Here is a 288,358-nt window from a genome sequence, read left to right as displayed (position 1 = left end):
CTAACTTGGCAAATTATGTCTAGGGGTCCCGGTTTAATTGCATTATGGCGCGCTAAATTTTTGATTTTTAGCACAGCTTGTAATCAATTAAGTACAGAGTTTAATTAAATTGATTAAAGTTCTGGCAAAACTAAAGGAAGTCAAGCTACAGCTGAGCTCTGCAAATATAATAAGCCTTTCCATAGGACATAACTTTAGCTTTTCTCGACTTAATTGCTTTATTTATGAAATGTTAATTTAAGCACTTCTGTTAAACACGCTCTAAGCTGGATTATGTATTCTTACTACGCTAAACTGAAACATCAAAGGAAGAAAAATTAAATAACAAATGATAAAGTTAATGAAATCACTTCAATTAGGCATTATGCACCCTGTGGAACCGCCTCAAGCAAGTTCATTCAATCAAAATACTTGCCCAACTGGCCCTCTCTTGGCCTTTCTGCACTTGCTGTCTTGCATTTAAAATTCGCACAACATGCCAGGCCATTAATCATTTTCGCAAGCAGCCAGCGAGTAGACTTGATTCCATTTTTTTCGGAGGGGATAGATGTGGGGGTTGGGGACTCCTCAGCTGAAAACAAAATGAATATTTTCTTTACTTCTTACGCAACGCTGGACACAAGATTGATGTGACATTTGTGCCGGGCTCTCGAGAAATATGGCAGCTCTTGGCAAAAGCCCGTCTCCACCCCGGGCTACCATTGCTGGCAGCAATTGGCAATGAAAAATTCTAGCGCCAGCCAAAACGACATTTCAATTCGAAAAGTGCTCGACACTCTCCAGTCGAAAGACTCCAGAGCCCCCTCTAACTTCCATTTCCCTGGGTGACAGTGAGTGCAAGAAATATTGCGCCCGCAGCATATTTTGGGTTTTGGGTTAACTTGCCTTCGACTTTGGCTCTCAGTCTCAGCCAGTCCCAGTCTCGGTTACAAAATCACACTCCGACTCAGTTTCGGTTTCGGTTTTAGACCTCGACTCGACTCTCGCTGGATGGCAGACATCCTGGCACGCCATCTATCATTTCAGCTCTAAGGGTTGTTGATGGCCCCCATAAATTATTTTTGCACGCGCTTCGCGTTCCAAAAACTACTGCGCCAAAAATATGTATTTTTGCGCAGTGTAGCGGGAGGGGTTGGCCAACAAAAAGAAAGCAATCGCAGAGCGCATTTCATTTACATAACTTAAATATATTTATATCCGCTTTTTTCGTGGTAATCGTTGCAGCTGTCCTATCCTTGGGCACTTTATAAATAAGAAAAAAGAAAGAAAAAGTGACAGCTAAAGGGATTTGTGCAATGGAAAGTTGGCTAAAAAGGAACTTTGATGGTTGTCGAAGCAACTTCATCTTGTAGACAAAGGGTTTGTTAAGTATAGTTGTAAAAGTATGTATAAGTATTAATCAAAATACATTGATTTATTTAACGCGCCCCTTCTGTTTTAATGAAACTTAACCCATTAACCCTCGAGCTATACAGCTGTCTACAAAATTGCCCCCAGAACTTACTTTTTGGCAGTGCCTTAAGCGGTTTTGCACTCGCCTTGGGCATCAATCAAACGGGCATTAAAACATATTCCCGAGCCAAGGCCCGGGCCCAAGTCAAAACCTCATTATCGTGGCGTGGCATTAATCAGCTGGACACCGACAAGTCGCTGGCCATTGGTCAACCCCCCGGATGTCTCTATTCTCCAGCAGTCCGGCAATCCGGCGAGCATGTGTAAAGTCTCCAAAGCAGAGGACACACTAATTAGCGGCCATTGATCATTCGGACCTGGCGCCTGGGTGTGACAACCGAATTTCCTTGGGAGAAGTCTTTTTTATAGCCAGGAAATTCTGAGAAGATCATAATCGATTTTATAAATACCCTTACTAAGGCTCTATTCTATACTTCCTATACAAACTCATATACTAATACTCAAAATATACGTATATACTGATAAAGTCTAGTATCTTTATCAACATAATCCCAACACACAACCCGTTAGCTTAATCATAATATGGATCATAATATCCCAAATAATCAGTAATAGCATAACCAAGTTCATCCTTATAGCCCATATACCCGATCCGGAAAATATTCAATTAAGTCGTTCTTAGCCCTTAACCGCATTAAAGAGTTTTATACATTTTGAATAATCAGCATTCCCATAATGATAGTCATCAGAATTTTGTATTCCCATTTTCATAATCGGGGTTGATTTTCCCCTTACCCTCACTTTGGATCCGCATAATAGAGCCATTTGACCCCGGCGGGGGAGGATGGCGGTGGTGTTGATAGCTGGATAGCTGACAACTTGAAGTTTTAATTGGGTCTCTTGTCGGGCGGCTATGGTAGTGGCACCCCGCCATGAGGCGTCTCTAATTAACCGCACAAATATGTAGAACATTGCCTCAATGTCTACCAGCCCCCAGCCCAGATACGCCCATAATGCCACAAACAGAACCGAACCAGAACCAGAACAGCTCATAAACATAATTCACAAACGAAAATTCAATTGGCCAAAGCTCAAGCACTCGACTGGGCCATGGTCTTGGACTTGGACTCTTGTAAGGGCGGTCAAAGTGCCATAAATAAATTAAACCCATTTAACATGCGTCATAAATTTATAAACAATACACCCAAAGCTAATTAGCCGACTCGAAAATTGCTACGAACGTGGCCAAAGACGAGGATTTAGGGGGCGAGCTCAAAGGGGTGGCTTCATTGTCTCGCTTAGCCAGAGTGCAAGTGTTGCCGACTGTGGATGGAATTACGTTCTTTGGTGGGAGTATCCACTGTAAGTACAGTGGAATGATTTAAGATCTCAACTTTGTAAGCTAATAAAAAGTTTTCTCGTTTCTTGTCAACTTAAATCGTAAATCAGTTCTTATTGTTGGTTACTTTTAAAATATGCAAGGATGGAAATATTTTTTTAATTTAAAAAGACTTCACTTTTATCGTTAACATTATGTTATTATCATTCACATTCATAATATTTTTATGATTGAACACTAAATAATTCCGAATATTTTGATTTAAAAATAATGGTTATGGCTTGAAACCGCATAAACCACTGCCCGTGTGAGTCAAAACCAAACCGTCTCCCATCTGGTCGGAGAGAAAAAGAGGTGTTTTTTGTTTTTCAGTAGCTGAGAAAGCCACAACGACCACAGTTGTCCGTTAGCCATTCGTTTTGGCCTGTCTTTATTTTCTTTTTTGGCTGTTTGGCTGGTCGCTTGGCTGACTTGCTTCATAAATAAAATGAATTCGTACTCGACCCGACAGCCATAAATAATAAAGTGCAAAGCACCACCATCTCAGCCCACCTCGTAACACCCACTTCAAGACCAAGTCTGGTCAGATGTTGGAGTTTTTGTTGCCGCCGCTGCTGCTGCTGCTGTTGCTGCTGGCTTTGGCCAAGTCAATTTCCACAAAGGCAACACTTTCTGCTCGGCGAATTTTAAGATTTACGCTGACACTTGACAAAGGGGCAAGGGAATCGAGGGGTTGCAGCCCCCAGAGGAGGGCAGAGGGTGCCCTGATGGCTGGAGCTCAGCTGTTTGTCATTTCCTGTGAATTATGTGGTGTTAGTTGGGAATGGATGCTGCCTGTGCTTGTTGACTACCGTTTTGTCTATGTCTAAATGAGGGGAGAATGTAACTTTAGTCTCCAAAATATGGTACAGAGATTGCCAAGTAATCTTCATGTGGATGCTCTACTAATGGTTTTTAATAAACATATTTCTTAATTTTTAAATATACCATTTTTATGTCTTAAATATTGTTTGACTCACAGTGTATGAATTCGAATATATCAAATCACCCATTTGTTTTTCTAATCTTGGCCATTAAATCAGAAATATTATTCTCTCAACTCTTTTTGAAATATTTTTGGGACCCTCCTAATGTCCATAGAACATTTCTACCCCAAGACAGAAAAAACACTCTTAAATTCGACATGGACTCCTCTTTGTGGGGGCGCAGACATATTTTGTGCCTCCCATTAACATAACTCAATGCATTCGTCGACAGACAGACAGCCCTTTTCGGCTACCCCGGCCGCCGGCTCCCTTCTGCGGTCCCTCGCCCCTTGGACTGTGTCAGGTCGTAAACATTTGCTTTCTTTGGTTTTTAATTGGATTTTATTATGCCAAGCCGAAAGTTAGCTGCCTGATATATTTATGATTATTATGTTTGTGCCGTGTCTCTGGCCGTATTTCTTTATTCGGCTTTTGTTTTCGGGATCCAGGGCACCGCAACCAGCCAAGTGGAACTCTTGAAGGAGTTGAGGTGAGAGGGAATGACTATTAAAATAATGATTATTAATTTTAAGGAACTATAACAATATGAAAGTTAAGAATATTTTAAAGTAAATATAAGTAGAAATGCCTATAAAGTAATCAAGACTAGAGATAATATGCAGCTCAAGATAGATTAGAAGTTGGAGTTATTTCTTAAAATATTATATAGTTAAAAAAAGTAAAAAATGATAGCCATATTTGGAGTTTAAGAAATAATAGAAAGTTATAATTTTAAATGATCATTTATTGCAGACCTTAATATCGCTGGATATATACCCCTGATCCTTATCCATCCCTGGCTTTAGTCCATTTTGCTTAATTGCCTGGATGAGCAACTAATTTGGAGGCAGTTCAAAAGGCCAGCCGGCAAAACAGATCAAAATTTATATGCATGCGATGGCGGTGCCGATGCATGTGTAACGGCACTTAAAGAACTCCAACCGCCCCCAAAAAACCCGAAAAACGCTACTAACCCCCTACCATGGTGGATCCACAATACCCCGAAGCCCCGAGAAGGGAAAAGATAAAACGTGGCGCTCACCCAATCCCTAAGCGAGGAGAGACCGACGAGAGGGACCATGCCGGAGCATACATTTAAATTTATGCGGTTTTCGACTGTGCGGGGGTGTTCCTGATGTTGCCTTTTGTGCAGTCAACAATTTTCATGCTTGAGCGATTGCCACGAAGAGCGGAGGGTTGGCTGGAGGGACGGGGCAGGGACAGCGGACAGCGGACATAATTAGTTGAAACGGAAGCTAATTTATGTTTTGGCAGTTATGTTTAAATTAATGTTACAAAAATTAAATGCTCATAAATAAAACGAAATTTATGGCCCGACGATGGAGGAGACTTTGTGCCCGAAAAGTGCGTGGGCATTGGGGCAAGAAGCGGTGTCCAAGGACTGAGAACTGAGAGCTGAGGAGAAAGCCATTCAAAATCTCCCTAATGTGTGTGCGGCAATTTGTTTGAATGTTCTTTTCCGTCCCGAAGCAGAGGAATTCCAACAACGTGTTTAGAGTCCATTAATGGCCTCGAAACGCACTTAATGCCCAACTGACACTGAAAGTGACAAGATGATTGGGGGTGAGGCGATAAATCGGTGGCACTGGATATATGTAATCGATTGTGGGCATTAATGGGTGCGGTGAGAGATATTTTATGGGCAATAATTAAGTTTTCAAAGATGCTAAAATGAGAAAGAGAGTCTTAAGGCTAAAAGTGTGATTAATATTACTAAATAATATTACTTTAGATTGATCTAAAAGATTTACTTTATGTTCAGGATATCAAATGAAATCGATTTCTTCCCTCAAAACAATAACCAAAGTAAAAGCTTTGATTTGAAACTCTTCAACTGCACCATTTCGTTTACCAAAATACAAATATCCTGATTCTAGCCAGCCGGCAGAAAGGCAAGCCCCCAGAGTTCCAGCCACAGCTTGTGTGTGTGCACAGCTTTTCAGAGAAAAACCTTTCAAATTTTGCAACGCAATATGTCAATTACTTTCAACAAGGCTGCCAACTGTGTCCAGTGCCACAAACAACCAAGCACACACACGCACAGATGAATGAAAAATGAATTTAATTGCCCTATGTTGGGTGTCAACATTTTTGAAATGGGTTCGCATTTGTATCGGACCGCCGCCGACCGAAAAGCACATTCAGCTGGGATAACTTTTTTGGGTTCTTGGCAGGCAGGCAAGCGAGAGAGTTGGCAACGTTTTTATGACAGTAACAGCAGTAAAAACGTTGACCTCTGACCGCCCCACAAGTTGACCCACATCAGCTTCAATTCGTTAAGTATTTTCGTATGAATGGCCAGTCATTCTTTGTGCGAATCAGTCAATTTTAAAAGGGTCTTTTGTATCGGCGTTTGATTCAAACTGGGATTCCAGTCCAGTTGCTGGGCCAAAGTCAAAGTCGGTTTTCCTGTCTGTTGCAGGCGTAACCGCAAAGAGCAACATAATGAAAAGTGTTTGGTCATTTATTGTTTAAATGTCTGACAGCATGTTGACAGCCAAATGCCAAAGTAAGTTGTCACTGGCACCGCCAGTTGGATGTGGAATTCTGCCTGTTGGCTGCTGGATGTCGGATTTTGGATGCAGAATGCTGAATGCTGAAGTGGTGCACAGTGGATGGACATGGGCAAATGTCTGGGCATGTCAGTTGGACTGAACGAGGGCGAGAACTTTGAGTGAAGTCCTCCGGAATCCAGAGTCAGGAATCTGGAGCCTGGAATCCGGGTTGCACAAAACTTTCGCAGCGGTTCGCCTTCATCTTCTCGAGGCTGTGCAAAGTGCAGGCGACATTTGCTTTGATGTTCTCACTTGATTGACTTGCGGCCTGCCTCTGCTTCTCAACTGGAAATGGCTTTGGAGCTGTTCGCTGGGTTAATTAAGCTGGCAAATCAAACGCACATTACAAATGCCAGGGGAAAGGCAAATGACTCGTTCGCCATACGGTAGCCAAACAATTTTCCACAGCCATTGAGGTGAAGTTAACCAACTGAACAAGTTGCCATTGGGTTAACCCAACTGTCAGTCTAGGACATTTCAGAGGCTGCATTCAAGTTTGGTTTAAGCACTAGAATATGAAGTATAATTAATTATTAATCATTAAGTAATATAATACCATTTAAAACCAGCTGAGACCTCATGTTTTACGGTTAATTTACTCATTCCAAAACCTTATCCCATTACTCCCCTTAACTATCCAATCAACGAAATCGACTGAGCCCAACCTTCATTTACAATCGTAATACCATTATTTTTTCAGTCACTTCAGACTTGCATATCATTGGATTTTTGTTTTTATAGCGCTAACGTGCTTCAATATGGCAATATAATAACCTCCAACTGACAATAAAACATAAATAATTCGCAGGCCAAAGCCGCATGAAAGCAACAACATGAACTATAGCCCAGCACCACAGTCACGGTCCAGTCGGCGACTGCAAAGGCAGCAACAACAACACAGCCACTATAACAACACACCAACAACAACAACAACAATTGCGACAAGCAATTCTCGAATGACAATTGTAAATTGTTTAAATAAAATTTATGAGTGCCCAAATGTGTCGCCATATAATTTCATGCACTTTAACATAAAATTTATCACAATTTGTGTGTCGCATATTTCTTGTTTCGCCTTCCTTTTTTTTCTCAGCTCACTTAAATAGTTTATATGGGTTTTTGGTCGAGAGCTGGGTTGGGAAAACTCTATGTGCGGGGATTCTATGGGCGCTTTGCCGGGCGAAATAACAGTAATTGAAATTTATTGCACAATTTATCGCCGGGACAGAACCAAACTGAACCGAACTGAACTGAACTGAACTGAGAGATAGATCGCTTTCGGTTCGCTTAACTCGCTTTTGTTGTTTCCCTCGCTTTTGTATGCGACATATTGAAATTTATGTCAATTTAAAAAGCAAAGTTGTCGTGTCAATCATAAAACTCAATTATCGCGCAAGCATTTGCCATATAGCAAAAAAAAAAATAGCTAAGGGGCTTGGTGGAAGGGGGAATTTGACAACCGTCATCAGACAGCTTAACAACTCAATTGAAAAGTCATTTTGGGGAGCGTTTTTACGCGTGTCTAGCTTACGGAGGTCTCCAACCATGGACCACGGACCACCCCCCACACCATTTTGGATTTGATTGCCGGCAATCCGACGTGCCCGGCTGATCATCATCAAAACATGCCACTTCTGTTTTGTTCGCTAATCGCCTCTCAATCGAGCTGACTACACTCACAAAAGCCGAAAGCCCATTTCGTTATGCGTTTTTTTCTCCTTTTCTATTTTTTATTGTTTCTTTTTTTTTAGTTTTTGGACTGGAAATTTCCCCTTCTTGGCCCCCAAGGCACTTAAGTGGTTTGGACTTTTCTGAGTGGCACCTCGTTGACGCTGGTGGGTGCTCATTCACTCATTCACTCACTGACTCTCACCGCTTGTTTCAGATATCAAGTCCATTCAAATGCCCTGCACACCCCAATTAGTGGTTCAGTATGGGGATGGGGCAGGGGCCAAGATTGAAGCACTTGAAGATCAAAGGCAGATAGCGATGGTCATTTGTCGATGTCCAACTACAAGTGGGTAAAAATGAAGATCGAGTGGGAGTGAGATCACTGGGGTGAAGATGATCAACCAGTTGGCTGCAAGGAAAATGTTTCGTGGTCTGGGATCTCTATTTGATATTCATAGATACTTTTTACACTCATATGGACAAAAACGAAAGGGGTAATGATACCTAGCACGTTTCCAGTTGCATATTAAGTGCATAGTAATGTTAAATATTCCTAACCACCCATATACCTAAAAATTATTATCAAAATGAAATAAAATTTAATAAATTGACTGTCCAAAAATTGCGTCATATGCGCGAAACGCATAAACCCCGCTGCGAGCCGTACAGGGTATTTGGAGAACAAATCTCAATTAAAACTGTCACAGTCACTCAAAACAAACTGTCAACTTTATTATTAATTAAATGTCAGATTATAGTCGGGCCTGACACACACACAAGCCCCCGCCACTCGGAATCCCGTACTGAATGACTGGGGCGGAGCCAGGAAAATCCAAATCCGATGCCGTCAAAGGCGTCGCACCTTTGAAGCCAGATCCGGAGGATAGAGACCGAATCTGTCAGTCAGTCAGTCAGTCAGCTAGTCAGTTAGTTAGTTGGTTAGTTACTGGGGACTGCTTTTCACGCACCACCCTCTTTGCCACGCCCAATGCAATCCACAGATCAGTGAGCTGGAAACTGTAGTGGATTAGTGGACGTGTGCACAACGTCTAATCGGAATGGATTTTGAAAAATGATTAGTCAGTACGGCCATGATGGTGTCCCCATGATTTCGCAATCACTAGGAATATTTCGGATTATCATAGATTCAGCGAAAAATAAATATGACAGTTAATTGAGATTTGTAGTGGGCTCAAATCACACTCAGTAATCGCTCGTTAAAGCGATTAAGCACTTGTCCAAGTCCGATCAGAACCGATTACAACCGAGTGTTATGTGTCAATCACTCATATCAAGCTGAGAAAAAATAATCATATCACAGGTCTTTGGAAAAGTATTTACCTCTTGAAATGCAATTAAAGCTGTTCCGCTGGACTTTGCTGTTCATATTCACGTTGGCCATGTTTGTCGGTAGTTCTATTTTGGGTTTCGGAACCAAGAAATCGAATAAGGCCCCACTGAAGGGAGAAATTCCAGATAAGAAGGCCCCTCTGCACAAAAATCTATCGGCTGACTATAAAAATGGCCTGCTCAGCATTCATGGTAGTATGCTTTTCAATCCCTCAAATAAGCCATCATCTCTGAAGTTATTTCTCGGCGCTCGATTTTTGAAGTTCCCTCAGGACACTTTGGAGGGCTTTGGGAAATAGTTTCACTTCGAATATATTTCTTAAAATAAATTATTTATTATTTATAATTAATTATTTTAAAAAATCACAAAACTTAATTTCTTATGTGTTGAATAACCGTATTCCTATGGAAGGCTTATGCAAAAAGAAAGAATGTTTATAAGTGTTTCTTTTATTTTGAAAGATTTTCATTAAAACTGGTAACTGGTATTACAGAGATTTTGTGACCGGAAAAGTGTTACCAAAGCAACCAATAAACCAACTGCAATTCACCAAGCAAATAGTTCACGCCAATCAGTATCGATTAAGCCATGGACACTCGTACAAAACCGCGATTAATCCGGCATCTAATAGCAGTCATAACACCCCTTGGCAAGCCGGGCACATGGTTAGCCAGATCGATTTACGATCAGCATCCAGTTGGCTGAGTTGCTGGAGCGGCTGTAACCTCATCGAAAGCAACACCTTGTGTAACATTAATTTGAGCAATTTAAAATCGACCGGCCAGTGGCTACAAATCAATTTCAGCTTGACAACTTAACAGTCTAATCGAAAACAACAAAATGGTTGCCCCGCCAACACGCCGACATTGGGACCAACTCAATTGACCAGCTGTCCATGTTAGAGTCCAAATATGACTCGTTTCCACCCGAACTGCTCCTCGAACCCATAACCCATACCCCTTATCCGTTGGATCGTGCTCCCTTCTTTGAGCTCCTTGTCGCGCAGTAAAATTGTCATATTGCAAGCGCACGCAGGCGCAGCGTAAATGTTAAAAATTATAGTTAAACTCATAAATTACAGGCGTAGTCAGCCGTTGAAACCCGTTCTCCGTACTCTGTGCTCCCCGATCTGCGATCTGAGATCGGCGATCGCCCCCCGAAACGAATGAACATGCCCTGACAGCTCTCTGGGCCTTTTAGACAATTTAAAGGCGGTTCGTACTCAATAAACCAAATTCCGCACATAATTAATCGATCCAGAGAGCCGGCTGCAAACCAGGCCCCACTCTGTTTCTTGGCTTTTTGCTTTTTATTTTTTATTTTTTACACAATATTTTGACTTTGGTCGTGGGCTTGAGTGAGAGATGAGGAGTAGCGGTGGCGGAGGTGTGCGAGAGGCGAAACTTTTTAATAGTCGCGCCATAATCGTAAATCTTTTGTGTCCGACGCAGTGAAACGAACGACAGGGCCGACAAAGCCAAGGCTCGGATCAGGATAGATGGTATGAGTATGGGTATGGCTATGGAGTCGGTGGATAGAGAGAGGGAGGCACTGCGGCAGCTATAAGGCGATGGGGAAGGCGATTGCTAAAAACGAACCCATACCAGGCCAAGCGACCAGACCTACCTACAAACAAATCGAGCCAATGTTCACAACTTTATTTATCGCTTGAAGAACACGGCCAGGTAACTGTCCCTCGCTCAGGAAGGACTTGTATCTCAGGTGAATGAGAGCGGTTTTAGCAGATTAATTTTTTTTAATTTGAATAGTTAACAAAATTTTACTGATTTAATCGATAACTAACACGATGAAGTTTTAAAGCCAAGAAATATTTTATGTTTATATCCAAAAGTTTGCAGTTTTCTAGGGAAATCCACTGTTGCATCGATGGTTCAACGGTAGAATGTCCGCTACAAGGTTATTTCACAAGTACATTTTAGTTTAAGAAATTAAAATAATTTAATTAAAATAATCCATCCTTAATATTGGGAAATTCTGTCGCCTCCTTACATGAAGCATCGGTGGTTCAGTGGTAGAATGCTCGCCTGCCACGCGGGCGGCCCGGGTTCGATTCCCGGCCGATGCAAATTAATATTTTAAAATTATTTTATTTTTTTTTAAAATATTTTCAGTGCGATTTATATTCATAAATTTAAAGGCCCCTTCAACCTATATATTGTATACTTTTTTATTCTTCCAATCTTCAATCAGAGGTTATTGGGTATAAAACCAGTTTTTGTATCGATCAATGGATTTTTTGCAAAGATGTTCGCAAATCTTGTAGCGAAAAAGAAAATTTTAGCTTGGGAAATACTTTTCCGTCAAGCAGCATCGGTGGTTCAGTGGTAGAATGCTCGCCTGCCACGCGGGCGGCCCGGGTTCGATTCCCGGCCGATGCAAACTATCTTTTTAATAATCACTTCCTTCCCAGAGTTAAATATTATGAAAATTTTGATAAGACCGAATTGTGATTCTTTACTGCCTTTTTTTGCAGTAATCAATGAATTCCAATTGGTTATGCTTATCATATCTATTTTATTAAGCGTATATTTTTAAACCCTTAACTTCCTTGAAGTATATTGACATCTAATATTGATAATATATGACTGTCATAGTTTCTGCAAATATATATCGGCTGATAACAATTGAAGGCAATGTCTAGTTATTTTAAGAAAGAACACCAGACCAAAATATAGCTGATAACTTAAAAGGGGGTCAGACCTTAGCCATTTCATTCATGAAAAGAAATAGAGAGTGTTCCTTTAATTTGACATATATTCTAAATTCTTAAAAAGTAATCTGTGCAGTAGCATCGTTTGTACAACTGAGTTGCCTAGTTTCCAGGAATTGTGGTTGTAAGACTTAATCAAGCATCAGTTGGGAAATGATCACTGGATTCCACGGATTCGTACTCGCATCCGTATCTCCATGCCCATTCACCTTGCGGACAGCAATCCGAATGGAGCCGAGTCGAGTTCAGTTGAGTTGTTCCCCCTGAAGAAGGCGCGCACCATGAATAGCGTTAGGATCATGGCCAAATGAGCAGCCTTAAGCAGTGCAGTATCCCATGGCAAGCCCCTCTTGTAAGCCAGACTTGTGTGCGCATTATTCAAATGCCCATCTAAGTATCTGTCGCTGTCGCTGGCTTTGTATCTGTATCCGAGTCCATGGAAAAGCCAAAGCCGAAGCCAGCGCATGCCAAACCACGTAACCCAGCGAAAAGAAACGAATCGTATTGCGGAGAGAGAGAGAGACAGCGACAACATGGAGAACTGTCAGTTGGAGCTGACATATAAACTGACAGTTTGAAATTGAGGTTTTCTCCATGCTGACAGCGTAACACGTCAACTTAAGGAGGCATAAGGCCGGCCGAAGTGCCTGTCCAGATACAAATAGACAACCGGGGCCCCGAGGAGTGCGCGACTAGTCCATGTAAAGCGAAAAGATAGTTAAGACTCCACCAGAGCTAGATGGAAATGGAATTGGAGATGGAAGCGGGGTTGGGGATAGAGACTGAGACTGAGATGGAGATGGAGTCGGAGCCAGCAGCTATCGCAGACAGCAGCCGTAGACAGCAGGCAATTTGACAGCTTAAACACACGAGCATGTCAAAATGATATGATCGCTAAGTGAGCGCAAACCCACAAAAGCCTAGAACGGCATACGGCGATATAGCCAAGATGAATGCGAAATGAGCGGGGTGGGGCCCGGGATACAGTAAAACCTGTGAAAATGGGAAATGTAACAATCGAAGAGTGAAATTTAGTTCTAGAATCGAAAAAACAAAAGAAAAGCATTCGGATAACTTTAAGAAATAGTACTGCAAACTTATACAAAATTGGGCAACATAGTAAGTGACACCTGTACTGTACCATATTATACCATAATCAAAGTCCTAGGAAGCCTCAAGTGTTGCATCTTCTTTGCGCCGCTGCGCATCGGTTTCTTTAATAACAAACACAGAGCTCGACGCTCGGACAAAACTTTTGCCTGTCAGCGTTGGTTTCCAAGTGGAGCTCGGTCTGGGAGCTGGGACTTTCGGTTTGGGTCTGGGTCTGGGTCTGGGACTCTGGGTATGAGGCCTGAGACGGGGTCTCAAGACCCAGTGTGTGTGTGCCTGGGTAACTTATCTCGGCTTTCAGTGTCAGCATGTTGTAGCCGTTGTGCGCTCGTTCGGAGGTTCGGCGTGCGTGTTGCTTTTCATGTTTACATTAATAAAAGTCAAAGGTTCTCGAGACTGACATATTGTAATTTATGTTTAGTGACAGCTTTATATCGGCGCAAAACGAACTTTAATCACTTGTTATTTAGCATAAATGAGTTGCCTCCTCTTGGAGTGGAATTGATTTGTTACTTTGTGATCGAGTAACCCATCTGAATATGCAATCTCCGATGACCGCATCACGCTCTTTGCATATTGAATACTGTAACTACTACAACTACTACCTAATAAATATTATTTAATTTAATTTTTATTGAATATTCTTTGTTCGCTGACGGGTTGTGCAAAATTGAATAAGCTGCCAGTTAGAATGGGGGTCTCTTGTCAGTTTTATGTCAAAATAAATGAAGTTAAATGACAGTTTAATCAAGGCGTCAGGCAATGTCAGAGCATCATCAACCCCGCGGCACCGTCATTATCATCATTACTATACGTTCAGTTAGTCAGTTAGTCAGTTTGTCAGTCGGTTAGTCATGTGTGTGCCCCTGCTCGAACACGAGGAACTATTGTACAACCCAACTGTTATGCTGACTGCCTGTGACTTGTGTAATACATATCTGGCGAACAATGCGAATCCGTCGACCAAGTATATATACTTTATATATATATATCTTCTGTTGGCTTGTCATTGTCAGGCATTTGGCGAGAGACGTTCGTAAGTGCATTTGCATTTTGCATTTGGCGCGTTGCAAGCTGCAAATGTTTTTGACACTTGACAGCCAACGCACTGACAGCTATAAAAATGTACGATAAACTTGCAGTACATGGCCAACAGAGAGGCTAAAGTTACTGCAAAAATCAAGAAAAACTAAAAATAGCAATAACTCAGTATAAATCTCATTTTCAAACTACTTCTTTTTCTACTATAAATCATTGAATGCATCAATCAAATTTAAGAATTCCTGCTACAAGCTGCAACCTCAAAACCAATTTATCCGGATAGACCAAATCATCTGGTAATTATTATCAGCGGGATGTATTTGTTGTGGTTTTAACCCGGCCCGCAGATCGACCGACTCCCGCGTAAAAATAGAAAACCAAATAAATCTTGTCCGCTCTTTGAGGACGCCGTCTTCCTCTCTGATCTGTACTCTTTATGCCGCGTCATCGTCGGCAAGAAGTTGTTTACAAATGAATTTAATTGATCAATCAAAGCGAGTGAAGATCAAAAAAAGAAAAAACTAGAAAAAAATGAGGAGAAAGAAATAAGATCAAAGCAACGCGGAGCCCAAAACAGACAAATGCCATACAAGCAGCGACAAGCCGAACATGCAGCAATCAGCCAGCAAGGGGCAACACCACATTAGACATGTTCTCCGCTCCTTCAGTCACTCACTCACTCAGTCACTCAGTCACTCAGTCATCCAGTCATTCAGCCAGCCATTCCGATCGCTCCATGTCCATTTGGCCACTCCAACCAACTCGAAGATTCATTGCATCGCAGTGCACCCAGCGTTGTTCGCTGGCGTTGTTTTGATTGGTATCACTCAATGAACTTTGATTGTTGTAAATGTAATTAATCAATAACACAAACATTTACACAACAGCCAACAAATGGTGGAGCGAGGTGGCCGGGGCGCACCATCAGCATCTTAATCAACTGCAATTGTGCTGGAAATCGATTGGAGAGATTGTTGTGACATTGGGTCTGGTCTGGTATGGTCTGGCCAAGTGTGGACTTGGTCAATGTCTGATAAGTTGCGACGGGAGATAAATGGTAATTGGAATTGTTCTAGCTAGTGGAGTTTTTGATACTGAAAAGCAATGGAAATAATTGTATTAGAAGTTAAATATTCTTTAATATACAATAAATGCCACCATTCTTTTCCAAATTAATCTTCCAAATTTCAGCCAATTGTTATTAATTATTCGGACACTGGTTTTAGGACTAATTACACATGCATATCTAACGAACTCCCTCTTTAACCGTCATTACATAAATTAAATGCCAAATCGTATGCATAATTTTAATAAATATTATAAGTTCCAACCTCCGTTGGCAAAACGGCAAAAATCAAAAACAAAAACAAAAGTACAAACTGCGGCTAAACATCCGGCGGAGGTCATAGAGAGCGGGCACCCAAATATCTCATAAATAACCCAACAACCGAACCGATCCCCACTGAATTGAGCTGAAAAATGGTTTACAAAATATTTTATTTTTGTTGTGGCACAGCGATAAGGCAAAACGAGTGGCAACAAAGAGGGGCAAGAGCGGCAGTGGGTGTTAAATCTGCGCTACAACACATATAATAGCTGAAAAATTTGTAAATATTTCATAAATGGGACATAAATTAACACAACTAATGCCATAAACTACAGCGGCGGCAGCAACAATAACCAATGTTGCCATGATTTGTTGCACGATAATTGCAGCCAGTTGCAGTAGCAGCATGGCCGTGTGGCAGTGTCAGTCCCGACAAACTTACGAACACGAAAAATAGTCGCAAAAGTTGACATTTTCGCTCGCTTTATCTAAATGCACTAAATAAACCGCACATAGACTCGTACACAGATATCGAGGCACATGTGCATAATGTCATTTGTTCACAATTTATCGGTGGCACAACAAAATGTGAAAACCAAACAGCAAAACAAAAAAAATCACAAAATTTAATGCTGCAACAAGAGGGGAAACATGGGGCGGCAGCATAAATATTTTAATATGATTTACAAGCGGATGCAGTCGGAGCTTAGACTCGAAAATCGAGTTTGGTTCTGGCTTAGCTTTATTTTTTTTTTTTTTGTTTTTCTCTCTCTGTATTTAGTCGTATCTATTAGAGACACATAGCCAGGGTACTATATATTTTATAAATGGGCTTTCCGCAAAAACAGGATGTTTTTGATAGCGCAGAGTTTGTCCACAAGCCAATGCAGTTGTCGGACATGAAATATGGATTAGCCGAAAATTATGCATAAATTATATGTACTCTGCCGGATTATGGGATAACATTAGGGCATTAGTATTTAGTTTAATATTTATGTTTCCGATATTTAAATTTATCCCATAATATAGCCCGTTTCTTTTTTTTAATTTCAAATTAAATTGGTCCAAGAAGGCGTAGTAGCAGTAGCTGGGGCAATGTTGCCATTGTGATGGGAGCTACATGAGTCAGGTTAAGTGATAAGAAAATTACTGGTTACACTTATTAGACAGCAACATGTCAGAGATAGCAGGCGGGCGCGGAGAAACCCCGGCAAACAAAGGGCGTGCCCCGAACGACTTCCTCATCAACCACAGCAACAGCAACACCAACACCCCCCAGTCAGGCATCGTTCGTTCCACGTTCGCTGGCAAATCTGAAAGTGTAATAAATTTTAAACAATGCGGAAAATTTACGGTGATTTTCGCTGACATGCCCACTTCTGAGCTTTTCGGGCAGAGGCAGCAGCAAATGAGGCGAGGGTATATCGTGTGGTAAGGGTATACTATACATATATATAGGGCTCAAGTGTTGGTAGCATGTCTCGAAAGTCGAGTCTCGTCGAGTTGCTGGCGGTATATCAAAGAGCTTTTGTTAACCGCCCCCTCGAGTGGAGTGGAGGATAAATGTGTAGACGGAGAAGGAGACGGAGAAGGAGACGACGTCACAAACTGTTGAAAGCGCAAAGTGAAAGATATATGACTTCAAGTAGGTGTAATCACACTCACACTGGCTAACTGCCACACACGCACACTCTTGGTTAGGTGGAAAATCGTAAGAGACAGGCAAACACGCTTTACCAAAATACCTCGTAAAATTTCGATAAATAGCTCAAGGTTTATAGAAACCTAAAAAATATTCTTTGAATCATTTCTGAAAAATGAAAATTGTATGAGGTACTATATACCTCATAGCTCCTAACATTTCAAGCTACTGAACATACAGAACACACCACTTGTAGGGTATGAAAATTGCACTAAGTGTTCCCTTTTTTTTGTAAAGAGGAAACTCGTTGACTGCTTCACGCTGAGAAATTACTTGGCCCATGGGTTTTCGTTGTCTCTCGGCGAGAACTCCTCCACCCAATGCATAAATTCTACAATTTTCTTCGGGCAAAAGGGTTTACCTTCGCTGCTCTTAGCCAAGTTCAGTTTGGCTTCTCTTTTCCCAGCCGTTTCTAGGTCTTGCCATTATTATTTTTGGCTCCCCTCCCACCACCACTACGGTGTCTGTGTGTTTGGGCCCGTGTTAGAGTATGCGTGAAATGCGATTTATTGTTTTCGTTAAAAAGATTTATTATGCTCTATGCATGAACCCGAAACCAGCTTAGCAGTCCCTTGCCCCAGACACCAAAGTCTATGTGTCTTTCCCTTTGGCTTTATTTGAAAAGTTTGCAAAAATTTTACCCACTCAGTGGAGTGACTTTGAGATAACAAAAGGTTTATTATTTGGTGTCCAGGAAACGTAACAATGTAACCGCTTTCAGCTTGCTTTGGGATTCCAGGATTGGCTAGTAATTGACCACAAATGGTATTTAAGAACATATCTTGCACCATCAAAACTCAATTTAGAAAAGCACTTAGACAAAAAAAACTGTAAACAAAACTTAACAACATTTGTTTATATTTAAAAGACTGATATATATATTAAAGACCTAGAAAAATATGAGTCCATGTCCAGCCATTGTAGAAAGACTGCCACCCATCGAACAATACAACTGTTCCCGGAATGCAAACCACTTCAAATCCACTAAGTGCCATCAATATCCGGGGCATCAATTACAATTTCCAAGCCTCCGCCACCCCTCCGGCAGTCACGCCCCCTCGATTGGAAACTATTGAACCCCCTGACCATCGCCAGTGACCCCCAAAGAGAGATGCCGCACTGACTCCAGAATCCCCCGGGGTCGGGGTGTCTCGTTTGGGATCAGAGTGTGTGGAGTAAAGGAGCATGGAGTCAGCGCAGTCAGCGGGTACAAATTGCAATTGCAAGACATTCGTACACTTGCCACACCGCCCGCTCCATCTGGCTGGATGTCCCTGCCTCCCAGCTGGCGCTCAGCCGCACGGACGTCAGAGCATATTATTGTAAATTGAACTCAATTACCAGTGACAGCAGACAAATTGAAGTGGAAATTGAGATCTTCTTTTGGGCGAAGAAGACGACGGTGATGGCAATGCGAATCGCTGAACGTCAAAAAGCTTATAAAAGAAAAAAAATAAGAAAAACTTCATAAAAATAAGAAATATATACATATTTGGGGGAAGGCAAACATATATACAAAGTACTTATGAACCATCATAAACATTAAGAAGAGAATGAACGAATATTTTATGCCTTATAAACTAAGGGAGGTGATAAATACCAAGCCAGCTGGGAGTACCTAGATACAGCTTACTAAAAGTTCAGATATTTCTTAAAGATTTAAGAGCAAACTTAAAGATTTATTGATTTACTTTACATTCACATAATCTTTTTACATTACAGGGCATCTTAGATTCCTTGAAAAACTTAATTATTTTAAGACCAATTCCCATCTAATCACTATACCCCAATATATAGAGTACTTAAAGGCAAAAAATCAGAAGAAACTAATTCACTTAAAAACACTTTGGTTTCGATGGGCCCTCAGAATGTGGGCCTGCGTCCCCTCGCACTGGCTTCTCTTGAATTTTCACCCCATGACTGTGTGTGCCTGGCAGTCTGTGAAATGTCATTTGTCAAATGCACTTTGTGTCACTGTCTGTCGCAGTTCCCATCATGATTTCTCAGACCCCGTGCTTGATGTCCAAGTGTCACAGACATGCGGGTGAATTTGTCAAGATTTTATAAAAGAGAAATACCCGGCGGAAGAGGGGTAGGGTGGGTCCGTCCTTTGGCTAATTTATGAGTCAATTAGTCTGACGGCCTGGCCATGCATAAATATTATTATTAAATAGAACTTCTGCGAAAGGTACTCTCACTGTACTCGGTTATCCAAGAGTTATTTTGTTAATCGCGTGTGTTGCGTTTATTGTGTCTTTGCTTTATGAGCCATTCAATTTGGCACAAGCTCTCAGCTCGCAGCCTCAAAGGCTATTGCTGAACACAATTGCGGGCAACTTTGTTGCACTTGTGCACTGAGAAATACGATTAACATAAATTAAATTCAATATCAAAAACTGTATAGAGAGGGTAATCAGTGTAGTTAATCTTTCTTACGATGGAAAGTTCAAAGTGTATTTTTAGAGGGCATTTAACAGACTTTTGACAGTTTTAGTTTCAGTGCATGAGGCTGTTGCAGAGAATGCTTCGTTGAGAATTAAGTGCCGTGTTGGCTCATATTTTATAGCCAAAACAAACGCTTGCAATGGGGTTAATGTGGTGGGCGCGTGTAGATCATTATAGAAGCCAGCTGAAATTTATAAAAATACATGTTCAAGAAAAGCCATCAAATCAAATTAACATGAAAGGAAACTGTGTAAGTGAATGTACAAAATATACACATTTAATGAGAATTTATGGCCATAATAAAAACATAAATGGGGAGGAAGTATTTGATATTAAAAGTGATGAAAAAGTCAAGGCAAATGCAGAAGGGGTTGTAGTGTTCACGGTGAGATATTTAGTTCTTTATCTAAACTCGCACATCCTTAAAGGTCCAACTGGTTTATTTTCCGCATGTACAAAAATGTGCAGCCGATAAAAAATCTATATAAATAAATATGTGCCCTGCACGTGAATGTCACATCCTTGCCATGCTCCCTCCCATGTTGCACAACCCAGTGGGGACCCATTTTGCTTTCGGTCATATAACACACCCGCGATGGCAACAAGGGCCCCCAAACAAATCGAAGCAATTTACGAAAATGTAGAAAATGTCATTGGGCTGTCAGAATGCATCGTTGTTGTTGACATGTGACCATCCTTATATGCCCCCTCTCTTGCTCCCTTGTATGGTGGAAATATATGGTAGAAATTGTTATAAAAATCCACAGCGACAACAGCAAAAACAACAACAACAGCGAGTGCAGCGTATAACAAATTGCACAGCAGCAGAAACGGCAACAAAAGCAACAACTCTGCTGTTTCTGACAGTGAAAGCATTGTTGGCTGACAGCTCGAAAAGGGCTCGAAGTGGGGGTGTTGTATGACTACGACCCAAACAGACAGTCCCAGGGATAGATAGTGGCAGGGCCGGTGGAAAAAGCAGGGGGTTTTTAACGTAACGTAACGCTGCACAACAACGTAACACAAGGGGCAGCCTGGGTGTTCCCTCTGTCACTGCTGTTGGCCGTTAAATTAATGGCCAGTGGAAGTGGCAGCTGAGCAAAGAGAAATGCAACACGAAATTTGTAATATGCACATGTTTTGGCTTACGTATAAGGAAGAAACGAGGACATTTTAGTCCAATATTTACCAGTAACTAAATTTGCGTTTTACTATTTGATATGTGTATTATATTTCATAGAGCTTGTTCTAAGATATTTTTGGAACCATTTAAAACTATTTTCCAAGTAACCAAAATCCCAACTTAAGCTTCATCTTTAGGCTCTTTACATCGAAAAAGAAAGCGAAAAAGAAATCCTACTTAACTTTCCAGAACCGCCATGGTTTCGACTGATATGGATTTTCTCAATTTTCTCCCAGAGTCCTGGCAGACGTTTGGGTTTGCAGCTGTTTCGCCGTTGTCTCATTTAAAATGTGAGTAGCTCTCAACATTTAACTGACAATGAGTTGTTGGCTGTTTCGCCGCCGACTGGTTGGACTTCGTGCTGCGTTGCACCGCTGGCAGCCAAGTGACAGATAGTGAATACCAGGCAGGCTGGCAGGAAGCGACTGAGACAGGAAGCCCGGGGACCAGGAGGACAATGGGGCTGAGTAAGGAGATCCCGGCGGCGGCTGGCAGGATAAGTAAGACGAGTAGCGCGGGGCAATCAAAGAAGAAGAAGTCCCAGGCACGGGAAAAGATAGAGGGGAAGACGTCCTAGCGTCCTTTTGTTGGCCTTTTTTCTGCGCCTTCACAGCGGCTTGATCGTAATTGTGAGTGACAACGGCTTGATGCCTGATTATGATAAATGAATTGTTAAATTGAATTAGGTGTTGCCGCGCTGCTGTCACTCAAAAACCATCCTCATATTTCCCCCAAATCCCGCACCACGTCCCTTTTTATGGTACCCTGTAATCAGGAGGTAGAATGGCATATTGTTTCGTACATATGTCAGGTAGGGTTAAATATGTTTGGTGGTAAACTGAAACATTTTTCTTATAAAACTCATATAAATATATTAATTTTCTATTAAGAAAACCACTGTACTATACAATATATAGTATTATTCCATAGTCTTCCCTCCATTTTCAGTATTTATGGATAAGGTAAGTGGTATAAATTAGTCGAAATGGGTAGGATCTTCAGAACGCGTTGGTTGGCTTTCTTTTGGTTTTGTTCTTGGCAACTCCTGCCACCACTTCAAAATGAAATTGCATGAAATTTGATATTTTTCAACGCTTGTCAACGGAGCCAGGGCCACAAAGGGTTGGACTGTGCCTGTCAGATGATGGACATCCTGCCTGGAAGGGTTGTTTGGCAGCAACGGTTGGAAATCTGGCGACAATTGTTGTCTGTCGCTGTGCGGTGTGCTAGGAAAATTAGCTCAGGTTACCTTAATTATGGGCTCTTGATGCCCGTGTATCCTGAGAGGTTTGTTTGTTTGCGTTCATGAATAGTTGAGCTCTGGTTGCTAATAGGCTCTTAGATGGATGTTTGAGTTCACAGAAGTTAATAGACGGCTGTCAGTGGTACTCGTCTTTCACGTTGAAGGAAGCGGGTCTTCTGGGAACTGAAATTGTATATCTTTGTATTCTTTATTGTCATTCAAAATTCAATAGTTTTCCGAAATGCTTAATTAACTTTTAAAAGATATTAACCACAAACTTTATAAAGTAGTATTTTCAAAATTTATTAATCTTATTACTTCATTTTATAACATAATCCATTTTAAGCAACATATCTCTTTCGTTTATTTTTAGAATTACTATCAGCCTATTTAGCTTTAAGCTTATGACTGGATATTTCGACGATCATTTTCATGAAGCATCGGTGGTTCAGTGGTAGAATGCTCGCCTGCCACGCGGGCGGCCCGGGTTCGATTCCCGGCCGATGCAAATTGCTTTTTTAAATTATTCTTATAAAATATATTTATACATAATATTACATTTTTTTGGAAATTCATGTTTCTTTTCCATACCAAGTTCCCTAAAACGAACTATTCTCAATTGTTTCTCAAAAACCAGTTTTGACATCTCTTAGGTGGTTCGTAAATTGGAAAGCCGGTTTTCTAACTACTGGTTGATCTTTTGCACAGATCTTTGCCAATTTTTCTCGCAAAGGAAGAAAATTTTTACGTGGAAAAAACGAATTTTCCCAACAGCATCGGTGGTTCAGTGGTAGAATGCTCGCCTGCCACGCGGGCGGCCCGGGTTCGATTCCCGGCCGATGCAAAATAATATTTTTGAATAAATTATATAATTTAAATAGTTTTTTTTATAATTATAGAAAATTGACATGGCTCTAAAAATACCGTATATTATAAAAAGCATGATGGCTAAAAAAAAATAAAATGAATAAAAAAATAAAATTCTAAAAAATTTAATTTGCATCGGCCGGGAATCGAACCCGGGCCGCCCGCGTGGCAGGCGAGCATTCTACCACTGAACCACCGATGCTTATTAAAAATGTTCGTCCAACGTGAGCGTGAATGTGTACTTGCACATTTAATTAATACGCCTTTACCAAGTCTATTGCTATCTAAACTTTCTTAAAGTGTATATAGTCTCTAAAGCACTGAACCACTGGCAGCACAAAGACCTAATATACAGCAAGGTTTTTCCACAAAAGAAAGCCAAAATTATATATATTCTTGTCACCAAGCAATTTCTCTAGCTAATCAAACGAACACATCGTCACACACCTACGCGAATGTCATACATTTTCATGCCAACTGACAGTTGCTGACCAGCACTCGGTTCCCTCATTAGTTCGGCCCATTCAGTCACTCATCACTCACTCGAGCGCCGTGTTTTTGGGTGGGTAATATATCACCGGGCTCACGGTCCAAGAGATGCGTAGGAAAAAGGGAAAACTGATGCCGAAAATGAACGTACTTGTTGAAAATCACACCTAGCTGAGCAGCAGAGATCCACTGGCCCCGGAAGGTCTTCTGGCGGGGAACACGGGGAGGTGTCACAGCAAAACAGCTACCAGCGACAATGACAACGGTTCCACATTGTTGTCACATGTCATCCGATGCTGAAAAAGATGAAACCAGTCGGCGGGGCCACAGGAATGAAGGGGATGAGCGTGAAATACGAGTCCTTCGGCATGTAGCACAAAAATGAAATGGGCGAAAAATGATGAATGACAAAATTATACAGCAAATGCGCGTCAGGCTGACATGTGACCACTAATGAGGATCAACTGGAGTCGGGTCTGGTGATGGGCTGGCATTTCTCGCTGTCTTTTTTGTTGTTTGGAACCACTCGAAAGTCAAAGTTTGGTATTGAATTTCGGCTTGAAGAGCAAACATCCTTTCGGTATTAAGTTTCACTGATGCATCTCTTTTAGGATGAGTACACATGCAGTTCGCATAGCACGGGGCATGGACATTATTTAAAGCCTATCATCGGGAATTATAAAAAACACTTTTGCGTAGGGGAAATTCACTTATCTAAACGATGTATGTGCCGACGAAGACGTCATAAGCCAGGAAAGTGCACGGTGCCAAAATGGTCAGGAAGTTGGGCCATAAGCAGCCAAAGTCGTTTACTAAAACGAGCGTATCATACTCTGCGAGGGCAAGGACGTGGCAGTGGTGGCAACCAGACTACCATCAAATAATAAAATGCAAAGTCAGCAGGAAATTCGCACTGGGGTAGTTTCGTCCATTTTTCAGCTGAGCACACAAGAAAAACCGGGCAAAAAATGCAATTTGGTTGGAGTTTTAAAGTCTTGATGAGGCGACTGGGGTCTAAAGGTAATTGAATTTCAAGGGTCTGAGCACACAGACTTTTGGGGTTGCTCACAAATCAGGAAATCATTAAGATTAAATTCGTGTAAGGGCTATAAAGGGGGGATTTTATTGTCTGCTTTTATTTAAACATAAAAAATAAAAGTTATTCATTACTTAACCTTCAATTGCCACAGCTATTTTCTAAAAATAAACCAAAACAAGCTCATTGAAATGTTAATTTCGACTGAGGTATCATAGTTAAAAGCGATACCAAATTTGGTGGGCTGAAACTTTCGAAAGTCATTTCCGATAAAGCACATTATTGATGGCGACACCCACGCAAGTGGATCACCGGTGGATCGGCACCACCCAAGGTAATAAAATGTGCCCCACTGTGCGACAACTTTGGACTTCCAAGTCCGGCGCCCGTCATCAAATGTCGCGATCTGCGAGCCACGATCAACACAGAAGGAGCCAGAAGATGAAGAAAAAATACAAAATAAATGCTGCTGTGCGTCCGTCCAAGGCGATGCTGAAAGTGGTGCGGTGTGTTGGCTGTGAGTGCCTAAGTAGTAGTTGTCATTTGAGTGACTTTAATGGTCTGTTGAGACATAATCGCTGCCATTTTAAATGGAATTTTATTGCCACTTCACGAAATTTTTATTGCTGAACCAGCAAGCCAAGCCCGGCCGACCGACCAACCGACCGACCGTCCACACTACCGCCAAAATAAAAACAAAATACGTATTTAAAAAAAAAGAAATAATACTGCATGCTGCGGTGACGATGACGTGGTGGTGCGGACTCTGGCGGTGGTGCCGCCGCAATGGCAACCAAATTGTTGCATTTAAAAGCAAATTGATGGCCGCAGAATTAAAGGAGGCCACACCATGGACAGTTGGCGAGTTGAGTTGCTGAATTTCAAGTTCCCCGCTCTCCGATTACGCATTAAGCAAAGGCTAACCAAGTCCAATGCACTGAAAGAAAATAAAAAAAACCACAAACTAAAAACCTTGAAAATGCTGTAAAAGATTTGTAGTTCCCACTGACTTCTGGAATTAAAAACACTGTAAAATGTGCTGTTAAGCCTTTACCTAATAGTAATATTCTTAATCAGTAAACATCCTGTTAAAAACTTTATAATACATTTTAGTAATAATTTTAAACAGGATGTCGCTGGTAATTAAGGTCCCCTCAACCACTCATCGTTCTCAGTGCATCAGAGATCGCGGCAAAGCCTAAACAACGACGTGTTGGTATAATTTTGTAGACTAGTTTATTGGACACATTAAATATGGCCCGATAATTAAGTCATAAATTAGATTGCAACCGCGACGACGACGTGAACGACATGGACGAGTGTCACCATATCAGGTTACGTGGCATCCACAGCAGGCGGCCTGCCACGACCAGGAGGCCGGGAGGGTGAATGCATCTCATTTAAAATTGATGCCTAATCGAATTTCTTTATCGCGTGTGTATGTCTTGTCTCCCGGCAACCGAGGACTGAGTCTCCGTCTCTGCCTCTCCCCAACATGCCCCATTCCCTCCACCGACTGTCTGGGGCAGAAAATTTATGGATTTGCATATTGCGACACTAAATGTTTTAAGGTCTCTGCCGTCGGAGGCTTGGCGACGATCGTGTCAGGAAGCTAATGTTTAATGAATTCAATTTCTTTATGCGCTACTTGGACGATTTGAAAATGGCCGGCGGTTTCAAGGGGAACACCGAACAGCCGAAATGAAAAATTTGTATTTGTCTTTGTATTATGTCTTTGGCTGTGGCAGTGGATAAGGACCGGCTGGTTGTGAGTAGGGTGTTCTGTTTAGGTGAGAATAATAAATGTATACAAGATGAAAACCTAATGATGGTGGGTCCTTGTCAAATGGTTATTACTTAAAAAACCTAAGGAAAAACTTGGAAATAAGGAGGCTTTTTAAACAGTCTCATGGTTTTGTAACTTTTAAACATCAGGCCTAAAACTCACTATTTAACATAAATTATATTTGACCGCGATTTAAATGCCTTGATAAATAATTGAAATTTCAGATCGTTATTGATTGGAAATAAATTGCAGCAAATTGGCATTACACACCAAAAACAATGTTTTCAATCAATTGCCGACATAAACATTTTTTTGATTAAAACAAATTGAACTACAATTGCAATCGAGACAGTTTTGAAATTCAATTTGGACTAAAAAATTTGTGTTTGAAAGCGTGAGTATTTGTCGAGGATAGATTGCTTTGCTGGTGTTCAATTATCCCTTTCACTTGGCCAAGTATCTCTCGTGTAAGTTGGATATCACATGGCAACTTAACAGCTGCTGCTTGACCACATGACTCTCGAGAAGGCCAATCGGAATTGGCAGATTTTCTGCGGTTCTGACGGCCGGCCAATACACATGCCAAAACAAACAAGATCTTTGGTAGCAAGGAGGACCATCACTTTTAGCCAGGTTAACAGGTAATGGAGACGTTGGTCAAGCATCTTGTGGACCGAGTGTGAAAGCCACAACCTTCGGATTTACTGCTCCTTGGCACATCTCCTTGGCTTGGAAAAATAAACCGCCAGACTCGTCGTAATTGAATATCAATTCAGGCCAACGCCCAAAATGTTGAGAGGCACGACATCGAAAGGAGGAGCGGTCGGTGTGGTAGGTAGTCGAGATGGGAACGAGGACGGGGCTGGCATGTAAATTCGAAATGCAAACAGCGCATCCTTGCCATTCAATCACTCACCCAGACGACAGCAGCAGCTCCCTTGATGGATGACAATCAATCTCAAGTGTCAGGCAAATATCAGTTTGTTTTCATTGAAGCGCACCACGGAATCGTGCAACGTGGTTGGCTCAGCTCTGCCAGCTCTACCCAGCTGCCCCGACTCCTTCCTTCCTTCCACACTCGAGTGTGAGTGAGTGACAACAGTCGAAATGAGTGAATGATTGAATGGCTGATGGATTGATGACTTGACTGACTGACTGACTGACGAATAAACGGAGAATTGCTTGTTTTCTTCCTGAGGCTCAGAATGGAAAAACAAAGTAATTCTGACCGCACGGTCTAAGTAAGGGATCTGGATAAGTGACATTGAAGGAAGTTCATAAGGAAAACTTAATTTTTGATACCTCCTTTTGTGTTTATTGGACAAACTGTTGCAACTCCAACATCTAGCTCTTTTAAAATATGGAACCTCGTTGAAACATCTCTTATCAAACCCCTTAAGACATCGAAACTAGTTCCAGTGAAATCGAGCCCAGCTGAGCACAAAGACATCGCATCGTTCATTGTGATGTGCTACCTCCATCACTCCATCGCAGACATCCCATCTCATTGAAATTTGATAAACAAAAGGCGGAGACCGCATCATCATCGTCATGAATGATGATCTTCGTAGCTCCACAGCATCACTGGAAGCAACCTCAACCTCAACGGCAGCCGAATGATGCCCGTTGACAAGTCACGCCAAGAGTGTCGAGTTAGCGAACAGCTGCCACCGCTGCCACCGTTGGACCCACTCAGACCCTCCCCGCTCAGAAAGAAACCCCTCTCCGACGACGCCCCACTCATTCTGCAGTGCCATCACATCCACATCCTCCTGTCATTCAGCGCCATTGTCGTTGTCACTTCCATCATTGTCATTGCCCTGCCGCTTGATTTTGTCATTGTCATGGAGCGTTTGTTTTGCTTCGAGACGGTAGCCAGCCAGCCAGCCAGCCAGCATCGCCAGATCAACATCAATTTATTAGTTTTATTTTCTTCGCGGCATCGGGCATTTATAATCAAGCATCGAGCATTTTTTGTTCCCTTTCGGTTTTGCCTGGGATTTTTGTTGTGTCACTTCCGCCGAAGACATTTGTCGTCAGCACGAGCGACAGGTTCAGGCCTCATCGCTAGTACACAGAGAGAAATGCCTATCAAGGTTATACAACAATCTGTTATTGAGCCTGGCAAAAGGCGATGCTGTTTAGTAATCAGCATTACTATTTATTTTACTATTTCTAAATCGGTCATTAATCAGTCTGCCAAGAAACTTTTCTCCTGAAAATGATTAACACTATTTAATACAAAAAATTAAAAATGGAAATGGAATTTAAGATTAAGACCACAATTTTTCCCTGTGCACTCCTCCAAATGAGTTTCCCCCCCCTGGTTAAGGAACTACCTGCTGCGCGGCGATGATGGCGACCGGAGTCTGATGGGTCTATTATCAAACTCGGCCCGGACGGTTGTGTCAGCATTTATGGTCTCCGTCTCTTGTTTGAATAATTGGACATTACGCGGCTCGAGGTTCCAAAAGGAGCCCTAAATAGCAATTAGGCCGCAGTAATTTGAGCTGAGAAACGGAAGTTGTCATGATAATTGGAATTAGTTTCTATGGGCCATGGCTGGGTAATTGAAAGAAACGGGAAGCAACTAACAAAATACATATAGATGGGAGCCCAGCGCTTCGGGGAAATGACTTGGCACTGTTTTCGGGCCACCCTAATGATCGTACATACCTACGAGACCAGCAAATTGTTGGAACTCTTCCGAAATACCAGTCAGGTGCATTTGCAGTAGATGGGTTCGAATTTGTTAATGTCTTTTTAATAACTTTCTTTTTATTACTAATTTGAGATTTGGTAGTATATGTTCAACTTTGATAGTCATCTTTAAGGTTTCACTGAAGTTAAAAGTTAAAAGTTTTAAGTTAGATAAATTCCTTTCCTAAAGATCTCATCTGTTTAACTTAATATTATATATCCTTGTGTTTTAGGGTAAGCATTATCCTACTTTTCAGTTTAATATATATCTTTAAAATAAATGCTTTCAACATTTAATTTTTCTTTTAATAGATGGTTTTCCTTTCCTCAAAGAGGCATCCCTTAATCTTACTTTGAGCAATCTGCAAAGAAAATAAGATGAATTGCGATTACTTTCCCAGTCCTCCTAACTGAGTCGAGTTGAGACAACACCCAACTGCATTGCAGACAGTCGGGCCATCAGTCAGTCAGTCAGTCTGTCAGTGAGACCCCCGGCACGTCCGCCATTCAGTCAGTCAGTTTGTCATGCCTTCAAGGCAGCAGACAGGAGGCAGGAGGCAGTTACTGTTGCTGTTGGTGTTGCTGCTGCTCCTGTCCTCTCCGTGTACACTGTCAACGGTTGAGTGTGTGCGAAAGCTTTGAATTTATATGCCAGTGTCAGTTGTCAATCACATTTGCAAACTGTCACACATGCGAGCGTTCAAACAGCGGCAAGCTGGCAAACTGGCGAAACGGAGCGAGTGAGCACAGGAAGCGGCACAGCGGCAACATATTAATCTTTGCCAACAAGAAGGATACCCACATGGTCGTGGGGCGTTGCCTCGGAAACAGGAAGAAGAAAGCGGCGAAAAGCGCCAGACGTTGACAGGCATAAGTAATGCAAAAAAATTACTTTATAATGGAGTGCGAAAATGAAAATTGCTAAAAAAAAAAAAAGGAAAGGGGGAAGGAGTGAGAACCCAAAGAGCTTGACAACCGCAACGTTGCTTTTTCCATGATTGCTACAAGCAATTTGAGGTAAGATAATCATGGGCCATGGACCCACAAAAGATTTCGCACACTCACATTTCATATGCATAGCCATGGACACGAACGATGGCAACATGTTGCTGCTGGGTAGCTGATGTTGCTGCCGTAACAGTTGGTGTTGTTGCTGCTGCTGCCGCTGGCGTTGACTGTCGGGAGCAATACTTTGTCGCTGCTCTGACTGCTGACTGTCAACTGTTTTTCAGTGTGCGAGGATTTCAAATGCGATGCGCTGACACCTCGCACACACCAGCAACATCAAGGCGCACACCAGCAACACTGGGCGATTGCAAATGCGACATGGGCCCCACCCACGTGTCGCCCCCACAGCTGACAGCCTTCTGACAGTTTTTGTTGTTCACGCGAATAATTCATTTTATGCTGCCGCTGCAAGGAACAGCAACTCCCCTTTTCCTGCTGCTGCTGCTGTTGCTGCTGCTGTCACCTCGTTGCTTCATTTCACATCACAAAAATGCCAAGCAAAGCGACGCGCGTTGACATGTGAGAGACGACAGCACTGCCAGGACATCCAGAGGGAGGCCCCTGAAACGTCCCTGTGACAAGTGACAGTTAAGTTGATGTTGCTGTTGTTGCTGTTACTGTTGCTGCTGTTGCTGTTGCTGTTACTGCTGCTGCTGTTGCTGCTCCCCAGCAACGTAATTCATTTTGCATGTGCGTGCAACGTTTTCAAGCGTATTTATTACGTAAATTAACAACAAATACAACAAGGATGTTGATGAGGACAACTACAACTACAACTACAACGACGACAGCAGGATGTTCATGACGTAGCGGAAATAAATTTTGCGTGAACAATACAAAGCGTTACACAGCAACTTGGCCAAGTTGTAAACGGCCTGAAGGAGAGTTAGTGAGGAGAGGGGACAGGGAGAGCTGTGCGAAATTAATGGCAGGCCAAAGGATCGCAGGATAGAGAAGGAGGACCAGCCACGCACACATGCTAATGAGCCGTCAGAGGCGTGGTCGAAAGGGGGGAACTAAGGAGAAGCAGCGGCTCTATGCTGGCAGGAAGTGACTGTCAGCTGAATGAAGGGAAGGCAAAGGAGCGCTCAAGTGGCCAAGAAATGGTCGACGAAAGCCGCCAAGGACTGAAAATGGAAAAGGTAAGATGAGGAAAGTTGGGCAGACATTGAAGGACAATGGTTTAGATATTAAGGTATAAGAAAGGTATTAGAAAATGCTAGAAAAACATAAAATAAGTTATTAATTTCCTCACTCACTCAATAAAAATCAATGGAGGTATTAAAACCATTAAAAAGTTATGTTCTTTTCTACACTTTAACCATTACATAATTACAACTGTAATGCCAAGCAGCTAGCACCAACTTTATCATTTTCCATTTAATCCATTTATTGCCATTAAATTTTCAGCTTTCTAGACACATCACCTCTAGAAAATATTAAGAACCATATTAATCATTGAGAAAGAGCGTTTTATGTGCCCAACCTCGTTCGCTGGAAATCTTAAAAGCCCGACAGCTAGTAGTATCAGCCAAGAGCTAGGAAAATACATTCAGTAAATGTATCAATTTACATGAAGCAACACTTAATTTGAAAATTATATGCAAAAGGAAGTGCAATAAATTTATAGCCATGTCGGCGAATCAAGAGAGAAACTGTGCAGCAAAGTTGGAGTTGGGGCTGCAGACTGGCCATAAACTTGTTTACCAATTGCTACCAAGCGAACCAGACCAAGTCTGGCGGAGACTGAGGCGGAGACCTGGCCGTGGCTAGAGTGGCTCGTAAATGTTTCTATCAACTTGAAAGGCTCCTCGTAAAATTTGTGAAATGTGACCATATCGAATGCGTCCGTTTCAAGCCGACGACGCGATCCGTTTAATGTTACGCAAATTTATGTGATTTCCCCTACACAACATTAATTGATTACCGTCCGAGTATTGGGGAAATGGAAGTTGCCAATGAGGTAAATCCCCATCAATCTGTTAACTGAATGGCTGCTCGTTTGGTAGCCTGAAGGTATGCATATCATTTTAAATAGATGATCGTAAAAATCTTGATTTTGTGTCAAAGTTTTTCAAATTATTTCTCAACACTTGAAAGATATAACAACAATGTATTTCTTATAGTAAAAATTGTTTGAGCTTTAAAGTCTATAAGAGCTACTTCCTTTTCCCCTAAGCCTCGAAGGGAAATCATTTTTGATTGATTGAACCGTCATATAGAATATAATCAGACCAATTTTCTTGTGATTTTATTCAGGGCTGAGACCCCTGACCTGGCCAGCTCGATATCTCCCCCTCGAGTAAGGGCAATTGCGACCCATTCTCCGGCTAACCACAAACAATTTTGGGGTAAAATGATTTCCCCTAGTCTGACATTTTACCTGAGGAATAAAATATGCCTTTTCATGGGACAGGATATTTTGCCGACTCTCTCTCTTCTGGTCCTGGCTTTGGCTGCTCTGCGGTTGTCCTTTTTTGCCTTTTGCCCCGTTGCGTTACGTTACCGGCCGTCCTGTCATCGTTACTGTCTGCTTTCGGCAGGGATTTGTAATATTATGCTGTCAAGTCGAACATGCCCACTGACAGTTACCAACTGTCTGCCGGTTCCAGCTCGTCGGCTCAGTTCAGTTGAGTTCAGTTCGGTTGGTCGCTTGACTTGAGTGTGTAAGCCGACAGTGGGTTACACCCCAATTCCACAATTCCACATTTCCAGGTCCGATCAGAGCCACAGGAATCGACTGTCCGCCTGTCGGGCGGGCTGCCAATTACACTTTTTGACGCCGAGCACAATGTGAGTGTATGGAGTGGTGTGTGTGTGTGAAGGCTTCTTGGGGTTAAGGTTGGCCCAAGGGGGCGTCGACATCATCCTGGCTGAGTTTTCGGTTTGATGCTAACAAATAATGACACGGCAATTTGCAGATTTCACAGCATGCCTCATAGAGTCGAGGAGGCATGCACGAGCGTAAGTATCTACGTATCTACCACTTGAGCCCACCAGTCGAGTTAACAAAGTCAATTCAAACTTTGTTTAGCTGCTGGGCGTAGCCTCTTCTCTCAGCTCTTGGATCCAGTTCTACATCCAGCTGGTATCAGTGACAAGTCCAAGGTGGTTGATGCTTTGTCTGCCTTTCGTAGGAAGAGCTGCTAACTTTGGATTACTAGCAAGTAATAATTTATTAAATATATAATAAAGCTGTGAATATATAAAATATATAATATATGTATTTAATAACATTAACTTAATAAAATAATTATGTAAAAACTTTTCTTGAAAAAGTAACTTATCATTGAAATAAACGGAGTTCTTGGATACTATTTTCAAGGAAAGACATCTAGAAAATAGCCAAATCAGCTACTTCACTTCCAATTCAGCATCACTACCATAAGGACCGCCTGCCAGTGTCAGTTGGCTCAGAGTCCTGCTGAGTGGAGTAAAATCAATTCGTCCACAACGTTTTGGGTTTAAAAAGCTTGACAGCCGCAGCTCGATCCTGGCAGCTGGTGGTCCGAAGTCCGAATCCTCAGTTCGTCAGTCCGGGGGCTGAAGTCCACATTCACTTAGTGACGAGTGGGGCGGGCAGACGACCTCCTGCCAACTTGGCTGTCAAATTTTGTCACTGGGCGGGGCAAAGTTTTCTGAGGACGCTCTTCAGTCGGCTGAATGATTGATAGCTCAAGTTCCAAGAGTGCGATTAATTTCCCATTTGGAATTTGAAATTTATTTGGTGTTTATCTATTGGTTGGTCTATCTTAGAGATTTCTATACCCTTTTTAGTGGTTTTATATATATTTTTGTTTATATTCCTTTCATAAAATAATACTTTCTTAGACTGTTATATGTATTAATGTGAAATTCTTATAACTTACTTTGACTAATGTATTAAATATAACCTATTACTAACAGACCAAGTAAACCCAACGACAGAAGTCCTTTCCGCATGAATGTAAATCAATTCCGTAGACAAAACACTGAGATGAGAGACAACAAACAAGCAGTATCTCATCATCGCCATCAAGACAATTTCATGCCACACTTCCAGTGCAAGGAGCAGCTAAAAGGGCACACAAAAGATACAGATATCCAAGTGGCTTTCAGCGTTGGCGTGCATAAATTAAATGTAATGTGACATTTTTACAAAACGCACTCATTTCTCAAACATATCCGGCTCCGTCAGACTGACAGAGGAAAAAAAGATATAAAACCCAAATGAAAGCGAAAGAACTGTGACGAAGAGCCGTGAGCAGATCTGACCGAAATGAGACGCATAAATTTTCATATATGCCAAGCGAAATATTTCGCCTTAAATTAGCCTCAATTAAATGTTAATGCATTTTGACATTTTTGCTGTCGCTGGCCGCCATCCATTCCCGTCACACAGATCACAAGTTTGCCAAAGACACGAAGACAAGAGCGACAAAAACAAAAAGGAGAAATATGAATTATGATTTCGTATATATATATCTCCACGGCTGTATCTGTATCTCCACTCTTTTCTGTTCAGCTCGTCGAGTATCTGTAAGATGCAGAGAGCAATTAGCGTTGATGTAGCCGCAGCAGCTGCGCCTTCATTTATCTTCCCGGCTTTTTGCCTTCGCCGGGGATCTCAGTTTGTGCGGGTTCTGCTCTTCACACAGTTGCTTTAGTTTATATTTTATGGCTGACATTTTGTTGGCAAATATGTAAATGACTTAATGACTGAAAGCCAACAGAAGGTGGTGCTCTTTCATTCCGTAGACATCTGCCGCATGAGCTTCTTTCTTCGCTTTCGTTTTAGGTTGATAGATGTTTTTTTCCATTTCCAGCAGTCTAAATAATGAAATATTTTAAAAGTTTATATCAAATATCTAAATGAATTCTGTGTGGTTTCTTTCCTACCAACAAGTTTTGCCTTATCTGCCTCTGACAACTGTTTGACTGTCAATCCAGCTGTCTGTCATTTCAATCACGAATACTATTCCATAAGTACACACTGGATTCAGGCATTATCAGTTCATTTATGAATATAATTAACCTTGTCACACGTGAACAAACTTTGCAGATTGCGTCAAATGTCGAGTGCTTAAGTTACCCTCTACCTCATTTTTCTAGTCGCACAATTTGAATGCGTAAATATTTTGACACAAAAATGTCAGAATGGCTAATCTCTGGACAAGACAAAAGAAACGTGTGACAGCGATATGTCCCAATTAAATGGGAACTAAATATTCTACAGAAAGAGCTAACCAAAATATAAATTGGATAGCAATACTTGGAATATTTCTACATCTCAATCAGTTGCTCAATCAATTTGAATTCGATTTTATTTTCGTCATTAATTTTTGGCGCCTTGGCAATAACTTTTGAAATGGAATAAACCGAAAACCTCGAATTTGTAAACAAAATCATTAAAAGCACACTCTCCCGCAATAAAAGTCTATAAATCTGTAAATATATACAAATGTATATATGCTAAAAGCCGGTCATAAATTACCAAGGCAATTATAAAACGCGTTCTTCATCTGGCGTTGCCTGACATTTTTGCCATTAGGTTTTTGAGATCCGCGGGATTGGAGGGATCCGAGGAGCGACGACAGCTCCTAGACGACGAATATGAATCGGAGACAGCGAATGGAGGCAGCGGGCCCGACCCAGTGAGAGGTTATCAAAACGCAATAAATCAGTTTATTTAATATATTTTATAGCGCGACAAGGCAACACCCAAACGCAGAACACACGAACGGACCCAGAGAGCTCGCCCCGGACTTATAAACAGACATTAAGTCTGTTAAACACGAGAAAAATGCGCATTATATGGTGTAAATCAACTCCCTGCCACCAGGCCGACGTGCAGATTTATTTCCATTTATTTAAACAAGCCAACAAAAAATTAAATAAAATACACAAATAAAAAGTGAAATCTGGTAACTGGAAATTACGGCAATACACTCTCCCAGAGATATGGTGGCATGGCATGGCTGTAAATCTCTTTCAGTTATTGTATGTCAAGAGTCAAGAGGAGCACGGAACTGGGATTGTTTGCCATAAAGCGGGATTTGTAATCAACTTTAGGCAGACACCGTGTGTTGGAGAACAAATAGAGACACAGCGTATTACACTTGATAAACACTAGCTCGAGGCAGAATTTCTCAAAAGCCAGCCCCAACTTACTCATATCATATAGCCATATAGCGTTGAATGTTTGGCAAATATTAGCACAGTTGTTCTGTCAGAAGATGAGAGCTAAAAAAAAGTTAAAGGGTTACGAAAGTGGTTGCCCAAGTGAGTGGTTCTGATTCGTATTTACCAAGAACCCAGTAGCATTCGAGGCAGCATAATCCCCGGTATTTACACCTCGCGAAGAGCCCAGTGTGACAGATGATGTCCGCTGTAAATCCATCTTACTTTTTATATACGACAGATACTTCAGACTTCTGAGGTGTTTCTCTCCCACATCATAAATAACAAGAGCTGATTATTATAATAGTAAATAACAGGGTGTGGTGTAACCCAAGTACATCTTGTATTAAGTTTTTATATAAGTATATCACAAAAACTTGTAAAAAGTAACTAACAAACAAGTTACATCTGAAAAGACTTTATAGGCCTGAAGTTAAGTAAGGTTAGGCTATTTGTACCTAACTATCAAAGGCCTATAACACCACTTAAGATAACGTCACTCTGCTATATCAGACAGTTTCGAAAACTTGATAGCAACTTCTTAAAGGATGTAAGAGGGATTTACTTTCAATTCATATAGGAACATTTAAACTACATATATTCCATTAAAACCATTGATCTTGTCCCTAAGCCCCCGAAAACACATTCAATTCAACAAGTTCTTTGTGGTAAGACCAGTACTTAGGCAGTGATAAGATTGCCAAAAGGTGCAGAGAGAAAATTTCCATAATGAGGCGGGGATTAGTTTAATGAATTCCGTTGTCACGAATACTAAAGCCAATGTGAAAAGCTTGATTTTTGAAGTGGTTTTTAAAGACCTAATAATTAGCATATTCTTTTTTTTTAAGATATGTCAAGAAAGTTAAACCCTCTAATTGAAAGTACACCGAAGGAAACTCGAGACCCGATCAGTTTCAGCCTTAATTTATCGCCAAGTTTTTCTTAATTTTCCTTTGGCCATTTCGTAATTTTTGATTGATGAGTGACTTGATGTCACTTTTGTTTCGCCGTTTTCCGATGATAAATTAATAAAAGAAAAAACGGCTATGTAAGGGGGGTTATTACCAACCAACCATCCCCCAAGTTCATTGCGTTTTTGGTTTTGGCCAAGTATGTCTTGGCCTTTCGGGGCTCCTTCTCACATATAATTAGCTGTCATAAATCGTTCGGCGGGGGACGTCGGCCATCTTTTATTGTTTGCTTAATAATTTTTCAATATGCCGTCGTCGTGCCCACTCTCACACTCCCTGGCTGAGACGCTTGCGTGTCTTTCTGCCAGGCCATAAATCAAATTCTGACATCGCATTGTCATTTAATCAATAATTTATAAACAATTTTTTTCTATAGGTTCGCATTTGGCAAAGAAGAGGGCGAAGGCCTGCAGTTTTGCGTGAGTTAGTGTGTGCGTGGGGAAATGACAGGCCTTAACCCGAATCCATTGCCTGGGAAACTAATTGAATTTTCTCAGCTGTGAACTTTTTGTTCCTTTGCAATTATCGATTATTTATGACTGCGAGAGGTCAATAATTTATTCCCTGCGTTTCGCTTTCAAATCGATTAAGTTTGCTATGAAAACGATAAATATTTTATTCTGGAAAATTAGGAGTCCATTTAAGCATGATTATCATTTAATTAGAAATTTTCCTAAGCTAGATTGACCAACTACTCCCAAAAGTACGTGAAAAATTAACCAAAAAAGAAACCCTATGTCCAGAAAACTACAGACCCTAAAAAATGAAATGTCAGAATCCCCAAGCGCCCAAAAAGCTCATCAGCTTGTACAAAACAGTTAACAGTGGACATTGGTCGGAAGGAGGGCTTAGGTGGTTGAAAGGGGGGAGGTGCTGACGGCGGCGGCACTTTTTGATTTCGCTTTGCGGCTGTCGCTGCTGCTGACCAAAGCGCAAAATCACTTTTGACGTTTTTATTCTTTGTGTCGGTTGGGATTTTACTTGACTTTTTTCGGTATTTTTTTTTCGTTGTTTTTTTTTTTTTGTCTGTCCGTTTTGTGGAGCGCGCGCGCCTCGTTTCGTTTTCATTATCCGAAGCGCGTCCAAATTCATTTCAAGTTTCGCCGCCGCCGCCGCCATCGAGTTTTTGAGGCGTCTTCAGCTGTCCAACTGTTGGCTTTTGGCATCGGGCAGCGCGTTAAGTCCAACATAAGACGACCTAAGCGTTTAAAAGCCTAAACGAATGTGCATGGGCGACCGAGTGTCCCAGTCCGATGAAGACTCAAAGCACTGAGAGAAATGGGATGTTTAAGAACTATTATGACCATTTTATACTTAAAAGCTTTTTTTATGATTTTAAAGTTTTAAAGTTTGTGTTAAAGTCTTTACCCTTATAGTAAAGATTCTCTACTTAAAAAGTACAACTATTTTTTTATAGCTACTAAAAAATATAAAAAACATTGTCAGTGTAACTGTCATTGGCTAGTAAAAACGAGAAACGGCAAAAATACAAAATACATAATAATCATCATCATCAACATGAGTTGGTCGACCGTTCAGCTGTCAAGTCGGCTTTTATTTTGCGTTCAAAAACTTAGACCGACTTGACAGTTGGAAGACAGTAGTGTTTATAACATCGACGTCTGTCCAGCACAACCACTACCAGTGAGCGACCAGAGGAGACATGAGTGACAGGCGGCTCAGCAAAAGAGTTAATACTGTGATTAAATGGCCAAGAGAGAAGTGCCACTGGCTGAGTGGCGGATAGATCCAGGATGGCTGGCCAAATGGTGGGCGGCCTTAACGTCCGACAGCTCTGACTTGGGTTGGAAAAAGGTTTTAAAGCTATCTCAGGTTACTCTTTTATAAGGGTTTTTACTTTTTAATGGGGTTTTATATTCAAAATTAGATTAACTTATTCAAGTGATATATAAGATCATAGAGGGCTTTGCTAAGATGTATTACTAAAGTTGTAAAAGTATAAACAATAAGGAATACTTTGTCAGCTTTTAGACGGATCTAAAATACAAACAGCTTTAGTGATAAAAATGGCTAAGATCCGTAAACAATTATGACCAAAGATATATAATACTGCAATTGTCCACCTTCTGTGTAAATCTGACAACAGCCTTAACAAATCCAACAAGACCTTTTAAAGCCACTCAGAGTGATGTGTGCTATCTAAATGACGGGCTACAAACTAAACCGAATGACTACTAAATTTAGAAAGATCCTCTCTAATTCGAGAACGAAAGACCTTGTCATGGGGCGGCACGACAATCACGAGACTTAACTGATAGTTTTATCTTGTTTTCCTGCGTCATTTTCATTTCTAAATTCCTCACAAATTTTGTTTATTATCTTCTTGCCTCGGCAGTTAAGTAGCCCAATGCCAGTTAATGTTATTAAAGAAAACACAGACGTTGCAGTCCATTGTTTGCCATGACACTGCCGAAAAAAAAGAAGTTATTTTTAAAAGCACTTCAGAAGGTGCTGTCAACAAAAAAAATAAAAACTAAACACAAAAAATCGCCCGAATTGTTAGTCAAACAAATTTTTAATTGCCCATAGAAGAAATTATCACTTGAATCCGTCGGACCTCGTAAAGTTCTATAAAATATAATAAGCTGATGACAGCCGCAGTCGGCTCTTGAACTCGCTGACTATGTGCCACATTTGGGCCATAAATTTTCATTTTAATTGCTCTCCATTCAGATTAGACCAACATAATTGTGTCGTTATGAAATCAATTTCATTTCTGGCGCCCACAAAACGAATGCCATCGGAAACTGTTCGAGTGATCTTGTCTGGTTTCGGGATCACACTTTTTGGCTTTAACGCAGTGGAAAACACTCTAAAATATAAAACTAAATTCTTTCCTTCATAAACTGGAACTCACCCTAGGGAAAGGAGCATTTAAGAGGCTCGTAAAATCGAAACCGAAAATGTCTTTAAGTGTAAAGACAACATGTCACCCGAAATGACCTCAGACACCGATCAACACAATCTAAGAACATGCAAGGCAACAAATATTAACACCCAAAAAATATAATTTTGTTTTTGAGCAATTAATCTTGTTATCAGGCGAAGTAATTGTAATCTATGAATACTTTCAAAAATATATTTAGCACATCCGAAACAAATATATTCATAATTCCGAAGATTATTTCATTAGCCAGTCGTAAATAATGTCATGAACACAGAATTGTGAGCAAATTTATGTAGCCACCGCCGGGTGAATAATTTAAGCAGAAAATAGAAAAAAATAAATAAACTCAGGGGGGAGGAAAAGAAAGCCAGAAGCAGCAGTTTTTACAGCCCGACAGGCAGTGAAACAATAGAATTTTAACAAGAAACATAATTTATTGCCACTTAAGTCATAAATATATTTTTAATTTCGACCAATTCACATTTACAGCGCAACCAACGCCGCAACAATCGGGCTAAGATCGTTTTACCCCTTTGTTGATACCCTTTAGTTGGGGTTTGCTGGGCTCTTGCTAACGTACAGAAACGCATGTGGGTAATGTCATAACAAATTACATATAAAATTATTTTATTTAATGAATTAAAAAGGTCTTTTATAGAAATTTTAAGGTAAAAGATGTTTTCCCTTTTTCTTTTGGAAAATTTATAAAAAGGGTAATAAGAGTTCGTTCCATTTGGCATTCCATTTACTTGCATACATAAATCCGTTTATTTTTTGTATAGTTTTGGCTTGTTAGTAGTCTGAAAAAGCCTGGTTAGGGGAACGCAGAAACAAAAGAAATGAAATACTGAAAGTCTTAAATTTACGTCGCGTTGACTGTTTATTTTCCTTTTGCCGCTTTCATGAATCTTCAAGTTTATTATTGTTGTCTGCTCTGCGGAGCTTCTGCCTTTGCCGCCACTAATTCTGGTAGCCAGCACAAAATTTAACACTCAAAAGGTAGTAAAAAACATAAAGAAAAGCCGGGATATAAAGGGGCAGTTAATTACAAACACTACCTAAAAACATATGCTAAAAAGATACGCCTCGAAGAATAAATATGAAAGACGTTTACATATGCCTTTTCGAAATATATATATATATATTCGAATTGTTAGTGGAACCTTCTTGGGCTATATGTTTTTGTTTTATCAACGCCTTAATGAACAAAAGCCGAAAAGGTTTCTAAACGGCATGGAGGAGACAAATGTATCTCGTTTGAGCGCAAAACACAAATGTTTAAAACAATAATAAATTATGTTTGTTGTTGCTGGTGGGTCTCTTTTGCCTTTTATCGCTTGATAATCGGTGGTCATTAGTCATTTTGGCCTCAACCTCAAGTATTGTGTGTTTTCTATATAGCGAATGTATCTGTATCTTTGTATCTGCTGCTGTCGGTTTCCCTCTGTCTGTCTGTCTGCCTGCCAGCCAGCCAGCCAACCTGGGCCACGCCAAAAAGAGTAATGTGAGCAACAACACGGTGGCAGCTGCTGCTTTTGCTTTTCTGTTGCTTTTGCTTTTCAGTTGCTTTTGCTTTTTGTTGCTTTTGCTTTTGCTGTTGCTGTTGCCGGTGTTGTGTTTTGCCTCTTCATTTGGAGCCGGACAAGCCAGCAGCAGCAGCACCAGCAGCCGCTCTGTTTAATAAATCGTGTACTGTCGCCTTTTATTGTTGCGGCAATGTTTCAAATTTTATTTATTTATCTGCTGCCGCTGAATTGGCTTAATAATGTGGCCATCGGGCAGCAGGAACAGCCACAACAAGCAACGCCGGCAGCAGGTCAAGCCCATATTTAGCAACTTCTGGCTCTGACTATATCACACTTAACAGCCGGCTTTGGCCTATCGGCTATCTTGACAGTGCCTGAAATATTTATGCCCAGTAGAGGCTTCACTGTAGAGCTTACTTTCTGAGGGGGAAAGGGCATGTGGAGAGTTTCACAGATTAAATTCTAATAAAGGGTTATGGGTCATGGTAGAGTATCTTCTAGTCGACTTTAAAGTAAAGCTATTTCGCTCCCCATAAGCTTTAATCTGACAACTTGACATTAATAATTAAGTATAAGGAAACAGAGATCTTAGAAATTCATTAACGGATTTGTCAGCGCCAATTTCCCGATATATAACTTATCTGGAAACGTCAAAAGCCGCTGACGTTTTCTGCCAGTGACCTGATTTTACAAAATCAGCCAAAACAACCCTTTCGGACGACAGCAGTCGGTATTTCTTTGGGCCCCTCGAGTAATTTACAGTCGAACGTAGGCAAAGCCCGCCACTGACCAGTGTCACATATATCACTGATATATCTATCAATAATATATTAGCGCCAAGCTCCCCCGAAAAATACATAGCTTCGGCGGCGGTTGGCCTTTGAAGTGTGGGCCACAACAAAATCGAGTTGGCTCAAGGTATTTCGGTTTTTTGTCGCTTTCCAGTTGTTTCCGCTGGCTTTTTAGCCGGGTTTTGGGTGGCTAGCTGGGTGCAATAATAATCACAGCTGAAGAATTTATGCCGCGGCTTCAGTTGGAAGGCCTTGCAGGGCCATAAATTCTCAGCGCGATTTAATAAATATATTTCTTTTTTTTTCCATTACATTTATTTGTTTGTAGATACCAATGGACGTATATTTTATTTTTCCATACTCATATCATATTTTATTCCCTGTTTCCCGGCTGTAATTTATGGTCTTGCTTTTTGTATCTCTCGAGCTTTAAATAAAAGGGTTTGTTGCGGCTTTTTTAAAAGTTAAAGTAGGAAAGCCATTGAAATATTTATTTTACTTGCTTGCTTGGAATTAAAATTCTGTTTTAAGCATTAAGCCTAAGTCTTAACCAACATTCAAAGTTCTTAGCAACATCCCTTCTGCACCCACTTGTTTTTCCCGACTAAAACAAATCCAAAATAAATGCCCACCGAGTGCCCGTTGACAGTTGTCGTCGTGTCAGCTACAAATGTCATTTTCAAAAACATTTTACACAAAATCCAAAAAGGAGAGTGAAAGAGAAGAGAGATGCAAAACGAAAAAGTTGGGCGACCCGAGAGAAACCGCCCATATAATGTAAGATAATATGGAATGTGAAGGGGATGTGTGATTTTTGTTTGTGGAGCCCAGAGGGAAAGTGTCAAACGCAACATTATGAAAATGACACAAGGAAGCCATAAATATTAAAACAAAGCAGGCTAACAGCAGCAACAATGTCACAACACAGCATGGGATATTCCGAGAGGAGGGAGGAACAAACCTATGGACCAACTCGCAGCGGGGGCGTGAATTTCACAGAAAAATAAAGAAAAGAAAAACGAAACAAGAGTACGGAAAATTATTAAGGAGTTGACAGTTGACAGTGGGCACACCGACTTCAAGATACAAATGTATCCGCTAGTCACTTACCAACAGTGGGCCCCCGCTGGATGTCACATCTGTGTCACTTTACGCATGATTGACGCCCCAAATGGGTGTGCCACCAGCAACTCGAGATGAGAACTGAGAATACGAAAAATTGTAATGACTTTCGGTGTAATTTATAACAAAACTGTTAATTAGCTGCGACGACAACATTGACATCAGTCAGCTGCTGTTGCTGCTTAATTTATGGGCGACATGCTAGCGGGTCTCGCCACCTATTAGAACAAGTCCCCGAACTCTTTGGGGATGGAATGTGGCAACAAGTTGGGTATTTTTAGAACACTGATACCGATATGACTCTGAATATGGCATCCTTGATACAAATAGATATACATATAAAGTCTTAATAAAACAGGGATTCATGTTTATACAATATCTTTATGACTTAAATAAGGTTCTGAACACCAAACTTACTATAAAAATCAAAAAAAATATATATTAAAAACATTGAATGTTTAAGAGTATAATCATCATTTTTGAATGGCAAAGTTCGCCAATGCTAAACCCACTGGCTAATCTCAAACAGCACTTAATAAATCAAGAAATAAATCATTGAAATCTTTAACGTCAAGTTGCCAGTGCAATACTATATCAATCTGCCAAGCGAAATCACAGCACAGAACAGCTGTCGACATTGTATAGGGCCACAAATAATCCAGCTGCAATCTCAGTCAGCTATTTATATATAATTTATGAACGATTGTCCGATGTAGCAGAAATGCTGGCAAATATACTGATTAAGCGACTCAAATAAAAAATAATTCGATAAATGAAACAGCAATTATTTCTTTATTTCTTAGATCTTTCATAGGCATTCCCACCGTTTTCCATTCTTGTATTTAGACCATAAATTTTTAGATTTGCCTTTCTTGTCTTTTAATCCTTAACATCTCTCCATACGTCTGGGCCAATAAAATCGCTTTTATGACTTTATGGCAATAACCATCCGGCAACTTGTCAGTTCTAAGGTGCCAATAAATAAATAGCCAAAAAAAAGGAAAAATAAAGATTTTAATCATTTTCGAATTTTTCAATAGTCGACTAGGCCAAGCTGAATTCATTAAATCACGAATATATCTTATTTTTTCTTATAGAATATGAAGAAATCTATTTAAATTGGTTTTTATATATAAATGTTGATTTTTTTAAAACCAAACCTTAATAATTTCTTTAGCAGCTAAGAAGCACAAAGTCACTTTGAAAAATCACAACCACTGATTAGACTTAATTTCCACGAGCACATAAATTTAGACAGGGGCCAGCCCCAAAGTCACAAGGTACCATAAAAGTTTTGCCACACCATAAGCATTGCCATATATATTTATATTTATGACTTTAAATAGCCCGATTATTGCACAGTATTAATAATTATGACTCAACTATGATAGCTCATATGGCTGGCCCTAAGTGCATCAATAAATCCATAGAATAACAACGTAATATTATATTTATTTATTATTTAAAAAGAAAATGGAAATTTTAAGCAGTAAAGAAGCCTATAAAAGAAGGAAAATTTTGCAATAATAATAAATGAAACATAAAAAAATAAAAACAAAAAAGGGACTTGACTTGGGCTCGTCCGGGATTTGAACCCGGGACCTCCCGCACCCTAAGCGGAAATCATACCCCTAGACCAACGAGCCAGTTGAATGGAGCCCGCCGAATTAAGCACTTGAGAGCATTGCAAGATCTCTTGGTGAGAAGACGAAAGAGAAAACGTTGGAGCCATGTGGCTCCCCTTCATCCCCTTGCTCAGTAAGCGGAGCTCTACTATTTTTAACAAAAAGTTGCCGAGTTTGTTGTTGTTTGGCTTTTTGGTTTTGGTTTTCTGCTGCTGCTGGCTGCTTTTGATGTTGATTTCGTTTTTGTTGCTGCTGCCGTTTGGCGGCGCCGACCGAGTGTTGACATCCAAAACAAATTGTTCGACATGGACAGCATGGCAAAACAAAGAAATATGATGCATGTAAATAAATTGAATTTTGCGCGACAGCGACAACCAGAGCTATTGCTTTCGACGGAATCAAAAGATTATTAATAACCATACAAAGTTGGTTTCCAAATAAGGGGAGAGCAAAAGATATAAGTTTTTCTAAAGGCGAATAAATGTTACTCTTTTTGAATAAGGCATTAAATTCAGGTATTTATTAGATGAAAGATAAAGCAGTCGAATTATAAAAGTATAATAAAAGTTATCAAGATCACTTCAATGATAATCAGTTGCAATATTTTAAAAATTGCATAGCTATTATATGGTCACGCTTCCCATACCCAAAAACGACCGACGGCCCTATTTTAAAGGCAATGTGCAACGAATATTATCATTTAGTCTTTATAGAGGTTCTGAAGCCAAGGCAATGATTTCGAAGTGGATCATTTTGGGAGCCTATCTAACTGTTGCTTTTCTAATATGCAGTGTAAGATATTCTTGTAATTATTTAAATATCCATAACTTGAAAATCAATGTGAATTAGGAGGCCCCTTTCGCGAAAATGACAAATGTAGTTTGTGAGTCTTACAACAAGTCGTGGGTCGTCTTTCATTATTGCCGATTGAAGGCGTATTCCCGAAACAAGACAAGCCTGCATATAAATATGACGGTTCTTTGGCCAACTAATAATATAACCCTCAAAATGAAGATATTGAAGAAGGCTAGTGGCTATAAGCCATTTCTGTTTGATTACACCTTCGATGCGTGTGAATTTATGAGAAGAAGAAACCAGCCAGTTGCCAAAATCATCTGGAATTTGATCAAGGATGTATCCACAGTGAATCACACCTGTCCTTATGTGGTAAGAATGTCTAATTTTTTATTTTTGGTAAATTAACTTTGTTTTGTATCTTTAAGGGCTATCAAGCTTTAAGCGATTTTCATATTATCCGAATTCCCCTTCCATGGCCAACTGGGGATTACTTACTTTTGGGCGATTGGTTATTTTATAATAAGCCCCAAATGGGTGTAAAGATTTATTTTAATTTCGTAGAGGATTGGTGAAAGTCAAAGAACATGTTAGGTTTGGCATTTTAAATAAAAATATATAAAAGTATATAAAAAAGTTCACTGAACTATAAATGTATATTCTGTATTTTTGATCATTTTAATCTTGAGGAAAACTCACCAATTTCATTGTGATTCCATTGAGTTGATCATATATAAACTATAAATAATGAAAATAAATGACAATTATACTTGATTTATATTTGGAAAGTTCAAATACCTGATTTACCTCATTCTATCAAAGCAAATCGGCGTGACGGATCGGATTGCTTTATAGGAGATTGGCTTCATTATCCAGGTTAATGAATATCGTATGTCTTTATGCAAAATGAAATAATAATTCTAACAACATACGAACGCCATTTAAATATTATAACAATTTTCACAAGCAGTACAATTCTTAACTGATTTGAATGGAATTTATATATATTTTTTTTTTGTTAATTCCTTATCTGGAATATTATTTTTTTAATTTTATTTTTTTGTTAAAAATATCCCCAAAGCTTCACAAAACATCAATCCCCTGGACAATCTGAAATCAACAACTCGCACTTCGCCACTTCATTTGCCAACACTGATTGCTGAGTATTGATAAGTCTACCCCCTTGAAGCCCCACCCCAGCGGAAAAACATATTCCCACACATTGGAATTGGGGCCAAGCGATTTCTGTGTTCGCAACGAATCAAAATCAAATCAGAAACAACATTCGAGTGGTTTGAAGGGGGAAAATGAAAACAGACATTCGAAGAATCAGCTGGAAATTGAAACAATTGAAAAAACGCTGTCGTTGAGCGTTTGACAGCTGAATGCGATAATTTCAAATCAAATCAATTGAATATTGTCACAATTAATTTATTTATGAGATACACTCGAAATATCGCCAATGATTTTGATTGTGGCTGCAGCTGATTGTTGCTTAAGTTTGGGTCTCAGATTTCTATATTTCTAAGGCATATATTGTCTGTGAATAATGCTTGTCATTTGGCTTTTTCAGACATTCCTACAGATATATATATATATATATGTTTCTATATATGTTCGAGTCGCTCATTGAATGGCAATTGATTTTGGCTATATACATTGTTGGTACAAATGTGATTTTTATTGATTTTTAATTTTCAGCTTGGGTGTTTTATGGCCGCTGCCGCCGACTGTTTTATTAAGGCTTGGCCAATCAAGCTTTGCTCTCCTCCATCCCTCCTCCACCCACAGGAATTTCAAATTTTTCGATTTGATTTTTTAGGCTGAATCTGAAACGTTGCATACAAATTGAATGCGCTTGAAATGCATCGGCAATGCAAATAAATAGTACCAACCATTTGAATTTCAAATGCATTAATTGGGATGAATAAAAAACAAGATTTGAGTGGAGATTTTCAAGAATCTGGAATACATTGCAAGAAAGTAAGAGTGCATTCAAAAAGCTGACAAAGAAATAAGTCAGAAAAATGCATATTTACTATTCTTCTTTATAAATAGAACAGTTTTCCCTAGAACTTAACAATTTTACAACCTTAGAATAAGTCGAATTAGTCCACGATAAGGTTTCCGGAATTTGCCACTCGAACTTATGTAAATATAATTGAAAACCGCGTAGAGGGCATTATCAGAAATATTTACGACCCCTAAGTGAGTATGCTAGGCCAGATAACCAAGGCAAAAATTATTGCCCAAAAAAAAGTTTTCCAGCTGTAAAAAAAGAATTCCCCTTGGAAAAGAAAAAAAGTGTTGATTTATATTTTTAAAAATTGTTTTTTCTTGTATATTTCTCAGTTTTTATACGAATGTGTTTTTGCATTTAGTTTAAGTTACTTTTGTTTGATATTCCGTGACTTCTTGTGTAGATCGTGTCGTGGCTTTTGCGTACATCAAGGAGTAAATAGCAAATCTAATTTAATATTTATAGAATTTACACACAGTACATAGTTATATGAAATATTCATTTTTATTTTCAGTATTTATTTGTTTTTTTGTTTGTCATTTTTATGTTTTTTTCTTCTTCTGATTGGTTGGTATTACAAATATTCATTATGCTTACTTTACATATAAGATGACTTAAAGAACATTATTTGAATTGTTTGTTGGTTGGTTTTTTGTTTGCAGATGCTTGTAAGTTAATCGTAATAATAGTTAATAGAACTTAGGGCGAACTTAAACTAAAACAATGTTTGAACATCTCAGCAATGGGTTCTTCGTTAACAAAATTGGAAGTTGTAGAATGTGTTCTGGCTAAGACTTAAAAAACTTTGGTTGAACTTTGAGAACAAATGAGAGTGAGTGAACTTCCGGTTTGCTGCACTTCCTTTACCCTACCATTCGATTCGATTCGATTAATGTAGACATTTAGGTTGAAAGTAGAAGAAGTGATCCTGCTATTATTTTGCGGCTGCTACTATTTTTTTGTTGTAGGTGGTTGAATATTATTTCTGTTTGCGAAACTTAAGTGTAACTAGCGCTCTTTAAACTACAGTTTAGTATCACAGAATAGCGCAAAAGCCAGAGATGTGTCAGCCTTTGCAATCGTTTTTCTTTTGTTTTCTTTTTTTTCTATGAAATTATCTCAAACAGGGCTTGGAAATGGGAAAACCCTTTCGTCTCTGCTCGTTTCTTCAGTTTAATCCACTTTTCTTTTTGGTATCTAACTTTTGTGCTGATCATTTCACTGATGAGCTGCTCCCATGCGCTGGCCGTACATGGCATATGGCGAGTAGTAGGGCCCCAGAGCAGCTGCCGCAGCCGCGGCGGCAGGATTGAAGGCTCCAGCGGCACCGAAGGGCGAGGGTCCTCCGGCCAAGGCTCCCGGTGGTGGCTTAGCATAGGGATGATACCTCGCTGCTGCCGCCGCCGCTGACATGGGGCTAAGTGGTGGTGTCGGATAGCCAGCTCGCAAAGCCGATGGCGGGAATAGTGTTCCCAGCAGCGATTGAGCCTGAGACTGTGCCAAAGCCGCAGCAGCAGCCGCCGGATCTGAAAGATTGCCCGTGTGGGTGCGCAGGTGGGAGAAGAGCTCGTCGGAGGTCTGGAATCGCTTGCCACAATAAGCGTCGCCCACCACCCAACTGCAGACGTAGGGCGCCGAGCGGGCTGCTGCCGCATTTGCCGCCGCCGCTGCAGCTGCCTGGGAGTACGGATGAGCTGGTGGCAATCCTGCGGCACTGGCCATGGCCAAGCCGTATTTCTGGTGCTCGCATTGGGTGCAGCCGGCGGGACAGGGGGCTCCCATCAGCATCTGTTGTGTGTGCGCCGAGTATGGGCACCCCTGGCAATAGGGATCCTTGCAGACCGGCACTATGGCCTCTCCGCCAGCTGGTGTCTTGATGCGCTGATAACTGATATAGGGATTTGGCTGTCCAGCTGGTCCACCGCCAGGGAGCTCCTCCAGGATAAACTCCATTGGCGGCCACCGCCAGCATGGCGGCGTGATGATGTGAGAATCCTCCGGCAAATGGTGGCCGGAAAGCAGGATTAGCATGTTGCTCCATGCCGGGCGGACAGCACAAGGCGGACAGGGGGTTCAGTCCATAGGGTCCGGCGGCCTTGTATGCCGCTGCTGCTGCCGCCGCCGCTGCTGCCATGCTGCTCATTTCCTTGGGATGCTGGGCGGTACCATTGGCATTGTTCAGCACCTCCATGCCTGATCGCACAATGGGACTGGCACCGCGTTGCGAGGATCCCGACGGGGAGACTGTCTTCCGGCTGGATGATGAATCGTGAACTGATATCTCCGTCTTCACACCATCTGTGGGCGTGGCATTGGACTTGCTGCGCGACGGTACTCGCTCCTGGGCGGATGATGAGTTCTTGGAGCTGGGACGTGTGGGCTCTGCCTCCAAGGAGGAGCTGCTCTTGAAGGAGTTCTGGTTCTGGTGGCTCAGCACATTCGTCTCGTAGGGCTTGAAGGCCAGTTTAATTTCACCGGTACTGGTATTTCCCAGACTTGTGCTGGTGGCCGTGGAGCTGATTGGTGTACTGGACTTGGGTGACTTGGCCTGGCCGGACGGTGACTTGGCGGCCGAGATCTCGGCACTGCTCGAAGAACTCGATGAGTTCGACGAGGAGGAGCAAGCTCCGGGCTTTGTCTTGTTCTTGTCCATAGCCAGCAGGGGCTTGACAGCCGATGAATCTGCTCCAATCTGGGAGCAAGTCTGTGCGAGCAGAGCCAAGGGACTCTTTTTGGCGTCCATCTGTGGTGAATAAATAAAAATAAGGCAAATTTCGATTTAGTTTTTTTATGGTTTTTTAATTTGAGTTTTTCTACTGATGAGTTTTATGATTAATTGAGGTTTTGAAATATTTTGTTTTTAGTTTTATTAAAAAGTTAACTTGTTCTTGATTTAATTTAAAGAGATTTTGAGATTCTGATTTTCTTTTTACATTATTTAAAAGTCGTATTACTTAAAGTTTGTCTAAATTTTGTTGAATATTTTCATTATTTATTTTTTCAAAATATTACTTTAGTCTCATCGTATTTTTTCAGATTATTCGATTTCTTAGTCAATACTAACCGTTGTTGGCAATGGAGCCAGATAATCCGGTTGAAGGTACTGGTTGTTACCGATGGTAACAACGCCGCCGCCACCTTCCAAGACAACCATTTTAGTTGCTTAGTATGTGTTAAGTTTTTTAAGGGTAATCCAATGGAGTGGCGAGACAAGGCTACGAATTTGTAGCTTTGCTTCGGTGGCGATGAGGTTAATCCACAGAAATGCGTCGGCAAACGTAGGTTAATCCAAAGAAATTCGACGAATTCAACACTTTTAGTTTTGGGCAGAGAATCTATCTCTGTAGCACTTTTTGTTGCTGGCCAAGCGTTTTGGGTTTTGGCTCTGATTTCACTTTTCACTCGAAACGGAAACACTCTCGATCGGTGACCACAGTTGACAGAGGTTTACAATTTTTTTTGGTTATATCTCTTGTCACTCGAATGGTTTTCAGGTTTCTCCGAACACGTCTGAACGCTGCGAAGTCAAAATTCGAATTGAATCCAACGAATGCGGCGAGGAGTGTAACTGGCTTCGAAGTGAAGCGCTCGCTCTTGCTGAGGTAGCTCTCTCTACTACTCGCTCTCTCGATGTCGCTCTCTTCCTACGCGCTCTCTCCCTCTCTGGTGAGCAGCGCTGCACACTCCCGCTTGCTGCCTGCGCAAGAGAAGCAGCGACTGCTGTGTGCGAGCGGGATACATTGTGTATAATTTTCAAATATGGCGTACTTTTTGTCCAATCACAATCGCATGCGCTTTGCAATGGAAGCCAAGACAGGTTTTCCGCTCTCACTCTGGCTCTCTCGCTCTCTGAGAAGACTACTGTATAATCATATGGTCTCTGGCTGCAACACGGCAACACTCGTTAAGAGAGCAACAGTTGAGCGGGGAGAGCGCCGCTCAGCGGCTTTGTTGTTGTTGCTACTACTTTGGGGCACATTAATTTTATCTTGGCACATATGTCACGCTCACTCTCTGCTTCTCGCTCTCTCTCCCACTCTCTGGGGGAACTTTTTCTTGATGGGGCTGTCAACAGCAGCAGCGGCGCGGCTGAGGCGCGGCAGAGGACCCATTGTCTTCGCACCGAGATTTGTTGCTCGGAAAAGCAAACCACTCAACACTTAAACACACTCTTCAACCATTTCCATCGCCTCGCTTCGCTCGTTTTAATGTCATATAAAAATTAATTTGTTTGTCGCTCTCCCGCTCTGCCTTCCCTCCTCTCACTCTCTCTTACCCACACACAGCTGTTGTTGTGGCCTTTGTTTAGCGTTTTTCGATTAACTTCTGCGGTTGGTTTTCCCTCTTTTTTTATGTGTGGCTCCTGTTTTGCTGTTTAAGTGGAAATCGTTGTTTTGTTGTCGCGTCGAAAAGTTTTTCCAAGCAATTTTTCCCTCTTTCCTCTTGGTCTTCGTGTGTGTGTGTGTATGTGTGTGTAATTAATCTGCAGATATCAAACAAGCGATGTGTGTGTTGTGGTTATGTTGCACTCCGAAAGTTGGTAATAGTTTAATGGCTTGGTTAGCTCCACTGAATTCTTAATCGCCCCTGCAATTGGATTGAATTCTCCAGTTAGCACTTATTTATTCGAATTTCACACGAAGCTTGTAAATTATTTAAGTTGTTGCTTGTTTTTACAGTAATTACTTTAAAAAAAGAGGGGTAAATGCAAAGAAGACCGACACTGTTATTACTGCTTTAAGCTTAAGAAGCATAACTTCGTTTATTTTTCTGTACTTCTGTGGGTTTTTTAAGGGAAATCTTACTTAACTAATGAGCTAGATCACCTTTACTAAACCGAAGGATCTACCCTCTGGTCTCGTGACCTAATCGATATTAAATAAACTTTACCAATCCCTAGCAAATCCCGTGATCTAACCTAAAACTCTTGTACTAAAAAGTATTCCTTGAAACCTGCATTTGGGAAATGTTACCTAATCGTCGGGCTGAGTCTTAAGAAAGCCCCTTCAAAGCCCCGGGCCAGTAAATTAAAATCTGTGTAAATATGGGCGATAAGCCGAAACCAAGAAGCGACAGTTCTAATCCTGATTTAGACTATTTAGACATATTTCGAAGGGAAATCCTAAGCCCGAAGTCCGGTCACTAAATACCTGCTAGGTGTCCGAAACAGGTAGAGGAAACGCTCTCGACCTTCGGCAAAACTGATGGATTTATTAGTTAAGAGCGTGCTGCCATACTTTACGATCCGGCTTAGACATAATTTGCGGTTTTTGCGTGCAGAGAAAAGTAAAAAAAAAAAAAAAAAAAAATAAGTATGTACATTTTTGGTACAGTGGGGTTAGAGGAAGAGCGAGAGTTTTTACGCACACGTTTCCCCAGCATTTTCCTTTATTATTTGTTATTTTTTATGGCCACTTTGTCAGCGTCATAAATTCGCTGCTCCTGTATGTGAATTATTTACTAGCAAATTGCGGGTGTGGGCCAAAGGCAAACGGTGGCTTGGGCTGGTGGCCTGGGGGGTGTCATATAAATAATACAAAAATATTATAAATTACACGTAGCCAAAGAAATTGCCAGGCGGAAGTGCGGAACACCTTGATACCGTGACTAAAGCGATTTGCTTTCAGACTAATGCTCACCCTGCAGCATTTTAGCATTTCAGCGTTGATAACTTTATTTTAGGTAGAAAGGGAAGAGTTAAGGAAAGATTACTATAACTTCTGGTAGTTTCGTTTTTAGCTTAACTAAAAACTATAAAAAAAATTAAGGTGTTTTGTATAAATAAGTTGCTTTGTATATTTTTAAAGATTTTTTTACCTTAAAGGGGTTAGAACAAAACGAAAAAATACTATAAATAAAATATATCATTTATATAACCAATTACATTTTTTTAAGATCTTTTCCATGACTTTTTAAATCTTAACATATATCATATCAATCTTATACAGTCCAAGCTTCCGCATACCCTATATATCCTCTTCGAAGTCATAAAGAACAGCGCCGAGAGATATTCAGATGTAGTGGGAGAAATTTGTAGCCGCGAAAACATTTATATGAGGAATATAAAAAGGAAGTATACTGGAAGCAGCAACAAAAACAACAACAACAACAAGAAGAAAAACAGCAACAACAACAGCATAAAATGGGAAAAATGGTGGAAACAACAACAACGGAGGCAGCACATAAAATTAACCACATATTTCTTCATTTTTATGGCATTTATTATCACAGAAATGTTTGTGTGATAAAAGCGAAGCAGCGCGAAAGGCGAACGACGATGAACGACGACGATGGCGGCGCAGTCATAAAAATGCAGCCATTTACCTTTTGATTTATGCACAACAGTGGGTGGTGGGTGGTTGGCTGGTTGGTTAGTGGGTGGGTGGTTTACTCTTGCCTTGTGGCAGTGGCAGTGGCAGTTTGGGGCACGCATGCACAACAACAACAACTACTGTTGCTGCTGCTGTCGAGCAAAAGGAGCGAAAAATAATGCAATAAATTTGACATTATCTCTGGCAATATGAAGGTATATATATCCGTGAAGTGGGTGCCATTGGTAAGGGAAAGTCGTTTAACTGTCTGCGGATTTTCACTTGACTTACGCACGGCGAAGAAGAACAAGAAGAAGAAGGAAAACCCCCATGCCGAAAAACGATAATTGCTTTATTTTGCCTTCTGCAGATCCTTTAGCCAGGTCGTAAAAAAGCTATCTTGGCAATCATATTTTAGCCTGCTTTGTTTGGGAATATTTATGAATTTTAATACCAAGAAATTAATTAGTTTAAAGTATCTTGGAGTACATACTAATGCCTTTCATATGCAAGTTCCTTTTCGGTTTTTCCCCATTTTAAATACATTTTTTCCGCCTGATTAACCAGCCAGTTTTCCCCCTTCGAATCGCATGTGCTATACCATAATTACTTCCGATTTGAATGCGTCTACGTGCCATGCAGCAAGGCAATAAATAAACTCACTTCCTAGCCAGCCAAGGGGGAGGGCGAAAATGCCATTTAAAAAATTGAAAAACAAACTGCAATAAATTCAATAGAACCATATGAAAGTGAACTAAGCAGGCGCAGGCAGGCACACAGCGACGGATCCCTTAAAAAATATATATATATATATATCCCAAACTGAATAAAAAGGGATAGAGAGGGAGGTGCCCCGCTGTGCTCCGAGTCCGAGCTCCGCCTGCTGCCTGTCGATAATTTATCGACAACGATTTATCTCGTAATAGTTGCCCAAAAAGCAGGAAGAATAATGGTGACATTGAAATTTTACGGTAATGCACCAAAAAAAGGGATCCTTTTTGCCAACTGCGGGTTGCGGGATGTGTGTATTTGCAACCCCCTGTGTGGCATCGTTTGGTGGATTAATAAACCAAATTAATCGTTTCCAATGCTGCTGTTGGAACAAAGGACATTGAAGAACGGAAAAAAGTGGAAATACCTACAAGTTGACACGTGCAGGATTCTAAAATGATAAATTGATGGCATCAATTTTTATTGCCATTTCGGGTATTAAGTATTAATTGCCTACAACATCCGATCTAACGGAGGTGGTGCCGTGGGGACGGGCTATTCCAGTGATATACGGCGGTTATTGATAAAGGTTTAATCCGGAAAATAAATCACAGAACAAAAAAGTTATGTAGTTGAGGTAAGGGAACATAAGGGTGTCAGAATATTGATTTTATGTGTACTTTATAAATTGCTAACATTATCATAAAGTCATATATATATTTTTTAAAAATAAAACTCTTTCTTTTAACAACTTTGAACTCAACTTTCCTATCTCTCCAGTCTCATCTGCTCAAAACAGAACCTTGTCCAGCAACAAAGACTAAATTCAAGTTGCAAAGAGAAACAGATACGATAGCCGACTTATCCCTATTTCCTTCAAAAAGATAACTGGCAATCAGGAGTCGAACTGTCACGGCCAAATAAATGACGCGTGACTGTCTGATCTGAGCCAGCAATGGACGGGAATTGAGGACAGGATCGACAGCCTGGCCGGAGGTGTATGCTCGTCCAACTGTCAGACGCAGCGTGGTGCAGAAAATCAGCGCGAACAAAGGACTAGCCAAATGGCAATGCCAAGGACAAGGGCGACCTCGAAGGGCACTTTGATAAATGCGTCATAAAATGAGCAATTATCACGTGCGTCCAGCGCAGCTGAGCGACAATTAAAAACCAAACACAGACGGCGAGGAACAGAGCATCAATAAAATTATTTGTCAAAATGTCAGGATGCACACGACGGGAGAGGGACGTCGAAGGACGACGGCATCGAGGGGAGTGACTGGCTGACAATGCCGGGACAGACTCCGGCATATACGCAGAAGTGTCAACTTTGGTGGCTGGCAATGAATGACGGACCATAAATCAAGGACAATGGCCTGACTGCCAGCCTGCCTGCCGGTATGGGATCGCCTCTCATCTCTTCCTTGGCCATGTCCTCGGATGTCCTTGATTGACCGCACTCCTCGCCGTCTTTGCCGGAGCTGAAAAATTAGCGAGTAAATCAATAAACATGGCCAGACCCTCTCTCTAGCCGGCTCGTTAAACTGCGCCGTTCCTTCGGAGACCATAAAAATTCAACGTTGTCGATAGATTTCCCATGATATATAGGGCCATAATTTATGTTCTCTTTATCAAGCCAAACACACACACACACACATGAGCAGGGGGAGCAGGGAGTTGGCCACGGGAAACACCTTATGGATGGCTATATCCTGTGTTCGCCAGGAAGCGCCAGTCGCTGTTGTTGCTGCCGCACTGGGACCTGGCTGGCTCAGTTGTTGTTCTCGCCCTGCTCCGGCTCTGGCTCTGGCTCTGCTCTGATTGAATCGGGAAGGTCATAAAGATTTTTATGTTTGGCCATAAATATTTTGTTTGCTGTTCTGCCGATGTTGGATGGCCGGCTTTGCCAATGTTTTCCTCTGCTCGTTCTATTTGATTATGATATATGGAATTGGCGAGCGTTGTGAATATTTTCTGAAAACCCCCTACAATATCCCAAAGAACTTGGCTTATGATCTATGGCTTGTAATAGAACCATTTTGGGCATTAGAGTGGGTAATTAGTTGTTATGGTAACTTAAAATGGGAATTTTAGGTTGCCTGCATATGTTATTTCCCTTCAGAGAGACCTTTAAACACTCTGTAAGTCCCATTCTTGGATGATTATCTAGTATTTTAAGGGTGTCGAAATAATTGCTTGGCTCAGCGTTACGCTCGATTGTGAAAGCAACTTTATTTACATAAATTTGAAAAAAGAACCTGCTAAGAAGAAGAAACACCAAAGGCGGCACTTTTTGTGCGTTCTTTTCGCTTCGTCGAGAATGACGGGCTGACAGCGAAATTCACACTTCATTTGAGGCACCTCACGCTCCGGACTGAACAGAAGTCCCAGTCCCGAAATCCCAACCTCGATAAAGAACCCAAAACCCCGAGGAGAACCCAGGCAAACCGAGACGAGTGCTAATGTAGCGCATAATAATTTTGTACTAAATTAAATAGTGCGTGGGTCGGCGACGTCTGTCAGTGAGTTGGTTCGAGTACGAGAATATATATCTCCGTTTTCCTCGGACGGATCTCTCTGTTCGGGAATTGTGACTTCACGTCTGGCCAACATGTTGCTTCTCCAGCTCCTTTGCTTTTTTTGTTCTTTTCTGTTTTCGCCGCCACTTGAACCTCAAAAGGATATAATTTAGTTTTTATTGCAGAAGGTTTTGGCCTCAGTTTTTACCCTGTATATGCGAGTATATCTGTTCACGTTCGGAGGATTCATCAGCTATGCATGGCATGTTTGTTTTTACAAGGGTCCTTTACGACTGTCGGGCATTTTGTTGGACCTGTTTGTCCCATTCAGTCAGTCGCTTCCTTTGAGTTAACTACTCATTCGCATTTAGCCCGCATCTCTCCGATTTTAGCATTACTTTATTGATGGCCCTGCTTATGGTAACGTGTCTGCGGAACGTCGAATGTGGCACCCTTTTTATCCCTTTGCACGGTCTCTTTGATGGGGCTTATATATCGGAATTATATTTATTTTACAAAAGTTAACTTTATGGTTGGATCATTAAAGTAAAAATAAAACTGGGAGGTTACTAGAAACTTCCCGTGAGAGATTCATTTACGTAAGTCCTATGAATTGGTGGAAAACATAACTTGAAGTCTTTGTTTAATCGACAACCCACACTTTAAAATTTATTCATCTTATGAAAATGATATTATCATTCCATCAGCAGATTAACTTGAATAAAACTCTAAACGTTATGTAATCGCCTTTTAAGCGGGGGCCTTTAACCCTTTTTATACTTAGAATATCTTTTCCCCCTTTTCAAAATCCAGAAACTCATGTAGGTCGCTGACATTACTTCTGCTTACTTTGGCAATCTAAGCGAAAAGCAGCAACAGCGGCATCAGGAAGGGGAAAGCAAAGCTACCCAAGTGAGACATTTGGTTGTGGGCCAAAGTGAAAGCATCTCGTTTTCATTTCATTTAAAATGCTGTCAGCACCTAACCCCCAGACCTGACTTTTCCAACTCGTTCTCTGTCTGCCTTCGCAGAAGACCCAAGACCCGGCGATGTCTTCATGTCCTTTTTTATGGCACTTTCAACGCGTCATTGAGTAAGCCGCGGCGCGCACTCATCAGCATCAGCATCAGCATCTGAGTCTGTGGCAGTGGCAAGGGTAGTGGCAGTGGAAGCGGAACGGACTTGGAGTGTGTTTGCAAGTGGGTGAGTGGAATGAAAGTGCTGCCCCAGCTGCAGAGCATTCGAGCTGAAAATGAAGATGTTTAGAATGGTTGCAAGGTAGATTCCCAAGATAGCTATATGAGAACTTGCAGATACCCATCAAATGATTATGTTTAAAATGTTATACGATGATGGAGGTTAAGATAAGGGGTATGGATAATGGATGAATTGGAAATATATCGAATAATGATATTTAATATTTTAATCCGTATTCAAAGGGTATTTGTATAAGTTTTATAAGTATAAATGTAAGTTTGTTAGTTTTTATCTAAAATAAATATATTCCGTGTTAAAATCTTTAATCTTTAAATGCACAGATCATCAACCTTCCCTCGGTAATGGGTATCAAAAGAGCTGGAGTACTCGAGTGTGAGCCCAAGAACATGTCGGACTATTTTGCTGTGCGATAGAGTGCGTTTATAATCAAATTAGAAACGAAGCGTAAGATCAAAGGCAAGACGCGGACGTCGCTCATTTAACCGAGGGCGCAAGGCGGAAAAAGTAGGCGCGACATAATGCCCGAAATGTCCAAAACACACACTCTGCGAGGAAAGGGTGAGGGGTAGAGAGAGAACGCTGCCATGGAGATAGAGTTCGCGGTACCTGGACTTGGGCTGGGCTGCCACAAAAGATGACGAGGGGCCCTGTCCATAGTCTTTGACAACCTGAAGTGGAAATGACTGTGCACCCGGACCAAAGGAACGACCGAGTCCGATCCCGATCCGGGCCAGAATCGACGCCGGGGCCTGAAGAAGACGTCTCATTAATGACAACAAGGAGCCCGCGCAGAAGGAAAGGTGTATTATGCACTCAACTTGAAACCTGCCTCTCTGTCAATTCCCACTCAAGTGGTTTTTTTTTCATTTTCTTTATCCAACTTGCCTCCTTGGTTCCTCGAAAGGATCTGTGGCGTTGTGGCATCACTTCTCTCTCTGTGGCATGCCCTCTCGAATAATTGAAAAAGTGGATAGACAGAGGAAAAGCGACTGCCCTGGCCGGGATGCGGAATGATTTTCATGTTGAATCACTGACGACGACAGGTTAAATGTTTTCATTATGAGTCGGGCCGCGAGCTGATGTCAGTTTCTACCCATAATTGGAGCTGCACTCAAGTGCCCTCCACTATGGGTTCTCCAATCCTTAGCTGCCATCCTCAGTCCTCGCCCCGCCCATCTCGCCCTAATGAAAAAGTAAATTGAGTTCTCGGTAGTCGGAGGCTGTATGGCACTGATGCCGCGACGTTTGCTCGTCACCGTTTGTTTCAAGTGCCGAGTGCCGAGACCTCATGAGACACGCTCAATTAGTTCCCCGAATTTCTAACAAAGCAGGGCCCCAAAGAAAATTGAATGGTTCTCACAACTTCCGTCAACACTTGGGCTCTGACGGGTCATAAATTACGCACTACAGCCAATTGCCAGGAAGCATCGAAAAAGTTGTGCGAAGCCATCAAGTGCCATTTATGATGTTTTAAGTGAAAATGAAATTTAAAATCCTTATGATGGTGTTTTAGACTAGCCAAAAATCATTTTGGTTTTGATATAATAACACCCTAACCTTCAGTCCTTATCCTTCTTAGTTTTATATATTTTAAAATAATTTTTTATAGGAAAAAACCAAATAATTTATTCCCAAAAACCTTTTTTATGCTGCAATTCCCACAGAACCCAAACCTGATCTCCCGTGGAGGTCATAAAACCTAATTAACATCAACAAATTCAGAGCTGTCTAGGGCTAATTAGCTGATGTCATTTGAGTGTAACAAATGTTACAAATTTTGAAATATTAGAAGCCAACTGTCAGATGCCAGCATGAAAAGGGGTAACCTAACATCCGGGAAAACTAACGCCTCAGAGCAAGCGAGAAAAGGAACTTTTATTAATGTCTCAAATTACGTACAAATAAATGTTGGTAATTTTGTGGGTAATCAGTCAATTTCAGGCAAACAAAAGTATATCCAAAACCGAATCGGGGGTTAACTTCCTCTCTTCGAAATGGGCCAGGGGGCAGGGGGTGGCGGTGGTTGACAAGATTCATGGTTTTGGGATTATGCAGGCAGGAAGTTTGTTTAACGCACGGTTGCCCTCGACCAGCTTGTCAAAGATGGCAAAAATGCTTTTCCCACTGCATAGTTTAACCCTTTTCCAACTTCCTTAGGGCTTTCACTTCTGGGGTTAGTTAAACGTTGTCAATAAATTATTTAATCCGGAATATATTCATGAAAATTTATGCCGTTTACTGCACTTGCCACATGTTGCTTGGCAACGTAACTAAAACATATTTGTTTTTATATTATAGATCTGTTTTGCTGACCCTAAAAATAGTCAAGTGCTGTACTTAAAGGAAAAACTGTCACGAAGGGAGTTCAAGTTTCTAATTGATGACCTTAGCGGGTCAAGTGGTTGGAATTTTTAGGGCAGCAACTAAAGATTTTTAATCGCCTGCTGTCAGCAAGTTTTTGATTTATGGAAAATGCATTTCCTGTTATCCAAAAAGTGCATTTGCTGATCCTAAACATGAATATCTTTACCTCCCTTACCTTTACCTCCAGTCATCAATCTTATGGGTATTATAAAGGTACTTAAGGTACTTTTTCATGATTTTAGTTAATTTTCTCTTGCTTACCAACTTTTGTGGCAACTGCTGTGTCTGCAACATCATAAAGTTCATTTGTGCATCTACCGTTTGAATGTTCCGCCCTTAGAAGAGCGCCAAAAGGACCCATAAATTTCGCTTTTAATAGCATCCGCCTGTCATTGCAATCTAAATAAATTGTTAAATTTATTTACGACGAAATGTCCGCACACAGTGGTGGCAGTGGGTGGTGATGGGTGGGTATGCGAGTATGTGCGGCTGGAAAATATGAAAATTAACTGCCGACTAAAGCCAAATCCAGCAGCCACAACAAGAGGGTGTGGGTGGCAAAACAATTGCGCTACATTTGCCATATGTGTGTGTGTAATTTTCACTTCATGTTTGGCCGCAAAAACGCAGGGACTGCCATAAAATGCACACTCACTGGCAATATCCTGGACCCTGGGCTTTCCTGGGGTGAGATCGGATGGCCATGGCCCAGGGACAATAAGGTGAAAGGGGCCACTAAATGCCACTAAATGAATTTATTTGCTGGACAGAGAGAGAAAGAGTGTGAGAGGACGACGGCTGCACAGGAAGTGGTGAGGCGGAGCAGCTCGAAACGTGAACATTCTGTGAGTAAATAAAGCCCAAAATGAGATTTATGCAACATGACCGACAACAGACAAAAGCGTACGTAGAGACCAAGTGCTGAAGTGCCGCACCCAACCCCCTGCTACGCTCATCCACTAGCCGCAATCTCCACAACGACTGCCACCCTCCATTTTTCCGCCTCATAGTGGGTTAGTTTTTAGTGGGCACCCACTTTGTGGGCATTGTGGACTGGCCATCGCCGGAGCCAACTGCTGGCCAGGACTTGCATCACTCTTCCTTCCTCTTACTGGTTTCCTCCTCGGTGAGTGTGTATGTGTGTGCGTGCCTTTTAACCCAACTAATTTCTACGAAAGATGAAAGTTAGAGAGTGGAGTTGAAAGTAGGAAGTTGGGAAGTAAAGGTACCCTGGGATATATGCTAAAGATATATTCCTCCGTGTAGAGAACTTAAAACTATAAACTAAAAATCATTTCTTTATTAATAAATCATTAAAACCTTTATAAAATTATTACTGTTTTAAAAGTTTTTAATTCATAAATTAAAAGATAAAACATTATTTTGGGGCATTAGTCTGCAATAAATCTTCCGTCCATCACTTTTAATGTAAATCCTAAAACTTCATAAATTTAACCTTTTTGTAGCTTATGATTTAAGTATGCAGCATTATTTTGAACTAATTAATATACCCCCTTGCTACCCTGCCACAAACCTGAATGCGCACATACACATATGGGGCATCCTTCTCCGGCCAGTCTGCAGTCATTTATTCTGGACAAAATTGTCACATAAATTTTACAGCGTCCGAGGCATGTCGAGCGTACTTCATTTTGTATTTTATGATATTTTTTCCCCCAACTTCTAAACTGGTTAAAAGGAAATTTATGATCGCAGCCGAAGACAACAATGCTGTGAGTTCACTTTATTCTAGGTAAGTGGGGAGACTAGAACTAGATTTACCGGCTACTCTCTAGGTGAGCCCCGGACTGATGTAGAATGTCATAACTGAAGCGGTGCCCACACGCCCATTACTAAAGTCTCCAAAAAAGTATATATATATGTATTTAGGGAAATAAGAAAAATTTCAAAAAACAGCAGAGGATGACAGCGGAGTAACGAAAAAGGCGGCAGCCAACAGCAGTTGACAACTGTCAGATTCAGGAGGGAACGTGGAGCAGAACAGAAGACACAGTGCCACTGTCACTGTTGCTTATTGTTTGGCCTTTGTTTTCCAGCCCTTTTGTTTGTTCCCCGTCCCTCCCTTTCTCTCATCCCCTTCACTGGCAATGCAATTTTATATTTCGAAATGCCCTACAGTAGCTGGATGTGGTAGAACCTGGCAGGAGTTTGTAAATTGAGAATGCCAGTAGTTGTATTTCTATTACATTTTATAGACTTCTTGGTGGGTTTTCATTTGAAAGGAAACTTTGAGTTTAGAGCCAATCTTTGCCTTACTATCAAGTCGAGGAAATGGAGTTTCAGCTATCCTATTCTATACAGATAGTATACCATTAAAGAGTCAAAGCAGTCTTATTTGATAAGTGATTAGACTAAATACTTTACCGATTTAGTTTAAGACTTACTTAACATCTTTTGTAAAATAAATGTCTTTCCTTTTCTATCCTTTTCAAAGAGTAAATTTCAGTCTCTATCCCCCTATTTTTTGCACAATTTGAACTGCTTGCTGTTGACATTAGCAGAAGCTTAGTCCTTGCTGACTCTGGGCTGTCAGAAGTGTCCTGGCAGTGTTGCCACGTCTCGGCCAGGCAACAATTCCTGACAACAACGATGACTTTTGGGACGAGAAAAGAACGCGGCTAAGAGAAAAATGGGAATGAAATCTGAAATATTATTCCGTAATTGCCAGCCGTGTGAAGATCCGAGCGAGAGACCCTTCCGTTTCGTGAATGTAAATAACGAGCTGGCCATAAATAAAATTAACCCACATTAAACACAGACAATTAATTACAGGCAAATGGCATCAGCTGGTAAACTGGTCCACCGGTCACCGGTCACTGGTCACTGGTCAGTCAACATTTCACAGCAAATTAACACCACAAATCTGTGATGTGCTGCGATGGTCATTCCCATCATCCACATCCACATCCACATCGACGTCCATTTCCACATCCACCCAAATCGTTAGAGCCGCAGAACAGAGTGAATGAGACCCAAAACTCCATGGCTGACAGCTTAACTGACCATTAATTTACATTTAAATGGAAAATGGCTGAGGTGAGGAAGCCGAGCGAGCAGCTCGCACAGATTTCTCATCTCGAAACTTTTCTCACACACACACACACATACTACACTAGCCAGCCATACACAATTTTTCAGATGAAAATTATGAGGAGGTTGAGCAGTATGAGAAAACTAAGGGAAATTTGCATATTTCCAACATATTTTTCTGCAGATTGTGGAACAAATTTTTACTTTACGACCCGGACCGTACCATTTTCACAGTTGATTTATTTTCCATGCTTCACTAAGAACATATGGGCAAGTACAAAAATATAGTTGAAGTATCAGAGAAACATTGAGGTAAAAAATAAAATTATTTCTAAAATTTGTAGCGAGCGGTTAGACTTGTTCTTCAATTTCGTTTAAGGTTACTAATACTTTGCAGGGTTTTTTAAAGGCTTTATTAATGGTAAGCTTTTCCAAATTATTTAAAGGAAAGAAAAAAAAGAAGAAAAAACTTAAATCCCGAAAAAGGTAGCTTTTTAAGTTTCTTAAACTCATGCTTCTATAATTACAATATGACATATTTTTCCAGCCGCTTAGAATAGCATTTCCTCAATCCTTCAGATGTCAACCCTCAGACTTTGCGTTTCCCAGAAATTATGACAATGCCAAGGATGAAATACGTCTTTCTCCGGGACAAGCGTTTATTATGCAAATAGAATCCCATTCCAAGGATTCGCTCTGCCAGCTATAAATGGCAATAATTGTTATTTCAAAATTTATGACAGCCAAATAAATTTCAACTGTGACATGTGGGCCAGGGACAGGGCATTGACAATGCCAAAAAAGGGTTACAATCTGGCAAAAATTTCATAGTTCATTATCGAATTTGTTATGCGCACTTTTTCAAGTGTCAGCAGTCGAAGAGGTAGATTGCAACCCCTTTTTGGGTAGGAAAGCAGATCTTGAGTGGCCCATGGTAGGGGTTTAAGAGCAGTTCCCATGGCACGGATAGGTTTCCCTCATTTGTTGCCTTTTGTTTGGCATCTCTCGCGTCTCTGGGCTGGGGGTTCTTGTCATTGTCTTTCCCCCGCGGACCCTCGCAACCCTTTTGTTTGCCACAAGACCACATTTAACTCTTCTTTTTTTTGTGAGGCGCATAATTTATGCTGTCATCTTGTGCATATTTAACTCAATTACTTCCGCGCATCGGGACTACCGAGTTGATAGGGGCCGTGGGTCCATCACTACTGCACCAGCACCACCACCATGCCATCATCATCATCATCTTGTCGGGGCCTAATTCATTTTGTTACTTTATGCGATACTTAATGGCCCTCTACCCATTCCCATTCCCTACCAATTTCTTCGGCTGCTTTTTCTGGCTAGCCCGCGGCTCATTAAAAGAAATTACTTTATTGGCGAAATTTACATACAAAGTATTATGGTGGCCATGTCTGCAGATGTCAAGTCATTAAGTCTCTTCTTGTTCTCCATGCCCGGCTTCTTCTACTCACCCATCCGTCCATATTCATTCATTCATTATGCAAAAGAGTCACTTAGGTGAGCAGCGTTGTATATACACACGCAAGATACTTATCGTTATCGTTATCGGAAGCGGACTTGAGTGAAGATGGAAACACTATAATAGTTCTGCTGGCGTTGAAAGTAAATTGGAGGCAGCCATAAATTATATTTAATATGACCGAAGGGTTAAAAAGAGAACTAATTGTGTGAGCAAAGGAAGAGATATTAAGGAGAACAACTTATAAGTTATGCCTTTATTACCTTATTTTTATTAATAACTTTAAAATCGATAATCTATCTAATGAAAGTAAGATTCACCACCCGTTTAAAGCCACTAATTTCTTCACACTGCATTAAACTCACTCCCTCCTTGCACTGGACATCACTCTAATTCCCAAGTTGTGTTCACGCATCTTGAATCAAAAACTTGCTGGCCCCAAACACAATTTATCACCATAAACGCGGCAATTTATTTGATTAAAGCAATTTGTAAAATTTTAATGTTCTTCAGAATGAAATAAATCTTCAAACTGTGGGATTCGTTCTGGGCCTTCGGTTTGATTCGAGCCGATGGGCGGCAGCAGCCACAGGCGAAATGGGGGCACGTCCACTGAAATAAATTAGGCACAGCTGCTATTTGGCAGAGAGAGAGAGAGAGATGTCTGTTGTGGGACTTTTGGAGGAGGTCCAATATCGCCATATAACCTAACACCCACCACCCAATACAATCCCATCCGGGAACGGACGTGCGCCTAATTTAGCAACGCTTAAGAAGAGCACATAAACATAAATAAGTAAGACAAATAAACTCTCCAGACACGAGCATTTAGCAGTCGAACGCAGAAATGTGCCGCCCCTGACAGAGTTCAATTGCGGAGTGTGACCCCTACGGGCGTTCAAATGGGGGGAAAGTTATACCTCGGATCACAGAATTCAATATTTACAAAGAGATTAAGTCTACAAGGTAGATATCTACTGAAAGATATATATTTCAGATATTTCTGTGTGATGTTCCTAGTTTATATTCATTAAACCAGTTTTTGTCAAATTTAAAGTTGAATATTATAGAAAACTGTCTTTAAATCTTAGCTCCCAACCCACAGAAAAAATATGTTTAATATTTCTTGAAAAATATTTTTAAAAATGATTTTAATCAGAAGGATGTTAATACCTTTTTGTAATAGAAAAGATCTGGCTATTATGTCTTACCATATTTTCCATCTCAATCATTATTCATCCCACATTGCCAGTCCCCACTGTATCCAGATTGCTTCTTCTTCGCTGGGTTGTCGCTGTCAATTGGCGTTTATTTGTTGTGATTTGTGTGTGGCAGTGGGAATCTTTTGGGGGAGAGCGCAAGTGACAGCTTATCAAATACAAATTGACAGTTGACACGTCACCTCCACCTCCGCTAAAATGAACCTCCACTGCCAGGCAATGACAGTTGGTTTTCCAAGGGCGTAATTGGGGGTGGTGGTTCGTTTTATATTATACCAACCAACCTTAGTTCCTTCGATTGCCGAGTGACGTTTTCGCCCTTCAGGCTTTCGAGCAGGTGTTGAACTCGCTTCCTGATTTGCATTGCCCTGTTCGTTGGGTCATGATTTCACCTTTCACAAACTTTTATGTAGTTGTCGCTGTCGTCATCGCATCAACATTCCCTGTCCGCAAGTAGTTCCTTCCGCAACACGGACACCGGCACCTCCATGGAAACCAATTAATTCCTATGAATTGTAAGAGTTCTAACTTTGGACAGCCGACTTTGATAGGAGACCCAAGGCCTGGGGTAAGAACGATGCGTGTTTTTCAAGCTGAAAGGCAGTGTTGGTATTGATCTATCACTAGTTCTTTAAGGAATTAGTTAAACTTTGTTTAGAAATATTTTCCTTCATATTTTAATCATATCTAAGTACGATTTCAACACTCAATTCGCTATGCCCGCCGTTCAGGAAGGGTATAGAATAGGGGAAAAAACTAGCCACATGAAAATTATGACTTTGTCCGGGCATTTTTGCATACATATGCCTGTGTATAATTTAACAATTAATTATGAAATATGCCATATAACAATTTATCAACAAAAAAGACCAACCGAACCAGTTAACCGAAGCGAGGAAACCAAGTGCAGGGCAGTACAGGACAGGCGGAAAGACGAAAAGAAGGGGACCCACTGTGACTATGACTAAACAAAACGATCCGAAATGACACGCTGTCAACGTGGGGTCTGAGCCAGCAAATTACAATAATAATAACAGTAGGAACAGTAGCCGGCGACTTGGCCAAGGAGGGCAGTCTGCAGTCCATGTAGACGACAATGCGACAAAGTGCCTGCTCTCCGTCCCAGTTCCATTCGATGGAGTTGGTCTAAAGTCGACTTGTTACACTAAGCAACAAAAGATAAGTTATGAAAATGCATTCATTAAGGACTGAAAGATCAACTTTTAAGATTGAGATATCGTTATAAAAAGAGATTCATTTTGAACTTTTTAGGGAATATATTTTGGTTTCTCAACTTTGTAGTCTAGTGTCTTATGAGTTATGCGCATTGTTGGGCCTACGGGCAAAACGAGTCAAACGACGATTAACGCTTGGCTGAATTGACTCGAAAAGTGCTGGTCATAAATTATCCGACAAAAAATGAAAAGCTTCTAATTTGGCTTGGTTTCGGTTTGGTTTAGTTTGGTTTTTCTTGGCCTGGTCTCGATCTGGGTCTAAGTATCGTATCGTAACGTAACGTATCGTTTGGGTGGCAAAAGGCTAACCCACACCGCCCAAATGGCCACTTGCATGTCATGCAATGCGTCACGTCATACAGGTTGCCACTTTTTGTCCAAAGCATTATTATTAACTAGTTAGCGACATGCAACTTGTTGGAACCGAGCCGCCCAATTCTCAAATGTCTGCCTGCTGAGCTTTCAAAGGAAAATAACAACAAATAACTGGTTGCCAGTTGGCAGTACAAGTACCTACCATACATCAATTGCTTTTCAAGAGAGGGGTAGGGAAAAACGCAGGGGTCTCGCATGTCGCCGGGCATTTATGATTAAGTGAGGTACATATTAATATTATCGTGCGAGTCACCTGGTCTCTTTCAATAGCGAATTTTCTGCCAGACAGTTTGTATGCTAATTTGCGGGCTTAGGCCGCCGCACAATGGCCCACACATATACCACTCACTATATATATATATAGTACTATATGGGTATAGAGCACTCCTTCTGCCAGCAAATACTCCGCACTCAGTGCTTTATTTTACTGTTATTTTAATTTATGGCTATTTTATGCGAGTGCACAGCGTAGTTGGGAAGTTGAAAGCGAACACATAATAATAAAAGCGGAAACTATTGTATTAAGTGTTTGATTTATGGCTTAACTCAATTGTTTTATTTATGAGCCATTTCAGGTTCAGAATCCCATTGTATGGGTCTTGATTTCAATTTCTATGCCACGGCCAACAGTTCCACAAATTGCTGCCTTTCTGTTGATTTTATTCGGTTTTTATTGAGAGAGTTTAGTTAATTACGTACAGTACGTACGTATACGTAATCTGCATTCCAGCCTGTTTTCAAATCGCTCAATTATCAACAAATATTCAATGTTAGTCGTTTAGCTTTGGCCAGCAACGAAATTAATTAAACCATTTGGTAATTCGCAATTAAAAACACATTTTATGTGCATTTAGCGCTGACTAGCACTAACCTAATTATACCACTCGGCAGAACAAGTATTTGCCCACATTTTCACATTATTTCAACGGCAATAGAACTGAGTATTTTAATGAATTGATTAATTACTGTTCGCAAATGAGCAGCGATTAGTGCTATGCCTCAAGTGGCTTATGAAATCTTTAACTTTTTGTATCTTAATCTTAACGTTAAGCTCTTTCTTACCCGCATGATGATAACCATTGCTTATTTGACTTCAAACTTAAATAAAATGAAGAAGAAAATTAAACCTTAAAATTGATGACTGCACACATCATTGACTTGCACTAATTACTTTTCTTTCGATCTGAACAGTCATCATCATTCATCATCATCGCCAGCAATTTTCTCACACTTTAAATTGACACATCGTCTCTGATAGATTGGATCCTGATGACTTGGCACTTACCATATATAGATTTCCGACTTTATGTTTTTCTAGGCTCGTATATTAATACTGAATAGATAACAGCAAAAGAGCAAGATGGGCCACGTGAGTGGTTTTTGGCCAAATGGAAGGCAATTATTCAATGTCAAAGCGACACACGCACCAAAATATTTCATCAATTAATTATTCAACTTTATTTGCTGGCTTGAAATAAAGAAAAGAGGAGAATGATCAAGAAAGGTCTAGAATTTTAAGGGAGAGAACTGGCTGCCTTCTTTGTATACTCTAAGGTTTAAGGATTATTTAAACTTAAAAGAACTAAAGGATTGTGATATAAACACAATGTTGAAAATGTTTTTAAACGTCTTTTAGATTTTTTTCAGTTTCCATTATTTATTTTAATTAAATGAGTCTTTAGTGGTTTATCCCTCTGCCATATTCTTAAATGCTTTTGTAGTCATCTGTTTAAAAATAATATTTATTCAACTTCTTGATCAATCCCTTCGCCTAGCTGATGTACCCTCATTTCGAAGACCATTCAAAACCCATAGTGAGAGTGCACAAAATATTATGAATTTCATCCTGGGCAAAGGGGGCAACAAGGAGGAGAACACACAAATATGTGGCAACGTCATCAAAGTAATCAGGCGACGACGACGACGACTGTCTCTGTCAGAGAGAAAAAAGCAGGGGAGCAGGGGGTACTTTCGTAGGATATATGCAGAATGGTCGGAGAGGGGGAACCCCAAATGATTGCCTCCATGACGTGGCAAGAGGCAAGTTGCCGGGCCACAACCCGGACCAACATCAGCGACATCATTTATCATCAACCTGCCTGTCACTCAACGTATTCCCCAGCCCTGAATGTAGGACGAAAGGAAAAAATGTACTACCACCGCATGCAAAGGACTCTGATGAGTTGCCTGCGTTATCCTTGGGTGTGCTGTCAAAAAATTATTATGCCTATTAATTTTACCCATGCGGGCGTTGCCGCCCCTCTTCGGCCATCGCTGTTTGGTGGTAAATTACACAACAAAAAAGAGGGAAAACAATTTTTGATGTTTGGCTTTTGGCAGCGCCAAGTGGGCGTGGCTGTCTGTCTATATATATATATATGTGTGTGTTTGTGGCTTAAGACATATTTTGCCTCATTCATTTGGCAGTAATTTATCCTGTCATGCTGTCATTATGCCAACCGACAAAAAAAGCGGCGAAAAAACACCAACAACAAAGAGTGGAAGCTCAGGGTTGAGGAAAAAATTATTTATTGAAAATGATTATGCACAGGGAGTCGAGGAAGGCTCCCCCAATCGACGGTGGGAAGGGAAGGGAAGCGGTAGGGTAGCTTCCCTGGGTAGTTTCATTTTTGTTAATGATCCGCTGACGTCCTCGGACTGGGACGCATCGATCAAAAATCATTATGACTTATTTGGAAAGGCCCAAAGTGATTACAGAGAGAGAAATTTGTGATAAAAATCAAATATTTATTATTTTTAAGATATTTTTAAAATTTTATATGTGACGAAAAATAATTAAAGGCGATTTTTCTTCTAAATTTTGTACACAACATTTTTTTATAAATATTAAAGTTGATTCCTTCTTCCATCAACATTTTCTCAATTACAGGGTATCTTTTTTTGTATTTTCGGAATTGCGCAACTCCCCCAGCTGATGTCTTTTCAATAACTAATCAATCTTGGCTTTGGCTTGATGGCAGCTCTGCACGCGATGACTTATTTCGGTTAGTGTTTGGACCCCCTTCTTCCCCTTTGCAGAACTGGCTCGATTTTTGGATGGCTGGTGAGTGGGTGGGTGAATGGGTGGTTCTGGGGATTCGGGCTGAAAACACACAGTGCAAAGCAAGTGCCAACTTTTTTGCTGTCGTCCATCAATCAGTCGGATTGTGATGGCGGGGAGCGGAATGATGGTAAAAACGTAAGCTCATGTCAGTCACCCAAAAAGAAAAGAGTGCAGAAGAGCACTGCGGGGGCTGGGACTGATTGAGGGAGAAGGAGGTGGGGAGGTGGGGCCAAAAGTGGGGCTGATCAGCTTGAACTTTTGGCGTTGACAGCCGGAATACAAAATGCGGGCGAAATATGTCGATACGAATCAGGCAGGAAGTCTCCTGCAGCAGGGCTTAACACACGGAAATATAAAAAGCCAAAAACGGAAAATACATTTTTCATTAATGCCCTTCAGCTCTTTGTTTTTCTGTAAATTTAATATATTTTATTTATCATTTAATACCGATATTGAATTATATGAATATTTTAACATATTGCTTGCTGATGTGTTAGGTTTTCCTTTAAATGCAGATACATTTTTAGACAATAAGTTTTGTAATTAGTAATAAAATATTATGCTTTTAAAAAGTGTATTTTAGAAATTGGTTCTTGTAAGACTAAGATAATCAATAACTATTCTTAGCTATCGGTGTATCAAGCAACAACTTCAAAGTAATTGATAAATTAATATATAATTTTTTATTATATTCAAGGAAGCAAAGATATGCTCAACAAGTCTTCAGCTGTAGTATTCTCTTCAGTACAGGGTAGCAAGGTAATGCTCCTGCCTTGCCGCACTATAAATGCCAGACAATAAATAACCGCAACTTAAGCATATTGCGGTTAAAAGCAAACAGTCCTCACTGAACTGGAGCTACTCCTCTCCAGCATGGCAGACATATTTCATTTTCATGCTCCCAATTGTTTCGCCCTTGACAAATGGGCGAAAGCGAGAGCGAGAGCGAGGCGAAGTTTGTGTGTGTGCGAGAGGCAAGTCATCAAAATAACAAATAACGACGACTACGAAAATTGATTGCATGTCATTAATTTTCATTTCAAATTACTTTGCCACTATATCATGGTCTATATGCCGGCGTTCCCTTTCGTACAGCTCAGCAGAAGGAGAGGCGAAAAGGGGGCCAAAGTCAATGCAAACGATCCAAAGTCGTGCCAAAGTCACTCTGGTGCTAAAATTCTGTAGTTGCCTTTGCCAACACGTTTGTTGTCATATTTTTTTTTTAATAAAGTAAGCCAGCATGGATGACGGAAACTCGGACATCTTCTGTATAAATTATTTAACCTGCAGAGTGCTATTCATTATTCACTATGCGAGTATAACATCCCAATCTAGGAAAATAAATAATTTACCTTTTAAAGTAATCAATGGGACACTATAAAACTTCCACAGACTGAACTCAGCATTCGCATTCCTGTCAATAAATTAAGCCACTCATGATGTATGGTAAGTCACTTTTCAACTCACGGAAACCCACAAAAATAATTGACGGTCAATACACTGGCAAAAAAAATATAATTTAAGAAAAACAATAAACATAAGTCAAATAGGAACATAGAGCTCTGTAATCAAACTTTACTGCAATCTTATGATGCCACTTCTTATATGAATCTAGTTCAAAGTCTTCTCTTTTTCGCTCAGTGCATTCGTGCATGATTATGTAAATGTCTGTGGGCATGTCTGGACCAATGTTTATAATTCATAGCAATCCAGGGCTGCGGAGTCTGGCGCTTAAAGCAAATAGGAGTCATATGCAAATTCCGCTGACGGACTGTTGCAGTTCAGTTGGCCACATTGAGTGGCCGGACAACTTATCACGCGTTGCATATTCGCAATTCCCCGTATCCGCTATCCCCCTTCCCTGCCCCCAGCAACCATTATGCGATTACAACGGCAAAATTCTGAAAGAGCAGCAGGTCCATTTTCGAGTCTCAATTCCAACTGGGATTCGGAATCATCATTCGGCCGAGCACATGCTTGCCATGTCATTCATACATTCTGCAGGCATTCCGTATCTCCCTCTCTTTCTGTCCGGTTATTGCAGTCTCTTTCTTTCTGTGGATTCTCCTCTCCCTCTCATTGCCTTTCAGCCATCCATCAGCCGATGGTCCTGCTGCAGCTTTTGCTTGCCAGTTGGCAGTACGTCAGTCAGTCACTCATTCTCAAGTGTACTGAGAAAAATGAACTGCTTAATCTTAAATTGTAAACATAATTTTCCTAAAAACAGAACAAATTTTCTCCAATTAAGTTATAATGATTGAAGGAAAATGGTTTTCATTTTTAATAAGGCTTAACTTATAAAATATATTTTAAAATAAAATCTCATAGATTTGTCTAGCAGTGTTTATCCTTACCAATCGCTCCTGCTGTTGCTCCTGTTTCGTGTCAGATTGGAAGAAAGGGGTGAGTAGGGAGGACAGTGGAAAAACCCAACCTTGATTACAGTCCAACCCGAAGACCAGTTGGTACCTTGACTTCCCAGCCTCCGCTAAACCTTCTCGCCGCCGCCTTCCCCCTGACTGTCTGCGCTGTTTTGAAATGCACGCGAGATTAACTCTTGCCTCTGACATTAACGAATGAGAGCCAACAGCATCTGACAGTCAAATGTCAGTTGGCTGCAGCTCCGTGCCACTCCCCCGCCTTTTCCGTTATCTTTGGAGACTCCGCGGTTTGCAGTGGCCACTTTGCGGGTATTGAAAAATGCGGAAATTAACTTTTCCAATTTGCCAAAGTTTTTCCTGATTTTGAGTTTATTTTGAAATAAGTTTAAGGCTTTTGTTGGGTTTATTATTTATTTAACTGAAAATTCGATAAAAGTTAAAAAATTTGAAAGATTTATATTAAAATCGGAAAAGAATGATATAACTTATTAATGTTAAGGATGTTTGAGGAAGCGCAAAGTGTGGGCCAGATGCTCCTCGAGTTCTTTTGGCATGATCACTTAGCAGTGGAACAGAAATACAATGACGGCAATAACGTTCGTACGAATCTAATTTTGAGCTCATTTCCTTATTTTGTTTTTCTAGTCTACCTATATGTGGTTTAAGTTCGTATAATTCTGAATCTTTTCTTCTACATTCTCCCTCCATTTTATGTAATCTCGAATTTACAACATTATGTTGATGAGTAAGATTATCGTTGACTATCTTAGATGATTTTAGGTCTGAACGTAGATTTCCTATATTAATATTAAGTTTTTCTACCTGTTTAATCAAATCGATTTTCTGTTGTGTTAAGCTTGCCCTAAGTTCTTCGGTTTTGCTTAATGTTAAATTTAAACGTGAACTGGCTTCTTTCAGTTCGTTTAGTTGAGATTGCAAGGCTTCATTCCTTTGTGCTTGGATCTCATTCTTCACGCGAAATTGAACATATAATTCTTCACTTTTATCCTGATAATCATTGTATTCCTTTTGAAGTTCCTTATATTTCCGTGAGGATTCTTCGTTTTTAACAAAATGTATTTTGGCGATCTCCTCATTAAGCTGGGAGTTTAAATGCTCCACCTCTTTGAAGGAGTCCTTAAGGACATTATTAAGCTTGCATATGATTTCTCCGTTTGTCAAGCTTTCTCCTTGCACCGTAACTTTTTCATTGCACTTTGTCATCTCAATATCCTGCTCGTTCAGTTTTTCCTGAAGTTGGGTTACTAATTTTGACTTTTTTTCGCATATTTCCATATAACGAAGAAGGGGCTTCACTGTTGGATAGCAAACTGCAGCGCACTTTTCTTCAAGTTCATGTGATGTGGCGCAGGTCTAAGAAAGGGAATTTTAACTTTAGGTGAACTGATTTGTTTGTTTTGTAAATGTTACCTCTTCATGGGAACTTTGGTCTGAAGAAACAAGGACCAAATAAATTAGCAAGCAACGGAATATAATGCCACTGCATTTTCTTATTTTTCCACTTTGGCAGCCAGAACTCAACTAGACTCTCACTTTATTACAATCTATCAAGTAAGCTGGCTTGGCTTCCTTTCGATTATATTTATTACCATATCTCTGTTGATAGCAGCCTTATCAGTAAGGCTCTGGGATCAGCAGAATGTCATTGACTTAAGAATCAATCGTTGCCTTATATAAGTAAAAAAATAATCATTTATTACATAATATTTAACAGAATTTTTTAAATAGATATATTTAAAATTCTCATATCTCTAAGAGGATGTATCTACAAAGCCAAATATAAATTTCAGTTGGCTATAAAAACATCAAAAATATCTACCGCTTCTGGTTTGTTTAACAAAGCCGAAAAAACACCTTTTACACCTGAATGGGGAGTTTAACTTGTTTATATTTCGCTGGAAGAGGCCTTTGGCAGCCAGAGAAATCCCATTAATATACCTTTGGGCACGCACAGTGGTCATTATCCATTGTTGGCCACATTGTCCTACGGAAGATGCAAAATACAAAAAAAAAGGACAAGAAAAAAGTGCCGCAAAAATTATGAAGAAATTTGGGTGAGTGAAAATATTTGCACATTTCTGTTGACCCAATATCCATGTCCAGAAATGTGTATATGAATGAACTGGAAGCCTGGCTAGGGATTCGGTTCACTTTTAGCCTGCCGCAGAAGTCGGTCCTTTGAAGTTGTCCCTCGGTCTTTGGTTTCTTGGGAACCCCGCTGTTGGCCTACCTTGTTGTTGACAAACGGCTGAGGGTCTCAAGGTTTTCTCTAATTTATTGATTTTGTTTGCCAATTCTTTGAGATTTTCTAGGAAGTTCAGAGATCAACTCGGAAGTGACATTTGCTGATGCTGATGATCATGGGAACTTCTCGGCTTAGAACAGCGGGAGCTTAGAATCCCGGTAACCCCCGTCATAGCGTTCTAATTCAAATTAAATAGCTAACAGATTTTATCGGATAAGTGAGGATATCATCAAGCCCTTATAGACAAGGGTTGTTAACCACCCAGCCATCAAAAGTATCTATCGGTTGACACTTGAAGTGCCTTTAGGGTTACGGACCAGCAGAGCATTAAGGGATTTATTACATCACTCTATAGTGAGCCAGCAGATGGAGAGGGCAAATATTTTCATGTCTAGAGTTTAATTGTTTTCACAGTTGCAATTCAGCGGCAAAGAAAGGTTGTCAGTCATTGAAAAACCGAGCCATCCGGATACGCTTTTTTACCCTTATCGAGCCCGTGTGAGCTGAACGAGAGTGTTTGCATTATCCGTCAAGGGGTGCGCAACCCAAATCGGGTTCTTCAGCGGATTCTGAATGGGCTTATACTCAATGGGTTTGCTTTCTTTGCAATTTTTAAACTTGACACAATGTTGCCTCAAACCAAATAGAACGGGGCGAGAAGAGGGGGGCAAACCCTCTTTAGTGCCCAGATAATGCCGCAACCCCTTCTATATATCGCACACTCCTTTTGAAGTGAGTGTATATCATTAACTCAAGGGCTGCAGCCCAGGAGGCACTTGCAGATTTTTGATTGCATTTGTTGTTGCCAACAGGAGAGAAATTTGAAAAGAAAATCCCATTTTGAGCCCCTCTAGAGTGTCCTTGAGTGTGTGTGAGTGCGGAAATTGCTTAAAAGCAAAAATGCGTTTCATTTCTTATTTTTCCTTCACTTCAATGTTGGAAGGATTTAATTTTAAAATTCTTTTATTTCATCTACTAAAAGGTAACATGAAAACATTCACCGGATACTTGACAAATTCTCTTTTCTCGCAAATTTATCGAAATTCTATTGATGTTTGTTAGTGAATTTGGGGTAGCAATTGATTTGCTTAAAGGGTTTAAATGAAATCTACAAATTGCTGAAAATTTTAAAGAAAATCAACAGTCTTAGTAAGCCATTTTCACAACTAATAAATGTTATTAAAATGTATATATTTATATTAAGTATACCTCAAGACTGTATTCCCATTTAGAAGTGCTCTCATTCACGTGCTCAAACACAATTAGACGGTTCGACTATTCAAGTGGGACTCCAATTAGCGATAACTCCTAAGTATATACACTCCAGCCAACCAACCCATAACAACCACCAATTTTGGGAATGTGAAAAGCCTGTGATGTGGAAATGATGTGATTGACGTGACATGAAATGGCAGCTCGTCGCAAATCGTTGATTACGTTGATGATGAGGCGGTGGCTGATGAATTGAATCTTTTAGTCAGCCTTTAAGTTTCAGCTTTCGAAAAACATGTTTTCATTTTATGGTTAACAGACAGAGAGAGAGAGAGAGATATATATAAAGGGAACCTTTAATTGATTGCTCGGTAACGAGGCTCGGTTCACAGGTGATAAATTCCATGATTATCAACACTTTAGACTTCTGTCTGCGGACCCTAATTAAAAATGCATCGGAAAACCTCAGTTCGAGGCCCTAAACAAAGGCCAAAAAGTGTCGGGAGAGTTCAAAGCAGCAGACAGTTTACTAATCACAACCCATTGGCATTAGTTTCTTGTTGGTCTGTCGGTTGGTTGGTTGGTTGGTTGGTTTCGATGCCCTGCAATAATCGTAAACTATTTAAAACACTATGAAAACGTTGGCACTCTTTATGGGGGTCTCGTTTCATTCGAGCTCTTGCCGCGTGCATAGAAATAAATGAGATACTCATTAGTCTTGGGGTGTATGTGGTCTTTCAAGAACTTGAATGATAGCTAACCCAATAGTTAGATAAATCTAAGAAAGAGTTTGTTAAACTGAAAAACAAGCTTTACGACTTATAAAAGTAAAGTTATTTGTAAAGCAAATGTATATCTGGGATTAAACGCTTTTTCTGGGTCGTAGCATCAGCGAATAGCTTAAGAACAGGGTATCCCATAGTCTAGACTCTCTCCAAATACACCCCGTAAGGAGCCCGTTTCTTTTTTATGGTCTTTTGATATATGAAATGATCAGACAGCGACCACTTTGTCGGCACCATTTACCTTTCCTCGTGCGTTTCATTTCGTTACTTTCGGTTTTGGGTCTTTGTTTATATTTTGCATATAAAACACAAATAAAAGTTTGCCTTGTTTTTGCTTTATACGCGTCGGAAATTATTAACCATAATTTCGTTTTAATATTTTGTAATTGTATAATTTTATGGGCATTTTGCATTTGAAGCGCTGTTTTCCTCTCTCCACTTGGGCTCTGCCCATTAAATCGAATGAATTATTCATACGGCATATGAGTGATATTTGATTGCCCATCTTTATATCCACGCTTATGTATGTACTTCAAATGAGCAGATGCATATATTAATATTTGGGTGTGGGCAGTTTGCCAATGTGGTAACAATGTAAGGTGTGTGTTTTTAAGGTTTTTATGAAATTGATTTACCAGGAAGATAAAGATAAAATGTAGACATTAATATGAAGTGTTTATCCTTCAAATCAATATTCCAGAGTTTTCCTATCAAACTTTCCCACCGAAGTTATTAATTGTCCTGCATTGTCTGCAAATCTTTTACGAGCCAGAACTATGAAAGATCATTAAGCCAATGACAATAAATATTGTCTTAGGAGACCGTTTGATTCCGAGAACATCAACAGAACGCCTCAAGGCCAAGTGCATTGTTTCAAATTGTGAATTGGCATAGGAGCGAGCATTTCAGCATTTCTTCGACTGACTGTTTTGTCTTTTTGGGCTTTGTTTCGTTTGACCAAAGCCGCACAGACACACGCCTGGCTTGAAAAGACAGTCAGCCGGGCCCGAAGAGAGTATCCTTTGAAGTATTGCCGTTTTATGCAGCAGGAATGTGTGTCACACATCGTCTGAAATAACCAAAAAGGAAATGAGGCGCGCTGAGTCAGGAGCTGGCTGGAACTGAGCCGAGTCGAGCTGAGATTCAAGCCGAGTTCCGAGACATGACATGACAAAAGCAGAAAAAAAACTAGGGAAGACGAAATGAATCGAATGATGGGCAAGTCAACTCAACTCAGCTCAGTGCAGCTCAAGTCAAGTCAGGCGGACTGGGACTTCAAAGTCGGTGTGGCTGAGCTCTTCCTTGGACGACCCCCGCAAAAACCGCCTGCCCCTCATCCAATCCTTGTCACGATCCAAACACACACATACAGTAGCTGTCAAAGATATTTGTATTTCATTTTGACTGACTGTCTGACTGACTTGAGCAGCGGATTCAAACGAAATTGGAAGCCAAAAAACAAACACAGTAGCTGCCTAAATAAACGCCAAACAATCAGGTAAAATCCCCCGCAACACTGAACGAAAAACTACAGGAAACTTTTCACAAACCAAAAAGAAAACATTAATCAATAAGAAAATAATAAACATGAAAGGAAATCATAAAAAGTACATTAAAATTCGGTTCAAAAATGTTGATTTGTTAGAATTTTGAGAAGATATTCATAAAAAAGAGTTAGACTCGTATTTTCAAGTCCTGTATCTGAAATGAAATATCTGAAAATTGTATGTTATTGATTTCCAAAGACATTTCGCCCTGTGTATATACTTGAGAGCTGGTGATTTAAAATAAATATTGGTAGCTGTCACATTGACAGCAGGCCAAATGTGATTGTTCCCTGATTGTTGACATTTTCGTGTGCTACCGTTCTCGGCGGGCAACGCGGCGGCCTCGGCAATCGGTATAAGCTCAAAGGGATTCAAAAGATATTAAATTGTCGGCGATGCTGGGCCGTGGAATCGTTCTTGTCGCATTAATAAGACTTCGAGACTTTGAGGTTCATTCCCTTTTTTTTTCCATGTTTTCTTTTTTTTTTTTCTTTATTTCAATTTCAAAAAAGCGAATAGCGAGTGGGGCAGCTCAACAATGAAAAATTTCAAGCTGTTTTTAAATGTTTTATTGGCTTTTTAATAATGTTTGCACATCAAACGAGGCCGCCTCCAAACCCTGCCAGCAAGCTTAACTCCAGAGCCAAGTTGGAGTTGGGGGGCTTCGACGTTGGTGCTTCTGTTCGATGTTACGCTGGCTCAGCTGAGAGATACAAAAAGGAAGATATAAATCCTCAAGTGACATGGAGTCGAGCTCCTTTTGTGCGAGCGCCCCGTTCAAAAGGATTATAGTCGTCTTGATTTATGTGACAAACGCCCGTTATAAATTATTTTAAATTAGTTGAGAATTATGAGCGCCAGTTTTAACTTGAATTCACTCGAGTTGAGTTGCGTATTTTGGTCATCTATATATGTGACACTGACTCTTTAGTGGGTTTTCAAGGGCTTCGGTTGAATATCTTTGAAGCATTCCAACATTCCTCTTTGATTTAAACAGGAAATGTAGAAGCTCACATGTTATTAGAATCCTTAGAAGACTGGTAAGTAGCTACTTTTACTCCTAGAAAATAACTTTGCAATACAGAAAATTTACATTATATTGAAGTCATGCCAATTGAAAAACAAGCTACATATATTAAGTTTAACATAAAATATTCTGAACAGTTTTTTCCCCTTAATGTCGCTTGGCTACCCTAAGCCCCTGGGATCGACGACTTTAACATTACAAAGATAAGTAGAAAATGTTGCCAGAGCCTGCAATGGGTGTCCCCATCCTGCTGCTCTTCGTGATGCGAGTGCCAAGTGTAATAGAAATAGTTATTAAGAGCAGTCGACGACAGCTGGCTTGGCTTGGTTTTGGTTTTTGGCTGGCGTCTATCGGGGAGTTTACGACCAGGATGGGTCCCCAGGACATACAGGACATAATATGAGAGATAAATGCTGCGGCAAGAAAGCTTGCAACAATTTATGGCCAAAGTCACATATGATCCATGAAATGTCATAAAACTGCAATTGCGACCAAAAATTATCGAACATTTAGCAAAAGCGTTGGGGCTTAGCCATGGGTGGTTAGTTTTTACGATCTCCCAGAGATATGTACGAGAAGGCAGAGGGACCTTTTGTTTTTTACGACCGACAGCAGGAGACATTCTCTCGTTAAGGCCATTCACACGTACCGCACTAAAGGCACTGATACACATAAGGATATTCTCGTTTTGTGTACTTTCTTCTTCTGGGCATAGGGTGGGGTACTTTCGACATTGGTCAACCCCCTGGGACAGGGTCACGTTTTGAGGATGGTCTTAAATTTTGCTGACTCGTTTTTATTTCACTTCGCTACGAGTCTTTCGTTTTTCGGTTTATTAGTTGACACAAAAGTCTCTGTCACTCTTAAGTAGTTGAATAAACAGGAAACGAATTATGACAGAGCGTTAAATGACCACGAAGTAGGGATATAGGGTGGTTCCTCACTTAGGTAGCCAACTATTTCAAAGGGAGGAGAAGGGAGGAGCACATATTTCCAATTCCTTGAAGCAGCAAGACAATGAACCAACACTTCCGCTCACTTGAATAGGAACAATTACCATTGAGTCCAGATCAATAGATCGAAATGTGAGAGAAAGCAATTTTAAATTCGGATTCTCCGGGGGATTCTTCCGGTTCGATTGTTCACTCAATTAAATTCAAATAATTAGCCAGCTGAATTTTCAGGCCATTGTTAGGTTTTTAACTGCTGTAATTTATTATTTTATTCTAGGGTTCATTCAAATCTTCGTAATCTTATTTTTAAGTGAAAACTCTCTTCTCTGTGATTATTAATAGCATAAAAAGTTTAAAAACAAACCTGATTAAATATTTAAATTTTTAATAATAGTTTATGATTTCTCCCAGTTCTATTGTCTAACGCCTTCTCTTAAAATTCATAAACAAGCGTGGGGTCGTAAGCCCGCTGACCTGGGGTCACTCCTACATATGTAAATTACAGAAATGTGAACAAGAAATGTTTAGCGCTGGCCCACGCTAACTATCAGTTAACTAAGTGGAAGCTTCGGTTAACGAGCTGCCAGTCAAAGTCATTCAGTCACCCAGGCAGCCGGGCATCCAGTCATGTGTGAAAAGTCGGTTGTTGCCACCGCAAAAGGCGTACGATGGTGAAGGTGGGCGGGGCACCTGGGGTGAGGGGAACAAACCGGTTCGAGGTTGGCGCCTTTTGCATTGAAATTAATTTAGCTAGCTTTCAATTATGTGCCACAAACATTCATGCATTCGGTGTTTGCTGGCGAGAGTGTGGAAGCAAGTACAGTGCAACGTGGCTAGAAGGACGAAGGTAACCAGTTTGAGCTTCTTAGTTTCTTGAAGGTTAAACCAAACAAAGTTGCAGATAGATTTTCCTCTCGATAAAAATATGTCTGACAACTGTTGTTAGCTGTCCATCATAACTAGATAGCACTGTGCCCTGAAACTGAGGTACGATTCGGTGGTGCTGCTGCATGACATGACAGGCCTGACAAGCCCGAACAACATATTGACATTTTTGCTATACATTCCACACGGCAGGGGTGCCACAAGAGCTCAAAATGGGGCGTGGCAGATCGGGAGGGAGACGAGGGCGTGTGCCGCCTCTAGAACCTGGGGCCACGACAACATGTGCGAGTGTTTATGTCGGCGTGTCAATTTTCGTTGTTGACGTGTTGCCGCCTTGCAGAAGTCTCCATGTCTCCCATTGAATGGAACCCCACCTCCCCCTTCATACCATCTCACCTATTAACGATCCGCATAACGCCACCCCAACAACAACAATAACAACAACAACAACAACTTTGACTCGAACGTCGTCGATGTCGTAGTATTATTAAATTTTACTTTCGCCACTCAATATGGGAAATGTCATCTGTTTATGATGGCTTTTTGACATGTCTCGTTATTGAATATGCCGTTGGTTCCATTCCTTTCGGGTATCTAGGTTTTTATACTCTCCCAAAGGGTATAGTTATATTTAAATTTAAAGTAAAAATTTACCAGCATGGTTACTGGGATTGGTATCTAGACAAGACATTTTGAAACCTATTTCTAAATATTTTTACCCCAAGGTTTAGAGTATCTTAATCTTCGACATGGTAAAATCTTTCTTCTCTTTGTTCTTTTACAATTTTTGTTGGGGTGGCGTTGATGCTGTCATTTTTTTTGGGTCCGACAACTTTTGATGTATTTTCAATTTTGTGGTTTTCATTTTTTAAACTTCTAAATTTCATTTTGCACTCTTAAGCTCTTGACTAACAGCACTGTCTTATTTTCCTATGTGATTAAACATAAGTCAAAGCTCAGTTGGTTGTATTCTAGGTTCTATGTTAAATAATTAAAAACTAAGAAATATAATAGAGATGTACGATAATTCATTTATAAGTTAGAGAATATCAAAGTTCAAATTTCAAAAATAATTAATCAACCAACAAATAATTATCAAAACCCACAAGAACCGAGCCCCATTGTACAGCCTCAGCAGCCATTTATATCTCTCTTTGTGCTCATTGTTTCTATTGAGGCCTTCCATCGACAGTCCAATTGAGTCGCTTTCAATCCAACTATCAATCATGCTGGAAACAAGTTATATCTGTGTGCCCATTCAGGTGGATCCCCCTTTGGTGCCCGCCACGATCCGTTCAGAGATCAGAGGATAAGTGGGCGCTTAGCCCGAGATGTACAACGACGAGTCCAATAAAAAAGAATGAAAAAAGGTCAAGTGACTGACAGTAGCAGCAGCAGCAGCTACTTACTGTCAAGATGTGTCATAAACACATCAAGTTTACTGTCGAAACAAATAAAAATATAAACTTTGACACAAACACAGCAAAGGAGAAGGCACTCAAAGGCAGAGCTACGAAATCAAAGCGATTCAGACAGAGGCTAACAGAAGAGGAGAAACTGCTTTCTGGTTTTATTTATTTTTTATTCTCTAGTCTCGGGGGGTTAGGACTCATAACGAATACATTTTATTTCCACAAAATTGCACTAAAAATGTCATAAAAAAAGAAACAAAAACTTGAGTGCCTCGTTGGAGACCCAAATCAATTCGGGTAGCTGACGGAATGCGACAATTACGGAAAAGACGAGTCGTTAAAAATTAGACTGCGAGAACAGCAAAAAAACTTAAAGGGAAAGTCAAATGAGTCGCCACTAAAACTTGTTGTGAAGTCATTAAGGTGAAACCCTATAAGACACTGCCCGTGAATTCCCTTAAGTACCTGATGTCGAAAGGCCGTAAAATTATCTCACTATAAAATTTAAATGACTTAAATGGTGTCCCATTTCCACACACACCCTGTCAAGAAATAACAGCTCCACACTAGAGACGAAAACAGAAAACCTTAAAACTTTTTATGTATTCGAGATTATTTTCGACGTTTTTAGTGGCATTGAAATCAATTTTCGAATCGTTAATCTTGTAAATTATGCATGTCGCCTGTCGGATGCCGTCATTCCGGTAGGATTTTTGTTTTTGGAGCTACTAAGTCACAAATTTCTAGATGGCTGCAGTCGCAGTGACATGGAACTTGAGTTGTTTTCGTCTTTGACAAGCCAACCTGTAACGATCTTGAGCTAAAAATGTCCCACGCTGACTTGATAATTAATGTGGAGCAACTGCAATAGGTTAGAATAAATTATAATTTTATTTCTCAGCTAATTTGAAGTTTTCTATGTAACAAACTGGGAGATTAGTAGTACATTTTAGAAATAAAACCATTTTAATGAAAAAGTAATCTCAAAATGCCATATGAAAAATTCTATAAAAATAAATGGACCACAAAATCTGTCTAAAACATTGCAAAATTCTGTAAGACCGCAAAAATCTGCACTCGTAACCCGGACAAAATCCCCTGGTCAAACCAAATCCAACCCTCCACTCGGGCAGGAAAACCTCGTCTGACACATGTAAATGCGTGCTGACAGGCGGAAGGGAAAAGAATAAGTACAAAACCGGAGTGAAATAAAAGAAAACTGTCAACAAAATTAATGTCATGCGTGTGCAGGGCAATGAAAAATTATGGCTTGGCTTTATGTCAATAACAAAAGGGGACACGCAGACACGCAAAAATCCAAGAGTGCAAAAACCATGTTGAAGCCATGGCCTCGAACAGACCCACAAAATGATTGATTTGACAGGACAACACAAAGAGCGACGAGCCTGGCCTATAGAGTTGGAGAAAAAAAACATCGATCCAGAAACAAGTGCAAATGGTTGTCAATTCGGATGTGGACGACGCCTCAGGGATACATGCCCACTAATGAAGGCAAATAATATTAATACTTTTGCGGAGCGTGTGTTCCTTTCTGCTTCAGAAATATTATTTTCCAGCCATTTGTCAACATTTGTCAACTTTGACAGCAGCACACGCCCGCTAACATTTTGCCCCTTTTGGCTGTGTTTCCAACACCCCTTCTGGCCATCATTCCTTCATTTATCCATCCTTTCAGCCATCCATCCATCTATCCAGACATCCACCCCAGCGACATTGACAGCTCGAGGGTTGCCCTTTTCCGTTGGTCGGACCAAAAAAAGTTCTGGCCCTTTTACGCGAAATTAATATCATGTACAAACAAAAACAACTGAGCCAAAGTACTTATCATCACCCGGAAACCAGGCATACTTTTTGGAGTGAGCCAAGGAGGTGTTCAAGGGTTAAGAGGGGTTGACCAGCTCTTTGTGGCAGGAAAGTGAGTTGTACTGATAATATCCTGATAGAAATGTGTGCTACTTCGTAGGCGTTTTATCTGTTTAGAGATAATATAATAAAGTTTAAGTTAAGTCTTTGTTTCTTCTCTCGATTCCTTGGTTTCCTTTCCAAAATCGTAGTCTCTTCTTTGATAACTTCTCATGGAAAACTATCAACACATTCGCTAAACTGATGGATCTGACGGGGGTGTTTCTCAGTATTTTATGGAATCGATAATAAGACCAACCTCCTTGGTTGAAAGCCACACAACGGTATCGAATTTCGAGCAGATTTCAATTCGATTTTATTCGACTTGGCCTGAGGACATGGCCACCTTCCTCCCGCCCCCATCCTTGACATATACCATATACACAACTTCCATAAAGCCCACGGCCCGAGGGGAATGGCAAAAGGGGTGTGTCCGGAGGGGGTGGTTTTTGCGGCAACCGAGAATAAAGCGATTTGTCTTCTTTGTTGTTTACGTTTGGTGTTATAAATTCTCGTTCCGGGGACTTGGGCGTACGTGCCACGGTCACGGAGCGTATATGAAATTGCCTAAAAATTATTTGTGCATAACAGGGGATAATCATAAATCTGGCTAATTGCACTTTATTGGGGTCGATCTCAGTCTGTGCTGCTGCTGCTGCTTCTGCTGCCTGCCTGCCAGCCTGCTATAGCATATGACCATAGCATATAGAATGGCGACTAACTGGTGACTGGTGGTGGATGTCTCGGCTCTTAGGGGTAAAATTGAATTTGACATGCCGCTCAGAGGCATTAAATCTGAAAAATCCTCACTGCCCCGGATATGGCAACATATAAATTTACAGCTTTCTGACGATCCGGTGACATTTGATATGGCTAATGGTGTTATGACACTCCACTACTCGCCTTTCATTCCTAACTTTGATTTGCATGTTTCCTTTTTTTGGCTTTATGGTTTTAAGAAGGGAAAATATGAAATTGAAGTTTTAGATTTGAAATCTCAAATTTCCAAACATTTTTTTTTTTTAAATAATGGCCTTCATATATTATTTGCAATTTTATTGGCTATGAAAACCCATTACCATTACCCCCACCCAAACAGCTGATCATCATCCGCCGATCCAGCAGTATCTTTATTAATATCATTACGAAGATATATCAGGCAATGAAAGAGAGAATGTATCTCCGGCCATTAAGATGAGAAACGGGAATTATCCGCGGCACATAATTAGGTGAGTGTGTTCGAAATGAATATGCAACAAGGGGCAACAAGGGGCAAGATGAGAGCATCAAGTAGGAGAGGAGAATCTCGTTCTCCAGTTGCAGCCAAGTGAAGAGACCACAGCCAACAGACTTTGAATACATTTTTGAGGGAAAAAACGAAAAGGCAAGGGAAAACCGAAATGAGGCACAGATTTTTCGTGTGTAGGTAACGCGGCTTTTGATCTTTGCTGCGTTTGTTTGTATACAATTTGATGGCTCGTGTTGATGGATCGTAAACGTGGAATGATGTTCGCACTGTTGCTGCTCCTCTCCCGACGATGATGATGACGATGATCAACGCAACGATGACGGCACTGTGTGTCTTTGATCATTTGCCGCGCCAGTTGGCAGTCAAAATGTTAATTTATATGTTCTGCTACCGCCTACAATCGAAAAAGGCAGAAAAAAGGCCTGGCTGTACGTACGGCAGGCACTAACAACTTTACAAACATGTTTGAGATTTTTATTACTGTGTGAAAATGTTCGATTCTTCCGTAAAATCCGGCTAGGAAAGGATCAAACAAATTTATGGGTGGGCGCAGCCAGATCTGGCAGCTCAGATCAGAGTCGGTCCGAGGGAAAACTTTTCATTGTGATTGATGGATGCTGGATTCTGGACGTTGGCTGCTGGTTGCTGGATGCCTACCACAAAAACAGCAGCGGTAGCAGTCAAAAAGCCAACAGACAGCATTCCCAGAGGGATTTTGATTATAGACAAGTTGTCGGTGGAATTTTATTATTGTGGAAATCGATCAAACCACTTGACGGCTGATCAAAGACAGCACACACAGCCCACAGCTAACATTTTGTTCAATATCTTTTGTATTTTAATGCTCGTATTTTTTATACGATTTAATTATTGTGAATTTCGCTTTTCATTTGTTTGTGATATAAAAATGTTTCTGCCTTTTGAATGCTGAGTTATGTAGATTCGTTTTTGATGAAAGTTGATGAGGTTCAATTGCAGTTTCAAGATGAGAAATTAATGAGTCAATCTATTTAAGTTTTAAAGAAAGATAAATGAAAAGAAAGTTAGTTCCATTTTTAATATTTTAGTAATATTTTATTACAACTTTCAAAGTCAAAATAACTTTTTTAAAGATATATCTATCAATTATTGATATTCCTTTGTAAAGATGACAAAAGTGTATTGAACACATTCCCCCATAACCTGACTACCTCTTACTTGTTACTAACAATGTGTAATAAAGCAAAACTTCTACAGACGAAGCGAAGATAAAATCCGTATCAGGACGTGGACAATAAGGAGCTGAGGGTAAGCTCGAGCTGGTCCGATTGTCTGGCGGTTGTCTTGGCCCCATATTCCCTCTGCCAGAAAGAAACATTTGTCTCGCTTAATTTAAACAGATTTGCGAGATTATTGTCATGCCGACGTTGAGGCAGCGGTTTCAATTCGACCGTAGACAACCCGCAGTGCCAGCTGACAGATGAACGAGAAGGGAGGAAGAACCCCATCACTGGGAACTAAGAACTGGAGAAACTGAGAAAGGGGAAGAAAGTTTGCGGGCAAACCAGAGCAAACCAACCGACCGCGGTGATGCAAGCGAGTGCAAGGCAAATCTCCTGACAGCCGCGAGCCGGCAACTTTTAATGTTTTCTTTGCCAAAAGGCAGCTCCGGGATTTCCGAGTGGGATGTTTGGATTGCAGAACAAATTTGCAGAGAACGTTATGCAAGTGACAGGCGACAGATCGGGGGATCTGAAGAATGCTTCTCCTTCTGCTGCTGCGGATTGTGGATCATGATGATGATGATTCCCTGATTCCTCCACAAGCCATATTTAAAACGCTTTGATGTTGCACCGCGGCAGCGAGAGGTGTCTGGGGCGCGATTTCAACTCATGTCGGGCTTGACACGATCGGAGCATGCTCTGATCCCAGATGAAGCCTCCCAGATCAAGCCCGCCAATCTGACAGCCTGACTGATGCAGATCCAGATGGAGATAGAGTGGAGTTGAAGATGGAGATGAAGATGGAGATACGGACGTTGCCAGCCCACTTTTAATTGTTAATGAACGATAACGGGAGGGCTAAGTCAAGTCTTACACTGAGAAAATATCACAGTAAAGAATACTTTTACATATTAAAATCTTTCATACACTGTCTATTAATAAGACCTACTTTGAGATGTCGTCAACATTTAACAATTTTAATTTCGTAAAACATACTTTACCTTGGCCATTCTCTTGGTAATTTTTTAAGTGTCCATACTCACTTGACAGCCTGAGCGGCTAACTGCCTTGGACAGCTACTAGTTTCCGGAAGTTTATCTCCGTTGCAGCCGAGAGCAGCGGCAGCTGCTTGAAAGTCATTAGACTCCGTCAGCCTTGTCACTCAGCCAGCGTTTTGCTACGGCTTCGAGCCGAGACTTTAAGGCTTTCAGTCTCTGAGGCTCCCTAACGGAGACAGACATTTGATCTGGGCCTGTCAGCCGGAGTCATGTCAAACTGTGTTTGGACAGCATGTTGGTATTGTCGGCTAGAGTGGGTAAAATGCGAAATGAGACAGGCCTTAACCCTTTGGGAGAAGATTATTCGACGGATCATGACTTAATGGTTAAATTAACTAATTGGGGAAAGGAAGCAGGCATGGGTTTACCACATCAACTAGACTTTCTATAATCATTCATTGTCAAGCATATATATACCTGTTAATAAACATGTTCCGTGTTTACCGATCATGGCTCTTTCAATGTGGAATACCCCTAAGACGATGTTCTCTATCCAAAACTGCATTGAATTCCAAATCAGAAGAAGTTGAAGAGCTGGAAGTACCAGCTAACAGACAGAAGGTTGAGATACCACCGAATCCCGATGAAAAACTTAGCCAACGCTATCTGGAGTTCCGGGAAAAGCTGCGATCGGAGGCGCCGCAGGGACCTCTGCCCGAATGTGCACCACATCCGGCCCACGAAAAGGAGCCATTGAAGCCATGGCCCAATAATACCAATCCCTATACTGGAGAAATCGGCGGCCAGGCTGGACCAGAGCCCACGCGCTATGGCGACTGGGAGCGTAAGGGTAGAGTCACGGATTTCTAAAGGAATGAAATTTTCACTTCGACACCTTTGTTTGGACAATTCTGATTTATTAACCGTGTTAACAACAGAAGCACTCACAATTTGTTACACTCTCGCTGGGGCGGGGCAAACTATGCGTTACAGTAGCCCCGAAATCCAGATCAAGATGAGGAAAGACAAGATTTCCCAGAGCTGCTTCTGCGAAGGCATTACATAAATTTCTTTGTGGTTTCTTTGGAGAGGATTTGTGGATGGCCCTGCTGCCATCAAAAATAAATTGATAGCCCTTTCTTTTGGTAGTCAGTCGAGAAGGGGTTCTCAGAAAAGGGAATCTTCTACTACTCGCGTTATTTATGGTTCAGGGGCAGAGAATCGTGCCTAAGTTGAAATTATTTGGAGTGCTCTTCGGGGCTTCGGTCGAAACGTTTCGATTCGTTTGAAATTAAGGCGACATTTTACGTGATTTTTATTAGAAAAACTTCTGTTTCGCCGTGGTCTTAGCTGCTTCTAATTTTGTAGCCCGAGTGCGTTTGACGAGCAAGACACATAAAGGGGTTTTCAAAATGCCATAAATTTCTTTGTTAAAGCCCTGAAAAACGTTTTTGTGGTTTAAGAAATTTGTTGGAAATTTTCGAAAAAGATTTGCAGCTGTTTTTGTTTGCCTGTGTTGTTGTTTGTCTGTTGACATTTTTGTGGGCTTTACACTGGATTTGTTAATGAACACAAATAGAAATTAGTGACAGAGGCCTGTAAATCTTTTCTAGCTAATTGATAAGGCTGAGGAAAAATACATTTTAAAGTGAAATTAGTTTCTGCAAACGATCAACGGCACTATATGAGCAAGTCGCTTAAGAATTTCAAAAACAATTCGTCAATCACATCATACATTCTTCCAGATCATCATCTGTATTTACACCTTTAATCAAATGCCGACGCGTCGGCAAAACGCCAAATCAAAGATCAATCACAATCCAACAAATTAACCTCGTGAAATGCTCGAAAGAAAGATAAATTCCGCATAAATTCCAGGAAATCCACAAAATGCTTTAATGTGTATACGAGTATACACGAAATTACACAGCCAGCTGACTTTCTGGTAATCTTCCCACAAACACACAAAAAATCCCAAAAATCGACAACTTGCCCAACGCTCAACGGGCGCGAGAAGCGACGACGACTTCCTCCATAGTCATCCATCAAATGCGATTTTCCGACTTTTAGGCGTTGAGGATGGCCCCATGCAATGGCAATTATTTCGTCTATTTTATTTTTAAACGAAATTAACGTGTTGCCTGTTGTTGTTAATGTGTTTTTATTACGTGAAAAGTAAGGAAAACACACGCATACCGATGTTCTCAAGATCATTTTATAACCCGAACCAAAAACGAACGGAACCGATCTATATACCCTTCTCCATTTCGCCTCTCGGTCGCAAAGTAGTAGGCGCTGATTGATAGAACAAAGTGAAAATCAAATAAAAAACAAAACATAAAATCCCCCAACTGAACCACATTGCGGCGCAAGATCAAAGACCGCCCCTCGATCTGTAATGACAGCTTTGATCATTGTTTTGCCTTTGATTTTTTCCGGTTACGTTTCTCTCTCACTTTTGTTTTTTTGGACTGCGAGATGGTCCAATGCATACGATCATCAGTCTTGTCTGTCCAAGATCTCTCGATCATATCGAAAGTACTCGGAACTGAGACAACGGGCGGGCCCAAGAGGCTGTTTACGACCGATTTCGCACCCACTTGAGAGATTTCGCCTTTGCCGAATTAATTTACAGCTGGCAAAAACTGTTTACCGTCGACGGCTGATTGCTGGAATTCAGAAAAATACACGTCTTAGACAGGCATTACTAATAAGTCTTACTTTTAATCGGTAGAAATCTACCGATCATTAGCTGGATTTAAAATTTATGACAAGTTTCTCTGTATAAAGACATGAAAGTTTTGAAATAACTCAATATTGATAAAGCGTCCCGCTTTAATCTTAAATCTCAAACGTAATTAATGCTTTCCTTATCAAAAACGTTTTGTTTTTATCCGGAATTGCTTGTCTTAGTGATTTAATGTATGTACTTTAATTATTTTGTAATCAAACGCAAAAAGAAACACTTTTGTAAAACAATTTATAATAATAATTACTTAAATAAATCAAAAGTGAGTCAGAAGAGTTAATTTTAGCCTTAAAAGTAAATCAAAGCAGCTGAGATTTTTACGAACTCGAAAATAAACTGGCTGGCTAACTAAATTCTAAGAAATTTAATAAACTTTATAAAATGTAAGTTTCCTTTTCTATTTTTATAGTTTGCAATAGAAATACTCTAAGTAAATTATTTAGAAATATATCTCAAATTTTATCAAGTCATTGGCCAGCCATTTTTAACAAAGCAGAACCAAGCAGAGACAGCAGGGAAAATTGAAGAAAAATTACGAGTGCCAAATGGAAGCGGTGGGATAAGATGGAAAATGGGTAAAATATATGACCAACTATTATGTTATTGTGTGAACGTGCACTGATTTCACCAGCCGGGCTTTTGTTCACTGTCGATATTTTGTTGGGTGCCCAAAAACACCGGGGTTTTTTCGCACCCAAACCACCCAAAATTCCCCGCCGCCCAGGTCCTTCTGGCCGTGGAGAGGGCGTCTTATCGGAGCGTATAACATATATCATTGACACTTTGACATTGCCAGCTTGGCGCAGGGGCTGGCGGGGAGGTGCGAAGAAGGTGGGAAAGAGGTCCAGGTCCAGGGCCATGACCAACAGGATTTTAGTACTTTTCAAAATGGCACTTAATCATGGCAGCCGCCTGGCGCAGGAAAATGCGGAAACTGGCAACAGCAACAAGAACAAAAACAACGACAAGGACACACACCAAGACGTAATCGCATGTGTTCACGCTTGAAAGGATAACGACGACATGGTTGGGAATCGGGCATTGGAACTCCCGCTGACTTCCCTTATTCCCCAGCCACGCCATATCGACCAAAGCGAAACAAGATTAATGACTTGGCAAAAGGAACTCTCAGTGCGAATGGGTGGATGTGGATGAGGATGTGGATGTGGCCATGGATATGTGCTCCTGCCTGGCTGCTGCTCCTTTCTGGCATTCGATAAATTGTTTGCTACTTGGACTGTCATTAGTCGAAAAGTTTGTTTGTTATTGTGTTAAGTGTTATTTGTGTGCTCACGTCCAAGTGTCAGGCTCTTTGGCATCCCTCTTCCTCTTCCTATTCCTCAGTTCCATTTTCACTTTTCCTCTCCATCGTTTATCACTTTCGTTCTCGTCTCCCGCCGCCGAAAAAGAAGGATAATATTCGCCTGTCATAGATGACTCACACCTTCCATCTCGCTAAGCCAGTGATGACCGCATAAAAGCCATGCCAAAAAATTAGTAACGCTGACGGAAAATAAAGAACGATGCTTTTCCTTAATGATTACTGGGTGACTTTTGGAATTCAAGAGATTTATTGCTTCTTGAGGAGGTATATAGAGGATTGCATTAGCTAAGATAATGGTATGGGTATAAAAATCTGGAAATATATCATTTGATACTATAAGTTAAAATACTTCATAAAACTAGCTTTCCTGTCAGTTTTTCTATACATTTACCATCTTTTAGCAATTGCATTTTACCCACAAAGCCCTTACCACGCCCAAGAAAAAACTGCCATAAATTCATTAGCGAAAAATGTTGAGGAGCGAAAGCGGAAAAGTACGCTGAATTTAAGGGGCAAACATAAACAGGAAACGAATCGCGATGGCCGCAATATACAACAATTTACAACCTAAATCAAATGCAGTTGAATGACCAACACAGACGCCATAAATCACTTGGCCACTGGGTTTCCAGTTGAGACGCCAGACGATGGCTCGAGTTTCCAGCCAATATTTTAGAGAGAGAGGAAGAGCGAGAGGAAAGGAAACCCACCCAAAAGGTTGGCTGGGAAAACAAGGGGGGACTAATTCGAAGGACTCGAAATCCGAAACCAAACGGAAAGGGGGAACCAAAAAGGAAAAAGATTTGGTGAAAAGGGCAAATGCAATATGTTATCAAATAAAAATGTTACAAGCGACGACAGAGGAAGGCCAACGACAAGCCCCGAAAGGAAAGAAATGTGTTGCACAAATTTATTAGAAACCTTAACTAACGAGCAATATCCTTAGTGGATCGGGGTGGACTACTTCGGCTCCTGCCCCTGCTGATTCTGCTCTCTGTCGGTGGATGGAATGAAATCCAAGTGATGTGTCAAATGTTAAGACATTACAAAGCACTAAAAGGCACAAGGACATGGCCCCAGCGGAGAGGGGTGGGCGGTACGTCCGTCGAGCAACAGGAAAACAAATCGAACGTGTGCCCAATGCCATCAATCTTTTGTTTTTATTGCCAGCCCAAGGTCCCTGTCAAGCGATTCTCGTGAATCCCAGCCAGGATTCGGATTGCGGGTGCATGGATAGAAGGATGGTGAATGGTGGATGGAGGTCTCAGGACATGTGTGCGACAGTCGGGCAGACGGGACTTGTGCGCCCGACATTAACTCGACAGGATAACAAATCTGTTAAATGTGACAAACGAGCCGAGTGAGCGGCTGGTGTGTGTGTGTGCCAGCTCCGAAGAAAAGGCGAAAGGCCAACCCGGAGTCAAGTTATGTGGGCGGCAAGAGCAGCCTTCACCTTCTGCGACTCTCTGCGACCATGTCCTGTGGTGCTTTCATTGACCTTTTTCCCACTGAGCATTCCCTGATCCGACCTGATCTCTTCTCTTTTAGTTGCAGGAGGAGCTGGAGGAGGTGACCCTAACTCGGCATGAACTGTCAATGCCTAACGATGATTTCATGGTGGTCAAACTGCAATAAATTTTTATTGACACCTATTATTATTGAGCGACATAGAGAAGAAGTCCGACCCCGTACAATACAAGCCATGAAAACAGTATGGAATTTATGGCCAAGGCTATTTTGGCCTGCTGCAATTCCATTCCTTTTTGGCCAGCAGCTCATTGTGCATGCATGTCACACAGGACCTGGCCGAGGTCCTGGTCTTGACCTGACAAAGACGACCCGCAGCGTTTGAGCTGGCACTCATGACAGTTTTATTAACCTGTTTACGGACTTTCGGAGACCCTGACTTCGATTGCCTTATGAAGGCTCTAACAATGTTATTAAGGAAAAAAGATGCTGAAATGATTCAGAGATACAAACTATAGTATCTTCCATTCTTATTTATAAATGGCAGATCAACATTTTATCTATCCAATATTCATTATTAATTTAATTCATTATTTCACACCATATCCCCTATGACTAATTTCTAGGCAAGACGCCGTCACGAATACCAGAGACTTGTGAAATTAATAATTTAAGTTTTATTTATGTTATAATTTCCATAGCCTTAATCCTCTGGAAACCCCAAAAAACGCCTCTCGGGCAGACTAATTTATTTAAGCATTTTTCACACTAAATGCCATAATTTATGTTGGCGGCGGCATTTCCATTTTCATGCCAGTTCAACCTCCTTCACTTCGTTGCACATTTTAATTCTTCTCGCTTTGACTGGGTGATGCCTCATAAACAATATTAAATCTCTTGGCATCCCCTTGCCCAGCGATAAAGGAAATATCCCGAGACGGCCTAAGTCCCATAAAAAGTTATTTTTCGCTTTGTTTCTGGTACCGCCTCCTCATTTTCTAAATGTTCCATGACCTGGCGCTATTTTAGTCTGCTTAGCGGGGGAAAAACTCTTTGGAAAATACTATTTACAGTTGAAACTTAACTCGCAACTCGGTGGCACATCGGGTGTCAGCAAATAAACATGACACAGAACATCTCAAAATATGACAGTTTTCATTTTCAACGGAATTTTCGTTTAGTTTTCTCGAGACAATAAGTCAGCTTTACGATTTCTATTTAGTTTTAGCAGAACGAAAGTGCTGAAGAATGTGTCATCTTAATTTTACACAGGTTAAAAATAAATTCAAAAATATTTTTAAAATGTGATAATGGGGGTTCCTAAACTATAAATATGTATTAAAAATATATTTTATTTCAAATATTATATTTTTCGTCCTTTCCAAACTTATCTTTGGTCGCATTTTATAATAATTTCGAAACTTTTTATGCTTAACATTTGGCCAGTCAACATTTGGCTTGAAATAATTTCCCCCTCACCGGAAGTTGTTTGGGTTTAATCGTTTAACTTAAATGTCCACATCCCTCGACGGATATATTTTGTTTTATTTTTTTTGAGGGGGAAAAGAAAAACAGGCGGTCTGCTTCGCTGATGACGCTGATGATGGGTGGACGTAATTCTTTTTTGTTGATTGCCCTAATATCTTGAACCATTTTGAACGTGATTTATGTGACATATTTATGGGCGTTCGTTTTGAATATTGTTCAATTTTATGGAACATGCTCATTAAACGTTCGAAATGTTGACTGCGGCTGGAAATTGCTAGAGAAAAACTGCATCGGCATAGGGACATATACACAATGGAAAATCCGTAACGAAAACTGGAACACACAATATGGAAATTGACTTCTATTGTCATTTTTATTGCCTTTACTAATGGTTTTTGGCTTGTCACGGTGAATTATGGTCGGGCAAACATACAGAGTTAGGTGCCAGGGACACGCTTTCGAAAATGCGAGGGCGGCGGCGGTCAAGGATAACGGCCATAGAGAAAAGGGTCCTGTGGACAGGACACACACACTCCTTCCTGGGATCTGCCCCGTTGTCAGCATTCAGCAGGCAGCAGGCAAGTCAAACGAATTTATAATTTATTGCCCACACATTTGCTTGCAGTTGAGCGTAAAGCAGAAAGATGCACGTAGCCGGCATCTCTAGGATTTGCTCTGGACACCCAATCCATTATTGTTCTCATATGGTTTCCAGTTTGTCAGCAGCCACAGCAAAGCCAAAAGCAATGGCAATGGCAACAGCAACATCGACAGATGTATTTTATTGGAAAACATGAGGAGGCGGGTGTATGAACGGATGGCTACAAGGACATTCGAGATGGCCTCTCGCCATGCGTCCGTTGAAAATGTCAACAATTTATTTGGATCTCAACATATCAAATGCTCGAATTGATGCATCGAATTGGGCTTAAGAAAAGGAAACTCTTGGCAAAGACTCCGAGCTACAGATGGTTGTACAGGAAAAACCTTTGGGATTATTTCAGCATGCAACAGTTTTAGAAGGACTTGAAACTATTTTCAAATCATTTTGAGGGCATTTCGTACAATAAAACTAACAAAGCTCCATCCGTGCATAAACTTGAATCCACAGCTCCGTACTCAGTCTTTTTTAAGAGATACCTGAAAGTTAAGATTCCCCGAACAGATAGATCTAGGCCTCGTTCAAGACCCCCTTGGTTCTAAGTAACTGGCAGTTGGGGAACACCCACAACCTTTCATTAGTATGAGCAGCATGCAATTATTCCTATAATAAACAAAAATATATAAAACGAAATCGTGGACAGGAAATCTGGCGCTACACGCGCACACCTTTCGAATAGACTGGGATGGGTTCACGGCTGGGATGAGGCCAAACTTATTTATTATTATAATTTTTTTTCGTTGGCCAAACCTCTTTGGAAATTGCCACATAAACAAATCAAATGTAATAAAACTCAACCCATAAATTATGAAAAGTCTCCGCACACACACCCACATCCACTCAATTCGACAACACACGACAAAAAAATAATCGTAAGGAACATAAAAATTGTGTCATAATAATAAATTTAGTTAGAAATTTTCGTTCGTTGAGAAACTCCCTCGCGGCTTCCTGTGTGAGCTGTGAGAGTTTGGCGATGGGCATTTTTCGGATTTTTATGATATATTTTATGGGTTTTTATTGTAATTACGTACAAATTTGTGTGCGTTTATAAATTTTATGGGCTGTGGGCCTTTCCACGAAGCCATAAAAATATGAAATTCATACAAAAGAAATGCCAAAGGCAAGGAGATAACAGCAGACACGTACATCACGGCGTTAAAAGGGAGTGTCGGCCATCGAAGACAATGTAGCCTAACTATATAGCATATATACTTTTGTATATAGCCTAACTGTCCTATCACGTGCATCTGCTGGCTTGAATTGCTGAATTGGCTGCAAGTGGAAATTGAAATGAGGGGGAAGGGAAGAGCTGTGCCTCAGGGATCGAGTCATTATCGAAGACAGCCGAGTGGCTGGCGCCGATGTTCCACTCACATATCTATATATACTTATTAAAAATTATGCCGCATAGGTAGCCCCTATAACCACATATAATTACATGAAATTTTCGTGGAAATTCAGAACACTCTCTCTACCAACCCCGCCACCAATCGACACTCTGCGCCGCCGCTACGTGGCATAATTAAAACGAAATGCATTCGGGGCTAAAGTGTAGAGGAGGCACGCTTCCCTGCCTGATTTAATAAATGGTAATGTGCTTAATGGTTTTTTATGACAATTAGTAGTTGTAATTTCTGGAAATCATAACCGTGTACGAACGAGTGCCTGTGCATGACGCCAGTCATCATCACACACAGTAATGACTTAACTTGCCTCGTGAATGGTGTTGCCCAGGAGAAATGCGGAAAATGCAGCAGCAGAATAAAATTATGGGGGATATCTTTATATATATTTAATATTCAGAGAGGAGTTTCCGGGGCAACAATGTATCTAGATAAGGTAGATCCGTGCTCATTTATACTATTCTATCTTCACAAGTAATTATTGGCTGCAAATGAATGAGTTAACTCAGGCATTTACCCTTTGCCAGACTTAGGCCTAGAAAATAAGTAGTTTTAAACAAGAAAGCGGGAAAGGAAGTTCGGTATGAGAAACTAAGATGCCCTTTCAAAAAGTATAAAGGAATTTCTTAGTTCTACCAACAACGTACTAAAAACAATCCAAAACTGAATAATAATAATGAAACCGATCTTCAAAATATTGTTTAAGTTTTGTTTGATTCCATTATGTAACATATATTATTACTCTCGTATTCTATTATTTCATTAACTAAACTAATATTTAATGAATAGTCTTAGTAAGCTGGGATAATACCTATACAAACGAACTCTCCTTACTTCCGAGTAACTCTTATGTAAGAGTAGATCTGGTCTTTCCATTACCCACATTGTAGAGCATTTATCTAACCAACAATACTGAATGCACACCCATTGCCCTTAGCCAACTGCAGCTGCAAATGACTTGATGCGATCGACATGAAGAGTTAAGCAGCTCGAGAGTCAGACATCCGAGCCGAGTGTAAGCCCATGGCCCTTTCATTTAGCAGAGCCCCTACGAGGTACTAGGTATTTCCACGTAGCTGCGAGTCGGATAATTACAAAATCCGCTTAACCTCAAACGTTGTGTAATTCAGCGTACCGTCCACATAACTGTAGCAAGCTCGTAATTGTAGGCAAATGGTCGGGGGCAGGGACAAGGCGGGGAGCCTAAATGTGTCTGCGCAAAGAAAGCGGCATGTTAAGTACTTAATAAAATATCCCACCATTGCAGGAACTAAGCCGCCAACAAGGTGCCCCCATCCAACGTTTGTGTCGTCGCCTTTTTGCCTAATGCGTTCATTAGCGGAAAAGCTACCTCAAAGTGTATGCGTTGTTGTGGAAAAATGCTAACCAAGCGATTCTGCCAAGGCAGATGGTAGATGTACACTGAGAGAAATAGTTATATTTCGATAAAGATATTTTCAGTTTTCATGTCAAAAAGTAACTTTCTAACTAACTTAGATCTAATATTGTTTTATAAAATGTAAAACAATTTCATATTACTGAATCATTTCTCCCAGTGCACACACTGTAGACGAGGCAATGGCAAAGCGATACCTCGACGAGTGTGTAAGTCTCGGTGCTGAGCGTGTGCTGAGTGCTTAAATACTTAATGCGGTTGACTGAATTTTAGCGCATACTTATTCACTTACTTAACCCGAAAACAGAATTAAACCCAGCCAGCCGAGGGCTGAGAAACCCACCGTAGAAGCCCGGCTGAAAACCAGCTCGGTAAGCTGACAACGATACCAGTAACCAGCGGAAGAGTAGTCCTATATGCCAGACAACTACGCCCTAACGACGACACACCAAAAAAAAAAAAAAAAATACATATAAAAAAAGAAAATGAAAGGAAAAAAATGTGTTGTGGCATTTCCACAGCTCATCCTACTTTTGTCACATGCGCTTCACTTCCCGGACCAGTGGCAGAGCCAACTGGTGACCCTGGTCAAGTTCCGTTCCACTCGGTTCCGTTCGGTTTGGCCTGGCCCGGTTCCCATTGGCCACACCCACAAGTCGGACCTGCTTATTTAGTAGTTACCACTTCCTGTCGCCTGGCATCCTTGTCATTGCCGCTTCGGGTTAACCTCAATGCCCCAGGACCGGGTAATGTGTTCACACTCTTGTATTTGTGGCTGTCCGGGTTGGGTGAGTTTTAGAGGGTATATGGGCTATGAGAAGGAGCTTGTCAGTTGGATAGAAAATAAACTTTATAAGAAAAACTATCTAGAAAAATGCTTAGAATTAAAAAACAGAATTTGGGAAGCCATCTAAAAACTTAATAATATCACTAGCAAGATGATATATAGAGGAAAACTTTAATATTTTACTACTTTGGACACATCAAATGAGATTATTCACAGGTATTATACATATAAACCATTCTTACAGTAAGTACTTTTTCACTTTATCAACAAGTTCCCCCAACTAAAGGGCATCCATAAGCCGACTTCTGTCATTCTTTCACTTACCTTTCGACATCATCATCGTTTGACATTGCAAAGGTGCAAAAAGGTTTGTTCATTCTTATTTAATCTTCTGCGGGCTTCGCCCACCTTATGAAGGTACCAATCAACTACATTCTATATATACTTATATACACCGACACATTGGGCCACAGCCGACAATTAGCAACGTGTGGTTTTCGACAGCTGTCTCAAATTGTTTCACATGGACGACCGTACCAGTATCCTTCCAAGGGTACCACCAACTCTTCTTGGGACCGGACAAAGCTAATTGACTTTTAATTGAAGGTTGTTACTATTACCTGGTCTAAGTATCTCTCCTCGAGAAAGCTGATTAATTGTATACCCAAAGAATAAAAGTATTGGGTAGATTATACACTGGAAGTTGCAACAGCTTGGAAATCTTTAACTACTTCCATTGGGCTGCTCCTATGGCTTCGCATCATTATCGATCACTGGCGCGCCCACGCTTGCCCTAATGTGGCTTAAGTGCAGTCTGTGTGTACTTAATATCCGGATGAAATGTAATTAGCGGTAAAACCCTACAAGTACGCAGTAATCCTCGACTAAGGGTACGCAAAATGGCTGTGACTAAGTACTTGGGAGGTTACTAGAGATAAAAGAAAGAAATTAAAATTTGCGTATTTTAGTGTTTAGTGCTGATACCTCAAAAGAAATTATCTCACAGGGGGGAATCACACATCAGACAGTTACCAAATAAGTTTTAGTTTTACAATTTCAAATCCATATACAAAAACCTAGTTAGTTTATCTTCAGAACATTTCATCTTTATAAAATGTACATAAATCCCCCATTAATAAAGCGAAACACAATGATTTTCCACTGATTTAATCCCCTCAACGTTGTTATTCAAAAGCTAATCAAATTGTCTAAACCGAAAGTAAACTGATTGGAACAAAATGCATAATCGATAAGCCTTAATGGACGAGGGTAGAATCGACTCCCCCAAAAACTCATTTGGCTAACAATAGCAAAGCACATTCCGAAAGTACAAATATGCAGATCGGCTTAATTATCATCAATTTCAAGCAATTAAAATGTCTGCCCCTAAATGGGGGGATGGCAACAGAGTGCCAGAGCTCTGAAGTTGCAGAGTTTCGAGTCCATAACCCTAAGCCCATCCAGCTTGTAAAACAAGCCGCAGCAACTACAACAACGACGAGAGCTGAACAGATAACAACATTGTCGATGAGGAGGAGGAGTATCCAAGTATCCAAGTATCCAGTCCCCAGTCCCTAGTTCACCATTTCCCAGCAACAGGAAGACAACTCAACGACGCTTAATTAATATAAATACAAATGGTTAGGGCTGCCAAGGGAGGACTGCCGGGGAAGGCGCCAAAGTACGTTGACAATTACTTATAGGATTTTGGTATGCCAGAGTGCGTGTGGCTTGTTTGATGAGGTGAGGGGGAGTAGGAGTAGGAGTAGCAGCAGTCAAGACGCTCTGGGCGCCAATAAAATGAAAATTTCCATAGTCAGCTCAGTGAACAGCGATTTCCATAAGTAGCTGGCAGGTATAGGAGAAAGATGGCTTTGGATCTACCTTCTCAAAATCCCCCTTTTAATACGTTGACGATGGCTTCCACACCGGCTGCATATACAATTAGTGTGGCAAAGCTAAAACGTAGGGATGGGACTGGGATTGGGGCGAATTAAGGTGCATAATTACAAGACCCAAAACAACCATTTTGTGGTTAAGCATATTAGATTTTATTAACAGCACAACTATAGAAACCACCCACCCATCATTGGCTTTTAATGGTCTGGGTTATTTTCAGGTTGGTTGGGTTTATATATTTACGTGACCATATGAAGGAGATATATTGCCTGGTTGGCTGTTCTGACGGGAAATTAGCAATAAATCATTGGGACAGGAGTCATGTCGTTGTGGGATCTAAATTTTACTTGGTCTAAGGCTGATTTCTCAATGTCATGTTGGGTTTTGTCATTGAGTTAAGTTGGACAAACATTTAACTGCTTAGGATTTTCCAAGAATATTTCTCAATTTTTGCCAGTGCACCAAGAAAGATGGCTATAATAGTTTCTTAGCAGCTCACCTCCATTTAGCGCTGTATAGCAGCCAACCAATTAAGCTGTCCCATTTTGATGAATGACAGCTAATTGCGAAAAGCGCCGCCAGAGTCCTGTTATTAAAACGGGGCTAAAAAGCGGATACCCTTGCCTTCCAGGGCCTTTCACTTTAATCAATTTAAAAGTGCACGCAGCCAGTCCGTTATAGGGCTCTTCTTACCTCTCCTTCAGCCTCAGCCAAATGACCCAGCGACCATAAAACCCTAAAAAGGACGCCATTAAACACAAAAAGTGTATAAAAATCTGCAGGGGGGAAAGGAGAAACCCTGACCAGAAAAACGTGTGCTAAATCGCTGATGACTATGCGGCGCCAATGGGGCAATTTTTATGGTATATTTTTTTTAGGAGAGGGAGCAAACCGAAGAACCCTCGAATGCCTAATTCCCACTTCCGTTGGTAGCCATGGCATATGGACTCGACTCAACTCGATTCGACCCGAACTCTCTAGTCTCCCCCAGACGGCATTAATTCTAAGTCGCGTTGGAAATCTTTTGCATCGAAATCCAGTGGCATCGTTGCCTTTGATGTGGTTCAAGTTCAAGTCGTTTCGTTGTCTGCCAATTTGGCACGTAATTTAATATTAATTTGTTAAACTTCATTCAAGGCGCCTCCCCCAGTCGCCGGGCATTTTATTTTCTGTTTTTTGAGTTGAAAAGGAAAAGATTCATCGGCGAAGAAGATTACAGCTCACCGTTCGCTCGTTAGTCGGCTTAAACGTTTTCATTGTTATGCGTCTTGGCAACGCCTCCTCCATTGCGTCCAACAGGGATACCGGGGACTGGGATTTGATGAGGAGGACTGGCAAAGTCTGGGACCCCAAAGCCGCTTCGATCCTTTTATGTTTGCTCGATATAATTACGTAGCTGTCGGCCTGAAATCATCATCATCTCTATAGTATATGCCGCACTACACACCGCACCGGCGGCACAGTTGAGCGATCAGCCCGTCCCAGCCCACTGATTGTTATGTATTTTGATAGGTTTCAACGAAATCAGGGCCCCTAATAGCCACGCGGTGCATGCGAATCGCTTGGGTCCAGCCTACTTCGCCCTCTTATAATTATTGAGCAGCATTCGACAAGTGATTATACGGCATTTGTGTCGTGATTTAGCCAAGGGGCTGGCGATCCGAATGGCTATTGGAATGGGAACGAGGACGACTCCAGGGAAAACGAGGAGATCCATGAGTTTCTCAAGGGCAAGCATCCGTCAGGTAAGTCAGCGTTAAGTTATGATGTTGTGATTATGTCTCGGTTAAACGCCAGCCATAAGTTGAAGCTGTGTTTCTGCGAATAAATTATGCGCGAAATGGAGTACTGGTGGGAGTTAGGAGGGATTTTAGGGGAAAAATATTCTTTAAACAAATATTTAATAACATGAAAAAGCAGATAAAGATTATGTACCTAAACAGACTTTTCTTTTAGGTATCGAAATAAGGATCAAAATTTAAATCTTTCCACAGAAAACAGCCACGAAGCTGGCACACTCATCAGCAAATCTTTCCATCTGGCTAACCCAGATTGATCCTAAGACCTTCCTGAGTTCATGGACTTAAGATCGATTTACGGTAGCACACCCATCATCAAATCACACACCAGAAGGTTATGTAATTCCATATAAGTCTATACAAAGACAACATCAGCTACCGTTTGAGAGATCTTCCAAGATCTGCAAACTGAGTAAACATAATGCAGGAGACAAAGGGAGTGGAAGACTGCAACAAATTGCATAAGCAAACCAGATCCTTTTTTTCTTAGTGGCAAGGACACATGCCCCGCAAACACCCAGGAATAATGGAAATCCCTCGGCAGGGAAACAATAGAGACAAAGCAAAGCCATAAAACGTTCCTGAGAGGATGAGGGACATAAATTTCGGTTTTCGGGAATCTCTTGTTTTGTCTTTGGGCTAGGAAATAAAATCCATTTATGGTTACGCTTATGGTTCAATTAACACTTTCAATGGCAGCCAGAGATAGGTGGAGGAAGTAAGAGGGAGAAATTGATATTTCTGTCCTTGCCAGCTCTCCTCTCAGCGATAAACATCTTCTGCTTCCAAAGACGTGAGTGAGTGCCTTGCTGTGTCTAGTTTTCCCCCTCCTGGGTTCTTCAGGGTGAAAGTAGAGCTCAGCAGGGAGCAGGACAAAGGCTAATCGTTAAGACAATGCGTGGCATTGGGCATATTGAGAACTGGAAAGCAGAGGATGTCATAAATTTCAAGTGTAACACCAAAATGTCTTTTTTGGGATTTCAGGTTCTGGAGTGGATGCGATATGGTTTTCTGACTCTCTTACTTACCCTTAATTTATTTCGGCGTTGGGTAGAAGTCGTAAAAATAAGAAACCCACAAGTAATTGAATATAATTCAAGACAAAGGTGAAATTTAAAGTACTTATCTCGATCTTCCTGTCTTCTATTCTGGAAGATCCAATGGCTGGCAGATTGCTTTGGAAAGATCTTTTTTATTCAGCTGTTCTTTCTCAAAGGATATTGGCAGTAGTCAAGACAGATGTTGCAAAGTAAATCCCAGACTTAAGAACTTTTCTTAAAAGGAATATAAGTTATAAACTTGCAAATATGTAAATCTCAATTAAATATCTCTGGATTTTATGTTCTCCTACAAACATCCTAAAATGTGTTATCTCTAAAGCCAACATTTTCATCTCTAACCAAAACGAACGTGACTTCGATCTAATGTCCAGATATATGAAAATACAAGAACTACCAGAAATTGCTGTCTTCCTCTAATAAAGAAATTTCGCCGAAAGACCATATTAAAACCATTGAGAGTTCAACTTTTCCGAGCAAGTACGTGCAGTGAGTTAATAATCTCAGCAAACGAAAACGTAAATAAACCCAAACTAAAAATTGTGCTACACGTTCTCGAGTTCCCAGAAACGCATTTCAAAAAGAGTTATATTTTCTGTGGTTTTTTGTGAATGAATCCCCAGTTTGGTCAAGATTTCAGTTTACGGCTTCCCAGAAATCGTAGTGATAACTTAATATGAATGGAAAAAGATATATAAGTCGTTTCTACACAGTAGAACTTGTTTAGAATTTATAGTTTCCGCTGTGAGTGGACTTTTGGACCACACGGAGATGATGACAAAAACGAAAAACACAACCAAATTAAATAAACACAAAATTGAGAGAAGAGCACTCAGTGTTTGTAATGAAAATATGAAATCCCCAAAACCAGGCACAAAATGCTCACATATGTGACAGCCTTATCCGTAACCACAAGGATCTGGGGAAAACAAAAATAAATGAATGGTAGATGGTTATTCCGATGATAGATTGAAGGATGGTGGAAGGCCAGCCCGCTCAGCCGCCTTTGGACAAAATAAACAATGACAAAACATTCTCACAAAGTGCTTAAATGCAGAAATAACAACTGCAGCATGTGTTGTATACAAACAGAGAGTACTTTAGTCCGGTACCGGTTCAGGGGATGATTGCAGTTTCCAATTTTTGGCTCATTGTTTTTTTAGGATGACAACTTGGGTTTATGCCTGCTTACAGCCGCCTGCCCGCCCAGTAATGAAAACACAACAAAAATTCAAACTCAAAATAAATAGGCAACAGAAACAAAAATAGTGCCAGCACAAATGCCAAACTGGTTGTTCCAAAGACTTAAGAGTGGGCCAGCAGACTGCCAATTAAATGCTTAAAAAGGTTAGATTTATGCGAGACAGTTGACATGTTTGGGCCTCTGATGAAAATGTGGTCGGCTCTGCGATTTAACTACCCTCCTGGAAAAGAATCTTCTTATGCAAACAATCTTTAGCCCCTGGCTGTTTATTGGGACACATATGCGTATCTCTAAGTAGGATCAATATAATGCCAAGCAAATCCTGGACTTAGAACGGCTAAACAAGTAGCCTCAACAATGGTCATCCGTTTTTCGGTTTCGCCTAAAACCTAGAACTGCCAATCATTGCCTTTTGTCAGAACTGTCAACAGTTTTATTTAATGTTTGACCTCTTTTATTTTTTGTTTTTTTGTTCTTTTTTCCTTTTTTTTGGTTATCAATTTGTGCCGAGTATTATTTTACCATAAAGAAGACAAAGTCTGGGAAGAAAGTGTGTTTGCCAAATATTGTAAAAGAAACTTGAAGGTAAAAGCATATATTTTTGTAATGAAAAGGGAAATTTGTAAAGTTTCTCCGTTTGAAAATGTTTCATGGAGACTTTGTTATTATTTCTCTATTAGATATTATTATTATTTTATCTTACATCAGATAGGAATACAGATATTTTCCACATTTGATATTCATTTTCAACTTCTCCGCAAAATCGAGTTTTAAGATATTACGTTGCTATAACTTTTAACTGTCGCCGGATATTGTCGTGTCCACAGCTCTGCCAATTAGCACAATATTAAACCATTTTATTAGGGTCGTAAAAAATCAATTATACATACGACTTTCCTATTTTTTAAGACAAAAATTGCTGAACCTGTGCATGTGCCATGTCACACACACCCATTATGAATGAACCAAAATTAATAAATTTCGAAATTTCGTATGCACAACACAAGGCTAAATGTTATGGGTCATTAAATGCGGAACTTTTTGAGTTTGCTGGCAGAATGCATATACCATATAAAGTATACGATATCTGTACAATTGAGAAATGATATGGGCAAATAACTTAAATCGTAAATTGGTTGTAATCGCCAAGGGCAATAAATTTCGTCTTTATCAGATGGCAAATGGAATGTGATTTGAATTTTTGCCGCTTCTGTTTCGCCTTTTTTTTCATGCTTAAGGTAAGCCCTTTATTTATTATTATACCCGTTACTCGTAGAGTAAAAGGGTATACTAGATTCGTTGAAAAGTATGTAACAGATAGAAGGAAGCTTTTGCGACCCTATAAAGTATATATATTCTTGATCAGGATCAATAGCGAAGTCGATTGAGCCATGTCCGTCTGTCCGTCCGTCCGTCCGTCCGTCCGTCCGTCCGTCCGTCCGTCCGTCCGTCCGTATGAACGCTGAGATCTCAGGAACTATAGCAGATACAAAGCTGAGATTAAGCATGAAGATTCTTGAGGTCCCGGGACAGCGCAAGTTTATTACAGCATCCTGCCACGCCCACTCTAACGCCCACAAATCCAAAAACAAAATTGCTGAAATCTCAGGAACTATTGCGATAGAAAGTTGAAATTCAGAAAGTATAATCTTTAGATGACAGCCCATCTTATAGTGGTACTACTATCCGGCCACACCCACCCATACGCCCACAAGGCTCAAAAGACGGTTTTCGGATTTTCTAGAAAAGCTGATATCTCGGTAACTATAAGAGATAGAAAGTTCGGATAAAGCATGTATGTTTCTATGATGCTCCCAATACGAATTGTTTTTTTCCGATTACGCCACGCCCACTCTAACGCCCACAAAACCCGAAAAACCAAAAATGCAAAAATCTCGAAAACTATAAAAGTTACACAATTTTGCTTAGGAACACGTATTTAGCAGATGCCTCTGCAACTTTCCACAAAGTTGCATCCGGCCACGCCCACTCTAACGTCCACAAACCGCGGAAAACTGTGGAGTCTATAATATTATTATGAATGCCTTCGTTTGACCTTGTGTAACTTATTTTTGTTAATATCTATCGATTTACAAAAGATTTTTCAAATCGGAACATTATTTCGCTATTTATGAAGAAATTAAGGTTATAAGGCCTCACATGGGCAGTGACGTCACTATAAGCATACTCAACATACTTCCTCTGACAATAGGTGGCGCCTTGTGAATTTCCACTAGCAAAATTAATATTTTAAAATTGTGTAAAACAGTAACGGGTATCTTATAGTCGCGGCACTCGACTATAGCGTTTCCTCTTGTTTTGTATTCATATTTGCAAAAAAAAAAGAAGAAAAAAAACAACAAGAAAACAAATTATATTTCCAAATCAAATCAAAATTCAGACGGCGCCAGTTGATGGTATAGGTGCCTTTGTCGGAAAGTTATGTAAATCAGTCGTCCCAGGCGATCAAAGACCTGGCGATCTACAGAGCGAAGACTTATGCAAACACCGATTGACTGACTGACATATTGACACAAGCATGCTGCTGCTGCTGAATGACTGGCTGACTGGCCGCCTGACTGATGGTGGTTTCCAGCTAACTAAAATGAAAGTCAAGAACTGTGTCCATGTCAATACAAGCCATATATCAGTCATGCCTAGAAATCTACCAACCCAAACCATATATCCCATGCCATATACCAAACTGAACTGAACCAAACCAGGCAGTCAGTCCGTCAGTCCGTCAGTCACTCAATGTCTCGTCTCTGTTCTGTTTCCGACTCCAGTACGGATTCGAATTCTGATTCAGAATCCGATTCTGGTAGCTTCTGTCTGCGCTCAATGCATTTCTGACATTTTATTGATTGAAGAGGCAACATTGACGCAAACACACAGACACAGGCGGAGAGTGCCGGGAGAAAATGCAAATATTTAACAACCTTTTCGTTTTTCTCTTTTTTCATTTATTTTCATTTTCATTTTCTTTTCGGTCCATAAGCAATGTCTTCTATTGGTTTTTTCCGAACAAACCCCTCTGGCCCGGCTCTGTGTGTGTGTAAACATGGGGCTTTTATTTAAATATAAACTCGCTCGCCCATCGCATTGCATTGAATACATGATTGAATATGACTCCCGTATGACAGATGGATTTTGTCTGTGCCTGTGCCTTGTGTCTGCTTTTCAGCCAGTTCGATTGTTTCGTTTGTTGTCTTTGGGTGTCTGTCTTTCGCTTTGGGCCTGGTCGAAATGCCACACACGATTTCTGGCTAGCTGCTGCTGTTTCTGTTGTTATTTGTCGTGTACATGGGCATGCATAAGTCATATCCGAATGAGAATGAATTTTCCCTTATTTTTATTTGGGCCTGCTCTTGCCGTCGTGCAAATATGTGCATACTTTGAAAAGTTTATGAAGTATTGCAGGAAAAATGATTATCCTATATTGGTTGGAGCAGAAAACAAACAGGAAGAAAGGTAGACTAGTTCTGAAAGTTGATTACTCTTCTAGATTAATTATTCAAGTCACTGTGGTTCGAAAACTCATTGTTTAAATGTTGTAACTATGTGTTTGTTATATTCATAAGCTTCTTCCTTATCCTTCATCCTCAGCCTACTCCATTTTCTAACACACCAAACCCAACAAATAACACATCGATTTGTATTAATCAGCTTCGTCTTTAATCGATTCGACATTGCAACAAAAACAGCTCACTCCCCGGGATCATTAGTGTTGAACAGCGTGACCAGAAAATTAAATGACATCTGCAGACGTCTGTGATCAATTGACACTCGGTGACCGCAAGTCCGACCTCGACCGAATCGAACCCGTATCCCTACAGGACCTAACCCTCCTCGTCCTATGATGCAATCACCAGTTTCCCCTCCCTTCTCTGGACTCTCATTCCACTCGTTTATTCTGTCCAAAGTGTCAAATTACCCAGAAAGCCGTAAATTTAGGCCTTCTGGCTGCTGTCATTCGGCCAAGAGCCATTCTGCAGGCTGACTGCCTGGCTAGCTGGTCCACAAAATTGGTTTCTGTGTCTGTACGGTTGTTAATCTCTGTTGCAGAGATTAGCGCCCCCATTTAGGTGGGCAAAAAGGTGGCGCAGGACTTTCGAAATTGGTCCCTTTTTTTTCCCAAATACTCGTCCATATACCAGGCAATGCCACATATGTGTTATCCGATGCGAAGTCGGGAAAATTGATACCTTGTGCACCAAGCCAACGGCTAATTAGGTACCCCGGTCTGATTGAGAGTCGTGGCAAGGTAGAAGTTGCGCTAATTTACCCCATAAATCCACCTAAAAACCCTTCGATGAGTCTAGCGAAATTCAATACGAATAGGAACCAGTGTGTTTGTCAGTTCTCAGTTTGATAAAAGCAGGAAATCTCACACCAGAGAACATGACTAAACACTCAGGCTTAAGTTTCAGATATAAGTTTAACTTAATAGGGGTGGACATCATATATATTACCACCGATGATATATATTCTTTCATTCACTAACAAAAGTAATAAAAATTTTATAAATTTCTTTACTTTGCCATCATTTTAATGTTTATAAAATATTCCTTTGAAGACACACCTTTCAAATACATAACATTTATTTGAAGTTTTTCTCTAACTTCCAACTAGAACTTCAGTGCCAAAGTCTTGATAATCCTTTGAAAAGTTTTTCCATACTCACTTTACATTTCACAATCATGTTAAGGCAGTTGAGTTGAGTCTGTCTCAGACAGGACCTGGTTTTGTTTTTAAGTAATTAAAAAAGAGACAAACCTAAAGATTCAATTTGAAAAGTACAAATATTTGCGGTTGTTCCTGTTCACTGCAATGGGCTCTGCTCGAAAACTCAGAGACGCCCTTGTGATGCCAAAATCTATTCTCACCTTTGTGCTAATCGCTATGCACAACATAAATCCAGTTTGGAAAAAAGCTGAACCTAAGTTTCCCACTCTTCCAGGCAGCTGTTGTTGGCTCAGAGCTCACAGCTTAGAATGCACAGATCAGAGGGCCCCGGGGGAAAAATGTGAATTGTTTGCTTTTGTCGACTTTTTGTGAAATCCTGATGGAAGCAATTGTTTATGCATTAAATAAGCCGATGCCGATGCCGTTGCTGAGCAGAGCAGAACAGCAGGGACCATAGAGATGAGCACCGGAGATACTCACTTGGGCAGACAACTGACAAAATATGTAGCACAATGGGCTGATGGGTAAACAACAAGTGAGAGAGTGAGAGAGGGGAAGGGCAGCTTAGCAAATCTCAAATCTGACAGCCAGTCAAATACAATGGCACTTAGGGGCTGGCCCTACCTAGGGGTGAAATCTAAGAATTTCGAGTGCGAGTTTCGCCCTTTTGCACATTTATGATAAATATCTCTAATTCCATGATGGACAGCTCTCTACAGGAAGAATAAAAAAATAAGAGAAGAAAAGTTCTCGTCAGGGATTAGCAGTCCCTCGTTTGCAGTCTCAACAACCAGATTGTTATCACACGCAATTTTGTAATTTGATGAAAACAAACGAATTAAGATAGAGATCTCAGAGGAAACCCGGTAGTTCCAGACCAGACACCAAACAATACCTACAAGTGACGAGCCGTCGTACCTCCACCACTCAGCTAATCCCCTACAATTGGTATCGTATATATGGTCTATGGGTATACATATGGTTTAGTTTTGTCGGCTTTGGCTCACACAACTTTGATGGCAGAGGCAAGGTGAAGGTAACACGATATGCATCACTATGCACCTATTGTTGTGCAGATCTGTTGGCCACTGATTAGACCAGGCATCTGTTAAACCAAAAGCTGACAAACTTTGTTCTATTTGGGGTTTTCTATACCTGATTTATTCCCTCGGGTGTCACCGAGATTGCAAACTAATTGGGTGCTCTTTTGTACCTCTCAGGGGAGCGAATTTAAATTATCGGTTGATCTGGGAGAATGATGACAGCCTTTCAATTTAATCGATTCAAAGGTATGCAAATTAGACCAGGATCTACTGAGTGGCTAAAATTTACATAAAATAGAAAACACCCTTAATGTAAATGTAATCAGAAAGTTCCTTTTGCAGTTTCTAATTTTTATAATGATTTTTCAGATACAATCAGGAATAATCATTCGCCACAAAACTAAATATTTCTCAAGTATTTCTTTCACATAAAACATGCAGATTTCCATATCAGACTCCCAACAATCATACCATTTATTTCCATTATAATAGCCCACATATCATTGATAGATCGATCAAATGTGGAACACTGGTAGCTGGCAGCCGATGTAATCGAACGTGATCTCTCACTGGCCCCCACAGGCCTCAAATTAATCTATATGAGTCGCCGCCGCCGCCGCCGCCGACGCCGCCGTAGCCACCTTATACAAAAGGAAGAAAAAGAAAAAGAAGTTACTTTAATGAAGCACATGTGTCGGCTTTCAGACACAAAAGAGCTCTGGAGCTATGGACCCCAAAGCGTACAATTTATGATTAATCACAAGATCGATGAGAAAATTATGCTCATGACAAAAGGCCAGGCGAGCCAGAAGCGGGCATTAATCTGCATTTTCTAGGCCCCCATCGATAGCGAGATGACAAAGCGTTTATGGCGCATATAATTATTGGTTGCCGCCGCCAAAGATCAGATGAGAAACGGAGCCTCAAGTGGCAGGAAATGCTACACAATTTGCCTTCTTTTTTTTCCTCTTCTCTTTCCCCCACCAAAACACGACTCCTATTCTCTCGTGAGACCTGAGAGATAATGTCTTAAGTATCGGCGACCAAAATGTCATTAATGACAAGTGCTTATAATGACTGGTAAGACGTTTTGTGAAAAACTCTTTCAATCCAATCTTGACTGGTAGCATGCATAATTTGCTTATATATCCAGCTACTGTTCCGATCGAGTCCATGGGAGGCAATTACGAGTGCTGTGATTATGCGATACGCTCCATTATTAAACCTATTTGGCGGCTCAGTTCAAAAATGCCTTTACAATCAATTACAGTCACTTTGATTTCGATTCGCTTAGTTCGCTTTTATTAAAAAGCCTTTCCTGTCTGCACACACTTGCAGTTCTGGTATTGATTAATTAATGGCGATTGCTTAGTTGCTGGCTAAGAGGTATGGGAAAGTCAGCGGGCCATAAGCTAAACTTCTTCTTTGATCATGTAACCCATAAACTCCAACGGTTTCTTGCTATAAAAAATAAATCAGAAAACTATTTAAGTCTTAAAATCTTTTCACAATACTTGTAATTTCTATTTGCATTCCGAAAACACATTAGAAATTCCTCATAAATAGCTGACTTGTTCAGCAAATAATTAAGGGACAACAAGAAAACGATCACAAATTGCCAGACGGAGAGGATAAATAAGCAACCTGATAAATACCAACATGACCAGACTTAACCATTAATAACTGGTAAGCTCAGCAATGTTGTTGCCTTGCCAACTATTTTTGTTCACAGACAACAGAAACTAGGAAAAACTCTTAAAAAAAACGTTTGTAATTATAACGCAAAAAGGCCGCGACAAACTCATTTGTCCATAGTGAAAAATTCACATTACACAGCGTCCGCGGAGCGTCTCTGGAGATTGACATGGAGAGAGGTGAAGATTGGGTAGATGCCATTTGAGGCCTGGTCAGGATGGTGGCAAAATTGCCATGACAACAAATCAAGCATCATAATGTGTCAAGCAATGCATCAAGTGGCCCAACTGGAACGTCAAGGCAGCGACGACGTACCAAACGCATTACAACGTAATTGACGAGAATTGTCAACACTCCTTGGGATTGCTAGAGAAGAGGGGATACGGGGGGTTGGCCTCCTTTACCCCCTCTGGATGTAGCAACACCTCGTACCTGGCCACTTACTTTATTTATCGCAATTACCGATTACAGCTAACTTTATGGCCTGCCAACCAGTTTCTTGTTCAATCGCAATTGCTGTGAATTGTCTTAACGCATTTTTTCCCTCCTCTTTGTCGTGGTGATATTTTATTGTCAACATTGGATATAGCTAGAGGTACAGGGAAATAGAAAAGTTATAGATAAATTTAAAGTTTAAGTGCATTTATCAGCAGAGACAATATAATGTATACATTTTTTGGAAATGAAAAATACTTTCTAGTTTACAAATCCCTTTAATAATATTTAAAATATTTTAACTAAGAGTTGAAAAAAGTTCCAATTATAAAGGACACTGCCTAAAGGACATTCCATGTCAAACAATATGCCTCTTTCATTCCCCACAATCGTGATTAAATTCGATATTCGTAGTCGGTTGCTGTTTCGCTTCAGTTTATGTTTCGCTTGGCAGTGACAGTTGATGGGGTCCTGTCAAATGAGTATCTGTCAACAAGCCCTCAACGTTGTCGTTTTCAATTTTCGGCAGGATGACGACGGCGAAGGATATTGATGGTAGTCGTTGGTGCTGTGGTTAAAAATTATCGAGGCATTTTGATCGTATTTCTTAGGCTCGTTACAGTGGAAAAACAATTTTGTATGCGAGAACGCATAATGAGTTGAGCTACTTGCAACTTGCAACGATTGGTAGTCAATGTTAAAGTTGTCCCTTCGTTGTCTGCGGTTGTTGATCTGCTACTGCCACAGCCACTGCTACTGCCACTGCTGCTGTTGATTATCCCTTGACAGGGCATCAAATGCGAAAACGACCGCCCAATTTACATACAATGCACATCAATCGAATGGCCACGGCAGCAACATCAAGTACTGGTCTACAGCTACAGTCCTGTCACTGCCACTGGGCACCTTTGTGGCATCATCGGTTTTCCCCATCGCTTCTTTTTTCCGTCCGTTTTTTTTTTTTTTTTTGTATTTACCCTTTACCCAGCCTTTTGGGCCGACTGGCAATCAAGCGTACTTGTTGTCCAACTCCAGCAACCGGCCATCCGACCAACAACTTTAGCGGCCATGACACAAAGATTGACAGCATGTCGTCGCTGTTTGGAAGCCTGATTGACATGAGTAATCAAGCAGCCGAAATGTGCCCACAAAACGCAGCCAGCAATGACACTGACAACGAAACCAGCGAACCGAACAACGCAGCCTTTCGTTTTGCCCCTTTGACTGACAACGATGAGTCGGCATTCGCAATGGCAATGGCAACGAAAACTTGCAACTCTCAACTTGCAACTTGCTGCAACCGTATGTTAAATTGCCATAAGGGCAATTTCGTTGATGAAACGAAGGGGATTTCATCGAGCCCAAAGGAAACTCGACTTATGGATGCATAGGTCCAGTTACCATAATCAGAATCAATTAAACGATGGCTAGCCGTATAATGAGATCAATATGAGGTTTTGGGGACAGCTTGGAAGGCTCTTTGGGAAATTGTGTGGGAAAATTGTGTTGGAAATAGGAATTTTATACAGTAGTTTTTTGGCAATTGTATAAAATGGTTACGAAATCAACACTACTCATTCATGTCAACAAAAATGTTTAAAAATTGCATAAGCCATGTCCTAAAACTCCCTTATCCCTTCTTTCTCATCCAATTATAACATTCCCAGCTAATTCACGCATCAAATGCAAATTGCATTCAGCAATGTTCTCTCCCCTCCCATTTGACATCAGCCTGACTCCTCTTTCAGAACCAAGCACTTTCGAAAATCCTTATCCTTTGCGGATTACAGAAACAGAACCAATATCCCCATTGTCAACTCGAATGTGGCCTTTGATGAAGGCGACACGACATTGACAGACGGTAGCCGATTGACTGCTGACAGGCTGACTGCTGGCGGTACGAAAGCCCCCAGAAAGTAAGGATCAGGATTGGGATTGAGATCAAGGAGTGGGGAAACATGGAGACGGGCCTTTCCGATCTGGCCAAAATGAAGAAGCGACTCTGTGGAGGGAGAACTGCAAACTGCAATTCTGATGACTTTTTGTCAGGCCTGATTGACGTCAACGACTCAGCGACGTTTGTCAGGCATATAAATCTTTTGGCTCGTTTGTTTCTTGGCTATGCCCACATATCCCGATACCAATCCCAATCCAAATCCGAATCCGTAGCCGGGGGATTATAATGCCCGACAACGACAGCGATGCGATGCATAAACAATGCCACTTTAAATTGGCAATTGTTGGGACAGTAAATTTTACAATGAATTACTACACAGCCATTCTTTTCTTACCATCTTTCTTATTTTACCTTTCGTTTTTTATCGATTTCCGAAACAGCAGCTAAAATAAAAGGTTCGAACTGTCCGTCGGATATAATTGCACGTCTCTGGGGCGAAAGTATGAACTGAACTTGAACTGCAAATTGGGGCGTAGCTAAAGACCGATTTACCCATTCTTTTTTGAAAGTTCAAGCTTTTGGGTCGAACTAGTGCAACCTATATAAAGGCCGGGTTAAAGGTGATTTAGTACAGTTCACTTCGGCTTGGTGATCAGACAACAGTAGTCCAGCTAAGATCAACTCATAAACTAGCTGCGGTACCATGGCTCAAAAGGTGGGTTTCCCTTAAAGGATAACTATTTAAGGGTATCTAATATATCCCTTGATCTTCCTTAGTTTTGCATTGCCTTTGCCCTGCTGGCCATTGCGGCCATTCGGGCAGCTCCTTTCCATGGCCACGAACATCATGGTCATCATGGCGGAGCCACCAGTCACGCCTCCGTACATCTAACATCCCACGATGATCATCACGAGGAACATCACGGTCATCATCACGATCATCACGGACACGAGGAACACCACGACTCGCATGCCGAGTACGACTTTAACTACGGAGTCAAGGATCACAAGACTGGTGATGTGAAGTCGCAGAGCGAATCACGACATGGCCACAAGGTTACCGGACATTACGAGTTGATCGATGCCGACGGTCACAAGAGAACTGTCCACTATACGGCCGACAAGCACAAGGGATTCGAGGCCCAGGTCCATCGCGAGAAGCTCCACGATCACCATCAGGTGGAGCACCATGGTCATGGACACAGCGGCTATGAGGGCGGACACGTTGAGTTCGAAGAGCATTCCATCTCCCACTCCGGACACGACTATGGCCACGGACACGAAGGACATGGCCATGGCCATGGTCACGGACACGGCAGCAGCTCTCACAGCTACTCCCTAAAACAGGATCATGGTCATGGACATGGAACACAGCCATGGTCATGATCACGGCTTCGAGCACGGACACGGCTATCACTGAGTTGCCTTCTGAAATTTCTATTTGTTTTTCCTTCCCCTATTGAAAGTGTACCAAATACCTATTGTTGTTATACCAAAATAAATCAGGCAAATACTATTAAAAGTTAAAAGTTTTCTTTTAAATCTCTAAAAGGGTGCTAGAAAGTCTCCTACTCCTTGAAGAGAACTGATAAAACTTGATGAAAACTGAAATGTTGTCTTCTTTTTAATATTTTATCAAATATTTATGACAATCTACAAAGTATATAACCATTAATTTGACAACTTAACAGCACAAACCGTAAACAAAATATAACAAATTCGCATAAACCATAATTTGGGTCAGAATAAAAAATCGAATAAAACAAAAATCCGATGATGATAAATCATGTTCGTGCGGTTTATCCATAAATTAGCCAGCATCTATTCGGTTTGCTATTTCAGGTGGCTGAAAACTTGAATCACAAATTCATGCATGCACATTATTCAGATATATATTTATATATCTGAGCACATCTAGCGATTTTTTATGGACGATTTCTTTTCACTTTCAGTGGTGGCAATTGGATTTTCGGAGTTGGAAGTCCTTTATTCATCCTCGCATACCCATAAATCAAATATATATGTATATCTCCCTAGCTCTTGTGTGTTTGTGTTGCCCTCATCCCCTCAGTAGCTGCTCATACCATTTGGCTACAATTTGTTTAACAGACAGGCTCGGCACATCCTTGCGTTATCCTGTTGCCCTCGTTTGTTGCTGTATTACAAATGACTGTGGAATATTTATAAGCATCATAAATTTAATTTATGTCGCCGCTGCGCCCGCCGCGTTTATTGTGCGCATAATAAACGCTCCACACAAAAATCCCTTCTCGACCGGGGACTCCCCTCCCTCTCCTTCTCTTTCCCAAAAGTAATTTATTATTTTTATACGTTCCATGTATTTGTACGGGCACGCACTTTCTACATTATATAATATACAAGATATAGTGCGAAAATTGCAGCGGCTATTACTTATATTTATTATGGCATTTTTTCGCCGGATTTTCTTGTTTTATTTTGCAAATAATGATTAATTGAGATCGATTGACTCATAGCTGCAAGTTCAGGTTTAAAGTGAGCATTTATATATTTATTATTTGTTATATTAAATATTAAATATTAACTTACTTTTAAGCAATGTTTCCCAATGAACAAACATCTTTCAAACATTTCAGTACTTTATTACAAATATTTAATATAAAAACCGAAATTATCAGATATCAATATTCACATTCAAGGAAATTATTCGATTTGTATTTAAATTAGTATTTAATTTCCGCTAATCACGACTCTCAATCAATGCTTTTCGGGCATTTAATGAGCTCGAATGAGAAATTTACATGCCACCAAATGCAATTGAATCATAAATTTCGGAAATAAAAAAATGAAATTGAAATTAATTAAGCAAAGCTTCAAGGGAATGTGAAGTCGCGCTGTTGCCTCAGGTCGTAAATTTAGTTGATTACGATTTATTTGAAATGAAATCAAAGCAATAAAAAAAACACAGACACCGATACCGAAACGCAAAACGAAATGAATTTTTGGTTAGAAAACCGAGAAAACTAACCAAACGCGTTGATCAATTTGCAATGCAAATTGCTTTGTCAAGTGAGGTTTGAGCTGAGAGCTCCAAAATGCGGACTATCGGCGCATAAAAATAAAGTAAATATATATTTTATGTTTCACTTGTCGTCGTTTAATGCCATAAAAATGGGTATGTGTCTTATTAACTGATGAGGCTGTCGTTTTAAAAAAACAACAACAAAAATACAGAAAACAAATTTACAAACCGGTATGGCACCAGCCAAGTCAAATCCGAGAGGAGGGCGCCCCCAATCCAAATGCCCGTTACCTGACTTTGGCTATGGTGTCATTAATTTTGGAATCGTAAAGCCCACAATATGTCAAACGAGACCACACAGCGTCGTAAAATTCAATGTTTATGGCCTGCCTGCCCCTCCGATTCGGTATATATATATATATATATAGTATAGTAAGTTTGGCTTGATTTTTTTCCAAGCTGATCTTGTGCTTCGATTTTGGCTTCGGTTTTGGGCTTTGAATTTTGTTATCAAAAGTGTCGCGTCGCTTTTAATGGCTTTTGCTTTAGGTGGCTGCCTTGTTGCGTGTTTCGGTTTTTTAAACGCTTGCCAGAAAATTAAGCGTAACTTATTTGTCAAGTTTTTGCTCGTTTTTGAGTTTTTTGCGTTTGCCAAACGTTTTTCGAGAAACATAAATAAACTTGATTCGGTAGGAGATTGTGTCCAGTCTAATAAGCACACAATGCCAAATCAATTAGGGGGTACTAAAGTGCTAATATAAAGAGTTCTTTTCGTAATAAACTTAAATTTAAATAACTGGATCTAATCAGGAAGTTTTGCAGTTTTTCTAAGAGACACTTTCTAGGTATTTCCCAAAGACGTTTCATTGTTAGAAATCTCTAAAAAATTATAAGCAAAATTAAATAGCTATTAAAAATATATATGCAATTATAAACAGAAAACAACAATGTATCATATAAGTTTAAAAATCATAACCAACACTCAAACATTCAAATTGCCAGTAAAATCAGAAAACTGATTTTCCCCAAGATCAATTTGAAAGCCAAAATCCAGTTGGGCTTTATCTTCCAATGCCGCATTTTGGCCAATTGCATTGCATATACATTTTTCGTACACACTTTACGGAATATCAATAAATATTTTGCTAATTACACCGCAGAGTGATTATTTAAGCCGACTATATGGGCTGTTTGGTGGCACACGGCTGGCTGCCGCTTTGCGTAGCTGCCGGTGTTTGTGTTGCAGCTATTACTGCTGGTCCGCCGTCAGATTGTAACAGATGCCCCATGGCATCCATAATAATGTTAAATGCTTTATAATAACCATAAATGTTTGAAATGTATGTGCCAAATGGCTTTTGGTGGCACATCCAACCGCACATACAGAGACCACTGTCCGTTCATATAATAACCAGTTCGAATCCAGCTGCGTCTCTCGACAGCCGGCACAGTGAGAGGTCCCTCGATTCTACAGTGAGTTGGACTTTTTGCCATGGAAATTGTTTATGGACATTTTTGTTTGAGACAAGGAGAGGGCAGGAGGGGTGGTGAGTGTTACTGAATTTAACTGATTTTTAATGTGCGCAGCGAGACTTGTGGGCGTTGGCGATAGATATTGAGAGAGTGGGAAACCAGGGGCATAACTTTGGGGTCGACATATAATGCCATTTGGTATTAGCCAATTTGCGGCAGTTTATTGGTGGAAAACGTTATGGCATGATTGGCTGCTGGCTGCTGGCTACTGTTTAATAAACTCATTGATTTATGGCTAATTAAATTTGTTGGCCATATTAATTTATGCCAATTTTCTTGGCACATGCGCAATCAAATTAATTTTCCCCCCAATGGGTCAATGCAACATTTAAACAGCCAAATAAGTTCAGCTACTAATGGGTTAAATATATATATATATATATATTATATGATTAATGACCAACAAATTGGGTTGACGGGCAAATGGAATTTTTCTTTATTTCAGCAAGGAGCTGACCATGAAAATTGAGAACCCGAAACGCCCCAAACTGTCAGTTATCCATCACGATTGATGGATGGGCTCCATGGTGGGGCAGTCTGTATTTTCTGCGAGAGAGAGTAGAAGCTACCATCCACTCATCGTCATTATCCACGGCTCTAGCCCTTGGCCTTATATATATGTAAGTGTATATATATACTCGTAAATCGTAAGTCGTGCAAAATGATCTTCACTTCTCGGCGATCGCTGGGGTGTTACCCACACATAGCACCGCATTTTGGCTGCCTTTGCTTATCCAAAATTGTAATCAACTTAATAATAGGCTCTGAGGGCTTTAATGCTGATTAGGGGTTTTGTTTTTAAACTTAAGATTGTCGGGAGGGGGCAAGCAGATTGAATGTTGGGGCACATACGCACCGTAATTATGCAGGCCAGTGTAGAGTTGGCTAACGGGCAAATCCGTGGAGCTGCTTACTTTCGCTTTGCTACTTTTTCACTGGAAAATTGCTGTATTTTTCACAATATGAGTTATAAATTGGTTAAGCCTTACTTTAAAGAAGGAGTACTTAAAAACAAATCATTTAGTTGGACAATTTTTTATGGGCTTATTAAGATTATAAGGATTTTTATAAATAGTTTTTATATCTTCAAATCCATTAGCAAGTTTTACCAAAAAAAAAAATAAATTCTGGAAAAATGGCAACTTTTCTGTGTTGCAATAATTTATTTCGTTTTTCGTATCTACTTTTCCAGTGTTTTTTTCTTTATATCACAAGCTTTATGTGGCTATCAAAATTAATTTCCGATATGATTGATTTGTTTTGCGGACACACGAAACCGCTGCCGAAGCAGAAATGACTTTGTCCAGCGGAAAACTATAAATCATTGAGACAAAAACGTGAACACACGCGGCACACATTAGTCAAAGAGGGCAAAGGCAAAGGCAAAGTCAAAGCCGAATCGAGCTGTTGGCCAAAAACGCATAAACATTTTACAGCGCAAACAATTAACTAAAAATAACATAAAAGAGTAGGCAGCGCTCCGTGCCAGACATGAGGCCAACTTGAAAATCTTGAAACGAACAAACAAAAACAAAAACTAAAATGATTAATGAACGTCACAATGGCAGTTTTGGGAAAGTTACATAAATTAACACATGTCTTTACCATAATGAGTCAACCAGCTAAGCCCAGTCTCCTCCAGTCATCAGGCAGGCAGACAGCCCCCAAGGCGCTCAAATCGGTTTAATATAATTAATGTGTCTGCTGATTATTACTTTTTGAGCATGTTTCTACGGCTGCCATTACGAGACACAGAGGGTAAGTATCAATTCTAAATCAATTAGGCGGCAGAGCATGTCAATGGTTTGGGGAACATTAAAAAACTATTAAGAAACACAGTTATAAAAGAATAAATTAAAAAAAATTTATATAAGTTATAATAAGATAGGCCGTAACTTATTTTTAAAGAGCCTTAGTTAGGCTCTGGTGTACATTTTTAGATTTTGCAAGAATATTTTTCATGGTCTTTCCTTTAGATAATGATTGACATTACCATTATTCCATACAAAACCATTTTACCTAACAAATATCTCCTACCATATATCTATCAATCTATTTATTTAAAAGTTGTTAAGCAGATTTATTTTTTATTGCGGAAGAAGACCCTCAAAACACATCCATTGTATCTCCAAAATTAAATAATTGAATTAACAAACAAAAAACTTTTAACTAACATAGAACATCGACAACTCCTCTCCAAACTTTTTGACATTTCCCAGTCTGTCAGATTCTATTTTATTATTTAAAAAATATATTTTATATTTTTTTACTACGTCTGCAAACAGCGAAATGGACATACGTTGAACCAAAAAATAAGGGCAACTTTCTGGCCGTGACAGGTTGCAAAAGGACCTGGCCAGACGACAGACAGGGGCACGCCACACTCATAATTGTTGTATTTGTTGTTAACGGAAAACAAAAGGAGCATCATCCCAGCCAAGTTCATTCAAATGGTTCGGTTGAGGGCCAAAAGCGGCACAGAGTATGGCAATAAAAAATGTGTGGCTCATGTGGCCCCAGGACAAACAGTCATGCAGGCGGAAGAGTGTATACGTTAACCAGGGGAGAAAGAGAGTACCGGAGCACCAGAGGATTGGAGGATGAGAAGCGCGGGAGGAGGAGAGGCCCTGGCAGACACTAATTCGATCTGATAATCATGGAGTCCCGCCAAAGGGCATGAATTGTAATTTCCTCTTTCGCGGAATTAACTGTCGGTCCTTGTCGCTTGGTCGGTTGGCTTTGTTGTTACGATGTTTGCAATTTTTTTTTTCAGCTTTTGTTGTTATTTTTATTTTATTTTTTGCTTTTGCGAGAATCTGTTGAATTCGATTTTTTGTTTTTGTTTTCTTTTTTTATTTTGGCAGAGACATACCGGCTAACCATTGTTGGCTGGTATTTATGTGTCATATTTATTCAGTTAAGGCCTTGCGCTTTTGTTTTTAAACCCAGCCAGCCGGTCGTGTGTCTGCATTTCATTCATGTTCTGCAAGGCTGCAGGATGCTTGTTTTACCCTTAGTTATCCTTTGATGTGGAAGCTTCTAAGGAAAATGCACTAATTTGAAAATTAAAAAGAAATGTCAAGGGAAACAGAAGCAGTGATTTGTAATGGAAGTTTAAGAGAAGTTCTACGAATAGGTTATTTTCCATCAATAATATTACAGACCTGAATTTTAAAAAATATTTTACTGGATTTTAGTTTAAAATTTAGGCAATACATTCCTAATTTTTGACATCCTAAACACAATTACATTTTAGATTAAGTCCCTAGCAGAAATCCAGTAAAAATAGGCAAAAATCCAGACAGTAAACTGAAAAAACCGAACAAAACTTTTTCCCCAAACGATAGAAATACCAACACACATCTTTGTTTATGTATTCAAATACTCGTATATATATATACATATATATAGGAAAATATATATGTAGACGGTACCGACTGAACAACAATTTTGCAAACGGAGGGTAAAAATAAAATCAGCATTTTTAGTAGTTAATTTAATTTATTGCAGCGTTTTTATGGTTGACTTTATTGCATAATAAAACATAATTTACTGCGCCATTGAGACTTTTTGCGTTTGCGTCGATGATTCTAAAGCGCAACCATCGACCATGGCCCACCGAGGGGTGAAGAAGTGGAGAAATGCGGGCAGGAGCAGGCCCACTGAGAGATATCCGAGATTCAGGGAGGGAGAATGTGGTTACTGCGAAATTGGGCGAGACAAAGACGATGCCAAAACAGGGGGAAAATAGGGCCAGAAACCAGGCAAAAACAGATACGAGAGGTGGGAAACTTCAGACAGATTGCGATTTCATTTTTTTTATATGTTTACGTAGCCGGAAAAGTGCCGGAAAGCCCCTGGAAAAATATAATCGTCTGCAGATTGAAAGCCAAAAATATGAGCCTGTTTATGGGAAATAACTATTACTCATTTTAAAGATACTATAAATACTAAATTAACATACTTTTTAGCGAAATCTCTTCCCTAAAAAGTGCATTTTCTCACCAAAAAACAATCGATAAATTCGTAAAGCTTTTCGCCCAAACACATCACAACTTGTGGTCGAGTCGTTGGATTTAATCACCAATTAACAGAACAGAAAAATGATGGGAAAATTGCCCTGGTCCTACCGCAATCTAACCGACTAAATTTTCACCCGCTGGGCAGGACACAAACATTCCATCAGCCAGTCATTGACATATATCATGGAATCCAATGGAGTTCAGCCTGTGTCCTCCATATAAAAGCGCCTCCGGATGAAGCGATGGCCAACAGTAGGGCATTAGGAGTGGGTCAGAATGCATGTCCAGGAGTTGCTCTTCGTTGCCGCAGTTCTAATGCCTCAGTGCCTCAGGGCATTACGTTATAGCCAGGGAACTGGCGATGAGAACTGTGAGACCTTGAAGTCGGAGATCCATTTGATCAAAGAGGAGTTCGATGAGCTGGGCAGGATGCAGAGGACCTGCAATGCCGATGTCATCGTTAACAAGTGTGAGGGATTGTGCAATAGTCAGGTGCAGCCATCGGTGATCACTCCCACGGGGTTTCTGAAAGTAAGTTGAGTCTGATCTCATATTTATAATTTGTATATTAAATACTGATGCCCGTAGGAGTGTTATTGCTGCCGCGAAAGCTTTCTCAAGGAAAAGGTCATCACTCTCACCCACTGCTATGATCCGGATGGTACTCGTCTGACCTCTCCGGAAATGGGCAGCATGGATATTCGCCTTCGTGAGCCAACCGAATGCAAGTGCTTCAAGTGCGGCGATTTTACGCGTTAATATCCAGATATGCTAACAATTTCTAAACAATTCGTAGTAAAGATATTTCAAATATATTAAATATATAATAGACTTACCTATTGATCGATGTTTTTAGCTTTCCATTCCAGAGAACTAACTAACTACTAGAATGGTAATATATTATTTCACACTCTCATCCAATATTCCTTATGAATTTTATTTCAAATTCCATTGTGACAGCCGTTTTTGATTACACTAGCCATCACTTGATAGAATGCATAGAATGCAGTTTTATTTTTTCGGAGAACATATATTGCTTCGGTATTCGATAACCCAAAGGCTAACATCTGTTTGATTGAAAATACAGTCGGCATTGGTCTCTGGGGTATTTGCGTTACTCCATGTATGCATGAACTTTGATTTTTCCAAAAATACAAAACATAAAAAACAACCAAATCTGAATCTGAAAATGTTTGACATATCACTGGAGGGCAAAAATTGATTGCAACCAAAATGGAATACATCAGTCGTCATTGGCCCAGGCATTTTGTTTTGAGGAAAATGCCAGCGAGAAGAGCATGTTAACTTTTTGACTGGGCCTGGGCTGGCAAATTAACTCATTTAGTCGAAGGTCCAGTCCTGGGCATATTCATGTTGGCATCTGTGCGGGACTCGATGCTTAACCACCCGGAAACTCGTCCCGCAAACATAATAATCAAGCGTAAACTGCACTTAAGATGAAAACCGCTTTCTGGTTGTTAATTTTCATCATTATTTTCCCTAGTTTTTTGTTTCCATTTTACAGACATGCAAGTACTGGGCTGAATTGATTAAAAAGGAAAAAAAATCCAACCAAGTAAAGGCAGGGGGCCAGAACATCGACTAATTGTAAATTGGAGCGGTTTGGAACGGAACTCGGCTCTCGGTTCGGGGCTAAATTATAATTCCATGTTCACAAGCACATTTGCACGCACTGTAATTTACTTAAGCATTTTTCCACCGCTCCCCATATACTTACTTGCCTCAGCTGGAGGGATGGGATCTCCTCTCCTCATCTGCCCCGCCAGCTATACAGCTACAGTCGGTCCTGTGTGTTGCCCTGCCCGCCTTTCGTTCGTGTGTGCGAAACTCATAATTTAGTTGACACGCCCATTAACATCGAACCAAAGTGATCTTCCAGTGGTCCAAGGTTCCACGGAGTGCGGGCATGGGGGGTACCTGGGTGGGCATCGCGCGTCAGTGGCTCCATCAACAGCAACGTGCCGACACAATATAAATTATATATTTATATTTATAACATACATTGAGCCGCAGCAGCTTTAGTTTAGTTCCATCATCCCGGATGGAGTCACGTAGTGCACAAACTACCGGGCATCTCAGATGATCACTCAAAAGTTTTAACATTTCATTAGGGTAATCAAATTATACAGTCTATAAACGAACGGGTTTCCACAACCAATTACTGGTCCATTGTGCCAGCTGAATAACTCATTTAGCTTCAATCGAAGATTGAATGGGCAAGTGCGGATCAATTTAGTTATGGAAATAATCGAATGTTCTAAGAACATGATAGAAACTTAAGCTGTACTGAATATTTATTAACTTTGATCCCTAAATACTACCATAAATTTCCCTAGCAGTGAGCCAAATTGAATGCAAGCAGCGTGTTAAATAAATTGCTGAATATCAATAAGTTATAAATTAAACGCAGGCGACGTTAAGTATCTATATATTCTTCCGAGTCACTTTGATGATAATTAATGAATGTTAATTAATAACAAATTTGAAACTCACAAAAAAAGGGGACAAAAAATGTATATAAACATTAACTCGAATGCTACTTTATTGTTATTGTGGCTGCTGGTTATCGCTTATACAATATCTAACATACTTTTTGTGTTAAAACGCGTTAATATTGGCAATTAATTTTCATCATTTGGGATTCTTTATTTCTTACCCAAAGCTCATTTGCATGAATTCGCAATTAATTTGATATGTTTGTCATTTCGTGAAATATATTTCTGTTTGTTTTTAATGAAAGCTCAAGGCGAAATGTAAACAACAACAACAATAACAAATGATTTTTGTTGAATGGAAAAATGCTTTTAGTGTCAAGACACTGTCGTATTACCACTCAGCCTTTAACACAATCAACCCACATTAATGGCCAGAAAGACAAGAAGGCGTGACATCATTGATTGGCTTTATCTCAAAACGTATTTTCTTGGCTCTTTTCTCAGATCTCTTTGATTGCCTATAGACGTCGATCGCCTCCCTTTCTGATTGAAATTTATGTTGTGTTTATTATAACTATAGTTTAGCCTAATGCCACCTGACATATCCAAAGAATGGCATAGAAAATAATTTATGGATTAAGCTCAGGTTATTAATAAATTCGCAGAACAACAATAGGAGTTGGTATTTATTATAATTCTGATTTAATTATAATATTTACATTGAATTAATATTTTTTAATTAATGATATATAGCTTAATTAACATAAACATATATAAGTTTCTAACAAAATGCTTTCCTGCAAATGACTTTTAATCCCTTATCTAAACATTCTTCCCTTACTTTCCTCTACATTACCCATTTGCCTTAACTTTTCCTGTATAAAAGAGCATTCAGGATGCAACATTGTGGCAATGTTTCCGTCTAGAACCTCGCATATATCATATTTCAGTTAGAAGAGGCACAAATGCCGACTGCTGTGGGCTAGGGTGGACCAAATGCGAGGTGAAAGGGGTCACCTGTCAGAGAGTAAAAGCGCAACGAAGCGCAAAGCGTTTTTGCATTTTGCATTAAATTTATGATTTTTACAGCTGACATTTGTTTTCGGGCGCCTTCTCCTCCTTGCAGCAACTATATGACTATGCCAGCTCCTCAGCCAGCAGCAGCCGCATGTGCGTAGGGCATAACATGCAACAAGGCAACAGCAACAACAACAACAATACCAAGTATGACAGCAACATATTTTTTCCGACTAGCAACTGCAACTGAATCAGCAGAGCCAATATGAATTTTAGGGAAAAGGCGAATTATTAAGTGCCCTGTCATATTCTTTAACAGAAAATCATTTTATTAAGGTTGTGTGGTTTGGTTCCAGCCTAGGAAAAAATATTCATAATATGTATCAATTATTGTAAAGTATTTTACTTTTTTAAAGAGTTCTTAAAGTTATTTTTAAGACACATAAAAATTAGAATAGTTTTAATATCCAAATTCCACAAACTTACTAACTTTATATTCTTAAAAAGCTTTTTTGAATAGAACACAATAAGAACTCCACAATTATAAACATAATTTCACACAAAAAGTATATTTATAAGCAATTTTTATGTTAAGTTTAGATTTCAAACTTCTTTTTCAAGTTAAAATACCCCCTGGAAGTGTATTACTACAACGGAGGTAGCAGCAGCTGTCATAAGATAAAAATTTGCCCGCGCCTGCATATTGCATATGCAACTGCAACCGTTGCAGGTTGCTAGTTGCTGATTCTAGGCAAGGGGGAGTAGCAGGGGAATGGGCCGAAAGGGGCAACATGCAACATATTCTAATGCGTTGCGACATCAAGTGACAGCAACGGCGACAGTTGCTGTTGCCGCATGAGAGGCGGCGACAGGCGACAGCAGCGAAGATGAAGAGAGCACCAGCAGTGCTAGTAAAAAATACAAAAAATATGTATGTGGAAAGCAAGCTGCATTTTCCCGGGCATGCAAATGAACTGCAATTATGATAAACGCCAGCAGTTGACCGGATGTGGGCAACTAAAGGAAAAACTGGCCCAAGACCTGGACACCTTTGCTATCGTCAAGATTGTGCAATTATAATAATGGACAATAAACATGAGATGATATGCTGAGAGATTGCAACAAAGAAAATTAAAAGGCTTGGCTAAAGTGGTAAACGTTTGGAACTATGCAACAAAACCGTTCTCTCTGCTTTCAAAAGACGTATACTTAATTTTTTGTCAAAAAAAAACTCAGCAAAAAATGGTCCAAGTATGAAAGTTTTAGTACTTATGATTTAATATCCATGAGTTAGTTCTTTATATGGTAACTCTCCTAAATTCTTTAAGAAATAAACTTTAGTTCCAGCTTAGTTTCATTTCTTCGTTTGAACTTTTAACTTCTTTCCACCTTTTGAAAAGCAATTCCTAAAAGGAAAGAATATTAAATTGAAGTCAACATATGTTGCCTGCTGGCCTATGGCTTTTAGATTTTTTTCCCATATATACATATTTTTTTTCATTTCTACTAGCGTTTTTGTGATGTTGCACACACACTTATACATGAAGAAAGCGAAGCCCCTTTGGCACATTACTCATACGCCCCAGTGGGCAAATTTATGAACTCGCCAGCGCACTTGAGGCCACGACAAACGAGCAGCAGAAAGCAAAAAAAAAACAGAAAAGGAAAGGAAAACCTACAAACACACATGCACTCCTGACATCCATGTACAAACTCTGGGGTAAGTGCGTTTGTGTGTTTATTGGAGAGTAAAGTATAAGTATGAGGCAAGTAAAGCAGCTTGTAAAATATGCCAAGGGTTAAAAAGTGTGCAGCATATAATTCATACACATATACGAGCACAACAGGAAAGTCGCCTGGAAAATATGGCCAAAGGGTAAAAAGATGAAAAACGCAAGGGAAAGTGTGAGGGGGTAATGGGGAAAGCTTAACTGCAATCGAGCAACGCGGGTAAGTAGATGAAGCCGAGGACTGCAGCATCTCTTAAGAGGTTGCATAGAAATACCAGCACTGCGGATAATTAAATTTTATTTCGGGTTTTAGTTTATGTTTTAAAACATTTGGTATTGGTATTAAATATTTAAGCATGTATAAAAGTAAGTACTTTAAGAATTTATGTATCTTTCCCTAAAAAAAAAACTTAATGAAGACCTTTAAGCTGATTGAGAAAACTTGAATAACATTTACTAAGTCTTTTCCATTAATAATTAAAACTTATTGAGAAATCTTCCACTTTTTAAGTGCTAAAAAAACCAGGAAGAGCCGAGGAAAAACACATTGTCAAAGCTCAATATTCCCCGAGACATCCCGCAAACTAACAAGCACTCAACCACTTTGGTGACCATTTTGCGTTACTAACAGGGCTTTTCCGGTCACATGTGCCGCATCCTCCTTCGCTCTCCTACCCTGTAAGCCGCATAAATGAACTGCTAAAATGCTAACAAAAGCCCGAAACGGAAACGCCCGCCAGCCGTAGTGGAAAAAAGGACACCCCTACTTATTTGTCTGTTGGGGATATTCGCTTGGGCGCGGCAGACACAAAAAAAAAAGGATATGGCCAAACCCGGTTCTCTATTATAATTTCTCCGCTTTTTTTCCCTGTTGCCCGCATTTGTGGTTTGTAATGTGTTGTGTGGCCACAAAATACTGTTAGCCACTTAATTTTGTGGTTTACTCAGAAAAGGAGAGCGAGACTGTGTAGTTTTTGTGTGGTTAATTGAAACTCGATTGCTTTGTGTTAAACCAGAAATGAGTCTATTAAGTCCAAAAATGAAACTAAAACAATAATGTGAGACAAAAGGAAGCCATAAAACGTTTGACTCTTCCAGCCATTAAAATGGCATCTAAATAAACATTTTATGGTTTTTGAAAGGCGAAACTTTCAAAAGCTTCTTAATGAACACGACAAATTCCACAATGGACGGCGCGGGGGGAATTTTATGAGAGCATCACCAAAAATGTTCAAAAATCAACTCAAGAAAGAAAAAATAAAGGCGTGGGGCAGCAGCAGCAGCTGTCAATATATGGCCGAAATATGTAAATTATCGATTGTTAATTCAAAGCGCCACGATTAGTATAATTGTGTGTTTCTCTTTCAAATCCTAAACATTTTAATGCCATAAAGCTAGAGCAACATTTCGTCTTTTGAATATTTAACCAATTGCGTGGATTTCGCTTTGTTTTTACGATCATTTTTCGTTTTTTACGATGCTGCGGCCTCAATAGAGCAATTTAACCAAAGATTATGATTATTAGGTATGATTTCTTAAATTGCTCTTAGGTGGGAGAGCTGTGACTCAGATGTATACTATTTATAGAGGAGGTAACCTAATGGAAATTTGATAAATGAGATGCAGGCTATTAAGAGAATGTGTGGGTAGTGTAGAAACGATTTCTTTAAAATAGGTATTTTTTGGGAGATAATAATAGGAGATAAAATAAGTAATATTTCCGATAATTATGTTAAGATTTTAATTCATTTTCTTAAGAAATTGTCTGAAAAGACTAACTCAAACATTTCCCCTCTGACTACCCAAGTAAAGAGTTTTCCGCCAGCTGTTTTCTGTTTACAGTGATGGAAAATTCTCAGTGAAGTGAGGGAAATTCACTGAATCCTGGTCTCTCCACGGAAATGGTTCTCTCTGACTGACTCTCTCGTGGTCTAAATCATATTTTCTCCGCTTGCAGCTTTTAACACATCCCCCACTCTATCCTCACACACAGGCACACACATACTAGCACACACTAACAAGCGCCACACACATACGCCCACCTGCTCGTAAACAATTATGGCCGACGCCGTTGCGCTCTCCACACGCACACTTCTGCGTTATGGCTGCACACACATGTGTGGAAATAAATTCCCCACAAAAACACTGCGAAACAGCAGCAACAAAATTACCCAAAATGGCTACACAGAAGCGACGATCGCCCAATGAGCGTGTTGGTGTCGGTGTGACCAGCGTTATGTGTGAGTGTGGCCTCTATTTTGGGCTATTATTTAGTTTTTTAATGTGTGATAAACAAATTTAAAGGAAATAATTTAATGGTGTTTTTTAGTTTGTTAAGTACAAAATGGACTATGCTAGTTTCAGGACCTAAAATGTACAACTAGTCGTATACGTAATATATCTAGATTCTTGGCTCAGAGGGTAAAATGTAGACCCCTAGGACCTATAGAACCTTTTTAAAATATACTTTTTGGAAGATTTTTAAGATAATCAGTTTTTAAGAATATTTAGTATTTTTTTGTAAGTAAATAAAAAAAAGAACATTATTTTTAAAAAGAAACTCAACGTTTTTGAAATTTCCGTTACATTCTGCAGTCTATACTATCAGCTTATTACCATCTACTACTAAAACGCCATTTCTACTGCGCTTTTTCGTGCTCCTCTCCCACGCGAAACTTGCTGCCTCAGCAAAAAGCATGCGCGCTCAGCAAAGAGCGGCAAACTACAAACTTTTGCTCTCGTCCCCCAACTACTAAGCTGTCGCGCTCTCCGCTCTCTGGCTCTCTTGCTCTCGCTGTGAAAAAGGGGAGCGCATGGCCTCGGACAACAACAAAAGCACACTTGTTGAAAATGAAAACGTACAGAAACAACACAAACAACAAAGAGCGAACTGGTTTTGAAGCGAGCGCGAAAAACTAGTGAGCGAGAACCGAATAGAGAGTGGGCGACACGGAAAGAGCGAAAAGGAGCGTGCACGTCATGTTGTTTATAGATTTTTAGTCGAATTTCGTTATTTCACGTTTAAAGTTCGTACGTGCGCTGAACGGACGGACTGTTACGACCGGAGTGTTGTGTTGTGAGTGCGAAAGCGTAAAATCGGCGGATATATATACATATATATATACTCGTATATATGTACTTCCCAAAAATCCCCAAAAAGTTGCCTATTTTTTAAATCGTTTTCGAGTGATGATCTTTGTGCTTTATCAAAATTAGACTGAGTTCAAAACAACAACAACAAATTATACATGTGAAACAAAATTAGCTAACTTTTGGATAAGCCCACGTTTCCGGAACCATCTAATAACGTACGTGCCTCATCATAAAACGCGCCCTCAACGAGGCATTCGAGCGAAACCACAAACCAAAAACGGCCAAGCCAAAGAAAATTATAAAGTACATCTAACAAAAAAAACAAAGAAGAAAATTCATAAATAAATACATTATCAATAATCTATGCGTGAATCAAACAAAAATAATACATATATGCCTACAAGAAGGGAAAGTAATGTGTAAATTCTTTTTTAGACAAACACATATCGTGTAAAATATATATAAATATTAAATCCAGCTGGGAGGCAATTATAATACTTAATGAATTTATTGCACAATTAAAGCAAAGCCAACTAATAACAACAACAAATTAATATGCCGCTGGCGTGAAAGTCACAACTCGACGCATGAGAAATTCCCCCTGTGCGCCGCAGCACTGAATTATTAATGAAATCGAATTACAAACAAAGCCCAGCTACCAGCAATAACGATTGCGAATCGGAATCGGAATAATAATACGAATAAAAGATATATACACAATACGTTAATAAATAATTAATAATCATAAATAAGTACACACATCAACAAGAGCCGCGGAACGTGGACGGCTTAATCAGCGAAAAGTCAGGCAGCTGGAAAATATTACAATCGAAACGCGCAGGCGCAGGCGCCGCTTTTCACACGAGTTGGCAGCACACGCCACATAAATTGGCATTTACCGTTAAGCGCGCTGCCGTACTTTTGCGGTCGGGACAAAAGCAGTAAAAACAACAACAACCACTCAACACCTCCACCGAACCACCAAAGAAAAGCCGTCAAAGTGGATTTAACAAATTATAATAAAATGCTGCAATCCAGCAATCATCATTATTTAAGGCCGGATTATATGACAGCTGCAGCTGCCCCAACAGCGGTAAGAGTTCATCTCTTTTGTCTCATTTTTGTTTTTTGAGGTGGGAAATAATGGGAAAGGTGCTTTATTTGGCAGTCAGAAGTTGATTGAATTTATCGGGTTTTATCGTTCAAATCGGGTCAGTGATTAATCGCATTTACTTTTTTTGGCAAACCTGCTTAGTTTAGTTAGATTTGAAGATTGAGTTTGTGGTAATTAAATGTATATTTTTCGTTCCTTTTTAATTCTATTAAATCCAACGAGAAAAAGGCGCTGTTAACTGAATTCTCTTTGCATTCCTGAGCTTTACACATTTTAACCATTACCTTATCAAATCGGTTTGATTTACCTATTTGTTCCGATTAACAAGGATTGCAAACCTAGTTAAGCCATGACATATGGATTACTGGAAAATGTGAAAGAAATAAGAGAAATTCCTAAATCATACTAGCCCAAGAAATAATAAAGATTTTAGCAATAACAAGCAATTCGCTACGTTCGATTACAAAACTTACAGCCATGAATTACAAACTATCGACATTTCAGACATTTGAAATAGATTGTCTAGCCATATTTCATAAATAATAAAAATGTCGACTGTAAAGCGCACTAGCCACAGGCGAAATCTCAATGAGAAACTACAGCAGCAAATCCCAAAACGAATCCCAAAAACCTCCTACAAACTTCCAGAAGACTTTGGGCCATGTGCAGTGCGAAACGGAACTGAGGGGGAAAAAAGCCAAACGGCGAATTCACAATCGTAGAACGATAAATTCTCCAATATCTGCACATAAAACTTATTTATGTTTGTTCATATTAAACTATGTAAATCTGTAGCCGAGAGCTCTGGCTCTGTCTGAAAGTGTTTAGAGAGTCGGTCGAGTGAGTGCACCTCTGGAAATTGTATGTATATTTATGGCGCGCCAAATTTGAATTTATAATGACAGAAAACAAATGCAATTTCGCACACTAACACATCGACTCTATATATACTCGCATATAGTTCGAGGAACTATGGCAGTTAATCAGAGTCAAAGTTGTTGTGGTCCCCATTACCCCCCCACTACCGCTTTATCCAAACTATATCTCTCGAACTGCCGTGAGACTCATAAATTTTCATTTTAATTTGTTGAGCGCATTTCGTTCATAAAGAACGGAAGCAGTTTATGGCACCAGCACGATGAGTACATTCATTAACTGGGTAATTTGGAATAGCGTTTTCGTAGCTTACGTGATTTACTGGTTTCGGCCGGTGGCGAGAGTCGAACTAATATTTCCATATTGGTCGTGTGAAAGCTTTTCAGCAGCGCCAATGAGCCAAAACCCATAAATCAATGGATTGTATCTGATGAACTGGTTCCGGTGACGAAGTGACTGACAGATCTGGGATTTCTTGATATTTAAGAAGTAATGAGAAGCATTTTAGAATGATATTTGGATTGGATTTTGTATCATTTGAAGTTAGAAAAATCTTAAACAATTTTTATATAAACTAAATGATCATTAAATTTTAAATACCGCAAATAATACCCTTTTCTTAATACACTTTAAACCACTTAACCATAAATAATTGACTTGCGACGTGTTAAGTAAATTTAGCTTTACGTGTCTCCCGGTGACTGACTAGCCTTCTTCTTTTGTGCTTTATCTGCGATACTATCGGCGAACGTATAAATTATTCAGTGATTAATGGCAGCTGCTTATAATTAATTATAATAAAATCAAATAAACTAAGCCTGACAGCTGTCAGTGTCATCATTTGTATATATCTTTTATGTGGCGCCCCATAAAGGCAGAAACACAAAAAATATAAATACGACGAGCGAAAATGAAAAAGAGAGATCTTCAAAAGTGACTGTTGATAATTTGCTGTCACATGTTGAAAAATTACAAAACTTTTTGAGACGAAAAAGGAAACGGCGTCGCAAAAATGGTAATAAATGCGACTCGTAGCTATCTGTTAAGCAATAACTCAAAATCTGAACGTGAAAGTCAGTTCCAGTTGTTCGTTCGCCAGAGCTCATGTCAGAGCTTAACATGAGCTCAAGACCAGTCAGTCAGTCAGTCATCCAGTCAGCCAGTTAAACTGACAGAGCGGCAGAAAAAGGTAAATAAAGTGCAAATGTCAGCTGACCGCAAACATCATTAATATAATTAAATGTGTCAGTCAAGCGGCCATTTATCCAGTCGGACGTTCATTTCAGTTAACCACAGGCTGTTCAGTTCGGTTTGGCTTGGTTTGGGCCACCAAATAAAACCCAAACAGCTCGGTCGGAGATCTGGCAGTTAAAGTGTGCTCTTGACATAACGGCTCTGTCTCAGGCCTTTCCCCCCTTAGCCAGCGAGTTTTCCCTCCCCTTCTAGCCTTCCCAAAGGGCCAAACCATTCTTTCGGTTTTGTGTTTGCGTGTGGCTCTAATTAAAGTGTCATCAACAGCAGAAAATGCCAGGCGGCAGCAGCAGCAACAACAAATGAGTCGTGGCAAGTCGAGTAGAGTTGCCCCAGCGTGTTATGTTAGTGATAAATTGCCATGTCTAGAGCTGTCATGTTAATTTTTTGTACTCGCACACAAATAATAGTTTTTTGTCCAAAGTGTTAATTAATTCTTGGAACATTTTAAATATGTGAAAAGCGAGACGGGCAGCTCTCAAGTACAAGCGGAATTGTTATGGCACTCTAATTGGGGTTGGGCTGGGTTAAAAGTCAATTTACATGGGGGGGGCCATTAGAGGGTTTAGCATTGTATACAAACGTATGTTTGACATTAACACACTCTGCTTATAACTTATATATTATATATGCTTTACTACTCACCCATATCAGTTATTGAAAATAAACTATTACTCACCTTAGAAACTTTCTGCTGTAATCAAATCAAAATTCTTTATAAACGCTGTATTAATCAACCCAATCAATCAATCAATAAAAGTCATTGGATCAGAAAATTTGATATTCGAATAACTCCTTGAAAGATTATCCTCGCAAACACTTGGGTTTATGGAGCGATAAGAAACCGATTAAGAACAGACTTAAAAATAAACAGTCATTGAAAACGATATCTACTGCCGTTCATTAAGAAATTTATGGCATTTTATGGTGAGATCATAAATTTAACGATCCAATTTCGTTAATAAGCGACTATAAATATCAAGTAAGAAATAGAAAGAAGCCATTAAAACTTGAACAGCAGCGTCCAATACAATGTTACCATTGTTATAACTATTATTATTGCCTTTGTTTTGAGACTACAATCAAATGGCATTTATCACTCGAAATTCAGTGGCCCCATCCAGTTTCGTGTGGCCAACACCTCCGAAAACCCCCTGCGAAACCTCAAAACTATAGTCATAACCATTCATGGCAAATCGCATTTTGAAAACTAAATGCTTGCGTATGTACAAATTGAATGGGTGAAACTCAATGAATTCATTTAAATGCACGCGAGGCGGCAACTATGATAATGAATTGCAATCGCCGCTTAAACCGCAAAATAATAACCCGTTTTTTTCTTCTCCCTCTCTATAGAGTTAAGTCGCGGCATTACAAATTATGGCCCGAGATAATCGATTTGGTGGAGGGGGGGGCTTTTAGCGGTTGGATGAGCGGGTGGGGGGAGGCGAATGTGGGTTATAAAACAGTCAAAGTCAATAATCGTAAAATGCTCCAACAAATTAACCAATAAATTCATATAGAAGTAATCAAATTAATGTTCCCGCTGATAACTGTCAATTGCATTATCATCATCGCCATTAACAGCATCATGAGATGTGTCACAAACTTAATTGTCCGCTTAAACGGGTTGGTTTAAAATGTATATCTGTACATACAGAAAAAAGGCTAAAGAATATATTTTATATCCTAAAAAATGCTTTTAAATATGGCCAAGAAATAACACATGTGACTGCCATATTTTCACCTTGCTCGTTTTCCCAAATTGCTTTTAAAGCCAAGGCACAGAATGAATAAAAATCCCCCTTAATACCCCCCAATGTCCAAACGAGACTCTTGACCATTACGGCGGCATTCTTAATGCCTGGTAATCCGATGAAAATTAAATGGGTTTCAAATGGTATCAATCATTAAGATTGTTACTGCACGACGACCACGGGGCGTATGAGTGATTGCCATTGAATTATATATAAATATTAATCAGTTGGCCGCCCAAAAAGCCCCTCCACCAAGAGCCACACAAAACAGATCATTGGGAAAATAGGGCTTTCATAGCTCAACAAAACATTTGACACAAAATGCATACAAATTGCTTTTGAAGCTCCGTCCTACGAATTTCTAAAGAAAGCCCTGAAAACCACTCAAGAATGTGTATTTTTATGGGTTTGTAAGTAAAAGGAAACCTCAATAAAGGTTGGGGAAGCATATATATATATATATATATAGAAATAGGCTAAAAATGTAATGTTGATAAGCCCACAAAGTGGTCAAACTGGCGCCTTTTCTTAGATGGGGGAGGAGGTGCCAAGGCGGCAACGACAATTTCAATCAAATCAACCCACTGAATGGGACGGAAAACAAATAAACAATCAATCTCAATCACATCAATTATGCGCTGAAACAACTTGTGAGCTATCAAAGACCTCTTATCATCGGGTATTTCATTTTTATTTCCGTTGGAAACTCTTTTTTTCGGGGGACTGTATGCTCGGCTTTTATTTATTTATTCTATCGCGATGTTAATCATTTTAATTGGCGCCACTTGAACGAGTCGCACTCTGTGTGAGTGTCTGATTGGTGTCCATTAATTTTGTGGCAGTCATTTGAAAGCGTTTCAAATTACTTTTCGTGTTGCAAGCTGGTCTCAATTTACAGCGAGCACCGAAAGTGAAAGTGACCGACCGGCAAAGGCACTTTCGAGCGATTGCGATAAAGAAATTATGGCCAAGCCGTCACACGGTACAATGAAAGCCCAAAAAAAAAGAACTGAAATTGATCATAAATTATCGGTAAGCATTATCTATTGATTTGAATATGGATGGTGAGGCTTTTCTATAAAGTAAATTGAAGGATTTGGTATCCCAAAATAGTATACAAATATTAAATAAATATTAATAAACTTAATAGCTTGTTTGTCTTGAGAGTTGGTTAACTGACTGATTGTTGTCTTCTTTGTTTGCCCTAAAATATTGAATTGAAGCCTTCAAAAGCGACTGACACTTGGCAGAAATGTTATCCCTATTTTGTTTAATTTTCTTTCTGGCGAAACAAAAAAACAGTGAAATATGCCCCCATCAGCCATCAGCCATCAACAGAAAGAGGCGGAAAAGTTCATTTAAATGCGAAGTGACATGTGTCAAAGTGACACTTTTTGATTGCTATTCGGTTACAAATTTCTAGCTCTTCTTCGCTTTCGTTTTTCTTTCGTTTTGTTGTCTTTCCACTGTCGTTGACACTTTCAGAAAATCCCCCACCACCTTTTCTTTCCTCCTTCACATACATAGATAGATAGACATTGTGACACTTCAAGGCAAAAATGGCAAGGTTGGAATATATAGAAAACAAAAATCAAAAGGAAAACGTACGAGTATAGTGTAAATAAAATAAAATAAAATAAATTAAAGACACTGTCAGAGATTTTACTTTCCAATGACTTGAATGCCATGTCAAGTGTCAAGTTAGAATAACATTCGTTTGACTTACGCAGGGAAATGCTGCTGACAGGCACCAATGATCATTGGCAAACGTTTAGGTCAACTACTGGTTAGTAGATTGTAATCATATGCCAAAATTTTTGAATATTTGTTGATTTTTAATTAGAAATTAAAAATGTGTTGCATTTACAACTCTTTGGTAGCTAAAAATAATCTTTTGAGTGCCAAAAGCAGAGGATAAAATGAACTCGCAACAGCAATTTATTATTTTTCGTTTTAAAATAAGCTTATTGATGGGTTATCATCTAAACCTAGTTAAATACTCTTCTTGTTATTATTTTTAGGATAAAAAAAAACTCTACAAAAGGGTATGAAGTGCCCCGAGTTGTTACAGAACAATGCGATGCACATCTCACGCCTTTTTGCAATTTTCCCAGGGCTGGCCGTGTGCGTTATCACGTGTCAAATATCTTGCAACGAACAAAGGCTTTCCACACGTTTCGTGTGGGTAGCATCTTTATCGAGAGGGGGACATTAAGGGGTAGGGGGAAGGCCTGCCTATTCAAATTAGCTGAGCGAGTGTTGCGAATAAAATTTACCTACTGCAATTCATTTATTCAGCTGTCTCCGCTGTCTTTTTGGCTTGTCGCGCTGTCATTTCGGCGTACTTTTGCGAATAAAAAATACAACGAAATGTGCACCTTTTTCTCTTGTTTTGTTTTTTATTTTCTTTTGGCTTATCGCTGCAAAAAAATCTAACGAAAGGGGAGATCTAACCCCCCTCCCCCTACTTTTCCCGCCAAAAACCTCTTTCCACAGCCATGTGTTGTTGGTTGCATTGCTCGCGTTATTTGGCTCTATTTGCATATTTTCGCATTTTATTATGCAGACAGGCAGAAGGCTTTACAAGGGGCGGGATGGGGAGTTTGTTGAGTTCCAAGGAGGTGTTTGGGGGGGTGGAGGTAGAAGAGGCGTCAGCACGTCATTCAGTCTGACTTTCTGTCTCTGTCGCTCCCCTCCAAAAAAAAAATCCCACTGCTATAGTTTCGTTTTTTGGAATAGACAGGCCAAGTGCATTTTTTATTCGCGAATTGTATATGCACTGAAAAAAATCAGCTTTAGTTTATATATTTTTTTTATATTGTATTTTAAATCCAATGCGGTATGCAAGAATATTTTCTGGATGTTTAGATTCTAAATCCAAACCCATAAAGTCCTTAATAAGTTTTTTCTCTTAAAAACCAATTTTTTTACCAAAAATTAAACTTTCAGTGTAATGGTCAGGAGATTGGGAGATGGGGCCAACAGCTGTGCAACACAAAACTGTCAGTTTGGCAGAAACGGCGCGAAGTGCTAAAATAGTGGAAGATCCCGCTCTCTATCTCCATCTATCTATCTCCCTTTAACTCCCAAGTCCCGTCTCTTTTCTGCTGTCAGAGCTGACTGGCAACGGAAGTGCAACAACAATTTGTTTTCCTTTACCAAGCTTTCAGTTTGTCGTTTCTGGTACCGCTATCTGTTGGCTATGTACAGTGAACAATGGCTAAGCTAGCTTAAGTTGTTAGGAATGAGATTACAAGGCATTTTACTAGATTTTATAATAATATTAATTCTAATTTTTACAGATCCAAAATATAAATTAAAGGTAAAAAACCTAAGCTTGGAATATATGCGCTAGTAACTTAACTATTACTGCAAAAGTTCAATTTAATCTATCTGCGGAAATGAAAGAAAATGTCGGAAAATTCGTGTAACACTCATCAACATACCACAAGTTTATATTAGACCAAATAACCAATTTCTTTCTGTTAAAAAAAAAAAGAAAGAAAAATCATACACGCAAGGGAAGATGGTAAAATGAATTATGCCAAAAAATTAGGAACCTACAAATGCAACAGAAAACATAATCAGAAATGGGCGGATGCCAAAAGAGGGCGTGTTAGGCAAGAGGGCGAAAGGGGCGGGGTGCTGACAGCACTTGTCAACGCAACTGTAGAGCGGCATAATTATAAATAACACGTAATTAACGCGATGCCAAATGCGAATGACACCTCCGAGCGAACATTTTGTGGGTCTGGGCGGGTCTGATCCGCATCTTCTGGCTCATCGTCAGCGATATGCACTTAGAAAAATTTATAGTGATTAATAATACTCTATATTTATGAATTATAGAATTTTATAAGCTGAGTTATTAACCTACCTTTTTGGCAAAACTTCCAACTTAATCATTTTTTATGTAAAACTATAAAGAGGTTTAATAACTAGTACTTGGCCACTTTAACCCCTAATCTTTGTAGAGTGTAACACCCCGAGCTGCCCCTCAACTTTCGTTGGTTTGGCATTTTGACAGGCGAGCCAAGGCAACAGCCAGTTGACAGCCAACAATGCCAGTGGAGACACCAATAATACTGCATTCGCAGTGGACTAAAATAATAAAGTGTCGTTGGATGCATTATGCGATCGCGCGATGGGTATAAACGCATCTCAGGTGGAGAGGTGGAATGTTTTTTTCATTAACGTTGACAACTTGAAATGCTAATTATTGTCAAATTAATTTAGTCAGCTGTCAGCTTAAAGATTTTTCTTAATAAAATAAAATAAAGTTGAGGAAAAAATGAGCGACAAACACGGCGCGGATCAGACGGAAAGTAGGAATTAATGAATGCCGCATGTGGGCACAGGCATTCAATTCACTTGACAGCAATGACAGACACCTTTTGCCTGGCTTTATGCTAATTTGCCAGGCCAACAGCTGCCACAAAACCCAGGCACATATACTCCTATATATATATATATATAAGATATATACAATATATGTGAATTCCGCTAAATGGGGGGAATAAAATATCGAAATTATTGTTCTTGATGAACAACAAAAGATTTGTGGTGAAATAATCGGCTGTGAGTGCGGTCGAGGAGGGAATGTTCACATTTAAAATTCTGTGAACCCCTCGCCGTCTCATGATCCAGTTCGAGGTGCTAAACTGTATGCATACACTTTACTCAACAGTCTTATTATATTAAACAAGCTTATACGAGATGACAGCTGATGGGTTTCTCAGAAAGCAAAACAATATTTGCCTTCTTAAGTACTTGTTTGCCGTATCAGCTGAAATCGAGAAAAATATACACTCGCCCATATAATTTTAATACTATCCATACGGATTAAATGATTTACAAATCAGTTCCACATAAAAGTCAGCAAAAAAAAAGAACATTTTTGTATTTTCCCCACCCATTTTAATATAAACCTTGACAAAGTGCTTCTATTAATAAACCTGAAAAGTCGAGCACTTAACATGCAAATCTAATTTAAGATATAATGCGAAAAGAGTATAGATAATGTCAAATAAATAAGATACTTTAAGTGTTGGCCTGCACAGCCCAGTCATCGGAAAAGAATTTCAAAGTAAATAATTATGATTGCGATAATAGGAATGAAAGGCGTTTGCATAACCCCCACAGCTGTTAATTCTTTATTTATTTACGCATATGAGTTTATAATAAGTATATACACCTATACACCATATATGGCTTGTGTTTTTTTGTTTTGTTGCGGGAGGAAGTACAGGCCGTCATAAAGTAACGCCCACGTTGACGCATTCCATCACAATGCTGGACAGAGGCTGGCAGGTGACAGGCGCACGTTGCGTATGATTGATAAACACGTTGCCCAAATTATGAACACCGACGATACACCGAGCCAAGCACAGCTAGCTATGTCGAGAATTGAAAAAATAAACAACATTTAGCTGAGACAGCTGCGCTAATCTAAGAGTAACCTTGAGAGGCCTCATCTTCGAGACGCATTTTATTTGTATTTTTGCCACATGAGTGATGAGCGGGATAATGGAATCTGCCAATTGCCGTTGACATCAGAAACAACACAAGAAAAAAACACTAAATTGTCAGTCAGAAGGAAGTGAGATTAAGTGATAGATCTGCTGAAGAGTATTTGGCTTGTTGAATTCTTTGGTAATTAATTTTACTTAAGGTTATTGGGTTAATGGTATTGCGTATACGCAGTGTGCTACACAGAGACATTGATGTAGCACCAAAAAACAAAGTGGAAAAACCATGGCCTGGGCTTGGTTATTAAAAAGGCTATTGAACTTTTTGGATCAAATATGTCTACAAAATATAAAATTTCAGTTAATTCCTATAATTTTCTATGTGATTAACCCACTAAATGACAACTATAAACACACATGTTACCCTATTTTAAGCTTGACGTATTTATTCTCATCCCCCAATTACCCAAATCGCTTTTGTTTCCTAATTTGACTCACCCAGCTGGGCAACTAAAAAAGGCGCACCTGACAAAAGATAGACAAAATATTCGCCAGGCAAACAGAAAAGCCAACAACAACAGCAAAGTAATTTGCACAGCAACACCAAAAAAACGCGACAAAGATAAGTAAACAAAAAAATAGAAGCGAGGAATGCGGCGACGAAAAACAAATGTTTGCATACACAGCTCTAAAAAACTGGAAAAGCTTAAAAAAGGCCAACTACAGAAAATGCAGCGGCAGCAGCATCTACAGCGGCGAGGCTATAACAACTGCCAACTGACAACTAAATAGACACGTAATGTTGACAAAAGTCTGACATGAAATCTAACAGAGAAACAAGACACGACCCCAGAGCCAAGTTTTCCGAGTGGGGGAACTACGACTGTACGGCTCCAAATGAAAGAAAGAGTGACACATGAAAATGGCATTAATGTGTCACTCAAAGTGCAACCAGCAACTGCAGCAGCAGCAGCAGCAAGCCACTGTGACAATTGCAATGATATGGCTGACAGTTGGGGACTCATGCAACGTCTAAAATTGCAACATTGTCTAACGCCAAGTGCTCTTCACAGGCAGTGGCAACTCTATGCCATGCCAACTCAGACATTGCCACATGCCACATATACTCGTAGATATGGTTGGATAGTCGAATTGTTGGGTATTTGAGTGCCAGTGCCAGGGATGGCCTCGTCGGATCTCGGCTTTATTTGCTATTTGTTTGCCTTGTCTCGCTCTCTCTTTCTCTCTCTCTCTCTGTCTCTGTGTTGGCCCGCGTTTGACAGTCAAATGACGCTGTCGGTTGTCAATATGACAAGTGTCAGTTGTGCGGCAGTTGACAGTTAATGTGACAGCGTTTTGTGTTTCTCTTATTGTGCCTTGCCGGCTGAAAATAAACCAACAGGCATATTGAATTGCAGTTGCGGTCGGGGTCGGGCTTGATGGGTGGGGTGGTGTTGTACTTGGGGTAAGACCTATAGAGGGGTATGGAATAAGGTTACGGTTGAGCAGAGGGGCGTCTAACCATTTTGTGACCTTTGGCGTGTGCTCAGTGGGTTTTGATATCACCCTAGTTATGGTGGTATTTCTGATGACTTGACTTTTTAGCTTTTTGATAAAACAATTAAGGGTAATGGGGAGTATCTACTTTTAATGATTTCGGATAACAAAGCCACAGATTTAGGTTTCACATAATAACCAACTTTTAACGCCCACCCACAGTGCCTGAAACTCAAGATGATTCATTTAATTCAACTTTTGGCCCAAAGCTCTTAATATTTTTATAGCCATTTATGCAAATTTTTCTTATACATTTATATTTGTTCTTTTTCTGCCCAGGCAAGCTAAATTTATTATCAACCAAAAACGAAGGAAGAACCTTCTGTGTATAAGTAAGCTTATACAAAAAGGTGTTAACAGGCTGAATGATATAATATATACATGCATAATATGTATAACGACAGAGTACCCACTCCCGTTCTCAGGGTCTTGGGGCATAAACCATACGAAAAAGAAAGAGAGGGGGGAGGCGGGCAAATAAGAAAGAGAAGAAAATACAAAGTCTGCATAAAGTTTTATACCATTTTTATCGCTTATTTTATAATTCCCCAGCAAAACTGCAAGGGCGTCTTAAAAAAAAAACAGAGTCAGGGGTTGGGTTGGGTTGGGTTACAGTTTGGGCATTGGATTTTAGCTGGGAGGAAAGGTCTGCTGAAGACGTTGCCGTTGGCTTATGCAAAACGTCGTCGACGATGGCGGCGGCGGCGGCGGCACACAATTTCCGCTTTTTATGCTTATCCTGTAATTCATATTTATAACAGCTATTTCTGTATCGTAATGTGGGTGTGGCTATGTGTGAGTGTGCGAGGGAAAGAAATTTCCTGAGCCGCAGAATCTTTGAAAATTGCATTTTACACAATATATATGTTGCCAGCAAAATAAGAGTGCCTTTGAGATAGATCTCAGAATCCATTATAGATAAGTTTTATTGCTGTTTACTAGCTTATAAATCAAGAAACTTATATGGCATATAAGTAACACGAAACTTCAGCTACTTTACTTGAATTTTATCGAAAAAAAAAACACTCTTAGAAAAAAGATTCAAGTGCACTTCCCTTTCGGCAAAGCTTCAAAAGTGAATCGATCAAAAGTTTCAATTTGAGCAGCAACAAGCCAAAGTCAACAATTTTGTGTTACCAACTTATGACCCTCCTCCTCCTCCCCTCCTAGCTGTCATGTCATTGTTTCAAGAATTCCAAAACACACAAAGTTTCAACATTTTGTTTGTCATATTAACATAAAGTATGATTTTTCAAGGGCCCCGTCAAGTGCGTGAGCCGCACTCTCTGCCTTCGACCTCATAGCCCCCTTCGCGTGCCGCTTTTATTTGTTTATAATTTACTTTATTTTCGTATTTACCGTAGACTCTTTTATTGTTTCAAGTCTACGTGCGATGATGACTTAAGTATGTCGATGTGTCATACTTCTCAAAAGATGAGTGCTGTTTGTGCGGGGGGCAGAAGTAGCTTAGGGCCCTATAAAATAGTTTGACACATTTAGCTTTTCTTGTTAATTTGTATAATACTTGAGGCATTTACCCGTGACACTGGCGTGAAATGTTAAGCAAATAACTTGAATGGCCTGATGATGAATTGCTATTAAGGCTGGGGTAAGAGTTTGGTATTCAAAAAACCCAGAAAGGAAGCTATATCTATAAATATATTCGCCGTAGCAGATCATTCCTTTCTCTCAATCCGCAACTTCACACACCTTTAAAGCTAAAATTAACATTAAAAATATATGCAGAGAAACGATAATAAATCAAATCAAATCATGACAGCTGAGTGTGTTTAGTTCAAAGTGTCTAATTAAATTAGACGCATTTAACAAGCGGCTGTGACTTGATATTGTGCTGAGGCCTAACTAAATGCATTTCAGTTGAGGTTTCATTCCGAACTTGCTCAGCCATGACTACTTCTCTTGTCGTAGTCACTTGTTTTATTTTTATTGCCATACTCAGCTGGCTGTTTGTTTGCCTTGTTAGTGTCGATCTTTTATACACACATTTCTCACAAGGTGTAACATTTTAATTAACACAATACTCATAATTAATACGTATATATTACGTTAGCTTTTGAAAGCTAATTAAGTGTTAAAAATACTTATTTCCCTTGGCTATATACTCTCGAATTTTAGCATGTTCATAAAAAGAGCATTCACAGTAAACATTTTTGATAGGCAAAGTTAAACTAAACTCCAAGTTGACTTGTTTAATTACCCCCCAAAGTTGGCCTCAATTGTCAAATGAATGGGTCAAAGACAGGGTATTAATTCCATTTCGCTACGCACAAGTCAATTGACGTTGTCGTATATATAACAAATGAAATATATCTACGTTTTATGAAGCCATTGTCCAATCGTAAATTTAAACAAGCCCCATATGGCCCATTCTATACGATGGATGGGGTTGGGAAATATTTATAAACTAAATCACAAACAAAACACAGAATGTGCGACACGAATATGCGTAATACCGAAAATCAATACGGAAACTTTATCAACATGATAATAAATTATGACTAATTGTGCTAAAAACGAGACGGAATGGAGTGAGCTTTGTTGCCCCTTCTTGCCCCTCTCGGTTTGTGCCAATAATTAATAAAGTGTTGATGAGGAGTGGGTTTTCTGGAGGGGAAAATCCTGGGTATCTCCACACAAATTCAAATCGAATAAATACGAAAGGGTGTTGGGTATTGGTTGGCTATTAAAATACTCTACATTTATAAATTTGAAGTAAAAATGGGTAGTAAAAGGCACAAAAATCTATAAACTAACTTGTTCTTCAAACATTTTATTAAATATTTTAAAGCAATTTCAATGACAGTATGGGAAGAAAAAAACCCTTTTAAAGTATTTATATTTAATTTTTAGACCATTTGCTAAAAATGTTTTAATTTTCAAAGACACTTCTAAAACTATTTTATCATTTACATACAATATTTTAATGAAGTTTATATTTTTTGCCTTATTTTAACTTAAATGACTTTAAGGTTAAACTCTATAAACCCTTTTACATTCTCCCCTTTATACCCCCAAACTCCTTTTCCATGTCCACACACAGGCACTCTGATTACAGGGCATCCAAAGTACTCTTAAGTACCGATAAGGAATTTTGCCATTTTTACAATAGTATCATAATAATTTATGGCGGCCCATTGAGTGTTATAAAAGCTTCAATATTTTGTAGTTTACGACTTGCGCCAGTTGGGCATAAGCGTAATTACGCTCCCATACATACACATATTTACCAAGTGAACGTCATTATTTCCAATGTGTATGTATGTGTGCCGTAATGTAGTTGTAGTTGTAGCGATGAGTTATGAACGTTCAACTCTCTCGCCTCAGTTTCGGGTTTTCCCTTTCCGCTTCCACTGCTGGCTGCTGGTGCTGGTGCTGGTGCTTCTTCTTCTTCTTCTTCTTTGCCGGCTGGCCATAATTTATGGCATGCGGCGAAATGGATTTTATTGCAAAAACCGTGTTTCGTGTTTATGGCAGAGAACTGTGAGTGGGCAATATTCATTTCGTTTATGTACACTTATAACCACGATCGACTGCAATTTGAGCTTTTGTCGGCACTCGTTCGATACCCCTTTGTACTACTCAATCGGTAATTTTCACTCCTATAGCTCTAAATGCTGATATATACGATCGCTCGATTTATGGTACTACTATACTAAATATAGAAAGTTTAGAAGTGCCCATATATATAGCCATAATACGAAGACCTCAATTGATAAGCAATAAGCATAAAAGTCATCTGAAATTATGGAATAAGGCGTAGTTTTCCCATCATAACTAAGGAGCAGTAAAGACATTTAACAACTTAATATCCTTAATTAAAAACTCAAATTTCCCTTGTTATTAAAAGCCTTTTAACAAATAAAATAACTGGCTTTAATTGATGTCTGATAATATTCTTAAGAAAAGAAAACCACTCAACTCTGGTCCCTGAATAACCCAACTATCTTTAGTACTTACTAAACCCTCCCTCCAAAAACTCAGCCCAATTTGTGGGCCACCACTGCTCACCACTAATCACATAACTTTGGCACTTGTTTATTGCACAATATATCACGAATGGCTAATAATTTCATTAGGCTAATTGCTCATTTGGAAATGGCCATAAAGCCCGATGGACGCTGATTAAATGTTATTAACATTAGTTCTGCATATAATTATAGAAATCGAGTAAGATGGATTCTATTCGCCATTAAAGCAAGTAGATTAAAGATTTTAATTTATGATTAGTTGAATTAGCCAATTCGTGAGCGATTTTGTTTCGGAATATTAGCTATACTTTGTATTTAACCAAAAATATAAACTTGACTGTAAGCCCTTATTTTTTATTGGTGCCCAAAGGACAAATAAACAACCACTCCCAGGGTGTAATTAGATTTACCCAGCACCACATTGCCATATTTATGTATTTCTATATCTTTCAGTTCGACTTTTTTTGGCAAACATTTTAATGGCCTCATAATGCCCTTTTATTTCGCTGTGGGATTATAAATATTTATGGCCCTAGGCCTGTTATTTATGTCACCTAAAATGGAAAGAGGGCATGAAACCGCGTTGCAAGATCGCACCAGTTTTTGGCGAAAGATAAGGATCTGGGGTAGAGTCAGCAAAGAAGTGTTTGCCGAACAAAGTACAGTAGAAAGACAATAAGGACAAGATCTTATCTTAAATTCACAAAACGCACGATATCGTACTGGTACACAAATTTAACCATCGTTTTTTCTTTTGTTTTTTTTTTTTACTCAGCAGCTGGACAACAAAAGCAGTCCGTTGGCGCTATTGGCCCAAACATGCAGCGCCATTGGAGCGGACACCACAAACCCCAAGCTGCTGGCGGCGAACATCGAAAAGTCCACAAAGCAACTTCAGCACCAGCCCAAGGGATCGAATGGAGGCGGAGGAGTAGGATCAGGATCCTATGGCCTGGGCCAGCAGACATCAATGGATGGCAGTGCACGCGATAAATCCTCACCGGTTAGCAGTCATTCATCCAGCGTTAGTACCGGTTCCGTTGAGCAGCAGCAATTGCCCCCCGCCCATGGCGGCAGCATCAGCAGCAAACCCACACCGACAACCTTTAAGCCCTACGAACCGAACAACAACATCAGCCACATAACCACAGCCGCCGATTGCGGCGCCACAAATCTCAGTAGTAGCAGCAACAACAACTCCAGTGGCCAGCAGCGGGTCAAGACCCCCAAATCGACTTCGAACGGCGGCGGCCAACGTTGCGATTCGAACCAAAGTGCCAGTTCGCAGCGAGAATCGCCCACAGCTGCTGGCTCTCTCAGAAGGACTCCCACCTCGGGTTTGGGAGTGGGTGTTGGTCAGCTCAATGGAAGTCCCGGCCTGCCACCAACTGCATCCTCAACGCCTGGGCGCAGCAATTCCAAAGAGTCGGCCGCCATGCATAGTCCAAGTGCAGCGGCAGCAGCTGCGGCGGCTGCTCAAATAGCCAGCTCCAATCGCCTACAGGAGGCCGCCCTGGCCGCCGCCAAGGAGGCCAGTTATGTGAAGGCTCTGCATGCGGCCAGCCAGCAAGGATCTGCCTCGGCAGCGGCAGCTGCGGCATCCTATTATCCACCAGGTGAGTGCAGACTGAATCGCAATTTTACGCACAATGGGATATTTTGAGGGGAAGGAATATTAAGTGTGAATATCAAGAGGGTATCAAGGATACGTTAATATACATTAATATTAACTAACTAAAAAAATGTTTCTTTCCAGGTTATGGTAGCCCCTATTCCATGGACTTAATGGCCGCCAGTTCTCTGATGTCGCCTCACCACGCCATGTTCAAGGCGTCGGCGATGAATCCGTATCTGAACTACGCCCGGATGAAGGGACTGTCGGAGCAGTCAATGATGGCGGCCACACCAAACGTGTGCCGTGATCCCTACTGCACGGGATGTCCGGCCAGTCCGCACTACATCAACAAAGCGGCGGGTCAGCCATGTCCAGCGGGATGTCCGCAGTGCGAAGGAGGCGGTGGTGGCGGTGCCGGTGGAGCAGCCAAATCCAGTAGTTCCCAGGGAGGATCGGGTGGATCCTCGAGTGCAGCAGCAGCGGCGGCGGCGGCAGCTGCCTCCTCATATCACGCCCAGTTGGCCGCTCTGGCCGCCGCCTCCCAGATGCCGTACGTATGCTCGTGGATCGGCAGTGATGCCGCGTATTGTGGCAAGCGATTTGGCACCTCCGACGACCTGTTCCAACATCTGCGCACCCACACAGCCTCCGTGCCGGATGCGGTACTAAGTGCGGCTGCGGCCGGCGGAATACCGCCCAATCATCCACTTTTTCAGCGCACCTATCCCACCCCGCCGCTGAGTCCGCTATCGGCGGCCCGTTATCATCCCTACGGCAAGCCATCGATGCTGCCGCCATCGTTGGCGCCACCCGGCATGCCAGGACTGCCACCACATCCGGCGCTGGCCCAATACTTTGCGCCGTACTCGTTATATGGACCGAGGATGGGATCGTCGCATCCGTAGTAGGCGGCAGATGATCCAGCAAAGGGCAGCTCGGCCTTCAGTCAAACCCATCATCATCATCATTTCTCTTGAGTCGTCGTCGTCGTATCTCTATGTGTTTTTTGGTGTATATGTATGACTCACTCGTGAAACGAAAAGCTAGTGATCTAATGTACTGTAGTTACATACAAATGTGTTTACAATTTAGCTTAAGGAGTCTAGCGTCTAGATATTAATATATCTTAATATCGATGATATATATCTATATATAGTGCAGCACATCAAATATCGCTCGTCCTTGTGTGTCTGTGTGTTTTGTGGTTGCTACTAAAACGCATATGGTAATTTTAATATTATTATTTATTATATTCAAGCGAAACGATTAAAGAATTAACGAAATGAAAAGATTGTCCAAAAACTTAAAGTTGTAAAATTCTTGTAAAATATATAAAGTAACTGCTTATAATTAATTCTATATATATATATATATATATATACCTAAACATAAATGTGTAATTATGAACAATATTTTAATGTTCAATTAAGTCACTACAAAGAAATCAATAAATCAAAGGAAATTAAATACCAAAACAGTTTTCACTTTGTTAATTGAGGTGGGTTGATAGTTAGGGTAATATCTGCAGTCTTTCTTGACTTTTCCAGGGAAAACTGTCGCTAACAGTTTGGCCACCGACCAAACCGTATCGGAAAACCTTTAAGTCATGGCCAAAGGCAAACAAGACGAAAAAAGTATATATATATATGTATATAGTATAGTACGTATCCATTGGCTCACAAATCATAACATTTCGGTTACGTTTGCCGCTAAATTATACCAGTCGAGCTACTGGCTACAGCTACTGCCTCCGCACACACACGAAATGGTAGTAAATCAAATTTTATATTTCCCCAAAAAGAAGTTGAGAAATGGTAGGTGGAACTTAAGGGGCAAGGCGGCGTGTGGCAGTGAGGCAGGCACACAGTTGACTGGCAATAGTTCCTCTGCTCACTGCCCACATATGGCGTCGATAAATTAAAATTTTCGTTTTTGCCATAGATGGCGGTAGAGAGAGAGAGAGAGAGAGAAAGGCGGATAGAGTTATGCCCCTGCATTTTGACAGCTAGCCGCCCTACCTGACAATTTATTGTATTATTCGTAGGGGAGAGGGGACCTTCTGACCTGGCCAGGCCATGGTTCAAACTCCGACTCTGGTCACCAACGCTCTGTTCCTCTATGGGAGTCATAAAAAATATGCCATAAACCTCCCACTGAAACACACACACACACACACATATTGGCGTTGGCATCAATAATTCTTTCATAAATGTCCATTTCGCCACATATAGCCGAGAATCGTTCTGGGCCAAAAAGGGATGTGAGAGGGCACCTGGAATGGGTTTTTTTTCGAGAGGGGGATGGATGGAGCTTATATATAAGTGATGTTCACGTTCAGTGCTTTTGACAAGCCGAGGATGAAGATCTCGCCCTCCTCGCAATACTCTTTTCCGATTCTTGTTTTATTTTGTTTCATACCACATCGCAGGTGAAAGCCACCGCCATCGCGCTGGCCATTATAGTTCCCTCTAGCCGCGACCATTTATCATTGGAGGCAGGTGACCCCGCTCCATGCCATACCTTCTCATTCCATGGCTGTGGAACCCATTCCACCCACCAAAAAACCCATTCGACCAGGCTGGACTTGTCACCCAACATCGCGGAGAAAGAAAGGGAAATGGGGGAAAACTCGGGGATGTGGAGGGATCTGGGTGGGTGGATGAAATTTATTGGTTGGGGATTTTGTGAAAATATTTCTTCTACCGTTTGCAAATTTATTTTTCCTGCAAAATAATGGAGATGAAAAATCGCCAAAAGATACAAAAATATTACAACGCGAAGCAGCAATAAAACCATAAAAAAAAACCGAAAACGAACGAGGAGCTCCGAATAAAATATGACTGTCCTTGTTTTTCTGGATAGTTCGAAGGGGGAGGAGAACGACCAGCATGTAAATTGTTAAGGTAGCCAACCAATTGGAAAAGAAAGCCTCTCGAATGATATATATATATGAAGAATAACATCGAGTGTCCACTGTACAGACAGACACTGTTCGGTGTGATCCTACTTAGTCATTGCCCCACCATCTTGGCGGCCATTAAAATCACCGACTTGTTGGTCTGACTTCACCTGGGCCGTGATAAGTGTTGACTGCATATTTAAAATGCAGACATGCTGGCTTTGTGCGAAAGCAGGTAAAATCGTAATTCACTGAAATTTACGATTGCAGCAGCAGCATGGCAGCCGGGCAAATGAAAGAAAAACAACAGAATGCTAAACGCTAAGGCGGTGGAAAGTTTAAACGAATAAGGAATGCCTTTTCCCTCAGAAATGTATAGTTACTTTAAGTTTAAGGATCAGTGATCTCTTTTAAGTACATATTAAACAACAATTAAGGAACTCATTCTTTATTAATCCTTAGTATTTGCTGTTCCAAGAAGGAATGCCCAACTAACAGCTTAAATCCACAAACAACCAAGCTGCAATAGTGCAGTGGCTTATACCCACAGACCCGCAAAAAGTGTATAAACAAAAGACACCCAAACCCAAAGTGCAGGCCACAACAATAATTTTCAAAACCAAATGACAGCCGACAAAACCATATATCATTGTGCATGGAGGCAACGCCACCGTCTTGTCTGACTTTGCCACCCACGATCTGAACTTTTGTCACTTCAGAGGCGTCGCTGGCTGTCTTAACCAGTGTCTGTCGTCACCTCAAACCGAATTCAAAAAATTTTAATTTCTTCAACAAAATAAAATGAGAAAAGAAGACAAAAAGAAGTTGTACGAGTTTAATAAATTGCCATGCTAGTTGCTGCTTCAAATTGTCGCATGTGTCGCGAGGCATTGCAAGCAAATTGCGCGCACTAAATGTATGTATTTTTCCATTTCGACGGATCGAGGAGTTGGTTGGAAAAGAGACCTCACAGGGGGAAACTATCAACGTCTGATGACATTTCCATAATTAGTCGAGCGTGTCTCGAGTTGGTTGGGCTTTTTGGTCGGGTCGATCCCTGCTGCATGTTGCATGTTTGGACGCTTGTCTTGATTTGATTTGATGGCAAGAGTGAGCTGCACTTTGGAATCGACTCGGGCTGGAGTTGGGTGTGATTGCCACCATGCCACGACCATGATGATCACGATGATGAAGGCCTTTCATATTTATTTATTATGCACACAATTTTGCAGACAGCGTTGTGCATGTCCCTGTCACGTCGTCGTCTCCTTCAGCCAGCCAGCCATCTCCCATGTGCGAATTGACGCCGCATTTATGGTGTTGAAATATTAATGCCGAGAGTTGGTCATGTCATTTTGATTTATGAGTCTCTGGAACACTTTCCTATATACCCTATTGCCGGGGTAATACGGGTCGGGGGTCTCTGGCAGTTGGAGTTTCCAGCATTGAGATGTTGAAAGTACAAGTCGTTATACCTCACATGTGGCAAGGAAGCGAACGACAGACAACTGACAAGTCAAAGTTTGGAATGGTTAAGCCGCATTTTATTTTTATAAATAAATAACTAAGTATTATGTATACAAATTGTTTACATAATGGTCTTGTTTCTTAAGATTCTTTTTTGTTAAATAAGTCTGGAGGATAAAAAATACAAATCTTATTAATTATAGTCTTTCGTGACATAAACATTTGACTTTATGATAATTCCCTCACATTCAAAATTTAATAAATAATATTTTTATATAATCTTTACTTTCCAATTCCCATTAGCCATGACTAAGCAGCAAATACCATCAAAAGCCACCAAATCAGAACCAGAAATCGATGTTGGCCACGTTGATGGCTGACAACCGCTACACAAGAAGAACAAGGCGAAAACAGCTAACCGTTCGTTCTGGCCAGCAAACCAGAAGCCCAAAATGCAGATACCAGAAGAACAGCAACAGCAGCTACTTGTTTGCAAAAAGCTGGAGAAGATCCCTGGACTGAGGTCGCCAAAGCCAACGGCAACTGCATTTTATCTTTAAGTCTTCGGTTTTCTTTCACTCCGGGAACAGGAGAGAAAAATGCGTGGACATTAAATATGCATGAGCGAGAACATTACATATAAATAAATTTAGCAAACAGTTTGTATGCAATGCGCTTGCAAATGCATTTTATCGATGATGATGGTAATGATGATGCCCCTTTCGAAGGTGTTGAAGTTGCAGCCACGTTGCTCACGCAATGTCTGCGATGGGGACTGGGATTGGGACCGGGACTGCTTCTGGGATCGGGACTTGGGGACCGCCATGAAACCGATGCATTTGACAGGCCTTCTGGGAGACAACGCACTAAGAAAGAAATCGGAATGTAAAAATAACAAAGTTAAATAAATTTATCGAAAATATCAACTTAAAAAGGAATAATTTATAAATTCCCTATAAATATTGATATTGATATTTAAGATTGAATAGAAAGAAAAACATTTCAAATGCAAGAATATTTCTCTCAGTGCATACTGACTGGGGAGCCACAAAGCACGAAATACTTTATATCTCGCGGCCTGACATCGATGGCCAATTGGCATCCTATCCCGGCAGAGCCCATTGTGGCGTTGGTCAACATCGTTGGCCATTTTAAATATGAGCACAATGCTGCTGTTGTGCAATCTTGTCGGGAATTTTCGCTGGCAGCTTGACACTCCACGTACTCTGTCGCCGATTCTACTCCGGCCCCCAGCCACCATTCTGCCCTCGGCCCCCTACCAATTCCTTGCCACACACCACCCCACCATCGAGAGACTTCTGTCAGCGGCTGCTGTCGTGTTGCATGTTAATTTCTGTCCGCGTTTTACCGCGAATATATGCCACGATTTTATAGCCACCACTTAGCACGCGCGATTGTCAAAAGAAATTCAAATAATATTTCTCGATCGTGCAGTATTTAAGGATTTTTCTTTTTTAAATTGTAATTGTCAGTCAATCATACCAAATGATTCTCTAATTAATTTTTGTATTGTACTTTGAAAGCTTTGATTGGCGAGGGAACATTACTTGGTTTTGGAATGCAAATGCTTTCATCGAATTGCTTTTGAATGCAAATTTAAAGCATTTCAAGCAGTGCACACGCTTGAGATAATTTACAGAATTTGTTTCACAAATTTACGAATCAAACTGATAGCTACAGCTTACACCCCAACTACAATGAAATTATTTCAGATTATAGTTCAAAAATGTAAATGATCCTAGGATCTCCACCTATATTGCATATTAAAAAGCCAAGCCCATATTCTCCTATATTTACGGTTAAAGACTAGGTCAAAACGAGTACAAGGCCATTATCGATCGATAAGCCGTTGCTATTAGATTAGTTTTTTATTTTGCACGACTATCATTATTGATAGATAGTTACAAAGTTGGTCGCACTTGTTAACGATCGTATGTCATCTACCCAGATCGCTGGCTGGATATATATGAGTACATAAACGTGCATATATATGAGACATGTTATACGACAGACTCTCAACCTTTTAATAATGTGTCGCCACATATTCATATATAGATAATTTCCTCGACCGTTGCTGCTGCTGCTGCTGCTGCTGTGGGCTATAAATTATGGGCTATGGCAGCTTGACTGCTGTTGATTTTTATCAACGTCATCAGCTTAATTGCCTCACTGTGCGAAGTGGCCTGTTACGAGCCGAGTTCACTTGACTTGGCCGCAAAATGTATCTTTAAAATACCCACTGCACGTTACTGATTCGCGATGGATGGTGATAGAAAGAGAGAGAGCGAGAGAGCAGCGTGTAGTACCTGCAATTACTAATGAAATATGGCTGTCAGTAATTATTTGTTATAAATTTGCATAGAAATTGCAATTTGTGCACCGCCGCACCAGCCCCGCCTTCACCGCCAACGAATCGCAGTTCTCTCGCCCAAGTTGGCGGCATTATTAATGACAATGTAAGCCCATGATAAATATCGTTGACACAGTCATTTTAAGCCATATACTTATGCACTTGTTTATACGGCCTGACATCGCCTCTAACTAAGTACTAGTTGAATGTTAATTCCAATATTCCGACCAATGTGCGCCGGTCATAAATGTCATGGCAATGACTTAGGATTGGCCGCCTTATAAATTACACCTAAGTTGCTCTGGATGTTGGGCTACTGGGTTTAGTTTTCAGTAACTACAAATGTTAGTCGTAGGTCAATGTTTTTATAACTTTTTCAAATAACAATAATCAAATTATTACAAAAATTCCCAACTAATCGAGAACTTTAAAACAACACTTATTAAACTAAATTAAAACATTTAAAACTGAACCAATGTGTTAAAGCAACGTTTGTATATACATAGCATACACATTCTCATTCATGGGAAAGCAGGCAGATGCGTTGCAAAATTACGCTTTTAATTAGGATAATCATGGACGAAAATCTGTGGCAACTAATGTGAGCAACAATTTACATTAAACGTGGGCCATTTGTAAACAATTTGTTGTGGCTGTATGGCTGTATGGCTGCTTGGCTGTATGGCTGGGGGATAGAATCGCTTACTAAATTATACATTTAATTATTTTCCATGATTTTTGTTGTTAGAGAACTTTATCGCAGGCGAGTGCAGCCAGAATTCCCGAAGGGACAATACAATAAATGTCTTGTTTGGTCAGTTTTCATAATTGAAATCATGTTTAATCGAGCCTAAGTTATAATATATTCGATTAGCATTTTCGTATAGAACATCAGCATAATTTGGACAGAGAGTGAAATGGGCTGGTAGGAAAACTTGTAATTTTAGGCAACTGACACAGGCACAACCATCAACCAGTGACCATTTAGCCTTGGGTCGGCTAATCGTCTGGAGTAATTTCACAACAAAAACTGCAACTCAACATGCATAATTTAGGTAACAAATGATAACTCGAAGAAATGTGAAGCCATGCATAAATTTTCCTCAGATCTCTCTGTGGCAAGTGGCACAGACTGCAACTGGAACTGCTCAGACAGGTAGACATCAAGCAGACAGACTCCCAGGCCAAGACAGAGGATTTGCAGGCGAAACTGCTTTTGATTTATTACACAAAACAGGGACTGAAGGTGCAGCAGCGGCAGCAGCAGTAGTAGGAGCAGCCTTTCCTTTCCTGCCAGCCAACTTAACTCAACGCAACTCATCAGCAGCTGCAGTCAGCTTTGTCTCTAGCTCATAATTTATTAACAAATGCGAATCGGCCAAGTTGGTAGAGTAGGGCCGGGTCTGGGAAGGACTGTTTGCCTCGGGGGAATAACAGTCGTCCATTTGTATGTTGAGGGGGGGATGAGGCGGTACTGGGAGGTTATGAATGTTTGTAGTTATGCCCTCGATGGCAGGCAGCCTGAATTGATGAGATCATAACGTGTGTTATGACGCCATATATAATTTCTAGCCTTTCCCCATATACAGCTGGCAAAATGAGGAATTGAAAAAGTCAAAATGTCCTGAAAATAAACGATTATTATTGGAAAAAGCCAAGTTGATATCCAAGTACCATTCATGATCAGTAATAAAACATTTCATAAAAACTAATTTAGGAAATTTCAAAATAGTCCATCTACAATTTGTAAAACTGGCATCAATCTACCATGAAATAAATCAATCACAAATGAAATTCCATTGCCAAATTTCAATAGAAAATTCCAACTGGAATTTGTAATACCAATAGAGGTATTTATTCTACTTTCTGTGCTCTATTTTTCTTTTACATGTCATTGTAAATGTTTAATGAATGTCTCTGTGGAAAAAAGCAGTTGGCAAATTTACAGCCAGCTCTTCAACAGCTTGATATTGAACGTTCAAAGGGTAATGCCGACAGCTTTCAGTTTTCCGACCACCCACAAACCAGGCGTCAATTATTCAAATAGAATTGCTAAAATATGTAGACCGTCGTGACGTTTCGAAGCACTCGCCAATTTAATTACAGTTCCATCAAATGCACACACTCGAGGCAAAACCAAAAAATATAAACGAGCATTTCCAAATCCAGACAGGCCATTGAGTTTTTGTGTCGTTTTGGGGGAGCGAGAATGGCCTTTATGTGGGGAACACATTAAAATATGAATAATTTAAGCAGAATTACTCGAGAGTTTTATCTCTGATGTTATGGATTCAAAAACAAATAAGTAGAATATAATAATATATCTTATTGATTTCAAGTTCTAAATTCCAACCTGTCAAAGTTTCATTTACGTAAGTGTAAGCTTAAAACAGTGCTTAGTAATTTGTTTGTTAAATAGATTTGTGATTCAATAAGTACCGCTCATTAAGTCCATTTATCAATTCAGTTAAGGGCATGTTAAGCCCACCACTTACCAATAATAATTATCTTTCTAAGCCTAATGACTAATAACCATATTCGAGTCACACAAAAACACAAAAATTACGCCCCAATGCGAATGCAAAAAGGCAGTCTCGCTGTAGGCGTTGTTACTTGGCCATTACAGTACTTATCTACATAATAATTTAGTGTAGTTTTTAAAAGGCCTTTAGCCAATTGATCTGATAATGAAAATCTTGTTAAACAGTAGGCAGGCACTCTCTATCTCTGGACAAGGCGTTGTTCCCCTGTCGGCTGGTCACAAAACAAACAATAAAATTAAATAATTACAAGTCGTGAGTGAATTTCACGCGAAACCAAATGCTGATGCACACACTCTGATAATGCACCAAAAAAATAAAACAGAAAACAAAAAAAGGAACTACAGAAAGACAAACCCACACAGAGCTGGCTGAATATTCGAAAAATGCGCATCGGATGCCTCTTGACCAATGGATATTGCAAAAAGCCCGCTTTCCGTTTCATATCGATGACAATGTCCCCAAATAAGTGCCAACAACTGAGCCAGATTCAAGAGATGGCAACAACAGCAGCCGCACGAGGAGGAGAAGGAGAGGCTGTGCACCATCGCCATAGCCACGCAGACAAAATCAAACCACGCACGAATACCGCCAGACGATGGCAATGCCAGTGTTCGGCATAAAAGGAGAGTATCCCACTAAATTCCAGGAACATGTTTAAACGATGTCGAGCATTCGGGAAGAAGAGTAATGTTCGCCGGTATACCGACCATGGGTGACAATCTTTTTAGCATAAAATCAAAGTAAGTACTCGATGGATACTTCCAAAATCGGTGACTCGCTGTTCAAGATGATTTGATAAGTGATTCCAGCTATACAACTGCAAAAGATTCTTTTATGTTCCCCTGGGAGTGTAGAAGAATGTCTAGAAGGGGAAGATTTTTAAGATCAATCATGAACACTTCTTTGTATTTTAAAATGTATAAAAAAAAGAAAAACACAAAATAGTAGTATATGAAATCATAAACAGTAAAATCCACAAACAAAGCTAGGTTAGCATCTTTCAACTTTAGCCTTTCCAGGTGTAATATTTCCTAAAAAGAAGTTTAAATTTAAAGTTTAGAACATCATATAATTGCATTATGCAAATTAAGCATTACCTGGTAGTATATTAACAGTATAAAAGCAACAAAAAAGGCAATAGTAGTTGCCCTGTAATTAAGCTAAAGTACATGAATGCGTCGCTGGTGCGTGCGAATTGAAGTCCCCAGGCAAAGGACCCACCGGAACCCAAGAACGCACCCACTTTTGGCCGTGTCAGCTATAAAAGGACACTCCGCATGTCGGGCCAAGCTTAGTTGAATTCCACGCGTCCAGTCTCGTGGACAATGGCCGAGATCAAGGAGGATGAGGAGAAGAAGTTGGGCATCAGCGTTCTGCCTGGCCCGGAGCTATTGGCTCTTCCAGGATTTGATACACGGGCTAGTATTGCCTCAGCTGCCTTGAGTGATGTTCCCAGTGATGTGATCATCAAATCTCGCATACGATATGGTAGTACTCTATCAGCCTGTAAGGGGTTACTCTTGGAGTATGCAAAGAGTACTACCATTCACGGTATTCGATATATCTTCGAGGTGCACCGACCAATCTATGAGAAGTGAGGGTTTACGATATGCACGCCTTGATAACCAACGTAATAACTCGAATATATTTCAGATTATATTGGCTGTTCTTCACATGCATTTCTGTGTACTTTGCCGTGTCACTTATTTGGGATACCTATCTGAAGTGGCAGGACTCGCCTGTCATTCTGGGTTTTGATGAGACTTTGGTGCCGGTGCATAAAATACCATTTCCCACTATAACCATTTGCCCAGAAATCAAAATGGAAAGGAATACCTTTGACTATACGAATGTATCGCGTTTACTTTGGGATGAGTACAAGCAGAATGGTAACATCACTGAATTGGAGGATGAAGAGTTGAGTATTTTGGATTTTGTATCTTGAAAAAAACAATTTCTTAAACTTACCCTTAATATCACATAATTTGAGATTGTTTCATGACTAACTCATATTTCCGAGATAAATTTGACCATTGAAGTTTAATAGACTAATAGACTTCTTATTTAATCCCCAGCCTGGCTCGAATGGCTGCTGCCATGCACATTTGTGATCCGGATGTGGTGCAGCGGTTCTCGCCATTGCTATCGCAACTGCATCCGCCGGATGTGGACGTAACGCAGACACTGATTGATTTGAGTATCTCGAAGAACGAGACGGGTCCATTTTGTAAGTGGAATGGACGGTTCTACTTCTGCGACAAGATATTCGACTTTGTGGCCACCGATGAGGGTATTTGCTATCAATTCAACGGCCTGCGACCCAAGGATATCTATCGCGACGAGAACTTCATCAGCTATGTTGACCCGGATGTGGTGAACTTCAACAACTACTTTGATGTGGATCTGCCGCGCTGGAATAATATAACTGGAAATTGGTCACTGGGCACTGGGTTTGTGGACCAGGGTCAGAATGCGTATCCCCAAAGGACGGTGTTCTCATCGGCGAAGAATGGGTTCTTCGCCTTCTTGCAGGGTCTGCAGCACAATTTCGACTACGATTGTCGTAGTTTCAAACAGGGCTATAAGGTGGGTGTGTGTGTTTTCTGTGAATAACTGGGTGTGGATCTGTGCGAAGCTAATGTGTAATTTGACAGGTCTTTCTCAACTCCCCGGAGAGTGTGCCACTGACGTCGGGCAATTATATCCTGGTACCCCATGGCGATGAGGTTCTGGTCAGTGTGTTGCCCGCCTATGTCGTGTCCACCGACAATTTGCACGAAATTACCCCAGACAAGTGAGTTTGTGAGGTGTTCCAAAGTAGTGACATTTTCCTATACAAATAACTTTATTTAGACGACAATGCCTGTTCGATGACGAGCGGTCCCTGCGATTCTTCCGATCTTATTCTCAGAGCAATTGCCAAACCGAATGCCTGGCCAACTTCACGATTGCCAAGTGCGGTTGTGCTAAGTTCTGGATGCCAAGTGAGTGGTCTTTAGACTTTATAAAACTTTGATATTAATTAATTTTTATGGCCAGAACCTGTGGGCACTCCTGTCTGTGGATTGAGTGACATCAACTGCTATACATCCGCCCAGGATGAGCTCTATGCCCTGTTGCAAAACCAAACTATGGCCAAGAGTGTGGATGGCAGTGTGGAAATCACCTGCAACTGCTTGCCGGCCTGTACTTCGCTTGAGTACAACTTTGAGATCTCTAGAGCCAAATACGATGTGGCCAAAACCATTCGGGCCTTCCGCGAAGTATATGAGCATACAGAGTGAGTATAGAGAATGTTTCTAATATTCATTTTTAATGATTTCCTATTTTTATATTTAACTTTTCAGTGCCATTGGATCGCGTCTCTCTGTCTACTTCAAGGAGCATCAATTTACAGCCATTAAACGAACGATTCTTTTTGGAGTCTCCACACTGATTTCCAACTGCGGTGGCATCTGCGGCTTGTTTATGGGCATCTCGTGTCTCAGCTTCCTGGAGCTGATCTACTTCTTCTGCATGAGGATCTGTGGCAGTTGCCGGGATAGGCGGAAGCACAAGATACAACAGCAAAACTCCATGGATCTACCAGAGGATATCTCCGAGAATGATCTTAAAGATCAGTAAATGCAATTTCCAAAAAACACTTAACCTTTGTGAATGTAAAACTAACACATTTTAAATAAATCAATTGCAATGATATCGTTTTTACTGCAACTTAAAGAAGTTAAACAGGAACATAAAGTTGTCTTACATAAAGATATTTCACACTCTCAATGACACATAATGAGGCCACTTTGCAAGCTAGTATGCCAGGTAATTTAATTGATTACAAATTAAAAATGCATTCGATTAGCACACGGTCAAAGCAATTGCTTTGCTCTAATTAATTGATTGCCACACTCTAGCAAAACACTGAAACTAATTAAATTACCTAACCCAAGGCATAAATAAGTAACCATTTAAGTTGTCTCTGAAGGAATTTCGTCGATCTTTTCGATCATATTTCATAGATGTCAAGACCCCGAAAAAATGTATATTTAAATTTAATCTGTTCGCACCAAATGTCAGATCTAATGGATTTTGTCACTGGCCACAAATCATAAAAGAATATTAAAAACTTCAGCGTTTTCAGCATTATTAATAAGCCACGACAATAAAAAATGTGTTCGCTATTTCGCTTTGATCTTTTCCTTAGGTCGTGTGGCTGTCTCAAAAAAAAAAAGAATGAAGGGGAAACGATGGAGATTTATCGCAGACAAATATTTTGCCTTCAAGTCAAGTCACCCGAGAATCTGCATTATGCGTATGGGTTAAGTCTCTAAATTCAGATGTCTGTCAAAATTTGTTTACTTTTAAGAATTATGAAAGTTATTGTAGAGAAAAAATCCAAAAATATTTTATATTTTATGAAGAATATTTTTTGGATGACAAATTGTTGGCACAGCTGTTTGTGTTCGAGATAAGAGGATGGATTTTAGTTAATGACCCTCAAACCCATTCGCTTAAATTGTTTACGGCCTCTGGGCTGGTGACGAAAATAAATTCCTATCGGAACATATACAAAAATTATGTTAGCATAAATCAACTGCAGTCTTAGCTAATAGATTGCCTTGATTTTTGCAACATACTTAGCTATTTTGGAGGCAAAATTTATCTCAAGACCTGAAATATACTGTGGATGTGGGTAGTTTTTCATTTTGAAAATAAATTTTGCAAAGCAGAAAGAAACAAGGGATTAAGAGCTATCTATTCCTAACCAAAAGACTTTCCTTCAAGGAATTTAACATAGCCTTTTAACATGACAAATACACAAACATTAGTTAAATAATATCTCAAGAAGAACCATAAATCAAGTAGAATAAACATATTGTGTTTTCATCGGCCAAACAGATCGTTGGGATACCAACAAAAAATATTAAAAAAAAGCGTCTTATAGACTAAGAAACAATAACATAGAATACAATCGTAAAGCTCATAAATAAATCGCACAAACTACAACGTACTCAGAACGTAGGAAAGATATGAATGTGAAACGAAAAATACAAATTAGAAAAACAAATAAATAAAAATCTTAAGCTATGCCCGCCAGCTAGCTAGCCAGCCAACCGAAGTCGAAGGCATTTTAAAAAGTATTTTCAAATTAATTTTTATTAGCAGGCGGCTAATAAACAAAAATAAAACCAACTCAAGCGCACCATGGCTCCTAGATATATATATATAGAGTCGAGTATATATATAAATCTAGCTGGGAGAGCGGAGAAAACAAATATTTTTATTAGCATGTCGCGACATATTTCAAGGCACATGCCTAGAATAATGCAGCCAGTCGTCACTGTTTAAACAAATTCATTTGGAAAATATGTATTCCTCGCCATCTCACACTTTGTGTGTCTTTCAATTTAATTTATTAATCGTGCGTGTTCATCCGCACTACATTTGTGGGCGGCTAATGGCTGTGGCATCGTCTTGGCTCATTTCAGATCTGTCGTCTTGAAACACCAAATTTCTCAGATATTCCGCTCTTTTTCCCCTTTTCTTTTTCTGAAGATTACTCAATGAGCAAATAAATTGAGGTGCATATCCATTAAGATGGGTGAGTCATAATATTTTTAAACATTTTATTAACTATTTAAATTTATACTTAACTTTTTGTGTTCCCATAACAAAAACATTAAAAATTTAATCGCTGTAATTAAAACAGGATCTGCTCTCAATTTACAACTTTAACTGCACTCCTAACAAGCTTTTGCCATATTAATCGCATTCATTTTTTTAATTTTCAAATTAACCGAATAAATATGTTTCAGCCTTCAAATTCATGTTATTTATGAACGCAATCAGTTGCAAACCAAATCAAGTGGCAATTAACAAAAAAAGAGGTATATAAAATAACATAAAATTATTAAACAATTTTCATTAATCGATGCCAGTAATGTAATTACGATATACACAAAACCCACGACTAAAACAATAATAATAAAAACCGACAATTAATTGTGACACAATTTTTTATGGCATTGCGTGTTGACAGATTTATGTTCATTTGCAAAAGAATATTTGTCCGTTGATGTTTTTTGCTTAAAAAATGTTTGACATATATACAGCTTACATTACGTAATAGTAAACCTATTTTTTCCACTCCACAAAAGGCGATTAATTTTACGCCCAACTACATTATCATTTAAGTGTGAATACAAATTTATTAATAAAGATAAGAGATATTTAATACCAATTTATAAACGCGATTTCTTTCAAATTCAATTAAACAATTCCTCATTAACAGCCATTGACAGGCCTCTCCAAATTAGCGATTGTTTTCGAGTATTTGCATATTTGAAGATATAACAAAAAAACTCGAGTAAAATAAGCTTCACATTTTAATAATTTAATGCGCATTTATTTTACACCGCGGCACATTAATATATGTCAAACTCGTGCATAAATCAGTTTGACAGCTATACGCTGCCGTTGAGAGGCAGAGACGACGATAGAAAGACAGTTAGGGAAACAGGGTTAAGAGAGAGTTGTATGAAATAAACGTGGGGAAAATTATAATAAAAATATTTTAAAATATCATACAGATAGTAAAAGTGTACTACTGCCGAATTATATGAACTTTGTTTTTATTTCTATATTAAAATGTTTCGCCATTTCTGGAAAATGGGATATGAGGCGTAAACGTAATATCTAAAATCTAAAGAGTTACATCAAACAAAAGTTAAATGTTATTGAGAGAACTTAATTTCTTCATTTTTCTTATCAAGGGTATCATTTTTGATTACCATATTCATTATTTCGTTACCTACTTTGCAAACAAAGTCCACAGAACGTAACCGTCTGTCATTCGTACCCTCGACTGCCTCGGCACTCGAGACTGTCTGTCAAATGCTGCGATTGATTGATTTATGAATGCATTTAACTTGCTTTTCTGATTTTTTATTTTTCCCTCAGCAGATAAGCAATAAATGTATTTATGTAGCTAAGAAATGTTCAAAAATAACTTAGAGACAACGCATAAATAACATTTTGCATACAACTTCCGGTTTACAAAAGTTCTCAAAGAAGTGGGAAATAAATCAATCTATCGACCTTGAAGGTGTTTCTTTTTTGTTCAATTATGTTAATTGGTCTTAACATATTTGGGCGGCATTATCAAGTATTTCTCTAACAGACATGAATTAGCAAATGATTGGTTTTGAATCTAAAAGTTTATTGGGTGTAGTTCTACACAAGAAGGAATTAAAGATATTTCTATTCCAATAAAGTAAAATATTCTTAAATGAATATAAGAAAAATATAAACTAAATCTTATTCATATTTTACTTATTATTATTCTTTCAGCTTTTCCATTTTTAAATTAATTACAAAAATCATTATTCAAAGATCATCATTTCTTCCTAGTACATTGCAAAGAGTATCAAAGTGTATAGCTCAAATCTTGAAAATTATTCGACTTTGGCTTGGGGGCTCAGCACTTAATCATAATCAACTGTCGCGAAACTTCCAAGCCTACCAATCTGGCGACCTACCTACCTACCCACATTACTAACTGTTATTTCCAGCGGGCCAGCTTGCTGTGCGACTCCATTGGACTCCCATGAGCCAGCCGAAAAGATGAAAACAAAAAATATAAAAAATATATACTATAAAGAAAAAACAACCAAAATGGAGAGCTGGGCACATAAATCAAAAACGTTGACGCTATGATTATGGCAGCAGCATGGCGAGCGATAGGTTTTTTAGAGGCCTCCTAAAGAACAGCCGCAGTCGGAGTTGAGAAAGAAAAATCGTGCGCAGAGGTGTTACAGCTCTGACAGTTATTCTATAAATTATGACAACTGACAGCTACATTTATAAGCCACAACTCTTGCATTTGTGCATAAATAAAATCGTTGACACATGGCCAGCAAGAACAACAAGAACAGCTAAAAGCTGACAATAATAAGAACAAATGTCTGCCGATTGAGGTCCCAGCTAATTAATTTGACCGCATTAAAAATTTATGCAAAGCAATTAACTTAAATATGGCGATGGTCAGCAAGAGATAAGCAAGGGAAATTCTCAAGCAGCAATCTTGGTTAGGAAAATGAATTAATTTGCTATATGGAAACAGGAGGTAAAGTTTAAACTGTTGTCGGGCTTGTCTTATCGGAGTTATCTATATAATTAGCATATATAGCCATTTGGTTGGCCCTCAAGTTGGCCATTAAAGTCGTAGTAGTGCTGCAATCATGTTGGCAAATAACTTTACATCAATAGCTGGCCAATTCAGGTTAAGTGCTTGCTTATACAAGAAGAGTGATATATAATTTTCAAGATATATAAGCTAAAGATTAAGAAAAACACATTTAGGGAATGTTATTAGTTCAGTATCAAGATTGAACAAAAATATTTATAATGGGTTTGTAGCTAATATATATTTTTAAAAATTTTTTTAATTATAATTATAACTGATATGATAAGCAAATTTCCAAGATCGAGAATATTAACACTTTTGACAGTTATATAGACAACATAATACGCAACTTTTCAAAATACCCGACATGTTTGGTCTGACCTTATACTCTGCTCAATCAGTGACAAATAATAATGCCGTAAACAAATTTACAAATTCGATTCATTAAGACTGAAACTATATAATGAGCTGGCAAACAAAGATATGGCATTTACATATCCATAGGCAAAAGAGGTGACAAATGTATTATGTAGAAACACACAAGGCAATTTATAAGAGCTTTAATTGTCAGAGTCCTCCTCTCATATGCTTGACATCATAAATCGAAGTGTGCCTGTGCCTAAGCCAAAACCATAAATTATAACATTAAGTCTTTTGAACTTCCTCATCGATTTGCATAGCCTCATAGTTTGGCAAATGTATCGTCGGCACTTTTGTCAACTCATTTGATTGAATCTAAAGCAATAAAATATAGATTTAACCGGGTATTATTACATTGACCCAGGTGGCAAGCGAGAAATCCATACGTAAACTTATTCAAAAGAACCATAAAATAAAATTATACATCTATTGTTTCGTGCTGACATCTCGTGAGCTACGTCGTCACTTTGCATTTTGCAAACAATTAACATAAATTATACATCGAAATCCGAACTTATACAGAAATAACAGCAATAAATTCGTGGATAATTTTCCATGGATATTAATGACTTCTGACAGCCTGAACTTCGATATTAACATTGATAGCCCAAAGCGAACAACGATAAAAAACTCAAATGAATTCCTTCGTTAAAGTGACAATTTTCACTTGTTTTTTTTTTATATTGTTAGAGTGGAAAAGATAAAGTTGCATAAGACTTCATAAATAATTTATAACATTTCATATTAATACATTTCAATTTGTCCGAAAACAATTTAGACAAAAAGACCGCCGCCGACGAAATGTATTTTATTCAGCCATAAATTATCACCAAAATACTTAAACTAAACGCAGAACTAGGCAGAGTAAATATATAAAAAAAAGTGGAAAAGGTTAATCCACACAATTTCACATAAAAATATTTTCATGGATTTTACGATCCGTGCGTTTTTTGCTGACGTTAAATATTGTGTTAATTTAATATTCAAATTTTGGCCAATGAAATGACAAAAGCGTCAATAAACTAGTTGAGTGTGTAACTTTGTGTTGGAGCTATTGCAACCCTTTTGATACCCTATAAAAATAATAAAATAAAATGAATAATATATAACATTTCTGTAGATATTGTAATTACCAAATTATACACCTTATGTCCTTTTAATTTTAAAAATTTCTTTTTATAATTTAAGTTTATTTATAGTTATGGTATCAATCATAGCCTAATCTCCCATCATCTGTTCATTATTTAACTATAAAAATCATCGCCCACTTTCGGTTTATTGAGGCTAAGAAACAACGCAACGAAATCATTAAAATACAATATTTTAGGAGCGTAATAAAAATGTATAATAAACTTCATTAGTCGTCGCCGATGTATCTATACTATCAAAGCGAATTTCAAATTCAAAATTCAAGCATATCGAATAAGCAATTTAATTATAAATGACACACCCATTTTTGGTAATATTTGGGGTTATAGATTTGGCATTCAATATAGTCATGATTCATATAGAGAAATCAAAAAAATATCTCTTTCTTTTTTTCAGTGCCACAGTCACCTGTTTTGCAATTTGTAATAACTTCATGACTAACTTCTCTTCATAACTTGCCACCCAATGGGTATCTCAGTGCAATTAATCTCTGACAAATTCGGGACAGGGGGTAAAAAGCCAAGAAAGCGTTATAAGCGGTATGTCATGCAAATTGATATGCCAAATAGACTAAGCGCCATTACGGACTCCGGGCCAGCGGCGTTTTGAGCCAATGATTAAAAAGGCCAACACGCACAGCGCAAACTAGATCCGACGACTGTGATTCCACTCGTAACTTGGCTATCTCTATCTCTATATCAATTTTCCTCCTCCAGCTCCAGCTCCAGCCCCGTTCCCCTTTCCATTCCCAGTGACGACCAGACACATCCTCAGACTTTTCCGACATCCCTCCCAGCTAACGAATGTTGCGAATTGGCAATCGTTGACAACGCTGTGTCGTTGCCATGGTGGCATGTCCTAGACCATTTTATTAACATTTTCCGAATGCCAGGAGTGGTCAAAACGGACTGACATGGAGATGACAGAGGCTGCATGGTTGCCCACCTAATTGGACTGTGGGTAAGGTAATATCGAGTTCAGTGCTTTCGTTAACTGGATTTCGGTTCAGGAATGGATGTATGCACAGTTTTTTGACTCATTCGAATTAGTTTTGGCCAATTAGGTGTCGTTACTTTAGGGAAAGGATAAGTATAAAGCTTTATAAAACTAACAACATTTTAGTTTAATCTTAATAAAAAATATTAAAAATTTACCTATTTCTTCTAATTAATTGCCATACTGCAGCTTTAATCAATAAACTTGTGGAAATTCCTAAAAATGTGTCGGGTACTTTATGGCTCTAATTTATTTTACAGTTTACTCCACAGATGTCCCAGTGATTATCACCTTCGCAATTACCATCGCCATGGGAGCAAATTCTTCTTGCTCATATTTCGTGTTGCGTCCGTTTCAATCGATGAGGTGTACACCAGTCCAGGCTCTCATCATCAACCATGTGGAGACCCAACTCTAACTCTATATGTGGTTTTGGTTGCTTGGGTGTTAGCCACTTTATTTCCTATGTTCTAAAGCTTTCATTGCTGCACAGAGAGAAAAGTGGATATACATCTGTAGGATTTAAAAAAGTTGAAGATTAAATCTAATTTCTTTCAGATCTTTAATAATCAAATATAATCCGAAAGTTTTTCTTTTAGAAAATAATTTAATTCAATAAACTTTCAGCTAGTTGGAACAAATTGAAATGGAGTGTTATCAGTTGATCTTATCACATACATTTTTCGTTCCGTGCAGCATATGATACCTCATCATCTGTGGGCTCAGCTTACCCCCATTGCCGATTTTCTACTACTCGTGGCTCTTGGCTCATATTGTGGGTTTGTAACGTTTTTATGATGCCTGGCGGCATGTTAAAATTGAAAAACGCATTTGCGTGATAAATTGCAATATTTAACACACACACACTAACACAGCGGCACAGGAGGCAGCTGTAGCATGTGGTGTCCAGTTGTAATTGCAACAACTGCTGCCCAGGTCTCAGACGGTGGACGCCATTCGGAGGATTGGGTTTGCGAGGGGCTAGGTATTGGGGGGCATCGGGCATGAGTTATGGCCACCCGTCATTCTGTAGCTCGTTGTTGAATGTGGCGAAATACGAGCGTATAATGCAAACGCCATTGCATGGGCACACCACTACACTGAGAGAAAAAATAGAAAGGAGAAATTAAGTATTTTTATACTTTGAATTATCATTTATAAATTGAATTACCTTAGAATTTAAGTCATCTTTTAAGGTCTCAAAAAGGTTTAGAGAGAATCAACTTAAAGGACAACTTGAAGGAAGCTCTCAAAACACAATTTAATTTACTGCATACTTCTAGGCAAATTTAAAACGTATTTCAAACTTTTAGGTCTTAAAATATATTACTATGTCTATTCTCTCCGTGTACTCACACTGGGGCGAAGGAAAGCAGTTAACATGTTTCTCCTTCGGCTTTTTCTTGTTTTAAGCCGCCACCAGGCAGTCGGGCTAACAGGCAGGCAAGCAGCCTGACGATATGAGTTACATGCCGTGCTTAATGGCATAATTTAAAGCTGCAAATTTTGTCATAAATTTTAAAATTGATTACCACGAGAAGGCAGTTTGGTAGTTTCCATGTTGCAGTTACTCCACTCCACTCCATGCCATAGCGTTGCTGTTGTTTTTGCTCGTTAGTCGAGCATATTGCATGCCGCAATGATGGCTACATTGGCGGCGGCCAGTGTTAAATTTGTGTTAGCCGCTTTCGAGTGTTGGTAAATAAAAATTGCACACGTTTCTTTTTAACTTATTTTTCCGTTCGCCTTTTTTGGTCTCTTCAGTAATCACTTGCCATAATACAGTAGAGTCGGGTTATGGCAAAAATATTTAAACACTGCTTAAAAAATTATTCATAAGAAAAAAAGGTTTAAGAGGACCAAAACACATGATTTTTATTCATAACTTAAGTTTAATTTATATGAAACGCGATAGCGTGGCCAAGGTGTTTAAAAGGGAAATCTAATTTAGATGCCGAGATATAACAAATTGCATTTTAATTTAGTTTAATTTAAGCATTTTGAAGAACTTTGAACGGTAATATAAAATGTAAAAGATTTCGATCAGTTGATAAATTGAAGTTATAACAGTAAATTAATGAAATAATATTAAACATAAACTATTAAAATATATATGAGATTAATTCGTATAACATTCATATTGCCCCACAAAAATAACTTAATTTTATGGCCTCTGAAAATGAATTTCCCTCAAAACTAACCGACTGATTCCTATAATTATTTAATTTCTTAGTATGGCCAAGTAAACAGTAATTGCATAACTTAATGCCTACCCTCATTGGCGATTTCTTTTATTTTTTTTTTTATCTTACTTCTTGACTGCCGCAAATTGAAAACAAGTACTGAAAGGGAGGTACCCCGAAAGCGGAGTAAAAGAAGTTGAGCTCATGGTGCAACCCATCGATTATGGTACACTATACATGCTATAGGCGGCACATCTTGTGAGTGATATAAATGGCTTCATAAAAATTTGCAACCATAATTTAAGTCAGTGGAACTCAAGGAACTCTCACCAGATGAGAGGAGTAAATTGTTTTATCAGTGGATTAAAATGGCGCTCATGCTTTAGTAGTAACCAATAATCAGAAGACAATGTTTTTTTAGGGGGGGAGGAAGGAAAAAGGAAAAAGCAACTGCCAGCAGCTAAGTGCAACCCATTAAGGCGATACATTATAATTAAGGGGAACCAGGAGCGTCGACTACAGCAAGCGGCAAGCAGCTGCCAGCGGAAATTGTAGATAAGATTGTAAGACAGCAACTAAGTATAAGTGTGGATCGTATGCGAACATAACATGATAACATCATCAATAGCCCGGCTATTCACAGCGCCTATGCAATTATTTAAATTATATGCACGGCATCGTTTCTGTTCGTTTAAAATGAAATTAGTGTTATGTAGTTTTCTCTCCCCGGTTACACCTTAAACTCTATAATCAGTCTTCTTTCTGTGTGTGCATGAATGCAGTGGTATGTACGGTGGTGCAGCCAACCAGGCCAAAACCCGTCCCGTCCATCTTCATAATTTGTTATGTTCAGTCCTCTGCCATTCAAGCCAACACCATTCGCTTTGGCTTTGACTTTGGCGGCTCTGCTAATCATTTTTTGATATGGCCACTAATAATAGATGTTGCCGATGCAGGCATTTTGTCATGGGGCCATCCATCCAGCCATCCATCTGCCACGTTATTGGTTAAAAGATAAGATTTTAATGATTTTCCCTTTTCACTGGCTGTTATGACCATAATTGATTGGCCGCACTGCCAAGGGAAATTAGGGGGCACCAAGGTTGTTTTGCAAGGTGTCAGAGTGGATAAATGGGATTTAAACACGAGACAAGATGGAAAGGTGTTTTGAGTGGTAAAATAGCCCGGAGCTTAATATATATATATATTTTAAGTAAAAAATGTAGCTTCGAATTTATCCGTTGTGTTTAATGAAAAGGTTTTGGAAATACAAAATTAGTTCTTATAACTAAGCCTTCCTATCATATAATCTTATATTTTACCATTTCAAGGTAAACCACGGAAGGATCTCTTCCGGAAAAGCACTGCAACCTTTCACAGCAATTACTTTAAACCATTTTGAAAAACTTTCTCAAAAAAAAAAAGCAAACCTGTACCTCATATATAATCAAGCGTAATCATAAACCCAAACTACTGTGCACATAATCATTTTGCCCCCGTTCGGACCTCAACTACCGCCAACCTACGTTCCATCATTAAGTCGAACAGACAATTTGTCAAGTGAAACAAGAAAATTTGCATAAAAAACTAACAAACAACTAACATTAGACACACCAAAAAATTTGCATGTCTGACCGACTGAAGTTGGCCAACGATCCACCAGCAGTAACAAAAACAACAACAGGACAAGCTAACAGCAACAAATAACAATTTTCCACAAACAAACTGGCCCCTGGAGTTACAGTCATTGGCACAAGAATAAAACAGAAAGTAGATAATAAATACTTTAGTCATTGAAAAACTTATTTGTGAAATCTCATTAATTTAATGCTTCCAGTTAGTTATATTTTCATAATGAATTGTTTTTTAGTTCTTGTTATCAAATAGCTTTACTGTTTTTTATCACTATTTTCTTGACCATATATGTTGCTAACAAAGCTGGTAACACAGAAGCAGCAGACGAAGTGCAATTACCAAAAGCGCGCCACAGAGCCAAGAAGATATCAAAGGAGATCGGCAAAAGAGTCAAGTAAGCCTCGCTGTTGCTGTTGCTGTTGCTGATGTGGCCAAAACAACATGTGCGTTTGTGTCCGCAACGATTAAGTAAAAACAATTTACACGCCTGCCTGCCAGAAAACGAGAGGCTGGCGGTTAAAAAGGCAGGAGCAGGAAAATGAAACGTTAGAGATGAGAAAGCCAAAAGCATTTGACCAGCAGTGCAATAGGTTTCATACTTTTAAAATATTGCAATTTAAAATTAAATTTTAAGCAAAATAAATTTTAAAATAAAACCAGTATTAAACATTTCTTACTTTTTGGTAATAAAATTCCTTATTTAAATGCCATCTCTAAGCCGGATCGGTCCTTGTGTCTAAGCCATGGCGTTAATATGCGTCGCTCTGGCTTAGCTTGTTGGCCACGTTACGAGGTTTCACCTTGTTGTTGCTCCTGCTGCCGCTGTTGCTTTTGCTGCTTCTGCTGTTGCTTTTGTTGTTGTTGGCTGCATGTTAGTGCTTCCTTTTTGGCATCGGCAACATGTCAATTATATCGTATCAAATTAATAATTGTACGCGTCGCGTCGCATCGTACGTCTTCGCCCCATTCACCCAAATGAAGTTGGCTTTAAAGGAGCTGGAAATGGTGGATGGGAGGAGGATGGGAGAATGGAAGATGGAGAGCCGGATCGGAGAGCCTGCCTCGTTGGCTGCTGGCTGCTTGCCACTAATCGTGGCAGACAAGCATGCCGAACTGGCCGCAAATGCAATATATTTAAAGTTGCCTGTCAATTTTGGATGCTGTTAAGCGTTGCTAACACGCCATGTTTGCTGAGTATGCGATATCAAATTGAATGTGTGCACAGCCATGGGCAAGGGAATATATCAGATACTAACCAATAATGTCGTGTTCAAGATTTTTTAGAAAGCCTAATTGGGAGGATCTAGCTTAAGGGCGATTCATCTCGCTTTAAACTTTAGAACTTCTACTAATTAATTAATTTCTTAATATATTAATTTATTGCCCGTCCAAAAATAGCAATTCCACTAATCTTTTATTTTAGCCTTATTATTGAATCAGACCAGGACAGGCAGCAGACTGAGACAAACTGGTTTAGGCCTTTCTGAGAGCTGTTGTCATTTAGTTGTCTCAAAAAGTAAAAAAGGTAAGAAAAATCAAAGCCGAAACGGTAATTATCTTTTGACAGCACTTAAGTTGAATTTGGTAATGACAGTCGAGCTAAAGTTCGGGCCAACGTAACGGCGGCGCTTTAGCCCAACTGACAGCTGAGGTTAAAACCCGGCCGATTAAATTGACAGTTTGTCAGGCTCGTATTTTGTAGTTAGCGCTGTGTTAAAAAGCGTGTTCAATGTGTCTTTGGCACGGAGCCGTAGTCGAAGCTGGAGAAATAGTGCTATTAGTAACACACAAATCACCGAGTTTCCAAATCGTGTGACGGTTTTGGAACATGAATTCAATTTAAGTCTAACGATAGAGACTCATTTTTTATTACTTTTAAAACTTTCATTTAAAAAAAATCTTATTTAAACTAAAATTCCAACTTAACTCCAATGCTAAAAGGTACATTTGATTTCCTTCTTCATAAACTTATAACTTTTATTCAAAAACGTTTTGGCGCTTATATAGTGATCGTGTTTTTCATACATGTATATATGTATTTATTTATAAGTGATTATTTATTAAAATATAAATGGAATACGAATAGTTTCGGCATTTTTGAGTTCAGGCAACAATCTTATTATAATGTATTTTGTAATTAGTATCAGCTATTAACATTCTTAATACATCTAGGATTTGTTACAAATCCTTGCAAAACAAAACTTAATGTGGTTTGCAACCAAAGAAAAATTGATGGTGATGTTAGAGTTACTTTCAAGTTGATGTGAAGAATATAATAACCAGAAAAAAAGTATAAAACTGATTGAACTTACAGCTAATACAATTTGTGTATCATCTATTAGAAGACTACCCCGCTTCCTGCCTGTATAGTTAATACTGCCTTATAAAATTGACTTCCTTCCTACCTTCTAAGCCTCACTAGTGGCCAGCACAGATTTGAAGTAATCGCTATCCAGCTGCTCAATATCCTTTGTGAACTGCGTTACCAGCTGGGTAAAGTCCTCTACGTTGATATCAACATTGTTCCCGGCTGTTGACAGCTGTTGTATGGCCACTTGAATCTTCTCCAGAAGTGCCTTGTCCTCCTTTTTCTGCTTGTCAACATGTTCGTCCTCGAACTCGTTATACACCTCCTGGGCATTCTGTACAACATGCTCGGGAAAATTGGCTAATCGCGCCACCTGAATGCCAAAGCTCGTCTCCATGACCCCTGGACGTACCTGATACAGCAGTGTGAAGTTATCCGCATCCGCCACTGCCGCCATATGACAGTTTTTAACCGTGGACAGAGTCTCTGCCAGCTTAGTTATCTCATGGAAATGGGTGGCGAACAATGTGAAGCACCTGGTCTCCTTTGCCAGATGTTCAGCAATGGACCAGGCGATGCCACAACCCTCGTAGGTGGAAGTTCCACGACCAAGTTCATCAATAATTACCAATGATTTGTCGGTGGCAGTCTGGGAAAAAGGAATAATTGATTAGTTTAGTTGAATTTGATAATCTCTGCTTCTCCTTACCCGTATTATGCCAGATGTTTCAATCATCTCGACCATAAATGTGCTCAAACCCTTGATGATGTTATCACTAGCTCCGACTCTTCCAAGAATGGAGTCAACCATGCTGATTGTGGCTAAGCTACAGGGCACAAAAGCGCCGACATGAGCCATAAGCACAGCGGTTCCCACAGAGCGAATGTAAGTACTTTTTCCTCCCATATTTGGACCCGTGATGATGAACATGTTGCAATTATCTGTATCAAATGTGAGATATAAAATGAAATTTGCAAATTGTAAAGAAAACTGGTACCTTTTTTAAAGTCCACACTGTTTGCTATAAAGCTGACATGCTCCTGCAACTCCAAGCAAGGATGACGCACATCCTGAAGAACTAATTCGCCTGCACCTTCCTCTAGCATTTTGGGTCGTACATAGGGTGTAGGAGCACTGCGAGCGGCGATGGCAAAGCTGACCAAGCAGTCGAGCTGGGCAAGCTCATTGTTAAGTGAAGTAAGTGGGGCAGCATATCCCACAGCCACCTGAATGATCTCCTCCACAATGGACAGCTGTTGCTCCTCGTAGCGGGTGCGACAACTGCTAAACTCATCGGCGTAGCTTTCCAATTTGTCGGATGTGAAACGAACTCCGCCTTTAATTACATCCACGACGCGATAATTCTTGTTTTTTCGCAGCACTGAATCGTCCTTCACCGTGATACGGAAGTGATGCCCCAACTTGGCTACATTTTCCAACTTCACCTGGTTCTTGCCATCTAAATTCAACTCATCACTGCACTTGGATTTTAACCTTTCCATCTTCGAATAAAGTTCTGTCATGGTCTCCTGCAGTTCCATAAGTCGACTATCGAACGAAGCCTTCACCAGATACTCTCCCCTTTCGATGGCCTCAAAGTCCATGACCTGCTCAACCATTTGCTTTAGTCCGGTCAAATCTTCCAGGAAACTTTTAAACGGCACGCAGATTACACTCTCAATCGTAGAATTTTCTAACTCGAACAGCACCTTTAAAATCTTCGGTGTTCGTAGAATCACTTGATAAATACGGAAAAGATCCTGCATATTTGCCTTACGTCGCATTAGCTTCTTGGTCAGCATGAGAATATCTGGAATACGCTTAAGATAATCTAAACTGAGCGTCTCCATAGTATCTGGCGATTCAAGTAGGCACTGGACGATGTTGTGACGATCATTAAGGATTTCCCGGCTACGTAGTGGCTGTTTGACCCACTGACCCATTAGGCGATGTCCCTGTGGCGTTCGGCAATGGTCTAGGACCCCTAGAATGCTTTGCCAGCGATAGGAGGGCATGGATGGATGAGTGCCTGGTTTGGGCATAATGTTTAAGGCAGCCACAGCAGCCGAGTCTAAGTGAACAAAGCTGTAAAATATAAATATTTTTAGTTTGGTTTGTGATTAAGAGAACACATTACCAACTCTTACCGCTTGAGGTCTAGTTGCTTGATCTCGTAGTGCCCCAGATTGCCAGCGTCGTTGACCAGGTCCAGATACTTTATAGCCGTCTTCAGGGCGTTTGAAGCCAGCTTAAGCTGAAGCTCCTTCAAGCCTGTGGCATCCTCCTGTTGTCCCTTGGCGAAGCGCAGCAGGCGGTTTAAATCTTGCAACAAATCATTAGCGCTGCTTTTCTTGGGAACGGTGATCATGACGCCATTTCGTTCGAGCAGCGTCTTTACGGCTGCATAGTCGCCCTCTAAACTAGGTAGCAAGCACTCCTTGGGTCCGAGTAGCACCACAGTGGCCTCCAGCTCGGTGAAGAAATCGTCGTCTAGGAACTCGAGCAATTGAAACTTGCAATCGTTCTGTTCGACGCTGGCCACGCCCACACGGCGCTGACCACCGCCCTCTACCTTGACCAACAGTGAGATAATGCTGTTGCCCACTAGAACCTCCTTATTGGCAAACAAAATATCTTCGAATTGCAGCAAATTGCCGGGGGATCCGCGATACTCCAGTTCCCAGTCAGTGGACTGCTTGACATACACTTCCACGCGGAGATTCCGCACCAGGAGCAGCTCACGCACAGCTAGCTCAAAGTTGTTCCTGGACATGGACACAAATGAGAGTGAGTCTTTCTTTTCGTCCGGCAGCAGAGTGCCAATGTACGCTGTGGATTTGTACACGATTTTGGCGACCAATTCGCAGTCATCGCTGCCATGGACCGTATAGCAATCGGAGTGATCGAAAAAGCGGACTGTCGTCCCGGGTTTCTACAAAGTTACAGCGTAGAATGAGAATGCAGATGAAGTTAATTTGCATAGTAACATTCACTTACCTCGCCGAGTTTTATATGGAATTTAATGAAATTGCGACGCGCATTTGTGTCTGGAAAATAATTTCATATAAGGTAACATCGTAATAATTTTATTGTAAATATACTCACCCATATGCAGCGTTGGTTCCTGTCGACTGTCTGTTGCTTTGGCCTGCATCTTTCTGCTTTTAAAATTGTTTATTAGAACCACGCAATTTGGCGCCCGTTTTTAGCATAATCACAGTGTGACCGCTGATAGTAGCGTACAAAATACTGTTTTTATTTTACATTTAAAAATACCAAAAACTACACCATAAATAAATTGAAATTGGTTTGGATTTTCAAAATTTTATTAATTATTATTGATCCATTTACTACCATTTACTAAGGATTTTTCTATTAGAGAATATATTTTACGTTTTGGCAGTAAAAACTCTAGTCAATTCTTATTCTTTAAATTCGTATTATAGGTAATGCAAAAATTTAGGACAAAAATAAGATCTCGAAATTATGGGTATTATTATATATTATTAAGATGTATGCCAAACAATTTTAACATTTCTGTACATATTGTTTTATATTTTATTCCCGATTATGTTTAATATCTCACAAGGTTTGTAAAATTAAATATTGATAAACTATGCAAAAATGTGGCACATATACAAATAGGAGAAAACATGTTATATCTGAAATTAATTAAACATTTGATTGATACTAATAGTTAGACGCTAATAAGCTAATTCTTCTTTTAGATTAATCATCTTCATAACAAGTTATGCTGACATTATTTAATAAATTTATCATTAATATAAAAAACAAAACCTGTTTCTGCGTTTGGTCATAAAGTCAAGTTAAAGATTCGCTTTCAAATAACCATTTTGTGACCTTCTGTTTACGATAACCTTTTCTGCATTTGTATTATAAATATTTTTTTTTATAAGTTTTATTAAAAAAAGTTCATGAAAAAATACTGCCTATTTAAACATAATACACTTTTGTTCTAATCATTTATCAGTCTAATATTGCTTTACGCCAGCAGGGCAGCCCGCTCACAGCGCCTTGTCCTTGGCCTTGTCTTCCTCCTCCTTTGTCTTCTTTAGCTGCACAATGTCCCATGCTCCACCCAAACCACTCGACTTGGAGCACAGATCCAGGCTGATAAGGGCTCCAGCAGTTGGGGCTGCCGCTCTTAAGCAAGTTCCCTTGGCCATGTTGTAGACGGGACTGTTGGCGTTGCGGGTGTGCCTCCACTGTTGGTCACCCAGCATCTCGTGGCACTTGTTCACCGTGACCTGGGCATCGCCGGAAGCCTCCATGCAGAGCAACTTGTCCAACACAATCTCTGCCTTTTCTGTCTCGTACCACAGCTGGTTCGGCGTCTTCCGGCAAGGCTGTAGTTGCAGGGAACTTCCCTTCTTCCAGAAACCCTTAACTTTGGGAGCCACTACGGAGGCACAGAGTTCCGTTTTCGCCAGACGCAATTGATATGTGTCTACATAGTTCCTCTTTCGCGAATGCCAAGGCTGAAACATGGGAACTGCCGCTGACTTTTTGGACTCCTCGCCCGGCACATGCAGCTCTGGGTAGACATTCTTCAGGTACCAAGCAAAATCATGGCACTGAAGGCGCTCCCTTAGCTTCAGACGATCACTGATGTCCCCGTAATCATAGGCCCTGGGCACCTTCTCATGCTTTAGGTAGTAATCCTTGTACTGATCCATCCAAACGTGTGCCAATCGGAGCGAGTTCTTCAACATGGTGTTGGCCCCATCGGGCGAGGTGTACGGACGACGTTTTCGAAATATGTGACCAACTCGGGAGCAGGGCACGATCTTAATGGCACCGCCACACTGCCAAGCTCTGAAGGAGATCTCGATATTCTCGCCGCCCCATATATCCATGGCCATGTCGTACTCGCCCAGGTGCTGGAAGTACTTCCTGTTTACAGCGAAAAGACCGCCAGCCATGGTGGGCGAGCGGAAGGGTCCGCGGAAGTCCTCCGCCACCTTGAGCGTGCCCTCGGGCAGATTCTCCCATCGAAAATGCAGCCCCCAAGTTGAATCCTCCACGCACCAGTGGACTGGGTGTATACTCAAAGGTGTCGGCGTTAATCAGGTCAATGACGGGCACCGCCAGAGTGGCATTCTCAGACTTGATGAGGCGCAGCAATGGCTCCAGCCACTGCTGATTGACTTCGATGTGGGAGTCCAAGAAAACAAGGACATCCCCGACAGCCTCGCGGGCTCCAATCACCCGCGATCGAATAAGACCCTCACGCTGCTCGTTCTTAATGTACCTCAGGTTGTCATACTTTAAGCGGGCCCGCAGATCCCCGTGCAAATGGAACTCCAGTTCAGGCAGATCGCTGTGATCATCCACCAGGATAATCTCCCGGAGAAGGTAACTAGGGCGTGCGCTCTAGCACTGTCTTTATAGACCGCATCAAGGTCATCTTGTGCTCGTTGTAGAAACACATTACGATCGAGGCCTGGGGAAGATGCTCCGCCTCCGACGTCTCCTGGCGATCGCAAACTTTGTGGCGGGTGTCGGGAATCTGCCGGAAAAGTCCTATATTATTAGACACCAGGGCGTTGAAAGCATGATGCTTGTAGCCTATATCCCGGATGTACTTGTCCTGCTTGTTGCGCACCACGCCCAAAAGCTCCAGTTGATCGGTATCACTTTGGGGATTGGGTTCTCCCAGGGATTCCTTTACCACTGAGGAGTTTTTCTCGCTGTTTGGTGTGCATCCGACAGTGACTCTAGCCTGGTAGCTCAACTCAGCTCGTGGTGTGGCATTCCTTTCGTCGATCCTCCAGCCAGCCGAGCGAATGGAGCTTCTCAAGCTGTGCGAGTAGAAGAGAAGCGCCAGCAGCCAGACGACTGCCACCAAAAGGGTGCCCAGACCGCAGGACTTGCAAAGGAGGCGCTTGATTTGCATCATGGGTCGAGATTTACTTACGTTGCCCCGTTGGCTGGCTATTTAGGCAGCTGTTTCGTCACTTGTCTTGCATGATAAACTGAATAAATTAATTTCAATTTGCATACCACGGCGTTCCATTCGCACAAAAGCGGAGACACAGCTGCGGGCGATGGTGCCAGAGCTGTTAGCTACGTTTTTTCCCACCAAATCTGGTTTTTTTTTGGGTTAACTGCGGGAAAGCTAAGGCAGGCGGGAACTTTGAATTTACTGATTGTAGTTGTAATGATTATTAATGTAATGCAGCCATACTTTACTTTCGCTTAATCCTTTAGTTTTAAATTTTATTTAGTTTTAGTTTTATTATTTTATTTATCTATTTAATGTATCATCTTTTTCATAGTCTGAAACAGCGCTGAAATCCATAGAACAGTGTTATGCGCAAGTCAAAGACAAGGGTATTCCAGAAAATGTTATATTGCTGTTATGCGAAAATGTTAATTCTGAAAGTTAACGTAAAAGTAACGTATTTTTGAAACTATTCAGTAAACCTTAAAGCGTAGAAAAATTTTAGTTAGTAGTAGTTCGTATCCTGTTTTATTTATATATTTTTTAATAAAAAATAAAACTGTTTAACAACTTTAATATCGTAAAACAATAATGTTTTCAAATGTGGGTATTATACCTTTCCCCTCAAAAAACTCAAAAATATTTAAATAATAAAATCACTTCTATAGGTAGGGGCTTTATAAATACCGTTTTATTTATTTCCTATTGCATTATGCCATTAATACATCGTTAATATTCATATAACATTGATCGATTTTCTCCCATCTTTGTCACGCGACTACAACAAATACTCAACAAAAAATGATTGATTAAAGGAGATACAAAAATTCATATATATACAGGGATACAGCCAACAGAAAACTTGGTCTATCGAACGCATTTAGCTATATATATTTTGTGGCCAAACGAGTGTTGGTGCTTAGAATAGAGCGATAAACTTTTTCGAAATTTCATAGTCAAAACTTTGGTTCCTCTAACGAATGCGTGAGAAGTATTCGCGCTAACCAACAAACGTGTTCAATTATCTAATATTTATGCTTAATCGATATTATAAATGTTTAAGAGGTTGCGTCTTCTTTTTCGGGGGAGGGCTTATATATTTTGTTTCTTATTTTTTGTGGTTACTGTCGCTGTTGTTGGCTCACACATTAATGCTTAATCGAATCATTCAACTACATACATTGGTTTTCTTGCTTGGGCTTCGGTAGATTACGAGTCGGCTAAAAATAAAAGTTCATTTGTATATCTAGGGTTGTGTAAAGTTAAGTGCATTCATTTAGCACGAGCACTGATCCTTGGCGCCCGTGGCCTCGCTGCTCAGCGAAGTTCGCGAGGGCTGCGATGGCCGGTGCTGGACTCCAGATTCAGAGGCATTCAGATCGAGCCGTCCCTCTTGGATGTTCTGGTAGATCTTGCGAGCGGTCTCGAGAAAAGCCTCTTCTACATTTTGGCCACTGTTTGAGAATAATTTTAATTAGTATTTGGCAGTACAAAATCTTGTTCTCATTATTATTATGTGGTATTTTAAGGTGAGGACTTCTAAATGTTTTGCACTAAATATTTGTTGTTCCTCGAATACACTGAGAACAAGTCTAGCAAATATATTCAACTCACGTCATAGCACTAGCTTCGAGAAACATGAGACCGTTCTCATCGGCAAACTCCTTGGCCTCTTCGTAGGTCACCTCGCGAGTGCTCTCCAGATCCGACTTATTGCCAATGAGAAAGATCACAGTGCTGGGGTTGGTGAGATTTCGAGTGTCGGTGAGCCAGCTGCTCAAGTGATTATACGTAGAGCTGAAATTATCAATTGTTTATCACATTTAACTATTTTCGAAGTTTATTTTTCTTTGACTAACCGTCTGGTAATATCGTAGACCATCAGAGCCCCGGCAGCTCCTCGGTAGTAGGAGCGTGTGACGGCCCGGAATCGTTCCTGGCCCGCTGTGTCCCAGATCTGCAGCTTGATCTTTTTGTCGTCCACCTCGATGATACGTGTGCCAAACTCCACGCCAATGGTGTGTGGACAATTGGCCATGACTGAAATATATATTTATACTTAGATCAAAATTGATTATACTTTTTAGGAGCTACTTACATTTCTTTTCAGTGAACTGGTGGAGCAGACAGGACTTGCCCACGCCCATGTCACCAATGATGATGTACTTGAAGATGTAATTGTAGTTGTACGGCGCAGCAGTCATGTTGGGACCTAAAAAGCATTTTGAAATTTTTATTATTTTGTATGTTCTGGTAGGGTTTTCCCACATTTCTCTATAAAATAGTCAATACGTTCGTGCAACTTATTCACCACACTGCGCACTTTGCTCATCTTGACATCTACGGGAGTGAACTCCGACCCAAGCAATTGGTTTACTATCACTATGTCAGGTGCTCATTTGAATGTCCAACCGTTGGCGCTGCTTATCAACAAACTGAGGCGCTGCATTAATTTGTTCTGCGTCAGCTCCACATTTTGTTCCCCTTTTTTTCGAACTGGCCCCGATATTTCTTTTTTAAGGCATGCTTGTGTTTGAACAGCCGACCGGGTTTGTTTATTTGCCAACTAGAGTCCATAAAGTGATGTTTCAAGAGTGGCAGGTAAAAACCCTCCATACCACTTGACTTTGGGTTTTCAGAGTATCAGCATGGCTCGAAAGTCTTTGATTTGGACCGCAGTTTAGCTCAGCTTGAGACTGAAGTCAGCGAACCCTTCAGACAAGTTGAAAGGGATAAGGCTCAAGGTCGGCTCGTAATCATGGGAATTCAATTAATAAAAGCGGTAAACTGGAGAATAGCTAATTGATTATTCCACAGATGCAAATACTAACTTATTCATAAAAAACGTGATGAGAGAATGATTTCCCTCACACTACAACGCGATATTTGCAATCTTGGACATACGTATTATTTACAAACTATATACATTCATTAAAATTACTAAGTTACTGTTTTTCTTAAACATATATTTAAATTGAGCTATAATAATAAAAATTGTAATCAGTTTTCATTGCCTGTCAAACTGCCAAGTAAATATCAATTTTATAGACTCTCCGGCGGGCAATTTAGATAAACCAATGGTTTCGGTCTCGAGTCTTATCAGTCAAGCGCCAAAGGCCACACATCAGTGGAGCAATCAATAGACGCGAAATCCTTCAGCTTGCACATACATACTTATTTACAATGGAAGTGGATCATCTGGCTTTCCTCGTGAAAGAAACACAAAGGCGCACCCATAACAAGGCGAAAAAACAAGAAAGGCACGTAGTCTCACGCAGCCGAATTTCTAATACGCTTTTAAAGGTTTTACCAGTGATTTTAGGTCTTCAGAGGAGCTCTGATACAGTTCCTTAATGGAATGAATCTGAAGCAAATAACTTGAGTAAAAATCTGTTGAAAACTACAGCAATTGCGAAAAACAATACATAGCTCAACCAGTATATGTATGTATATGTATATAAATGAAAGATAACAAATTCTAAGAAATATGTTCATTAAGTGGGAACATTGTTTTAAAATTACACTCTATATTGTTAGATTTATCTCTGAAATGGAGGAGGTCGCTTTCACCTTAATTTTTTTCCTACTTTATAATAACTAATACAAACTTCCAATGAATTGTTATCTAGTAAACGGGATTAGACTAATAACCAACTGTATCTTAAATCAACCCTTTTTAATCACTAACGCAAGTCACTGAATCACAAAAACGTAATGAAAACCAGCATACCCTATAGTAGGGTATCAAACCATTCAGGGGGTGTATATAACAACAACAACAATATTATGGTGCTCCCTAACGACTAAAACAAGAGAGTGGGAGAGCACCAGGGGAAAGTTGGTAATGGTAAGCACCCACTGGTGCACTGCGTCGTCACCCTGTTTGCAGGTGGATTTCCATTCCGTATAATTTAATCAGTCTTTAATTGGCTTACACAGAAAAACAGCGAATATTACTCACCGTTTTAGATCACTTTAGTTCACCTTAGGGAGCGTAAGGAAAGCGGAATGTAGGGCGGTTAAGAAAAGCGCGGGGGGCGAGGTTGCTAATGTGTATGTGTGCGTATTGTTGTTTTGTTGGGCGGAATTCAGTTGCGATTTCTTGGCCAATTTGGCAATGCAAAATGTAGCTCAGTTACGTGCTAGCACACACACTGGCTTCGCGGGTGGGCGATTCTATACCAAAAGGCTATTATTATTGCAATTATTTTCAATTGGCAGGTCGATGCAAATCAGTAGACACTTTTCCTCTGCTTTTGCGTTCTCTTGTTTTGCTTTGACATTTGTGGTCACACTTCGGAAATTGGCAAGCACACGGTCACATTGTCGCGATTGATGATACTAATCGAACGAATAATCGATAAAGCAGTTCTATCGATAGAGGGCGCACGTGTTGCGGGCTTCGTTTGTTTATGTTGTTAATTTCTTCACAAATTAACCGTCAAAATGTTCGTAAACGAAGTTAACGATGTGAAGATCTACAACCTGAGCGCCGGCAAGTCGGTGCCAGATGTAAGTATAAGGATTATCCCAGTTCAATTCAGATAAATCAAGAAAATTCGGTTTACAGTGGCTAACGGATCGGAAAAAGCGATCGCAGCTGATGAAAAAGGTTGACTCCCGGCGACAAATTGAGCTCATCCAAGATTTTGATATGCCCGGCGTATGTACCAGCATTCGTATGAGTCCCGACCAACAGTACATCCTGGCCACCGGCACCTATAAACCGCGAGTCAAGTGCTTCGAGGTGTCTAACCTGTCCATCAAATTTGAGCGTTGCTTCGACTCCGAGGTGACCACTTTCGAGGTAATTAGCGAGGACTACGGTAAAATGGTGTTCCTGCAGTGCGACCGCTATGTGGAGATCCATGCGGCTCATGGGCGTCATTACAGGTTAAGGATTCCGCGATTTGGGCGGGACATGAAGTATCACAAGCCCAGCTGCGACATGTTCATCGTGGGCGTGGGAAGGGTGAGTACTAATCTTTATTTAAGTACTTTTCCCTTCTAACCACTTAATTGCTAGGACATTTACCGACTCAACTTAGAGCGCGGGCAGTTTCTGCAACCCTTCGAAACTGATGGAAGCTGCCTTAATGCCTGCGATGTGAATCCTGAGCACCATCTTCTGCTGGCGGGCACAAAAGAAGGCACCGTGGAGGCATGGGACCCGCGTACCAAGCAGCGTTGTTCTACTTTAGATGTCGCCATGAAGTTGCCGGGCTTTAAGGAGTTTCCCTCTGTTACGGCTCTCAAATTCAGGAATGGCTTGCACATGGGAGTCGGAACTGCTTCCGGACATGTGCTGATTTATGACATCCGCGCCAAACAACCACTGCTAGTGAAGAATCATCTAAATCGACTGCCCATCAAGCGTCTGGCATTCAATCCTGCCCAGAATGCCGTTTACAGTTTAGACGAAGCCACTTTAAAGCTATGGGATGAGCAGACAGGCAAGCAGATTGCCTACGTCGAGTCCACCTCGTCCTTTAACGATTTCTGCACCATTCCTGATACGGGAATGTTCTTTGTGGCTCAGGAAGATGTGAAAATGATGACCTACTATGTGCCTGCTATGGGCCCAGCACCACGCTGGTGCTCTTTTCTGGACAACCTTACCGAGGAGATCGAATCGGAGGTCGTGGAGAATGTCTACGATGACTACCAGTTTGTCACGGCCAAGGAGCTGGCGGAACTGGGCATGGAGCATCTCGTTGGCAGCAATCTGCTCAGGGGTTATATGCATGGGTAAGTCTTATAAGGATACCAGTAGGATACAATTTCATTAAATCTCTTGATAATCTTTAGATACTTCATGGACGCTCGACTGTACAACAAAGCAAAGGCTGTGGTTGAACCTTTCGCTTTTGACCGCTTCCGCAAAGACAAGATCCGTCAAGAAATTGAAAGCGAGCGGAAGTCCCGCCTGCAAATCGATTCCAAGCTGCCCAAGGTCAACAAAGAATTGGCCCTCAAGATTATGGACGAACAGGCAAATCCTTCAAACAGTTCCAAGCAGCGCAATGTGCCAAATCTGCTGGAAGATACCCGTTTCAAGGCCATGTTCGAGAATGCCGACTTTGCTGTTAACAAGTCTGCTGAGGAATATCGTCTGTTGGCTCCTGTTCTAAATCGGCTGGATAAATCCAAGGCCAAGGAGCTCAAGAAGCGAGTGGAAGTGGCTCATGTGGCTGAGTTGCACGCCGACGAGGCAAAGCAGCGCGAGGAAAGCGACAACGACGAGGATCTGTTTGGCTTTGAGAAGAGCGATGGCGAGTCAAAGGATGATAGTGGTGACGAAGCATCATCGGATGACGATGACCGCAGGGAGTATGTCAAGGAAATGAAACAGGCATACAAACAGGTGAAACGGCAGCGCGAGGAAGAGGAGGAATTGGAAGAAGAAAATGACGAGCAGCATGAAGACAGTCCAGAAGCTACAGCAAGACCACAGGCAAATGGATACACTCAAAAACCAACTACAAACGGCAACCACTTCACCATGACTGCCCTAGACCAGCATCAAGGCCGTAGTCTGTTGCAGCAGCGCATCAAAAAGGCCAGCTTGCAGGATCGCGTGAAGGTCATGTCTCAACTGGAGGGCCAGGTTACCAATGTGGGTCGCTCCCTTGGCAACCGGCAGATGACATTCGAAGTAAACAAGCAGAAGAAATCGCAGTACCATGCCAAGAAACGGGAGGCGGAGATGAAGAAGCACCGTGAAGAGCGAAGGAGCATTGTTAGACCTATCAAGTCGCTGAGACTGAAAAAGGTTAACTTTAAGTAGAAACAACTTGTAATTAGTTCTGTAAATAAATTCATATTTTAAATTAATATTTATTCCTGATGATGAATCTACCGATGGCGTGAGACTGGGCTAGACTTCACTAGAATCACTGAACTCCGAAGTGAAACCACTATCACTGCTTATATCTTCCTCCTGGATGAGTTGAGCTTCTTCAGCTTCATTGGGAGGACTTTTAAATTAAAGACATTTAACTAATTGGATATGTTACCATTAGCGTTTGGCTGGTTTAAATGTTCTACCAAACGCAAAAGCGCTTCTGTTACAGGACCAGTTTTAGGCTCCGGCATCTTGTCAAAATACAAGCGGAAGAACAGCTCAGAGTTGGGCAGTTCCAGGGGTTTCTGTGGGATTCCCGTCTGAGTACAGGCCAAAACTGCAGACTGCTCGGCACCCATTTTTACAGATCAACAATTAAGTGAAAAGGAATTAAAATGACATGTAAAAATTTCGCAACAATCTCAGGTTACTCTGTTGAGAATTTGATTGAAATCTTGCAATTCTTTATAATACTTAACTTATCTGATTAGCATGAATTTAATTATATAAAATAGATCCCTGAGACACAACTATATAAAACCTATATATTGAACAGACCATAAAATAAACTTGATAGTTGACCCATAAGTATAAGCCACTAGCTTTCCACCGAACAGCTGTGACTTTTATTAGCGAATACTTATTCGAAAGTATCTGCCTTAAATCAATAAAACAACTGCTAATTGCTGTGCCATTTGATATCTAGATCGAAGTAAACACTTAGTCACTGTTTATGTCGCGCTTAAGATTAAGCGTTAAAAATTCAAAATGAACTTTCAGAGCTTTTAAGTTGGCCAACTCGCTGAAGTTGCGGCTGAAGCTCGGCTTGGACAGGTCTCTTTTGCTTACAAAGTTGACTTTGCAAAAGCTATTTTATAATTTTGTTCAATTTTCGGTATAAATAGGAAGCTGTTTTAGAATTTTCAGCTCATTTCAAGTTTTTCTTTTGTGCGTTTTGCGTGTGTTTTCCAAGTGGTAGGTAAAAATTGGTCTAGTAATTATTTATGCTTAAAAGATCCTAAGAGATTGCTAAGGCTGTGTTGTTCTAGTGCTAAAATTCTGGGGAGTATACCAATGTTTCAAAAACTCTTAACAGGAGTTTGCCCCTTCAAAAGTGAAAAATCTCGCCGATAAATATGAAAAAAAAGAAACAATCTGAAACCTTAATATTAAACTTATTCCTGTCATTACAATATCCGTTTTTCGCAACTGACTTAAATAGATTTAGAATAGAATGGGTTTGAATTTTCAAGCTTCAGCAATTCTATCCCATCAATTTGCTAATAATAATGTTTTCCGAACCATTATAAAAGTTAGCTAATTGAGGCCTCTGCTCATAGATCAACGTAATGACTGACAGAAAAACAAAAAAAACCGAAAAATTAGACAACTATGTATTGAGATTTTATCTAAACAAATCTGGCAACCGGTTGGACAAAGGCCCATAAATACACAGATAAAAGTGACAGAAAAAAACAGAAAAAGAAGCGAGACTTGGCTCAGACACCAGTGGGTCCAATGCTGAACTTTAGCATATTGCAAGACAGATCGAGGCTTGGCTTACGGCCCGGTCTTCACAAGGTCTTTTTAGCCAACCATGGCGACAAAAAAAGTGGAGGAGGCCGATGATCGATCGGTAGATCGGTACTCCACAAAGACCCCAAAAGTCACCTTGAACCTGAAGTTGGTTTGAGGAAGTACTTAGGTCTCTCTCATCTTAATTGTTCACGTTTTTTAAATTGTCACATTCGTTTCGATTCGATCGTTTTTGAATAGTAATGATAGGACAATAAAATAAACAATTATAGAGTTACTCTTCTATGGAAATGTACTGCAAACTGGTTTGGTCTTTATACAGTTTTCGTTTACGCCTGAGAAACCAGTTTGATGATTTTTTTTAAAAATCGGATTTAATCAACATGCATCTTGGCCAATTTTAATATTGAATAAATTTTTTTTGTTTGCGGCTTCTTATTTCTGCGAATCTCAAGATTTATGAGCCAGGCGTGATTGAAATGTTAACTTAATTTCGGTTCATTTGGGCACTTAAAATGTTTTTGGGAGACTTCTTGTTGGAGGCTTCTTATATTAATAGATGGTTTTCAGTAAGAAAACTATAACCTTATCCCAAATCTTGTAGAATCACAGACTGTCAACAGTCAAGGCTATATACATCTAGATACCCGTTATGGCAGCAGAAACTGAACAAACTGCATATTAGCTTTGTCGTTGACAAACTACATAATTGGAGCTAGTTTTCAATATATTTTTGTAACTGCCTACGTATATATGTAAACAAAAATGAAAAAAAAAACAACTTAAGCAAAGTCAAGCTGGCCAAGGCCAACGAATAAAGTCTCACTTGAGTGGAAATGTTAATTAATTAATTTATGAAAAACTAGTAAATGCAATTAAACAGCATGCACAAAAAAGGTTACGGGAAAAGTTAAACAATAACCGGTAGCAATTGCATTTCTATAAGTGATTAAAACTAACTTAAGTAATTTATTGTCTTAGAAAATATGTATTATGAAAATGGAAACTATTTTTTTTATTTATGAACTTGTTTACCTTTTTTTAAGAGCTTTTGATAATAATGAAAGTTGTATGTGAAATGTAAGATTAGTTTTAAATATTATGATTTTTTTTCCTTTACAGATATGTTCCGTCTGCTGGTGATTGCTGCCTGCCTGGCCATCAGTGTCCACGCCTATTCCGAGGGTGCTCCAAAGGCCGCTTGCCGGGATCTGACGCCCCAGCACGGTGCCAAGTTGCAGACAGACAAGCCCCCCTACAGCATCACTGGCCCACCCCATGTGCGTGGTGATCAGAAGCTGACCCTTACCCTGGGTGGCGATGAGTTCCTTGGCTTCATGATCCAAGCACGCGATGGCCAGAACCGTGTCGTCGGTCAGTTCCAGGTGGTGGACCCTAAGCACTCGCAGACTTTGGAATGCTCTGGCAAGGATGACACCCTCACCCACTTGAAGGCCACCAAGGGCAGTCCGTTGACCAGCGTCACCTTCGATTGGATTCCCCCAGCTGGCTACAAGGGCAATGTCAAGTTCATGGCCACCGTAGTGCAGACCGGATTTGTTTACTGGGTGGGTCGCGTCACCAAGGACGTCGATGTGGAGTAGACGGATGTGTTCCCAGTGATTGTGATAGAAATATTCATGATTTGTCTAAAAACCCTACAAGTCGATATTTACCGTTAATGTTCCGATTAGCTTTGGAGCGTAGTATTTTTGAAAATAAAGTCAAAAAATTATCGTTGATGAAATAAGAGTATAGTTAATTATGGACAGGATATCTTGGGCTTTATTTTTATAGTCTAAGTGGTATCCAAGCTGATTTAAAAGATAGTTATGACATGATATGGATTTAAACTTATTATTTTTTAAATTTCTAATCTTGTAACAGAATATTTTGAAAAACGATAACGATAAGCAGTTGAGTGTTGTACAGCTCAGCCTTTGTTTGGGCCACATGGTCAGCTGTTAAGCGACGCAACATATCAGCTGTTCCTGCTGCTTGTTTTATAAGTTGGACTATTTTTTGATAACTTAAAAAACATAATTAATTGGGTATGTTAAGGAACTTAGTGCGCAGCTTTGAGGCGGTACTTAAGCTGCATCCAACCACAAACGTAGCTTCTTTGCACTGTAGCCGGCGCCTGCTCTTCTCACAATATGAAAACCAAGAAAATCCAAGGAAATCTCTGCTGACCAGCGCCACTTTGGGTGGCAACGAGGCGGAAAACGATTATGTGCCTTATCGCCAGGATCAGGAGACGGGCACTAAGGCCAGAGTGCTCCTCGAAACTTTGCGGGAACGTTTTCGCTTTACGGACGACGAGCTCCAGAGGATCATGAGTGACGAGCTTGTGCACCGCACCTATAGAGGACGATCGCTGACCTTGATCCTGGATATGCTGCAACTAGAGGGGGTTAGCAGACGCAGCTTTGTGGAGTACCCCTGGCTACTGTCCTTAGATAGCAGTGAGTAATTTTAAATCTTATTTCAATAGGATACCCACCGAACCTTCTAAACATTTTCTATTAACACAGAACGGCTGGAACTGAAGCTGCAGCTAATAAAGTCGATGGAATATAAGGACATCAATCACTTTGTGCCCTTTCTGCGCCTTACTGTGCCACGCCTTCGAAAACTCGTTGGCGCCCTCAATTCCGAGAGGAACACGATACCGCAGCAAAATCGTGTGTACTACATTAGCGAAAAGCTGCAGGTCAGTCCCGAAATCGTAACCAAATACCTTTCGAAGCGACTGTTTATTTTGGAGATGCCATACGAGATGTTCGAGAAAAACCTGCAGCACATGATCGACTACAATGTGTCGCCGATCAACGTCCTCAAGGATCTCTGGGCTTTTCGGTATACGCCAAAATCGGTCCAGTTGCGTTTGGAGCGAGCCAAGCGAGCGAAGAAAGACAAAATCATGCCTTGGATGGTGCGCTGTCCTGAGCCCATACTACAACGCTCTCTGAAGCTTACCCTAGACGAGCTCAAGGTGTTGGGAGAGTTCTCCTCTGTGGTAGAGTACCTCGGTCATCGTTTGGGCTTCAGCGCTAGTGAGACCAAAGTAATCATGGACAAACATCCGCAGGTGCACACTGTGCGGGTCACTAAGGTAGGCAGTGATGTCTTTAAGCATGCAATAACTTAACTAACTACACCTCCCTTAGATAAAAGAGGTGCTAGACTACTTACTCGATGAGGCCAAATTCACAAGATTTGAGATCGCCCAAGTGCCTCGAATTCTGTGCCACAGCCTGAAAACCACAAAGGCGCGTATGGAGGAGCTAAAGTCCCATGGCTGTCGACCTTCCTCCCTCGTCATCGTCTGTCGCAGCCGAAGAGAGTACGAAAAGTTTTTGCAGAATTGGATAAGCCAGACAAGAAATCCGCAGTCTGTTTCAGAACAGTAGTGTATTGTATTTTTCTAAATACGGAGGTTGAACGAATTGTTACCAACATTTTTTAAATGGAAAAGAAACTATAGCCCTGTAAAAAGATTGGAATAAAAAACTAAAACTAACATTTACAGTTAAGCCAAACGAAAAATGTGAATTCTACTTTGTGTTCATGAATAATTTATGACTCTTTGGTCACATTTATTGCAGACAGCAACAGTTTACACATTGAAATACTTTCTTAAGACATACATAATTAATTAAAACATTTATAATTGATTTAAATATTTTGCTTAGCTAACATTTAAATACGAATTGTGCTCCATTTGAATACCATTGCGTAGTTGTACTTCAACAGAGTGTAGCAGTTTGATTTGTGACTGGCTTTATAGCTAGAGAAGACATGGAGTAAGCGCCAACAGATTCCAGCTTAAAAGTACACATAAAGCTATAAAATTTAAATACCATCTCAGGACATAATCTTCATCCACTCGCATCTCCAATAAGCTCGATACACACTTTCAACCTCGACATAAGAATCAAACTAAAAGCTAAGAAAATCTTTGTGCTGGCTTAGAAATATCTTTGGTTGTGTAGACTTCGGATTAGATTGTACTTTGGATTTAGTCGCGTTGGGCCCGCCGTCGTTCCAATGCCACCTGCATGGACCAAATGCTCAAGGGACGCATATAACCAATGGAACGATAGCGTTTCTCACCGTACAACGCTTCGGGGGTTTCAAAGTTCATGCCGATGCGCTGCGAAAGGGTCTTGTACATTCCACCGGCTGTCTGAAAGGCCTCCTCGTACATGCCCTCCTGGATCATGGTGGCGGCCAGAGCGTAAACAACACCCGGCCACACTTCTTCCGCCTGGATGTTACTGTTGTCCACATGCCCAGGCTTGGTGGGTTCACTGGCATTGGCTATAAAGCCATTGGCCGCCCCAATATTGCCCTCATGAAAACCCATCACATTATTGTCATAGATCCTCTTAAGAGCCGTGCGCACATTCTCCTTCGGATAGATCTCATAATCGAAGCCGCAGGACTTCAGGTACCAATGACCGCATAGCTGATCCGCCATAATCGTATCCCGATGGCTGTGCGAGAGATCAAATCGATAGTAGCTGCCATTCCAGAGCTTCTCCTCCAGCGATCGTTTGCCCTTTTCCAGAATATCCTGATAGCGTAGGCAATCATTCGGCTGATCCAGTATTGTGGCCATCGCCGACATGGACTGCAGGGCAGCCAACCAGAGCCCGGAGCAGTAAGCACTTGGCCCATCCATTACCCAGGAGTCGTAGGTCTGGTCCGGCATCTTGGTGTTTTCGATCAGACCATCGTTGTCCTTATCGTACTCAATGGTTCGCTCCATTATTGCCTTGCAGGGTCCGTACATGGCCTTAAGATATCCAATGGCATCCATTAGGTATACCTTTCCATTAGTTTCGTTGATGTACATCGATGCAGATTTACGGTTTTCTATAAAACATATAAATATATCTTGTTTACTATCAACCTTTGATTTTGAAAGATATATATACTTACGTTGCTTTTCATCGGCCGAATTTTTGCGCTTGTTGTCCTGGCTGTACAGCTCATATAAACTCTCCTTGTCGATGAACTCGATGGAGCTGAACTTGCTGGCATTATCCGCTTGGGCCTGGGCCAGTTCATTGAGGACGTAGTAGTCCCGATAGACTTGCAGCACAAACTTGGTATTGAGATCCTTCCAATCATTCACATCGTGAATGTTGTAGCAGTTGATGAGGGTAAAGGGTTCTATGAAAGAAAAGGCCTTTTCAGTTAAGAAGACTTAATAGAAAGAATTATAAGCTTACCTTCATCGGGATCCCCTAGATCATGGGGCACACAGTTTTTGACTTTCCGCGGCATCACCTTGCCATCGTAAAGCATTTTACGGGTATCGTTTAACTCCGCGGCGATGGCATCCTTAAAATCATACTGCAGACTAACCTGAAGATTGGGCCACAGATGGGCAAGAGCCGGCGATGCGTAGAAATGGACATCGTAGGTGTTGTACATGCGGTATTCATGACCCTCTAGGTAACCAAAGCGGCCATAAGCTAGCCGTGGGTCATCGTAGGCCAGCTCCTTACCCAGCGAAGAGTCGCATTTTAACCAAATGGTTCCGCCATCCGAGATGAAGTACAATTGATTGAATATGGCGCACTTGTACCAGTCGGGAAGGGTGCTATATAGCGGAGGATTGAGTTTAGCTTATTGGAAACTGAACTTAGGTCAAACATACTCATCAGTAAGAATGGGTCTCTGCCAGGCATCAATCAGTCGCTCCCAAGTGGCGTACTGCTTCAGAGCATACTCGCAGATCTTAGGACCAGAATCTCCACTGTCATCGAAATACTTGGTATAGTAGCGCGTGTGGGTCTGCATCTTCCTGGGAAACTGAATCTTCGGCATGTCCCAGGCAAGCACAAACTCCAGTTCATGTGAAGCCATGGGTTTTAGGGCCACCTGGGCACAGACTGCCACGCCAATGTCTTTGGCTAAAGGAGAAGAGGTCAAGGAAATCATTACTTCAGTTCTTTATTTAAGGTTTATATCTGGGCTTACTTTTAAGGGTCTCCGAAGTGGGCTGCTCACTGAGCTGTCCGTGCTCCTTGAGTTGGGCCCACAGCTGCTCTCCATTTCCAGCGGGATCGAACTGAGGACACCGCGTAATACTGATCTCGGGGAGGACGCGACAGGCCAGGTTATAGCTGCAGGGCATATCGGCAATCTTCTGCCTGATGGAGACACCCTTAGCGTTGCCCTCGCTGATTAGCTGCGACTCGGCTCCTCCCTCGGCATCCTGTTTCTTGTTGCCAGTGCCGTTCTTGAACGTGAAAGTGATGGACACCTTGCGCTCCTGGTCACAGACATTCTCCACACTCCAAACGAAGACGGCGCATGGAAGGCTGGACTCCCTGTACTCATGCGGGATAACCGGGGATACCTGGCGACAGGTCAAACGCACTCCATAGTGAGACAGATCGTACTCCGTCCAGGAGCGCGGATAGAGACCCGTGTAGGTGCAGCGGTAATCCTCGATGTTCGAGTGCCAGGCACTCAGGGGCTGCTTGGCGCGACTGCTGCAATTGGGCAGTTGACATTTAGTTCTTTCCCCATCCGGATCGCCATTCGGATCGCTGCTCTTGTCCCTGGTGCTGGATGGTTATGGTGGGTGTGTGTTTACGTATGTGATGGCGCGGGAGTGGCAAAGCAACAAAGCAAAACCAAAACGAAACCAAAGTGCATAAGTAAGCCAAGTTAAGGTTATATACCATATACCATATACCATACCAAACCAAAACGTTGTCGTCGCGCCAGATAACCGAAAATAAGCCAGAATCGTTGGTTTGTATGTTTAACATATCCATGTAGTGATTGTTGTCGATGTGTTTTTGTTTTTGTCGATAAGAGTTGCGTGTTTAATAATTCGTTTTATGGGTGCATCAAGAATTAGAGAAAAATATTTAATTTTGAAGTTGTAATCCACATTCGAAACTGTTATTAGTTCTCACTAAACCGTTAGGGGGGAGTTAGCATTTGAAGTGATCTGTGATCTAGGGTTAAAGACAGCTCACACGTTTCGTTTAGAGGGTTAAGGTGGAGACATGTTTACAAGTGGTTATTACGGAAGCGATCAGTAGGGTATTAGAAGAGTTTAGAAAGTATTTGTTGGGTGGTTTTGAAGTGTGTACTAGTTAGATTTTAGGTACATTAATGGTGGAAAAGAAAGGGGGTTTTGACTGATATGAAGAAATGGAAACCTTTATCAATGTGCATTGAAAATGTCTTTGTCAGTTTTTATTTTTTTGTTATACGCTTTTGAAATGCAGTTAAGGGAAAACAAAGGTCTTGTCAAGAGTCGAAATGTTGAAAAACAAATCATCAATTAAAAGTTATTAAAAAGTTAAGCTGAGATACAAAGACTTAAATTAAATAAAAAATAACTGGATTTGATGAATTTTAAAAGTCCACTTAAAGTCAGTTTTGACCAAGTTTTGATGGTTGTGGAACAACAATCTAGGTGCACATCAACTTAAAAATAACGTGTCGAATGACCCTAGTAACTAAAACACGCTATAAACCAAAAGTTCATTGTTCCAGATGTCAAAATAGTAAATTTCTAGACCAGCCTACATCAATATGTTCTATGTTCCATGAGAAAAGCAGGGAAAGTCCGTCAAGATAAGAAAATAGGAAATAAAAGTAGCAGCTAGCAGACGTCAAATACCCTCAAAAGGTAATACATTACAGAGCGAGTGGGGAGTTAGAAAATTGAAATTAAATTCAGAACATGCAAACAACACGAATCACGCATAACAAACAGAAAATTGAAGAAGAAAATAAATGTGTAAAAAATCAGAAAAGCCATAAACTTTCTTTACAACGATGGGAGAGGGAATAGAATGATAGACAGATCGAGCGATCGGAAAAGTAAGATGCTCACCTGCACTTGGAGAGCAAGCTCTGAAAGATGGTGCAACCCTTGGAATCCTTGATGGTCACAATGAACTGATTGGCCTGGACCACATTGTACTCGTAAATGCCAGGACGCATCTGGAATCGGCAGAATTCACCGGCATATCCCCTGCCAATGGTGCCACCTCCAATGCCACCGATGGGTACTCCATAGATCTGCTTGCCATTCTCCATATAATAGTAGTCCATATAGACTCGACGACCTTCACGCGACACTTTCCAGTAGTAGGCCGCATATCTATAACAAAAATAAAGAGAGAGAAGTTAGATTTTCAGTTTTCCTCATTTTTTATTTCCATTCTTATTTCCAAACCCAATCCGATTGCGTGCCCTGACCCCGATGATGTCATAATTGTGAGTGCTTTCCCCCCAAACAACCCCAAGTTTTTCGCTGTGACAGCTTAACGTTCCATTTGCCCTCTTCCCTGAACTGGGTTTAGGCCCTCTCTTTGAAGGTCAGCGGGTGTCTGGGTCTCGGATTGCCAAAGTCAAGTGCATGGCTTGAATGTTGTCAGCCATACGGAAATATTTCGAAAGTCAATGGGATGGTAATTTTATTGAGTAATGTAAATCTGGGAAATCGTTTTGGGACTTACAAAGTTTGGAAATTTTTTTGTGTTTTTGATATCAACGGGTGTTGAAATTTGTTTCGTAATTATTCGTATTTCTGGGTTTTTCAACTGCATAGGCACTAAGAAAACCAATGAATAAATATCATTTTAGGTGTTTTAATTTGGTTCTTATCAAATATTTAGGTTAAACAAAAACTTGCTTGTGCTATTAGACACACCTTCGACAAACTTTGTAAAGAGCTCACAAGAAATAGGCACACCCGCCCTGATTGCCAGTCATTAAAAAGTTTAAATAATAATTATAAATATTTAACGTACGTAAATGCGTCATTAAAGCTAGAAAAATATTAAAGGCAAAACATCTTTTTATAATAAATATTTATGAATATTTATTATTTTCAAGCTTGTTTTACTTACAGCTTTGATTTTCCTAATTTTCCTTTAAATAAACACAAAAGTAAACCTCATGAACTTAAAGAGGTCTGGAAAAAAAAATGTACCAATTAAATTTGCACTGGGGTTTGTTTGCAACAACCCTCATGATTGCCACACAGAAGAAAATACGATGAGGCACGGCGGCACTTATTTGACTCTCAAAGGGATTTTCGTTTGACGTCACGCAACAAGATAAGCTACGGACAGATGCGCTTCAATTTCAATTATCCAATTAAATTCAATTAAAAAATTGCATTTTCATCTTGCAGATTTTAAGGCTTTTATTTCACAATCATCTTGTCCCAACCCTTTCTGTTGGGGTCAGGAAAAAGTGGCTTGACAATCCACTGAAAAGGCTAATTGAAAAGCTAGAAAAACAGCCGCTGGGCAATTGCAATAAGGGGAAAATGTCTGTGATTTGAGTTAATTCTTGGGTCCTTTGAACCAGACTAGCTTGGCTTTTTAATTAAGCAAAATATAAGTGCAAATGTTTTTAAGAGGGAAAAGTACAAGAAGCTCGTAATTTTCAGAGGGAGCAGTTTTTAAGAGCTTTTCTGAAATCCTGTGGTGAACTTTATCTTTATATTAGCTTAATCTGTAATTAGCATCTCATTAAAAGTTCAAATAACATTTTTTAAACATTCATTAACACAAACGACCGTAAAGAACACAAATTGATCACACATTGGGTCCATCGCCAAAATTAATTAATTACGAAAATTTACAGGCTTTGTAAGCCAAAGTTACCAAAAAGTTCTCTCGACATAAACAGGAAATTTAACCGTTACAAAGGTAAGGTGTTTAAAAAAATCTACTGCTCTTGACAGCTACACAACTGTTACTGACAAATCACGGATGAGGTGATGGGGTCTTCTCAGAATCTCCAGCGCCGGCGATATCGCTGCCCGAAAGAGTCTTCAGTTTTGGACTAATGTTTTCCATAGCTGCAAAGCGGAACTCCTTGAAATTTTCCTCACTCAAGATCGAGGACAGCAGCTGGGACACAAACTCAGCACGTAAAAAAAGGAAGTTGTCCTGCGGACGCTTGCAGCTTTTCGGTGCCAAGAAGCGCTGACATAGGAAACGCTTGTGATCCTGTTCCCTCTGCTTGACCACCTTGGCTGGCTCTTCATTGAGGGAACGCAGCAGGTTTTCCACTGAGGAATCATTGATGTGTAGGCCCAGATCACTTTCCTCCGGTGGCAGATCACTAAAGTCCACGGACCGAGCGGTCAATGCCCGGGCATTGGGTCCCAGGCGCTGAAGGGCTCCGGCAGGGCCCTGAAAATTTGGGGTCCTGACATTTCGTCGCCGATCATCGCGCTGTACTAGGTCCTGTCCCATGTACAAGGATCGGGAGTTTTGCGGTGCCTGGTTAAAAGACGAAGTGGGTCCATAAACGCTTCGATTATTGCCATTATTGCTTGCCGCTTGTGGAGCTGGATTTGTTGGCCTGGAGCGGATCATTCGTCCGGAGTGAGGTCCAAAAGTCTGCTCATCCATCGGATCGCCGCTATATAAGCGTATCATCTCGTTCAGCAATGGGCTGAGTTCGCTTGGTTCGTTGACGGTGGCGTTGTTTGAATTGGCTGCAGAAACCTGCTGCGGGGAAGTGACTAACGGATTGGTGCTGTAACCCAATATTGACTGTATGTCGGGGTTCGAGTGGATCCCGAGCTCCGTAATCGCAATATGTATTCTTTCGGCCACCGCCACGCTTCGTTGCATCAAATTTATGCGAGGGTTGGCGACAGATCCATCGTCATCGATATCCATGGAAGTGTCATTTGTGGAGTTGTTTTCTGAGCCTGGTGCTAGCAGGGGTCTCGGTGCCGCCACGATCCTGTTTGATGCGACTGTTCGGCCCCCTCTGCCACCACTGCGTCGTGTCACGCGGAAGGGCCGATCCCTGACCATCATATCTCGATTTTCACGGCCCTTCGGTGTCGAAGTAACCTCGTCCTTCTTGTCTGCCGCCCGTTGATAGCTGCCATCCGGATTGAGTGGCACCATAAAGAGATCTAGGGAGCCCACCGTGCGTCGCATCTGCTCGTTCCGTGAATTGGCAGCCGCCGAAAGGCAGGCCAACTGCTCATCCTCCAGAAAAAGGCGAGCCGCCTGCTGCTGCTCAAAAAGGGTGACCATCGTGGATACAAGTAGCGTACTAGCATTTGGATGCAATGCTGAAACGTGCTCCAAGAAGGTGGACTCGTTGAAGCCCCAACTCTTGCAGTATGGGCAACGATAGCTCTGTGGCGGATCGCTGCTGATATACTCGCCACCAAAGTAAAGTTCCACATCTGCTGGCGTGTAGACGCACATCACTGGATGGTCAAAGAGATGCTCACCGGTGGTGAAGTCGTTACTATAGCAATCAGCACAGATATCAAAGTCTCGGCAGGTCATGCAGCGATAGCACCTGCCCGTGAAGGACACCTTGCTGCATCCCTGGCAAACGATGTGCTCGTGACGGTTCATCGTGGGTCACCTTGGTCACCTTGGTCTGCTGGGAGAGGATGATGGCAATTTGCAGTTGTCTAGTAACGCCGCGTCGAGCTCGAGTTATCTTAAAGTCAACAAAACCACGAAACTTTCACTTAATAAAATACTTGAACTACAGACTGGGAATGGATTCCAGCAGGGGCTGGCTCGATTGATTTCTGGAAGCTGACTAGATTAAAAGGATAATTCTGTACTGATGTTACTTAAGAACATATATCAACACTTCAAATTTAATATATATTGATTTCTAAACTTATTTTACTTCCTCATTAAAAAGTAAATTGCACTTGCAGGGTCGCCGTCCCGACATGAAAATAGTTTCATAATCGAATACCAACTCAGTCGACCAATTAAGCTTTCAGCCAGAGTTCTATGCTTTATGTATTTCCTTTTTTTTTTGTTTTTATTTTTGGGCTTGTGCAACAAACTTTCATGTTCCGCACAATTTGTGAAATTGTTGGGGAAAAGTTTTTTCCGGGTCAGCGTGGGTCAAGAGAAGGTGCAGGCAGAAGAAGGAAAAAGGATAGCATGGGAGTGGACAGGACAAGGATCAAATTGCTTGTGCCAAGTAACTAATGAAGTTAGCTGACGTAGTCCATCTACCTGGATAAATTGCTCTCTGAAATTAATATATAACTTTGTTGTCGTCTTGGGAATTAGAAAAGTTAGTTCGTGGTAGCCTGCCATATTGCAGTAACTAAATTTACTCGTTAACTTTGACCAAGAGGTTAAGAAGTTAGAAGTTTCTTTCCTGCCGGGTGAGTCATATCTTTTAATTATTTTTAATTTGTCTGTTATCTGTAGAAGACCTCCAGTCTGTTTACTTTTCATTTATTTTACGACGACACTATCCCCAAAATAATCAGACGAACTTAATAGAACCACTCTATAAATATGAAATCTCCTGTGCATGCATTTCCAATCTAAAAACACATATTGCCGACAGACTCTGGAAGATGCATCAAAAATAAACAAAATGTGACAAGTTGAAAGGCAGAAGGAAAATGCTTCAAAACAAAATGTTTTTCCCTAAGGGAATTCATTTCTATATAGCTGCTCGTATAAGATTTCCATCTTGCCACAAATTTTCAGCCTTGGCAGGGGAAAACAATAAGGAAAAGTGCTCCGTCTGGATGGGCATATGATTTGAGTACGCGATGAGTGGGTTGTATAGAAAGTATAAAACGAACTGTGTTATTATCCATTTACGAATGCACATGATTCGTGGGAGTCCAGGGCCATCCACAGTGTTCTTTTTTCTTTCCAAATGTACTAGAAAAATATATTCCAAGGCATCCTGGAGATTCTCTAAGGATGTGTGGAACCCTCTCAGCTCTTGGTTTGCCCAAGGAGAGTCAAGGAGTACATTGTGCAGAGGACTTGGGAGCTTGCCAAAAGCATTTGATGTGTGACAGACAGACGGGATGGGTGGTGGTGTAGGATTGGATAGGAGGATGAGCTGGACTTATTATATGTTTTTCCTGACTGGCGCCGCTTTTTCAGCTGGCATGGATTGAAATTGTGTGAAAAGTAGTTGGCAATCAGGAAAAGGAAAATTGCCGGAACTGTGTCATCAAAGATACATTGAACTGGAACTTGGAGATTTCAGAGGAGAGTTAACTTGGGGAAATACCCAAATGACATACATTTTGTTATATACAAATATGTCAAATATAACCGTCTATATGCAATCCGACGAGTATAGGCCTTCTGATAAAGACACAACATATAAGAGGTTGGCCTTATATTGGCTTATCATGCCTATATGTGAACTCTCGCAAGCTGGAAAATCGCTTAGTCAACCTTGATGAGGCTTTTCTAATCGCACTTCGCGGTGCATATTTATTGTATAATACAAATTAAAATCAAGCTATATAAGCTGAAAGGTTGATGCAGCTGATTTAACCAATACCAAAATGAATTCGAAAAATAACTTTATAGAAGTATTTAATGTGTGCAAACATGAAAGTCTTGAGATAGGTTAGTTTGCCGGAGCCGAAAAGATTTCATAGCCAAAGTTCAACTTTTTTAACACTCTTAAACACTCTTTTGATAAGGTTTCTTGGAAATGGCCTAAAAAATGAAGATTAAGAGCTGGGTTACTATCAAAAACGCATGACAAAACATTTTCTATGCTGTGATGATAAGAATTGAAATTCAGGCATTCATAGTAAAAGCTGAAATATTTTATGACTCTTTTTTATGTTAGGTAGCCTGTGTTTTATCTTTCTACAGTTAAATACCAATATTTTGCAACGTCACAAAAATCAAAATTGCAAATTAAAATGTGATTTGCAGATTTTGTGTTATGATACCTTTATGAGTCATAATCACTATCTATATATGAACTATTTAAAGGGTTATTAATCATACTGACTATGTTTCGTATGAAATGATTATATTAATATGAATGTATATATAGTTAAAAGATTTTCTTTTAAGAAACAATTAAAAGTTTTCCAAGTCTTTTATTTCAATGTATAATAGTTATAGCTTACTAACCAAAAATACAACATTTCTGATAAGATTTTATAATGAAAGCTTATAAAAATAATGTATTAGCCATATCAGTCAGGTATGGAAAAAATATTGACCTTCCAGTACACGTCATACAAATTACTATCAGAGTTAGTCATACTTTTGACAAGGCTTTCAATTAACATTTTCTTCACCCTTTTGGCTTATTAAACATATGTGAAAATAAAGAAATTTCAGGCGTTATTAAATGACCCTTAAGTTCATTGCACTTTGAACACAGTTTGTAAAATGGGTCATTTGTTGGGTCAGTAAATGCTGTGATTTTGGACAACTATAAAGGGAATATGCGGGTTAAGCTCAACTCAGCAGTCAAAGGAACGTCAGTCAGCGGGCTGGCTAACTATGAAAAGCGAGCTGAAAAGCCAACTATTGTATTTGTGTGTTTGAGTCCTTTTGGTTGTGGCACCGAAATGTGGCCAGGACACGCAAACAGGACGCCCAACGTGGCGCCAATGCGGGCAGACAGGAATGGGTAGCAGGGTAAAGGAAGAATGGAAACATTGTGGCGCCAAGCTATGCGGGATTTTCATTTTTTTTTTCTATGGAGACATAAAATGGGGAACCGCATAAAGCAGTGATTATGCTGAAGTCGATGTACATAGCTGGGACTTAAAAAATGTAGGGGTTAATTGACAAAGATTTAGATAAAGTTTTAACAGCTTTTATGATATACCTTTTTACTTTGAAAGTTAATCAAGTAACAACCTGCTCTTGGTTAGTTAATCCCTTTTTAATTTTCATATTTATTATTAACTAATTACTCCTTTAAATTCTATGCTTTTTTCAACCTATTTCCCGTATTAAATCCTTGCGTGTTGGTCTCCTCTGAGCCTTCACTCTAACGGTTGTAATGTCATTTAGTCTACAAAAGAATTCAATTTATGAGTTGGGCCTACACGAGTGTGTCTCGGTGTATGTGTGTGTTGGCCAGGACCTGGCGCTATATTTGGCACGCACGAGAGATATAGAAAGATATGGTAAGGGGGAGAAGGACAGGCTCGATGTCACTCCTGTTGGGGTATTATTAGGCCCAGATATTGATTTCGCATTATTGTGCCTTAATTAATTATGGATAAGGTGTCCCTAACCCAGCATCAGACAAAAATACACTGAAAAATCTTAAAAGCAATACTTATTTATCTTAGATGTATTTGTTTTTATAGCAACTTCTGACTTATTATGATTAAAGATTGTTAAAGATTAAATTCGGATTTTTATAATTTTTGTTTAACTGAAATCTGAAATTGTTTTAAAGGAAATTAGCCTGTATCTTTCTGTCTACACTCGTGAAAAATATAATTATAATAATTTCTATTATTTACAAAAATAATTATATATATTAAATGAGAGTAAAAGGTAAACAAAATTTTTTTAGAGAATTCTCCTAGACTCGTAGATAATACTATGTTTGAGTCATAAAGTTAGACTGCACTTTTATGTGCACTTAATGCAACTTAATTTCCAAAATTAGGGAAACTCTCTGACTCTGTTCTATATTTGTTGATAAAGTTAATCTAATTCTGTCATATCCCACCTGCAGACGAGGGGCACCATGGGCAACGTTTGCCTGATGGAGGCTCGTACGTTTTGGATTCTCCGTTCCGGCCACACATGGTCGAATTTCAGTTTGAGACCATATTTCGGCACTGCCGTGATCTCATTGGGCTCCTCCAGCTGGAACTTCATCTTCTCCTGAAACACAGCACTGGCGGATTCGGCTATACCGACCGCATTTCCATTGGCATTTCCATTGCTCAACGGCTTGGTTTCGGCACTTAGAGGTTCTGCCATTTCTAGTGTTCGCTTTTGATGATCGCGTGTTCGTTTCGGGTATTATGCTTTATTATCTTGAGACTATTTAATTCATATTTCGCCTATATGATTTATTTTCGAGAGCAGCACAAACGCGCGACCGTAGCAGCCGAAAAAACAACAACATCTGAGGCACTCGGTATGACCGAAGGGGGAAAGCAAATGAATACCAAACGATAGCAATGGGGACAGCTCCAATCGATAACGTGGGGAAATGAAAACAAGGGCGCCAAGTTTAAATTGGTGGTGAGTTAGCACAAAGCAGATTTAAATCTTAAAGAAGTGGTTTTAACTTAGAAAAACTTGAAGCTTGAGCCTGCTAAAAATAATAAAGAACTCTTTAAAGTAAATATATTATATTTAAAAAATAAATTTTTTACATTATAAAAACCATTTTTATTTATCTTTAAAAATCTTTTCTTATCTTTTTTAATCTAAAGATTTCAGATACTTGGGACAGACACACTTGTTCTTCTTTGATTTTGCTTTACTTGTTGGTGGCTTACTTGAGTCTTCGACGGGATCGTCGAACATTTCCCCGGGATGTTCCTTCTCGTTGCACTTGGATGCCATGAACTGGAAGAACTCGATGTTTCTCACATGAGAGTTAAACTGATCCTTGAACTGGAAGTAATTGGGATACACCTTGTGCTTCAGCATGGCCAAGTAGAGACTGATGCGTTGTTGTTCGATGAACATCCGACGACGATGTTCGCTATGCCGATTCTTCCAACTTCGCTTGCTGATTTCCTGATGGACTAACTGTTGCAAACGTGGATATAAATGATACAAAATGGCCCTGAAATTCAGTTTTATAAGTGCCTAAGTTATGTTTAAAAGAATATTAGTTTTGAACCTACTCATTAAAACGATATCGCTGTTTTCGAAATTTAGTAGTATCGAACTCGGAAACGAATTTGTGTATCCGATCTGTATTGGCTAGTTGGGCAGGTACTTCCACATAGATTCTAAGGTAGTTAAATATTAATTTAGTATATATTTTCAATATTATTTAAATACCTTGTATTTAAAACCATAGGAAATTCGCTTTGCGGTGTCTCTTTTTTGCCATCGCGAAAGCGAGGAAACTTTTTCATGTCCGTGTCAAACCAATCGTACTTATTATGCATGTTGTTATCCACCGAAGACAGTTCCTTCACATCGATGCAGTAGTTGCCGGCACTAAAGCTATATTTTCCCAAAGGCGGCACCGACTTTATCATCTCAAATCCTGGAAAGTCATTAAAAAATAAGTATTCACGAATTACATCTCACATTTAACGTACCTTTTCTTTGGCAAGATGAGTTTATAGTTTCTAAAAAGTACAAAGTGCGCCGTTTGGGGCAGAAACAGTTAATAAAACTGGTTACTTCACTCACCCAATTTCGAAAAGTGGTTGACAAGCTTTGGGCAAAATAAACTGTCAACTCGATATCATCACTGAAAAGTAAGATCTTTATTAATCTGACCATCAAGATATATATTTTAACTCACCGCACTTGCAGATCACACTTAGCATTTTCGTCGCATCCAAACTTTCTTAGCTGGGTTTGTATGTTAACCCGATCCTCAAATAAAAGTAAAGCTAGATTGTTGCAAATGACCTCGATACATGTTTCTTCTAATATAGGTAAGTCCTCCATCTTGTGTTCCTCTCCACTCGGGAGAGTTTCGTCACTTATCGAAACTTGTTCTTGTTGTTTGCTTGACCTGCGTCTTGTCCAGTCATCCGGATCGGCTTCGGAAGATGGCATCTCCATGGGGGATTCAGAGTATTTCAAATCAGTTCTTATTTGATCCTTGAATACCCGAACGAGCATGTTGTCGCAGGTGGTGATCGAGGTCTCCAGGTGTAGATCCACATCGGTTAGGTGACTGAATGAGAAGTGAATGCCAGCATAGATTTTGTGGTGTATGGAATAACTATTTGGCATGTAAGTTATATAGCTTTTCTCAAAGATAATCTCTCCCTCCTCCTCCTCCGGCATCATATCACCCTTGGATGACAAATTTTTACCTAAGAGACTATTGCGACCTGATTCCCCGTCAATTGTAGAGCTCAGACTGACGTCTGTAAACGGCAAGCCATTCGGATCATTGATAAAGATTGTATCCTGTCATATAAAAAGAAATTAAAAATTAAAAAAATTAAAAATTTTAAATAATTAAAGCTTAAATGAGATAAATGGGAACTAATTAAGATATTTAAAAGAGGAATTGAAATACAACCGTTCGTCCAATGATGCCGTTGTCCATTGCATTGGCATGGGAGCTGCTCGAACTGATTTGAATGTCAAACTCATCAGCATCCGCTCCGGGATCCCAGCTTTCGATGGTTCCGGAAGTGATGACGGTTCCGTCGCTGTGATAGCACTTCAGCTCCCCCAACGTCCAAATCATCTTGACACCATCATCCCGCATCGAATAGGACTCGTTGGCGTAGTAGTCATGCCACTCGGTGTTCCGAAAAGGTTTGCCACACCATATCTTCCCGTCGCGCTGCACGTGGACCACACTGCCCAGCGATGTGGTCAACTTGAGGTGTCGATAGCTCAGCTTGTACAGAGCCATAATGAAATTAAGATAGGTTAACTCAAACTTAATGCTTTCGAATAATGCCGCGGATTGCCTCTTTTTCTTTGAAAAAATCGATGCCTTGGATATCTTAACACTTTGATTAGATGGGCGTACACTGGAATCTCCCCCGCCCGAACTGCGAGCCAACGAAACCATCTCTACCGAATTCTTCGAATTCTGGCAACTCCTTCGACCTCTCTTGGACTCCTTAATGGGCTTGTAGCTGGAGTAGCCGGACTGCGTCGAACAGGCATTGATGAAGTCCGAGTTCTGTTCCTCCTCCTCCTCGTTGTCGGCTTCCGTAAAGCTGAATAGGTAATACACCTCCCCATTGTATCGCATTATTAAAATGGTATCAGTGTTCTGGTAGAAGACAATTACACAGCCATAAGGAGTGCAGACGCGCCGGCTCTCATTCAGCTCATTATCCTAGTACATTGGAGGGAATCGATATACAATTTCCCAAATTTTTATAGCATTAATCTTACCTGATATTGCCACAGATGTTCCGTATGGGTGTCGTGGCAATAGGTACTCAGGCCATTGGGATAGTTCAGAACCACTTTGGCGCACTCGATCTCTTTGTTGATCGCCCGAAGACTGATGCCGTTTTTCGAAACGATTCTTACTCCAGAATCCGCGGCAGTGACTCCCAGAGGATCATCGGCACTTCGGAAATGAACCTCCTGGCCTCCAATTTCGAGGGCCAGGCACTTGTTCATCTGGCGGAAATTCCACTTCTCCTCGTAGAGCACGATTCTTCCCTCTTCGAAGAAGTACTTTGATGTCTTGGACTTTATTGTCTGCCGGGTGTCATCCAGGTTATAGCCTTCCAGCATGGGATGGTGTGGACCAAGTCCCACAAACAAGTTAGATTCTTGTTTTGACTCAAATCCAGAATCTTTTAGCTGCAAATTGGATATCAAAGACTTCCTAGATTGTCTCAAGTGTCGTGATGCCATTGATTGGTTCTCTCGAGCGATTACAGATGGTTTCTGGCTTATAGACCGAGCTTCGTCTTGATCTAGCTTTTCCTTTTTCTTGGCCTGTTGACCCTTGATTGATTTCGGTCGAACAAAGACTTTGGGATCGATGGCAACACGATCGTTGTCGTCACTGCACTTGACATTAACCGGATCATTACCCAATATTATGTCTGCGCTTTGCGTTTCTCGTGATAAGTGACTATCAGTAATTTGGTTGAACTTCTGCGGGGTGACCAAGTCCTCAAGAAACCCTGCAAATATAAAATATTATTCCAAAAATGTAATCCTAATTAATTACCAACGTACTCTCCATTTCGAACAAGGTAAAGTCCCTGAAGCAAAGACATGTGGGTATCACAGTTTGATTTTCCTGTTCGAAGACCTCGTTTAAAGCCCGATTGAAAGTGTAGAGATGGACATCTGGCTGTATCTCCTCTAAGGTGAAGTCATCATAATCCTTAACCAGCTGGATAATGCGTTGCATCACTGAGTCATCCGTAAGGTAAAGTTCGGCAAACTTGGGCAAAAAGATCGGTTCCACTTCACCATTGAACGGGTTACATTTTAGTGCGTTGTTGATATAACCGGAAGTGAAATAGCGCCTCAATATATTGTACTCCAAACAGCCGTGGTATACATTACGCATCATACCTTGATTCATATAGGACAAAAGGTTGGACAGCAACCTATTCTCCTGCTCCACGAAGATGCGATCATTTTTGTTCAGCTTGACTATGCTCTTAAACGAATTTGCATAAACCTTCACCTTGTCCAGTATTCGAGTTTGAACCGATGGCGTAGGATTTGCCAGGAGAAGGACTTCCGTTTCGCTCATCAGTTCCCTGGGATTCCCGAACGTGCTCATCAGCGACTCTACGTATAGATAGACAGTGGTATCATCGTCCAGGCAGGCCGGCATTTGGGCCTGAAGATAATGCCCTTGAATGCTCAGTGACTCTACGACATGGAATGCATCCAGCAAGGACAGCGTGGGATCCATCCTTACATTGGTCTCTACGTACGGCTCCTCATAGTAAGTACGGTACCATTCCCGAAGAGTTTCCACATCATACATATACCAGCTCAGCTGGTCGAAGACGTCGTCCGTGAACTTGGCCGCCAAGCAGGACGACATCTGGGGCAGCTGTTGCTGGAATATGCCCACCTTCTTCGATGGTATCCTCTTCCGCAGCGAGTGGATGTCTCTCTGGATAACGGCCAATGTCTCCTGGAGTTTCTGTTCTCGCCTAGGGCGAGGCACTAGAATATCATAGGCACTCTCCTCGGGCATAAAGTGGATGATCGCCCGCAGCGGTTGTTCGTAGGCCAGCAGCATCTTGTAGAAATCATTATCCATTTGGCCCACGATTAGGATCAGTATTTTCGTGAACAATGGATTATCTCTGATGTACTGGAGGGCAGAATGGTTAGGTAACATCAGTCTTAAGACTCTGTAAAGCTTACCTCACGCTTGGACATCGGCACTCCCTTGCCAACTTTGTTGTGCTCCTTGGCCGTGATATTAACGCACTTGATCTTCTCCAGACGCACCTTATCGCTAGACTTGCCCGTTTTCGGCCTGGCTGTGTTTTCAGCGCGCTTCGTGTCTGGATTACCCTTCTTTTTGGCCGCCCCAGACGTTAGGTTCTTGAGCTGAGCTGGGATGTAACGTTGCCAATAGGCGTGTAGATCAAAATTCGCATCGGATTCGATCTTCTTGGTTACTCTATCAAACTCATCGACACAAGTCCTGAATGCATTTCAGGACAACATTGACGGGATCAACGGGCTTTAAAAGCAGAGATCCCTCTAAAAGGCATTTATTATCTTTTACTAGTGATTGGCTTAAACTTAATCTTACCAGTTTTTCTGGCCTTTGATTTTCGATGTAGCTGAAAGTTGGCTTCAGTAATTTCTTTCTCCAAATCAATGACGAATATCGCACGACGAGTGCCGCTAATCACCCGCTTTATAAACTCATCTCGTACCGCACTCAATCCGTTGTCATGGAAGTTAACGCAGTAGATGTAGGGGCCTAAGGAATCTGTGGTAGAGGAAAGGGATCTCCGAGTCCGGCGGCTGCTCCTCCCAAATTTGCTAACACTCATCGTGTGTGTCAAAAAATATGTAAGTAAAGGATGTTTGGAGAGTCAAGACACTTATGATCCGAGCTGGTGAAAGTTAACTCCCAGAAAAAGTGGTGAGCCAAAATCTAGATAGCAAAGAGCTTTCAAAAGTTAGAAATACGATATGCCAAATTATGGCATATCATTTCCTAACATCGACCAATAAACTCTCAAGGTTTCGTTAAAATAAAGTTGTATTTATTTAATTTATTAAGATGGGAATATTACATTGTAGATATGTGCTAAGATAAATACAAACTAAATGGCATTTATATTTACAAATGAAAGTTATGAATGTTATGGCTACTAAATTAAATTTTGTTGCTTACTGTACACACAGGAGGAGATTCGATAAACACACATTTTTAATAAGTCGTACGCCAAATGAAATACAAACTTAAAGCCTCTTTTAAAACATAAAATAAATAATAAAAACTTTATAAATAGTCGAAATAAATTATGAATCAGATTGCGAAGTACAAAATGCAGTCACTGGCAATAAAATTGGTAGTTAATTATACAATATAAATCGAAGTTAATCCTAAGAGTAATCTAACTTATATGGCAGTGAAGGGCTATAAATAACTGGCTCTAAACTCGTTATTGATCACAATACATTTGGAAAAAGTTTTGGTGTGGCGTCAACAGGAACCAGAAGCGCCCGGAAAGCGGTCCGGAATTCGGATACACGACCTTCAGCTATCATCGCTGGACACGAGACACTCGCTGAGTAGCACGTTCCTCAGATCCTCCATATCGATCCAGTCGCGTCTCTCGTTCCGAATGGACACGTGCCGGATGCAGCCCTTGAAGTTCTCCCGCGATATCAGTGATCCACTTGGTGCAGTCTCTGTGGAATGCAAAGGTTTAATGGAATCTCTGATTTCAAAGATCTAAAGACTTACCTGGCAACCCGCCTATATAGAGTGGAGAGCGGGTTTGCACCTTCCCTGCGTTTTGCTGGTTTCCCACACTGATCACCGCTGGCAGCTGATCTATTCGCAAGACAATCTGCTCACCATCATAAAGAGCTGAGATATTGTGCCATTTGTTGTCGCATAAGGCATATTTGGTGGGCAGTGCGGATTCCACTCTCAGAGGGACTCCATTCCCAAGATCACAGGAGAATATTATCTACCAATGGAAAGATTTGAATATTAAATATTGCGACATTATATAAAGACACTTCAACTTACATTCCCATTATGTAGCTCCAGCGAAAGGGCAGGGAATCCATTTGGATCTGAGACACTCAGTAGAATTCCCGAAAGTTCCGAAGTTCTGAATTCGGTTTCCAGATCCAGATACTTGCCCAACGTTAAAGTTTTTCTCTGTTAAAGATGAAAAAAAATTACTTCGAGTTCAAAACTATGTTAGTGATAACTCACTGTAAATGGCATAGGCATCACCAGGAAAGTAGCTGCCTCTTTCCACCGTAGGGAAGCATTGTCCCACATTAGAGTGCTTGCCAGGACGGGCCAGATCCTGGGTGTTGTTGTTGATGCTGACCCTGCGAAGACAGCCCTTGAATGGCTCCAGGCGGACATACAAATCCGAAGAGATCTTAACCGGAGACTGGGGCAGACCGCCAACCAGCAATAATTGCGAGGCACCGATCTTCTTGGGCAGCTTCATTTGGGCAGAAGTTTTCTGGTCAGTACGCCCAATTTCCACGGACATGGTAACCTTGCGATCGTGGCAGCTTATCGTCACCCTATGCCATTCACCATCGTTCAATTTGGCGGTCAACTGAAGCTCCTCGCGCCGACGACCTCGCACCACCAGAACCAGTTGGCCATCCTTGAGAATGAGGGCCACATAGTGCTTGGGTTTCTCCTTGCTTCCTGGAGACAAGTAGATCATTCCATTGGGGTAAAAAGAACGGAAGTCGAAGCTCAGGTGGAAGTTGCGCTGCCAGAAGTGTCGCTCTGGGAGTTTCAGCTGAGAATAGCTATAGATATCGTCTCCGAACTTGAAGGCATTCGGCTCATAGGAGTAACTGCCGATCTGCAAGAGAGCAACCCGATTATGACCAGGACTATAGCGCCACCTATTGGAACTCAACTCACCCCGACGACTTTGTGTTAGTTTCTGAGCTTTTGCGTAGCGATCTCAGCGATTGTGAGTTAAAAAATAAAAAATTTGCCATGATTTCGTTTCTTTTTTGTTATAAAAATGTTTATTTAGGTAAATGTGATAACAAATAAATGTTCATGTTGCAGTAAGCAAATGTTAATCGTATGATACAGTCATGAAAGCAAAAACGTACACAAAGCGTTGATGAGTGATGTGTATGTATGATATGAGAATGGTGAATCTTACGCACTAAATTGAGCTTTGAGGCTTATCAAATAGCAAAAACGTCATATGAAATATATACAAAATTGAAAATTGTGTTTAAAAAGATAATTATTAACTAAGAATATGGCTGTTTTTAGGTTTTAGTTATCTGTGGACCAGGATGCGCTAGCTTAAAGCTAAATCAGTCTGCCCATAAGAGTTTTCTCAACAGGATTTGAATACCTCAAATCGCTGCTTTTTATCATGCTCTCATGGGCCCACTTTCCCAATGCCTTTAATGCAAGAACTGAGGTTATATCTTTGATGATGGTTGGTTATATTAATCCACATGTAGACCACATAGAATAGCTTGTTTGGTTAGCTTTTGATTTTTTTTCTGTTTGTTTTAGGCGAAATTAGTATACAAATGAGCTTTCTTGAAGCGCAGCGCTTGAAGCTTTTAGCGTAGCCGCTTTTGACATAATTGCTTAGCAACTAAAATCCTATAAGAACAAAGAGAAACGTTTGAGTTTAACAGAGTTAGGTAGCCACATATTTACATGCAGTAGATTGACAGTACCCATTAAAATCTTAATACCCATCCAAACCAATCCAAGAAATAAGGAAATTTTAGTCACTTACCCGCTTGCAGCCCTCAGGCGAGGCTGTAAAACTCTTTCCGATCATCGGTTCAGTTTTCAGCAGAACATCGTACAGTCCTCCTTTGAGGCTTCCCATCAATGGACCATTGCGTCCTATCTGAACATTGGAGAAGGTCAGGGCATCGTTAAAGTTCATGGTTCTATTGTTAAACACCACATCTCGAATGGCTCCTTCTAGGTTGACAAAGGTTGGTGCCAAGGGTGTATAGCTCTCGTGCGGCGGAGCTCCTCCGATATACAGCCCACCTGTGTCCCGCGGAAGGCTGACCACTGTGGGATTGCCGTTCAAGTTACGAGTCTCCTGCAGCTCATCATCCACCATGAGCTCCAGTTTGCGACCTGTTTTTATCAAATTTACTACATGGAACTCGCCATCGTTAATCTGACTGGAGTTCGAGGACATCTTGATGAAGCTGCGACCAGAATTGACCCACACATGGAGTTGTCCATCTACCAAGCTGATGGAGAAGTTGCCCTTAATGTCCTTGGCATCGTAATCGGCCTGGACCTCAGGTGGATAGGCGGCCAGGAGTAGCAAGCAGTCCGGCTGTAGGGTGCGGAACACCAAAGCAGTGTTGGACCGCTTTCGAAGCGACTGGGATGGCAGCTCTAGGTAGCCATTGCCCGAGAAACCAGCCCTGAAAAAAGATTTAATTTATAGAAAATGCTTCTAGTATAAGATGAGTTAGCTCTACTTGGTAATCATGTCCTTGCAGGAAGGCTCGACTCCATAGTAGCTGGAACTCTCCAGAGGATCATAGGTCTCGCCATTCACCTGAACGTCCTTCATGCAGCCCAAGAAGGGATTATCAGCTCCAGGGGCCTTGGTGGTACCCGATGTAAAACCTGTTAAAAGATAGGTTTTTAAGTTATATTCCTTTCATGTTGAATTAGGTTCAAATCACTACCTGGTGGAACACCACCCAAATAGTAGACAGCCTTGGAGAGATCTGGCAGTAAGTGAATGTTTACGGGTAATGTGGGTGCTCCGGAAATTGGACGATCGTTGTTCACTCGGAGCATTCCATTTTCAGTACTGCGCTTGGCAGAGAACTCTCGCGCAGCCTCGATCTTGATCCACTGACCAACATTGTACTTTTTGGTGGTGTTGATCTCCAGCTTAGACTCATCGCCATAGTCGATGCGGAACATGATCCGACCACGGCTCAAAGTTACCGACACCGAGCGGTTCTAAAATATATAAGTTCTTTTTATCTCCACAAATCAATGGATTAATGGGATTAACTTACGTTCTTGTCATCAACCGCTAAGAAGAGTAAGGCATTCTCGTCCAGCGTACGGAAAGTCATCTGCACCGAGAAAAGATTCTTGCGAGTGGGTCTCGGGCGGGTCTTCATCAGCTGGGCATAGCCCAATCCATTAAAATGACGGGCAGTGGATGAAGCAGAGGACTCCTTAGCTCCCACCATGGATCCACCGCAGCTGCCCTCGCTCTTCACGAAGTTCCACAGACCCAAAGGTTTATTGTCTACCTCAACTTGGTGCACCACCACATTGAGTCCCGGTGTAAAGTGCAAATCCTTTGATGCAAAACCACCCAGTGATATTCGATCGTTTCGGGACTGATAGAAACGCGTGTGTTCCGTGTCCGTGGATCCTGTCATGGTTAGCGGATTGGGTGGGGTCAGCTCTCCATAGTTGTTCATGCGGCGCACCAGTAGACTTCCTAGATTAAGTGTCCTATTGGCCTCGACATGATACCAGGCATCGTCGTACTTGGGGTCACGTGTCTCCACCACCATGGGATGCGTGACGGTGGCGGTGGTTCCACCAAGATTCCACACCAGGCGCACCCGACGCTTGTAAAGCTCAAGGGTAATATGGCGACCTTCGCTGCTCGCCAAGTGGATCAGCGGAGAACTCTCAAGGTGATTGGATAAGGCAAAGCTCATACGGAGCTTGTTTGAGGTGCTCAATCCGTATGAGGTGGGCAGGTAGGAACGACTGCATTTAGGACCCAGGGATTCCAAGGAGACATCGATCTGTAAGAGGATTTTTAATGAACTGTAAAATATAATAGGCGAATATATATATTACCGCTTCTGCCGCATGCCTGGCCTTGGCAATCTGATCTCTGAGCTGCTGCAGTTGCTGAGCCATGCTGTTGTTCCAGACCTCGAACACCTGCCGCTCCTTCTCGGCCTGCTGCTCCAGGTAGCTCAACGAGACGTTAGCCAGTCGAAGGTTGGTCTGGGTTAGTGATATATTCTCTTGAGCCATGCCAAGTTTGATTTCCCAATCGGGTTCCAAATTGGAGAATGAATTTCGCATGTTCTGGATGGACTCCTGCATCTCCTTGGCAAGTCGCAGTTCGGCTCGCATTTGTTCCCCTGTTCTGTCGGCCAATTCCAAGCCTTCCTTCGCCTGTCGACGGGCTGTTCCCTCTGACAGACCCTGCAGTTGTCCGGATATATTGTTCGTTCGCAGACCAGAATCATATATGGTGGCCTTAATGCCTTCCACCTGTTGCTCCTGCTGATGTAGTTTGTCCTTCAGCACATTGGACTTATGCATCTGCTTGAGGGCTTCTTGCTGGAGTTGTCTTGACCTGTGCAGCGAGTGCTTGGCTCGATTGATCATGGAGCTACCATCGCTGGGATAGAGAGTTCTTTGGGCCTCATACACCCGCTCCTTAGCCAGAATCGAAGCTTGTCGAGCATCATTGATGGCCTTTGTTATATTACTGTGGGCAGAACTGGCCAGCATGGCTATACGGGCTCCATTCCGTGTGGGCTGGAATTGGCGGGCATATTCATTGGATCGTGCCAGCAGGTGATTGGCGTGTTTCTCCGCCTTGGGCAGCCAGTGCTTGCGAACCTCCCGCTGTCGCTCCGATTTCACTCCCAATGTGGTATTAAGTAATACCCTTAAGCCATCCAGCTGGTTAATATGTCCATTGAGCAAGATTTGTCGCTGGAGTGTTTTCCTCACCAATCCCTCACCCTGCTCAAGATAACCCGGATCGAGGTGATCGGAAATCCGCTGGTTAAGGTCATTCAGCTCCTGGTGAGATTCCCCAACATAGACACTCAAATTGCGGACATGCTCTAGGACATCATCCGCTTCACTTTCCACCTCCTGGATTCGATCGACTTGCAGTCGTAAGTCCACAACCCGATGATTTGTCTGATTTAGATCTCGCCAGAGCATCTCCAAGCGGCCACTCTCGTCGAAGGCAGAATCCGAGGCATTACCCATGGCATAAAAGTGCTTCCAAGCGCAGTCGTTGGTGCTGCGAATTCCCTGCACCATTTTATCGTGCTCACGGATAGCCTGAAGATAGAAACGGGCCTGCTTCAGAGCCGTTGGTAAGCTTAGATGATGGGCACTCTTTCCATAACCCCGCAAATCAGAAAGCGTTTGAAGGATCTCCGCGCGGAGCAATCCCATACCGTGCTGTTGGGTCACAGCATCTTCCCGCATCGATTTGATGGCGAACTCTCGTTTTCCTATGGTAGTCACGGCTTTGCGAGTCTGAAACTTATGATTTTCGGCATGGGCTTCGAGCTTAAGGATGTCCGCGGAGTCGTAATCCTGAAGTCGTTGTTTTGTCTGGCTAAAATCCCAATGTCTTCCATTCCACTCATCATAGGCGCTCTCATATTCAGATAATTTGCGATATGGTGCCGGAATTCCCGTCAAATCCATGTTGTGCATTCCGCGACGCAGCTTGTGACCCACCAATTCCACATAGTCCAGGAGCAGAAGGGTGCAGTTGTCGCAAACTTATGCAGGGATTAGAAATAAAAATAATCATAAATTAAAAATCAATGGAGGACAACTTACTTCTGCATCCATTATCCACTAGATGGTGTCGTTCCACCTGACACTTGTCGCACTTGAGACCGGTGACTCCCTCTCGACAGTAGCATCTTCCCGTCTCTATATCGCAGCCTTCGGTTCGGATGCCATCAGGATGGCAATGACATGGTTGGCAAGTTGTGTTGGCATACTTCATGGGATTACCGAAATATCCCGGTTGGCATTGCTCACATAATCGTCCTGTATAACCCGGCTTGCAAACACAACTGACTTCTCCATCCCAGACATTGCAGCCTCGGGCAAAGTTTCTGTTGGTCTCCGGACACGGACAAGCTTGGCAACCGTACTGCGAGTTGGGATCGCCGTAGAAACCCTCAGCACATTGATGACAATGATCTCCTCCACTGTTACCTCGACAGTTCTGCAGAGAAATAAATTTATTTTTGAACTTTCAATCAAACTAGCTAATAAGTTTTAGTTACCTGACAGACTCCTGTTTCCCTGTCACAATCGCTGCTGCGTCCATTACAATGACAGGGAGCTGCTCTTCCTATTAAATCCTCAATAAATACACTTTCCACGACTGTGGTGTTGCGCCAGCGGTAGAAGGATCTGCCCGGATCCTGGCATGAAAGTCCATCAAACCGCTTGGGACATCTACAACGCTCAACTCCTTTGGCTATGAGATTGGTAGAACCTTTAATGTAAATGGCCGCATCCATATGTACATTCTGAAGGCTAAAATGGGAAAAAAAGTTTTTAGTATTAAAGCGATTTTTTGGCTTATATAAACTTGATTTTAATACTTACACAACTTCTTGGAAATCAGCGAAAGCAAAGGCTCTGATGAAGATGTGTCGAATATTTTGAAGGGCGGCCATCAGAGTATTACGATCCACGGCTTGGCTAGTGTGATGATACTTCCAGAAGGACTCATGCAGCGGTACTCGATGAGTTACATTCAAGGAGTACTCGAACTCTTCGTACTCGTAAAAGTCCAGAAGTAACTTTGAATGGGCATGTAATTGTACCAGCGGGTGCTGACCTAAAACATTTCGTTCTAAGGGTTTATGGGCGCCTTCGGTGATCAGGGTGAAATACAGAAAGCCCCCATAGCTGCTTGTCCGATCTCCATAGAACTGCGGAGGCAGTTGGAAGTAGAGTGGATGATAAAATTGTCCATATGCTCCGATAGAGACATTTCCCGTAGATTTGGGTACCAAGCTCAGATCATTCATTCGCTGAATCTCAGCGTCTTCACGATGAAAACTGCTGCCCTCCATCTGGACAACCACAATATACTCGTAGTCCGTGCTGGGCACATTGTGAGGTCTTATCTGCTGGATGCTTAGATTCCTGGACTCTGGCATCCGGATGTGACCCCATGACAGATCGCTTTGCTCGCATTCACTGGATCGACCAAAGCAGAAACAGCGGGTACAACCCTCGGGATTAAGGGCAGACAAACCAAAGGTACTTTGCATGCAGGTGTCGCACTTGAGGCCGACGACAAGAGATTTGCAAGGGCACTGGCCATTCGAATCGCAGGCAATTGAGCCATCCGACTGAGTAAAGGAACCCTCAGGATCGCAACCACATCGCCGGCACTCAGGATATCCGAAATATCCGACGGCACAAGAGTCGCAATTCCTGCCCGCATATCCCTCACGACACTGGCACTGTCCATCGACGGTGGCACACTGCTGACCAATGGAACCAATGTGATCGCACTCGCATTCCCTGCAACCTAGACGAGCTTGCCAGCCCCAAGTGCCCGGAACACATTGTCCACATCCTAGACCACGGGTGAACTTGGGGCAGATGCAGCGACCATTGTGCGGATCGCAAACTTGTCCCTCTGATCTGCAGGCCGAGCAACGCTGACATCCCTCGATGCTGAAGCCAAAGAATCCCTCCGTGCACTCATTGCAATGCTGACCCCCAACTCCGATCTTACAGTCGCACTGACCGGTCCACGGGTTACACTCGTGACCTCGTGATCCGTGCGGATCGCAGCGACAATCCCGACAACCCTCGCCGGCAGTAAGGTTCCAGTGACCCGCCCGGCACTTGTCGCATCTTCTTCCAGTGACGTTGGCCAGGCACGCGCATTGTCCACTTCGCTTGTCGCAATCTGAAGATAGGGATCCCACACTGCTGCAGTGGCATTCTGGAAGGAAAGATAGGATGTATAAGTCGTTAGTCGAGGCGTCAAGTGTATATTTATTTGGATGGTTTATTCCTTTAAACTTCTAGGATAGATAGTAAAACCGATTTTCTTAAAATATATAAAGAAATAATCGATAATAAAAAATGATTTCCGTGCGCTTTCCCCGTCTTGGGTTACTGGGCCACAACTACGTCATTGTCAGTGGCAGCCAACTAACTGCACCTAAACAGCCACCAACCAAGTGGTGCGCGCAGACCCACTAGATCCACTAGACCCGCTAGCCAGTTGGTGGGTTGCGCGTAGGCAGAGCCCCAAAGTCCGCCCACATATGCATTGAGATTTCCTATTCGGGCGACAAACGACAAATGCGACGACGGACCAGCGGACGTTGGACCCCGAAAAAAAACTGTGGGAGACGACGACGACGTCGGAACAAGCCAGACAAGTCTGCCAAGCACATGAGTATGTGGACAGGCAAGAGGTATACTATATACGAAAATAAATTCATTCATAAATCCGGTAAAACCAACGCAAAAACACTTTTCAAATTGATTGCACGATCTATAAAAAAATAAATCTAAAATATAGGCGAAAAGGTGCATGCAAAATTCGGAGAGATCTGATGAAAATGTCAAGACGAAAACTAACTACTCTATGGTGCTAAAAAATTCAAAATAATACCACAAACTTAAATTCCTTTTAGGTAGACTGCAAAAATAGACTATCACCAAAGTCTTAGGGTATCTTGAAAGTAAGTATGGAAATATGAACAAGCTTAGCACGCGACACGATAGGATAGGTGATAGTAGATCCACTCCAAAGCTGCTCCGTAGTCTCTGAAGATATTTTTGGATTGGGGGGATGGAGAGAAGGAAGCTGCGCCTTAAGGCACTTGGCATATGGCTGAGACTTGAAGACTGAAGACTGACTATAGTGCAGCTGTCAAGTGCTTGCCAGCCAGTGTTCGTTCGGGGGATTTGCATTTTCATGAATGAAATGAGTGGCGAGAGAAAGGCCTACGAGCCGACTCCTTCAGACGGAGCCACCAATAAAAAGTTCAATCAACTGACGCCATTCAGATGTTTCGCCTGGGCAAATGATGTCATTAAAGTTTACAATGGGAATCACGACTCTTCGCTTGCTTCTCAATACATTTTGGTACTGTAGTTGAAAATGCGTTTGTCATGCCTCAACAGTTTGAGAGTCACTTGCACACCCACTGTAGATTTATTGCGTGGGTCTTGAGTCTGTTGCTTATGGTGGTTTGTTAGTCTCTCTCTCTTTCGGGTCTTTGGTTTTATTGACAATTTTGTTTTCTTTGATTTTTTATTAATGAGCACGTTTTGTTTGTTTTCTGTTTCTCGGTTTTTCTCTGTTTTTATTTTCCCCCCTTGGCTATACTTCGTTTTTCTGGCTGCCGATCGACTAGACGGCTGGTCCGGTGGTCAGAGATCTTGAGTGTGGGCCGTCTTAAGAGTACTTCCGTTCGTTTAACGGTCTACGGCTTGAATGTGCGTAAAATTTGAGGGTTCCACTTCACATTTGCATGGGCGTCTTAGTTTTTGGATTGATAGATTGCCATTTGACTTGTCTACCGGGGGAATGGCATACAAAAATTAGCAAATGATTGAGATTTATCCCTATTCCTCTTTGGGTTTTCATACATATCTAATCTTCTAAACATCCAATCAAGCCACAGTCATTAGTCTCACTTCGATAGTGGCCTTGGGGCTTGTCATTTTCACTGCACAACATGGCGTATACACAATGCGACTACCTATGACCAAGCTGTCTGGTCATTCAACGCGCTCACAAATCAAATGCAATGCAATAAATTAACAATCAAATACTAATAATTCTGAAAATACCAATGAATTGACAGTTTAATTGCAAAGTCTCTTGCATTTGACCAATACCGAAAATAAAAGACTAGACGAATTGTAGAAAAATCTAAAAGCTCGAAGCTCACTTGTTGAGCCTCAATTTGGAGCACGTGTTTTGTGGGCAAACATACCTTATTTTATTCTCGACACGACAAAATATTGATTAAATGATTTATGGGTACGCTCACTGCACACGCGGACAACGTTGCGTATGCGCAGTGCATGTATAGCAATAAAAAGCAGCGATGGATGGCAATCAATTATCATAAATCTCAAATCAATACAAGAAGGTAAAAAATTAATTGAAAAATTATGTTTATATCGGGGAATATTATACACACTATATTTAGTTTTTAATTTCAAGCTATAATTTATATAAATTACAGCATAAAAAGGAATGTTTTCATTAAATTAAAGAAAATTACCAAATGTCTATAAACAAATACTGCCTAATATCTCAGTTTCTCCTAAGAGCATATCAATAAACGAACGAAATAAAGATTGAATTTCGATATTTCCACAAGTAATCAAGCAGCAATTAAGCGTCTGTAGGCAACTGCGATAAAAATCTGTTGGCAACACGCTGGCTGACTGACTGCATAAATAAATGAATCAATGAGCGAATGAATGAGTGAATGAGTTGCATTCAATTGAGTGATTGACTCACTGACCAACTGACTTGCCAAAGTCTTGTACACATACTCGTTCATATATATGTGTAGATTGACATTTAAAATGTCTAAAATGATGGATACAAATGCAGTTAGTTGGGTTTTGTTTGTGCCTTGTTGGCCGCCCACTGTTGACCCACATTTAAAGCGAAGGAGAGAGTAATTGGAGTGTGGGACTTGGGGGGAGGACCACCCGGCTAAAAGTCTGCCTCTTAAAAGTCGTTCCGAATTTCGTTATAGTCTTTTTTTTTTTGCAGACTTAGTTAATTAACCCGTTTGCATAAATTTCGGTACGGGCCACCAACAAAATCCAGTGAACCAGTTTCTACTCCTCGACCGACCGGCTGTCGGGACATTATTTATGCTTTCTTTGATCGAACTCGGCCCGGCACGTCATAATAGTCGCAATCCCAGCCTCCTCTCCGCCGAAATGGCCAACTCAATTGTTTTCGTGCCCGTCGTAAATTAATCGAGTATTAAGTTGGCCAGGAAATTGTGTTTGACTCCTCACTGGCCACGTTCTGGCCAATGGCCCCCCGACTTACACCACCGCCTCCTTCTTGGTAATGACGGGGTGTATTTGAGAAAATAATAGAAAAAATTAATTATAGCATTTTGTTTGTTATAATAAATGGTTTCCGAGTGTCTTGCTCTTGGTGTTTGGATCAACGGCGCCCGATAAGTGGCGGCGTCTATTAAAGTGGCCACATTAAGCCCGATCCCGTATGCAATTTATAAAATATCTCAGCCGTGTTGGCTTTGTTGACTTCATTGCGAATTGCCTTGGCCAGATGTGGCAATCGTGTTGCAGATTATTGCGGCTGGTAGTGTGAATACCGTTTAAGCAAACGGAAACGGAAGCTTGATTGATCGAAAATATTCAAGATTAATTTCTTAATATACTTATTTAAAAGGAAATTTTCGGACAGGAAAGATGGATCTTTAAAATAAATTTCCTTTTATTTAAGAAAAAGATCAAAGTAAGTTAAAGTATAAACCGTTAATAAAACACACGGATAAACTAACATCCATATTATAACCATATGGGTGCTAAAAATAAAACCAATCCTTTTACCATTTCCATATAAACAATTGTGTAGGCAAAAGAATGGGAAAAGCGAATCTTTTGAGACTACCGACAGCAAGAGCAATAAAACGAAACAAAATAAATAAAATCACTCGAGGCACACGATTGCAAAGTGTTTGCGCAAATATTTCGCTGGCATTACGAACCGAAGACACTTAAAATGATGTGCCGAAAGCCGATTTGAATTTTTAACTCAAAAACTAATGTGCATAAATTGGCACGCACAAAGCTGTCACTAAAAAATGGCAACAAGTCGAGAAAAATATACCCTCAGCTACATTTTATAAGCTTTTATCATATGTGATATTTTGGAATACCCTAACAAAAACCAGCAATACTTAAAACAAATTGGTGCTTCCCATGGGGTGCGCCTGAAATTTGGCTCGCAGATCGGTTTTCATAGCCATGCGAGTGTGACATTTGCAAAATGTTTTTCATATTTTTCAAATCCAAGTTGCTGCCTCTGCGCCTATAGCAAATGCACCGCAGCAATCTATTTCGGCGCTGGGACTTGTTATTTATGTTTCCTGCAGTTGCAAAAACGTTTTCTTTTTTGCCGTTCGTAATTTACAATATTTTCGGCTGCCTGCTCATTAGTCAATGACATGCTGAAAATGGCGAGAAATATTTTTGGCACATTTAAAATGCAAATTAATGTGCCATTCATTTGCGGTAACTCCAATCCATCATGTAGCGAATAGTTTGACAAGCACTGGCAAAGGTCACAGCATCGCCGATTGACGACCGCCTCTACCATTTTTTTTCTTTTTTTTGATTGCAAAATCTCGAATGTGAGCAGTGGGAAATCCACATGTGGGTATTAGCAAAGTTTATGGTATGGAAAATTTGTGCCCGCATAGCCAAATTTGCATATGGGGATTAAATATGTACGAGCATATAAATGTTATGGCCACTTGCCACTTGTCTTGAGACCTCCCTCCGCTTGACCCAAAAATAGAGAAATAAATGCAGTAGAAAATTTAAAGTAAGCTATAAAAATGGATTAAAAATTTTTAGAATGTTCGGATTGGCCAATTTTCAGACTACATTGGCCGAAAGAGATACGAGGACATAAGGATTAAGCTGTAACGATGAATAAATAAGCAAAAACGATTGAAAATAAATGAATATGATTTTCAGATTTCCCGCGGGGTGTTTTTCAATCGCACATCGTAAAGTGAATCGTAAGGAAGCTAACCGACTGGTTGCATCTTTCTAACAACTTTCACACTCCAGATTTGCAATTCGCATCTGCAGCTTCTCACGTATTTAGCCGAACTATCTCCACATGCCATAAAAACGTCAAATTGAATTTTATTTCAATTAACAAAACTATTTACCGCCCCTTAGACTCCTTCGACACACGACGACTGATCAAAAATAAAACCAGGTACTGGTACATTCATTGAATTTTGCACGCTATCGATTTTTTTTGGTTTCTTTTTCTTTTTGCTGATTTGGCCAGCAGCATTTTCAATTTGGCCTTACAGAAAAAACAATTCCCAAGGAGTCTACACTTTCAGTGCGGCTTAAATATTTGATGGCTTTTGCCTTTAAAATTAGAAAAACATGTCGCTAATAAAGATAAGGATTAGTTCGACGAGGGTGTTTCAAATGCGGGCCTTAAAAGTTAATTAAAAATGGCTGGAAATGCAGCCCAGTTGTAATTAAAATCCAACTGCAATTAGCCGAAAAAACACAGAGCCATACTCTTTTTGGTTACTGGTTTTTGGTTTTTGGTTTTCGGCAGGGGCGGATACCTCTTTGTTAAAATTGTGTAATTAAAAATATTGTGTTAATGCTGAAATTTTAGGTATTGGTTGCTCATTTGGGCAACAAGAGGTTAAAATATATTTAAACATTAATATTGGTGGGTATAAAACTTTATGTTCAAAATATTATCAGGGAAAGTCATGTCTCTATAAAATAAAATTTCATTTTATAAAAAATAATAATTGTTATGGACAACAATATTCCCTACTAACCACCAACTATATTCCCTACTGTAAGTTTTTCAAAAAATATAGACAATTATGTTATGCAAAATATTACATAGATATTTCTTGTCAAAATCAGTCAATAAATCAAATATGAAATAAGGGCACACATTCCCACGCAAGGGTATTTAATCGGTTTGTGCAAATATACTTTGTATCTTTTTGGATTACTGTTCATATTTTGACACCGTGTGTCATGTAACAGTAACTGGCCTCAGTTTAATGCCGGTTTTTGGTGTTGGTGTTGAAGTTGAAGCTGATGCCGTTCCGCCGGCCCCTGGAAACACACACGCCTATGAACACTCCCACATACTGGGTCTGACATACAGGTAACTTTGCATGTCCCCATGTACGCGGTGAACCGCCCCAGACAGCCAGGCAACCCAGGCAAGCTAAATGCCGTGTGTATCGGAGATCCGGAGAGACCCACAAAAGACGTGAACACACCCATATCCAGATCTCTGGGCAGGAGCAGGAGCAGGAGGGGTGGCCATTTCTGGGCAGGAGCAGTCAAGCGATCTCGACCAAGTGACAGGAAATGCAATTTGAGTGCGCTAAACTTTTGACTGCGTTTAGCTTTTGATAGGCGAAAGTACACAAGTCTATTGGGAGTAATACACATGTGATTTTCAGTTCTCCTTTTCTTGGTTTTTTTTGTGGTGTTAGTGGGTGTTGCCGCTTTAGTGGGCGTAATCCAAGTAAAATATCTTTGATTTTAATTGGAATTGCTTAATTAAGCCCGCAAATTTGTGTCAGGCCATTAGGAGGGGTACTCAAAGTTGATTGAGGTTAAACTTGGAAGGGTGGGAGAAATATCTTTGGACAATTAGGTCGGAAATTGATCTTGGAGTTTTGGAGGCATTCAATTTGAAATAGTTTTAGTTGAATAAAGACAAAAGTGTTGGACCAATGCCTTTATTAGCTAAGACTGCGAGGTTGTTTTTCCAACTTGTAACCTACAGTATAGCCCATTCTGATGAACAAGATTTCCGTCTCCATATTTTCCCAGACTAACACTTTCTCTGGGTTTTAAACTCCCCTTGATTCCCCCACAACCCTTCTTAAGGTGAATCTCGCCGTGGTTCCCTCCGGCCTTTCAGCAAACTCAAGCACATGTTGTGTGCAAACTTCTTGCCTGCCTCAGATGAGGGAAAAAGTTGCCGTATCATTTAAACCGACGCTTCGTTGTTTACGCATCGGCACAAACAATAACAGAGCCGCAGACAGCTACAGCTACAGATACAGATACAAATTCAGATACTGAAACGGCAACGGCAACAAAATCATTTGAAGTGCATAGATCAAAGTGACCGAAGAGGCGCCAAGGCAGGAGTGTTGATACTGCGGGATTTCTCTGTTGGTTGTTGGCTCTTTTTTTCATTATTTTTGTTTTTTATTTTTGTGGACCTGGTGGTCGCTCGTCTCTGACCTCAGACAACCTGGCACACGTTGTGGGAGACTTGTTTTCAAATCAAAATTGCCAAATAAATATGAAAAACGTGACTTTAAGCTGGAGTCGTAAAGCAATCCTGAGACTAAACTACATTTTTAAACAGCGGTGCAGCTATCTGAAAAGTTTTAATAGTGAAATTTACCTATGTCACTTTTTAATTTTCTCTCTCTCTGATTAACCTCAATTCCCGTGTTTGAGAAACCACAGAAGGCAGCTGCCCTAGGTCTCGTGTTTCCGGTCTTTAACCTACCTTTTAACTGGAAATTGATTTATTACGTTTTCACCCTTTGTATAGTCTACTAATTAGACATATATTTTACATATGAACGATAAATCAAGCTTAAAAAGTTAAAAGCTTATTTAAATATATTAATTCGGGTTCATTTTCCGCTGTCGCAACACAAAATTTATAAACATTTTCGCCAAGATATTTATGAGAGTCTTGCCGTTGCAAAATTAATGCTTAATTTAAGCGTCAGAAAAATAATTTGCCTGCATTTTTTCGATCTAGTCAAGCCGTTGGCAAGGTGGCCAAAAAAAAACAAAAACCACGAAACAAGTTATCCATAATCAGATTTAATGAAAATTGAATAATAAATACTATCAGGCGTGCAATCGGTTAGGAAAAATGTCTGAAAACTGCGGTAATATTTCGCTTTAATGTTTTCAAACACCCAGAAGCTGGCTAACCGAAAACGTGGCCAACACTTTTTGCCAGGAATTAATGTTTTCTTATGAGTGTTAGATCAAATCTGTGAGATAAACTTTGTATTATTTCTGGTTGAGGCTGTTGAACTTGGCTTTTTGCCATTTAAGTTTTTAAGATTTTTGTGGGATTTTTGTTTTTATGGAGGTGTGAAGTGTTTGTGGGTGATGTGGTAAACATTATTGGTAATGGATCGGGTTTCTTTAAGCCACTAATGGTTGTATATATTTTCTATTTATTTAGCTTTTAGGTGTTTAGAAATTGCAAAATAGAGTACATTTTCAATTTGAGATTTCACAACACAAAGTTCAGCCACCATACACAAACAATCGAAAGGCCCTCGACCAATTGAACTTTAATCCATAAATTTCAACAAATTAAACTGCCTTGGGCCCTACAGTTTGTATGAAAAGCCAAAAGCCAGCTTAATGTCGAACTGAAATTGCGTCTGAGTCGACAAGATTGACACTTGCATTTGTCATTCGGCTCATTTGCTTGTTTGTTAGTTAGCGTTTGTTTATCCGTCCATTTGCTTGGCTAACAACAAGTTTTGTTACACTATTTTTCTCTAGCTCTCAAACTAACCTCTTTTTTCTCCCTTTGCCCGGGCACCTCTCGATTTTGTCTTTGTTTTTTCCTGTTTTCTGTTTATGTGCTTTTTTTCTGTGATTTTGGGCTTTATGTGCAATTAGCGAGCGCATTGTTTGTTTGTTTTGTGTGGCACGTTTCATTGTAATTAAAAAATTGCCGTTTTGCCCGCTACATGTTGTGAGATTTGAGTTGGCCAGTTTATTGATCTGCCCCCATAGGAAACGCCATGTACGTAGGTGTTCCATGTGGTCTCCAGCCTGCCTTTCAATTTCAATTTAACATAGTCTTTCTTTAGGAGTTGCGCTGGAAGATCTAAGACACTGAAAATGTCAATATTTGCTGCTGCTAACCAGCCAGTTGATTTATGTTTCATTTTTCTATGTTTGTTGGTTGCACATGGGTTTTCTGTTAATGAGGGGGAGTTTGTGTGGTTGTGGGGAAAACCGCTGCCCGGAAAAGATTCTAGGTCATAAGAGTTAAAAGTTCCTAGTTTTTATGAATTTTTAAACCCCTTTTTGTACTGAAAACTAATAAGAAAGTTCTACAGATAAAAAGTTAAAATTAAAAAATGAATAAAACCAAAAAAAAATAACAAAACCTCTTTGAATGTATGTGCAATATATTTAAGCATTATAATTCCAGTTGATTGATTAATCGGCATCAAATTCATGGCATTCGAATTTCGAATAAATCATTCATAACTGAGGGAATAATTGATGAACCCTCCAATTCACATGCAAGTCGACAAATTTGCATAGATCGTTTCGGCATCTGTCCTCTGTGAATACAGTGAGGCCTTGATGCTGTGGCATTCCCAAAGCAAATGGAACAAAACCCAGTTTGGCATCGGATCAAAAAGCGGAGAGAATGTCATCAGAGCCTCCTGCTGGGCGCCACTTTACACACCAATAACCAAAAATGGCCTAAAGGCGGCCACAACTGGCTGGCTTTTGCTTTTGCGTCTGTTTCTCCGGTTCGATACACATAATGCCAGATTCGTGCTGGTTTGGGGCCATGTCTGGATCTCTGGGATGCCATGGCTCTCCTCAACGAAAATGCTAATTGAACGCCAGGCCGGACCAGGCAGGCGCCAAATATGTGTGTCCACCACCAGGGACAATCTATCAATGTGCGGCAGTGGTAGCTGCACTAAAATTTTCGCAAAAACATTTTTCTCCACACTAACTTACAGTTTTTATGGATTTTAAAGTGTGTGTAATATGATTTGCTTGCAAATTTGTTGAGTGATTCGATTACATAAACGAAAGAAAAAGAAATAAAAAATCAATTGGGAAGAAAATCAATAAATTGCGGCAGCCGCCAAAAAAATGAATGCGGGCCAGCAATTTATACATTTTCTCAATTGATTTTTCTTCATCAGTTTTCCCGCCAGCAGCTGCATTTGCAAAATCTTTATTTTTGAACGAGTTTTAAGATCTTTTTGCCTCCTAACTACTTCATATATTCATTTAGTAGAGAGCCTGTCAACTGATTGCCTAATACTTGACCATTTAACAACAAGCACTTGTGAAAAAACAACATGTAATCAAAATATTTGTGTATACATTTGAAATATTGACACTTGGTAATGATAAGGAAAATGTTTGACAAGCCGTTGATTGTATTTTTCTAATGGGATTTATTAATGTTCGCTATCAGCTTAAGTACTCCAAGTTTCAAAGTGATGACAAACTAATGGGTAGATAGAAGAAGCTAATTAAAAAATAATCAGTCTTAAAGGTAAGTTGATCCGTGATCCTGGCCAACTTTAATTCAAGTCGTAACTGATTTCAAATATCTTAATTAAAGTATTCCCTTGGCTAAGAGGAAAACTGGTATTGCATCTTCGTAGCTATCCTCCTTGGCACCTTTCAAATCCCGCTGCAGCTCACCAAAATTGAAGTCAATTGCTTTTGACCAATTAGGCAGGCTTTCTATGCGCACCGCCGCTGGGGGTAATTATTGGACCACGACTGGGACAAGGCGATGAAGGCGCCAGTCGCGGACTTGGCATCCATTTAACCACATTAAATGCCATAAACTGCTGTGAATGCAGTTTTTATTAGCGTAATTAACACCTTTTGGCCGCCATTGCGGCCTGTCTCTCCATCCCAGGAGTGACGACAATTAAATGACCAAGGAATCGCAAGAGGATTTGCTTACCACGTTGCCTGGGGCGCGGGGTCGTTGTGGAACGCAGCGGTATAAAGTGCTGCTGTTGCGTATAGACCGGCATTCCCGATCCGGAAAGCAGGCCCGGCGGACAAGGCGGTATTGGTCCCAGATTACTATAGACCAAAATGTTTGGGCCCGGCTGTATGAGGAGATTTTGCTGCTGCTGTTGTTGTTGTTGCTGTTGCTGCTGGGTAAGGTTGCCCAGCAATGTTCGTTGCTGTTGCTGTTGCTGTTGGTGTTGCTGATAGTAGGTTGCTGGCACTAAAGCAAATCCAGGCTGTTGCCGTTGGTGCGGGCGCGGTGTTACGCTAACAACATGCACCTGTTGCTGTTGTTGCTGCTGCTGCTGCAGGGTAATTTGCCCACCAGCAACATGTTGCTGCTGTTGCTGTTGCTGCTGCTGGAAGCTTGTATGCAGGTGGGTGTGATAGTTAAAGGGATGCTGCTGGTGCATCTTTGGTATCAATGTTGTTGCCGTGGCAGAGACACTTGCCACCGTCGTTGTTCGTGTTGCATGTGTGGCATTGCGTCGATGATAGGGATGCAAACGTAGTTTTCTTCTCTTTCCCAAGGTGGAATTACGATTTTGTTGCCCCTGAAACTTGCGACGTAATTTTCGACGACCCGGCGTTATGGTTGTTGCTGCCGTAACCGAGGCAAAAGTTACCGCTCCAGATCCTGTGCCACTTGCCGTGGCAGTGGCACTTGCCGTTGCCGTTTGAATAATTTCATTGAATTGCCTGCTTATATTGATATTTACACTGCTATTTACACTGGTTCGGTGATGTTGCTGCAGCATGTTCCCCTCAGGCTGGCCATGTTGCTGCTGTCGGTGGTGTAGCTGCTGCTGCTGTTGCAACGTTTGCGTTATGCAGACTAGATAGACGCATAGGTGCAGCAGTGTTGTTGTTATCTCGCGGCGGGGCTTCACTGCTGCTCGCAGATGTATTTCTAATTTACGTGGCTTTATTGACGCGTCTGACATTTTGACAGTTCGTTTGTCAGACGCTGACATTTTCTATTGTTTGGCCTGGCTCGAGCGATTTTTCCAAATTAGTATTTAATCATTTTCAATGAGTTTAGCTTATTAGGCATTTGTCTAATTTTTGTTTGGTTTAAATAAATGTCGTTCACACGAAACACTTTAAAAGGTAATTTTTTATTTGTGGTTAGGAGCTTTCGTTTAATTTGTTGTTTAAAAGTTGCAATATTTTGTAGGACAAATACTTTATAAAATTGATCAATTTTTAAAATTCTATTCCAAACTATTAATCGCTTAAAAAACAAACGTTGCGAAAGCTAATTTACCAGCTGAATGATAAATGTTTATTTTGAGAGAAACAACATTTGACAATTTGTAAATAAACAAATAATAATTCACAGTTTCGGTTCGTCCGCAGATGTGTTGATGTGGGGTCTGCAAGCTAATTAGTAAAGACAAACAAAAATAGCTAAGACTCTAAACAAATGTGTTACAAATTTGTAGAACTCTCTGGTGTGTTTATTTGCTCACAAAATTCGAGGGAGTAAAGATCAAGAAACGTTTTTTGGGGAAAACTATGCAAAAATGGGTCGCTTTATACAAAAACTGATGCAGAAACATTCGATAAATAAGGAAGCATTAAACCAAACAAAAATATAGCTAAGAAACCGATATAAATTTGCTCTGCAAAACCCATAAACTTCTATTTGAAAACTTCATTATAAAAGGGATCGGGAGAGATCTCTATAAGACTATTTTGCGGCAACTGAAGCATCCGCTAGTTAAAATAAATATTTTCCAGGAAACCCAGCTGCAAACAAATTCGCATTAGGAATATACACACACTCGAGTCCAGATAGAACTACAAACTCAAGAGCCCACAGATGTAGTCTGAAGTAAGGGAAACCAATTTGAATTCGTGATGTAATAAATTTTCAAAGGCGAAATATAAAAAATGTTAAGCTGTGAAAACAACAAAATGCCTGGCGATTTTGTTTGGTATTGTTGATCTATAAAAAGCCATAAATAATCCCGAAAGCAACAAATGACGCAAACTGAAATCCACTGATGAATACTGGATCGTAAATAATCAAATATCGACTGACAAATAGCAAAATGGACAATCCATAAATTGAACCCAGAGTCACCTCAGCTTCAGCCTCAGCTTAGCCTCGAGTATTTCCATCCACAAGTGGAAAATTAGTTGAAAAGGCAACAAAATTTCAAATAAGTGAACAAGTTTTTGTTTTCCTTTGAAATTTGGCGGCTTTCGGTTATTTGATCTTTTTTTTCAACTCTTCTGAAAAAAGAGCTACATTTTTTCATAATTTTTGTTTTCTTTGGGCATCTTCCGCTTTTTTTTTGAGGTTTCTTAGTCATTGTCAGAGTCTGGGCTTTTTATTTGTTTTTTGGCTTTGTGTTGTTCATTTTTTTGAGAAGCCTCTTGGCTACCTAATTTAAATTTCTCACATTACAATTAAATTTGAAGAAAACTTGTTCAAAAGCTTTGGATCTTGGACCGTTTTACGAGTGTACCTGGGCCGTTTATCTTTCGACGTAAATTTGAGTGCCATGGCATTCCACATCTGACAGTTTAGTGCCAAATTAATGTAAAATTTTTCAAAAAATGTCAGAACTCTGTGCGTATATAATTATTTCTCAAATTGGACCTAATTGAATGTGACGGGCGGGCCACGACCAGTTTTATTTTTTGAATATTTCAGGGTTTTCGGTCTCCCAGAGAAACTCCAAAGATTTCTGACATGGGTTTGTTCTTTTCCGGGGGGAAACATATGTAGGGATTGGAATTTGTCTTTAAAACAGATAAAGGAAAGTTAAGAATAATTCAGAAAGGAATTACTCAGGTATTTAAAATTGTTAGGTGTTTTAAAAATAAATAACAAATTTCAATGATCCAGAAATACATCAGAAAAGGAAAACCTATTGGTCAAAGAACATCATTATAGCTCCAGAAATATAAGCCCCATTTCCACGACCTCATTTTGAATAACTCAAAATGGAAACCTTTCTCCACGCCACCTACTGTGTGACGATGCACATATGAATGTCCTACATTAGTACAAAATCAAAGTTGAGAAAACGAAATAAACAGCTCATCAAAAACAAACTGAACACGATAAGTACTTCCTCATTCTGCTGAAATAAAAATTGTAAGAAAAATAAATATTTCACAAGACTAGTTTATGACGGGGTCTGAAGTAAATATGTTTGCTGATCAGATGCTATCCAACGGGGGGCTCCACATTAAGTCATTAACACATTTTCTAATTTACGGAGTGAAAAAAAGCGAAATGGAAACTCAATAAACAATTCAATTGCAATTATGCAATAAAGATTGGAAAAGCACAGACCAAAGGTAGCGAAACGACTTCCATCTGCGAATCAACATGTGGCCATGTCCAGTTGAGAGAGAGACTGATCAAACGGATCAGCGGGTGGTTGGTGGTTGCTCCAGTGGCTCCGAGCTCTGGAAAATATTCGAATACTCCATGCCATACTTTTCCACTCTATCTAGAGTAGAAAGATGAAGGCGTTAAAAGATGAGTTTTACCCACTGGCCTGGCTCGTTGCCGGGTTTTCTTATGGTGTGAAATGTGAATTGTGAACACTTGGACATGTGCAAAGTGTTCGTTCTTTAAGTGGGTTACATTTAATGAAGATGTGAGATGCTGGATAAAAACAAAGTTGCAAGCAGGTAGATTTCTGTCTTATGAAGACACAGAAAGAAATTTGCGAAAGGGGTTCTCTCTGTGGCTAACTTAAAGTGAGAATTAAGACAGGTGAACCAGAGACGCTAAAAATATAAATGTGCTAAAAAATCAAATATTTTTAAGAATATGTAACTGACTTTCAAAAACCTCTTTTTAAAGAAGAATCAAGTTTTGCGTCATTCAAAGAGTATAATACAGAAGCAAAACTGTCACTTTCCATTATAAATTTTAGCTAAACAACCCAATCAGTATGGTATAGAAATTCGATACTCCACCAAGCCTTTTCGTTTTACCCTCCAGAAAAGGCAGTCAAGTGTTAAGACGACCCGCCGCCTAATTACGTAGAATTGTCACGTCTAATTAGAACACATTCGAAGGAGCTGAGCCGAGTGACACTTTCCAGGCGCTCATTGTCAAGATAAATGCGAAAAGCAACGAAATGTTTAACTAACAAAGTTGCACTGGCAATCAACTGGGCAAAAACGAGTTTCCACAACACACGTAACATTACATTTTTTGGGCTTAGACCAAGAAAAATTGCAATGCATTTGGCCAGGGGGACCGAAAACTGGGAGGTAGAGAAGCCCAGTAGCTACGCATGCAATGAGGGGAAAAAAAAAGAAAAACTAGGGGAAAAAAAGGAAAATAGAAATAATGAACCGACATAAGAAATGACTTAATCGCTGGCGGCTTGTTAACCCCGGCCTAAGGCTCGACTCCTGCTAAGCTATGTATGGACTCTCTCGAGGGGAACGGGGAATGGAGAGACATGGTCTTTAAGTAGCTGCACAAATAAAGATTTACGGCAATTTACTTGAAGGCCTCAACCCATGACTGCTAGTCAATAATTTCTGAGGCCCCCAAAACGCGAATCGTTTGCAGATTATATGTCTGATGTTGGTTGTCCGAGGCCAAGGAGGGAGTGGGGGATAAAGACAGTTGGGTGACGGGGGAAGGATGTTGGGGGACGGACCACCGTCAGCGCCTTTGAGGAATTGCATAATTATAGCATTTTCCGGCCAGCCAATGACTGCTTCATCCACATTCCTCCTGGCCGGTCCTAGGTTCAAGCTAATTTGTTTAACATTCTCCTTCCACTAACTTTAACGCAATCGATTGTTTGTACATAATCTATGGTATACTCTAGATGAAGGTGTGGTAAAGGGTATAAACTTAAATAAATTCTGAAATGAATTTGAAAACATCTTTAAGGTAAGAAAAATAATTTAAAGATTAAACTGTTTATAAGTCACAAAAATACAATGTTGTGAGATTTAGAAAAAAAAACAATCAAAATAATTTAAAAATCCAGAGTATCCAGAGTATTTGATTTTCTTTACACCAAAGACTTATTTCCACAGACTTGTCTTTTGTAATTTCCTATCCTAAGGCAGCGTTTAGGAGTCTTCCAAGAGACGAGGCTAGGGAGAAGGCAATATTTGTACATTGTAAATGCATGATATTGATCTTGATTGTTAAGATCGCACACAGCATGATCGGAGAGAGAAGAGCACTGGCAGACTAGCTAGATGGCTAAGTTCGTCTAGTCAGAGTTCAAGCCGCTTGCATTGTTTAACTTTGACTTTGACTTTGTGTCAGTTTATGCCTCTTTCGATAACAATCAGTGATCGTGGCTGCCGCCTTCAAGAGAGAGAGAGAGGGTTTATATATCTGTTAGCCAGGCCAACTGATTAATCGTGTGTATCGTGGGCCATGGGACTTCTTTTTCCCATGGAGTGTAGAAAGTGGCACTGATATGCATATTACGGACTGACCCAGTCAATATGCCACCACGAGCACTTGTGCAGCTTGATTGCACTTGTCCCGATTGACTACTGACCACCATATGCTAACTTTCAAACTCACACTTGAGTAAACAATTGAAAACTGGAATATAAATGTGCCAAATGCACAGTTTTTATGAGATCACAAGATTATATTCGAGTATAATGTGTGTGTCAGATAACCCAAAGTGATCAGAAATTAAGATTTATGTGCCTGCCTTAGTTTTTGTGGGAGGTCCTCTGATCGATTCGAGTGCGATATGATCGCAAAATTTTAAGGCAATCACTTGAGAGGAGCAAAGGAAGTGGCGATCAAGGATTCATAGCCTTTTAAGGAGTATATCTGCCAAGAACCTATATCAAAAACCAGAACATTAATGGGATAAAAAGTGTTCAGGCCTACAAATTTTAATTTTAGAAGGCCAATATTAGTTTTGAAATAACTTTTCTTTTTGTTAAAACTTTGAATGTTTTTTAAATTCATAAATTTTATAAACTCTCTCACATTTTCCCAATTTAAGATATACATATACGAGAAAATGATGATCACCCAACTCATGATTACTTTTATGATCGTTTCTCGTCTCAGGATTGAAATCATAGGGTACCCAAAGTTCGATTTCCCGCAGGCCTTTCTTTATGTTTGGTATGCCAATTTAAGCATTTTTTGTTTGTGGTTTCTCTCTCTCTGGTTTTTTTGCTTGATCTTTGATCTACAATTTGAAACGCCGAACACAAGAGTCTTGCAGGGCGGCCGTTAGATCGAACCCGATGCGATCTTTTATTAAGGGAGTAAGAACTTGTTTTTGCCGTGGCTCTTGACTGAGTAGGAAAACAATGGCCAGGCGCCGCCGCTTTCAAGTTCAATGCGATACGAAATGATGACGACTACTACGACGACGACGACGAAGACGACGATCCTCCAGATCGATCGAGGAGCGGGTCTAATTGGGTCAGCCGGTCTCTGAGACTCTGAGCCGTTTAATTGGATTACCGCCTTTTGATTATGGTTCTCCCTCTTTCGGCCTGTTGTTATTTATTTTTTGGCAACACGCGCCCATCCGTTGACTCACTGATCGTAAATACAAACTGGGCGTCAGTTTTGCAATTTATAGACCTAGACTCATTCAAATGTGACATCGCGGAGGGCTTGCCTAAGATAAAAAAAAGCAGGCACATTCCACATTTATCATTAAACAAACATAAGCCAACTGCCTGTGAGTGTGAAGTGCATGTCGTCCGCTGATGGAAAAACTCATCTTGAGAGGGAAAAGCGTCTTGTAAATGTTATCTACTGCTCGGCAAACAGAGTTTCTTAGACAAAAGGCAACTACTGTGAGTGTTTCCGGGGAAAGGGAGAGAGGGAGAAAGAGACAAGGCAGATGGAAATAAAGGGGGCCAAAATGCCTGGCCCCAGGTTGCAACTCTATTAGCATTCCCAGAACCAGAAACAAGAAAGTCCGCGCTGCTCATCCATAAATCTGCTCAATGCTCTCAGCACTGCATCCCATTAATCATCATGATGTCCCAGTCCAATCATCACTTGCAAGACCAGCGGCTGGGCTACTACCAAATATACTCGTATATGGACCTCTGGGGCATCAGCTAATGAGTTATGGCTCTTTGTGGCTTTTCGTAATCATTTGGGCTATTAGCGCTCCAACTCACTGATTTTGTACTTTTAATTAAGCATCTTTTATTGCCATCCAGCGTAGACTCATTGGAGGTGTCTCTTTAGCTGGGCTGGTTAATAAAACTCATCAGCTGGTTATTAAAGATGTAAATCCATAAAGTCAGAGAAGTCTAATATAACAAGATTAGGCCTTGGGCAATACTTAATCAAAAGCTTTAACCTTCCGAAGAAGACTACTATGAGGTAATAAGTACTAAAAAGTCTTTTTAGGGAAGCTTTGATTTTAAAAAATGGTTAGCAAAATGATTATACTATTAGTATCCATTTTATCACAAAATATTGCAACTGAAGAACATCTAAATTACCACACTTTAAGTCACCTTTTCGTGTATTTAAACAACTAATATTATTTAGAGTTGGCACTTGAGTAACTTCTTTCACTTATTTATTTAATGATCACTTTTATCTTTAAGCCACAATACAACACATTTGCTATAATCAAATAGTGGGCGTGTCACGATCAAGCGATATCGCGCCGAGATGGGCGATCATCAAATCAATTTTCTTTCTTTGCATTGCAAATTTTTCGTTATCAACATTGAGAAATCGAGGATGCGGTGCACAAATCAACATAATTGCCCCCGACAAAAGGCGAATCGGTGGTTCGAGTGTGGCAAGAAGTGGATGAGGTGGGGCACATTGACTTCAACGTCAACTTCAGGTGGAGTGAAGCGCCAGTCACGTCGCGTTCACGGCGCGTGCGTCGCAAATCAAGTGCAAAAATAGATCAATCAAGCAATCAATCCGTCCAATCGCTCTCAGCCAACTCCCAGTTTTTGTTGTTATCGTTGGTTTGGCTCAATTTTCCGAACGTGCGGTCGATCCGCGAACCGGTGGAAATCAATCGAAATTCACGAAAATCAATGTCAACATTTTACTGCTGATTCGATTTTTCTCCTTTTTGCCATTTCCTCAGAAAACTGCACACACGAACGACACAAACGAAAATCCGACAAACTTCGAAATAAAAAGAAAAAAGTCTCCCCCTTTTTAGATTTATTTCTGCACTGGGGGCTCTAACAATTTCCCACGATCGCGATCGCCGACGATTTCCATGAATCCATACGCGCGCGTCGTCCCATTGCAACTGATTCGACTTTTCGAGTTTTCATCGCGATCATGTTGGGGTCTTTTCTTGGCGCTCGGTTTGAGAAACCCGAACGGTCTTCGTGCGCTTAACATTCTCTTCGCCACAAAGACTCCCTTTTTATTCTCTTAGCCAGGTACGCTCTTTGGCGCACTGGATTGTTCACCTGTTAACCTGAATTAAGCTCAATAGGTTTTAAAAATAATATTTATATTTATGGATATTTCAGATTTCAAATCTTTACCGATCTAACAGACATGGTACTTAAATATTATGAACTTGATCGTGTTGTTCCAAGTTTAGCTAAATGTTGCTGATGGTTGGCAACATTTGTTGCTAAGAAAGTAAGTTGTGGCGGAAATGGAAAGAAGCTCACCTTTTCGAAAATTTCCTTCTATCTTTATGTGGAATGCCGTTATAAGAATATACATAAATTTTCGGTAAATAAGTAAAACAATACTCAAAGACAGCAAAAATTAAGTTTATTACTAAACAATTTTTAAAATAGCGTAGCCGACTAGTTGCCGCAAACTTCTTAGCAATATTATTCCTATTTATTGGAAATTAGTTATGTTTAAGATAATAACTAACTTCTTCCAATCAAGTGTATATATAAAAGACTTTCCTAGTCTGCATATCTTTGGTTTATCTAAACCAACCAAAAAAGATGATTGCGATTGGCTTGGCCTATAATCCCCTGTGATCTAAACCAAATGCCATTCTTTGCCCACAAAATATTATGTATCCGACTGCATCCCACTGGATTCCTGAAAGTAGCTTCTTCATCTCTGTGATGCAATGGAGAAAAGTAAAAGATGAAGAATCTAAAGACGAGGACGGGGCTGCAAAAACTCTAACAAGAAACCGACTCAAGGAAAACATCTAGCAATTTTTCCATAATCAGCAAAGTGAGCTACAAGCTACAAATAGCTTTTGGGTTTGGGTCTGCTGCATATGGGCACCGCACCTTGCTACCAGCAGCAAATGTTGCTGGCTGCTAAGCGGCTGAGTTACTCCGGCAATCCCGGCAATCCGCACCAGACATGGCCAGACTGGCGGGCAGTGAGATCTGGCCTACGACTGGGCCTTTTACACTTGGTCGAAACAAACATTCCATGTCACAAACGCAGTTATTTATGCGCTTCAGACCGGACAGTCTCGACTTTGGACAGACAGAATGCCGGCAGTTTTTTCTTCTTTTTTTTTTCTGCCTGACATTGTCACATGAACATGTCGCGTTAACCTTTCGTTTCTGGCCAAAGCAAAAGTTAAAGCCAAAAACCACACGCAGGGGGCCGCCGGCTGGCAGCAAATGATGGCCATAAGCTTTATGCATGTGAAATCCAACACAGAGAACTTATTATTCCTCTCTATGAACACAACTGTCAATATTTTAATTGCCGCTGCACTAAGCAAAAACTACAAAAAAAAAACCAGCAAAATAAAAAACAAAATGCAGCCGGTTCAAGTCCAACTTCGAGTCCACTGCGTGTGTCCGCATTCTGTGTGCAGAGAGCACCGAGAAAATTCATTTTTCTTTCCTTTCTTCTGCTAGTTCTTCTTCTTCTTCTTGATCTTATATGATGGTCGGCTACTTTTTCCAATATAGCAAATCGTCTTGGAAACGTGCCAAGCATTTTAAAAGCAAAAAACGATCACTGCACCAAAGTGGTTCACATGTGGCTCATCGGGTTTCGTAACCTTTTTGTCACCAATTAGTTAGGCTTCGTCTAAGTGAGCTATAAAAATGTCAAAAAACAAAAATACTGGAAAAATCCGAAAAACTTGCTCTAAATTATGGCCCATAATCGAACGAGTGTCGCATAATGAAAAGCCAGGTATTAACATTTTCTGCCTTGTGATTTCTATTCCGTTGAATTGCCGCGGACAACGCAGAAAACTTAATTAGGCGCCCAGTGGATGGTGGAAATTACGTATGCAAAATGCGCCTATGAGACCCCCCCTACAGTCTCTAGCTGCATTGTTCAGGGTGTGGTTTCAAATGAATCCAGAAGTGGTTACAGTGGGGGAGTGGATCTGGTACCAGATATTGGTCTGGTCTACATATCAACACGTGCCGAAGTGCAGCCGAAAATAAAGCACTTTGTTGATCTTATCGCCAGCCGACCAAAATTACAATTGAAACAATTAAGGGCCGTAAGATATGCTTATAAATAGCTGGAAGCATTTCTGAAATCATGGCCACTTCTTGGGATAAAGTAAAAACAAGGTCAAATGATTGGATTGCAGGAAATGCAGTTTGTTTACAGTTTTAAGAGAATTAGGTGAGGGTTGGCAGAATGTCAAACTATTACTTTTACTTTAATATTTTACCATAAGTTTTGGTTAATATTTTTAATCTTCGATTACTTAGCTAGAGAATTACCATTCCAAAGACTTACTTTAAAACCATCTTGCCTTAAAGTTAACTAGGAAATCACTTAGCAGATTTTACGCCAAAAACGTCAGAGTCAAGTCTAGTAAAATTCCAAATAAAATCTGACATACTAGCCAGACCCCTACGTGTATATCTCATAAACCTCTAACTGCAAGGTAACAAAGAGTAAATGCAAAGATTTAAATCAGCCGCAGATTTGTTACGGTCCCCGAGAAAAGAGTGAAAGAAAAGCTATAAAAAAAGTAAAGAGGAAAATATAGAAAATACTTTGGTCGCAAAAACAGGAAATCCTACACACTAAGGCTTCTAAGCTGTGCAGCAAATTATCAAAACGCCAACATCTTTTTGACAAACTGCGAACCGAACCCCATCCTTGCCCGTCGATCTCGTCTCCCAAATTCCCCTTGGTGGTCCTGAGACACACACACACACACACTCACACATCCATACATTTCACATTTCTCATTTCTCAGTGCTTATTGGAGAAGAACGGACGCGAGTCGCGCTTAAGACAACTTTTCTCTGATTTGTTGCGATCGCAATCGGTTATGGAGTTTGGAATACGTTCCAGTTACTCCTGCCTTCTGCCTTGTGACTTGTGCCTGCTCTGCCTTATGCCCACCAGGGGAACTCTCGTTCTCGAGGTCTATTACATGGCTCGTTTGGGAGATCGGTTTTGACGATTGACGTGCCTTACCGTAATTTTTCATGCAATGATCTTTTCTTTAACGGCCTCCCATACACGGAGTCCTCGCTCGGTCGTCATTCAACGCATCGTTGACCTATTGAACCATAATGCCACAGTCGTTTGCAATGCACATGTGCCGCAAAAGGATCGCATCTGATCGTATTGGTGGCTGGTTCTCGTTGCAAGGTCTCTCCCAACAACCCTTTCTTCCCCCTTTAGTCACGTTTGCCCAAAAACTTTGGAACCTGTTCCTCTGTGCCGCTACTTTTCTCGCATGAATCATTATTTGTTGTGCTAAGTCTGAAAGAGGAAGGAGTGCCAGGGGAAAGGAAGCAACGAAGGAAGGTTCCTCCTTGGCCACAGACAGCTGCAAGTTTCGGCCAGCTGAGTGCCGCTGGGTGCAGTCGAGGCCTCCTCGTTTGCGATCATTTGTGATTGATACTATTTATTGGTTGTTTTGGCTTCGGCCTGTCCAGGAAGATACGCCAGCTGAATGGGCTGCTACGCATGGCTTTCACCAGAGTTGTCAGGAGTTGGTTAAAAATAGGTAACATATGGGTGTGCCTGCTTAAAATAGCAAAGAAGTTTATAAGCTTTATGATAATAATAATAATTAAGCAACATTTTTTTACATACATTAAAAATCTCTTTGTCGAAGGTTTAAGTAAGAAATCTGACTTAAAAATGTGTTTTCCTAGTTTTTTTTTTGAAAGGCAGAATATTAACTGGCAGCCCTGATATAAAATGCACCTCTCATTATTTTTAAATACCCTAACTTTTAATCCCTTCTTCCCCACAGAGCCTCTATTGATGATAGAATTTCACCAGCGGCTCTATGAGTTTTTCAATTTCTAACTCCGAGGTTGTTCGCCCCCTAGGATATCTCTTTGTCCGGGTGCCTCATCCGCAGTCTTGGCCAGGCACTTTTATAGATTACACCCGGGCACACATCTACTCGACCATGTTTATCTATGGACACGTATCCGCGTATCCGGCGTGGAGCGTGCGAAAAAGTGGGCGTCCTCGGGTTAGCGCAATCTTCGACCTTTTGATCTTGTTTCCACAGCCAGCTTTTTCTTTTTTTTCTCATTTTTTTAGTAAATGTGTTTTTTTTTGGCCAGCGGCAACTTTTTGGTGGCTGCAACTGTTGCATCGCCGTCGTTGCAACTGTTGCAACTTCCTTTGCGTGTCAAGTGCAAATGCATTAAATTTTGACGTTGGCCAAATGTTGGCTTTACTTGTTGCGGTTCTCTTGTTTTCTTTTTTTATTTTTAGTGCGACGGCAGCTGTCGTCTTGATTTTAATTGATTTTTTTTTTAGCAACTTGCGAAAATTGGCGGCAAAATCTTTGTTTTAAGTATTGAGAGAACGTGTTGCTATGGGGCGAAAGTTTATCGTAGCCAAAACATGCTTAGAAAATGACTAGAGTAATGGTTAAAAGTTATGTGGTCATGTGGTTAGATGAGATGAAAGACGAAACTACATAAATACTTTTGTGCCTTTACTTATGACCTTACAAGCTATTAAAATAACAGCTGGAAAAATATAAATTTTAAAATTCAAATATCATAAATGTAAACGGTTTTTAAAATTGATACTTGAAGCACCCGAAATTGACAAACGTTGAACATTAAAAAAAGTCAACAATCACCTTTATGTATATCCATTACCATCTAGTAACAATATTCCGCCCAAACGGCACACCAATTTATGGCGCCTGTCATCATTGGAATTAGCAATTTTGTTTAATTGCAATTTACTTTTATTGAGCAAACAACAATTTCCGTTGGCGATGCCAACTGCAAATGGATTGCTTGACGATCTTCGCCGTTTGCCTTGTTAATTGCACTTGTGATTTACGTTTTCGAGTGTCAACGCACGCAACGAGGCGGATGGCTATGAAGGATGGAGAGGATGGTTAAATCTACTCGAAGATTGAGGGAGGCGTACTATTTACATGACCGGATTGATTAAACGCCTCGAATCGACTTCAGTTTGCATGCTGCTGAGAGCCTGAGAAATGGTGATTGATTGAACGCATCTCGGGGGAAAGTCCGAGTGATGGAAACCGCCCACAAAAAACAAAACTCAGCGAAGAGAAAGAAACAAATGATGCTCTAGGCCAAAATGCAATCACTATCTAAATGCATTTGACATGTCTTGCCGATCACCAGAGAACATATAAAACTAATGGCACAGCAAAACTTTCAGCTTTCCTGAGTTGTGTACTAAAAGTAACTACTTTAGTTTACGTTTTTACGATATTTTAATGTTCTGGGCATGCTCCGAAAGCATTATAATAATCATAAAATGGAAACTGGAAATCTTTTCTAGATGACTCAAGCTTTTGGTTGATCGATCTACAGAGAAAAGGTAACGGTCAGGTAGGTAATAACGTATCGGTATATATTAATTGATGAAAACAGTAAGATTTGGGCTTTCTTTTTCACTTTATAGATGTTTTTGAATTCTTCTAGGCAACATACACTAAGTGAGAAAAAGCCACAGTACTCTTTCTTTCCAAAAGTTAAGAAAGAAAATGTCTTCCTAATTCATGTCCATGTGAAAGCACCGACGAGAATAAAGAAAAAGCTGTCACCTGAGCTGACATTAATTGCCTGCCGTGATATATATTTTTGCCAAGACCACACGAGGAACTGCACAACTCTTTGGGAATATGACAGCCGACCACAAGATCTGCATTGTCTGCTCTTGCAACAATGTGTCCAATTGCTGGACTATACATATATCCCACAATCTTCTCCTCTGGCTCTGTGTCTCATAAAAAATGTTGGCAACTTTATCAGGAGCACAATTTAAATGTCAAGTTGATGACGTGTCGTGTCTGTTTGTCTCCACGGGACTGACATTGTCGCTGTGGCTTTGGATCTAGATCTGAATCTGAATCCGAATCTGGGATGTAGTTTGTTGTTGTGGGTATTTCATAGTCTGATGACTTCAGCAGCAGCTGGCACACAAACGGAAGTGCAGCAGTCTAAACAAATTCAAGTGAAACCGCAACATGGGATGTGCTAATCGTCCAAAGCATGAAACACGATCAAAATGCATTGCTATATTAATGATCAAAGTTCTGAAGGGAGGAATTACATCACTTTGATTCGTATTATTTAGCAATTTGCTACTCTCATTTTGCTATTTGGAGTAGTGACTACTTTAATATGACAATTAAAGAATTTAAAAGATTTTAAGCAGATCTTAAGAATGCTATGTTATATTTTTTAATATACAACATTATTATAATGATTTGTACACTTTTTGGCAAAATCTAGTCTTGAAGCAACTTCTCCTTTTTCTTACAAAACCATCAACTATTAAAAGAAGGATGTTAGTAAAAATAACAACAATTAGTTCTATAGTTCCCAACACCTTTAAATATTTTCTCTATACAGAACCTTACTTTCCACCCAACTATTAATGATTCAGAGATTCATCATCTCACACTTCCTCGCACACAAATTGAAGCGGAGAAAAGGGGCTAAAGCCGATGCTCGTTAGTTGCACACCTCGTTCAATGGTTTTATGCAAAAGGGTCCAAGTCAGAGTTGGAGTCTCCGGGGTAACAAGATCATTAACGTGCCACATGCCGCTGCTGACGGTCAAAATTCAAAGCCGCCACCAGTAGCCACGGCGGCAACATCATCAGCAGTAGGAGAATGGGGCGACCATTGCCGTTTCCATAAATAAAAAAAAAAAGAGAAGGAATCTCCCGTCTTCTTCCCTGGGATTCAGCGGTTGGCAGCTGAAATTATGACTGGAGCTGAGGAAAACATTAGCAGCAGCAGGTTGGGCCTTGGAGTTAGGGGGGGATGACTTTGGAGGAAAGCCGAAAAAGCGAGCTAGACTACGGTGAAGATCCCTGGCTTTTTGTTGTCCACCGCCTCGGGAGGTTAGTCACACATGCGCGGTGATAATTCAACGGCTGCGGCTGCCACAGCAACATTAAATGGTAGCAGCCACAATGAATCCACCATCATCCGACCATCTACCATCCACCGGCAACATGTTGCCGGTATGTCTTGTTAGTTGTGAGCCCAGAAATCGTGACAAAGTGTTGCCATTGTTAGGCGCAAATGAAGAAAATGCCATTGTGGAAAAGTCGCTGCGCGAAAAACAATTGCCTTGTTGTTGTTGCTGCTGCTGTTGCCGTGAAAATGTTTGGCGCACGTTTTGTAATCAATCAATGTGCTGTTAGAAGCCACAAACCAAAAAGACCAAAATATTTTGTTGCCATGTCTTCGGGCAACTCACCAAAGATCTGGAGTCCAACGAGCTGTCATTTAGATTAGAGAAGGTTCCTTTACCAAGATATACTAGATCTGGAGAAAGTATGGCGAATTGTGTAGATCCGACAAGGAAAGTTTGCCAGAAAGTACGGGGAATAACTTACTAAAGCTCCGGCTGTCTGGAATCTCAGGAGATATGATCGTGTGGGCATGAAATGTGCTAACAAGTTTCAGGGATAAGTTAAGGTTGATGGTATCTCAACTTCAATCTAAACTTCAGGAAATAAACAATAGAAAATATGAAGTTTTCTTCTGATTTATGAATTTTAAAGATTTTAGTTTTAGAGTTGGAATGGTAAGAATATTACACACCATCTTTATAATATAAAGACCCAACATGTTTTTCCCACACAATCCTTTCTTTTAACTATGCCATGAGAAAGTGATGCCTCCCAGGAGCCATCACCTCCAACACTTTGTTGTCAATGGCACTTCATTTTTCTCCGCCTACGAAAAAGATTTCTGTCTAGCAGAACATTTGCATCTCCCAGTGAGTTTTCTGTTTACGAGCAGCTAAAAGTCACACCGAAATTCTAAACTCACCTGGCCAAAGAGAGTTCTATTTATACAAGGCTCGCACCTGCTTCTCACTTCCTTAATACACCAGTGTTAATAAAAAACAGTTTGCTTTGGCAGGGAGTTGGGGTTCTTTTGATTTTCATTCACAAAATGTGGCAGCAATAAAGTATGAATATATGGGACGGCGAACGCAATTTGATTTCTATGAATGGAGTGCAATTCAATTTGTGTTGATTTTACGAGAATTGAATACCCTCCTCCACAGCCAGGCTAATTTTATAGCCAACTAATTTTTATGAACCGCCAAGACAGAGACTCTCAGTCCACCACACTCCAAGTTTCCCAGTCTCTGGCTGACCCTAATGAACTGACATGGAGCGACTTCTACAGCGATTCCAGTATCTTGGTGCGGCGCTTGCTCATCCGCGGGGTGCTGGGTTTCCATTTTCCCCCTCACTGAATCCCCATGTTGAAAATATATGTTGCAATGCCCCAGAGACTGAAAAGTTTATTGACTGGAAATAATTTATTAATTATTGTATGCGCTTGACTTGGGTTTCATTCAAGTCTCGGCGAGTGCACATTTATTTTCGAGAATATTATTTTCTAATTAATATTTTTTGTCAAAGATTGAAAGATTATTTATTATTGCTTTTCATTTGGGTGGCATTCGAAAGCTGATTATGAGGCTTTTGCAATAGCCGTTGAGAATGATTAGTGGCCATAATATTTAAATCAATTGTTTACTTCACTGGCAGCAAGTGATGCGAAGTGTTAACAGACAAAATGACACCAAACAGCTGATATGAATTCATGAATATTGATAGTATTGGGAAGAGGAAGTGGTTTATTAGTAGTAAAACCACCTATTAAAGTATATTTTTTACTGATGAGGGCTATTAAATATAAAGAAGGTATATATAAAAAGTCTCGTGAAGGCTTCTGTATGCGCTTGAACTAAAAGTAACCATCTAATCTAAACAACATAAGACCTTTCTAAAGCTACTACCCACACGAGCTGGCTAAAATGAAAACGTTGCATGCTGTATCCCCAAAAATAGGACAAAATTCCCTCTCCAACATATGGCCTGGTAGACTGGCTATAAATCTCAGGCTTTTGTCTTGCCCAATTCCAGCTTGAAGCTGGGCTACATAGATTTGCACTCGAAAAGTTTTGCGGCGCATGCGCGACGAAGAACATTTGTAAGAGCAATTAAAATCACACCACGACCAAAAAGGAGAAGCAGACGACGACGACGACGACATGGACGCTGGCGATAGCGAAACATGGCAACCAGGCAACTTAGATATAGATACAATTTGGGATCTGGAGAGGGGCTGCAGGGGGGAGGGTACTGGTGAGACAGGCCTTCGATTGGAGCGAAAGTCTGGGCCATAAATTAGAAAATCAAAATGCCAAACTTCTGGCTTCCCCTTCTCCTCGAAAAGTGTTTTCGATAATGACCCGGTTACAGTTTGAAAGTCTCTTTGGTGATTATTATGCCATTTGCAATGGGTATTTAAGTTTTAATCAGACGTTTGCTACACACAGGAGTAGATATGTTTGATTAGGGGATAGATACTATGACGATAGTTCCTGTTTCTCATTAAAAAAGATATAAAAACAACGATTACAGATCATTTCTTAGTTCTTTCTTTAGAAACTTCACGTAACCTAAATAAAACCAAAACTATTGGGTATCACCTAGTCGAAATACCTAAATTTCTTGTTTCTCAAAGTAATAAATTCCTATGTATGTTGGTTTTGCATTGGCAATTGTAAACAAATTGTCATTCGACAATTACATTTGTGTTGGCCACATTCATTAGTGTCTATGTTTTGGCTTTGCATGCTTCCGTTACCGTTAGCCAGACGATTTATGTCACATTTGTTTGTCCGTGCTTGGAAATTATTTGAAATTTATTGCCTCCGAGGATCGGATCCTCTTGCTCCATTTCGAATCATGATGATGATGCGTTGACAGCAACTAGTGGTTGTTGCTCCATTTTGTCCATTTAGACGCTTCTTGATTACCTTGGACAGTTCGTCGTCAGTCGTGGCTTGTCTTGTCGAATAAAGATGCCTTTTTTTCATGGCAGTTTTTTTTGTTTGCAACATCTTGGTGAAAAAGATACTTTCAACCTATTTTTTCTCCTTTTTGGCGAGCATAATTTTGTAATTGTCCGACCTAGTTGGCTAGTGAATCGTTTTAAATTGTTTGCACATTTGCCAATATTAACTTTTGGGATAAATGCATTAAAAATAGATTAACTAGATGATTTCATTACTTTTCCTAGAAATATTTAGAGCTCTCCTCTTAATGATGTGAAGCTTTTTCCATTATCCTATTCAACTCCTTTGAAGGCACCGCCAATGCCACAACAAATTGTACTCTCAAATCGTATAACTTCATTTGGATTGGATCCCCCATTCCCAAATTGCGAGTAACCAAACCCATTGAAACCACAACAAACGCAACCGCATCCACGAAATGCAATTAATTGTCAAGTTATTTAACACAAATATTTGAAATTGTTTCTCTAATCAGTTGGCTAAAAACAAAATAAAAGGGGCAAAGTCAAAGTGGCCGTTTTTTCGGGGTCCGCCTGAGAGTCAACCGGCGGTTGGAGCATTCCGATGTCCATAAAAATGTCAACGCAGCGCGGCAGCAAAAGCAACAACAGCAAATGCACAACAGTCTCAGCCCCATGAAAATATGTCGCTTGGCTTTGGCTTGAATTGCCAAAGTGGCTGGCTTGGATTGGCCTGGCTTGGCTTGGGTTTGGTCTTAAAACTGGACACCAGACCAACGTGGCTCCATGCTGTCTGTGCCGGAGTCTGTGGTGAACACAAGAGTGTGTCTGCTTGCTGGTGCTGTTGCTTGGTGAGCGGCAAATGGAACTGATTACAAAATATGACCAGCGGCTAAATGTATCTCGCAGTTTGCTGCTTAATTTCTTAGATAGCTGCGCAATTTTATGCGTGGGTTATAAATTCCCAGCGAGCTCAAGTCCAAACGCACGTGCTACTGTTGCTGATTGTGGCTTGAGAGGTTTCTATCTTGGCAAACTGCCAAGTGCCAGGCCAAATCGATACGCAAATGTGGTTAGATTTTATCCAAACTAACATTAAACCTAAAAGTTTAAAGCCTATTGGATAATTCAACTTAAAGATAGAAAGAGAAATTGCCAAACAATAAACAAAGCAAGGGAATGGCTTTCAATAATTAGTTTACGTTTGGAATACTTATGATAGGTAACTTCCTCCTAAATCACCTTTAAGTGTGGTAAAGAAGTTCTTAGAAATTTAATTTCAAACCCGTTGGTCCACAAAAAGCACTAGAACTCCTCCTCCTCAGACTCCTGCAAAATTTTAAGGCCATAAAGTCCGAAAAAAAGTCTGCGGATAAATGAACACATCACTGGCAGTCCAAGCCAAAAGGCCGTTTACCCAGACTACGAAGAGATGACTGACTAACAATTAGAAAACAGAAAAACAAGATGAAAAAACCCACCAAGAATATCGCTTACATTTTACTAAAAAGAATAGACATTCAGGGTGTTATGCAATCCGAGTTCTTTTTCAAGTACAACTCAATAAACACAGCAAGCCATCTTCTTGGCAGCCGCTTTTGGTTTTCATAACAAACGAAGAGGTTATTCGAGACGGGTTTTTGCCTATTGTCCAGTTTGTAAATGGTGTTAAAAAAGATAGAAAAACCAACTTCAAGGAGAACTGGATAACGAAAATATCCCATTACAATAGAGTGCTGTATGTAGTAATGCATTTTGTATGATGGATGAGTTGAATTTGAAGCGATGATGGCCTCAAGTAAAAATGTAATTCTCTGGCCTAATGTTTGAGTTTGTTTGTACGAAGCGAGGTAATTGAGCAATGTGCCTAATGTTTATTATGATTATTTAACAAATGAATAATGCAAAGTACTTGCAAGTATAATTAGAAATTAACTAGATTTGGTTAATGTATGCAGTAGTAATTAATAACCACTACAAGAGAAAAAGTATCTGAGATCTATTTATAAACCATCAAATGATTCTGCATTTTATTGCCCCTAGAAACAGATGCACATCCCACCCAGAACTTGACTGATTTGTGCATTAAGCTCTTTGAATTGAGGTCAATGTAGAGCATCAGAAACGCTTACTTAACCATACAAAGTAGAACACAAATTTAATTACGTTTTCCGATTTATTGATGGACTACTACTCGCCCACCTCTGCTCTGGCACATCTGTTTCTCATAGGTGATCTCGATTTATCAGAGAGATTGAACTCATTTCGAGGAATTTCTTTGTTCTTAGACGCTACGCTTTGAGCTCTAATCTAGGGTACTTACCCTCACAGGCCACCGCGGAGTCGTTGTTGGAATCTTCTGTTTCTGGTACCAATGCCCAGTCGACGTCATCGTCATCGGAGACTTGAGGCAAGGCGGCTAAATCATCCATTTGATCAACAATGGCATTCATACCGAAGTAACCATCTTGACACTCATGGCACTTGGCTCCCATCACTCCTTCCTTGCAATGACATTGTCCTGTGCGAGGATCACATCTGTCATGAACCAGCGAGCCCAGGGGATCACAACTGCAGGACGGACAGCGCAACTCCACATGCGCATAGCCCACATCGCATTCGTCGCACTTCTGGCCAGCATATCGTGGTTTACATAGGCACTGACCGTCGGTGCTATCACAGAGACCGCTCTCCGATCCTTCTGTATGGCAAAGGCACGGATCACAGCCAACGGCTGGATCACCCCAGTAGCCAAGTTTGCAGCGTTCACAGTGCCAGCCTTCGGTATTTCCCCGACAGGTGATGCATTCTCCAGTGGTCACATTGCAGGGTCCTCCGGCGCAATCGCAGCGTTGACATTTGCTACCCAGCTGTCGGGGATTACCGAAATATCCATCATCGCACACCTGACAATGATCACCAGTATATCCCTCTGGGCATTGGGTACAAATATACTCAGCATGCTCGATCAACTCAAATTGAGGATTCAAGTCCATGTAGTTGTAGCTTTTTAGTTGGCAGTTGGGCGAGAAGTTGTTGGAGTCCTCGGACAAGGGACAAGCACACCGCTTGCAGTCGTTAGGGGTTCCCTGGAGGGGATTTCCGTAGTAACCCAACTGGCAACGCTCGCAACTGAAAATGAGAAAATTTGAAATTTAAAATGAGTCTGTGCTAAGTAGTGTGTGTCATAGCTTATGGTGGTGAGTTAGTAGAGACACCAATCGAAGTATGGGGTTAAAACTTTACTCGTTGTGGACTCTGAATAGTGGATCCTTATTGTTATTCAACAAAATTATGTTGGGTTTGTGTCTAGGATAGAGTAAAGAATTTTAGAAAGTTGGGAATTTCTTTAATTAAATTTAAAAGACATTAAAAAGAGATAAAGTTTATAATTTATAAATTTAAAGATGTATATCTTTTCCACTCACCGATCTCCAAATGTATTGTGCATGCAGTCGCCGCAATTTCCACTCTGGAGATCACAGGAATTGGAGTGTCCATTGCACGGACATGGGATGCACTTGCTCAGAATCTGGTGGTTAGAGGTGTTCTCATAGATTCGTTTGTAGCCAAAGGCGCAGCCCTCGCAGGAGAGACCCGTGTAGCCCGCTGGACAGAGGCATTGCTCCACTTGGTTGGACGATTTACCGCCCAACTCCACGCCTCCAGAATAGATGACAGCTCGCGCCAAGGATGATTCCACCTGATCGGTGTGGAAAGCTGCTCGAATGAGAACAGCATCGAGGGAAACGAGAACGGAGAGAAATTGTGACCGGGTTACGGGCTCTCCATGATAGTTTCCACCCTCGGTTCGCCTAAGCCTTGATTTTATATCCTCTACAGTGGGCGGCACGTGGTACCAGCCCTCCTCTGTGAGTGATACATTCAAGCTGGCCGCAAGTCCATCTAGGGATTCATCGCCGAATGCAATTTTTAGGCCATTCTTGCCGAATAGTATGACATTGGGTCCCGTGGTGGGCTCTCCCGATCTATCGCCTCTTATCACATCCCACGACAACAGCAATTGTAGTCTCGATCCATAGCTGGTCAACCGATTTCCCAAGTAGCCCAACGGAGCCTGCCAGTAGATGGCCTCCATTTCATCCAGTTCGCCCGCAAAGATCAATCGGTTTGTCTGGGAATCGACGGGTATTGAAATTGGCTTCAGTCTCTGTATATCCGTCAACTTTCCAATCATTGAGGGTTTCGAAGGCCAGGGTCTGGAGCTTGGCACTGTGACATGTTTGAGAGACACCCGAGCACCAGCAACTGGTGCAGCCCTCACTATTTTCTGCGCTGAGGTCAAAGTATCCCGGTGCACATTCCGAGCAGGTGCTACCCTCCACATTGAGCTTGCAGTGACATACACCCGAGCAAGATCCAGAGGAGGGACGACTTCCTCTTTCATCGCACTCACAGCGCTTGCACTCATCTCCATAGTATCCCGGAGCACACTCCTCGCAGTTTCTGCCCTGAAAGCCCTCAAGGCAATTACAGCTTCCTCCATCCGGCTGACAGTTTCCTGTGGAACGGGCTGGGTCACAGGAACAGGGAATACATGGCTCGGTCAGAGAAGCATCTTGTTCTCTGTAATATCCACTTCTGCAGAATTCACACTCATTGCCAGCCGTGTGATTCGAACAGTTCAGGCAGATGCCCTTGTCCAGGAAGGCGTCATAGGAACAGCTCTCAGCATGCCCATAACACTGACAGATTTCACACTCTCCTCCAAATTGATAAGGCCGGTCCTGGAAGAGCGGGCAGCACTGCTCGCACTGACTGCCACAAGTATTGTGCTGGCAAATGCACTGCAGGAGTGGATCTTCCGGCGATTCCAGGGAGCGATTTGCATGGCCATTACAATCAAGGCGAGCACTAACCTTTAACTGAGATAGCGAGTAGAAACTATGCTTCTCCAACGACGAGGAGTCCAGCAGCCAGTCCAAGCTATTGTCCAAATTTGCAGTGGAGTGCATGCCCTGCAGCCGAATCCTAATGTAACGAGTCGTTATGAACTTCATTAGTTCTTCACTCTGATCCGTGGCTCCGGGTCGATTCTTTAGGAGCGATGCATGCAGCACTCCATTTTCCAAAGGACCCGGCTTTGAAAACTGAGTGGAGCAAATAATTTCGGTGTCGTTCTGGAAAACGTATTTGCCATTTTGACCAGAAAGATTCCATCTTCTCTGGCAGTCTGCATCGCTCAGGCCAAAGTACTGCCATGGCTCAAAGTTAATACCATCTAAAGACTTTTCGAGAATCCAGGAAGCTGGTCGAGGCGAGTTGGCTGATTTCAGCCACACTGAGAAGATTTGATACGTCTGCGAAATAGAAAAATAATAAGTGTTTGTTAACTCTATAGAAAAACTTAGTTAAACTTTTAATAACTGCATAAAGATTTTAGCAAGCTTAAGGACAGATTTTCCCACCATAAACATAACTTGCCATCACACCTCGGCATTTCGATTTTTATAGCCAATGGGCAAATGAGCAATAAATTATCTACGCACCCAAATGTCAGTGTTTCTGTCACCAACTGATGTTTCTATCCAGTCGCAAGCATATATATCTTTGCATCTGTGACTACCAACAATCTGCATCCATATCTCGGTTAATGTCGTGTGGTACTGGCAAAATCTTTTAACCCAACATTGCCATCGCCGCGTCATAAATTTCCCAAACTGTCAACCGACCGCAAAACCCTCCGAAAAACCGCCGCCCAACTGTGGCTCTTTCAACGTGGCCGGCAGCAAACAGCTGACAAACGATATTTGGAAAAATTGTTGAAGAAAAAAATAAAAATTCGAATCCACTTCCAAATGCCAAAAACGTCGCGTGTTCGAGACGCTGAAAATGTTGCGCCTATCGAAGATCAGTGGCCAAAAAAGCCACACAGAAAAGCTTAAGACTGAAAAACCAAGGCAGGCCAAAATGAGAAATCAATAAAAGGCATGCAATTGAATTTTCCGACGGGCGACTTGTGGCGAAGGTGTGGCCAGGTGTATAATTGATTACGACGCATTGACTTAGAGCAGCCACATGGCGCCATCTAACCAGACATGTGGATATTATTATTTCTAATAATTTTTCTCTTCTCAACTTTTAGCTAGTCATCGCAGATCGAAAAGCCAATCCACAGCCAAATCAGAAACCGATATCCAAGAGCAATTGCCATGTAGCACCTACTCAAAAACAACTATATCAAATTTCAAAGACACTTGTTTACCCACAACTCACTAAGTAGCTAATGGCATCAGCACCGGCCAACATACATTTTCCCCGATTTTCCATTGCTGATAAAATGCGAAAAATACAAGAAGTCAAATGCCAGGCGGAGAGAGGTGTGAGCACTGGGCATGCGTGCGTTCTCCTTATTGAGTGCCGCCTGTATTCGATTACAGCAACAACGGCGTCTGTCAAGCTGATAAGATTACAAAAAAATAAATAAGTGAAAGAGGCCGGCATATAGTTAATCTGTAAGGGGATTTCAGTTGGCGTTATGGAAGTGAAATCAGCGGGCTTAACAATATCGAATAGGTTTCAAGATTTTATAACTTTTGAAACGTTGTTCAATCTTACATGTACCCTCTCTGTGGTGATTAATTTCTTTTTCTTACTAATGTTAAAGTGCATCGTGTTTAGTAAACGAGCTTCTGGTCAAGGAGGCGATATACTTCACACTAATTGCTGGTCATGTTAGACTTAAGGCTTAAGGGTTTTGGAGGAGTAAAATAAGTAAAAGCGAAATATAATTGGAAAAAGGAACATATGGAGAAGATGAAGTCTCTCATTCAACAGATGGAACGGATTTGTTAGAACTGGCAGATTACGGAGTGGTTGATGAAACCTAAAAACGTATAAATACGGTGAGCAATTTACTTTCCTGCTGCAGTTTCGACAAACAGTCAAATAGTTAAGGTGATTTGATATCAACTTTACTGATAAATAATAAAACAATATTTATAGAAAAAACATGTCCTTTCAAGGCGCTAAAAAGTTGACAGATATTTTCAGTAACATGGTAAGTTCGAAAATTAAGTTATTAAAAACTTTGCTAATGCCTTTTTGGTCGCACAGGGAGACTGGGAGTGGTTACGGTTCCTATTTTGGAAGAATTTTTCTAAAGGGATTCAAAAACTTAATAAAATTAGCTTGACACGTAAAGCGATGGAAAAATAGTCAAAAATACGCATCAAACAATAACCTAAATTAAACTTATTTTCCTAATCGTAGTACCATGGCATTTTAATTCAGTGTCTATTAAATAAATATATTATTAAAAATTCGATTCAAAAGATCAATATAATTAAAAATCCATGTTTATTTAATACTTAGAAAATTATTCATTATTTTTTGAAGAATTCAAGTTGTAAATTTATTAAAATCTTCACAGTCTACAGTTAACCAATTGAAAATAAATTGTAACTTAAGTAAAATATTTTATTGTAACTTGTGTACTTTCAATCAATAAATTAGTAACTTCATCCAGCTTTAAAATTTAAACTCTTATCCCTGAACTTCCGATTTCCCACTAAGCAGCCACTGAACTCGACACACACGAATTAAGGCGATAAGTTATCTCTAGTGAATTATGTTGTTCCCATCAAATTTCTGTCCGTAAACCTTGATTGCAATCAGCTCCAGATCAACCCGTGCTCCCGAACTGATTTCCTGCTGCCTCTTGAGCAAAAAAACGAGTTCCCCCCGCTAAAGGAGGTGAACTATGAGAAGAAGGCTTCGACGTGGTCGTGGCCTCCATATCGGCTCCTTCCCCTGTGGAGATGTGAAAATCGTTGTAGATTGCAATCGAAGAAGCGGCAGGTGAAGGCCTCAGGGTAACACTTTGACGTTTTTATCAGTTTCAACCAATTGACGGCAGACACAGCTAACTTGTTTACAACGGACCCATGATGATCACTCTTAGTATAAATATTTGGTCAGTGGATTCTCCTACTCCTTCTGCGCCTCCTTCACAGGGAGTGAGTTATTGTTGATGCACTGAAACCTGTTACCAGATTCTTGTCAACTGATAAGGCCAAATCAAGCAGAGACTAACAGAATTGTTAAAATATTCAGTGGGAATGTAAGAGGGAATATGGAATACCAATTTGGGGGGGTAATTGGAGTTGATAAAGGAAATTGAGTGGCAAGAGGGAGCCTAACATTGCATGTCGTAAATTACACGAATTAACATTTATGGCAATCAAATATTTATCGCTCAATAAAGAAAATCCATCGGGCATAGCCAGCCGACAGGAAACTTCCTCCTCTACGCTCAAGCAGCCAAAAAACCAACACGGACACTCAGTTAATTGCCAAAAAACACACAGAACGGGCCAAAATCATGGCATCGTAAAATTTTGTTTAAAAACAAACAAGCGAAAAATTGAAGTAGACGGAGTGAAAGAAAACCAAAAATAAAAGACAACGAATTTAGGGCTTGCCTTTAGTTTTTATTTGGGCCTCTGTGCTAGACAGCATTTTATCTCTCAGAGCACATATATATTTTTTATATTTTTTGGCAAATTACACAGTTTGGTGGAAAACATTGGAAGAAACAGAAGCTGCTATTTTTATTGTCCATTTTTTCGGTTTGGCACGGTTTTTTTTTTTAGATAACATGGTGAATGAACCCACATGGCAGACGTGTATGTTTCTCGGATATATTTTTGCACATTTTCTTACTTTTCTCTATCGCTCACTCAGACTTTTCGACGTGTTTTGGCTTGGCTGTGCTTGCAACCGAAGTAATCGCAAAGTTTTCTGTCTGCTGCAAGTTTTTATCTCACAAAATTGGCGCATTAATGCGGCTAAAGAATGAACAAAGTTTTGAATAACTTGTTTTTGGACTTTAAGAAATAAAAATGTATTATCCGAATCGAACAAGTAGCAGCCAGAGTGTGAGGTATATTAAATGCCAAGCTTAATGCTCTAAATGCTAATGGAATGTGGTTCTCAATAATGCTGCACCTCAAATGTTTGTACGTATGTATGTTAGACTTTAGAATCACCTCAATTATTATTTATATTTTTTAGTCATAAACAAAAAGATTAATGCTAGTTATTAATGCTAGTAATTCTGTTTAAAATTCCTTAATACGAGTCATTAATTTTCCTTTCTTTTAGCGTTAACATTTTTTTATCCCTGACTTTTGCACGCCCTGAACCATTGGCCATTAAAAATAAAATCCGCTTCCTGGTAAATGACATGAAAACAATTCAAGCGAAGCTTCAATCACGTTAAGACCCCAAACCCAAAAAAAAACCCCAACTTGCAGGAAATTCATGCAAATGCAACCAACTGAGGAAGCATTCTTTAAAAGGCAAATTCAGGGAAAATGTCGAAAAAAGCCAAAATCAGAGGCCAAACAAATAAATAAATTGACCATTAAAATAATTGCTGTGCCTAAAATGCGTCTCGTTCGTGGCTTGTAACACGCTTTGCTTGTTGTTGTTATTTCTGTTGGGGCTGCAAATGTTGCAACAACTTGTCAAACATTTGAATTACAGTTACGAAACCAATAGCGATGCCAAATGACCGGCCCCTCGCATTTTACTTATTTTTTCATTGGCCAAATTTGGCTAAATTTAATGAAGCAATTAAATGTCTGTATAAAAAAAGTTATACACCAACAAACATTAAACATTTCAAATTGGAAATAGTCGTATTTGGAAGACTGGTTAGATGTTTGCCGCCGATACTGAAAATATTTTTATACCTGAGATTTTACGAGGCAGATTTTATTGGTTTAGGAACAAGGAAAATGTACTTTTGATTTTTTTAAAGCTACAAGGAATACCTTAAACTATTTTATTTTAATTTATTAAAAAATAAATAGCTTTCCTTTTCAGAATATTATCTTTCACATTTCCCAACAACGGTTACAGTTTTGCAGCCACTGGCGAAGTTGATTCGTAGAATTCTTACTAGACTTTCAATTAGTCACGCGCGCCCCAAACCCATTGAAGCATAAATCTAGACATTGTTGTACGAACAGACAGCCTGAAAGACTGCTTACTGGCAAACTGGCAAACTGACAGACTGGATGGCTGACTGCCTGACTGACAAAAAGACACATGGACGGACATTCTTCTGACCAAGTCAGCGAGGACTGCCGGGAGTCTGTCGCCTTTTTCCCAGCGTGGAAAGAAATATTTTAAGCTGTCAAATCGTTGACACACGCCTGTCGTTCCTATCCGTTTTCCGTGGCTATTGTTGTTGTAAATCACTCGATTAGTCTAATTGTTAAAATCCACGATGGGTTTTGGAAGAAACAAAAAGAAGCCTGGAAGTCCCAAAAGATTTTGTCGCCCATGAAATGGGGCGACAGACAAGGCAGTCAGACACACCAACGTCAATGTCAAGTTTCGTCTGAGGTCATAAATCGTGTTCTGTTTCGGTTGGCTTGGCATTGGGAAAAACACCAACAGAGGGAGATCTTTCTAATGTGTTTCTAAATAGTTGTGACAAATGCACAAGATATGTTCACAGCCAAATCACACAACACACTTAATTGTCGAGATAGCTAATTAGTGAACTTGTTTAGGGGGCAATTTATTGTGTCGATGTTTATTGAATGGGACAGACAGCAGCTGTTAGAAGTGCCTGGGAAAAGTCTGGGTAAGTAATGAAAAATATTAGGGAATAAAATTATACTAACATTGAAGTTTCATAATTCCTTTGTTCAAGAATTGCCAAGACAGCAACAGAAAAAGCAATGACTTTTACAATATTTCTGACAAGATGAAAATATTTTTTTGCACTCAAAATGTATGTTTTCTTTTGAGATAAAGAAACATTTTCCATATAAAAATTTCTTCAAAAGCCAACCCAAAAAATTAAACCTTTAAAAAATCAACACAAAAAAGAAAATGATTTTAAAAAATTCCTGACAAGCTGTAAATATTCTTTGTCATTCAAGCAAATCGGCGGAATGAGAGCGTGTAAATTTTGACACATGCCCCTCATTTGACTTGGTTTCCTCGGCATCCGCTTGTCCATATATGCTGGAAAATCATGGGAACCTATAAATTTTGTGGTCGTTGTCTGACCAAAAATGTAGTACATGCCTCAAAAATCCAAGCAGTTGACACATACATAGAGCAAAGTAGATGCCATAAAAGGTTTGGCATTTATGTATTTGGATTTAGCTTGGCAACTAGAAATAAGTATTGTCAGAATTAATTAAGTGAAGAGACCAATTTAAATACTTCTTTCTGTATAGAAGTTTTTCCCCCTTTTGTATGCAGAGACGTGCAGGAATTTATTAATAAACTTGGAGAGCAGCAACGCATGGCTGTCATAAATCTTTCATACTTTAAGGCATATGCAAAAACAATGTTTTTAATTTTAAATCACTTCCAGTCTGTGGAGATTGCTCCTCCTTTTTGGCTGCTTCTCGTTTTAATTAAGTGCACACTCAATGCCTTTGCCTTGGTCCGGGCCAGGGCATCTTTGTGTGCCGGAATGGTCCGGTCCCTCTTGGCATATGGCATGTGGTGTACGAAGTATATGGCAGTGAAGGAATTATATCAAAACATTGATATATCTGCTGGAAGATTCGAGTGTAAGCCGCACTTGAAATGTCACTTTGTGTCGGCTGATGCTAAACAGATGATATACATTTTCCGCTTTTTTATTTCTTGTTCGTTTTTAGCACATTTTTGGCCAATAGGGTCGATTGGAGAAGTGTGGATTTGATGGGATTCTACGCTCGGATGCACTTTGAAATTCCAATTAACACTATCGACGGACGATTAGCACCCAATCGAGATTTAAAGTTCCGCGGCAAGTGTGAAATAAAATATGGTAACAGACGCCTTCTGGGAGGTCTATGCTATTTTAATTGGGCAACTGTTTTAAATTTGTATTTAGAATCATTAAAGGGATAGTGTTTATGTGATTTTAAGAGACTAAAGAAGTTGCATTAATTTTATTTTGCTTTTATCTTTTTCAGAGCTAAAGGTTTTAAAGCCTTTTAAGTAACTTCAATCCTCCTAGATTGATTGTATTATCTTAGTTATGATTAAATATAAATTTTGGAATCGAGAATTTATTAAAATCTACATCGGAAATGAAAACCTATTTCCAGTTTCTCCATCAGAGAAAGTCTCTACGAAAATATCAACATGTAAGCCAATATGACTTAATCAAAACGCCATCAAAACCAATTTATGTTTGGCCATTTTGAGCATTAGAACTGAATAGGCATCAAACGGGTTTCACTTCCAGTCCGAACACCGAGAAGATCATATTTCAAAGTTCCAATGAGACAGACCAAGGCATATCCAGCGATGGATCATGGAGCTGGCGTTAAATCGCTTGTAAATGAGTGACAACTCAGCGGCTTAATTACAAACTGGATCACAGCTCGTCTGTCACAAGAGCTTAGCTCCAACAATTTTTGGATGGGTTAGATGTCAGCAGGGAAAGATGTTTGTTTGACTTACCTGCTTCAAATCCAATAAGATGGTCACATACTCGAACTGACGGCCACCCTGCAGTGTCGGTGATTGCCACCAGCCTTCTTCAAGTCCTGGGCCCGTCGAGATCAGCGACTGTATGGAACGCTGTTTGGCCCGATCCGAGGAATGGGCATTGCAGATGCCACACGGCTTGGCGCCGACCTGTTTGCAGTACTCCTCAGCTCCATTTTGACCACATGTGGCATTCACCGAGATCAGTGCCCGGGAGACCACATTAAACAGCGGTGGATAGAGGCCACTGGATGAGTAAAACTCTTCAGTTTTAAGCAATCGAAGGGCTGAAAGAGGTGAGATAGATATCTATATTAATATCAGTTTTACATTGGGATGCTAATTATATTTTAATTTCTTCCAAAAATGTTGAGAATAATATTTATTTGTTTGCTAGTTAGATGCCAATTCGCAATCTTTTCGTCAAATTCGATCTGATTGGCCTTTATCAAATCTCTGCTTTATTTAACATCCTTGTCAGCCTCAGAGAAACTATATATAACATGAAATTCTTTGATGCCATTAACTAGCCTAATCAGGGATTCCTCAACGCGAACGACATTGGCGGCTCGCACTTGCATTTCCAGAGCATTCATTTTGATTTGGGTGTTTTGGGTCAATTGAGATTTATTTTCTGGGGAAGCCAGACGCAGAGTTTCTTCAAAGTTAGCCAACATGCTGCCAACGTCGACCTTCGGCTGGGTTCGGTACGACTTCAATATAACTTCCTTCAATAGGGAATTGTTGCCGACGCTGGCCATTTTGCTCCTTCTCCTAAATTTCGTTGGCTACTTAAAATCTTTAAATTTAATGGTTAAATAGTAACGAAATATTTCTTAAGAATTATTCCTTAAGCCTTAAGTCCTTAACTGTCTTGAACAGAAAGCCACTTAAATATTCGTACTTAAACTTGCTTTGAATTCAACTGAAAATGAGAGATAAATCAAAAATCGATTAATAAGACGCTTTACTTAAGTTCGAAACAAATCAAAAGCGCTTTACTTTCAATCAATGCCCGGACATCAGCTCTATTATTCAAATTCTGACAGTTTTTCCCAGGCCAATCAATTAAATTGCTCAAACCGAACAAGTCGAGAACAAGCCCTCAAGACAACATTGCCAATAAATCACCTACTTCGGGGCAGCTGCTCTGGACTGCTGTGAACTTTGTGCCACGGGCAATATTGATTGCTTGACTTGGCTGGGCTTGGATTGCATGAAAAATGTACAAGTATCTCACGGGTAACTCACGCAGATAACCAAAAGCTGGACCAACTTTCGAGATAAACTTTATCGCTGACCAACAAACAGCAGCCTGCAGTTTCTGTTGTAGTTTGTAGTTTGGAGCCCAGATGTTGACCTGGTATGCCATTTGCATGTTATGGTAGCTCCAAATTGCAGTCTGCTGCTGTTTGCAGTTGTTTCCTTTTGCTGCCCAGCTTTTTTTTGGCAATTGTCAACACAAAACTTTTGCGAACAAGACAAAAATGTTGACGTAATTGCAGGAAAATGGCATATAAGTTATAGGGAAGGATCAACAGCAAAGTTTTCGGGGCGAATGAGAAAAGTTTTGACCTAGAAACTTGAATCTGAAGTTTTGAATGGGTTAAGTGAAGGATAAAAAAGCAATGAATTAGACTTAAACCTTTTAAAACTAAGTAGACACTAGATAAATATAAGAAGGTTAGGTTTTGAAATTCTCTTTTATGAATCTCTAAAAATATCTTTTTAAATAAAAATCTTTACCTTCATGCCAATCTAAGCTTTCAAAAGACTTTTTAATAGAGTATAAATATTTTTAGTTTTTTTTTGCCGTTCAATTTGTCAAGACATTTAATCAGCAATAGTTTTCTCACTTAAGCTGTCAGCAGTGGAAAACGTGAATATATTTGAGTGGAGGTTGGGAGGGAGTCCCAGTCATAACTCCGAATAGCCGTTGAAAAGGCCAATTCCGGCCCCAAGTCTCGAGTTATTTAACGTTTTTCTTTTTTTCCCGCTTTTGGCTACCGCAAATTTGTCATTTGTCAAAAACATTTAAATGCCATTTGCCGGTTTCCTCTTGAGTTGGGCGATTTTGACAGCTGTCGATAAGTTTTTCTTTCACGCTTTTAACACTTTGTGCCTGAACTTTGCCCAGAGCAATGTTTCTTGTTGCTCTTTTTCGCTTTGACTTCAAAGACATTTGTTTGGATCGCTTTAAATCAATTTTTTAGGCAAGGCCTGGTTTCCTCAGTTTTTCCGAAGTGAAAGTGATACTCTCACAACTATATTTCAGATTATTATTGGCTGGCATGTCTGGTGTCAATTATTGATGATGGTGGAATTAGTTTTTCGGACTTATTTAGTTGTGAATAAAGCCAAGTTTATATGGATTTTGTAAAATTAATTGGCTGACATGAACGGGAAATGTGTTTAAAATGAGTTTATAGGACAATCGTGTTTTAGTCATCCAACAAAATTTGTATTTTAGCTCTTTAGTTTAGTTTTGACTCAATCCTCAATTTGCTCATCAAACTTGTTAAAATTCCTGGTAATATTCCTTACAACATAAGGGGCTCTCTTTTAAGAAAGTTTCATTTTTTTTAAGAGCTTCTCCACCCTTTTTCATTTTATACATACATCATCTTTCATACCCATAATTTTCGTTCTCAACTCCTTTTCATTGTCGCCTTATTTATAATTAAGCCGTTTACCGAAAGGACCGCAGAAAGTTATTAATATAAAAGTTATCCACATTTTGATTACTTTTCTGACCATAATGTTATTTCTCACCAACCTCCATTTTCTTTCGTTATCGAGCTGTCAAAATCAAGTTTGCTTTTCGTTTTTTTTTTTACTCTTTGTAACATTTTTATATGCACTTCTCCCATTACCTAAAATCATTATTTATATGCAAGTTTAACCCAATTTGGATATGCAAAACAGTGGGCAGAATTGATTGGACAGGAGAATTTCCCTCTGACAGGAAGAACTCCAATTGCCAACTAACTGGAGATTACCTTAACAGCCATCTTGTCTACTCCAGCAATTGGTTAATTTCCATTGCCATCTTTGAAGTTGCATTGCAATTGCAACGACTTAATAAGCAGCTGGAAAAAGAGGAGATGGAGATGCCAGTTCCTCTGTAATTTTTGCCTCCAGCTGTCTGTTTGTGTGCATAATTGGCCAGAAGGAAAACAAGAATGGCAGGCACTGGGACTGGGACTGGGTAGACCCCATGGGGCAAAGATAGCCAAATCCCCAGAGGCCTGTCCAAAAATAGTGAAAATATTTCTCTACCATGTGCGCCACGTCGATGCGATGGAAATGCAGAACAGTGAAATGCTTTTAAACAGAAAATAGTTCAGTAAAGAATACACCTGAAAATGATTTACTTACCTTGTCCTTTCACTGTCTATAAGAATTTATAATTACCCAAGATTGTCTTTAAATAGTAAAAAGTACTTATAAACCTGAAAACGCAGCCTTAGGTTGTTGATTGACTAAGCTTTCTTACAGAAAATGACAGTTAGAGGTGGGTTAAAATCGATATATGTTACATACATATAATATATTCGATATTTACAAATTTCTCTTTTTATCAATGTTTCCACAAACCACAGTTTTTTAAATAATGAAATATAATAATAAAGGTGCATCGATTTTATATTTAACATCGGTGAAATGTAATTTTGAGAGACAATCATTCCAAGATTATCATTTCTGCTCAATGAAAAATGTACACTTCGCCAAACTTGGTCACACCGAAAAGGGAAACTGCATACATACATAAATATATACATAGCTCCTCGGCCACAATTTCCCCCTAATTGCATCACCCACACATCGCGCTTGTTGTTGTGAGTCATCCAAACAACAACGGACACCATTGAGTGGCAGCTACCAGTCTTCAATACCAAATCAAGCATTACTTGCATAACCCAGCGGAGTCATCGACCACATTGTCCCATGATGATGAACATCATCATTGTGAACGTCGGACAGACCAGACCAGACCAGACCTGGCATGGATAAATATTTTTCTAAAAAACACAACTCGAACATGGATCCAAGAACACGGGACTTGGATGCCTCTTGAAGACGTCAGGAAAAGTCGGTAGCCGAATAGAGAAAGAGGTTGGTATTGGGTACTGGTACTGGACAGACAGAGCATGTGTTCTTCTCACCATCATCGGTCAGCAGCTTTTTAAGCACCCACTGACGGGACCCAACAAGAACTCAGCATCCGTCTGGCACCCAAGTCATCCAACCATCCATCTAGCCAACCGTGAGTCCATGTCCATGTCCAACCCATCCAATCTTAACCCGTTCGGTTCCCACTGTTTCCCGGCTTTTAACGCTGCGCTGCACTGATGCATGACCGAACATCTTCAGTTCTGGTCAGTTTGGTGCTCCTTCTACTCCATGCTCCCCCTCTCCACCCATATTTATTTCTTTTCTTGGAAATCTGTTGACGCAACGCGGCAAGAGAACCCCATGTCCATCGTCTTGTTTGTCAGTTGTTGGTTTGTTAGCCAGTCTTGTTTATTTTCAATAAATATTTGACATTTGTCTATGCATTTTTCCCGAACCTTAGAGGACAAGTCAAGCGTTTGGCTGCCAACACCGACCGGGTACATTAATTTTTCAAGTACCTTAAAAACACAGTTCCCTCCCTTCTGCCCAAAAGATAGTCATCTCTTTTTCTTTTAGAACCCGCCCATCGAGAGTCGTAAAAGTTTGACTGAAATTGTCACCTGACACAGACCAGGTGAAAAGTTCTTAAGCCCTGCAGTTGTGCAGTTGCATTCCCCTTTCATCTCTGCGGATGTTTGATTTGAACTTTGGTTGCGAAAGGAAAGGAAATTGTTTACCACAAACTTAGTACGTGTGAAATTCCCCATGAAGTGTTGACACATTCGAATTTGATCTAATTTTTAAAAATATCGAAAGAACAGTGAATGCTCAGTGCAGTGAGCTAATGAAAAAGGGTCAATGAGCATGTTGTGTATGTAGTTCATATTAACCGAAATGTTTATAATGAAACTGTAGGATACAGTTTGTACAGTTCTAATTCTAAAAATTTTAAACTTATAGCGAACATTTCTTTATCTAACTCATTAATGTTTGAGAATGATTTTTTTTCGTAATATTTGGCTGCCCAATCTGCCCAATTTCCGGACAACCATTAAACATTTTGGCTCTTAATTAAGCGACTGGTTTCGCCCGAGTGCCAAAAAGACTGGCAACTTTTTATCTAATCGGGAATCAGAATTGTGTAAGCTAGCAGCAAAATTTTTTCGTGTATCGGTTAACTTAATAATTTAATAAGCCGCACGAAATCATGAAAATGCTTGAGACTCGAGCTTGAACTCACCTTCGATGCACTTGTACTGAGATAATTATCACGATTTATGAGTCAAAAGACTCTTATCTGCCACTTGCAATCGGTGCACGAAAAGGCGTCGAAAGGCCCATTCGGCCATTAGCCAAAAAGCATTGCCGCCATTTAGATGGGAAAGGTGGACAAATGGTCCCCACCGTGTGTTTGCCAATCACTCGAAATGCATTTTCAAGCTTCGTTTTCCCAAGTCAATGTTTGTTCCACGTTGTGTTAACCAACACTGCTCCGAATGCTGCACATACGCAAACTGGAGATCGGTTTGGTTTTTGAGGTTTTTGGTATTTTGGGGCTTATGTGGTCTCCTCTCCATATCGCACTCATTAGTTACGTCTGAGTGGGTTTTGGGTGAGCTTTCTGATATTGGATATCACCGCTAAAGCCCCACGAGGAGACACGAGTCGCCCACACTTCTCTGCTCAGGAGGTTGGTTTTTTGGAATCACTTTCAGATTTTTTCTTGTGCACTGTTAATTTGTCATTAGCTGTCAGATTTTATTAATAACTTGGCTGGTTTTTATTTCGTTTCATTGTACTGTGTCCAGGCAAAGGCGCGAGTCGCATAATAAGTAATGTCATAATTAAATTTATAAGGTCTGAGTCATCTTCTCCCAAAGCGGACAGGGACTGACAAGTTGTGTCGCCGACATTGTCGTTTGTCTAGACAGACTGAGATTATGTCTGTCGCTGGGCCAGGGCTATAGGAAAAGCCAAGTGCAGAAAAAGGGAAACTACAGGAAGTCGAGGTGGAGTTGTGGCATTCTTTGGGTGCACAAAAAAGGAAATAAGATATGATTTAAGTAAGCCAGATGATGTCTGTTTATTATTGGATATACCTTTAGATTGTTATATATATATGTATATTTTTAATTTTAGAGTAAATAAACATTAGTTTAATATTCTTTATTGACCTTCAAATGCTAGTTCCTGTTAAAAGAAACCTTTTTAGAAGAGCATTTTCCTCCGAATTCGTTCTTTGATAACTAACCGCTTTAAATATCCTTTAACCGATTTTATTAGACAACCCATATAACTTCATTACGGCATGTTAAATGGCACGTTGTCTGTTTTAACGACCTAACCGGCTGTTAAATCAAACATTAACTGGGTCGTCCGGTCATCCGCAGGCATTGAGTGCTGTTAATTCCAAATGGCAGCCATTAATGGCACACGCTGTTTGCGATCGGCAATAAACAAATCATTTACCCGCAAGAGAGCTGTCCCATTCGAGTTTTTAGTTTTCGTTTTTTTAATAAAAACATTGAAACGCCCCGAATCGATGTTTTTGGACAAACTTCAATAAATCTCCTGGTGACCAAAACGGGTTGGCTGCCAACCTTCCTGGCAATCAGAGTTGACTTGTAAACTATTTAATTAGCACATGGTCCGTAAGCGTGTTAGTTTTGGTTGTAAAAAGGCGCCGACCGAAGTCAATGGGGAAGTCAACCCACGATCGCGCTGCAGGCGCCATTTGAGCCATTTGATGGCGCCGCCGCCGTTTTGGCCACCAACTAAAGTTGGCCAATTGTTAGGCTCCTTTACGTTGGCCATACGAGGAGCTGGTTAATTGTTCGTCCATTGAGGAGATTGCATTAATTTCGCTTGTTTACGTTGCATGTCGCCTGGCGCTGATGATGATGATGATTCGTATCTCTCTCATTTTGACTACAAATTTTTATCGCCTTGTCGCCGTCTTACTCATCTAACCAGTTTCGAGCCGAAGTTGTTTTTTGTATTATTGCCATTTGATAAGCCTTTATCCTGTGTCGCGTCTCTGCGTCACAAAAAATGTTGCTATTTGAGTGGCAATTAAAGATTTTATTGAACAAGCTGCTGTGGAATTAACTCCTAAGACGAATGCCAAAATGCTTGAGAAATTTCCAAGCCAAATTGAGTGGAGTAACTGTTAAGCCGATGCGACTTTGATTATTAAACTAACAATTTTGGTTAAGCCAATTGCGAGTTGCAAATCCCATGTGGTTACGTTTGCAAATTATTGAAAAAGTCAAAAAATGTTGAAGGATATAAAAAAGTTAATAGGAACTTAAAGACTTCAAACTAGTTAAAGTTAAGCCATTAATTTTTAGTGCCTATAATATTTTTATGTATCTACATTTTTATCAAAAAGTGACTTTAAACATGCCATAATTTATAATTTCATTTTATTCCTGACATTTATGAGACTTAAAAATTCATTCCAAAGCAAATAATTTATAAAACTGATTGATTTGCGGTTTAATTGCTTTGTTTGCTTGCACACGGAAAGTCCGCATTAATTTCCTACAAAAATTTGGCAATCAACTGAAAGCTCATAAATATTATTTCAAGGATACCGAAAAATATAAACCGCAATACAATTATGACAAACAGACAGCAGTACAAATATTTTTAAGGTAAACTCGAATGTTCATTTGAGAAATGGCAATAACTGGTTTAAAGCAACAAATAGCCTTCGAGTCGCATTAATTAAGCAATTTGTCAGGCGTCGTGTCGCGACGAGTCGGTTAGCTTTTCTGATCCCAATCCCCAAAAGGCTCCAATATCTCAATGAAACGGATCGGATTCTCCCGGCCACTTTGCATGCGATGTGTCAATTTCTCATTGACTGGACTTGGCCAGCGTTATTTAGAACACTAATCAATGGCTGTGCCAAAATGTTTCAATTCTCTCGAGCTGTCAGGGGCTGTAAGCCAAGAAGACAAGCCGCCAACGGCAGTCGACAGCCAGGGACTTGAACCCGAACCCGAATCCAAATCCAAGTCCCAAACCTGAACCTGATCTTCTAGGATTCCGGGTCTTAGCGTGTGTTGGCAACGCGTGTCTGCAGACAATTTGTTTTGTCGTTTCATTAGTATTTTCTCAGACTCCATCTGGGATGTTGGCATTTGAAATGAGTGTGGAAAACGTATTTTCCAGGCAGTTCATTCCTCAAGTGTTTTGCACAAAAATCCCAGTGGGCGTTACCGCAATTTTCAGGTGGATGCCCCAAACATTTTCACACTCTACGCGTGACTCATGTTCAGAGGCACGTTTCGGCAGCTGTCTGTCTGTCAGTTTGGTTCCCCCCTACAAATATGCCCATTTTCTCCATGGCCGGAACCTAGTCTGCTGATGGATGAGCCACCGTTGCGCCTTCACTCGTCGTCTACCACATTCAAAATAGATTGGCGAAAACTTGTCGGCGCATTTGTAAGTGCACATAAGATACAGACAAGTGACACTGAATATACAACAAAAGATGCTTGTGGAGGTTGCCTGGGTGTCACTCAGATAAATAAATCAGAGTTTTAAGGGATTTACCAAGCCTCAGGTTATTGATCTAACGAACAGGATTGTATTATATGAGCATTTCCCAAAAATATTCACTTCCTTAAGGTGTTTATACTTTATCAATCCACTGGGTGGTCCTAGCTGCATTTATAAAACTACACCCCATGCAAACGCACTGCAAAAGATGTAGACCCCATGAATATCACCCACAGAAGCTAATTTTTAATGCAGCTTTCATCAGAAAGATTATTTAAGGGGAAAGCACCCAAAACCACCTCAAAAAAGCCTTTTTTAAACATTTACTTTCACGGACGGGAGAAGAACTTCTTTTAACGCGAACATAAAGCATAATTAGTCCAAGAAACTGACAGCTCACCCCGACTTATCCCCATAATATTTACACAACACTTTCAAGTGTTTTTCCCGCAGTTCCGTTTAGAAGAGATTCCAGCAAAAGAAAGCAGGGATTTCCCTTCCCAGAAACGAAAAGCGTTTCATCTCTGCCAAAGTTCTTGGGAGTGTGAATTAAGATTTCATGTGGGGGAGGAAGTTGAATGTGTTGACATGCAGAGGGGCATGGTATTGATATATTTGCCACGACATAAGGTCATTAGGTTCGCCGCTACAAGAAACAGGTAGAAATGGAAAACCGATATGGGTAACTTCAGGGGATATCGTATATGTGTTTAGCTTATCACAGGCATCGCAAACTGATACTCTTTTCCAGACGGAGGAGTCTTGCTCAGGGAGGCCATGAAGGCATTTATCAATGAAGTTCAATGACAGTTGCCGTGGCATTCGATCAACGATCGTTTATCAGACTCGAAAATATTGACAAACAGTCTGATAAAGATACAGGTTCCTCCCAACGGAGGTTATAACATATCTCACCAGGCGGAACATGAAAATTTTTCAGTCAACCTGTTGATCAGTCGGGGATATACTCGTACATATGCCATTCGTTGACACTCCGATAATGTTGAGATGGGTAAGGTAGTGAGTTTGGTAGGTGCAGAACGATTTTTGGTATTTTAGGAAGAAAGTTCTGATAACTTAAGGTCTGATTTGTTAAATTTATAACACATGTTACCTTATTTCATTAATAGAGCTATCAAAACATAGTCTCAAGATAAATTTATTCCAAAAGATAAATAATCAAAACAACATATTCAAATTTTAAACAACATCAGTTTCCTGTTTCTTAGAAATGCAGACTCTAAGTTATGATTACTTTATTGATTTATTCACTACTTAAGAAACCATAACTTTTAGCGTTTTCATTTTAATTTAGTTACTAAACAAGCTGCAGCTGTTTTCCCCTCCCCCAAACTCCCTTTTCAGACTGACCCACATTTTAACCAGAAGAAAACAATCTGAAAACTAGAAACAATTTATTCGCTCGCCCATCTTCGTCTTCTTATCTCAAGTGTCTGCACTAACGAGCTTCGAATTTGTTATACACTCCGTGCAAGGCATAGACCCTGGGCTTCCTATACCCAATCCCAATTCCAACTCCCCTACCCATTCCCATTCCCATGACCATCCTATCTAGCATTTGCTGACCCACCAACGTGTGACTGCACATCAACAGCCGCTGACCCGTTAAATGTTCCGGTGGCCGTCATCATTCTATTCCCACTGTGGTTGTTGGTTTTATCCCGGGTTTTCCGACGACGTCGCCGACTCGCAGACGGCGTCAATGTCTTATCAAAACTTGGTCTATAACATTAATTTATGACCAATGCAAACACAGGAGAGTAGACTTCTTTTTTTTTTTTTTTTTTGGGTAGACCACTTCAAAGTCCCTCGAGCTGTGTTCTTTTTCTTGTTTTTAGGGTAATATCGAAAATCTCTGACCAACAATTAAGTTTCCGAAGAGTAATGCTCTCCACTTGTGTAAACTGGGAAACGTTTTGATTCGCTCATGTTGATATAGGAGTTCTGAGGAGAGTTTCCATAGATCATTTGTGGCGTCTGTTGGTCAGCCGAGGTTGGTGTTAAACTTCCTTTTGTTTGGTCCACAGAAATGTTTGTTTACAAACGCCGCCTCCCAGTTTTTCCTATTCCCCCGAATATGTTTACATGCGGAGTTTGTGTGTTCCGTTTTGTTGTGGTCTATAAAACTATTTTAATGGGTCTTCAACTCCAGTTTTATGCTGCTGGAGTGCTCGATTGCTTCAAAAGACTGTGGCAGAATTATTTGAAAGATATATTAAGTTTCAATATCGAATTACCCGAAGAGCAAGAACAATGCTCCACGGTCCATTGTTCGAATTTAATGAGTTCAACAATTGTTTTCCCATCGCTCTTCGTTTTGTTGTTTCTGTTAAGTTTTGACATGTGTTGATTGGAAAAGGGGAGTCTTTTTGTTGAGTGTAGGCCCACAACCAACGAAAGTTGAATTTTTTAGCTGGCCAGCTGCCCGGTGCATCCATCATTTTGTGCATTTCCGTTAAGACAGCGCAAATTATTGCCCCGGCCAGGTGTTACTCCGTCGATCTATAAAGTGCATTTAAATAAATTATCACAACAAAGGGCAGAGTGGAGAACAAAGGAAGGGGGGCTAGGAATGAATGCAGGTGAGAATGAGAGATTTATAAACGATAAACAAGTCTGAGTTACAAAGGGAAGACTTCGTAGCCAAAGAATCATGATGAAAAAAAACAGGGAATTCGGCTAAAAATTCTTTCATCAGTTCTATCATAAATTCTGGTCAAATATTTTCCATCTTAAGACATCATTTCGTTGAAATACCCTTCCCCATCATTTAAGTACATTAGTTTCATCATAAATGTATATTTTTGTTTTCCCCACAAACTCTCTTGGCCAACTCCTTTGGGCCACTTCAAGTTCAATACTTTTGCTTTTCACGCTTCGCTCGCAGGCAATAGGAAAGCCACCATAAAGCAGACAAAGTTCACTCAACTCTTACAAACTTCACATGTCAATAAAAAATTAAAAACAAATAAAACTCAATGACAACAGGCAGCAGCTCCAGCAGCAGAAGCAGCAGTTGATCGCCTAGCATTTTCCCACAAATCTAAATTTCCAGAAGCAGTCGCAGCCGAAGAGAACTGAAGTGCGCTTTTCATCTCCTAAGCATTGTGTAATGCAGTTAACAAGAAACAAACAAAAAATAAAGCAAGGCGAAACGAAACCAAATGAAATGATCTAAAGGTAAAGAAAAAGGGGAGGCAAAAATCAATGAAGAATGCATTTTCTCAAACACCTTTCGATCGACAGCGAAAAGCAAACAGCAGCTGGATATGAGTTGGCCGTGACTTATGGCTACCAGTGTAAAGAATGTATCCACAAGATACTTAATGAGCTGATAAAGTGTACGTGTTTGTCCAAGTATCTCGCTGCTTGATTGGAAAACAACCCGACAATCCCACAAACCATTCGTATCTTTTAGATCTCTGGCCGAGTATTTGTATCTGTGACCCATTTCGCCATTGGGGAAACTTTCGTTTTCTCTAATCCAAACAAGCCAATCAATCAATTAATGCCAATCGTCTCGTTCGGGCGTTATAAATACGACTTAACTGGGCTATAATTTGCCCGATCAATTCGCATTTATGTCTTCAAGGCTTTGTCGTTGAAAAGTGTTTCAATGCATCGATTTACAATCGAATGATTTAGAATTGATTTGCAATCATTATGGCATCAGGAAATCAATTAACTTGAAATGCATGTTGAAAAGTTGCCTCAAGCTGGTTGTTTTTTAATTGTTGTTTCCCAGTTGGTAAACATTTTCCTGAAGTTCCAGCTTAGAGATCAGTTTGAAAAGAGAATTTTAATTTCTTTTTGGTCTTTCTAACATTCTTTTCTCACACATAATATTAGTTCTTATCTTTCTGGGCTAATCATCAGCAATTCCATATTAACCACACTATGGCATTAAGAAGTGATTATCATAAGACAGCTTTTAAATGAAATGTATCCAAACATTTCCACACGCAACTTGGAAGCAGAACCAATTTGCCTTGGCTGTGTTGTTTTCCAAAACAAATTTTAACGACACAAAACCGTAGAAGAAGTAGACACAGTAAGCCACTTAAGTTTTATAACCATGACGTTGGCGAAGATATTTTAATAAACCCTTTTTCTATGGCCATGTGTGTGGGTTCTGGGTTCTTTCCTTGCTTCATTGGTTGGAAAACATATGTTGCTATTAGCGCGTGAGGCATTCCAGAAGGCGGTATATGCCACGCATGCCTCCATCAATTATCCTCTCCGGGGACGACCGACCTAACAATCGACCATTGTTGCTGCCGCCTAGTTACGGCATCTTGTGCACTTCACCTTCCACAGAGCCTCTCGGAATCGACCGCAATTACACACCAGAACCAGAGACCCCGGCGCTATTGTTGTCCTCAATCTGGTGTTCCCTCTCTGAGCAGTTCGGGGTCATGTGTTCCACAAACAAATGCCCAGAAGTGCCCAGGGACCCGAACACACACACGCTCCGGGGACAATCTCCAAGGGTTACATAGAACATCTAGCCATACAAAAAACATGCGCATATTGTATTTCTATTCATCTTTGTTGATCGCCTTTGTTCGCCATGTTTATCGGTTCAATTGCTTTACCAATTGTTGAACGAAGGTAGGATTGTAATTTGTTTAAAGGTTTATGTTATTATTAATTTTAATGAGAAATGTCAGGGGGCTAGGAATTATCCTTAGGATTCTGACTTCTACTTACAGATATGCCTTATTAAGCATTTTAATAATCACAAATATTCAATTTTTATACTAAGCTTAACACATTTCCAAGACAATACACACCTCTGTACACTTTTTAAGTGTTTCCCCAACTAACCAGAGTTCACAATGCCATAACCAGAGATCTATCATCTCATAGTTGGTTAGAGCCGCCGACTAGGCGATTCATATTCCTAATAGGCAAAGTTCACATAACAAAAAGCCAAGTCTCTTTTTTTTCCAGCTAACAACTAACAACAAAGGCAACACAAGGCCAGGGCAACTATGTGCCAACAGGCAAAGACCTGGGCGACAACCACTGCAACATTGCCGGACCATAACTGGACCTCTCACGTAATAACGTATAGAATTTCAAAAAAAAAGAGCAGCTCAAGAAAATTAAAGAATCTCTTCCTCCTGTCACAACTTTCACATGAAAGTTCTTTCAACTTGAGCGGCCAAATATGGCAGAAACACGATCAGCGACCAGGAAACTGAAGGCGAGCAATGCGAGCAACTTCTGGTGCTGCACAATCGATCAGGGAACCATATTTAGAAGACCCCCATCTTTAGTTATAGACATTTACCTCCTCCGCCTCCGCCTCCGCCTCCTCCTCCAGATTTCTGCAATTTTCCGTTGCGACGACGCTGTGGTGGCTTCTTCTTGGTGACGGATTCCGAGGAGGCATTAGCCAACATCGATTCCGAGTCGGCAATGTTACTTTCAATGAGCAGGCCACTTTTGGTTTTGTGCCGCCTTGATGATTGGCCCGGAGACTTCTTCTTCTTCTCTGGAGTGGCTATAATACGTGCTCCTGACCAGGACACGATGTTCTGCTGGACTTCCAAGGAGGTATCGTTGAGTTGTAGCTTATATTCCTGCAGATGCTTGGCACTGGAAAATCCTGGCAATCGTTTTCGTTGCTTTTTAGCTTGGCAATGGATGACCAACAGGATGAGGATTAGGCAAAAAGGCCACTTTATGAAATTTTCGATTTTCATGGTGAACCAACTAAATACACAGCGCGATCACTAAAGACACATTTTAATCCGTTCGACTTTGAACTTGGATATAATTTCTCTGCTCTTTTAATAAAAACCTCTTGAGATGCAGCCACTTATTTCTTGGTATTTTCATTCATAATCTTTTTATTTTCACTGCACGGATTGTTCTTTCTTTTTTTTCAAATCATTTACGATTTCCGCTCGAGTATTTTTTCTTTCACTTTTTTACGCATTTGCTCTTGCGAATCTTGCACTTTATTTTGCTTTATTTTGCATAGACTTTTTGCTACTTCAACATTTTTGCGCTATTTAATTTTATTTTTGTTTCAGACGCATTTCCCACTTTCCTGCTCAGCGACAAGCAAACATTTTTCTCGCCAGCTATTTTTGTATCCTCGTCGTCGAAGTGAAGTACAAAAAATGACAAAAAAAATTATTTAGAACCCCGAAACGTTCGATCTGGCGTTGCAGGGGGAAAACTCGGAAATGGCATACAGAAAGAAAATTCGCATTCACTTATTTATTAGCAGCGGCTTATCGCATAATTGCCGTTTAATTTTATGACACATAAATAAATCGCCCAGAGCAGCGGCCGCACTATTCGATGAGGGGCACTATCATCTAGAATTCACCCATTTCACAGCACTCGAGACCCGTCGCGTGTCTTGCTTCCTACGCAAACGACCGTCAAACATCAACTGATCGCAGAGAGTTGCACTTCAGGCCAGAGCCGTGAGTGAGTGGACTTTGTGGATCGCATTCGGCATGCTGTTCCTTCCAAGGCAGTTTCTTCAGGAAATTAAGATTAAATATCTTTTAAAATGTTACCATTAAATATTTAAATATTATTTATACAAAAATTTATTATTTTAGCTATATCTTTTGTAGACGAGCAATGCAAGGAAGTCGGAAAACAATTCCGACAACATTTTCAAAAGAGTACATAGACTAGAGGAAGTTGCACTGACCTTCTGGGAAATCTAACACCTTGGTATGTGTTATGGTTCCTAATTAGGAACTTTATTGATCTTGGCCGACCATAAACTGGGAGACCTTTTGGGCTAGCTGAGTTTTGAAACCTCTTTGCCGACTAAGGAAAGAAGGCTTCCTAAAAAGCAAGGACAGAGACGATATTTTAGGAGTCCGGATTTTAGAATTTTCGCTCATTGCAGACTTAGCAGATTTTTGTGATTATTTGATGGTCTTATTTATAAATTAATATATATATATTTTCCAGAAATAAAATCAGACTAAACTTATATTTATATTTTGCATTTTCAAAGTTCATTGCCGGCTTATCACCTGATCCGTTAAAATCTTTATCAGAGCTGGTTACGATCCACAAAAGCGAATTTCTCTTCCACTAAAATCCCGCTCTCTTTGGCCCTTTTCCGTAACCTCTCTTAAAATCTGGTTGCATTCGATTATTTACCTGTTGCTTGGGTAGATTGGTGCCAGCCAATTCGTTTAACTTTAACAGGTAAACAGGCTGCTAAGGTAGAAATCGGGGAAATTCCCGGCGTGCCAAGCAAATGTTTTTGTAGTCCTGCGACTTGCAACTTGCACTTGAACAGCCTTTGTTGCCTGTCCCTTGTTTACCTTTCCAGCCTTCGCCACATGTTTTCTACTTTTTTATGAGTTTTGACAGTTACGCGTTGAGTCCAAGGGTCCTGACCTTCCTGCCGCTACTTTGTTCTGACCCTCAATGTCCTACGGTCTTTTCTGGTTATTATCCTTGCGGTCCTTTTGTGCCCTCTACACGGCCTTTCAACAGGTGAAATGAGCCCCTGATGGAGTGCAACGAATTGCGGCACTTAACGCCAGTTCGAATGCATCTTAAAAAAAAGATACCCTCCACTATATTTCCAGCTAATACGGCCATACTCAGTGGACGTTTTACGGTGGCGCACGTTTCATGTTGCCCGCGGTTATTTGCAGCCCAATCGTGTGGCACTCACATAAATACCTCGTTCTCCCTAATAAGTTTGCGTTCCATATGCCAGCTTGCAGGGCATCGAAGAGCTGGGAAATTAATGGGTCAAGCTGTGTTCTGGTTTCTATATTCACCAATTATATTCTCTACTTTTAAAATATTTTGTTTTCAATTTTTTATGTATCTTCATAAGTTATCTCTTAATTTATACATTCGAAATATATTTCTTAAAATTCTCTTAAAATTTAAATCAAAATACAGCAAAATATTGTCTTTACAAATAAGGATCGCTTCCCTTAATTTAATTTAAATTCGAAACCCATAAATAAGTATGTGAAAGCCAGAACTGTTGGAGTCTCTGCTTTGTATCTTCTGCAATTTGTTGATGCCTCTGCTGTGGCTCGAAGAACATTTGTTGAAGCGTGAAACAGCAGTTTCACGAGCCGACTAAAAGAGCTGCAATTGTCGATCCCTTTGGCCCCTGGAAAGGATTGGGAATCGAGAATACCTCCCTACCCAACACATCCCTTTGCTACACCCGCACACTTCTGCCACTTAATCCATTGTCGATGCGCCGTTTAAATTGGTTCGTTTAACAGAATCGAAAAGCAAAACCCAAAGGCGGCATCAAAGAGAGATTGGAAGGAAATAAAAGGGTTTTCCTTCAGGTTGTGCGCATGCCCGGCCTTAAGTGCCCGACGTACTTGAGGATAACGATGTGTACGCGGAGGATAATCGTGGCAGCAACGGCGGCGGCGATGACGATGATGATGATGATGTTGTTGGTGTTGCTGCTGCCCTGATGAGGCTGCTGATTTCGGCGTGATTTATGCATCTTAATTGAAATGATGGCTTACAAATTGTTTGGCACAAGTGCACCAAAAAAGGGATAGCGATAATAAAAGAAGGAGATGGCATTTGAATTCCAAAAAAAGGGATTTCCTGGAAAGGAAAGGTTGTTTGGGTTTAGGAATGTTTTCAATACAAGGCAGGACTTCCTGTTGGCAATCACTTTGGGATTTTATTACTCAATAAGTGGTGGAATATTACAAATAAAGAGTTAAGATTTTAAAATAAAAAAATGGTCTTAATATCAAGCTATCTAATTTGAACAATTAAATCCTTTTTTAAACATCCTAATCACACCTAATCTCAAGAAATTCTTTTCCACTCACCTGGCCATCCATTCACCGAACCGACGACCTACTAAAACTGCACGATCGTTGGCAAGGTTCTGGCAATTGCTTAAGCATTTACTGGATAAAAATCATAAAGATACCTTTTTTTAACGACTTTCACACACAACCAGACTTGCAACCAATTCCACATACCTATATATTCAATTTTCTAATAGCCGCCTCCTAATCAAAACTGAGGCATCGAACTTTTATCAATAGCTTAACTCGCCCCCAAAAAAAAAAAACTTTGAGTGTGGGTTTTCTCTCTAAGCTCTAGGCGCAAAACCAATTAAGCGAAGTATCGAAAACAAACACACTCACGGTCATTGAGGTGGAAACAAATAAGGAAGTATTCAGGAGGATCGTCGACTGCGATCTGGGTTCTGTGCTCCTTGGGCGTACTGCCTTGCTCCGGTAGCCCAGCTGAGCGAAGAAACCAAATAAAATCAAATGAAATTTACCGCCAATCGTAGACCGAAGAGAGTCCAAATCCCAAGTTGGGGAAGCGCCAAAACGTTAAATACAATTCATGGCGCTCACGAACGGAATTTAAATTATGCCCAATTAGAGTTAGGTGGCTGCTCTGACTCGGACTAAACTTGAATACCGATTAGTCTCTGGTTTTAGGGGTATGCTGTTTAAATAGGAAAGAAAAATGAGTGTGGGTAAAAAATAAAATATTAAATATATATATCAACAAGAGTAAGGATAATAGTTCATTCCCAAGATACCTTTTATAAACTTTGAATCTCTAAGTTTTGGGTATCATGAAGTTGTAATAACCCTTGCCAATGTTCTTACTTGTTTTTACCCCGTTTTAGCCAGGCCTGTTCCAAGCAATTCCTGTGGGGCATTTTGTGCGACTCCGAATGGAGATAGACAGTGAGACTGTGGGACAGACGGACGGGTGGGCGTGTCGAGTGTGGGCATGTTCGTGTGGTAAACCGCCAAATTGATTTCGATCGCCCAGAGGGGGTCTCCATGCATATATACAAGTATATATAGTATAAACCCATTCCCATTCAGCAAACCCCCTAATGTTTGTTTCTAGTAGTTGCCACCACAAATCCCCGCTTGTTAACTATCTCGCAAGTCCCTCCGTTTGGTTTTTTGATGGATTATGCGTTGACAGGCTTTCGGGAGTTTTTTTTATGTGGAGCGCCACTGATTGTCTTTTTTCCGCTGGTTGTTTTCTTTCGCCTTGGGAACTGGTCTTGTTATGTAAATTGCCGACGATTTTTCTGTATTGCGGGTGAAGTGCTGCCGCAGTGCTAACGAGGCATCTCAAGTACGATGGCGGCCATAAGGTAGCCACTCTGTTGGGCTTAAAAAAACAGAAATGCCTGCCAGGATATTTGGGTTTTCCTGGAAATTAATGATGAGTTACGGTTTAGTTTACTCAATTGAGGCGTGGGAATACAACCCTAGGGGGATCTCTTAGTAATGATCAACGGACTATAAATAACTTAATAGAACGACTAGCAAAGGGGTAGGTAATAATAATAGTCACTGATCTTTGTAATCTATTGAATGAATATCAAGAAATAATATTTAAGTTTCATTCCAAATCCGGCTTCGTTTTCCCTCAAAATAGGATCAGCTAATCGAATAACCAAAACTAACGCCTCTTACAGACATTAAAAGAACCGGCATTTTGAAAATAAAAATCGTAACTACAATTATAACTTAATTTTAGTTTATTGTTCAGGAGGCGTGGACAAATTAATTTCCCATAAAGTTCTCTAATTAGTAGGTCCATTCAAAGCGCCGCTCCAGGCACAGCCAGAGGCCATAAAACCCAAAACTACATTATATTCCTTACCCAAACGAGCCCTAGTGTCAATATCAAGAAACCCTGCATGGCACTTAAAATATCGTAAATTTATATTCTTTTTCCAAGGCGTTAACATCATCCCATTGTAGAGCCAGTGAAAAATTAGTGAACACATTTCCCACTCAAGGGGTGGTCCAGGTTCTCTTTCTTTCTTGGAGTGCTTCAAGATTCGAGTGCCTACTTAAGAAGTTTATTTTCCCTTTTCTCGGATGCATCTACCCTCACTTGATTAGTAATTCGGCTTGCATAATTTGGTCGTTTCGAAGGAATTTCTGGAAAGAACTTTTTTTTTGGGGCAGGTTGTGTCTGTGCATAAGGAATGGAAGGAGTTATTTTGGTTTTTATTCGATTTCAAGATCATTAGAAATGCTTGGTATGCGTGGTCATGCAGGAAAGAGCACAAGTGTCTCAAGTTTGGTAAGAATGTTTGTCTTAGGTCACGGATTGGTTGTTATTCATTGCGATTTAGTTTTATGAGGGCTCTTAAATAATAGTAAATTAAATCAATTTGGTTGATGGTTCCTTCTCATACTAATGATTCACTTAAAAGTCATGCAAATTAAATTAATTTAAAACAAGTCTCAATATAGAATCTTATTCTTTACAGTGTTATATATTAATACTCCGATTTTGTGCTGTATTAAGCTTTATATTTGAATACAAAAAATGTTATAAAATGTATTTTATTCATAAAAAAACTTTTCTTTATACCCTTAGTAAGGGTCCCTTTCTTAAATCCATTAAAATTAATTTAGCCAAACCACAAAACCTTGAATCTCTCTCAATTTGTGTGGCCAAACAGGCATTAGAGGTAACTAAAATCTTTGCTAAAGACAGATATTAACACACAGTAACCGAACTATTAATTCCAGTTATATATATATTTATTTCAGAGCTTTGAGAAGATACAAGCTCGACTCAACGAAAGGGAAATGTCAGATCACGCCCAGAACGGTTCGATGTTGCGTGACGAGATGTGGGCAACCTTTCTGGCGTTTAGTAGGTCACTCGGATTGAGACCCCAGAGATGCCTCCAACAAGGGGGAGCTGTGATTTGGGGCCAATCAATGGAGTCCGCATAAAAGGCATTATCAATACGAAAAAAAAGAAATACGAATACGAGGTAGATATAAAGGGGCCGCCACTTGGTGCATGTCGCGCATGCGCAATTACAAAGTCATTTCAACGCCCCTCCTCTCACAACCACCACTCCCTCCGATCGACATTCTCCCCCTGGGTTGCAATGATTAAGCGTATTCGTTAAGTTGCATATTGTTTAATGCAATATTATGAAATGGTCACGAGAGAGGAAAATGCTGTATATTATGGAGTGGTGAAGGAGGAGAATCCAGAGGAGACCCCATTCGGTTGTATTTTTTGTCATAATTTATAAAGCCAGCAGGGCCACAAGCTGCGGCTCATCCTTTACCTTCTGCTGCTATTTATAGTCCCCTTACTCGTTTACAAAGTCCAGCTTTTCTTAGCCCTCGGGGATGCTGTTTTGAATATTTTGATTAAACTGACGCCACTTGCCGGCGACTCCCACACCATTCTACTGGGATCTTTGCTTTTGGCTACTGAAAGTCATTTATTTTGTATTACACTTAAATTTCTACTTAATTTAGGTAGTTCTCTTGGGGAATCACAAATTGAAATGTTAAAGATTTATAAGATTTAATTTACTTTATATTAAACAGGGATTAAGAGACTAACTTAATGAAAGCTTGGTTGGATTCCTTTCATTGCATGCTTAAAAAGGCTTAATATTAAAATAAAATTCAACAAATACTTCTTTAGTTACTCCCCCTTACTTCTTGTTAAGTCAAATTAACCAGTTAATTGTTAACAAATCGCTTAATACCTGTAAGATTTCAAAAGCTACTTGAAGTTTTTTGTCCTGCGGCACATGTGGCTTGGCATATCTTCCCTGTCGAAAAAAGTGAAAGTTGCTTGTTACTTTTTACTCGGTATTTGGGCATAACACCTTCGGAGCTATCTGATCGACAGACAATAATCGAAATTCAGTTCAAAATGTAAATTGTACAACGAAAATCGCTTAATTTTCGTACTCGAAATGGACAAGTTTTCGGGCTACTTTTGGCAATCGAGGTAGCTGGTGAAAAGGCTTTACTGTTATGCCAAAACCGAAAGCGACAAAGGCAAGGACAGAGAATATATATATATATAGATTCAGCTGATTGGACTCTGATCGATCGCCAGACGTTATAATCATTACCCTCATCATAATGATGATCTTCGTCTTTGTTGTGATCTCGAGCTGATGAGATTTTATAACCATTTTTGGCCCGTAGGTCCCTTTTTGTCCAACGACCTGCGACTAATGAACACCTTAAATGGCAATCGGTCTGGAATGTGATGGGGATTTATCGGGAAAGGAGAAAGGCTCAACTCTACACGCATTTTGTCACATTTTGACATAACTCATATGGCATAAGGGAAATTCCTTCAGCCTTGAGCTAAGATTCTGCCCGGCCATATTTGGTGCCAATTAGAGAGGAGACCCTTTTACTTTTGTTAAGTGGAAGTAGTGATGGTGGTTCCATACCAATCTTGGCCACTCATTGCCACGTCTATTCCCCGTTAAGGCGGCGCAAAAGTCTTCCTGGGAAGTCACGTCGTGGAAGATAAATTGTTGACAGTTTCGTTTAATTGTGCCTCGAACTCTGATGCTGATGCTGTTAATTGCCACAAAAATGTTGGCTACCATAAATGGTACTTACGGGGTTTTTCTCTCTTTATTTATTGGTAAATCTTGGTAAAAAGTTTTGGGATTCAGTGCGTTTGTTTTTGTGTGTGGGTTTCAGTTTTATGACTCTATTAGATAAGCGAGTTAGGCTCGGGGAATTCTGCCCATGTTGCCCCGATATGATATTAATTTTGTACAAGCCCCCACATTGTGTAATTGATATTGCTGGTCGTCGGCTAGAACAAGTTTTTGCTTTGCCCGGAACGGGTTTCTTTCTTACCACGGAAGTTGTCCTTCTATCTAATTGGCCTCACAAATTGCCCAGCTTCTCTGTTGGTTTTCCCAAAGAGCCATTTTCAAATACCTTTCATTGAGTTTTCTTCGCATTGTTGGCTTGACCCTGCCCGTCACCTTTGCATTCGACGTTTGGCGAAATGTTTCAATCCAAAAGTCATGCTGAAATCAGTCTCGAGTCATCATCGAACAACAACTGCATCATCAGCATAGACGTCATCAGTTTGACGACTTCGTGGCCAACTGAGGAAAACTATTCAGGTCAATAGTTCAATGGTGAACGGTGCAGTGCAATGGCCAGCAATAAAAGAGTCATGAAATTCACATTTTTTCAATGCCCTGAAAGAAAGGGTTTTAGTATTTTAATAAATGTTTTCTTTTTATTTTTGGTAAAATAAAAAAAAATTGTACATAAGATGATAAATTCGTTAAGTTCATTCTTAAGACTAGCAATATATTAAGTTTTCCTAATCAGAAATTTGGGCTTAACTTTTTTACAAATAGTCCTAAACCAAACCTAATCCAATTAGGATTAAACCACACAACAATTAATAAAGTCAATTTCACCCATGAAATCATTCAATAAACTAGGCTTAGTCTTATTTACAAAAAAAAAGAATAAAACACCATAAGCCCTTTAACAAAATCTCCGTAAATGGAGTATCAAATTTCAATGCATGCAAATTCGTTTAGGCCTAAAAATCTTTCAACACTTTTTTCCCAACATTTTACAACTTAATTCCATTTTATTATGACCATTCTCTGACTTTGCCGGGGATTGGGACAGGGACAGGGACAAACAATCAAAAGTTTGTGGCTTCAATTGGTTTTGAGATTCTTCAGCGCCACAAGACCACAAATTCAAAGCAGAGAAAAACCCAGGGGAAACGAGCGGTGGATGCTGGGGAATTTGCATTCGAGCCTGGGACAGAGAAAAGGGGAAAAAATTAACTGCAATCAAGTAAAACGTCATTCAACCGGGGAGTTGGGACTGAAACGAACTGAACTGGACACTACGGACTCGGGATAGGCCACCATTATTAGCTGAAAGGTCTGGCCAGAGAGAGAGAGGAGAGAGCAGCGGAGGAGCTGTAAATTTGCTAAATTGCCGGCATTCAACGCATTTTTCTTTTCAAGAGAAGCGAAACCAATGGACTTCAGTTCGGTTCTGCTCGGTTATGTTCTATTCTGGGCCCCCCTAGGCTTAGATGAACCTTTTGAAGAGTTTTAATTAAGCTAATAAAGTTGTCTGTGCTCTGTGTTTGGAGTCTGCCGTCTGTGTTGCATGTCCATTAATTGCCATTGTTAGACACACCAACGAATGAAACGAGGTCATAAATGGGTTAACGTTTATGCTTTTTTCCTCCTTTTTTCAACGTATATAACTGATATGCCACTTAAGTGGTTAGAAAGTGAGGGAATCTAAATAATTAAGGGACCAGAAATGGCAAAAGGGGTTTTTAAATACATCCTCTTCGCACACCCTTGTTTTCCATGAGTCATATTAGCTAAATATTTAGACACTGCTCACGTCTCAGCCTATAAAATATGATACCTCAGCCAAGCGTAAAGTAAGCCATTAAAAGATCGTTAAAATACACTCTATATATAGCTAGAGAATATTTACGATTCGGTCGCGTGGGCAGCAATTGCGAAATGTAAACTGTAAATTATCACGAAATACATTATCGTCTATTAGCGAAACAATTTGCATGCCAAACAGAAGCAGTTGAAGTTGCAGTTGCAGTGGCAAAAGCGGAGGTTCAAGGTAAGCTGAGGCATATGCAACATTGTAAGGTGTATAGAGGCAATACACACTATATATATATATAAACTATATAGTAAGTTGGCTACTCTTTCACGGCGTGTAATTGCTTTTCCAGATGCTGCGACTCCAACTGCGGCTATGGCACATGCTCCGATCCCTGGCGTCTGATAACATTCCAGTCTTCTTAGCAGTTCGGCCTGCCATCACCCCATCCATTGGCCACTTTTTATTTTCTTTACTTTTCTGATTAAACACCAGATTGTATCGTATATCGGTTATGAAGAGGTAGCCATAATATTTGGGGCGTAATTAAAGGTATTAAAGTGTTGGCCAGAAGCGTTTAGCTGGCTGAAGCGGTGAAAATTTTCAGACGTGGGTTGGTGTAAACCAACGGTTCCTTGGGTGTGAAGTAGGTGGAGGAAGAAGAAAGTCTGGCGATCGATAACAAATAAGTTCAGAAGTAATTGGGAGAAAATATATGGCCGAAACAGGATCTTACGGGTATATTTTACTTTGTTTATATGAAAAATCAATACAGTAAGTACTGGATGTGGCTTACAGTTGGTAACAGAAATTTCAAAATTTTTATTCTACTTTGTAGGCCACCCACTCACGTTCTCTCCTCATTATACTAACAAACACCAGAGATATGACATCTGCAGTCAAAAAACAAAGCCAGAAAATCCAATCAATCATGGCCAACAGGCAAACAATGACACCTTCGCAGTCAGCTTCCGCATTACGAAAAAAACCAGATCCACACACACTGTGTGCTGTTTCTTCTACCAGAAGCTATGGTTAAACCAACCGACAGTTGCCAACTGGGCCAATGATCTTGCATTAAGTTTGGCCAAAAGAAGACATGTTCCCCGCCACAACAACAATGGGTCTCAGGTAACACAAACAGCGCTCAGCATGAACTTGATATTGCTTTGCGGACCCAGGACAAAGTGCCGTCGTCCCAAGGAATCCAAGGAGCAACAGTTGCAGTCCAATTTGGATCGGTTGTTGTTGTCACCACGATAACCATCTTGCTGGCACTCCGCATACAAAATATTGACTTGCTGCCGGTATCGTGCGGCTAAAGAAGGTAGTGAAATCGAATAGGGCCAAGGTGCCGACACAACAAATTACATGCAAATTTGTTTGCAGAGATTCATCATGGTTTTGATTGAAGTTCAAGGTTAGTTTGCATTACTTAAAGATTTTTAAAATTTTTCTTTGTTATACAAAAAAGTTATTATATGCCACTACTCCTCATATTAAATTTTATATTCCGAAATTTGTAATCCGAAAAAGTCCAACCAAAACAGTTTGGGAGCAATTGCAGTTGTGGCTTTGTTTTAAGCTTAAAAGT

The 288,358-nt window shown here is 40.4% G+C and overlaps 18 protein-coding genes and 6 non-coding genes across 29 annotated transcripts; 13 read left to right on the top strand and 11 right to left on the bottom strand.

The window, feature by feature from the left end:
* The first annotated feature begins 11,390 nt into the window (after positions 1-11,390).
* Positions 11,391-11,461, top strand: Trnag-gcc. Its single transcript has one exon. It is a non-coding gene; the product is annotated as a tRNA-Gly (tRNA).
* Positions 11,462-11,703: 242 nt separating this feature from the next.
* Trnag-gcc lies at positions 11,704-11,774 on the top strand. Its single transcript has one exon. It is a non-coding gene; the product is annotated as a tRNA-Gly (tRNA).
* Positions 11,775-22,594: 10,820 nt separating this feature from the next.
* Trnag-gcc lies at positions 22,595-22,665 on the top strand. The gene has a single exon. It is a non-coding gene; the product is annotated as a tRNA-Gly (tRNA).
* A 265-nt stretch (positions 22,666-22,930) lies between these two features.
* Trnag-gcc lies at positions 22,931-23,001 on the top strand. The gene has a single exon. It is a non-coding gene; the product is annotated as a tRNA-Gly (tRNA).
* A 154-nt stretch (positions 23,002-23,155) lies between these two features.
* Trnag-gcc lies at positions 23,156-23,226 on the bottom strand. The gene has a single exon. It is a non-coding gene; the product is annotated as a tRNA-Gly (tRNA).
* A 21,868-nt stretch (positions 23,227-45,094) lies between these two features.
* Trnap-agg lies at positions 45,095-45,166 on the bottom strand. The gene has a single exon. It is a non-coding gene; the product is annotated as a tRNA-Pro (tRNA).
* A 711-nt stretch (positions 45,167-45,877) lies between these two features.
* On the top strand, positions 45,878-47,216 carry LOC108105763. The gene is made up of 3 exons (XM_017212483.2): positions 45,878-45,937; positions 45,995-46,309; positions 46,369-47,216. The coding sequence occupies exons 1-3, from the start codon at positions 45,878-45,880 to the stop codon at positions 46,513-46,515; spliced, it is 522 nt and encodes a 173-aa protein (XP_017067972.1). The 3' UTR covers positions 46,516-47,216.
* A 1,241-nt stretch (positions 47,217-48,457) lies between these two features.
* LOC108105861 (zinc finger protein Noc) lies at positions 48,458-51,509 on the bottom strand. Its single transcript, XM_017212635.2, is given in 3 exon segments — positions 48,458-49,889; positions 49,891-50,703; positions 51,025-51,509. Coding segments are annotated over 3 exon segments (1,614 nt in total). The 5' UTR covers positions 51,115-51,509; the 3' UTR covers positions 48,458-49,178.
* Positions 51,510-89,816: 38,307 nt separating this feature from the next.
* Positions 89,817-90,524, top strand: LOC108105767 (succinate dehydrogenase assembly factor 4, mitochondrial). Its single transcript, XM_017212487.2, has one exon. The coding sequence runs from the start codon at positions 89,838-89,840 to the stop codon at positions 90,216-90,218; it is 381 nt and encodes a 126-aa protein (XP_017067976.1). The 5' UTR covers positions 89,817-89,837; the 3' UTR covers positions 90,219-90,524.
* Positions 90,525-116,956: 26,432 nt separating this feature from the next.
* LOC108105764 (histidine-rich glycoprotein) lies at positions 116,957-117,858 on the top strand. The gene is made up of 2 exons (XM_017212484.2): positions 116,957-117,057; positions 117,120-117,858. The coding sequence occupies exons 1-2, from the start codon at positions 117,046-117,048 to the stop codon at positions 117,726-117,728; spliced, it is 621 nt and encodes a 206-aa protein (XP_017067973.2). The 5' UTR covers positions 116,957-117,045; the 3' UTR covers positions 117,729-117,858.
* Positions 117,859-125,168: 7,310 nt separating this feature from the next.
* Positions 125,169-125,657, top strand: LOC108105771 (partner of bursicon). Its single transcript, XM_017212494.2, has 2 exons — positions 125,169-125,429; positions 125,487-125,657. The coding sequence occupies exons 1-2, from the start codon at positions 125,175-125,177 to the stop codon at positions 125,655-125,657; spliced, it is 426 nt and encodes a 141-aa protein (XP_017067983.1). The 5' UTR covers positions 125,169-125,174.
* A 7,437-nt stretch (positions 125,658-133,094) lies between these two features.
* Positions 133,095-152,278, top strand: LOC108105846 (zinc finger protein Elbow). 2 transcript variants are annotated; one of them, XM_017212611.2, is made up of 3 exons: positions 133,095-134,287; positions 149,985-150,822; positions 150,963-152,278. In XM_017212611.2, the coding sequence occupies exons 1-3, from the start codon at positions 134,219-134,221 to the stop codon at positions 151,724-151,726; spliced, it is 1,671 nt and encodes a 556-aa protein (XP_017068100.1). In that variant the 5' UTR covers positions 133,095-134,218; the 3' UTR covers positions 151,727-152,278. The 2 variants fall into 2 exon arrangements, with proteins under 2 accessions (XP_017068100.1, XP_017068099.1); XM_017212610.2 differs by having other exon boundaries at positions 149,982-150,822.
* Positions 152,279-161,412: 9,134 nt separating this feature from the next.
* Positions 161,413-163,798, top strand: LOC108105742 (pickpocket protein 28). The gene is made up of 7 exons (XM_017212458.2): positions 161,413-161,695; positions 161,755-162,018; positions 162,177-162,687; positions 162,756-162,895; positions 162,955-163,085; positions 163,141-163,381; positions 163,449-163,798. Exons 1-7 carry the CDS (start codon positions 161,427-161,429, stop codon positions 163,723-163,725), a joined length of 1,833 nt encoding a protein of 610 aa, XP_017067947.1. The 5' UTR covers positions 161,413-161,426; the 3' UTR covers positions 163,726-163,798.
* A 12,896-nt stretch (positions 163,799-176,694) lies between these two features.
* LOC108105886 (DNA mismatch repair protein spellchecker 1) lies at positions 176,695-180,187 on the bottom strand. Its single transcript, XM_017212669.2, has 6 exons — positions 180,075-180,187; positions 179,967-180,016; positions 179,117-179,901; positions 177,967-179,054; positions 177,678-177,910; positions 176,695-177,617 (listed from the first exon to the last, which is right to left on the bottom strand). The coding sequence occupies exons 1-6, from the start codon at positions 180,121-180,123 to the stop codon at positions 177,069-177,071; spliced, it is 2,754 nt and encodes a 917-aa protein (XP_017068158.1). The 5' UTR covers positions 180,124-180,187; the 3' UTR covers positions 176,695-177,068.
* A 90-nt stretch (positions 180,188-180,277) lies between these two features.
* LOC108105880 (polypeptide N-acetylgalactosaminyltransferase 35A) lies at positions 180,278-183,016 on the bottom strand. The gene is given in 3 exon segments (XM_017212656.2): positions 180,278-181,999; positions 182,001-182,354; positions 182,356-183,016. Coding segments are annotated over 3 exon segments (1,893 nt in total). The 5' UTR covers positions 182,890-183,016; the 3' UTR covers positions 180,278-180,994.
* A 587-nt stretch (positions 183,017-183,603) lies between these two features.
* On the bottom strand, positions 183,604-187,226 carry LOC108105881 (ras-related protein Rab-14). Of its 2 annotated transcripts, none has more exons than XM_017212658.2 (5): positions 186,896-187,226; positions 185,033-185,146; positions 184,794-184,974; positions 184,549-184,731; positions 183,604-184,388 (listed from the first exon to the last, which is right to left on the bottom strand). In XM_017212658.2, exons 2-5 carry the CDS (start codon positions 185,136-185,138, stop codon positions 184,211-184,213), a joined length of 648 nt encoding a protein of 215 aa, XP_017068147.1. In that variant the 5' UTR covers positions 185,139-185,146; positions 186,896-187,226; the 3' UTR covers positions 183,604-184,210. The 2 variants fall into 2 exon arrangements, with proteins under 2 accessions (XP_017068147.1, XP_017068146.1); XM_017212657.2 differs by lacking the exon at positions 186,896-187,226 and adding an exon at positions 185,203-185,454.
* Positions 187,227-187,299: 73 nt separating this feature from the next.
* LOC108105892 (nucleolar protein 10) lies at positions 187,300-189,768 on the top strand. Its single transcript, XM_017212673.2, has 4 exons — positions 187,300-187,446; positions 187,505-187,906; positions 187,961-188,682; positions 188,743-189,768. Exons 1-4 carry the CDS (start codon positions 187,381-187,383, stop codon positions 189,719-189,721), a joined length of 2,169 nt encoding a protein of 722 aa, XP_017068162.2. The 5' UTR covers positions 187,300-187,380; the 3' UTR covers positions 189,722-189,768.
* Positions 189,742-190,179, bottom strand: LOC108105893. Its single transcript, XM_017212674.1, has 2 exons — positions 189,951-190,179; positions 189,742-189,897 (listed from the first exon to the last, which is right to left on the bottom strand). Exons 1-2 carry the CDS (start codon positions 190,135-190,137, stop codon positions 189,812-189,814), a joined length of 273 nt encoding a protein of 90 aa, XP_017068163.1. The 5' UTR covers positions 190,138-190,179; the 3' UTR covers positions 189,742-189,811.
* A 495-nt stretch (positions 190,180-190,674) lies between these two features.
* LOC108105734 (defense protein l(2)34Fc) lies at positions 190,675-193,061 on the top strand. Its single transcript, XM_017212449.2, has 2 exons — positions 190,675-190,753; positions 192,437-193,061. The coding sequence occupies exon 2, from the start codon at positions 192,439-192,441 to the stop codon at positions 192,916-192,918; it is 480 nt and encodes a 159-aa protein (XP_017067938.1). The 5' UTR covers positions 190,675-190,753; positions 192,437-192,438; the 3' UTR covers positions 192,919-193,061.
* Positions 193,062-193,293: 232 nt separating this feature from the next.
* Positions 193,294-194,850, top strand: LOC108105843 (transcription termination factor, mitochondrial). Its single transcript, XM_017212604.2, has 3 exons — positions 193,294-193,779; positions 193,849-194,429; positions 194,485-194,850. The coding sequence occupies exons 1-3, from the start codon at positions 193,368-193,370 to the stop codon at positions 194,725-194,727; spliced, it is 1,236 nt and encodes a 411-aa protein (XP_017068093.2). The 5' UTR covers positions 193,294-193,367; the 3' UTR covers positions 194,728-194,850.
* Positions 194,851-194,881: 31 nt separating this feature from the next.
* Positions 194,882-207,194, bottom strand: LOC108105841 (non-lysosomal glucosylceramidase). Of its 4 annotated transcripts, none has more exons than XM_017212598.2 (7): positions 206,804-207,194; positions 199,191-199,460; positions 197,309-197,901; positions 196,986-197,241; positions 196,555-196,928; positions 196,262-196,495; positions 194,882-196,195 (listed from the first exon to the last, which is right to left on the bottom strand). In XM_017212598.2, exons 1-7 carry the CDS (start codon positions 207,058-207,060, stop codon positions 195,336-195,338), a joined length of 2,844 nt encoding a protein of 947 aa, XP_017068087.1. In that variant the 5' UTR covers positions 207,061-207,194; the 3' UTR covers positions 194,882-195,335. The 4 variants fall into 4 exon arrangements, with proteins under 4 accessions (XP_017068087.1, XP_017068088.1, XP_017068089.1 ...); XM_017212599.2 differs by having other exon boundaries at positions 197,309-197,895; XM_017212600.2 differs by having other exon boundaries at positions 197,309-197,826.
* On the bottom strand, positions 200,803-202,873 carry LOC108105842. Its single transcript, XM_017212603.2, has one exon. The coding sequence runs from the start codon at positions 202,705-202,707 to the stop codon at positions 201,079-201,081; it is 1,629 nt and encodes a 542-aa protein (XP_017068092.2). The 5' UTR covers positions 202,708-202,873; the 3' UTR covers positions 200,803-201,078.
* A 259-nt stretch (positions 207,195-207,453) lies between the features above and the next one.
* On the bottom strand, positions 207,454-212,753 carry LOC108105724. The gene is made up of 10 exons (XM_041818651.1): positions 212,507-212,753; positions 212,110-212,303; positions 210,952-212,056; positions 210,148-210,896; positions 209,312-210,088; positions 208,577-209,196; positions 208,368-208,522; positions 208,102-208,312; positions 207,942-208,049; positions 207,454-207,880 (listed from the first exon to the last, which is right to left on the bottom strand). The coding sequence occupies exons 1-10, from the start codon at positions 212,751-212,753 to the stop codon at positions 207,511-207,513; spliced, it is 4,536 nt and encodes a 1,511-aa protein (XP_041674585.1). The 3' UTR covers positions 207,454-207,510.
* A 194-nt stretch (positions 212,754-212,947) lies between these two features.
* Positions 212,948-277,966, bottom strand: LOC108105822 (laminin subunit alpha-1). Its single transcript, XM_017212563.2, is given in 18 exon segments — positions 212,948-213,621; positions 213,677-213,905; positions 213,968-214,084; positions 214,086-214,102; positions 214,160-214,778; positions 215,694-216,351; positions 216,409-216,559; positions 216,622-216,904; positions 216,964-217,716; positions 217,772-219,459; positions 219,521-219,917; positions 219,979-220,234; positions 220,307-221,666; positions 252,774-253,582; positions 253,879-254,633; positions 254,635-255,771; positions 262,901-263,214; positions 276,870-277,966. Coding segments are annotated over 18 exon segments (10,113 nt in total). The 5' UTR covers positions 277,285-277,966; the 3' UTR covers positions 212,948-213,466.
* Positions 277,967-288,358: the final 10,392 nt, after the last annotated feature.

The sequence above is a fragment of the Drosophila eugracilis genome, unplaced genomic scaffold (genome assembly GCF_018153835.1).
Source record: "Drosophila eugracilis isolate 14026-0451.02 unplaced genomic scaffold, ASM1815383v1 contig_353, whole genome shotgun sequence".
NCBI classification, from domain to species: Eukaryota; Metazoa; Arthropoda; class Insecta; order Diptera; family Drosophilidae; genus Drosophila; species Drosophila eugracilis.
This window is presented reverse-complemented; position numbering and strand designations above follow the sequence as displayed.

What these genes read in the sequence shown, in the direction of transcription:
- LOC108105742 (XM_017212458.2), top strand. Translation starts at nt 161,427, where the DNA reads ATGGCCGAGATCAAGGAGGATGAGGAGAAGAAGTTGGGCATCAGCGTT. An exon ending in CACCGACCAATCTATGAGAA is followed by an intron (nt 161,696 to 161,754) that starts GTGAGGGTTTAC and finishes AATATATTTCAG; the next exon opens with ATTATATTGGCTGTTCTTCA. An exon ending in ACTGAATTGGAGGATGAAGA is followed by an intron (nt 162,019 to 162,176) that starts GTTGAGTATTTT and finishes TTTAATCCCCAG; the next exon opens with CCTGGCTCGAATGGCTGCTG.
- LOC108105771 (XM_017212494.2), top strand. Translation starts at nt 125,175, where the DNA reads ATGCATGTCCAGGAGTTGCTCTTCGTTGCCGCAGTTCTAATGCCTCAG. An exon ending in CTCCCACGGGGTTTCTGAAA is followed by an intron (nt 125,430 to 125,486) that starts GTAAGTTGAGTC and finishes TGATGCCCGTAG; the next exon opens with GAGTGTTATTGCTGCCGCGA.
- LOC108105892 (XM_017212673.2), top strand. Translation starts at nt 187,381, where the DNA reads ATGTTCGTAAACGAAGTTAACGATGTGAAGATCTACAACCTGAGCGCC. An exon ending in CCGGCAAGTCGGTGCCAGAT is followed by an intron (nt 187,447 to 187,504) that starts GTAAGTATAAGG and finishes TTCGGTTTACAG; the next exon opens with TGGCTAACGGATCGGAAAAA. An exon ending in TCATCGTGGGCGTGGGAAGG is followed by an intron (nt 187,907 to 187,960) that starts GTGAGTACTAAT and finishes CTTAATTGCTAG; the next exon opens with GACATTTACCGACTCAACTT.
- LOC108105734 (XM_017212449.2), top strand. Translation starts at nt 192,439, where the DNA reads ATGTTCCGTCTGCTGGTGATTGCTGCCTGCCTGGCCATCAGTGTCCAC.
- LOC108105763 (XM_017212483.2), top strand. Translation starts at nt 45,878, where the DNA reads ATGATTTCGAAGTGGATCATTTTGGGAGCCTATCTAACTGTTGCTTTT. An exon ending in TTGCTTTTCTAATATGCAGT is followed by an intron (nt 45,938 to 45,994) that starts GTAAGATATTCT and finishes AATGTGAATTAG; the next exon opens with GAGGCCCCTTTCGCGAAAAT. An exon ending in TGAATCACACCTGTCCTTAT is followed by an intron (nt 46,310 to 46,368) that starts GTGGTAAGAATG and finishes TGTATCTTTAAG; the next exon opens with GGCTATCAAGCTTTAAGCGA.
- LOC108105881 (XM_017212657.2), bottom strand. Translation starts at nt 185,266, where the DNA reads ATGAGCAAAGTGCGCAGTGTGGTGAATAAGTTGCACGAACGTATTGAC. An exon ending in CCAGTTCACTGAAAAGAAAT is followed by an intron (nt 184,975 to 185,032) that starts GTAAGTAGCTCC and finishes TATATATTTCAG; the next exon opens with TCATGGCCAATTGTCCACAC. An exon ending in GTCTACGATATTACCAGACG is followed by an intron (nt 184,732 to 184,793) that starts GTTAGTCAAAGA and finishes TGATAATTTCAG; the next exon opens with CTCTACGTATAATCACTTGA.
- LOC108105841 (XM_017212598.2), bottom strand. Translation starts at nt 207,060, where the DNA reads ATGGCAGAACCTCTAAGTGCCGAAACCAAGCCGTTGAGCAATGGAAAT. An exon ending in CACTTCGGAGACCCTTAAAA is followed by an intron (nt 197,242 to 197,308) that starts GTAAGCCCAGAT and finishes CTTCTCCTTTAG; the next exon opens with CCAAAGACATTGGCGTGGCA. An exon ending in AGACCCATTCTTACTGATGA is followed by an intron (nt 196,929 to 196,985) that starts GTATGTTTGACC and finishes TCCGCTATATAG; the next exon opens with CACCCTTCCCGACTGGTACA.
- LOC108105842 (XM_017212603.2), bottom strand. Translation starts at nt 202,707, where the DNA reads ATGAACCGTCACGAGCACATCGTTTGCCAGGGATGCAGCAAGGTGTCC.
- LOC108105846 (XM_017212610.2), top strand. Translation starts at nt 134,219, where the DNA reads ATGCTGCAATCCAGCAATCATCATTATTTAAGGCCGGATTATATGACA. An exon ending in CTGCAGCTGCCCCAACAGCG is followed by an intron (nt 134,288 to 149,981) that starts GTAAGAGTTCAT and finishes TTTTTTACTCAG; the next exon opens with CAGCTGGACAACAAAAGCAG. An exon ending in GGCATCCTATTATCCACCAG is followed by an intron (nt 150,823 to 150,962) that starts GTGAGTGCAGAC and finishes GTTTCTTTCCAG; the next exon opens with GTTATGGTAGCCCCTATTCC.
- LOC108105843 (XM_017212604.2), top strand. Translation starts at nt 193,368, where the DNA reads ATGTTAAGGAACTTAGTGCGCAGCTTTGAGGCGGTACTTAAGCTGCAT. An exon ending in GCTACTGTCCTTAGATAGCA is followed by an intron (nt 193,780 to 193,848) that starts GTGAGTAATTTT and finishes CTATTAACACAG; the next exon opens with AACGGCTGGAACTGAAGCTG. An exon ending in ACACTGTGCGGGTCACTAAG is followed by an intron (nt 194,430 to 194,484) that starts GTAGGCAGTGAT and finishes CACCTCCCTTAG; the next exon opens with ATAAAAGAGGTGCTAGACTA.
- LOC108105886 (XM_017212669.2), bottom strand. Translation starts at nt 180,123, where the DNA reads ATGCAGGCCAAAGCAACAGACAGTCGACAGGAACCAACGCTGCATATG. An exon ending in TCCATATAAAACTCGGCGAG is followed by an intron (nt 179,902 to 179,966) that starts GTAAGTGAATGT and finishes GTAACTTTGTAG; the next exon opens with AAACCCGGGACGACAGTCCG. An exon ending in CAGTGTGGACTTTAAAAAAG is followed by an intron (nt 177,911 to 177,966) that starts GTACCAGTTTTC and finishes CATTTGATACAG; the next exon opens with ATAATTGCAACATGTTCATC.
- LOC108105724 (XM_041818651.1), bottom strand. Translation starts at nt 212,753, where the DNA reads ATGAGTGTTAGCAAATTTGGGAGGAGCAGCCGCCGGACTCGGAGATCC. An exon ending in TACCTTGTTCGAAATGGAGA is followed by an intron (nt 210,897 to 210,951) that starts GTACGTTGGTAA and finishes TTATATTTGCAG; the next exon opens with GGTTTCTTGAGGACTTGGTC. An exon ending in CCTATGGTTTTAAATACAAG is followed by an intron (nt 208,050 to 208,101) that starts GTATTTAAATAA and finishes TAACTACCTTAG; the next exon opens with AATCTATGTGGAAGTACCTG.
- LOC108105893 (XM_017212674.1), bottom strand. Translation starts at nt 190,137, where the DNA reads ATGGGTGCCGAGCAGTCTGCAGTTTTGGCCTGTACTCAGACGGGAATC. An exon ending in AAACCAGCCAAACGCTAATG is followed by an intron (nt 189,898 to 189,950) that starts GTAACATATCCA and finishes CTCCCAATGAAG; the next exon opens with CTGAAGAAGCTCAACTCATC.
- LOC108105767 (XM_017212487.2), top strand. Translation starts at nt 89,838, where the DNA reads ATGTTCCGTGTTTACCGATCATGGCTCTTTCAATGTGGAATACCCCTA.